This window comes from Arvicanthis niloticus, chromosome 15, assembly GCF_011762505.2.
Source record: "Arvicanthis niloticus isolate mArvNil1 chromosome 15, mArvNil1.pat.X, whole genome shotgun sequence".
Lineage (NCBI taxonomy): Eukaryota > Metazoa > Chordata > Mammalia > Rodentia > Muridae > Arvicanthis > Arvicanthis niloticus.
Window position 1 is genome coordinate 49,989,846 of NC_047672.1, and position 288,358 is coordinate 50,278,203.

The window sequence follows — 288,358 nt, forward strand, 5'->3', positions numbered from 1 at the left end:
ATGGAGACCAGATAGAGTGTGATTCAATCTTGTTTATTCTTCAGTCTCTCTTCTTCTCTCCAAGTCCCTAGTTCCAATTCTTGAGTTCCTAGTCCCTAGTTCCTAGTCCCTAGTGCCTCCAAGTTCCAAGTTACTTCTTCCAAGTGCTACGTGCCTAATGTCTCATTCCAAGTTCTTCTTCCAAGTGCCAAGACTCAAGTGCCTACTACCTAATAATCATTTCTTCTGTCTGCCTCTCGCCTTTTATATATCTCACTTCTAAGCCACACCTTTAAGTCACACCTTTAAGTCATGCCCTTAGGTCTTGTCTCTAAATCTGATCTCTAAGTCACACCCTTAAGTCACACACCTTTAAGTCTCACACACCCAAGGGAAAATCCTGGGTATCTAAAACAAGATGTTATCAGAGTGTGGTCAGCTGTTGTAGGCTATTGTAATCAAGTCTCTTGTCAGGGTATATGGCTCAAGATGGCTGCAAGGATGATAGCTGCCTTCTGTCGGCTCCCCACTTTAATTGATATCACACTTAAGAGCCCTTCAAACTAAAAATACAAGTAGATAAATTGACAGGACAAGACAAAATAGAAAAATAATAGATTTTGGAAAAGGTTACAAACATAGAATGGGCCAAATAAAAAGTTTTCCTTAACCTGGTTAGGGAAAGGGTTATCACATAAATCTAGATCTCAAGTCTCAGCCTGCAGTGTGAGCATATAATTAAAATTATGCACATAGAGGGAATTTGGTCTCTGATAAACCTTATCTCCATGAGGTACAGAACGATTAGGTTATGACAACTTTCCTGTCTCTTGCATTCTTCACTCTATGTTCTCTTGTCTTTTCTGTGAGAGAGCAGAACCTTGATGATACTTAGCAACTGTATTTGCTGCTTTTACTGTAAGAGGCTGGAGCTCAACATCACAACTATGCCAGTCAACAACAACACTCTGATCAGCTCTCTGCTGTATATCATCTACTTTCTCTATCATCTAGACTTTAGTTGTATGTATCACAGTTTGAGTCTTTGCTGAAATAGTACATCTGTCATGTTGCTATTATAAACTACTGCTAACTGGCTTACAAGAAAATTAAAATATATTTCTTGCAATTTGGAAGCTAGAAGACTGTGACCCACTAGCCAACATGGTGGGCTTATAGCTCAACATGAAGGCCAGCTCATAGTTCAGAGAACATACTTTTTGTACTTTTTCCCCCCATGGTAGAAGGAGTAGAGTGTAGCCTGGGAGTCATTCATATGAATGCAGATCTCTTTAATGAATCCTGTGTACTCATCACCTGAGCATCTTCAGAAGATTCCAAAGCTCAGAATGACAAGTCTGAGGCCACAATATTGTCTCCAGTGTTGAGGGGAAACACACCATTGATAGAAGCAGAGACTCAAAGAAAGGCTACCCAGTGATCTTCACAACTTGAGATCCATCTAGTCTGAGCACACCAAATCCTGAAGCTATTCCTGAGGCCATATTGTGTGTGCAAACAGGAGCCTGGCATGGCTGTCCTTAGAAAGGTTCTACCAGCAAAAGACTGAGACAAATGTAGATACTTCCAGCCAACCATTAGACTGAGGTCAGAGACCAATATGAAAGAGTTAGAGGAAGAACTGAAAGAGCTGAAGGAGATTGCAACGCCATAGGAAGAACAACAATGCCAACTAACCAGGACTTCTCAGAGCTTCCAGAGACTAAGCCAGAAACAAAGGAGCTTACATAGGCTGGTTCTTGGACCTAGGGAACAACATCACAGAAGACTGCCTTGTATGGCCTCAATGGGAGAGGATGCCATTAATCCTGTGGAAGCTTGTTGTCCTAGGGAAGAGGAAAGCAAGTGAGAGTGAGGTGGCAGTGGGTTGCATCAGTGGGGGAGCACCCTTTCAGAGGTGAGGGGGTAAAGAACTCATGGAGGGGGGCAGTAGTGGAGGCAACTTTTGGAATGTAAATAAATAAAATAAATATTTGAAAGAGAGAGAGACAAAAGGAAGAAAGGATGGGAAGAGAGAGAGAGAAAGAGAGAGAGAGAGACAGAGAGAGAGAGAGAGAGAGAGAGAGAGAGAGAGAGAGAGAATAATAATAAATTTTCTGCTCACATCTTAAAGCCATGGGGATTCATCATTGCCTAGCCTATTTTGGACTCCAAGATTTTTATTTTCTCTTAAAACATATCATGTGCAGTTGGTGCCCCTTTTCATGTCTTTGGTCATATAAAAGTCTGCTTATGTCTTTGGGGAGCATTGTCTGAATTATAATGAATCCACTCATTGAAATTTTAGGAATTCTGGCAAAATAAGTGAAAAAATATAATAATTCACAATTTTTATCATCACAATAGATAAAAAATGGCACATGTCTTACTGAAATCAGATGATAAGTTTTGTCTAACGTATCAAGAAGGAAGGAAAGCCTTTTAACAGGACTTCTTAAGCAACTCATAAAAAGAGGAATGAACTTTTTCTTTTGTTTTTGTAGTATGAAGCCTCTCTCAAAGTGGGCACATGAATCCTTCAACACCTTAACCTAAAAGCATAGTTGCTTTCAAATATAAACAAAATGACTTTGTGCATGAACAAATGTGTGAATTTGATCTAGTGGACAGAATGCAAATCATACTGTCTGAGCCATTTTCTCCCTCTCAGAATAACACACTGAAACAGCCATGAGACACTATACCAGTCAGCATTTCAGTAGAAACTGATGGGCAAAAACTGTGTGTTTCACTGGAATCCTTTCATAAGTTTACTCAGTTATCTGTTAAAGTCATTTTATTAAGTCCCTAAGAGATAGAGAAGATGTTACATTTCAAATGTGACTGAACCCAAACTGCAGCTGACTCAAATAATTTACTATTTTGCTCAACTTTATTAATTCACTTCAACTATCTGGATTTCTGTGCCTTCAATTTCTTCTCCTCCCAATCCCTTTCTTACCTATTATATCAGGAAGGTCCAACAGATGTTATCTAAAATTTTTTCAAACTTTAACATTGATTTCAACATTATTTTAAACATTAATGCTTATTTAAGGCATATAAATCTGTATAAAGAATTATTTGTAATTTCTTCCTGTTTTGCAGTAGTTTTTTTGTCTTCTTTCTCCCCTCTTACATGTGTGTGTGAACACACATATGCAAACACACACACACATGAACACACACATGTATGTGTATACACACACACATGAACACACACATGTATGTGTATACACACACATGAACACACTCATGTATGTGTATATATACAAACATGTATATATGTATATATATGCATATATATATATATATATATATATATATATATATATATATAGAGAGAGAGAGAGAGAGAGAGAGAGAGATTTTGCATCAAGGAAAGATGACAAGGAATTCTACATTGGGCATAAACTTACAAGACAATTTAGCCACTTTGAAATGCAAATTGGATAAGCCAGAGCAGTACTGACAGGGCTACTGTACTCCTGGCAGAGCCTTTAGCAGGTGCAAATGAGTTCACTTTGCGATAAGAATCCACACCTGTTGGAGAGTAGAATTCTGAAGTAGCCTGCTAGCAAATCCTAAGATATCTGAAATGAGTAGAACATATTAAATTGCAAAGAGAAATCTGAAATGGTTATCTACCCACTGATGTGCATCTTTAATCATGAGGTAAAGTCTGTATAGCCTGAGAAAAATTATGATATGCTGTTTACAGAAATCACCTCTCAAGTTTTAACGTGCCAGTTGTTACCTGCACTGTCTGAATAGTCTTGTTATAGGTATCCTATATCTGTCTGATTCCATTTTTTGTATTAAACAGGAAAACTCTCAATATGATCTGAAGTGAGATGCTAGGTGTTCCTATAGGTAAGTGTTTGCTAATTATCTTCATCCCTTTCCATTTTTGTCATGTTTTTATTGGTAGCTCAGGCTGTGCTATAACTCATTGTGTTCTTGCCTCAGATGCTGATGTGACCCCACCCAGATACAGTTACAGTTTTTATGTTAATAGTATTTACATTTCTCACAATTCCAAAAATTATTCATATATTTTAAAGAAACTATTAGAATTCAGTCTTATTTTATTATATATTTAGAAAAAATATTCAATGCTACCTACCCTAAGTACTCAACATCAATTTTTTTTAGATCTTTTAATTTTTCTTGAACAGGGAATCTGTGTCCATAATCTGAGATATTTTATGAGAGTAAAGATTTAAGTTCTGAGTTAGTATTATTAGGCAGAATACCTCATCTTAGACAGTGGCTTAACATACACACAAAGCTTAACTGCCTTTAGTATGTTAAATCAATTAAAATATTTTTATTTGCATGTTCTATCAATTCTTTAGTATAGATGATGCTAGAAATATTCAGAGTCAAAGGGCTGAAGAATAAATAATGAAAAGAAATAATTTTTAGCAATAATGAAAAACCAATATGCCTATATTGTTGCTAGGTCTAAATATTACTGAAGACAAATTTTTAAAGAATATTAAGGTTTAAATGAAAAGCTATTTTAAATTAAAATTTATAGTCAAAATACTTAGCAAGATATTCAATAATGGTATGCACCAACCTCTGTTGCCATTGACTTTTAATATCACGTAGTGCTGAAAGGATAGGATGCCACCTGAGACCATCACTACCAGTAAGTATTTTTATATCTCCAGAGAGGAAACAATTTGTTTTTTAAGATAGAACTCATTATATAATGTCAACCAAGTCTATAATTAATAAAAAAAATTACAATTTTTGTTTATTGAATCTAAAGTGAGGCAACTCTCAAGCCCATGTTCTGACCACTATGTAGACATTGACAATCTCTGTGGTGTTTTGGCATGTCAAAAGTACTATGTATGTTGGGGACCAGAGGAATCATATGGAGTCATTAAAAATCTGGTGAATCTTGAGCTTGCTATCTAATGCTATTATTTTTATGAAATAGAAAATAGAGGCCTAAAGAAATTGAGAGATACTATTTCTTATAGTCTGTTTCAACCCTCTAACTTTGTAAATTTTGTTTCTAAGTTCATCTACAGTTCATATGTTCATTATATATTGTATGCTGTATATATTTCCACCTATAACCGCCATTTTTCTCCTCTCCTAGAGTTTCCTTTACTGTTCCACACAGTTTTAGTTTTACTTTTCCATCTTAGATATACACATACTTTCATGTGACAATGTTAAACTTAAGTGACAGCAAATGAGAGAAAACACAAGGCTTTTAATTTCCAAGACTGGTTGCATTCAGCTGCGCATATTCTCTAGCAAACAACAAAATGTCTTTATTGTGCCCAGAGAACATTCCATTGTGTCCCACTTTCTCTACCCATGCCTCTGTTGATGGATACCTAAGCTGGTTCCATAAATAACTATTGTAAATATTGCTGCAATAAACACTGATGTTCAAGTGTCTCTTGATGTCAAGTTGAAATTCTATGAGCCAGCACTTCAAAGTAGCATAGCTCGGTCATGCAAAAATGTTTTCTGTCAATTTTTTTGGACACTTCTATGATGATTTCCATACAAGCTAGGAATAGTTTGCAGAACTACCAGTAGTGAATGCTTGGGTTGCTTTCCTCCACAGCTTCACCATCATTTGTTGTTATATTAGTAGAGAATATAGTCACTTACAAATTTATGGGTAGGGTAGAAACACTAAATAATTAATAGAACTGGGTGAAAATGAGCGTTGAAGACATTTAACCATAAATTAAAGGGAATGATGGAAGATCAGTTCATTTCTTTATTGATCCTTTATAGATCTCAGATACCAAATTTCTTGATAGTATTTTGTCCATTTCTTTAATTTTGTGTTTCCCAAGTCTGTGTCTGAACAATGGGCAGTTTCCAGGAAATATTATGTTTTTAGGAGTCACCTGTTTTAAAGACATCCCTACAGATACAGTATGAAAAACTTTCTTTGAGTTAACTTGCCTAAGTTGGATAGTCAGAATTTATGGAATGGAGATGAGCTTCCAACCTAGGCAACCTGCATGCAGGAAACAGACTACCAAAAGTTTCTAAATTAAAATTACAATGGCAATAGCTAACTTTAATGTCAAGTAGCTACTTTTTCTTCTATCATCTACCTTCCTTTGATTTCTTTCTATCATTTATTTCCCTCTGTCCTATAAATCAAGGATTCCTCTGGTAGTCTACCCTAAAACACACCCACTAGGGATACACTTGGAAATAGAAAAAGCCCTTCCTCCATGAATTTATATAAAAGTATAGTAAGGGCTGTCTCCCACTATGGAACTGCCAGTATTCACTCTCTAGTAAAATACTGAATTTTTTTTCAGGCTCCCTGTTTAAAAATTAATGGTCTGCTAGACCACATAGACCAATAATGCAGTGCTTCCCATGCCAGCAAAGACCCCAGAATGGAACACATGGCCATTGAGAAAGAGATCAGGAAAAACAGATGCTGTGTATTTCATCAGCAGTCAGAGGAGTTTTATATTTTTTTCTGAGAAAGGCAAAATATCTCAAACTTGAGAGGATATTAATTCAAATAACAGGATTAAAACTATCTCTTAATTACTTTTTAGGGATGAATGAACTTGGCCATATTTTGAGCTTACGGAGTATCTCAAATATTTAATCACATATCTAAAGTTTCTCAGTATTTTAAGCTCGCAGACACTTTCGGTCTACAGATATTCCATAATTCACTGCAAATCCAAATCAAAATATTTTCGTATGATTTATAACTAAGGAAACATTTGGTTTTTATGTTTTTATTCCTATTCAGAGTTGTGGTTTCCTTTGAACGTAAGTTTTAAGTGTTCTAAAAGTTTTGTGGGCAGAAAAATATTTATTTTTAGAGAACTGAGATGGCCTGTGCTATATGAACAGTGCATTTATTTTTATAGCTGGAGACACATTTTCAGAATGCCACATTGTGAATGCTTTGTTTAAATTACAAATAACTTATCAGTAAGAATAATTATAATGTGCTCTGTAAATGTCTTCTGGTTTAACAAAAATCATAAAGTATTTTATGAAATTTTAATAATTTTCTTTTTATTGTTAGTTTTCCTAGCCAAAGCAGGAATAATTTCTGAAGAGTATGTATGTTTGACCTAAATTATGTCTCTATTATATTTAATTTAAAATTATGTGCATAATTATACTTAACATATGTGTGTGTGTGTGTGTGTGTGTGTGTGTGTGTGTATGAACACATATGTTTTAATTCTCTAAACACCATAGGACAATGTTGTTTTTTTAGTACGGCTGATGACTGCTTGCCATTCACTATTTAGTTGTCTTGCAAAGCTCTTTCTGTATAACCAATACATTCCAGTCATTGTTCCCTCTACTTTAGGGTTTTATTTGCAAAATACATTCAGTGGCCAAAATATTTTAATTCTGTTGGTGAGAGCAACATTTCCTCTACATGGGTCGCCTCATCTCTGAATACAGAGGTCTTTTCTATTGCAGGTGTTATATAGCTGTCCACACTGCTTCAGGAACTTCAGCAGAGCCTATTTGTCACAGGCTGTCTAGCAGCACCATGTCTCATGCTTACTTGTACCCTAAAGTATTCTTTCCAGTGTTGTCCTAGTCATTTATTTTCATTTACAGATGGGAGATAGAGTGCTTCCACTAAAATGTATCTTAATCTTTGAGGATAACCAAAGTCTTGAATAAATTGAACTGAAGTTATTGAATACATTTCTTTCCCTTTTTAAAAAAAATAAATTATGTTTTGAGTTTTTATTTAATATTCAACTTCATCAGACAGCATCCCTGGCATTGGGAGTAGAGTCCTTTTTCATAGGCGCATTGCTAAGTTGTTCTGTGCCCCTTGAACATATGCAGTGCTCAGATCTACTGCAAATGGGACATGTCATAGGTTTTGAAAATCCATTCTTAAAGGGTGTTTACAATCCCACTAGCAAAAAAATTATGTGCTACTAAGTGACTTTAGCTGATTTGAAGTGCAGGTGTGTCAGGACCTATAGAACTTAAGGAAATTGACATAGAACTTATGGCTTCTTAAAGGTATACATATTTCATTAGATTTGGTATATATAACCATGCTATTTTATTTAAAGAGGATTTGTTTATATTTTATTCCATATCATGGCTGCATTTGTCTTTTAAGAAGTTACATTTCAGGGCTCTTTGGTGCTATGGTCATGTAATTGTCAAAACAATTTTTTTTTTTTGCTCTAATTGCAGAGTATGGATGATATCTAACGCAAGTAAAGAGGCTTTCAAGCAAAAGATTTGTTCTTTATTGCCTATGATTAGGAACCCAGGAGGAGGGGCATTGGTGTCTCTGGCACTGTGTGCCAAGGCAGGGATAGCATTTTAAAACACGAGTATACTGTATTAAATTTCCTCTTTTTTTTTTTTTTTTTTTTTTTTAATAAAAGCTACTGTCTTATAACATTTTTGTGGTAGGCAGTTTTAAATTATTTTATTTATGACAGTTCTTTTGTTCCTCTTCTGTACCATAATTTCAAAGACTTTTTCAAATTAACATTCAACTAGTGAATTTAAAATATCATCCTATCTGTTTTGCTGATTTTTCAGGAAGTCCACACACTGTTTAAGACAGGTTCAATGAAACTTAGAATTGCCAGAAAAAAAGACTAATCTTTGATTGCTATTTGCACTTGGAGGCAACTGTCTCTTTACATCCCTTTTCTGCTCACCTTGGTGAGAATTAAAATTGACAGAAACAATTTCTAGGGAGAAAGTAGAAAAATGAACAAAGGAGTTGAAAATACATACCCACCTTTCTCACATCAGTCCTTATTCACAATGTTAGAAGTCAGTTTCTGTTTCAAATAGACTCATTCAGATAACAAAAATTATATTATATAAAAGTTCTTAGTTTCAACAGTAAAAAAGCATGAACTCTTTGCAATAGTTTGTTATATACAAACTATAAGGGAACCAATTGATTTTCAAAACTATGGCAAGAAGTGGAAGCATTAATGAACACTACATGATATTTGAAGATCACAGTATATTAAATGTGAGAAAGACCTTTTTTTCCTTGGTTGTGTCAATAATATAGTCAGATAAGGTGCTATTTCTTACTATACAACACAGAGAAGTGCACAAGTCTTTCCTCTTCAAAACTGCGCACTTAACACTTTCTTCTGACTTCTGAGTAAGAGATGTTGCTAACTAAAATCATAGCTTGAGAGTAAGTCTTCTCATGCTCCAGGGTTTCATATCCAGATCATTTTTATTCCATTTAATACCAGTTGCCAAATATCACCTCAATAGGTCACCTCTATCAAATTTTCTGTTTATGTTTTTCATGCACAATGCATTAAAATGGAAAAATTTTGCCTACATTTTTGAGCATTCTGTGCTACTGAAATTAAAAAAAAAAAAAAAAAGGTTATATACACCCCTCCTCCACCAGGGTAGTAGTGTCTGAACCTTGTAGTTCTTGGTTGTCTTATTTATTTATTTATTTATTTATTTATTTATGGAACTTATTTGTTATAAATCACAATATGTTAGTTCCTTGAAAATAGAGACCAAAATTATGTCTTTCTTTCTTTCTTTCTTTCTTTCTTTCTTTCTTTCTTTCTTTCTTTCTTTTCTTAATAAAGATTTATTTATTTATTTTATGTATGTGAATACACTGTTGCTGTCTTCAGACACACCAGAAAGGGCATCAGATCCCATTACAGATGGTTTTGAGCCACCATGTGGTTGCTGGGATTTGACCTCTGAAGGAGCAATCAGTGCTCTTATCTGCTGAGCCATCTCTCCAGCCCCTCTGTATTTCTTTTTACATATATATTAGAAAGTTGAGTTTATACGGTGTTTCCGTTTGCAGTCTGGCATCCTATAAGTGTTCTGGTTCTTTCCTTTCCCTCCCCAGCAATGAGAACCTGACTCCGGGAGCCTCAGTACCTGTCCTTATTCATGAAGTAGTTTGTGTTTGTCTGGTTTTTTTGTGTGCAGACAATTTCTCGACCATGTAGGTAATCTTCTTGGGGAGGCAAACCCACCATTGCACTATGTAAACAGTCCAGCCCCACTGGCCATGCACCTCGCCTACCTCCTGAGCCTGCAGGGTGCAGGATCCCAATGTTCCACCCAGGAAAGGGGGCTGAGGAGGGAAGGGCAAGGGTGAGCCTGGGAGCTGGCTGTGCCACAGCTCACAGCCTCTGCACAGTGGAGTAAGGCTGCTCACAGTGGGGTAAGAGTGCTTACAGTGAGGTCAGGGTGCTCACAGTGGGGTAAGAGTGCTCACAGTAGGGTCAGGGTGCTCACAGCCTCCCTCCCTTCCTTCTTTTCTTCCTTTTTTCCTTTCTTCCTTTTTTCCTTTCTTCCTTCCTTCCTTCCTTCCTTCCTTCCTTCCTTCCTTTATTTTAGTAGAGAGTCTCAAAACCATTAGAACCCATGTTCAGGCCTTACAAGGATGTTAGTAGGGAATGCTGGAAGTGATGGAGCATGACAGATACTTGTCCTATACAGCATGATGCCACTCATGCTCAAACACCTCAGAGAAAACTAACAAAGGGAATTTCTGACCTTTATAGGTTTTTAGGAGTGGTGAGATTTTCTACACCTCATTATTTTGTCTGCCTGAGATCATGTGGAGAGCAGAAGAGAGGAGGCAGGTACAGCCTATGACTACAAGGTTGTCTTTCAGTTTAAACAGGAAAGAGCTGGGGCCTCATACTCTCCATTCCCCAACAAGCCTGTGTGCTAGATATGTCAAAACAGATGCTATCTGCCACAGGAGGCCCTGTCCTAATAACTGCAAGAGATAAGCAGCTAGGTGCAGGTTCCTGTCACTGGAACGCAGGAACGGCCTCCAAGATGGCCATGAGACAGCAGGCCTCAATAACCCGAGAAAGTTCATGGGTTTCCAAAATGGCTTTATTGGCATGACAGATGGTTGAATCTGGATGTACATCCTGTGAAACTCAGGGAAGACCTGAATTAAATAGGTAGGGATAAAGGAAGGAGGGTCTGGGGAAGAATGCTTAATTGGCTACACCCTCTGGCCTTCAGGTATCTCATTAGTATGTAAATCTCTTGAGGCTGAAGCCTGTAGTCATGCCCTCTACCTGTGCCTTTTGGGTGGGGCTGCCTCCTACATGACTGAACAGTAAAGGTTAATGGATTTCCATGCCACATGTGTTAGAAGCCTGGATTCTCGGAGTGTGGCAGAATAAATGCCCATCCCTTGCAGGGTCTCCGACAGCTAGGGATCTGTGATCTAACCCTTTAAACTCCTTTCCATCTTATGATGGTTGACATTATTCATGTGCATCCAATGACTGGTTCTCCAAATATTTCACTTGAAGCCTTTGGACAAAAGGTGTGGCTTTAGCAAACTTCTTCCTTTGGAAGTCAACTGGTAATGCTAGGCTATTCTCAGGGTACTATGGAATTGTGTACTGTTTTTTAGAAAGGCTCAGAATGCATTAAGAACAATGTTTTGGGACTCTGGTTGATCCTAACTCTGGTTGGTCACTCATATTTTTCATATCTATTTTGATCAAAGTAAAATGAAATTTTCAAATGATAGATGCCCACTATATAATTTAAAATATGTGTCTTGGAGAATATTTGAAGGAGTTTGATATAAATGCTTGGTCATGTTTTCATTACAAGGCTCTTTTGAAGTAGCTACTTGTATAACTGCAGAAAGGTGATCTGTGAAAGTAAAAATGCAAACTGGGACAAACATGAAGATTTGATGACAGAATGATAAAAAGTACATAAAGTTAAAAAAAAACACTTTCTGATATTGGTGGTATATTTAGATACTAAATGTATGTAAAACCATGCAGATGTTATTTATGCAGACATAAATACGAATTTATGTAAACATACAGGAATTTACATGCACTCACTTAACATAAACTTGTATTTTACTGCTTCCAAATATGTAGTATGTATGGACAATGGCTTTCTTTCAGTTAGTCAAGTATTTTATTCCCTCAAGAATATTACATATCAGATACTTTCTGTATGTTATCATCGCCTATCACTAATTATTTAACATAGAGAATGAATAAAAATCACTAAATATCTAATTCTAAATTAATTATAACCCAAAGCATTTGACACATCTCTAGCTTAAGGTATATGTCCATGGAAATATTTTAATGTATCAGGATAAATTTATAACTTGAGTGGGTCTTTCAAATCAGTTTAGGATATGTTTAAATTTTGCTCCTAGTCTCCCTGTTCAAATGAACAGATAAATAATCTAAAAACTAATGTTCCTGTGATATATACTCTGAGTAGAATATTTTATTGTTTTGTATTTATACGAGAATTGGGCAAAACACGTACTTATGAACAGGAATAATTATTTCATTATTATTTTAAGAAGGATATTTTCCACTTCTCTCTCTCAGACACAATGCATTGTTTGCTTTCTAAGACCTTGAGCCCTCTAAAATACTTTAGGAAATACAGTGTTAACGTTTTTCCCCCTGAAGTGTCCTTTCAGTTGTCAGTTACCTCCGCCAAGGTGTTCTAAGGGTGATTTACAGTGAATCATAGCAGCGCTTTGCATAAGTGTTTTAAACCATTCGGTATGAATACAGGGTAAATTGGGTTACACTTTTTTTTTTTTTTTTGTTAGTTCCCCTGCACAGTCATTTCAACAACTTAGCTTTAGCATTTACCACCGGCTTCCAGCTGCAGTGGGAAATTCAATGGCCTCATTATTGTGACTGAACTGAACTGTGTCAGGCTGGAAGGAGAGCCTGAGCCAGAGGCAGATTGGGGCCTTCCGGTTCATCTGCACTTTGAGCTGGTTCAGCAGAGCCTTGGAGTCAGGAAGGATAGCATCAGCTCTTACAGGAGGAGGCTTGGGCACTGCTGTAAACCCTAAACGAATAGCAATTTTTGCCCTTTGAGGCGCACAGAAAGCTTTTGAACTCCGGCTGGATTCCAGGATCACAGAGATCAGCTTGACTCCTGGAAGCAGGATGTGTTCATTCAGAGGCAGTGGCTCTGGCAGGCAAAGAGGATTGTCAGAGTCTATTTTCCTTTTAGCAGCAGGAGTAAGTACTGTAAAGAAACAAGGCTCAGGGAGGCTGCCGGATGCATAAACAGTATGTAATCCACCGAATGTGCTGGGAATTAAAGAATAAGGGCTCAACCACACAATTCCGCTGCTACTACATTCTGTTGGGGAAACCTCTACACGGCTTGTACACTTCACAGACTACTACTGCTTATAGAAAGGCTTTATTATTATTTTTTTTTTAAGTAAAAAATCTTATGCTTACCGAACTTCTCTCATCAATTTAATATGCATACTTTTTCCCTCCTCAAAGTAGTAAGATTCTTTCATAAAAATTTAAACGGATAAGTCTTTAAGAGTACTAAATCATACCACTAATTAAATGTATTAAACTAGAAATCAATAGAAAGTGGAGATTGTGGATTAATAGCTTAAATCAGTCAAACCATAAAAAAGAGCCAAGGGTAATGTTGGGAATGGCAAGGATAACTGTTTTAGACACAGAGAGAAGTAGGACATAAACCAGAAAAATGGCTGCCATGTGAACTATGAAACATTTTCCTAGTGATTTGTATGATAGCAGGGTCTGACGCTTTTGAATAGAATTGAAACCGTTCCGGGTAGGGATAAATAAGAGAGCCCGCCATCAATCACTGGATATTTATGCTAAGGAGTATTTTCTTCTTTCTTTGTCATTTGTTTAATGGCCCACACAGCATGGCTCCTGAAGGCTATGGCTCCAAGCCCTGGAGGCACATGCCCAGAGTCCAGCACGTGCTCTCCCCACTCTAATTTATCAGCGCTATTCAGAAGAAGGAAGCTGAATTCAGGAAGCAGCCAGAGAAAGGAGCAGGGGTTGGCCAGACACCTCATTTGCAGCTGTGCTTCTGTTTCAGGGAGAGCTCTCATTTTTGCCTTCCTTCCAGAAGCATTTCAGGAGACCAAGAGTTGGCAAAGTCTTCCATGTGGCTTTCTTCCTGTGGAGGAAGAGAAATGGCAGGAACTCCATTAGTACATTTTAAAATTACCCTCTTATTTCCTATTGAAAGGCACAGATTTCAGGCTATTTCACAGGATAATAAAATAATGAGCAGTGATTAGTTTAACCTCTTGGGGGTGGAGAATACTTCTTAGTATGGTGTCATTTGTCAGCACAATTGTGTCACTTGGGGAGAAAGGTGCTTTTACTTGTGGCTGTGGTTATGATTTTCCATTTTCATAGATTTCATAACATAGAGAATTGTGCTGAGGAAACTCTGCTGCCACATAGTCTCAGAGGCAGAAGAAATACATGTGAAAAGCTTTGAGTTTGTCAGTAAATTTTGACAATTTAAAGTCTCCCTGTTTCCTCCAATAATTGAAAAAGTAAATTCAGCACCATCGTTATTCCCTGAATGATGAAATAGAACTGGGTCTGAATAGACACCAGGTTTGACATTGCCAACCTCATGGAAATCTATATAGATATGTAGATTCCAGGCAAACCTCAACTCTGGAGTCAGCTGCTAGCTTCCTAGAGACTTGATTTACTCAAGGGTTAAAGGCCAAGAAAAGAAGAAGGGTAACAGACAAGCCCTTCAGCTTTCTTTCCCTGGGTTCCAGAAAAGTGCCTGTGTGAATTGTCCTATCATGTGTTTGAATCATAGAATACAGAATTAAGATTGCTGTGGAAAGGAATCTAAGCAATAGCATTTCAGGTAGGGCCTGTAAGTCTACATTGTATGTTAACTAATAAAACATAACCTCTATTAGACATCTTTTTCTTACTGATCTGAATAAAAACACCTGAAAGGTTGCACTTTCTGGCCCAGAGCCAAAAGTCTTGAAAAGAAGCATTGTCTGGAGAGACTCCTTGGCTGATTAGAATCTCAGTACTATGGAAAGACAGAATGGTACAGGTACAGAGAATGATTACCACATTTTAGGTTGGTTCTAACCCTCAGGAACAGCCATGTTTTTGCCCACACTACATCTCTGTGTTAGCACTAACAACCCATGACTAAATGAAACCCTTTTGAACTCATTAACTTAGCAGACCTCTAGTGCTCACCAACCAAAAATTTAAGAATGTCACCAAATAGCCTTTTGAACCTATAGAAAAGATGCATTCATTTCATTAATCTGCGTCTCTGATGTATACCCACAAATGTATCTTAGTTTGCCTTGATTTATGGCTTTCTGTGTTGCATACAACTAAAAAAAAAAAAAAAAGCAGTTCATGACACTGCTTTATGTTGGAAAGTAGAATTTGCAGTAATATATATATATATATATATATATATATATATATATATATATATATCCCTGGGTCATGGTGATTCAAAATGGCTCCAGAATAAACCATGACTTATTCCCTCTAAGATAAGGAGCTGTGGTTTTTGTGGTTTTTAGATTGGCACTTGGTATCTAATATAAAAAACAATCATTCAACTTTTGCTTACTGGACATGTTGAGTATCAAGGAATATTTGTTATGGGCTATGAGGCATATTAAAAGTATCTACCGAGAGAGAACATACTTTTTTAAAATAATGAGATATAATTTCTATACAGTAAATAGCAAGAGAAAATGCTATTAATTTCTGGTAGTTTAATTTTAGAAGGTTTTAATGAAGGAATCGAGATTAAGATAAGCCTGGAATGGTGATCAGAATTTCCATAAAGAGAAATCATGAAGAAAAATTTTAGTCACTAAAACTGACATTATAGCCTAGAAATGCTAAGGAAATAATAGCAGAAGTACTGTGACAATGTTAAGATTGAGCTGTCTAATCAATACATTGAAGTGACATCAAGATTAGAGTACAAAACACCTAGTAGTTCAAATGCACTTTGAGACAACAGCTCTAAAGGCAGACTGTGGTTGTAAATTCAGAATAACTTCATTATGTAGCCTGGCTGTGTTTGTTTTAATAGGAGCATTCTTAGCTGTTTATGAACAACTAACAATAGGCTTTTAGGGAGACTTTGCTTATAGTGCATAGGAAGCCCAGAACTACTATTGTAGATAGCTAACAAATGGTAACTAATTTCATATTACTATTTAGTATTACATTAGATAAATTAACTTAGTATTACTATTGTGACTGTTAATCTTGGTTGTCAACTTGATTGGATTTAGAGTCACCATGGAAATCAATCTCTATACACCTTTCTAAGGGATTTTCTCATAGAGTAGGTTAATTTATGTAAGACTACCTATTTTAAATGCGAGCAGTGTCAGTCTTTGGGCTGAGAACTCAGGTTAAAGAAACAGGAGAAAAGGAGTTGAGCATTAGTTCTCTGTCTCTGCTTCTGGACAGTCTATGCACTGTGATCAGTTGTCTCATGCCACTGTATCTGTGCTGATCCTGCCATTTAGGATTGAATGTTTGTTGAATCTGTGGCCACAGTAAACACTTTCCTTTCAGAAGTTACTCTTGCTAGGTATTTCAGAGGAGCAGTGAGACAAAGTAAATACTAATGCTGTGCTATAACTGATGAAAATCTACAACAAAGCTGAAATCTTTGTTGTTATGATGGTCAATCCTCATTGTCAATTTTACTGAATGAGTCACCCACAAGATATACTTGAGGGTATCCCTAATGGTATTTCCAGGGAATTTAACTGCTTAGGGAATAATCACTCTAGTTGAGGACAATGGTATCCCCAGGAATGGGGTGCTAGACCAAACAAAAAGGGAGAAGGGCTAAAATGAGTGCTTAGCTCCTTCTGCAGATGCAATGGCCAAGAGACCAGCAGGCCCATGCTTCTGCTGCTGTGATCAACTGTTCCTTCAGTCTGAAAACCAAAAGTTATCTTTTCCTTCCTTAAGTTGTTTTTGCCAAGTGTGTTGGTCAAGGCAATCAGTCAAATAACCAGTACAGTGTCTATCCAATAGAATTGAATCAGAATTTGGAGTAAAGTTTCCAAAAGTGTTTTATAATAAAAAGTTAATTTTACTGCTCCAGTACGTAGAAAGCAGAGGATATTAAAATCATTAAAATATTCAATGAATAATTTATCATCACTAACTGTATATGAAGAAGCTGTAAATAATTTGTTGAGAAATACCTCCCACATCACCTGGCAACCTAAGAAGTATACACTTGACAGCTTCTTCAGAACCCATCTCTGATAAAGGCTCCTGTTTTCTTTGCCTCCGATTCTTCATTCTGAGTTGCGATGTAAACTATGCCCTAAAGAAAACCTTTTTCTTTCGTCCTAATTTCTGAGACAAGCTCTCAGCTATGATCATGTCCCCATACTTCAAATCAATTTCTTTACATTGCATTTTAGAATTGAGCCAAATGTAATTCTGTTAGTGCTCAAAAGACAAGTTGAAGTGTTAAGAAATATTAAGCCAGTATTTTAAGCAAGTGATAGCTTTGTGCCTACACAATATTTTGATATAAAAGATTGTAATTAGTAACTGTAAATCAAAGAAATGTATTTATTTACCTACTTTATATTCCTCTTTACTAGTTCTTACATACTAAACATGCTGCCCCAACCCCTCCAGTTAAGTGATAAATCATCTGGGCTAGTGAATGATCACTCATTGATGGATTCAGTTTGAATAGACTGCTGGACACAATGGAACTGAGGGAGGCAGGGACTGATTGGAGAAAGCAGATGAATTGGACAATGTTCTTGGGAGCTGTGTTATGCTTACTTGGCCCTATTGCTGCTGTACTCTGAGTCCCCTCAAACATACTGTCAACTGTTCTGCCATGTAACTCCTGAGATCATGGAATGATTGATAGATATTATAAGCTGATTTAAATTCTTTTTCTCATGAGTTATTTCTCTCAGACATTTAGATACAATGATGATAAAACAGACAAATACAGAGTAAGGTGTCTGAACGTACATTTCAAATCTGAAGCTCTCTGTAAATTCTGGGCAGAGCGAATATAGGAAGTTTTACTGAGAAGAAAGTTTTAGAATAATTTTATTTGATTAACTACCTGACTATAAGGAGCCAATGCAATACTGTTAGGCAAATTCAAAGAAATGGGAAGTATCCAAGGAACCTAAATTTGTAGCAGCATTAAACCAAAAGTAATCCTGTTTGTGCTCAAAAGGTAAGGCAAGGTGTTAAGGAGTGTTAAGTGATGACCTTAAAGCAGGTTCTCTAGTACTGCTTTTCTGTGACAGGGAAGCATGGAAGTAGTTTGTTACAAGAGGATGCCTGGCTAAGGGAAGTGAGGCAGAGCTCTTCAATCTTCCCAGATTGGGGAGCACATAAACCCACAATGGTACTAGACTGAAATATTGAAAAGTTCAAAGGATGAGAGACTCTGAAGGTTGTTATGATGGTGAACATAACAATGAAAGTGAAGAAAAGAAAACTGTGTTTGAAAAAATAGGGGGATTTTGAGCTAGAAAGAAAACAGGAAGTAATGGTGAATAGTGAACGTCAACATCAATGACTGAGAAGAACCATTGATACCAATGTGAGTTACAATATAATTTTATAATCACTTAATAGTAACGACTCTAAATCTGTGATGAAGTTGTTTCTTGTCATCAGATTTCAGGTTTTAGTGTGCCCTTACACAATCAGGTCTCCAGTTAGCTTTTGGTTTGTAGCCAATGTCTAATCTTGTCTGTATTATTCTTAGAATTCCACCATTTTAGACTGGGCCACTATTATTTTATTTGTTTTTATAGCCTGCAGATGATCATTGTAGGATTATTCATCCTCTGATCATGCAAGGTAATGTGATAAATACTCTCATAAATAAATAAATAAATAAATAAATAAATAAACAAACAAATAAATATACATGTGTGTATTGATTGATAAAATCATAAAAAACAAAACAATGGCAACAAGTACTTTTCAAGAAAGATTCTAGGTAAGCATGGACTTAACTCAGTTTGTCATTACCATTTTTTAAGAAAGCTTTACGTCATCCTAATAATTCTGCTTGTAGAAGTACTGGTTTGATATTCTTTTGCTATGATAAAACACTCTGGCTGAAGTCAGCCTGAGAAGGAATAGGTTTATTTGGCTTATACTCCTAGACCACAAAATATCAAGTGACATCAAGTTAGGAATCTCAGCAGGAACTCTGAGGAAAACCAAGGAAGGATAATGCTTTCTGACTTGTTCTCATGGTAACTCACTGGCTCACTCTCAGCTAGCTTTTTTAGATAGCTTATATAGTGCTAGCATAGGGATGATGCCACCCACAGTGGGGCTTCCTATATGAATCAGCAATCAAGAGAGTGACAGACATGCTCTTAAGACCAATCTAATTAAAAAACTTCCTCAGATGAGCTTATAAATTGTATCAGAGTTGCAATAAACAACCAGCCAGCACAATAAACAAATATTAATATTTTCATTTTATGTGTAGAGAAGAATCTGGATATTATTTTGAAAATTCCAATTTCCATTTCTATCTTAGATATTTTGTGTTTACACTAGATATCTATACCATATATCTTGACTATGACATAGTCAAATGATATAAATAAGCTTTTGCAAAATGAAGAGGGATTTTTTTTTCAGAATATGGCTTATATGCATATAGATGTAACACTGAATATAAGCAATATACATTCTATTGGTTTTAGTGGTTTTATTTAGTACATATATTTTTATAAAATATTTTAATTTGGGTGTTTTTAATTTTAAAGGTTACATGAAATTGGTAACAGTAAAGTTGAGCTACTGAGTGTTTTTCAGACAAAATATATAGTCTGAATGCTAAGGAAATTAGCGTGTTAATCTCCACAGAAAAGATGTTAGATTCTTTATAGGTAACATTATTTACCTCCTTTTTTAGCCCAAGGTGCATTTATTGTGTTACTGTATGAAAGCGATGATGGGAAAGTCAAAACTTAAAGTTTACTCAAGAAGCAGTTGAGTAATCCAGCCATGCAGGCCAACAAATCATTGTGGCCCTTTTTAACTTTTTTCCTTTGTGTTAAACAATGGACCGAATCCATCAACTTTTAGCTCTGTCCTTTTCTGATGCAGCAAAGACACACTTTTCAGCCAGTGCCAATGCAAAGATGCTTCTAAGGCAGGATTCCCAAAATGGGCAGTGGTTTTTCAGTCACAAATAATCTTAAGAGGCTTAGGCTCCATCTGTCTGCTAAGTGTCTGTATTAACATAAGAACCCATGTCTATCTGTGCACATCACAAGAAGACTCTTTAGCTAGGGTACACCTTGCTGAAGCCTTGCCTGCTTGCTGATAACAGCTCCATCACAGTTATTTATTTTTTTGACATTTTCCTTGGTTCAATAGCATGTTCAGTTGGTATGTGTGCTTAGATTTCTGTAAGTGGGGTTTTCATTTTCTAGAGGCAGGTCACCATGATCTCTGGTTTAGAAATCTTTAGGAAGAAACACAGTAGCAGTTTTACCTTCAGGTGTTACGGTACTGGTTAAGACTTCAGGTAGATAAACTATGTTGATCACAAAAACTGATATACACACAAACTACCTGAGTATTTTAAGGAGACTCTGGGTAATGTTCAGTTTGCATTTGACTGCCAGGAGGTTAATGATAATGCTTCCCAGATATAGAAAACAGCAGCAGCAACGTCAAAGCAAGAACAAGAACAAAAATAATCACAAGTAAACAGAGAGTCCTTCCTCTGCTCCTCTGTTAACCCAGCATTACCATCTTCCATCATCAATAGCCCTAAATGCAGTATCCAATGACACTGCTGTATGATTATTCTTTGCTTTTGTTTTTTTTAATAATCCTCTAAGATGACAACCCAAACTTGATATTATGGTGACCCTTAGTTATTTTTATACAACCTTTCAAGTCTTCTATTATTAAGCATTTTCACCTCATTTATAATTGATACTCACATTTAACTTACTGGTTAGAAAATACCTCTCCTATTTTACTTTATTAGCTTTTAAGCAAATGGTCACCAAATCCCCTCTGCATTTTGTTAAAAATAAATGTTACGTAGCCACTGATAAAACCTGCCGTGTTAAGTGCCCAATAAAATACCTCATGACTAAAATGACAACTGATGTGTTAGCATTATGCTGACGTGTGAAGACTTGCTAGCAAAGGTATGAATCACTGGGTTTTCATTTCTTTAATTCCGTATTAATTGGTACTTGAGGCAATAAGCCATAGCACATAACTCTGGCCTCAGATAAGCTCTAATGAACGCCCGACCTTTGCTTCGATACTTCTGTGTCAGTGAGAGAGTTCAAGATAACCCTTTGAAGCTCAAATTTATGAGATAAATGTTCTTAGCATTTCCTTATCTTACCCTGAGCTGATTATTGAGGATATTTTGGGATTTAAAATTGAGATTTGGAAGAAAATTATATTCTATTATGTCCAGTTCAGGGGAATTCTAATAGCACTGGAGTAATGTCTTACGTTCATTATCTCACACCTGAAAAGTAATCAAGGTTCAAAGCTCAGTAAAGGCTTGCAACTTCCCTCAAATTATGGTAAAAAGGCCCATAAAGGCCACAGGGATGGACTTTTACTGTAGTATCACAAAATGGTTAGAAGGAACCTATTTTAATCATTTCCTTTGATTTGGACAGGATACAGAGAATTCAAGAAGTCCCTGCCCTTCTGATTCTCCTATCTCAACATCCAAAGTTCTGACTGGGATTACAAACTGGTTTCTACAGTGCCGGAGATTGAACCCATTGTGTCTTGTCTTTTAGGTGAGCACTCAACCAACTGAGCTATATCCAAGGAAGAAGTCACTTCTATTCTTTTTCAGACTGCAAACCAACTGTTTTGATTAATGCACAATAATAAAGATTTCATGACTCATGTCATGATTTGGATAGGATACAGAGATCAAAATTTGGTTAATGCATTTCTGTCCTTAAAATAAAAATAAATATATATTAAGTGAACAAAAAAGTGTTAGGCATATCAGAAGAGAATGCCAGGAGAATAAAAGGTTCTGCAGTTTTCTCAATGAAACCAAATGTTAGGTTATGAGTTGAAGATGGGGGGGGGATGGGTAAGAGGTTGTCAATGGAAATACAAAAAAGTAAGTAAACAATTTGCTCACTGAATTTCAGAATCTCTGGTTTTAGAATCACTGACCAAGTAAAGCTTCAGAGTCAGAAATCAGCCTTACACTAGTGCTTTCTGAAATTATTAATGGCATGTCTCTTCCTCTGTTCATAACACTCACATACAGGCATATGTGCACATGCATGCACATAAACACACACAACACACAGGCATACACACATGACTGGAGTTGTAATTTGATAGGTCTCTATGAATGTTTTTAAAATGAAGCTTGTCAATCATTCAGCCTTATTCTACACAATAAATAAATATCTTAACTAATCCAGACTATTTTGATTTTAGTGGATGACAACTAGTTTTCTCCATTGTAGCAACTTATGTAGAAAACAAATCTAGAACATTAGATATTCTTTCATTAAAGTAAAATTTGAACTAATAAATATGAAAGCAGTGGTAACATAAAGAAATTATCATTACAGTAAAGATCACTAGTTGTTTCAGTATTTTAGTTTGTAAATGTTAACTTTAAATTAAAAATGGTCATGGTTGTTGATTTAGACATTACACTTAAGATCTTTGTATAATGCTGGATACTGTCTCAACTACAAGAAGCTTTCTATGGGCATGCAAATGCATGGTTTGATTTGTTGTATCAGCTTGCAACATAATAAAAAAATGTTCTAATAGTCCAACAAAAGAGATTTTATAAAATAAAAATTAAGTTCATTGGATATTGTTACATTTATTCAAATATGAAGTAGTAAAGTTCAAAAACAAGATAAAATATAATATTCATTGATATATATGGAGTCCTCATTATGTTCCAGAAAAAGGTCTGAGAATTTTAAATGTGTTAAATTTAACTTTTGTCTATGTCTATAAGTGTTATTATTTATTTTTCATCAAAAGAAAAAACCTGTCTGTCAGGAGAGTAAGAACATTTGCTTTAAGTTATGTTGCTAATAACAAGCAATATTAGCCTTGAGTTCTTTTCTTTTGAGCATATGGACCATCATGTAAATTACTTCTGATCTTTCCCTTATAAACAATTACTTCAGCCTCAGGAAAAGGTTCAGTACACAAAGCACTTGCCATCAAAGTATGAGGATCCACTTGAGTTCTGAATCCTCAGAACCCTCTACAAGCTTAGTTTGGTACTGTATATCTGCTTTTCTCTTTTTCCTAAGGCAAGGTGAGAAGCAGAACGGAGACTTTTGTGAAGCTCATAGACAAGCTAGCCTAGCATAAACAGGAGCGAACAGCCAAAAAACCACCTTGTCTCAAAGAAGATTTAGTGTGAGACGTTAAATAAGTGACTTCTAAGATTGTCATTTGATATTCACACATGTGCCTTGGCAAGAGTTCATCCATTGAAAATACAAGAATGCACACCCACTAACACATACCCTACCACACATAAAAAAATGTTTTTATATAACAGTTAATTGCTAATTGTTGAAAGAAAACATTCAAACTCGTAGGGGTTTTGTTATTCTTATGATGGTTGATATAAAAAATGAATATAAATCCTTAGTTAAGTGTCTACCATACATTATAAAATAGACTTTTACATATTTATGAAAAGAAAAATACACCCAACATAGTATATCTGATAATATATAAAATGTTTTGATTCTGATATGACTTTACAGTTTTCACTTCTATATGCATAATCTGACTGTGCAAAAAGATTGTCTTTTATCTCAAAAATAATTTAAGATTGCATGTGGAAATTAAATTAATTATGTAAATTAATTAGACATTAATTTTATAATTAATTTCTAAAAATATACTGAATATTATTCACTGCCTAGCTATATTTGAAAATATACAATAAAAACTAAGATTTAGATCAAACAGACTCAACTTATGTAGTTCATTTGAACTTCTTTTATCACATCAGCTCTTAGAATATGTCATTTTTATAGTATGTTGTAAAATAAGTTTAAGGCCAAGCAATTGAAATCACTAATTTTTTTTTATGTTAACAGCATTCTTGTAAAAGTCTAAACATTATTTCTCAATCAAAATTGTTGTACCCCTCTGTCAGTAAAGCTTCCAATTTGGAGAGAGTTCCTCTGTATCTTCACCTACTATTCTGCTAATGTGATTTATCCTACACTGATACTATGATAGCACATAAGTGCAATGCAATTTCATTACTAAAGCCAAGAACTGGCAAAATTTAGCTTATATTAAATGGAACAGTATCTTCTGTGAGATAAACTTCTCCTTTATTCCCACTGTTTTCTTTTTGAAGAAGGTATGCAATTTAAAATAATATGTAATATTTCTAATAGTGGATACCCAAAGAAAATCATGGGCATGAGAAAAATATATGTCAGTCAGGAAAGCAGGCTGAAATCCAGCTTACTGAGCAAAACTTAAATGACTAAAAATATCTAGTCAACAGTAACATTTTTGAGGACCAGCTGTGCACTGTGGCAGGATTTGTCTTCATCTGTAGGAGAGCTTCTATAGCTTGTCAGCCCCAGTGGAGAAAGGATACACCCAGGAGTCAGAAAATATGTTGCAAGTGCTCATTTTGACATCCAGTGGAGGAATGATCTCAAGAATATGCATTCATTTCAATGGAATGCTGGTATCTGTCAGCCCACCACTCATGAAGAAATATATATGAAACATTTATTGATGTTTATCTGCAAAAGCTGAATACCTCCATTTATTATAGATATTCATTTTACAGCCAGTTTATGACACCATGTAAGTTTTGTAATTCCTGTGTGTGGCTCAGGATTTTTGTGAATGAAGGTATCTATGTTTTATAGCTGTAGATACATTAATTGTCATAAAGCATGTAAGGAATTTTAATATTATTCTCAATACATTTAACTGTTAGCAATATCATATATAAATTATGATAAATTATTACATTACCTGGTAGAAATTACCATACTGTCTCTTGTTGGACTACTGTCTAGCTCATATAAAATAAAGAAATTCCCTTAAATTAATGATTTGGCAGAATATAAAACAAACTTACAACATACCAAGTTTAATTTGGGGATTATCTAAAATATATAATTTCCCTGAGAAAGCCATTGAAGTTCTCTTATTACTTTGTAAGTCACATCAATGAAATCAGATTATTGCCTAATTTTTCAATCAAATGCAAGAATTAGAAAATTTCATATTCTCAAAGAATTCCAGCCACCATTACTCATTTTGCTGGAGCACACACTATGAAATATTGGCAAAATTCACAGTCTAGGCTGTCATCTATTTCAAGTATGCAGAATGGTTCTAGTTTTTAGAACCAATTAGGGCAGAATATTTCATTAGTTAAAGAAAAAATAATCACATGGTCATCCAGCACAGTAGAAACCTGTCAAACAAACCGAATCAATACCCATTAAAAAGAAGATACATAGAAAATTAGAAACAGAATCAACTTCCTCAATTTAATGAAGATTGTGTACAAGAAGTCACAAAGCTAATATCATTCTTAATGGTGTTTCATGAAAATATTCAGGAAAAGATAGAAGAAATGTAGTTTGTTCTCAAATAGCAAGACTCATATTACAAGACTAATATACTGAAAGCATTTTGTAGCTTTAAACTATGAGTATTGCTACTTATAATCCCCCAAATAAAATATCTACATGTAGATACAATAAGACATATACCCTATTTAAATGAAAAAATACTCTATAACATCATAATCAAGGAAGTAGATAAGTAGATTCTGGATATGAATACTCATTATTGTCAAAAAACCAATCATCACAACGTTGGCCCATAGATTCATCGTGAACTCACCAAAATCTCAAGTAATCTGGTGAGTATAGACAAACTGAATCTAAAATTTATTTGGAGGGTCAAAATGTCAAGAATTATCTTAATTCTGATTTTTTAAAATGTCACAAATTTAAGCCAACTGGATTCCATGATTTATTATAATATTATTGACATATGTGGGAGAAGAATCCTCATAAAATTGCTTATTAACATTTTTATTTTCTATGTATGGGTGTTTGTTTACATGTATGACCGATTCTGTGCCACTTGTATGTCTAGTGTCCTAGAAGACCAGCAGAGGGTCTCACATTCCCTGGACCTGGGGTTATGGATGTTTGTGAACTGCTATGTGGGTGCTTGGAGTCAAACACAGGTCCTCTGGAAGAAGAGCCACTGATCTTCACTGATGAGTCATTGTTCCAGGACCCAAGCTGCAGGACAGACAGAGAGACAGACAGACACAGTGTTTAAGTAATAATTATTTTAAAATTATATATCACTTTCTCATAATATGTTTATGTTTCAAACAACATGTTTTCCTCATGTTCATTTCCTAACTCTTCCCTTACCCCGTCCCCAAACAACCACCTATATGTCCTCTGTTTTACCCCAAACATTCCAGTATTTATAGTATTAATATTTTAAATGAACTATTTCTTTATACCGCTCTGGTTTCCCCACTTTTATCACAATAACATACTATTTCATATTAATACTCAAAATCTATTTCAATAGCCACCCCATTCACTCATGCACACTAGGAAACTACTTACTCGTTTCTCTCACTGTATCAAGGACATGAAACTGTGATGACAAAAAGGCATGGTCACTCAAATTTATAATTGCAAGGTATGGTAGTTCATAAACAAACCATATTATTGTAGAGTGACATGCATGTAATAAAAAATGTACATTTTTAATCATGAAAACATTTATAATAAAGTATAATTCAACTTATATAAGAGAGCTGAATAAATAATCATGCAGAGATATTAAAGCTGAAGTCAAATAGTTCAGACAGTGCCAAGAGGATTAGGAATGACTTCAGTGGAATGAAATGTTGGTTCTTGAAGACACTGAGTCAAAGTTTGTATGGATGAAACAATCGGAAAGGGCATGTAGTTCAGAAAAGCCACAGCAGAGTGGTAGGAGACCACTGAAGAGATATGTGGGTCAACCTAAGAATTTCACTCTTTTCTAAAAGTGATGGTGCCAGGATCCAGATGGTCTGTAGTTCCCTTCTCAAGCGAAAACCCTGACAGAATATGTCAGTAACTGTAGAAAGCTGCAGGCATATGACCAGGACACTGCATTCATTGTTTCTAGCATGAGAAGTAACTCAGCACAGGTTTCAATACTTCTTTAAAATTAAGTAAGAGCATCTTTCTATCTGAATTTTATTTGTAATGATGTTCTGAGCATCAACACTCTAGACATATTACCTGTCAAGGGATTTTTGTGAGTGATTTATGATAATAATATGCATTCAAGAGGTGAAGCCAAGTGAACTGGTGATTAATTTTTTCAACACACTTTAATGCGGAGAAGATATGAAGCAGAGAACAACCTCCTTTGTGGAGTGGGCTGAATTGCTTTAGGCTTTAAAAGAGAAAGAACAATGCACAACACCTGTTTGGAGATCCAATTTTGGACCCATTTATTAGAGGAACTTTGTAATACCCAGCAAACACTGGAGCAATGAGACAGACTGCTGGGAGAGATGAAACATGTAGCTGAGGAAGACAACAAACTAAAGGCTTTCAAAGATTTCAAATGTTTTTCAAATTGTATACTAAGTTATATACATGCCTAGTGTCTGAACTGGAGGAACTCATGTATTTAAAATAAAAGAGCAAAAACCTGCTGAAGGCGGACAAAGTCTCTGATGATATAAATGAAAATTGAGAACATTTTATCATAAAAATGTAAGAAAAGAGAGTATTGCATACAATAGGGGCTTGGTCTTTGCAATGAACATTATAATTATGTTGTCAGGAATTCATCTAGAGTTTAATTATCTTTATGAATACTGTAAAGCAATGATAACTTCTACTTGATTCAGCATGAGGACATTGCATGGACGCCTGACCAAAGTCATTATGTTCAATACGTTCTTCCTCATGGATGCCTGGGGACAATCACTATATAATTATTTAAATTACTGAGTTTAGTTATCTAGTTTATTAATCATCTTCTATAACACACAAAACATAAAAGGAAGTGGTCATTTTGTGTGTATTGATTTGACTTTTAATTTAATGTTCATTTAAAAAGACTCTGTTTATATTTGTTAGACTAAAAGTCCTTTGCCAATGATCATAATTTTTATTATTTGTTCTTTGAAGCTATCTATGACAACAAGCCCATGTAAGAGTTAAAACAGAAAAATTCCCAGAGAATATGAGAAAAAAATTAAAGTGTGTGTGTCCCGGCCTGAGCTGCCTGGCTTGGGGGCCACGGTGTCCCACCCAAGCTACTGCTCCCGGCCGTGGGTCAGGGTCTAGCAAGAGAGAGAGTGGGGAATGGAGACAAGACAGAGATTCTGATCAAGTCAGGTCTCATTTATTGTCTCTCCCATTGAAGGGAAGTCTGGGGTATTTATGTGCTTTGCCATGTGCCTTGTAGGTGTGGATACCACGTGCCTTGCAGGCGTGAGTGGTGTGGATAGCATGTGCACCGTGTGCCTTGCAGCTGGGGTAAGTCAGGGTATCACATTGTTTTGAGCTTGCGTAGACTAAGCAAGATGTACTTAACTTTCTCCAGAAATTGAATGAGAGGTTAAGACCTCTTAAAAAGAACAATTTTTGCTCATGCATCTACTATTAGAAGGTACATAATGGAGTAAGGCTTACTTGAAGCCAGACAATATAGTTTCTTATATGACTCTCTAGTTTCTACTACACTGATCAATGTCTAGCAATTCATGACTACAACAGAAGGAAAAGACAAACTGAATATATCCAAGAAAGTTGTTCAAATTCCCACATCTTGTTTGTATGATCATGAATAGTATAGGAATTCAGATATGTGTTATATAGAAAAGTTTATAAATCCTTAGTGGTTATGTGCACTTTAGAGGATCTAACTGCACCTCATTTTATTTACAGTGTGTGTTCTAGAGATGGGATCAAGAGAACCAAACCATGGTGTAGTTTTTAATACTGTTCTGAAAGATACCAAACATGTTTTGATTCAATTTGCTTAGCCAATTCCCTCATCTTTGATACACACCTTTAATACCTAAACAAGATTTTCCTTCTCACATATGAGTGTGTGTATATTATATGTATGTATATGTACATGTGGGTGCTGAACGTTGTGCAGACTTATAAATATGCATAAGGAAACAACAGGTTGATGTTGAGTAGTTTCATTTATTGATTAACTCCTTTAATTTTTGAGACAAAGTTTCCCACTGAATCTGGAATTGACAGATTTTCTAAACAAGCTGACCATTGAGTCACTGGGATATTTCTGCTTTTGCTTTCCAGTTCTAGGATTTAGGTCTTTGTCACCACACCCTGATGTTCACATGGATGTTGAGGATCTGAGCTTAGGACCTCAAGGTTTTGCTGCAAGCTCTTTACCAACTGAGCTTTCTCTCTAGATTTTTATATTTTGTAATTCATTTTAATTCTGGGGTGTTTGTTTTAATATCATTTTGTATGAAATTCACGATCACTGCATCTACATTATTCTTATCCTCAAATTCTTCCCTTGCCCCAGCTTCCCTCCAAAATTCATGCTGTATTTTGTTATATAGTATTGTTACACACACGTACATATGTGCACATGTATGTGCATGTATGTGCACGTGTATTTACAACCTCTTGAGTGAGTCCATGTAGTTTTGTTATTTTATACATGTATCTGGGGCTGACCACTTGGGACTGGACATCTTATGCAGGAGCCTGTCTCTCTTACATGTTTGCTGTTAACTATTACCTTCAGTCTTTAGCATCACCTCTCGAAGCCTCCCTACTCCTACCTTGCTTTAACTAACCTGGCTTTGGTCTTCATCAAACAGTTCAAAAGGTGAATCCAGCTGATCGTTTTGAAGTACTAGGGTTTGAACCCAGTCGCTCCCTGGTGTTAGGTAAATGTTCTACCTCTCTGTTATAGCCCAACCCTTTTAAAAATTTTTTTATTTATTTTTGTTTGTTTGTTTGTTGGTGGTGGTGGTGTTGTTTGAGACAGGGTTTCTCTGTGTAGCCCTGGCTGTCTTGGAACTCACTCTGTAGACCAGGTTGGCCTCAAACTCCAAAATCTGCCTGCCTGTGCCTCCCAAGTGCTGGGATTAAAGGCGTGCGCCACCACTGCCCAGCTCCCCCCACCCCCCCTTTTTTTTTTAACTTTTCCTTTTTGACACAGGATCTCACTGTGTTATCCAGAGTGGCCTTTAAGTAACTTTGTAGCCAAAGCAGTCTTTACCCTTGATATCTTTGTGCTTTCCCTCCTGTTCTACAGATTCTAGCTGGAGAAATCATTTTAACAGATGGTTTTCAGATAGGAAGGCATGAATGAGTAAATTATCCATCCTAACTTAACTGTTCTTAAAATATTTACTGAGAGATGGATGTGCCAACTCTGCCATAAAATGAAAAATTTCTCTTACCATTTTTATCAATGTTCTATCAATAATTTTCAAATATGATAAATTTTAATCACTTAAATTATTCTAATGGAGAATTATTTTATATAATAAATAATTATTTGTAGTGAAATAATTATCATTAATGTCTTCATATGTGCATGTATGAGTATGTTATATGTTTCTGTGTATGGTACTTGTATATGTGTGTTTTCATGCATATGTGCATTTGTGCATATTGTTGTATAATTGCATGTTTAGTATGAAGAGGCCAGGAGTTGATGCCAAGTGTTTTCTTCAGTTCTTCTTCACATTGTTATTTTGAGACAGAGAAGTACATGAAGCCCTGAGCTCACTGATTTGGTTCAGCTTGTGTCTAGCCTACCCACACCTCCTCTAACTCTGATGGGATTATGAACTCAGGTTGCCTCACACAGCTAGGAACTTGAGTGCTGAACATCCAAACACATGTTTTCATGCTTCCACAGAGAAGCATTTACTGTCTGAGCCACCTTATCAGCTCTAATATCTCATTTGAAATTGGATTTTTCATGTTAAATTTGCTAAACAAGGTAACTTTTGCTAATGAAATTATACTGCTTCAAATAATTTTTAAAAATGGTCTTGGTAAGATTGCATCGGAGGAGCTGGTTTTTCTTACAGAAAATTCTTGGCTCAGTGGTGGGCATGACTAAGTTCTTGCAAACGAAATAGCTTGCTAAATGAGAGGATACATAAAGAGTGAAAGTAGATGTAGAATAAAGCTCCATTTTTCTTAATAACCATTTGTGATTTTAGTTCCTTTAAAAAATGTCAGATGCTGTTCCAGAAACTGGTCTGCCTTGCCTCACCCAATGGGAGAAAATACATCTAGTCCCACAGTGACTTGATGTTTTTGAGTTGGGGGGCTAGTGGGTAATATCCAGAGGGGACTCACCCTTCTCAGAAGAGAAGGGGAGTGAGGAATGTGGGGGAACATATGCATGAGGGGGTACTGAGAGAAGGGGACTGACATTGAGATGTATAGTGAGTAAATAAATTTAAAAAAATGCTAGATTTATGTTTTTGGAAAACAGCTTTTAACATTATTTAAGAAAACCTTTTCTAAAAGGTTTATAACCATCATACTTTGTAGTTCTTCCACTGTGTCCACAGACAGAATGTAGAAAGTGCCTTATAGCTGGCATATGAGGGCAGGCCTTTGGTCTGTACTGTTGATGGTTCTGTGTTTTACTCTCTTCTGTATTTCTCTAAAGTACTCTGTATCCCCTGAATTCTATTTAGAGCTTTGGAGCTGGTCTGGATTTTATTAAATGATGCAATGGTTCTTCTACCTAATGCAACTATTTAAAAATCAGTGACAAGAAGCCCCTAAACACCTACTTGGTTTTGTTGTTCTCTCTAATGGTTAACCCCACAAAGATTTAAGTTGATTTCCCAGACAGCTGTTGAGAAAAAACAGATCAGACTTTCATGGAGTCACTTTATAAAGTAAATCCAAGGCAAGAAGAGTGGTCTCAGGCTGGAGAAGTGAAATGCAGCTTTAAACCACCACAAGTAGCAAAACAGAATTGTAAACACTAGGAAGTGTGGGTGGACACAGTTTGGGACTTGAGATTTATTTCTATTTTCTTTGTCCTAATACTTTTTTGCTTGCTGTTTCAATGGCAGTAACAGAGTTATAATGGTCACATATTTTATTTGATTGTGCATAAAAGTAACATTTGCATTATCCTAAGCTAAGCCTATTTAAACTGGTATGTAGGTGGCTTATTAGCTGTGGGTAGCAAAGCCATGCTTCCTTTACACCTGGATGCCAGGCATCTCAGACTATACCTGGTTTGCAGTGCACATCTCATGACTATATGCATTTTCTCTGCCATATTTGTGTTTCAGCCCTTCAATACAGGAGACATCTTATCATGAATAAAGAATATGTTGTAAATCCAAGTAACATAATTGTAGAAGAAATAAAACAAAATTGTATTACTTTCTCATGTGTAAAGTTTACTAGTTATGCCATATTGGCAAAATTGTATTACTTTCTCATGTGAAAGGTTTACTAGTTATGCCATATTGGTCCATTTATTTCATTGTTTGAAAGTCTCATTGAATCCTATGTCAAGGGAGACAATAACAATGGTATTTTAGAAAATAAGTAAATAATATATAAAGGGTAGATTATTGGTTCTGAAGGTAAGTTCTGCTCTTTTCTGTATGCCTCTAGTATGGCTCTTACACTCTTAAAATAAAACTATTTATGTTATTTTAATCAATTTTTAATTTATGAGGGCCTGGTTCTATGATAACTAAAAAAAATTAGAAAGTATCACTTGGAAGAATTAGTTGGCACTGTAGCTGTCTATACAGTTCAGGTTTCTCTGAAGAAATTATTAATGTGTGGCTCATTGATTCAGTGTGCCCTGGGCTACTGAAAACGTACACAGGTGGTAGAACCTCCTTGGCTTCTGGTATAATTGAAAGCACCAAGCTGTTTAATGGCAAATCGGATAACTACACTGCAGGGAATCAGTTCTCAAACAGAAAGCAACTTAAAAATATAGTATTCTAATCCCCGGTGTGACTGAACTAATGCTAACCCAGCATTGATTTAGAAGTGCAAACAAATGGCATTTCTCTGGGTTTCAGTTAGAAGATGATAATATTGCTGAGACTGTGCGACAGAAGAAGAGAGATGAATAAAGAAAAAATTAGAACAAGCTGTAATGTTTTTATGAATGGAGTTGTGCGGCTTCCTTTACATTGCCAACCTGACTGATTTTGAATCATTTTGGAGGCACACTAATGGCTCTGTCTATCACAGTATTTAGAGAAAGATTATCTTGAGGAAGGAAGGATTGCTAGGAATGTCTTGGGGTTCAAGACCCCAAGCTGAAAACATAAAATCCAGTAGAGTGCAAGCATTCAACTATTTCTTGGCTGCACATGTGATATAATCAGTGGCTTTACAATCATGCATAATGGCTTTTCCTATATATTAAGTTCTATCTTTAATACTTAGGAACAACAAAGCATTCCTTGGTTAAGTATTTTCTGTCTGGCATTTTTTTTTAAATAGCAACAAGATGGCAACTAATAAAGCTTATAAAATTATAAAATTATAAAATCCAAGTGTGGTATTTAGGAAGTTAATTCAGTCTATTTGTGGGATAGAGTGTGTGCTGACTTCCACCACTGCAAAGTCAAATTAGTAAAACAGACAAGATTTGATGCAGACAGGTAAAAAGTTTGATAAAGTCCTCTGTAGTTCACTATATAAAATGGGCTTCAATAAGTAATGAGGCAGTCTATCCTACACTCTTATATAAGATTTATATGGGCTATAATAAAAATAATAAATAATAAAAGAATAATAAAAGCACGAAATGGGCTTAACCCATATGCGTGGTATCCCAACACCTGAAATAACTTGTTTAGTAAGAGAATGGGAAATACTCAGACTAGAGACTTTACAGCCATGATTAATCAAAAACAGTAAGGTTGTTACACACATGAGCACGTGATTAGATGCATCTCACTGCCAACAAACAGAAGAACAAAAACCTCTCAGTATTGCATTCTGCCAAACTTTCTCTATGGTTGTTGGACAGTGTGATAGCAATAAATGCTATAGTGGCCTCAAGACCTACTTCTCATTCCTTCGGTTTCTCGAGTGGCCTTGAGGGTATTTTAAGGAAATCACCTTAGCTTTAAAAGAGAGACTTTGAAAAACTGAAGCCTGAACTAAGCTTGTGTTTATATCTTATATTTTCATGTATTGCCTGTGGTAGAGCAGCTGTGATACAGTATATACGATTTAGATAAAATACAGCAAGGGGTATTGCTCAGCATTATTAGAATTTAATAGGTCATCTCTTGCTGTAGAGATGGAGGGCAGGGGATCATTAAATTTAGGACACTAAAGACAGGATTTTTTTCAAAGTAATTTTGGTTTCCTTGTTGTTCTGGGTCAACTTTTGACTGCATTATAAAATGTCAATGTATGTAGTTTTAGTAAGCAAATAATAATGTCTGCTTTTTAGGCAATTGAAGTGAAGACATGGCCAGAAGAGTGGCCAGATACTTGCTCACACCTACAGCCTGCATGCCTTTCAGGAGGTCTGCAGTGATCAAAGACACAAATGAGAATCTAGTTCAAATACTCATGTGAGCTCAGACAACCACTGGGCCCAGCTGACTGGGGACCCACCTCCCACACCACCACCCCAGGGCTCCACCCTTCTTCTTGTCTACTTCCTACCTAGGCCAGACCAGCTGACAGATATTCAGCCACATGCTACACTCTACTTGCCTCCCAGGAGGTCTGCAGTAACCAAAAACACAGAGCCTGGCTGACCTGGGACCCACCCACCATGCCAAGTGTCACCTAACATCTGGCCTGCTTCTCCAACTAGACCAGATCAGTTGGCCAATTCTCTCCCACAAAGCCCAGTTTGTCTGCCTCCCAGGAGGCCTGCAGTAACCAGGAACAGAACCTGCCTGCCTCCCAGTTGTTCTACAGTAACCAGGGACACAAGAGACCTGTACTAACCAGAGACACAAGAGGTTCACCTTAATCAAAGACAGCACTACCTGCCTCCAAGGAGGCCAGATCTAGTTAGAGAAAGCCAGCTCAATTACCACCAGAAAAAGCAGATGGCCAGAGGCAAGCACAAGATCACAACCAACAGCAATTTGGCACCACCAGAACCCAGTTCCCCCACTACAGCAAGCCCTGAACACCAAAACATGCCTGAAAAAGCAACATCCTATCTCATGAAAATGATAGAGGCCTTTAAGGAGGATATAAAGAACTCCCTTAAAGAAATACAGGAAAACACAGGCAAACAGTTAGAAGCCCTTAAAGAGGAAACAAATAAGTCCCTTAAAGAAATACAAGAAAATACATTCAAGCAAGTAAAGAAATTGGACAAAACAGTCCAAGAACTAAAAATGGAAGTAGAAACAATAAAGAAAACACAAAGGGAGGCAACCATGTAAACCCTGTATATGGACAACTTAGGAAAGAGGTCAGGAACTGAAGATGTAAGCATCACAAACAGGACTTGTGTGGGAGAGAAGGGGGAAGGGGGACAGAGTCACATATGGAGTATAGGAAAAGGAGAGAAGTCCAGAGGGCCAAGAGAATGAATGGGGATTGGTGTCATCACGGGGTAGGAGATAGGGGGACCCTCTCAAAAGTACCAGAGACTTGAGAGATGAGAGACTCTAAGGACTCAATGGCTTTGACGTTAGCCAAAATGCCCAACATTCAAGAGAGGAAACTTGAAAAATCCACCTCCAGTAGATAGACTCAACTTCCAGGGGAGGGACAGGGTTATGAGCCCACAGTCAAAATTTCTGACCCAGAACTGTTCCTGTCTAAAAGAACTGCAGGGACTAAAATAAAAAGACTGAAAGAAAGGCAGTCCAATAATTAGCTTAACTTGGGATCCATCTTATGGGAGGAGACCAAGGCCTGACACTATTACTGATTCTATGATGTGCTTATAGACAGTAGTAGTCTAGCATGGCTGTCCTCTGAGAGGCCCTACCAGCAGATGACTGAGACAGAAGCACATACTTACACTCAATCATTGAACTGAAGTCAGGGACCCCTATGATTGAATTAGCTGAAAGACAGAAGCATTTGGAGGGGAGGAAGACCCTATAGGAAGACCATCAATCTAAACTTACCCAGACCCCTGGGAGATTCCAGAGACACCAACCAGAAGCATACAAGGGTCAGTAGGAGGCTCCTGGCACAAATATAGAAGAGGTCTGCTTCGTTGGCCTTAGTGGGAGCAGATAGGCTTAATCCTTGAGAGACTTGAGGCCCCAGGGAAAGGAGAGGCCAGGGGAAAGGAAAAGCAACTTCTTGGAGGCAAGGATGAGGAGGAATAGAATGAGTTACTGAGAGATGTGTACTGAGTAGGGGGGTAAATGACTGAAATGTAAATAAATAACATAATAAATATCCAAAAAATAAAAAATAAAGTGAAGACAAAATGAGCAAAGGATTTAAACTAATAGTATTTTACTTAACAATAATTTTTGTTTCAGATGTATTATGATGTCTGGATTACAGCATCAACATGTTGGTTTACCCAGCCAATAAACAGATATTAAGGAATTATTTAAATCTAATTTTACTTTTACCTCTTTCTTTCTCCTTCTCTTCTCTCTCTCTCTCTCTCACTCTCTCTCTCTTTCTCTCTCTCTCCCTCTCTCTTTCCCCCTCTCTCTTTCTCTTTCTGCCATCTTACCTATTCTCCTTTGAACTCCCTCTTTTCTTCAGTCCTTTCTAGTTTTATTAATGTAGTTTGATGGAATTTTTCCATAACTCATTTTTGCTTTCCCCTTCCCACCTATCTCTATTTCCAACTAAGTATTCTTCCTCTTCCATTACTCTCTGTTTCTTTTTTTTTGTTTCATTGTTTGTTTGTTTCTTTCACTTCCTTCCTTTCTTTACTTCCTCCTTTTCCCCTCCTTCCTCCCCCTTTTCTCTCTCATTCTTTCCTTCTTTTTCTCCTCCCTGGTGAGCCACTTAGTATTACTAGGAATAAATACTGGAGCTTGAGTGGGGAGGTATTTCCTTGAGCACAGGCAGCATTCCAGTGCCTATGTCATTCAAGCAAGTGGCTCTCCCTTTCCCACCAGCCACTAACTACATATAATTCCTCAGGGGAGAGAGGGGATTAAACATGATCTCTTCTCTGTTCCATATCTAGAATGTTGATGTAGCCCATATTTTTCAGATCTTATGTTGATGATCAGAGTTGCTAAGGCAGACTTACCAGAGCAATAGTCCTACCATTCCTGGAAGAAGGCATTACACAACACTCTACCTCTTCTTGCAGTGCTTATAACATTTACAATCTCTCTTTTGTGATGCTCTCTGAGCCTCATGAGGGTGGGGATTGATAAAGATGTCCCACTTATGGCTCATAATTCAATTGTCAGTTGATTTTGGTATTTTGAATAATTACAATTCTCTTCCATAACCACTAAGATTTTCTGGCAAAATTTGACAACTGCACTGATATATAGGCATAAGTATAAATATTTAGAAGGCAAATTAATAAGCATATCATATTCAATTATTAGAACATAAAGTCTAAGAACTTCCTTGCCATGGGCTTTTGACCAGACTCATTGTTCTTCAGTGTTCTGATACATGATCTCACTATACCTAGACTTTGTCAATTTTTACCTCACAGCCATTCTGTGTCTGCTTTCAAAGTTTTGTCATTATAAAGACACCATTGGAATCACTATGTTTGTCTTCTAATGATTTTTCCATCCCATTTCATTGACTGAAGCATGATGAAGATATTTGAGTTTTATTTATTTATATGTACTTACACACACACACACACACACCTGAGAAAACTACTGAAAGCAAACTTTTATTTTCTCTTAGAGTTTTAGTTGCAGAAGGCCTACTACATGTCTCTGGGTTCTTGGGAATAGATGACATGATATATGATGGATGATAGAAGGTAGACAGATAAAATAGATACTAGATAAACAGATGATAGAAAGATACATAGAAGGTAAATAGATAATAGATAGATATGTAGATAGATGATAATAGATGATAGATATAGATAACTGATACATAGATGATAGGTACGTTAAAATAGACATAGATAGATAGATGATAGATAAATTAATAGAAGATAGATATATAATAGATTAAAGGCAGATATATAGACTAACAGAGACAGAATGTACTAGATGACTTTCTCCTTTTCCATTTTCTTTTCTTTTCTTTTAACAAGGTCCATAGTTTATCTAATGTTGGATAAACTAGATGAGAACTTTTATCATTACTAACATCCTAGATAGGTACTTCTTAAGCCAATTAATAACCAAAAATAATTATCATGAATACATATGAATATATACATATATATATGACATATATCCATATGTATATAATTTGTTAGTGTAAGTGTTTTATATATTTGATATGATGAAGACTGTTTACAGGAAGAAAAAATAGTAGATTGAGATGTACTGAAAGTAAACAACTGGAACAAGGAAATCTCAATGTCACTAAGTAAATAACAGTAGTGCAGTTAGAGAATAATAAAGGTGGTGTAGAGAAGAAAAGATGTATGTCAGCAGACAATAACTCATAATGCTGTCGTGTTAAGTTGATTCAAAAGATTGCATTAGTGCCTTTAGTTAATTAACTATGGAGTGAGCTCATATTGCCTGATGCGTGGAACTGTGCCCCACTGTGTTATAGGAAAAGAAGCTGATGGTTGCAAGTGTGTGCATTCCTACTTCCTTTTCTTGATTTCCACTGTTACTGTAACAATAATTTAGTTGAATTACTGGAATAATCTCAGAAACGTGTGCAGACAACTTGGTTTATAACATATAACTATTCCAGAAGGACTGAATGCCATGTGACAAACCAAATAATGTTAGATATGTGAGTCACTTACAATAAGTTAGACATACTGAACTTATTGCACATAGACTCATAAGGAATTGCTTTACAGCATTAAATCAGTGGCTATTTTGTACCACAGCAATACGTATCTTAAAATTCCAATTTTCTTTTAATGAAAAAATACTTTTCTCTTAAGAAATGCATCCCAACCACAATTTCCCCCTTTTATTCCTTCCCGTCCCCTGCCCCAACATCTCCTTTCTCCAGGATCCACTCCACCTCCATTTCCCTTCATAAAAATGCAGGCCTGCAAATGATGATAGCCAAGCAGAAGAAAACAAATACAATAAATCAAGGCAAAAGCTCTTGTATTGAGCCTGGTCAAAGCTACCCAAGGGGAAGAAGAATCCCAAGAGCAAGAGACTCCCGACTCTCACTGATAGAGTCCTACAAAAACACCAAGTTAAGGACTATAACATAGAACATAATGTAAGAACAGAGGACCTGGTGCAGACCCTTACAAGCCCCATGCTTGCTGCTTTCATCTCTGTGAACCCATTTTGTTAATCTCACAAAATTTAGAAAAACAAGATCTTAACTTTTAGAGAAGGCCCCTTGTTTGTACACAAATATCCAGCCTTGTTATAGTGAGTTTCCACTTTGAAAGTAAAATCTTGTCTTCTAATTGGCTGTTGCTTGTTCCTTCAGTTTTCTTCTGGAACTTGTATATTTCAATTTTTTTTTTTTTTTTGGAATACATGATAAAGGAACTAGCAGAAGATTATTTAACAAAAGTGAGTTTAAAAGATAATTGATATCAAAAGCATTTAAAATATCAATACTACTCTAGAAATGGACAAATAGAAAACAGATATTAGAAGTGCAAAGCAATACAGCAAGGCAGACTGCGTTGCAATAAATGAGTAGCAATGTTCAAAAGGAGATGCACTATAAATCACTGCTGAAAAGACAAACACAATTTTTGGTTCATGAATATGCTGATGCTGGATTGAGTATTGCTATGGTCACTAGTGACCTTGAACAGAACAAGTACAAACTGGCAGAACTAGGACCATTCAGATTTCTAAGAAAATCACCAGTGTTTCTTTTTAATTGAAAATACTTGCTTCTATGAGTGGCCTGAATTATTTAGAAATTTGTCTCCTGTGATCAGTCAGATGCTGTAAATGTAAATTAATTAGAAAAGAGTGAACTGATACATGAAAAATAAAAAGATACTTAAATATGCATGGCAACATCTAGTGATGCAATGTGTAGTCAGCCTTGCCAAGGCAACTGTATTAAAAACACTCACACTCAGGATTCATCCGCAGTCTCTCAACTCTAACCTTATTACAAGGGGATTTTGTTGCTGTGAAGAGTAATGAATGTACCATAGTTTAATAGCACTAAGACAAATTGGAGTTAAGTAGGTTTTCTGTTCTGTAGAGGGCAATAGCAATACTGTATGTCGACAATTACTTCCTCTCCTCAGCATGCCTTTTCTTTTAGTTTCTTGTCTTAGCAGAGACAGTCAGGAAGAGTTTCATGTTAAAAGTAGAAGTCATTAAACTCTATAATCAATGTCATATAAACAGGTAATATAGGTTTATTTTGTGCTATACTGATTATAAAATTCTTCATTTATGGTTTCAGATTACACACACACACACACACACACACACACACACACACACACACACACATTGTTGTGCCATGGAGATCCTGTGGCTTTAGATCAGAAGGACTTGGCCTTTCATATGCCCCAACTTTTTGCAGATTTATATCTATCTACCTACCTATCTATCTATCTATCTATCTAACTAACTAACTAATATATCTATATCTCTTCTATATCTATATCTACATATCTCTATCTCATCTGTATCTACATATCATATTTATATATCTGTATATATGTGTTTATCTATATATTTATATATCATCTCTATAGCTATATGTATATTGTCACTAAGCCTCTTTTAATCAGGTTAGAGTTGAAAGAATGAGAATGAGTCTTGAACATAAACCGTTTTTAATATGGTTGCCTTGGCAAGGCTGACTACACATTGCATCATTATATGTTGTGATGCATATTTAAGTAATTTTATTCTTTTTCACGTATGTATCAGTTTACTCTTTTAATTAATTTACATTTACATATATATCCAGAGGAAATATTAGCTTATTACCTTAAAGTGACTGAACTTTAATTTAAAAACATACAAATAAAATAATCTTAAGTACAATGATTATTTTAAACTTAATTTTATCATTTAAAATGTCCTTTTAAAAAACTTATATTGTTTCTTTGTGAGTTTCCCATCATGTACTATAGTCCCACTCACATAAGCCTCACACTTTGCTCTTGCATCCTCCCCACCAAAATAAAACATGCACAAATAAACCAACAGACATCATCATCTGTGTCTCACAGTATATCTCTATGTCCACTCATCTTCACTTGAAAGAGTGCATTCTGATGAGGCATTGGTTTGGTTTAAGATCTCTTGCTTCTGTGGCATCATCAGCACTGAATCTTCATCCAGACTCCTACTAGTTATTCTGGTGTTGTGCTGTGTCATGGAGATCCTGTAGTTTTGGATTAGCAGGACTGGCAGATGAGATAGAATTTGGGTAGACCGACACAGTGAATTTGAGCCTTGGTGATAGCTGAGCTGGTCAGAGTACAGCTCCCTTCTCTGTACCACCAAGGTGAGATCTCAAGTACTGCTCTGGCTATGGTGCTCAACACTGCCATCCACTGGCAGGAAGCAGGCTCAGCCCTCCTGCTCTCATGCTCTTGGAGGCCTGTAGGTTAATTTTGATTGCCAGATTGGATACCTAAGAGACTCATTAAGCGCACCTCTCTTGATATGCATGAAAAAGTTTCCAGGAATTATTAGGCAAAAAACTAACCATGAAAATGAGTGTCACCACCCCACAGACTGAGGGAAATACTGAATATCAACAAAGAAAGGGTAAAAGCCATTCCTACAAGCACTAAATGGTCACTGTGATATAAGCTGTTTTTCTCTGGCAAATCCTTCCCCCACTGTATACTGATACCTCAGAAACTGCAAGCTGACATAAATCTTCACTCCTTTAAATGATTTATATCAGCTGTTATGCCATCTCTTTGAATCTTAACTCTTTTCATTTCAACTCTTATTCTATCATAGGAAAGCAAGAGAAACAGTGTTTAAACTAACTCCTAAGCAGTTCTACAATAAAATAAGGTGCATGTAAAAACACGGACTTCCTGAAGTATCTTCCTTCCATATAGGTCTTCCATAGAAATTACATTGCAAAGTGAATATGGATGGCATGAAATTAAAACAATTTCTTAAGTATTTATGCAATTTCACTTGAATATATATACATATATATATATATATATTTCTCCCATGGGGATTGTGGAAGTTAGGGGAAACTTCCTGACTGGTACTTTCATTCTACTAAGTGCTATTGGGGAATGAAATTCAGGCCTTGCGGGGCAGTGGTGGCACACGCCTTTAATTGCAGCACTTGGGAGGCAGAGGCAGGCAGATTTCTGAGTTTGAGGCCAGCCTGGTCTACCGAGTGAGTTCCAGGACAGCCAAGGCTACAGAGAGAAACCCTGTCTCGAAAAACACCACCACCACCACCACCACTACCACCACCACCAACAACAAAAAGAAATTCAGGCCTTAATTCTTGGCAGCAAGTGCCTTTATTCACTGAGCCATCTTTCCCATTCCCCTCACTAATATTATTTTTAAGTGAATCCTACTGAATATCTGTCTTTAGTGAACCCCAGTTTCTCTAGAACTATCAAAGTTTTGGGAATATCATGAGAAAATATTCTTCATTTTAAGTTGATACTAAAAACAAAACAAAAACCTTTGAATAAACTTAAGCAACCTAGAATATTAAATATAGATGTAACACACTTAAATCAAATAGACATTAGTATTGCTATCCTCTAAAACAGAAATACTTGGGGCTGAAGAGATGATTCAGTGGTTAAGAGTGCATACTGCTTTTGCAGAGGACCCTAATTCAGTTCTGAGCACTCATGGTGAGCATCTCACAACCTTTTATAATGTTCCAGAAAGATTCACTACCCTAAAGACTCTGGATTCCGTGAGCATGGATAATTAAATGCATGCCCTCACCCACGTATACATAAACTAAAATCTAAAGTTAATCTTTAAGTAAAAAATTAATTCATTAAGAGCAAGTAAATAATAATTTGAAACCCAATACTAGACAATTATTTTAAAACATTTACATTTCTTCAAATTTCATTTTTGCTACCTAATAAATTATTGAATAAATATTATAAGTGCACAGGCTATTTAATTTTTGACAGCACTGCTAAAAATGACCAAAGTCATAATGGAATAAACCATGTGAGAATCCTATATGTCACAAAGACCTGAACACAGAGAAGACTACCTTCAAATATTAGCACTAAAATAATAAACTAATAGTAAGCAAAGATTTGTGTATACTTGTTGTCAATGTTGATTGTTAACTCAATTGGGTTAATTAACATATGCCTATATATTTGGCATATGTCTTGATATAACAAAAAGAATGTTTGCAGACAGAATTAACTGAAAATGGAAGGGCTATGTTGAACATTTGAATCCCTTGTGGGATAATAGTGATGAAGGACTGAGAGTGTAGTGGTGGTTGACTTCTTCTTCTCTTTCCTTGTCTCACCATAGCCTTCATAGTGCCATCACACAATGCCCTCTGCTATGGACTAAATGCTGGGAACCTGTGGTCTAAAATAAACCTTTGTTCTTTTAAGTTGTCTGTGTAAGACATTTTTAGCATAATTATAAGGGTAATTAACGTAAACATCGTTACCCCAAGAAGTGAGGTCAATGCTATGACTTGATCTTAAAAATGTGATGCTATGACTTGATCTTGAAAATGTGATCCACAAGCATTTTATCGTGGTTTGAGGGACATGGTTGAAAGAGTTTAGAGAAATAGAATAAATAAGTCATAGACATGTAAGCTGAACTTAAAAGGCGATACTGATGGGGACTTAGGAGACAGGGATGCTTATAGAAATATATGCAGAAGAGATTGGACTCGTGAGATTTCAGAGAACAAAGATTGCATAGGCATCTGAACTAGAGGCCTTGAAATAATTTGAGTTAAATTCCACATCCAAATTCAGCCTTTATGCAAGGTTGAGTTTCACCATGATGGATTACATAATTTGGCATAAGAAATTTCAATACCTTAGAACACTCAGAATATAAAAATGATTAATTTTTTATTTAGAGGTAAATTTAGAGTTTTGGTAATAAGCAAAGAATAGAGCAAAGACATTTTTAAATATTACAATCTGATCAGAAAATAAAGAGATTGAATGTTATAGACAATGACTGTAGTTGCTGTAAGATTAGTGCCATTAAGAAGAAGCAAGCTAATTATCATTGGAATGACACTTGGCTAGATATCACTCATCACACATCCCAGGAGTAAAACTACAAGCTTACTCCAAGGGCTTTTTCTTAAGAAAAAAAGCACTGTATCAGAATCACTTTCTTTTACTTTTTTTTAAATTTATTTTATTTTATTTCTCTTTTTTTGGATATTTTATTTACATTTCAGATGTTATCCCCTTTTCTCATTCTCCCTCAGAAACCCCCTATCCCATACCCCCTCCTCCTGATTCTATGAGGATGTACCTCCACCCACCCACTCCCATCTCCCCACCGTGGAATTCCCCGGCACTGGGGCATTCGCCTCTGTGTATCTTAGGCTCTGGCAGACCTCTAAGGAGACAGCTGTATCAGGCTCTGGTCAGCATGCACTTGCTGGCATCCACATCAGCGTCTGCCTTTCATGACTGCACATGGGATGGATACCCAGGTGGAGCAGTCTCCTGACAGCCCCTCCTTCAGTTTCTGTCCCATGCTTTTTCTGCATATTTGTTCCCATGAGTATTTTGTTACTCCTTCAAAGAGGAACCAAAGCACCCACACTTTAGTCTTCCTTCATAAGCTTCGTGTTATCTGTGAATTGTATCTTGGAGCTCCCAATGCATAATGTTCTTTGGAATCAGCCTCTTAAATATACAAGAGACTAATACAACTATGGTCCAAAGGGTTTTACCTTTTGTTTAAATTGGTGACAGAATTTGTCAATGTCACCTTAGTGCTATTTTTGTAGATCTGTAAAATATAAGAGGCTATACTGTGTCATACTCATGGAAGACTAGTGATAGTCAAGTACAATTAAGGTTAATTTCCTTGTGAGATATTTATAAAAAACTGAATGAGTGTGTCTGGAGAACCCTTATTCGAAACAGAAATCCCATAGTGATTGCCGTGCTCGGGAACTGGACTTGCACCCACCCTGCATAATGCTTCAAGCAATGTGTAAAATCAATGACAGAGAAAAAGAAAGGAGCTGTCAATGACGAATTCATATTGTACAGTTGGGGTATTTAGTTACAATAAATGATGTATTTAATAGTGTTATATATTTTGTCTTTATTTTATATCAGATGAGCATTTCTTAGTCTGAGATCTACCTAAAGCTGATTGCATTGCTCTGGTGTCCTTAATTAACTGATTTCTTCCCTTAAGGCAAAATAAATCTTCCGGTAAGGATAAATTATAGGAACTTCAATGACCTCCCCACCCCTCATGTTTAGGAAATAATTAAAGCTCTATAATAAAAACCTACACTCTACTGTAGTTCAATATAATGATTGCAGTTCAAATATTATCCTAATCTCCTGGGATCATTCTTTCTATGAAGTACTAACTACTAAGTTAATTAAGGATACGAGCGAGAATTTATACTTACTTACTGGCATCAGGCATTTAAAGAAGACAAATAACAGAAGCTATTTTTGTTGAATAATTATTGTATGAAAGCAACTACTATATACATATTTATTTACTTTTATTTTTAGTTCATGGTGTAGGTGTTTTTAAATTACTGATGCCAGTACTGTTGCTGAAGGATACTGTACAACTTCCAAATGGCTTATATTTAGTACATGGGAAAATATAAGCTACAGACTCACACTTGTAGCACAAGTGAAAAAAATGCATTTAAGACTTGCCAGTTCATTCTTTCCCCCATTTCCTCATCGTACAAAGTGATGTATATGAAGTTTTTAGGCAATGAATCTTGAGAAGATAGATCTCATCTATGCCATAGTTCATGTAGAGGGCAGTTATCTGAGGTAATATTTGTAAAAGCAAAAGTAACATATTGTATGGAAACTTATGCTGTAGATTCAAAAGTGTTCTGTTTTGTTGTGAATAACAAGAGAAATTATCCTCAGAAATATGTTGTGGAAGATGAATAACTATAAATTATATGCACCAAGGGGAATAGGTTAAGACCAGATTAGGTTAGGCAAGCATGTTCAAAATCCTTACAGAGAAGCTCATGCTAGTGGAAACTGTGGGACTTCAGTTTGTTTGGCGCACAGAAAATATTAAATAAATAAATAAATAAATAAATAAAGACCGATGTAGACAGATATGGTATTCAACATTTAAAAATTTATCATAAGAACAATAAGAACATGGAAAGTTACTCAATGATCAATAAATTAAGATTAAACATAAGATTGATTAATATGGCTGCACTGTGAAGACCTTTTAAGGCAGAGAGAGTTTAAAAAATATTTCAGTGTTATAGATGAGAGATGATGGGTCCTTTGACTAGAGAGAAGAAAATGGAGTGTGAGAGAATAAAAATTGAATAAAAACATATTTAAGGGATAAAATTGAAAAAAAGAAGACTGTTAGAGTAATATGATGAGGATATATGTTATTGATCATATCTGGCAGATTTTGCAGTAGTTCAAAGAAAGGTGGTATCATTTACATACTAAAGAACAGAATGTGAGAGATGACCTTTGTCTTAATTCAAGATAAGGTTTATATATATTGAGTTTAAGGCATGTTTGACACACTCATAGTGCAATGTCTGATGGCAATTTTGAAATTATAAATTCAAATGATAGATAGGTTTTGAAATAGAGTTATCCTTATTCTTGGATGTGTATTACCATGTCTTTGAAAAATAGCCAGTTTTTTTTTTTTAAAAGTATAAATGTGACAAAGATATTTACAATTAAGTGATGGTCTTATGAGACTGAGCATGAAAACAAAGAGAAATGTGCTAGGCCAACCAAGACTCTATAGGATGCAGAGGGAGAAAGCTCTTCATAAGCTCTGATTCTGAATTTTAAATTCCAGCTCTCTTCCATAAATGTCATTGCATGATTTACCAGATGTTTACTGTAAAACTCTGCTCATATTTTCAAGAAAACTCTTAATTTTGTTTGAATTTGAATTTTTTCCCCAAATTAAAGGTGAAAGTTTAAATCACTATATCTCTTCTTTGTACTTTGCTTTCATCGAAGATCTTTAATTAGAACTTTTCTATATTTTTTTAATAAAAACTTATTTAGCTATTGGGAAGCACTTATTTGTTTATTGCATTTATATATGTGAATTTATGAATGCACATGTGTGCCTGAGTATGTGTGCATGTACATGAGAATTGAGAGCTGCTTCTCTTTCCACTCTCTGAGTCCTAAGTTTCAAACTCCAATTCTTAGGGTTTACTCCACACAAAAAGAAATATCTTCTAGCCTTTTGTTTTGTTGTTTCTTCGTTGTGTTCATTGTCAGTTCTCTTTGCTTCATTTATTATGTTGTTTATAACGTCCACTCACAGCCATAGTCCTTATACCAATAGACTAGCACATTATAACCCCCATGGAAGAATAAATAATTATGAATGGGTGGCAGATGAACAAATGGAGTGAAAGTTTTCTTCCTAGAGAAGGCAAGTAGTTAAGTGAGAATAAGTACTAGTTAATGAGATTAGTGTTGTTGGTGGAAGTAGTAGTCAAGAAGAAGTAGTAGAGAAGTAGTAGTAGAAAACAGTAGTGGAGAAGAATAAGAATGAGAAGGAGGAAAGCAGATGGGGATGAGGAGAACAGGGACTTCCTTAGAAGTATCCCTTTTGATATGGAAAACATTTAGATGGCAGGAACTAGACAGGGCAAAAATACTTCTTACTTTCATTCTCTTAAAAATCGCAAAATATTATGCATGTTTAAATGGTAATGGGAAGATGTAATTGAGAATGAGTAGGTAATGATGAGTAGTATGCAAAGATAATAGAGGAAGGAGAATAAGAAGGGATGATGCATCAGTCGCATTTACAGAAGTTGAGGGGCATCTAAGAACGAAGTGTTCTGAAGACAAGGGTACCTTTTTTTTGTGACAAAGAGTGATAAGAAAACAAAACAAAAAATGAGAGGGAATAGAGAGCAAGGTAAGTTTTGCAGCAGACATAAGGGATATTCTCTCTAAGGCATGAAAATATCTGGGTTTAGAGAGGTAGATGTGTAAAATCAGCTTCAGATAGAGAAGAACGGGGAGAAAAATATGCAGTGTACACTCCCACTTTGTTGTGCATACCGCAACATCTGAATACACATTTTACACAATGAATACAAGAGGTTTCCTAAATGAAAATCTAAATTACAAAACAAATGATAATTTGGAACTAGAATAAAAATACTTTCTTTGTCACACATTACATGACGATAATTGCCTCATTTGAAATTTAAAATGATAAATTGTGATATATATCTAAATGTCTCTTTTTTCTGTTCAAGAGGAGTATTATAGATTCCTTGAAAAGTATATATTTTAAATTTCAAGGGTCAAATTTATCTTTTTACTCTAATATAGACTTGTATACTTTTTAAAGGCCAATGATGCATTGATAATTCATAATCTGATCTTGGACTGCAGTTTAACAAAATAGCATGGTTTAGCATCTTTTCCAAATTGTCTTGTGTGGCTTGTTTAAACAAGCTGCTTCATCACTGGAATTTGCCTGCCATAACTTTCTCTCAAATTTGATCTGTTGTTTTCCAATTAGCAAAGCCCTGCAGCTTCACTATGGAATGGCTTGTAATATATCTTCAGCTTTAACAGGGAACTTTTGATGTATTTCAATTATGATGTACACAGCAACATCTTAATTAAGGAAACATTCCATTTTGAGGCTGTTTAAAGTGCGATTAAAGTTTATGGTTGAAAGACTCCTGTTAAGATGGGTCTCCCCTCTGTATTTAGTTGAAGTGATATGGGAAGCTTATGCTGGGGCTTTGAGAAACAGCCCTGATGGATGCCTTGGGCTACTGCAACTAAGACTGTTAGGAGACTATACTACAGTTGATACTTAAGCATAGGTTTACATACATTAGCAATAATTTAAAAAAAAAAAAAAACCCTGGCAAGGTAAGAACATTTTTTTTTAAACTGAGGGAATTTAAATAGTAGAATTTCTTGTGATAATAGCTCATTACTGATATGGAGACCCTGTCAGTATGCACAACAGAAAACTAATTTTACATATAGCATACAGATCAATAAAGATTGAACATTATTTGGCATGTGCTTATAAAAAATGCACATGTGTGAAATCCCCAAAGGTTAGTCATAAAGTCCACATGCATTTCTAATTTAAATGAGTGCCATTCTATTTCTCTAAATTAGTTCAATGTATTCTGAATAAAACTTTGTTTTTTATTGTTTCTGTTCTTATTAATATTTATTTCATACTCCAGTTAGATGGATGAAAATGACTTGGGCAACAAAGAAAGCAATTTGTTTAAAAATTAAAAAAACACAGTTCTTTGGAGTTTGGCATAGTGTTTTTTTTCTCATACATTTTATTATTCACTTTCTAGCCATGTGTTACATACCCTTCAAATGATATCATAATCACTATGTCAACTGTGGAAAAATTTATTTTATTGAATGACATTCATTTATTGCCCTTATGATAAGAACCTTTAAAATTAAAAATGAAGATGACCCATGTAGTCTTGCTGTAGTAATAGGCTTATACAGGATGCTAATCAGATACTATTACAATATGTATTTCTTCATTTTTCAGAATATTAGTATCCTTAAAAATATAGCAAATGTGATGAATGAAATACAAAAATTTGAAGTAATCTCATATGTTGTTGAAAAGTTTGATCAGGTTTAATGTTAGTAAGGGATAGGAAGAAGAAAATGTATTTAATATTTATAAAGTAACAAATATATAGAAGATATACAAAACCATATGTGACACAATTTATATATTTCATATTCAATAGATCTTGATTTCTGATATATAATTTAGTATATTCATTCTGCATTGTGACTAAACAATTCAACAACTACAGCACTTTGCTAGATATCACCATCTTTGTTAGAGCATGTTTGAATTTACTAGGTAAAGAATATTTGTCTTAGAAATTAGTTATTCATTCATACCTCTGGTTCTTATAATTGCATCATTGTTGTATAAGGATAGAGTATAAGCAACCTGAAGTAACTTAATCCTTCACACTATGTTCCTTAAGTTACGTATATTAACATCATCAAATTGTACTACTGCTTCTTACATTGATAGTCCAAGTGACTGTGGTATTTTAATTCATGAGATAATTTATCCTAAGACTAATAGTGTTCACCACTAATGCTTGTAATATTATACTTGAATGTTTGTGCAAGTGTATTTTTTTACAATTACTAAATATATGTATGAAGAAAGTACCTATCTATACAAACTTAGTATCGTTACTTCAAGCAGGTGAACTTTATAATTTATTGGCTACCAACACATTGTTAATCAGCAAAAATGTTACCTTGTTTTTGTTATATGATTATTGGTATAATATTAGACTTAACATTACTTTTTTAAAATATAAAACTTTTTTCCTATTCTATTTTATACAATGGTCATTTGAAAGAAAAGAAGTGCTTCTGAAAATGTCCAGAGCACCCTTGTGTCTTTGCTAGGGCTTCACCTAAAAACAAGGCCCCTTCTGTGACTTGCAGAGCGGCCAGTGAGCAACAGCAACCATTGCCTGCCACAGTGGTTTACTTCAGTAAACTCTTGGTCTGACTAGACAAGCAAGTACTCTGAGTACTCTGAGGGATTTAATGGGACTGGTAGTATACTAGTCAGCTTCTGAAACATTAAAAAGATAGCTAAAATAATTAAGCTATAAGGAGAAAATGTGACATTTGGATTATGGTTCTGGCAGTTTCGATTATGTCCAAGTGGCCAATTATTTTGGGGTAGTGATGAGGCAGTGTAATCTGTTAGGAGCAGAGAAGGGAAACATTCTTGAATCACTGAATCTATTTAAGACTCTAATCACTATGACCTAAAGCCTTTATACTTGGGCCACCAAGGATCTAATACAGTTTGATATGCATTTATACTTCTAAGACTCTTTGGTGTTACAATGGCAGGATGATATTTCCTCTTAGTGATTATCAGTAAGAGATGTGACACTGGACAAATAATTTAGGAAGTTTTTTTTTTATTTCTGTGTGAAGGAATTGGGATAAGTAGAAATTGATTTTTTTATGTTGATGGTCTTTATAAAATATCTAAGAATGTTAAATTATTACTATACTGTACCCTGTACTAGGCAAATTTCTTGATAAAAGGATTAATGTGAATCTTCAAGACCTAAGGTATAGTGATCATCTCTATTTAGCTCTGTTAGATATTCTACCATAGTTAGTTTTGTCAAATGCCTCCAATTAGTGAGGGGCAATACAGGTTAAAGTTTACTGGGTTCCCTCATTATGCATCTGTAAAAATGTTTTGCAATGATAGGAAGGAAACTAACAATTATGTCTGATCTAAGTTCAGACCTAAGGGAACATACCATATGTTTTTATGCCATTGTCTCACACACACACATGTGGGGAGCCAACAGAAGGTGGCTATCATCCCTGCAGCCATCTTGAGCCATATACCCTGACAAGAGACTTGATTACATCAGCCTACAACAGCTGAGCACACTCTGATAACACCTTGCTTTAGATACCCAGGATCTTCCCTTGGGTATGTGAGACTTAAAGCTGTGATTTAGAGCTGAGACTTAAGGGCAAGACTTAGAGATCAGATTTAGAGGCAAGGCCTAAAAGCATGACTTAAAGGCTTGACTTAGAGGCGTGGCTTAGAAGTGAGACATATAAAAGGCAAGAGGCAGACAGAAGAGTTCAGTACAACTGAGAGTGCAACTTGGAACTAGGAATTAGGTTAAAGAGTACAAACTGTAGTACAACAGATGAGTAGAAATTAGGCCTTGAGGAAGAAGACACTTGGACTAGAGACCTCGGAAGAATCATTATTAGTTATTAGGCACTTGGTACTTGGAGGAAGAACTTGGAATTAGACATTAGGCACTTAGCACTTGGAAGAAGGAACTTGAAACTTGGAGGCACTAGGGACTAGGAACTAGGGACTAGAAACTCAAGACTTGGGACTTGGACTAGGAAGAGAGACTGAAGAATAAATGGGATTGAATCACACTCTGTCTGGTCTCCATTCTTCAAGTCCATTTCACTCTCTCTCTTGCTGAACCCCGACCCTCGGACTGGAGCAACTTGGGGCAGTGCTGGCTCTAACAGTTTAGCCCCTAAGGCTTTTGGCAGTGCGGGTTCAAACATTGACAGAACGGTCCTAGACATTTTGGACCCTGAACGTGGAGTAGTGCAGTTCTCAACATTTCTGGCCCCCAAGTGTGGGGCAGCTCAGGGCTGTAACACACACACATACACACACACACACACACACACACACACACACACACCGCTAGAATGCAAAGGTCATGTTTTCAGTCTTCAAGTTGATGTATTTCATGTTCATCTTATGTCTAGAATGTTTTAACTCTTTTATTCTTTTCTTCCCTCTTTCTCTGTCTCCTTCTTTCTTTACCTTTCCATTTTTTAGACACAAAAATTTGGCATGGCTTTGGCTTTCAACCACTTTGAAGTCTACTACAATTACTATCATTATAAAAGATGATTTGTTCCCCAAGGTTTATGTAAAAGGCTATTAGGGAAGAAAGATACAAAGCGTCATTCTACGTTGGCATTAGCTTGACTGTGCTCAAGGCTAATCTCTGAACATTAAAAAAATAACTTCATTTTGACTTTTTGAGTTTGATTTTTTTTTCTCAAAAAACTCAGCTCAACTCAATACTGTAGTACAATATATTCTTGTATGTAATAACTCAGTAAAAAATCAAATCATGTTTGGAGAACAATTAATCTTTTCTTCTTGTTTTGGAAATATGGTCTTCATCGACTCAGATGCTCAGCTATGTCTAACATTGAAACTGGTTACCCTTCATTAGATATGCGAATGAAATTTGAGACTTATATGCATAAATACTAGCATGTATTGGTTTTTTACTATTAAATGCTTATCTATTTATTATAAAGTATATAAACTAAACATATTTTATTCTAATTTATAACATTATTTAAAACTAACATAAATGTTGACATACATAAACATATATGTTTGTTCATCTTAAGTATGAATTTTGCAATTATGCCAATAACTAGATTGAAAAAATGTCAAGAATTATTGACAATATGTTATTGGCAATGACTTTTATTCTGACAACTTCAAGTTCTTCTACTTCACTAGTTACTTTAGAACCACTCACATTATTGTGACTAATCTTTGTTATGCAGATTCCATTAATTTTAAGATTTTATAATTTAAAATCTAAATATAAATGCCTACCATATCATGAAATACATATACTGCAACTGAAATTTTATGATGTATAGAATATAGAATATATAATGTAAATTATGTCATATAATAACAGTATTAAAGAATGAAGCAAACAAATAATGTTATAGATATTTGAAATATGCACAGTTAGATACATAAAAATGTATTGTCTTCCATGTCAACTGAAAAAACTCTAAAACTTTGGAACACCAACCATATAAAAACAGAAGAGACCCTCTCCTTGTTTTCTGATATGGTTGTTTGATAAAGTAGACATCTTTAGGGAAATAGGTCATTCTAAGACCGTGATGAATGTGCAACATGAAGTCAGAAGATCTTATTTTATTCCAAAGTAATGTTCTTTGAAATAGCCCCAACACACCATAACTACACCACATAAACTGCTACATTGACAGGTGTGGATCACAGACAGAGCAGTTAACTAAAAGATATAGATCCACAATGCTGGGAAAGACAAGAGTTGCCTGAGAACTTCCAATGGCCAAAGTCTGCAACCAGTTTTACAGAAAAAAAATGAAGTTACAAATGGCTACTAGTGTTATTACAGAACAAGTTGTGACTCTGTGTTGCATAAATAAATTACTGTATAAAACAGCTAGGAAAAGAATATATGTAATCTTCAAGTTGAATAATTACAAATTGTTTTCATGGGAATCCTTACCCATGTGAAGTAATCTTAAGCAACGTACATATGATTCTCTTGTAGATGTTATCAAATAAAAGTTCTGGCCCTTTCACCCCTCTCCAGATCCTTGTGGCTGGAGCAGACATGCAGTGGATCTGCTCTCATGTGGAAACCATATCCCGAGAGAGGCAACTGACCTCAGAGAGGCAGGTAACATCAGTTGCGCAGTGCCCTACACCCCAGAACCACAGCTGAGAGCAGGAAGCTCACAGGAACCCCCAGGCACCCAAACCTGGCCCCTGCGGAATACCACTCCCCTTGCGTCCCTCTCTGGATCCCTGTGGCTGGAGCAGACACCTAGTCGGTCTGCTCCCATGTGGAAACCTTATTCTGAGACATCCCAGAGAGGCCACTGATCTCAGAGTGGCAAACAACCAGCTGGTCTGCTCTCTTGTAGAAACCATATCCCTAGAGAAGCCACTGACTTCACAGCAGGGGACACCAGACCCAGAGACATCTTGAGAAGCCACGGAACTCAGAGCAGCAGACATCATATGCTGAGACATTCTAGAGGATCCACTACACTCAGAGCAGCGAACACCTAGCTGGTATGCTCTAATGAAGACACCTTATCCTGAGACATCCTAGAGGAGACACTGCACTCAGAGCAGCTGGAGATCAGGATCACAGAGACATCTGGACCCTGAAAAGTTCTGACACAAGCAAGATAACTGGAAAGACAGTCTTCAGTCATAACCAGTGAGTGAGGGTGGCACTAGAGTTAATGAAATGGCGAAAGGCAAGCGCAAGAATGTAAACAACAGAAACTAAAGTTACTTGGCATAACCAGAACCCAGTTCTCCCACCATAGCAAGCGCTGAACACCACATCACACTGGAAAAGCAGGATACAGAATTAAAATCACTTCTCATGATGATGTTAGAGGACTTTAAGAAGGCCATAAATAACATTCTCAAAGAATTTGAGGAGAACACAGGTAAACAGATAGGAACCCTTATGGAGGAAACACAAAAATCCCTTAAAGAATTGCAAGAAAACACAACCAAACCGGTGAAAGAATTAAACAAAACAGTCCAGGATCTAAAAATGGAAGTAGAAACAATAAAGAAATCTCAAAGGGAGACTACCCTGGAGATAGAAAACATAAGAAAAAGACCAGGAGTCATAGACGGAAGCATCACCAACAGAATACAAGAAATAGAAGAGAGAATCTCATGTGCAGAATATACCATGGAAAACATTGACACAACTGTCAAAGAAAATGTGAAACGCAAAAACTCCTAATCCAAAACATGCAGGAAATTCAGGGCACAATGAGAAAGCCAAACCTAAGAATAATAGGTATAGATGAGGGTAAAGACTTCCAAATTAAAGGGCCAGTAAATATCTTCAACAAAATTATAGAGGAAAACTTTCCTAACCTAAAGAAAGAGATGCCCTTAAATATACAAAAAGCCTACAGAACCCCAAATAGACTAGACCAGAAAAGAAATACCTCCCGTCATATAATAATCAAAACATCAAATATCAAAGATAAAAATACTAAAAGCAGTAAGGAAAAGAGGTAAAGTAACATATAAAGGCAGACCTATAAGAATTACATCAGACCTCTCACCAGAGACTATAAAAGCCAGAAGATCCTGGACTGATATCATATAGACCCTAAGAGAACACAAATGCCAGCCCAGCAAAACTCTCAATCAATATTGATGGAGAAACCAAGATAGTCCATGACAAAACCAAATTTACACAATATCTTCCCACAAATCCAGCACTTTAAAGGATAATGGATAAAAAAACCTCCAACACAAGGAGGGAAATTACAACATAGAAAAAAACAAGAAAGTAGTCTTCCAACACCCCCAAAAGAAGATAGTTACAGAAATGTAATTCCACCTCAAAACATAACAAAAGTGAAAGGAAGCAACAGTCATTTTTTTCTTAATATCTCTTAATATCAGTGGACTCAATTCTCCAATAAAAAGGCATAGACTAGCAGACTGGATATATAAACAAGACCCAGAATTTTGCTGCATACAGGAAACACACCTCGGTGACAAAGACAGACACTACCTCAGAGTAAAAAGACGGAAAACAATCTTCCAACTAAATGGTTCCAAGAAACAAGCTGGAGTAGCAATTCTAATATCAAACAAAATTGATTTTCAACCAAACATAATCAAAAAAGATAAGGAAAGGTACTTTATACTCATCAAAGGAAAAAATGTACCGTGATGAATTCTCAATTCTGAACATCTCTGCCCCAAATGAAAGGGCACCCACATACATAAAAGAAACTTTACTAAAGCTCAAAGCATACATTACACCTCACACAAAAATAGTGGGAGATTTCAACAACCCACTCAATGGACAAATCATGGAAACAGAATCTAAACAGAGACACAATGAAACTAACAGAGTTATGAACCAAATGGATTTAACTGATATATTTATAACAGTTTACCCTAAAACAAAAGAATATACCTTTTTCTCAGCACCTCATGGTACCTTTTCCAAAATAGACCATATAATAAGTCACAAAACAGGCCTCAACAGACACAAAAAGATTGAAATAATCCCTTGAACACTATCAGACCACCATGTACTAAGGCTGGTCTGTAATAATGACAAAAACATTGGAAAGCCTACATACATGTAGAAACTGAACAACGTTCTACTCAAGGATGACTTGGTCAAGAAAGAAATTAAAGAATTTTAAAATTTAATGAAAAGGAAGACACATCATACCAAAATTTGTGGGACTCCATGAAACCAGTTCTAAGAGGAAAACTCATAGCTCTAAATACCTACAAAAAGAAACTGAAAAGAAAAGAGCATACACTAACAACTTGACATCACAACCGAAAGCATTAGAACAAAAAGAAACAAATATACCCAAGAGGAGTAGATGACAGGAAATAATCAAATTCAGAGCTGAAATCAACCAAATAGAAACAGAAAGAACTATGCAAAATTTCAACAATACCAGGAATTGATTCTTTGAGAAAATCAACAAGATAGAAAAATCCTTAGCCAGACTAATCAAAAGGCACAGAGACAGTATCCAAATTAATAAAATCAGAACTGAAAAGGGAGACATAACAACAGAAATTGAGGCAGTTTAAAAGAATCATCAGATCTTACTACAAAGGCCTATACTCAACAAAATTAGAAAATCTGGATGAAATGGACAATTTTCTAGACAGATACCAAGTACCAAAATTAAATCAGGAATAGATAAACCATCTAAACAGTCCCATAACCCCTAAAGAAATAGATGCTGTCATTAAAATCTCCCAACCAAAAAAAGTCTAGGACCAGATGGTTTTGTAGCAGAATTCTATCAGACCTTCAAGAAAGACCTAATATCAATTCTCTTTAAACTATTCCATCGAATAGAAACAGAAGGACCCTACCCGATTCATTCTATGAAGGTACAATTATGCTCATACCTAAACTGCACAAAGATCCAACAAAGAAAGAGAACTACAGACCAACCTCTCTTATGAATATTGATGCAAAAATACTCAATAAAATACTCACAAACTGAATCCAAGAACACATCAAAATAATCATCCATCATGATCAAGTAAGATTTCTTCCAGGAATGCAGGGATGGTTCAATATTTGGAAATCCATTAATGTAATCTACTACATAAACAAACTCAAAGAAAAAACCACATGATCATCTCACTAGATGCTGAGAAAGCATTTGACTAAATTCAACATCTCTTCATGGTAAAAATACTGGAAAGATCAGGAATTCAAGGCCCATACCTAAACATAGTAAAAGCAATATACAGCAAGCTAGTAGCCAACATCAAACTAAATGGAAAAAAACTTGAATCAATCCCACTAAGATCAGGGACTAGACAAAGCTGGCCACTCTCACCCTACCTGTTCAATATAGTACTGGAAGTCCTAGCTAGAGCAATTACACATCAAAAGGAAGTCAAGGGATATAAATAGAAAAGGAAGAAATCAAAATTTCACTATTTGCAGATGATATGATAGTATACTTAAGTGACCATAAAACTTTCACTAGAGAACTCTTAAACCTGATAAACCTTATAAACAAAGTGGCTGGATATAAAATCAACTCAAACAAATCAGTAGCCTTCTTCTACTCAAAGGATAAACAGGCTGAGAAAGAAATTAGGGAAATGACACACTTCACAATAGCCACAAATAAAATAAAACATCTTGGAGTGAATCTAACCAAGCAAGTGAAAGATCTGCATGACAAGAACTTCAAGTCTCTGAAGAAAGAAATCGAAGATCTCAGAAGATGGAAAGATCTCCCATGCTCCTGGATTGGCAGGATTAACTTAGTAAAAAAAGGCCATCTTGCCAAAAACAATCTACAGATTCAAAGCAATCCCCATGAAAATTACAAATCAATTCTTCATAGAGATAGAAAGAGAAATTTACAAATACATTTGGAATAACAAAAACCCAGGATAGTGAGAACTATTCTCAATAATAAAAGAACTTCTGGGGGAATCAACATCCCTGACCTCAAACTGTACTACAGAGCAGTAGTGATAAAAACTGCATGGTATTGGTACAGAGACAGGCAAGAAGATCAGTGGAATAGAATTGAAGATCCAGAAATGAACCTACATACCTACGGTCAGTTGATCTTTGACAAAGGAGCTAAAACCATCTAGTGGGAAAAGGGCAGCATTTTCAACAAATGGTGTTGGCTCAACTGGAGGTCATCATGTAGAAGAATGCAAATTAATCCATTCTTATCCTCTTGTACAAAGCTCAAGTCCAAATGGATAAAGAACCTTCACATAAAACCAGATACACTGAAACTAATAGAGATGGTAGGGAAGACCCGCGAATACCTAGGCACAGGGGAAAAGTTCCTGAACACCAATGGCTTATGCTCTAAGATCAAGAATTGGCAAGTGGAACCTCATAAAATTGCAAAGTTTCTGTAAGGCAAAGGACACTGTCAATAAGACAAAATGGCAACCAACAGATTGGGAAAAGATCATTACCAATCCTACATCCGATAGAGGGCTAATATCCATATATGTAGAAAGAACTCAAGAAATTAGTCTCCAAAAAACCTAATAACCCCATTAAAAATGGTGTACAGAGATAAACAAAGAATTCTCAACTGAGGAAACTCAAATGGCCAAGAAGCACCTTAAGAAATGCTCAACATCCTTAGTCATCAGGGAAATGCAAATAAAAACAACCCTGAGATAACACTTCAAACCAGTCAGAATGGCTAAGATCAAAAACTCAAGTGATAGTAGATGCTGGCGAGGATGTGGAGAAAGAGGAACACTCCTCCATTGTTGGTGGGATTGCAAGCTGGTACAACCACTCTGGAAATCAGTCTGGCAGTTCCTCAGAACACTGAACATAGCACTACCTGAGGACCCAGCTATACCACTCCTGGGCATATACCCAGAAGATGCTCCAACATATAACAAGGACATATGCTCCACTATGTTCATAGCAGCCTTATTTATAATAGCCAGAATCTAGAAAGAACCCAGATGTTATTCAACAGAGGAATGGATACAAAAAATGTGGTACATTTACACAATGGAATATTACTCAGCTATTAAAAATAATGAATTTCAGAAACTCTTAGGTAAAAGCATGGAACTAGAAAATATCATCCTGAGTGAGGTAGCCCAATCACAAAAGAACACACATTGTATTTACTCACTAATAAGCAGATATTAGCCCAAAAGCTTGAAATAGCCAAGATTCAACCAGTAGACCACATGAAGCTCATGAAGAAGGAAGAACAAATGTGGATGCCTAGGTCTTACTTAGAAGGAGTAACAAAATACCCAAGAGAGCAAATATGGAGACAAAGTGTGGGACAGAACCTGAAGAAGTGTTTGCCTGGAGAACATTCCACCTGGGTATCCATCCCATGTGCAGTCACCAAAGATAGACGCTGATATAGATATCAGGAAGTGCATGCTGACAGAAGCCTGATATGACTGTCTCCTTAGAGGTCTGCCAGAGTCTGACATACCCAGACACAGATGCTCACAGCTAACCTAATTCATGTGATCAAGTGTTCCCAATGGAGAAGTTAGAGAGAAGACTGTAGGAGCCTAAAGGGTTGGTGGCCCCATGAGCAGAGCAACAATACCAACCAACCAGAGCTCCCCGGGTCCTAAATCTCCAGCCTAGGAGCACACAGGGACCATGACTCCAGCTGTATATGTAGGGGAGGATGACCTTGTTGGGCATAAGTGAGAGAGGAGATCTTTGGTCCCATGAAGGCTGAACACTGAGTGGGGGGGGGTATTCGAGGGTGGGGAAGTGGGAGTGGGGGGTTGTTGGGGGCACACCCTCTTAGAAGTAGGAGGAGGGGGATGGGATAAGGGGTTCCTGGGTGGTGTGGGGAATGGGGTAAGTGCATAAAATTTGAAATGTAAATATAATATCCAATAAAAAAGGAAATAAAAAATAGTAAAAGAAAAATGGTAACATCCTTAATGAAAGAAGATAAAGATGGGGATTAATTAAAATATTTTTTTAAAAAGTTCTGTTCAACAGTTCTTTCCTGCAGCCCATACTTCATTCTCTCTAATTCACAGATGTTGTCCAACTAGAGCATTAAGCTTTATCTTCAAACAACATTTCCTGAGAATGTACTTTTCGTTTTTCTTTTTGCTAATTTACTGTCTCATATATTATACCTCATGTATTACACACATTAGAGTGTTCTCTCCTTCTGAGAGGAGTCTCAATTTCCCCCATTTCCTCCTCCTCTATTCACTCTCCTCTGTTTTGCTTCAGAAAAGGCTTCCCATGGATATGAACCAAATATGGCATGTTAAGTTGAAATAAGACTAGGCACCTCCCCTCATTTTAAGCCTGGAGTAGGCTATCCAGTAGGAGGTCAAAAGTTCTAAAAGCAGGTTCCATGCTGCCACAAAGACACTTGCTCAACTGTGCTCATAGCAGCTTCATATGTAATAGCCAGAAACTGAAATTTTGAATCTAGATTTTCCTTAATGAAAGAATGAATAAGGAAAATGTGGTACATTACACAATAGAGTATTATTTGACTTTAAACACAATGACATCATAAAATGTGTGGGCAAACGTTTGGAAGTAGAAAAAAATTAAACCCAATTTAGATAAACCCAACCCAGAATGACTAACTTGTTGTGTACTCATTTATAACTAGATATTAACTCCAAAGTAAAAGACAATCATGCTACAGCCCACAGACCACAGAGAGGCTAAGTCACTTAATCTTTTCTTTGAATTATCTATGCTTCAGTTCAACCTATCAGTCAACTTAAAATTATTAGTTTCAATCCTAGGCATAGATATTCTTTTATGAATCATTGCAGCTTTATCTCACTTTTAGGTAATCTTTTAAACAGCAGCTCTATAGTGTGTAATCAAGAGTGAAACATCTTCAGACAAAGATGGAAGTTGCAGGGGATATATGCACACAGATCTATGATGTATCTAGAAGACGTTTTATGCAATGTGCTAACTTCGATTTTGCCTTAATTTTGAGCAAAGACTGACAGAGTAGCAATCATACTGAATTATAGTAACTTGCATGGAAGCATTGTGATAATGTGGCAGTTAACCAGGCAAGTCAGTACATCTATTTTCACTCAAGACTGAACATAACATTTGAGTGCACTTTCCAGAAGTGAAAAATGAATCTCTGAGACTATTTGACTCATATATCATGGGAGTTAATCTATTTTTCCTATCTGTGACTTAGAGATGAATTGAATGCAAATGACTCAATATAGTAATTATATTTTTTTCATCAAACTTTACATAAATATGTGTATATAGTAGACATATGAATCTAAGTCAGAGATCAAGTTGCTAGAATCACTCTCTCCTTCATCAAATTGTTCCTGGAGACCAGATTCAGGTCAACAGAATGTGTCAGCCATCTTCCCTTTCTGTCATATATATATATTTATAACCATTGATTGAAATAACATATAAAGAAGTACAGAAATCATGTGTAATTTCAAATTTTAAAGTTGTTAAAATAATTTTTTTTATTTCTGACTTGTAACAAATACCTCAAAATTAAATACCACAGGGTATAAGAATCCACATTCTAAAATAGGAGCTGTATTTATTGCTATATATAAATATTTATATATAGCAATATATATTATAATATATATAATATAATATATATAATAATATATTATATATTATTATATATATTATATATATATAAATATTTATATGTATATATATTTATATGTATAAATATTTATATATAAATATAAATATTATGCTTAATATAACCTAACATCTTATGTGCATCACCACAATCTTGCTGAGAGATGACCAAAGTCACATTGAGGAACCTTAGCTAAGATATCCAAAATCCATCTCCAGTGTACACACAAAACTTATTCCTTAACAATTTAAATTTATTTTTTGAGATCATTTTGTGCCAAAAGAAAGTCATTTTTTCTTTCAGAAAAATCCTAATTCCAAAACAATTAGAACTGCTAATAACTACAGTGTATTGATTGTGTACCAGGTGTCATATGATATGTGCATTTCTATCATCAGCTTATGAGGAGGGAATTGAAATTGGGAAACTAAATATGGTTTCTGAATATTCACATTTACTCTCTACAGTTTGCAATATTTAATCAATTCATCTGTCTCCAAAATTTATTCATTTAGCTCTGCAGCTCATGCATTATAGAGTAAGTATTACTATTATTTAGTTTATGTTCTAATGCACATTCAGAAGGTTCAGAGGATACAAGTTAGTACCTGGATGCAAGTAGAACTAGGAAGTGGAATTTCAAAGCATGTGTGATCTCTACTAACTTATTTTATTAATGGTGTCAATACAAAAATCAGATGCCTAGGTTTATAGGGTAGAACTGTGCTTTTAACTCCTGGAGCTCAGTGAACATTCCTTTTTTGGCTAGTGACTCTGAAAATTATGACTAAAGTTTTCCTTTTGCCTATAATGTAGTTTTCTAGTCTCATGTCTTATCCTAGAATTTTGCTTTATACTATTAATCATTTTTATAAAGCCACAAAAGAATGTGGCTTTGGACCGTGTATATACATACATACATACATACATACATACATACATACATACATATATATTAAAATACAAATAAACATATGCCACATATATATGATGTATATAGATATTACATATAAGTAGATCTTAAATAATTTAAAATCTAAGCTAAATGTTTAAAACCATATATAAACATACAAAATACTTCTTACTTTCAGTGCTTCATTATTAGTATTTAAATACACAAATATTTATTATTAATAAGGTTAATCTTTCTGTACTCCTTACCAAACTACATATAACAATTTTATTCTATCTATAGTCTTTTATGTTCACAACTATTAATTGTTTTTATTCCTAGATTCATCACAAGATGATAACTTACATCCATATACCTAAAACTCAAGAATTTCCCAGTATATTCTAATCATCGCAAGAACCATTATTGATTTTTCCATCTTCTATGTCTTTTTAAATTCAGTTTTCCACACATCATTCTTTTTTAAAAAAAATTTGGGTCTTGCTCTCAAATACAGAAATATTTTTCTCATACAACCTCCTATAAATTGTAATTTTTGATTTTGTTAAGATATTCCTCTGTGGTTTCCTTCATTTTCACAATTTAAATATTAAAATATGATGTTGCAATTTAGGAAATGCCTTTGCATCAAATGTCTTCATAAGGAAATATACATTTTTTAACTGCATTAAAAAACTCTCAGTGAATATTGCCAAAAGGCACTAACTAAGGTTTTCAAATGTAAACTGCCTTCAGCTGGCAAAGTCATGCCCCTGCTAGAGCACAAGATAAATAATAGCTGCTCTGGACAATCTGAAACAGTCCCATGTCCCACACCTGGGATTAAAACAGAAGCATATTTACATAACATTTCTGTGTTTTTAAAGAGAGCAGAAATCCCAGTACTGACATACACATGTTTAAAAGATAAAATAAAATTGAGTATGATGGGTCTTCAAAGAATATTGCAGAGCTCATACATCTTCATTGCTTTGCTGAAATCTTAGCTCTTGAAATAAAGTAAAAATTACCAACATCATTACCAAAAATAGTTAATTGACTGTTTTCCTTAATTTGCAATTTATTAGAATTATACCTAAGTTACAGGGTGTTAGAGACTAGTATAGAGGTACAAGTACCAAATGGTTAATTGACACAATTACTTTTAAGTATTTTGTCTATTTTTCAATTTTAATGTGTTGCTATTTAAATTAAGCAAAGCACATGTTTTCAAATCAAATCTGGATTACAAAATATGTAATAATAACTTTATATTCTATTCCTATCTCTTTTATGCAGTTTCACCTTGCTCTTTGGAGATGGAAAAAATGTGATCAAAATATATTTAATTTTAACATGTGTTTTAAGTAATGAACAACCCTGAATTTAGCATTAGGAGACAAGGACCCTCCAAACATCCTGTTGAGTTCACTTTGTGCTGGCTAAAAACTTGTGGGTGTTTTTCCTACCAGTAAGAGTATTACTGTTGAGACTCACACGTGTTATATAGACCTTAAAAATATAGTAGGAAAGACGATTACTGTATGTAGAACATGGAAAATATCAACAAAATCTTCCCATCAAATTTTGTAGGTGAGGACATGTCAGGTTAGTCCTCCCAAGCAAAAGTATTACAGTGGGGATAGAGAAATTTGAGCTGCATCTGGACTGAATTATAGTTTTCTATTCTTTGCATTATTCTAAGATTCTTATTCATTAGCTAGAGGGTATTAAAATAAATATTTACAGTGCAAAACGAGGCTGGACCAAATGGACTGAAATCTAAAGTATTTTTGTGTTTAAGTTGTAGAAATTAGATATTAGATTATGCCACAGTTCACCGCTCACTGTTCTTGTCCATCTCCTTTGCTGATCAGTATGGATAGGGAGACTGCCTTCTGCTTTGTGTAGAATATCTGCTTTTAGGTAGAATATCCTACCATCTGCCTCTGTTTTGTCCATGCACACAGGTTCCCTTTAGGCTATTGTTAGGTTCAGGAGAAGAGTATAGTTCTGTCTCCACTGTTTTCTTTGTAAAAGGAAGCAGAGAGAGGAAGTATCCTTAAGAAATGCTTCAGGGTACCTTAGCCTCCAAGGAACCTGCTGAGTGGCAATTCATGTGCCACAAAGAGAAATGGAAAATGACACAAAACCTAGAAAATGTCAAAATGTTGTATAAGCAGAATAACTACTTTGCCAAGAAAGAATCCGAAGCCTATCGATATTGAAGCAAACTGCCTAATGTGAATGAGCAAGTAAAGCTAGAAGCTGATTCTTAAGACACAAAAAATACAATATATACTTATAAATATATGTATGTTATGTAAATATATACTATATATAATATAAGTATATGTAAAATTTATATTCATTTATACTATGATAAAAATATCTTTAATTTTAAAGCCTATGTTCTGACACCTTGTTATTTTTTGTGTGAACTCACTGAATTGTAAACAGTTTCAAAATTAAGTAGCATATGTAGCAAAAATCTGAGTAGCATCTTTAAATAAAATATATTTGAACGTATTATACATTAATTATTCTAATTATTAGCATCATGGAAGTGTAGAAAAGGTCCTTTGCAGGCTGTCAATTAAATTAATCATTTTCTAAAGATAATTAGAACAATTTTAAAAGTTCTTAGGTACAAAATGATAAAGTTTAGACTAGACTTACTACACAATACTCTATGTCCTGAAATCATTAGTAGAATCTGTATAAAGCTTACCACTTTATCTATGAAAAATGCAACATCTAGGGGTATAGAGGATATATAATGAATAACATTAACCTGTATATGAAATAATATGAAATAGCTAACATTTGCAAAGATACTCTACAGATTTGCAGTTTATTTTCTTTTTCTTTTACAATATCATTGCTAGAAATAAAACAATAACTTTAAATTCATATACATATGTGACTAAACTTATTTTTCATTTTATATTTTAAATTTGTTTATTGTGAAACATTTACAGTTTCTGTTTGATACTATGGCAAATATTCATATTAGTAAAATTATGTATCCCTTAAATGTTTCAAAATTAGAAATACAACTGAAATTCTAGGGGAGTCTGTACTATTGAAAGGCATTTTAACTATTAGATTTAACAGGCAGCATTTACCTAGAATCTGATTGTTAAGGTGTCTTTGAGGGGCAATCCAGGTTGTTTTAAACTCTTGAAGTGCTTAAAAGAACTTATGTGAAAACAAAAACAGAGCTATGCAAAAATAAAAACAGAGCTAAAAGTATCGTCATTCCAGAAAAGGATCAAAAGTAACATTGAAAGTCAACATTTACCTGTCAGCTGTCTTTCTAGGTCTTCTTTGTTGAAAATGTTGACTAAAGTTTGACATTCTGTAATTACTGCCATTACTTATCCTCAGGAAATAAAAATAGAATGTTCAAATTTTAAAGCTTCACTTTAGTCATTGAAGGTAATAATAGTAATAAATTGTCAAGCTTGAATTATGATCTCCTCCCCAAATAAAAGCAATCATAGCCTCAAGAGAGAATGGATCTCCCTAATCTTCAGTAACAAAGCATTTCAAGGAAATTCACATCACTTAGTTCTAACAGCAGAGACACCTTCAAGGCAAAATGACTCCTACAGTACTCCCTGGAAAGCCTCAATTCTGGACCTCATCTAGTTGATATAATCTTCGGGGGTCTGGAGATTTAGAGTGCACTGTGGAACTGCTGTTTTTCTTGGCCTAGAAAATTGGCTAAATAGACAACATGTTCAGGTGTCAGTAATGAAGAGAGATTGGATTTTTAAAAGAGATAAAATGGTTTCTGAGAAAAAGTAATGGTTCTCGTCTCAGAGATGGAGGTGGCTGATATTGTTCTTGTCAGTGGGAATAACTGAAGTAACTTCTAAGAACTAGGTTTTCTAGTGAGTTCTATCACTATGAATTTAGAAGTTGTAAACTTACTTCAGACAGTTTGTCCTACTTTGCATGTAATGTAGATGGTTTATCCTTAATGAGAAAGTTTAAAAGAGACTTTAAATTCCTATATATTGTTAACATTTTCAAATATTACATATATATATGAAATATATGTATATGTATATATATATAAATATATATGAAATAAATATATTTCACAAACAATATCACAGGAGTTTGTGTGTGTGTGTTGTGTGTGTGAAAAGCACCTATTGTCACATATTTCAAAAAGAAATTGTTAACATTTTAATATCTAGGCACATTAACTCAGTATTATAAAAATTGGGTCATATTGCCACCATTGCTGTTTTACTATGGCACTGATAATTTGTCTATATGGAAACCAATGCAATTGTTTATAGTAGCTAATTTGAATACTATAGTAAAGTTTACCATATGTTAGGCTCCTTGATGTATGTGTAAGCATGACTTACACAGAGGGCCAATCTCAAAATAAACACCTTCTGCTGTAAAATTTACTATGTTAGCAAGATAAAGCATTCACATATGTAACCAGACATTGTCCCACAAAGGGACCCATGTGGTGAGATACACTTACCAGCTACTAAGAAATATCCACACTTTCTCACAGATGTATATTTTATATTAAAAACTTGTCTAAAGTTCCTTTCATTAAAATTTAATATATTCTTCTCTTATTCATTAATTGGTAACTTCTTAAACTATTGCCCATGTAGCCAATCTTCCAAACACTGTTTTGAATGGCAGTAATTTATTTAACAAGGTACTTTTTGGTGAGTATATGGGTTGTCTGTTTACCAAATTTCCTTATCATATTTCTTTCAACAACCATATAAATCTTCATAATTTTTTCTTCTGAGTTATCTGAAAGATATTCATGGATATGGTATTATATATTAGATATCTAGATATACTAATAAGAAATCATGTAGAAGTCTGAGGCAAGTATTTAATTTTATCTTTTAAAGTTATAACTGAAAATATGTATCTCATCGTAAGCTCTTAAATGATTAGAAAATATGAATGTATTTTATGATTTCCTTCTCTGTATTCACTAATTAGAAATTTGTTATCTTTGCCTATTCTTGTATTGAGTACTCAATTTTTCTCTTACTGTTTGCAATAATTTCTAACTGGCTAATGATAGCACCCTTACTTAATTTTAGTTTTCAAACATTTTCTTTGATTTGTTATTTATCAACTATTCTTATCTTTACTATAAATTCTTCTGTTCTTTTGGAAAATTTATACCAGTCTATTTTTATGCTGTTATTAATATTACCCAAGAAAAGCAACTGTGAAGATCATTGATTTTTACTTGATTGCAGGGTACTCATGTATTCAACTGAAAAAATAGTGGCCAAATCTATGGTGGTGTTTTCAGGTGAATTGACCTTTTGAATTAGTAAATTCAATAAAACACACTTTTCTCCACAAAGCAACTGAGCATATGTTCACTTTTAAGTATATTAACAGAATAAGAAGAGAAACACTCGACCCCTTCTGCAATTGGCAGGGTTGAAACACTTATCAGATTTTATCCTTTGACAGATACAATTGAACCTACTCATTCTTGAAGTTTGAAGTTACACTGAGGTACGTTACTTTTTTCCAGCTTCAAGCTCTAGAGAGATCAAGGGAGTTTCCTTCCTTCACAAGGACATTGTTGATTCTTCACTACATAATGGCAACATCTCACATTCTAAATTACATAAGTGAATATAACAGGATTTTGCTTCATTCCCAGGGGAGATTGCCTCCTCAGTGGAAGTGGTTTCCTTATCGCCCATAATGGATGGTTCCTTACTCCCAGTGGGAATGATAACTCCACTTACTTATATGACTCAAAGGACCAGGATACCTGCTGCAAGATATAGTGACTTCCATATATGACAGAGAAGTTGCACCCATAAAATCTCAACAGCATCGTCAAACAAGACCTGCATAATAAGATAGCAACATGGATGGAAAAATCTTAAAGGATCCACCATTAAGTGAGGAGTTGAGAGAGAATCAGACTTCTTTAAGGAAAAGTTTTCTGATGGAATATATAACTCTCTGTGATCCTAGCCTGCTATTGCTAACTTCTTTGCTACTTGTGATCCAGTCTTTGACATTTAAATTTTAGAACATAAGGAGGCTGTTTTGGAGCCCTTATGATGCCCCTCATAAGACGATTTTAATACAAGTATTTGAGATTTTGCAGCAAAATGCACACATCCTTCACACAGACAAAAAGGAATGAAAAAAGCAACTTACTTTTTGAGAAACAGCTGAGTTTTCAGTTCATCCTTAGGGGATGACGTCCCATTACCTTCTTTAGTTTCTTTTACTCATGTCATATATTTCAGTGTAGAGTCCATGGCACTGTTAGATTTATTCTTAAAAATTTGATAATTTTTATTCCATTATAAATGTTCTTATGTTACTTATTAATTTTTTCTGATGTATAAAAACACACCATAGTTTTACATAAAGACATTGTAATTATTATTATATCAACAAATGATCTCATGCTTCTCAGAAAAAAATATTTTATTAGATATTCAAGTCAACTTACTTTGGGTTTTGGAAACTGGTTTGTTTCTAAATTAAGAATCAGGTATTCTGCATGAATAGAATGTGTCAAAATACTTGCCACACAGTAGGAAACATAAATAACTATAGGAAAATTTTTCTATAAATGATCAATCATAGTACTTGATTAAATTAGTCTCAAAGACAAAATCTGGGAGCTATTTGTACTTAATTGATAATTTATAAGTATGTTATTACTGAGAATGAAGCATTAAACACAAAATGGAACACATGCTGATTAGGTGATATATGATTGCATCCTGGAAAATAAAATCTCACGAAATACGACAGTAAAATAAAGTTTATGGAAATATCTTTAGAATAATACATTAAAACATTGGAGATATAAATGTTCTAATATTTAAATATTTTTCTTTCAATACCTCAGTAGAATTAGATTTTATTCTTCTAGAACATTTTATTATTTAATCTTTACATTTAAAATGCTTAAAACATTGAAATGTTGATGTATGCTTTATCTCTGATAGCACATTTCTCTATAGCTGCTCAGTTGCCTCTCATATTCCCCCTGCTTATTCCAATGGCAGACATTTCCCAATATTCGAAGCATTATATTTCTCTAAACCCAAATACAACCGTATGTTTATCTTCATTAGACATCTAGGAAGTTGGTACCAATTTACCAAATTGAAAAGCTAAACAAAGCTTAATTTCTCTGATTCAATTGGAATGCAACACCCAGTGTTTACAGTTTTATCTAAAAAAAAATTATTTTCATCCTAAATGCTACCCCTTAGGGTCTCCCCTTAACAACATCTGTCCCAACTCCCACCTTCTCATCACCTATGAGAGAATTAGGCCTCCCTGGCCATCCTCTGACACATCAAGTCTCTTCAGAATTATGTGCATCTTCTCTCACTGAGGCAGGACAAAGGCAGCCCTCTGCTACATATGTGCCAGGGTCTTCTTTCAACCCCCTATATGCTCTTTGGTTGGTGGCACAGTCTCTGAGAGCTTCCAGTGGTCCAGTTTAGTTGAGACTGTTGGTTTTCTTGTGAAGCTCCTATACTCTTCAGGGCCTTCAATCCTTCCCCCCAACTCTTCCATAAGGGTCCCTGACCTCTGCCCAATGTTAGGCTGTGGGTAGCTACATGTGTTTCAGTCAGCTGTTGGATATAGCCTCTAAGAGGACAGTTATGCTATGCATAACAGCATATCATTAATAGTGTCAGAGACTGGTGCTTGCCCGTGGGACAGGATTCAAGTTGGGCCTGTTAGTGGTTAGCTTTTCCTTCAGTCTCTGCTCCATTTATTCCCCCTGCATTTCTTTTTGACAGAACAAATTTTGGGTCTAAAGTTTGTGCGTGGGTAGGTATCCATATCTTACCACTGGGGATTCTGCCTGGCTAGAGGGGTAGCTTATTTAGTTTCCATGTTCCCTTTCTGAAGGATCTCGGCTAAGGTCACTTGCATTGACTCCTAAAGCCTCCCTCATCCCAGGTCTCTTCCTAGAGAACTGTCCCTCATCATTCCCCATAGCTGCAGATTTCCATTCATTCTCCTGACTTTCTGGGTCTCTCTTCTGTATCTTCCCATACCTGATCCTGCCTTACTTTCTCATTTCCCCCTTCCCTTTCCCACCCAAGTCTTTCTGTCCTTCAGCCTCCCATGACTATTTTGCTTCCCTTCTAAGTAGGATTCAAACATTTTCACTTAGGTCTTCCTTCCCTCTTGTTTAACTTATTTGGGTCTATGGGGTGTATCATAGGTATTCTGCACTTCATGGTTAATATCTACTTATCAGTGAGTACATACTACATGTCCTCATCTGTTTGCCTGAAAAATTCGTGATGTCCTCATTTTAATTGCTGAATAGTATTTCATTGGGTAAATAAAACATATTTTTCTGTATCAATTCTTCATTGAGGGACATCTGGGCTGTTTCCTGTTTCTGGCTTTTATGAATAGGAGTGCCATGAATTCAGTGGAGCAAGTGTCCTTGTGGTATAGTGGGCCATTATTTGGGTATATGAGCAGTATACTTGGATCTTCAGGTAAAAATATTCCCAATGTACTGAGAAAATGCCAGGTTGACTTCCAGAATGTTACAATGTTACAATCCCACCACCCATGGAGCAGTGTTTCTCTTTCTTCATATCCTCACCAACATGTTCTGTCACCTGAGATTTTGATCTTCTCCATTCTCATTGGTGTAAGGTGGAGTCTTACACAAATAGTTTTGATTTGCGTTTCCCTGATGACAAAAGACTTTAAATATTTCTTTAAGTGCTTCTCTCCTATTTGAGATTCCTCTGTTGTGAAGCCTCTGTTTAATTCTATACCCAATTTTTGATTGGATTCTTTAGGTTTTTTTTTTTTTTGAAGATTAGCTTCTTGAGTTCTTTATATATTTTGGATATTAGCCATTTAACAGATGTAGGATTAACGAAGAAGTTTTTCCCTATTTGTAGGTTGCCAATTTGTCCTTTTTACTGTCTTTTGCCTTGCAGAAGTTTTTCCAGCTTCCTTAATTCCCATTTATCACTTCTTGATCTTAGAGACTAAGCCATTAGAGGTTGGTTTAGGAACGCACCCCCCCAAACAATGCCAATGAGTTCAAAGATCTTTCCCACTTTCTCTTCTATTAGATTCAGTGTATTTGTTTTATGTTGAGACCTTTGATCCACTTGGACTTGAGCATTGTGCAAGGTGACAAATATGGATTTATTTTCATTTTTCTAAATACATACAGACAGTTAGACCAGCACCATTTATTGAAGATGGTTTCTTTTTCCATTGTATATTTTTGGCTCCATTGTCAAAAATCGAGTGTCCATAAATGTTTATATCTGGGTGTTCAATTCTATTCCATTCATCAACCTGCTTATCTCTGTACCTATACCATGCAGTTTTTATCACTATTGCTCTGTAGTAGAGCTTGAGGTCAGGAACAGTAATTCCCCAGAAGTTCTTTTATTGTTAAGAGTTGCTTTTGTTATCCTGAAATTTTTGTTTTTACATATGAAATTGACAATTTTTCTTTGCATGTCTTTGAAGAATTGTGTTGGAGTTTTGATGGGGATTGAATTTATAAATAGCTTTTGGTTGAATGGCCATTTTTACTATGTTAATTGAACCAATCCATGAGTATGGAGATGTCTCCATTTTTGGAAGTCTTTTTAGATTTTTTTCATGAGATACCTGAAGTTCTTGTTATACAGATCTTTTACTTGATTGGTTAGAGTACACCAAGATATTTTACATTAATCATGACTAATGTGAAGAATGTTATTTCCCCATTTTCTTTCTCAGTCTATTTTTCATTTGGATAGAGGCAGCTATTGATTTGTTTGAGTTAATTTTTTATGTGATTCTCTCCTTTTGTTATTTTATGACATGACTAATTTCTTGTTTTCTCTTTGGAATAGGTACCATCCTTGTGTTGGAGATTTCTTCTAGAATCCTCTATAGAACTGTATCAGTATATAGATGTCATTTAAATTTGGTTTGTCCTGGAATATCTTGTTCTCTCCATCTATGATGATTCAGAGTTTTGCTGGGCATACTAGCTAGAGCTAGCATTTGTGTTCTCTTAGGGTCTGCATGACCTCTGTCCAGGCTTTTCTAGGTTTTAGGGTCTCTGTTGAGAAGTCTGCTATAATTCTGATATATCTTCCTTGATTTTACTTGTCTTTTTCACTTACAGCTTTTAATATTATTTCTTTGTTCTGTGCATATAGTGTTTTAATTATTATGTGATAAGAGAATATTTTTCTGGTCCAATGAATTTGGGGTTTTATAGGTTTCTTGTACATTTTATTCTTTATGTTAAAAAAGTTTTCTGTGATTTTGGTTGAAGATAATTTTGGGTTCTTTGAGTTAGGAAACTTTGCTTTCTTCTATTTTTATTATTCTTTAATTTTAATTTTTACTGGATATTTTATTTACATTTCAGATGTTATCCTCCTTTACCCATTTCTCCCAACCAAGGAACTCCATATTTTATCCCCTCTCCTTCTGCTTCTATGAGGATGTACCCCTATATACCCACCCACTCCCACATGCCCACCCTCAAATACCCCCACACTGGGGCATCCAGCCTTCACTGGACCAAAGATCTCTACTTCCACCTATGCCCAACAAGGCCATCCTCCAATATGTATAGAGCTGGAGCCATGGGTGTCTCCCTATGTACTCACAGGCTGGTGGTTTAGACCCTGAAAGCTCTGGTTGGTTGGTATTATTGCTCACCCAATGGGCCCACAAACCCTTCAGCTTCTTTAGTCTTCTCTCTAACTCCTCCATTCAGAACCCCATGATCAGTTCAATGGCTACCACTGAGCATCTGCCTCTGTATATGTCAGGCTCTGGCAGACCTCTAAGGAGACAGCTATATCAGGCTCCTATCAGCATTCACTTCCTGGCATCTACATCAGCATCTGCCTTTGGTGACTGCACATGGGATTGATATCCAGGTGGAAGAGTCTCTAGATGTCCCCCTCCTTCAGTTTCTGTCCCACACTTTGTCTACATATTTGCTCCCATGAGTATTTTGTTACTCCTTTTTAAAAATAAATCCATACACTTTCTTTCTCTCTTTTTTAAAAAGATTTGTTTATTTATTTTATGTATATGAGTACACTGTAGCTGTCTTCAGACATACCAGAAGAGAGCATCGGATCCCATTACAGATGGTTGTGAGCTACCATGTGGTTGCTGGGAATTGAACTCGGGACCTCAGGAAGAGCAGTCAGTGCTCTTAACCACTGAGGCATCTCTCCAGCCCCTTGTTACTCCTTCTTAGAGGGACCGAAGCACCCACACTTTGGTCTTCCTTCTTTATGAGCTTCATGTGATCTGTGAGTTGAATCTAGGCTATTACAAGCTTTTGGGCTAATATCCACTTATAAGTGAGTAAATAGCATGTGTGTTCTTTTGTTATTGGGTTACCTCACTCAGGATGATATTTTCTAGTTCCATCAATTGGCCTAAGAATTTCATAAATTCATTGATTTTAAAAGCTCTAAATGTACCATTGTGTAAATGTACCACATATTCTGTATCCATTCCTCTGTTGAAGGACATCTGGGTTCTTTCCAGCTTCCGGCTATTATAAATAATTATAAAATTCGCAGGCAAATGGATGGGACTTGAAAATATCATCCGGTCACAAAAGAACACACATGGTATGTACTCATTGTTAAGTGGATATTAGCTCCAAAACTCAGCATACCCAAGATGCAATTCACAGACCACATGAAGCTCAAGAAGGAAGACCAAAGAGCAGATGCTTCAGTGCTTCTTAAAATGGGGAACAAAATACTCACAGGAGGAAATAAACGGAGACAAAGTTTGGAGCAGGGACTGAAGAAAAGGCCATCTAGAGACTGCCCTACCTGGGGATCCACCCCAAATACATTCACCAAACCCAGTCATTATTGTGGATGCCAGGAAGTGCTTGCTGACAGGAGCCTGATACAGCTGTTTCCTGAGAGGTTCTGCCAGAACCTAACAAAGAAAACACAAAGGTGGAAGCTCGAATCCAACCATTGGACTGTGCGCAGGGTCCTGGATGGAAGAGTTAGAGAAGGAACTGAAGGAGCTGAGGGGGTTTGTAGCTCTGTGAGGGGAGCAACAGTGTCAACTGGCCAAACCCCCGGATCTCCTGGGGACTGTACCTCCAACCAAAGAGTACACATGAAGGGACCCATGGCTCAAGGCGAGTATGTGGTGGAGGATGGCCTTCTTGAACATCAGTGAGAGGAGAGGCCCTTGGTCCTGTGGGGGTTCTATACCCCAGTGTAGGGGAATGCCAGGTCGGAAAGGTGGGAGTGGGTAGGTGGCTCATAGAGGTAGAGGAGGAAGAATGGGATAGGGGGTTCTGGAGGGGAGACCTGGAGTAGGGATAACATTTGAAATGTAAATAACAAAAATATCCAATAAAAGACAAGAAAAGAGTAGTTTGTTTACCCAGTGAGACTTCATGGGAGCTAAGTTTTCACTTGCAAGTAGTTATTAATTGGAGTTGGCTTCTGGGTCAAGTATGGGCATATTTGTTCACTTCTTTCAGCAGTAGGTCCACATCTAGTGCAGATCCATGCTGGCCCTGTGCATGCTGCCTCAGTCTCATTGACGTTCATGAACATCAATACTGTTCCTACAGATGGCCTTCTTTTCTTGGTGTTCTAGATCCCCTCTGAACCTTAAATTCTTTCTGCCTATTCTTCTGCAGAGTTCTCTGAGTCCTGAGGAGAGGGATTTGATAGTGGCATACCTTTTAAAGATGAGTGCTGCATGGTCTCTCATTTTCTACGTAATTTCTTTCTGTGGGTCTCTCTACTTGTTCCCATCTGCTATAGGAGGAAGCTTCTCTAATGATGGCAGAGTAAGGTTTTGATCTGTTAGTACAGCAGAAAGTCACTAAGAGCCATTTAATCTTTACTTTCTTCTAATATAACAGTAGTATTTGTTTTACCTTAGTCCTTGGACTATTTAGTCTCAGGTTCTTGGTCACTTAAGAAGTGTTTGATGTAAGTTTGATCTCAAAGAGTGAGCCTTAAGTCACATCAGACATTTGTTGTGTACTCCCATAAGTTTCCCTCCATTCTTGCACTAGCATATCTTGCAGGCTGGATACCACTGTATATCAGAATATTTGTTGCTGGATTGGTATTTTTGTTTCTCTTTTTGTAGCATACAAACTTTCCTGCCATTTAAAGGTGCAGGTTTTATGTAGGCAGCATCCCCATTTGTCCATATTCAACAAGTTGGATAGGTTTTGTCTTCAGTGATGAGGCCTTGCTGTCAATTTGTGACAAACAACAAGTAGTACTGACCTAAATCTCTATTGTTCGGAGGTTGTCGTGGGACCCCTTTGGTCAATAACTCAATTGAATGTAAGCCATTCCAAGTGATGGAAGCTTTATTTGCTGACAAGATATAGCCAGCTAAGTTTCTCTCTCCTCCATTATTTTACAATTTAATTTAGATGGTCTTCATATATGTACATATTTAAGAAGCTTCTACTGTGTTAGGTTTTCATCTTACCCCTTAAATAATTTTTAATTTTAGCTACTTCTTCCCACTCCCATATTTCTTCCTTCATGACCGTACAAAATTCTTACATATCAGATAAATACCATTTTATCTAATACCAGAAAAATACTTTAGCTGTGTGGTCTTGCTCTGTGCATCAAATCACATTTGTAAATGCTTCACTGAACAATATTTTTCAAATATAACCCACACATAGTAATCATATTTAAAAATAATTTTTCGTAGTTATGAACCATCTGTTCAATACTGATAAGAAGTTCAATAAAAGAGGCTGTAAAAATCAACTGTATTTGTTAATTATCTAACATATGGCTTAGCTTACTGAGTGCACGTAATACTCCAATACATGCTTCGAGGTATAGGTAAAAATTCTACACCTACATTCAAAAACACATTTTAAGAATTCTTTCAGCTGTGCTCTTTTAATCCAAATTTATAAGCAGGACATTTATTACATGGAGTTTGATCTTTCATTGTGCATACAATTTCTGCAAAAGTAAGGCAGACAATTTCTATCTGAAAAAAAAATCTGAAAAGTACATTGTACATTAAAAATCATTGAAGCATTCTGGGCTAAGCTGTTCATGGACTAGGTTTCAATGGTTTCCAAAATTATCAGTAAATTTAAGAGTCATTGTAATTTTCTCAGCCTTTATTTTAAACTCCAGCAGGACAGGGAACAAATCTAACTGGTCAGTGATGCATAAAACATTCAGGTCAAGTAGATCAGTACAAAAATGTTTCCCGATTCTTTGTGTTCCTACTTCGTGGATGCCCTGTTCCATGACCACTAACTCTGCTTCATTTCTAAAGTATTTTTGTAAAATTAACTTTTATTCGTCTGATATAATTGTCATCTTGGAGGTTTACTGCCTCAGTCTGCTAACCTAGTACTAGTCCTGAAAGCCTCCAGCCTCAATAAAATCTAGTCTAGGTATGTAGACCTAGAATGTTATCAGCCTCTGAGATTTGCAGCTGAATAAACTCACCCTGTCTAGTTCTTTCTGTATACTGTCTATCTGATTCAACTTAGATTTTGTCACAAACTTCTCTCCAAAGGGACTGATTCAATCTAGCCACTCTCTCAGCTTATGATTTTTTTGCTCTACTTGTCTGCAAACTAACTCTCTGAATATGTTCTAATCTTCTGGATCCTTCTCTTTCTCTGGCTTGTCCTGTCTTCTCTTGTGTCTAGCTTGCTCTCTCTCTCTGCATGCCTCTGTAAAACTCTCCCAGTAAAACTGCTTCCTTCTTCTTCATTTCTCTGCACTGCTCTCTTTTAAGTAGCCCCCTCTTTCTCTGTCTTCTTGTAAGAGTTAGGCAGACCTTACTCTTTCCAATCTTTTTCTGATTCATCACTTTTGTCTGTCACTCAATTAGAGGTCACTTTCAAACACGTGTGCTTCCTTTTAGAAACTAATTTTAGCTTCATTGTTTGAGATTAAAGTTGAGCGCTAAGGGCTGACCAACAACACAACTAGAAACAAGTTTCTTCCATTAAATAACACAATCTTGGGGTTCAGAGTGATCAAATAACTTGCAACATATTTCTTCTTTTCAACTACATAAACATGCTTTAAATAGTAAAATAAATAATATCAATAAGATAATAAACTAAAATAAATACAAATAATAAAAAAGTAAAGTCAAAAAAATAGTGGGACAATATAGCCCAAAGAATTGATATGTGTCTATCTATAGTTTAATTTTTATTTTATAATTCTCATTTTTATTTTTTGAATTTAAAATAACTTGATATCAAACATAAATAATAGAATTAATTGACATCTAACAACATGCATTAAACATGGGAAAATTAAAAGTGCACGTTTTGAAAATATATTTTATTTTATGAATTTTGTGGTTGTAATGTTAAACTCATCAGATGATAGCAAACAAACTTTTAGTCTATGAAAATATGTGTGTTTTGAGCATACTATTTGTTTTGTGAATATAATATCAATAACACTGTAAGTTGTGATATAAAGCATTAGGTGAAATTTTATATACTAACATTCTAAATTTTAATGTCTAAAATTCTGCATGTATCCAGGCATTTATTCACTTGAATATTAAATTTTATAAAACCCTTACAGTTTTGTTTTTCAGAATGATAGAGATTGCGTACCTACATCTTTTTTTGTTTTGTTTTTTTAAACTGGATATTTTATTTATTTACATTTCAGATGTCATGCTCTTGACCCATTTTTTTCTCCCTAGAATCCCCCTATCCCATCCCAGCTCCTACTTACTGCTTTTATACCATTTTAATTACATGCAAGTATTAAGGTCAGAATGTTCACGGAACTGTGTTTATTGCTTACCTACATCTAATTTCTGGGCCATATTGCAATTTAAACTGTCTTTAATTTGTAAAATGGAACATTTCTCAGAATAAGGCTGTTTTGTCATAGTTCCATTGCTTGGAGAATAAAATAAAAATTTCTTGTAAGGATTGAAAACGAACACTCTGAATATGTTCTATTCTGGCTCCTTCTTTTTCTCTGGCTTCTTCTATGTTCACTTGTGTCTATTGGAGAACTTGGTGTTTAAACAGAAGTTCTCAGGTTTGACTTAGAGCACACACATGGAAGCTCATAGTTGTCTATAACTCCAGTTCCAGTGGATCCAATGCTTTCTTCTGGCCTCTGTTATCAGGCACACACATAGTGTACATCATAAATATTGGGAAACACTCGTGCACATAAAATACAGTTTTGTAATTTCTGCTATAATGTCTGCATGGTCTTCATATTTTTCCCAAACTTCTTTTGATGGGTTCACCTCCATGTATCCTCTACTGTCCCCCATTTATCCATGTACTCTGTATTTGTTACTTATTCATTCATGTTCTTAGTACTTGCCGTAAATGTCATAAAATTTGACTAGTTTTACAGAGGCTGATGTCCTAATATATTTTAGTCTCTTTTAACTCATGAGATCTGCTCATTCGACCATTCCAATGCTAAAATGAATCATTTAGGAGTTAAAGAATACGAAATTTCAGCCAACGCTATTTATACTTAATTGAACATTTCTTAGTTGTTTCTTCTTGTGCATGCATAATTATATGTGCAGTTTTATGGAGGTGTGTATATTTGAAATTTGTCAATATTAGCTAATGATTAAATCTTGGACAATTAGATAGTTAAAAATCTGTCCATTTTTCACAAGGAATTTTAAAAAACACAGCCTCGTTCTTTGAAGAAAGGAATACTACTATAAAAATTAAATTGTCTTTCTAAACTAAATATTTCATGTTGAAAGAAAATTCATCTTTGCAAGTTAAAATAAGCAAAACCAAAAGGAATATTAAGAAGTTATTTTGTGGAAATATTTTTATTTAATTTTAATAAAATCAAATGAAGCAAAATATTTTATTTCTCTATATAGTTACTGCAAAGAAAACTTAAATTTGTAACAGAAAGCTTAAAGCTTGGGTTGATATATTACTGATGGATGGGTAGGCTAAAATGATAAATGAATCTCATTCTATATTCTGTCGATGAAATAAATCACTAATGCCATCAATGTCATTAGAATATTAACATTCCACTCAACCAATATACTCTCTTCTTGTCTTTCACAAGAAGGCCTTTCATTTTAGTCATACATGTCTTAAGCTTTACGAGACTGGAAAATGATTATTAATTGTGGTACTTTACCTATGAAAGCTCTTTGGAGGCATCACTTATTGCAATGGGCATTTGTTATGAACTGGGTAAGGACAACAAAAGACATGTCAAAGTGAATGGAGGAGTACCCAGGTGATCTCAAGCATACATGAAGTCCTAGAAGGAAATGAGAAATGTTGAGAGTAGAAGAAATAATCCTCCCCAGAGAAGAGCATCCCAAGTGGCTTTCTTATACCAAATGATTATCTCTGAAAAATATACATACAAGTAATGTTATACAGATTGAGCAGGTTTATTTCAGTAATACAAATACACACACACACACACACATCTCTGTGTATATATATACACATATATATGCGTGTGTGTGTGTGTGTGTGTGTAAATAGACAATGAAAAAGAGGCCACAAATTTCAAAGAGAGAAACAAGAGTTATATGGGAGGGTGTGAGAAGAAGAAAAGGAAAAAGATGTATTTGTATTTTAATCTAAAAAATGATCAACATTAATTTTGGGCTTCAAAAATGTCATTATAGCTCATAAAGAAATACTAACATCATCTTAAATGTCTGATGATTTGACAAGACTGAAAACCTACTAACAACACACTTTCTTACTGAATATCATAGAGAAATATGGTGGTTAGTTATTACAGTACTAGGTAGTAAGTTTCAATCAGCAGCCTCAGTGTGACAATTTGTCCTAGGAAACATTTGGAGAAACAGTGATTTGTGAAAATTTTTATTAGTAGTAACATCAGTGTGTTCATCAAAGGTCACATTTGTTCTACTTCTCTGCTGTTGTAAAAGATCAACTTAAAAGAACTTACATGAAAACCACACAAAATATACATGAGAACATACTGTATCAAGGAAGTATACTGGGTACTTAAAATTTAAAAATTGGATGAAGCACCCAAACTTTGGTCTTCCTTCTTGAGCTTCATATGATCTGTGAATGGTATCTTGGGTTTTCCAAGCATTTGGGCTAATAGCCACGTATCAATGAGTGCATACCATGTGTGTTTTTTTGTGACTGGATGACCTCACTTAGGATGATATTTTCTAGTTCCACTCATTTGCCTAAGAAGTTCATGAATTCATTGTTTTTATTAGCTGAGCAGTACTCTATTGTGGAAATGTACCAAATTTTCTGTATTCATTCCTCTGTTGAAGGATATCTGGGTTCTTTCCAGCTTGGTCCTTCTTAGAAAGGGAAACAAAATACTCACAGGAGCAAATACCAAGACAAAGGGTGGAGCAGAGACAGAAGGGAAGGTTATCCAGAGACTACCCTACCTGGGGATCCCATATGCAGCCACCAAACCCAGACACTATTGTGGATGCCAAAAAATGAATGCTGACAGGAGCTGGGCATAGCTGTCTCTTGAGAGGCTCTGCCAGAGCTTGACAAATACAGAGGTGGATGCTCACAGTCAACCATTGGACTGAGCACCAGGTCCCCAATGGGGTCCACAATGGAGGTGTTAGATAAAGGACTGAAGGAGTTAAAGGGGTTTGCAACCCCATAGGAAAAACAATAATATCAACAATCAGATCCATCAGAGTTCCCAGGGACTAAACCACCAACCAAAGGGTACACATGGAGGGACCCATGACTCCAGCTGCATATGTAGCAGAGGATGGCCTTGTTGGGCATCAGTGGGAGGAGAGATCCTTGGTCCTGTGAAGAAGGCTCAATGCCCCAGTGTAGGGGAATTCGAGGGTGTGAAGTTGGAAGTGTGTAGGTGGGTAGGGAAACATTCTCATAAAAGCAGGAGAGATGGGATGGAATAGGGAGATTCGGAGGAAACTGAGAAAAAGGATAACATTTGAAATATAAATCAAGAACATAGCCAAATAAATAAATAAGTAAATAAATAAATAAATAAATATGTGACACCAAAGAAATTAAAACTTGAGATCAGAGTTTCTCTTACATATTCTTTTTTTTCCTAATATTTGTTGCTCTATCATATGCTTGTAAGGAATACTCATTTTGGGTTTTTATTTTCAGTTATGTATAACATATCTATTTTGATTTTCTTTGATTATTATAGTTCTAAAAGTTATATTTCAATTCATTTTTATTCTTATATAAGATTTTTATTTTTAAGGTAATTGTGCTCACTGATTTTGTCAAATGGAAGTTAACACTCCTACATAATTACTTGAATAAAAATCCAAGTATCTTGGTCTTGTGAATTCTGAAGTACTTGAACAACCATGTTTATTAAACCTGCCAAGAAAGAAATGCTATTAAAAGACATAGCATTAGATGACGCACAAAGGCTAATGGTTAAATTTTCTTAGATCCTGTTCATTTATTATGTTGTAAAATCTGGAGCTACAAAAATAAACATTTATTTGCAGCCATAACTGACAGATTCTTCCATGGTGTCTAGTTGAGTATATAATTAACTAAAATAACAAGCCTACAAATATGTAATTGTAGCACAATATTTGCTATTCGAAGCTGTTAAAGTACAGTGTGTCCTGCTGTTACAAATAGTATTAATATTAAGTATATTCTGGCACTTTTAACCTCTATTAAGAAAACCAAGTAAAAATGAAAATATTCATGCACTCATAGAGTTTTTCTCTTTCCAAGGGTAGGTTCTCTGTATTCTTATATGGAAAGGTAGAATTTACAATTTAATTAACCATTTTTCATTATTCTAAGAACATTTTATTTTGCACATATTCAATAGCATGTACTAGTAGATTAATGCTAACTTTAAACAAATGGTATGAGAATGGCTCAAAATATTTTAATGAAACAAGTATAGTCACTGGGACTAGTCAACAAAAACAGGAAAATTATTGCTACATATTTGTATGGGGAAGAGGGAAAAATAATGGGAGTGTCTATGTAGATGACATTCATTGATCACTAAATACAAGAGTTCAATGTTCAGAGATATCTCTTTTGTTAATATGTATTTGATGATACTTGAATGAACATGGCATCTAATAAATGAGATGTTACATATCACCAAAAAGATGGTAGAGATAAGACCAGGAATTAAATATTATAGTAAAGTGGTAATATCAACTAAGAAAAATCAAGGCAAGATTGTTATTCTAAATTTCAACTGAAGCAACTAAAATGAAGCAGTAGGTGAATGATGTTGATAGTCTCTGTTTAAGTAAATAAAGAAAAATATAGATCATTAGTTTTAAATTTAAATTAGGCTACTTATTACATAATTAATAATTTAATTAATTATTTACATTAATAATTTAATTATTACAGGTGAAATCTTACATTACTTTAAATAGAAGAGTTAACAAGATATATATCTTAGGTTTTTAATTGTACACCATATTCTTATTTATGGGTACAGTGTTGTGACAGGTGTCTAAAAATCTCCCAACTTGTTTAATAATATACTTCTATTCCTCAGTCCATCCCATTCAACACTTTTGCCAGGCTTTGACAAGCATTATCCAACTATAGAAATATAATAATTTGTCATGGCCCAAGCTGCCCCACGCTTCGGGGCCAGAAATGTCTCAGACCACTCTGTCAGTGTTGGAACCTGGACTACCAAAAGCCTTGGGGGCTAAGTTTTTAGAGCCCCCAATGCCCCAAGCTGTTCAGGTCTGGGGATTGGGGTTCAGCAAGAGAGAGAGTGAGGATGGACTCAAAGAATGGAGACCAGACCAGACAGAGTGTGATTCAGTCCCGTTTATTCTTCAGTCTCTCTTGTTCTCTCCAAGTCCCAAGTCTTGAGCTCCTAGTCCCTAGTTCCTAGTCCCTAGTGCCTCCAAGTTCCAAGTTCTTTCTTCCAAGTGCTAAGTGCCTAATGTCTAATTCCATGTTCTTATTCCAAGTGCCAAGTGCCTAATAACTAATAAATCTTCTTCCTCAATGCCTAATTCTTACTCCAAGTTGTACTCCAGGTTGTACTCTGTAACCTAATTCCTAGTTCCAAGTTGTACTGCAAGTTGTACTCTCTAAAGTGTCTGATTCTCTGTTACTCCAAATTGTTCTCTCTAGAGCCAAGTGTCTTCTACCTAATGTCAAGTAATCTGTTGCTTTCTCTGTCTTCCTCTAGCCTTTTATATGTCTCACTTCTAAGCCACGCCTTCAGGTCACGCCTTTAATCATGCCCTTAAGTCTTGTCTCTAAATCTTATCTCTAAGTCATGCCCTTAAGTCACACACCTTTAAGTCTCACACACCCAAGGGAAAATCCTGGGTATCTAAAGCAAGATGTTATCAGAGTGTGCTCAGCTGTTATAGGCTAATGCAATCAAGTCTCTGGTCAGGGTATATGGCTCAAGATGGCTGCAAGGATGATAACTGCTTTCTGTCGGCTCCCCACAATAATTTTATATATTTCAAATAAGTGAGATTTAACAGTATTTGACTGTGTAATGTGGTCATTTCACTGGTAGAAGGATTTTAAGTTCACCTGAAGTGTTATGGATTACACATTTTTGAAGATTTAATTTTTTTGCAGTACAGCTATATAAATGACTCTTGTTAATTATGTTAGGCTTTTAATAGAATGCATAAATTTATATCTATTTAAAATCTTAATTACTACAAATTTTGGTCAATATACTGAACTAAGACTTCTGAATCATGAAAAAGAGTCTATTTTCAAGCAATTGAATATCTCTACAACCTATATACTGTTTTCCATAAAGTTAGTTCAATGAGTGCATCTTTTTGCATTTCTATCTACAGGATGCAAACTCCCCATTCTCACCAACATTTGTCCTTTTGTCTGTATTCTCTATTGTGTTTCACAATTATATTGATAAATTTCTCTTGATGTGATATCTTCCATGGCTTTAAATTTAGTTTTCTTGGTGAGTAGTATATTGAACTTTTTTTCATTTGTCAGCTGGCCACTTTCAGGTTATTTTTATATTTAGCCTATTTTTTTTTTTTTTTTTTTGGTAGTTGTCTGTGATGAATAACATCAAATTCAGGGCCTACCTCTCATGTATTTGGGAAATTAGTATGTCATGCAGAATTCGCATGTTTTTTTTTTTTTTTTTTTTTTGTGTGTGTGTGTGTGTGTGTGTGTGTGTGTGTGTGGTTGTTGTTGGTTGTTTTTTGTTCATAAGCATCTTTTTTGTTTTTTGTTTTTTGTTTTTGGAGTATTCCCGAGTCTCAGCCCAGTATGGTTTATGTGTTCCCAGGTAAAGAGTATGCTATTTATTTTAATGTAGTCTCACTTGTGTATTTTTGCTTTAGTGATCTATGCTTTTGGTATCCTAAGCATGAATTGTTGCCAAGATCAACATCATGAATCTTTCCTCCTTGATTCCTTCTAGTAGTTTGAGTGTGAGGAGTTATATTTCTATCTTTAATAAATGTTGAGTTGCTTTTTATATGTTACTGAACAAGACTTCTATCTTAATCTTCTATCATTTGTATATTTACTTTTCCCAACAAAGTTGAAGTAATTATATCCCCTCTTGTGTATTATTGAAGCTTTTTTTTTTTTTAATCTGTTCACTGTACATGCTTGGATCTATCTCTCAGTTACTTTTTCTGTCTTTGGTGTATATATTTTTTCTTAAGCTAGTACCAGTTTGTTTAATTAGCATAACCTTAAAATATATTTAAATTATGAGGTATGTTGCCTCTAGCCCTTCTCTGACTCTATTATGTTCATAGAGTCATAGAAATTACACATATTCTCTCTCTCTTTCTCACTCTCTCTATCTGTGTGTGTGTTTGTGTGAATAAAACCAGTTTTAAGATAGTCTTGAATCTGTTGATAACTCTAAATATGTTATTGATTTTAACATACTAATCTTAGGATACATTTATTCTTAAGTATATTGAAAATGTTGGTGTTATTGATAATTGAATTTGTGTTCTAATTTGACATTGACTTATTTCTTTGTTAGTGCCAAGAAAAAGGGGAAAAAAAAAATAAAGGTTTTGGGTTTAGTTTGGTTTAGTTTTTGTGGGCTTTGTTTGTTTGTTTTGTTATTGTTGTTTTGTTTTTTGTTTTTGTTTTTTTTTTGTGGATTTTTTTTTTTGCCAGTTGTGTTTGGTGCAATCCTAGGTCTCTAGGTTAACTGATCTCTCATTTTTCATTCTTTAGGCAGTGTTAGGGTCAGTTGTCATTCGTGGCATAGGACTCAAGCTGGACTAGTCATTGGTTAGCTACTTTCAAAATTTCTATGCCATCTGTACCCCAGTATATCTTGCTGTCAGAACAAATTGTAGGTTGAAGGTTTCGTGATTAGTTGAATGTTCCAATCCCTCCACTGGAAGTTTTCCCTGGCTATTACATACTGTCAGCTCAGGCTCTGTCTCCTCAATTACTACTATTTTTAGTTAGTTAAGGTCATACTAGTATAATACTGGGAGTTTTCACTGCATTAGATGACTAAGTTGCCCCAAGATTGCCCCCCCCCCTTCTAGTTATCTTTTCTAGTACTCTTCCCCTCAAAAACATGACTGGCAAAAAAAGTGAATGAACTAATGTCTAACGATATTCCGCTATGCTCATAGATTGGTGCCTAACTCAATTGTGATCAAAGAGGCTTCATCCAGCAACTTATAAGAACAAATGCAGAGACCACAGCCAATCATTAGACTGAGTTTAAGGAATCCTGCTGAAGAGGCAGAAGAATTGTTGGAGCCAAAAAAGTCAATGACACCACAAGAAAACTCACAGAATCATCAAATCTGGAAACATAAGGGCTCTCAGTGACTGAACTGACAAGCAGAAGGCCTACAAATGTCTATACTTGGCCCTATGTATGCATGTTATAGTTGTGTAGCTTGGTGTTTTTATGGGACTCCTATCAGAGGGAAGAAGCTGTTTCTAATGCTTTTGGCTGTTTTGGGACTGTTGTTATCCTACTGAGTTGCCTTGTCCAGCCTTAATATGAGGGGAAGTACCTAGTCGTATTGCAACTAGATATGTCATGTGTGGATAATATACGTAGAAGCCTGACCCTTTCTGAAGGGCAATGGAGAAGTGGATGAAAATGAAGAGAGGAAAGGTAAATTGCAGACAGGATTTAATATATGTGAGAATAAATTAACAAAAAGTGAAATTTATATGTTAATTTTATGCATTGTAACATTACAGAATTCACGTATTAGTTCTGTATATATTTTATTGGTATCTTCAGAGTTTTCTCTGAATAAGACCATATTAAATATGAACATATGGATAATTATTTATGTTCCCATTTTCCTTCACTTACTAGGACATATAATGCCATTTTTAATGGGATAGTAGGATCTGTCATTTCTGCATTATTGAGGGGAGGGTAGGCTTTATAAGTTTGGTATTGCTCAATCAGAGGTGTAACCCACTACCCAACCTAGATATATCAACTATCTTTGACTGGTGGAGATACATGAACATCTGCCTCCCTGTCTCCCCCCTCTTTCTCTCTTTCATCACCTAGCTTCTCCTCCTCTTCTTACTCCTTCTCTTCCTCTCAGTACTCCTCCCACCTTAGCTCCTCCTACATATCACCCTTCCTGTTAAAATGAAACTTTTCTCTCAAAATACAATTAGAGCATAATTATGCCAATTTTTACCCGTGAGGTACAAGATAGTCCTCATACCCAGTCCATCATTTTGTTGACTAACCAGAACCTCTGTCGTCTCTCCTAACTAAACCACTTAGTTCTGAACCTGGCTTTATCCTTGGCTTTAGGATGAATGTCAGCTGACGACCATCCACTCAAATCTTTTCTCACCTTTAATCTCACACACCTTTAATCTCACGCACCTTTAATCTCAAGGTATCTAAACCAAGATTATTGGAGTGTGCTCAGCTGTTGTAGGCTATTGTAATCCAAGTCTCATGTCAGGGTATATGGCTCAAGATGGCTGCAAAGCTGATAGCCGCTTTCTGCTAAAAGTCGGCCCCCAACAATCAAGATAGCTTTTTTTTTAAAGAGGGCTGACATTTTATTAAGGATGTTGGTTCTAACCGCTTTTCTTTTTTTCCCCCTCTTTTATTGGATATTATATTTACATTTCAAATTTTATCCCCTTACTGCATTTCCCCCACCTCTCAGGAACCCCTTATCCCATCCCCCCTCCTCTTGCTTCTATGAGGGTGTTTACCCACCTACCCCCCAACCCCCCTCCCCACCACCAGATAACCCCCCCTCAGTGCTCAGCCTTCAAGGTACCATTGACCTCATCTTCCACCTATGCCCAGCAAGGCCATCCTCCCCTATATGTACAGCTGGAGTCATGTGTCTCTCCATATGTGCTCCTAGGCTGGTGGTTTAGACCCTGGGGAGCTCTGGCTGGTTGGTATTGTTGCTCTCCTCATGAGGCCACCAACCCTTTAGGCTCCTTCAGTTTACTCTGTAACTTCTCCATTGGGAACCTTTGATCAGATTAATGGTTAGCTGTGAGTATCTGCCTCTGGGTATGTCAGACTCTGGAGGACCTCTAAGGAGACAGACTTATCAAGCTGCTGTCAGCTTTCTTTTCCTGACATCCATATCATCGTCTAATTTTGGTGACTGCACATGGAATGAATACCCAGGTGGAATGGTCTCCATATAACCTCTTCTTCAGATTCTGTCCCACACTTTGTCTCCATATTTGCTCCCTTGAGTATTTAGTTACTCCTTCTAAGAAAGACCTAGGCATCCTCACTTGTTCTTTCTTCTTCATGAGCTTCATGTCGTCTGGTAGTTGAGTCTTTGTTGTTTCAAAATTTGGGCTAATCTCTGCTTATCAGTGAGTAAATACCATGTGTGTTCTTTTGTGATTGGGTTACCTCACTCAGAATGATATTTTCTAGTTCCATCCATTTACCTAAGAATTTCTCAAATTCATTATTTTTAATAGCTGCGTAATATGCCATTGTGTAAATGTACCACATTTTTTGTATCCATTCCTCTGTTGAAGGGCATCTGGGATCTTTCCAGCTTTTGGCTATTATAAATAAGGCTGCTATGAACATAGTGGAGCATATGTCTTTGTTATATGTTGGGGCATTTTCTGGGTATATACCCAGGAGTGGTATAGCTGGGTCCTCAGGTAGTGCTATGTCCAATTTTCTGAGGAACCACCAGACTGACTTCCAGAGTGGTTGTACCAGTTTGCAACCCCACCAACAATGAAGGAGTGTTCCTTTTACTTCACATCCTCACCAGCATCTACTATCACTTGAAATTTTGATCTTACCTATTATAACTGGTGTCAGGTGGTATCTCAGTGTTGTTTTGATTTGCATTTCCCTGATGACTAAGGATGTTGCACATTTCTTAAGGTGCTTCTCGGCCATTCGTGTTTCCTCAGTTGAGAATGCTTTGTTTAGCTCTGTACCCCATTTTTAATGGGGTTATTTTGTTGTTTGGTGTCTAATTTCTTGAGTTCTTTGTATATATTCAATATTAGCCCTCTATTGGATGTAGGATTGGTAATGATCTTTTCCAAATCTGTTGGTTGCCGTTTTGTCTTGTTGACAATGTCCTTTGCCTTACAGAAGCTTTGCAATTTGATGAGGTCCCATTTGTCGATTCTTGATCTTAGAGCATAAGCCATTGGTGTTCTGTTCAGGAACTTTTCCCCTGTGCCTAGGTATTCGAAGGTCTTCCCCAACTTCTCTTCTATTAGTTTCAGTGTATCTGGCTTTATGTGAAGGTCCTTTATCCACTTGGACTTGAGCTTTGTACAAGGGGATAAGAATGGATTAATTTGAATCCTTCTACATGTTGACCTTCAGTTGAGCCAGCACCACTTGTTGAAAATGCTGTCCTTTTTCCACTGGATGGTGTTAGCTCCCTTGTCAAAGATCAAGTGACCGTAGGTGTGCAGGTTCATTTCTGGGTCTTCAATTCTATTCCATTGATCTTCTTGTCTGTCTCTGTACCAATATCATGAAGTTTTTATCACTACTGCTCTGTAGTTTGAGGTCATGGATGGTGATTCACCCAGAAGTTCTTTTATTGTTGAGAATAGTTCTCGCTATCCTAGGTTTTTTGTTATTCCAAATGAATTTGTATGCTTTTTCTTTTTTTTTAAAATTCTTTCTTCTTTAGATGGGATTTCACTATATAGATACAGACAGCTTCAAACTCTACATAGATTAGGTTGGTCAGAAATTCACAGAGATCCATCTTTTTCTGCCTCTCAAGTACTGGGATGAATGTAGGCACATTAATATTTGGAATAATGCCTTTACTTCCTAATTATCATGAAATAAATGTTAATGAGATATGATAACTTTCAGTTCTATTTCAAGATAATTTCGAATCAATATAGACACTAGAACATTGATAACTACAAGGTATGTGAACTTGTGTTTACATACAATCATTTTCTTCCACAAATATTTTTGTGTATATATATGTGTGTGTGTGTATAAAATGAATATATGTATATTTTACTGGCTTATCAACTTATTTTGATTTTCTATGTTTGTGTTACAGTATTTTAATTAATTACCTAACTTATTAATTAGTTTTATACATGCCTTTTATTTCTGTAACATTTTAAATATTTTTCTTGGAGCTTTATATTTATCTACTGCCTAATTATTAATATTTATAGCTTTTTAAAGTGTTTACTATATATTTTTATCACTATATTTCCTTTCCTAACTCCTCCCAGATTTTCTCATATCCCTACTTATCCAACTTTATCTTCTTTCCCTCCTCTGTCTTTCTCTCTCTCTAACTTACTCTCTTTCTCAAAGCAAAACAAAATACCCAATACATTAAAATAAAAACAACAAATGTATCAATAAGACAAGATAAAGTGAAAACCAAATAAAACACACACAAAAGTAGAAAGCTTATTTAATGTGTCTCATCTGTAATCTCTAATCAAAGATGATACACTTTGATTAAAAACTTTGATTAAAAACACTTTGATTTGACTGAAAAAATCAAATCCTTTTATTCAGCATTCATTTTTATATATTTAGAGTTTTGTGCTAATTTTCTTTGTGATTTTCATCCTTACTTGTGCTAGAGTTTTAATATTTACAGGGATATCATTTTATTCCTCAGTTTATATAATCAGAACAGTGTCTGACCTACAGAAACTTATATAATAAATATTTATTAACTGACTTAGTGAACAAACAATTCTTTGATTAACCTCCCCTGAGAACCAAGACCAATTTTTTCTTTCTAAAGCTCAAAGAAGTACAGATATTTCTTAAATTGCTATTGAACTGTAAACTCTTCAGAAAAACTGAAAGATTCCTAGTACTCTTTTTCCCAATGGAGTTTCCAGAATAAAAACACAAACAAACAAATAATCTACCTTGGCTTCCATTCCTTGCCTATTTTTATTCAGAGATTGCAAGAAACTATACACTGACAAATTTCCCAAATTTTCTAAATGTTGCACTTTAAAAAAAATACTGCACTGACTTTAAATCTCACTATAAAATTATCAACCATTGTGTGTGCGATTATGACAAGTTTTCTCGGGACTTACATTTTCTGATATCAAAGATTCTAAATATTTACTTAGTGTGTACTTGGATGTTCATGTACAGCAACTATTTAAATATTGTCTATGTTAAAAGATATTTAACTATTTTTTTCTTTTTTAAATTTTGGATACTTAAAGTTGTTTTTGGTTGACCATTTGAAAAATAAATCCAAGTTACTATAGTATGTTGAGAAGGCTAAGAAAACAGATAGAGAATTAGTAACAAATTGATGAAGTAAGGGAGAATCAATAAGAGACTTCATGTGACTACAAAATTGGGAAGGTATTTAGAAATCCCTCTTAAAAAATCAAGAAAGAGTTCTGAGATTAGAGCCTTGAATGTTGAAATAAAATAATTACTTTTTTTAATGCTGTAGTTTTTTTTTTTTACCATATGTGTTGATAGGTATATTTATGATGACAAAAAGTGAATTTCTAATAGATTTTATGAAGATCAGAAGAATTTACTATGATTTAAAACGTAGTATGAAGGGTGAAGTAGTGAAATAAAATCCTTTCCTAGAACTTAAGCTGAAATGAAATCGCTTCGGGATATTAAAATTTGCTAAAATTTTTCTTGAAATCCTAAGATTTCTACATTACTTGAAAAACCTAAATATTTATGTTCCAATTTTTTTATAAATAACTTTGTTATTGTAAGATATTTTAACCACATTTTCCAGGTTTAGTATGTGTTCTCAGGCTACTAGGGATGTGTTTATGTACAATTACAAAAATAACAATTTTGTATTAAGAAATAGTAGAACTTACTTACCTGGTTCCTGAATGTAGTATAGTTTTTAAAGTTTCTATTTTATATTTGCACTGGTGATATTTAGACCTCTGTCTCTTTCTTTCATTTACATCAGCAGAGCATGCCTTCTGAAATCAACATGTCCAGTTATCATAGCCTTTGTAATTTATGCTCAACTCGTATTCACAACTTACGATGTTTAAAAAGTTGAAATGTTGAACCTCATTTTTCTTTTTTTTTAAAAAAGGGGAATAATAATAAAAATAAAATAAAAATCATATAAAATAAACTACCATATTAGATTTACACAAAACAAATGGGAAAAAGAGCCCAAGAGAATGCACAATAATCAGAGACCACCTGGTTTATACACTAAGAAATTCATTACAAACAATAAACTGGAAGGTATAATATATATGCAGAGGTGCTGGTGCAAACCTGTGAAAGCCCTGTTTATGCTGCTTCAATCTCTAAGAGTTCATATGAACTTTACTCATATTAATATAGAGACCTGTGTTTTCTTGGTGTCCTCTATGCTCTCTGGAGCTGATGCTTTTTTTTTTTTTAATTAGTTACTTTTTTCTCATAAAACAAGTCCTAACCACAGCCTTCCCACTGTCCACACCTCTTAATCCTCTGCCTTTCTCTCTGATTGAGAGTTTTGCTGAATATAGTAGTCTGGGCTGGCATTTGTGTTCTCTTAGGGTCTGTATAATATCAGTCTAGGACCTTTTGGCTTGTACAGTCTCTGGTTAGAAATCTAGTGTAATTCTGATAGGTCTGCCTTTATATGTTACTTTTCCTTTTCCCTTACTGCTTTTAATATTTTTTTCTTTGTTTTGTGTATTTGATGTTTTGATTATTATGTGATGGAGCATATTTCTTTTCTGGTCTAGTCTATTTGGAATTCTGTAGGCTTCTTGTATACTCATAGACATCTCTTTCTTTATGTTAGGGAAATTTTCCTCTATAATTTTGTTGAAGATACTTACTGGCCCTTTAAGTTGGGAATCTTCACCCTCATCTATACCTATTATCCTTAGGTTTGGCCTTCTCATTGTGTCCTGGATTTCCTGGATGTTTTGGGTTAGGAGCTTTTTGCATTTTGCATTTTCTTTGACAGTTGTGCCAACATTTTCCATAGTATCTTCTGCACATGAGATTCTCTCTTGTATTTCTTTTATTCTGTTGCTGATACTTGCTTCTTGACTCCTGATCTCTTTCCTAAGTTTTCTATCTCCAAGGTAGTCTCCCTTTGAGCTTTCTTTATTGTTTCTACTTCCATTTTTAGATCCTGGATAATTTTGTTTAATTCCTTCAAATGTTTGGTTGTGTTTTCTTGCCATTATTTAATGGATTTTTGTGTTTCCTCCTTAAGGGTTTTTACCTGTTTACCTGTGTTCTCCTGTATTTCTTTAAGGGAGTTATGTATGTCCTTCTTAAAGTCATCTATCATCATCATGAGAAGTGATTTTAAATCTGACATCTGCTTTTCTGGTATGATGGGGTGTCTAGGGCTTGCTATATAGATGGAGAACTTGGCTCTGTTTGTGTCAGATATACTTGGTTTCTATTGCTTACATTGTTGTGCTTGCCTTTTGCCATCTGGTTAACTCTAGTGTTACCTGCACTCAACTGTCTCTGACTTGAGCCAGTATTTCCAATTATCTTGCTTGTGTCAGAACTCCCCAGAGTCCAGCTGTCTCTATGATTCTGTGATCCTGAACTCCTGGATAGAAGAGCTCCTGGGACTCAGGCTGCCTCTGGGATCCTAAAATCCTGCTGCTCTGAGTGCTGTGGTTCCTTCGCTGCTCTGAGTACAGTGGTTCCTCTAGAATGGGACAGCTTATGGAGTCTTCATGGGAGCAGACCAGCTAGGAGTCTGCCCCGGCCAAATGGCATATCGAATTCTTTTTACATCACTGTCAAATACTAGACATTTTGAGTCATATAAAGTAATTTCTTATATCTTCATTCTTTACATTGGTCTACATGTCTAGTTTTATGACACTATTGTACAGTATTGTTAATATGGTTCCAAATTATAATTTAAGATCTGGTGTTGTGACATCATTTTTCTTTTCTGGACAGGAATGAGTTGGTTATTCAAGTTTTTAAAGATTTGTTATTTAAAATTATTGTTTCCAGTTCTGTGAAGAATGTGGATGCAATTTGATCGGTATTGCTTTGAATCACTAGATTGAATTTGGTAAATCATCAAAAAACTTTCAACTTACTTGAAGTATAATAAAGAGAAATCTTTCTAGCTATTGTCATCTGCTTCAACTTATCTTTTCAGTATAATAAAGTTCTAAAGGTCTTTCACTATGTGGGAAATACATACACACATGAATGGGAAATGCATATAAAAAAATATATATATAATACACAAAGATAATATACATATGTGCATACATATATTTATATGTATATATGTATGTATATATGTATGTGTATATGTATGTGTATATGTATGTATATATGTATATATATTTTTGTATATATCATATATACATATATTTATGCAGATATATATTACAAATTTTAATTTTTATAATAGTGTGAAAACTATTTCCTTCATAATTTTTTGCTGGCAAATTTTTCATTAGTATAAGAACAAATTACAGATTTTTAAATGTTGCTTTTTATGTCCTGCTATTGTGATGAAAATATTTATCAGGTCTACAAGTACTGTGGCAGAATAATTTTGGGGGAAGTCTTTAAATTATAGATTATTTTATTTAAAAAATAATTCTTTGACATCTCTGTTTCCTAATGGTTCTCATTTTATTTCCTAATAATTTCTTAGTACATTAGCTAATACTTCACACAGTATTTTTAATGTAGATTATTACCACCCTTATCTAAGTCTTGTTTTCTGAAGAAATGGTTTCAACAATCCCTCTACTAAATATAATGCTGCTCATACATTTTTCATATGGTCATTTTATATTGACACATATTCTTTTCATTCATAGTTTTTTTTTAGAACTTTTCTCATAAGTGTATACTGGGCATTGTTGAAGGCTTTTGTGTGTGTGTTGAGAAATTATGTTAATCTTGCCCTTAAACACATTTATATTCTCTAATTTTTAAAGAAAATTACACCATTAAATCTTACCACATATAAGCAACTAAGATATCTTAACTCCCCAGACCCCAAAATCATGGGATTACAGAGGGCTACCATTCTTTTGAGAGCAATGTCAGCATTAATTTGTTTTGTAAAACTTCTATATTGCTATAGTAATGTAATTTCTGGAAGGTTTGTTCCATCAACCTGAATGACTTGTAGTTGTATCTGAAATAATTTGAAGTAATTTATTTTAATTATAACTCTGCTTGTGGTTAACAATGTTTACATGAAAGACTGCTGTATATCTCCCTTAAGCATTAGATCTTTCAGAGTATGCTAAAATTATTTTATAGTTAGTTTTGAGTAACATTTTACATCAAAATTAATGCTCAAACAAAAGCATTAATATTTTAAAAATAAAAGTGATTTGTTTAGTATTATAAAAATGTTATTGTATTTAGCAGTTTTCTTTTATTATTTCAGTATATTTTCATTATATTTTACCCCCTTCTCAAGTCTATCCAGATCCTCTGTTCCTCACTACCCACCCAACTTTAAGTTTTTTCTCAATAAAGAAAAAAAAAAAAAAAACAAATACAACAAAACTGCATAGACACAAGAAAATAACATAAAACCCTATCTCAAGGGAAAACAAAACAAAACATCAAACTGTAACTAAATCAAAATACCCAAGAAAACTGTTGAGTTCTTTCTGTGTTGGACTCCTGCTCTTAAACAGAAGGCCTATTCTTGAGAGTCAGTGTCATTCTATTGGAGAAAAATGGTTTTCCCTTTCCTAGTAGGTATAAATGACAGTTCAGTTGTTAGCCTTTACTCTAATAGCTAGGTTTTCATTCATTCATTCATTCATTCATTCAAGAAGTAACAAAATAAAATATAATAAGGTAAGGTGAAATTATTACTTTTGAGTTGGGGGAGGCAAGCCAACCCAAGGAAAGGAACCTAAGAGAAGGCACAAGAATCAGATATATTTTTGTACATACACAGGAGTCTCATATAAACACTCAACTGGAAGCTATAAATATAAATGTGTAATATATGCATATATAATATATGTATATGTACATGCATATACATATACGTACATGTGTGTGTGTACAAAATAACAAAAGACATAGTGCAGATCCATGTCAATCCTGTGCATACCCCTTCAGTCTCTATGACTTCCTATGAGCTTTGATACTGCTGATTTAGAGGAACTTGTTTTCTAGGTGTCCTCCATCCTTTCTGGATCATAGAATCTTTCTGCCTCCAATTCTGCAGCCACTGCCTGAATGAGCCCCTAAGGGGAGGGATTTGACCGAGCTTCATGTTTAGGGCTGTTTTCCAAGGCTTCTTACTCTATATAAACCAGGCTGTGGGTCCGTGTATTCATCCACATATATGGCAGGAGGAACTTCTTGGATGATAGGTGAACAGTGCATTGATTCAATTATATAAGATAAACTAAACTTGCATCATAGGATGGCATCAATTTAGTCATTGTAAACATTGATCTTAATGTTTTTTTAAATTCATTTTGCAAGTATTTTATTGTTTTACAGTTTTAGCATTTATCGTTACGCTATGATCTTGTTCAGTTTGTTGAATTAATTTTCCAGTGTCTCTCTTTCTTCAATTTTAAGACTATTGAAGTTAGCTCTTACTTAATATAAAATTTATCAGTGAATCCTTCTGGTCCTCATATATCTTTGTGGAATGGATTTATATTTATTTCATTTTCATTATGGATATGGATCTTTAAGTTATTCATATTTTTGTAATTAAGGTTTGATGGCTTTTATTTGTCCAACAGTTTATTCATTTCATGTTATTTGAATATAAGCTTTCAAACTATTCCATAATTATCATGTAAATTTTACTGGACATTATTATAACACCTTTTCACATCTAATTTTATTAATTTGTATCTTTAGTCTATTTTTTGGAGAAGGTAGCTGGGGATTATACTTTTAAAAATATTTTTAAAGAACAAACTATATTAATCTGAGAGTCTCTGCATCATTAGTTTCTACCCTTATAATTATTATTCCTTGTTTTTGACTTAGAAGTTTTAGAGTTCCATTGTATTTTATAGTGAACATTTGATTTTTAAGTTAGTTTGTTTACAGAGATACACATACACACTGTGATTGACTCAGTAGCAAATTTAGCCTGTATATGAAAAATTTGGTATATGTATTAGTCATACAACTTTTATTTTAAAAACTATGCTGTTGTGTATGGAAATTATAAGTCAGTGACATTTTCTGAATTATGATTTTATAACTAACTGGATTTATTGGATAGATGTCAACTTAAAAAATCAGATCATTGATTTGCTTTGATAGTATTAAGGATATCATTTTCATTGAAGATGAAGGGAATATAGACACTTAAGTAACTATCCAAGTAGCAGTAAATTTTAATGACAGTGATAACATACTCACAAGAGAATAATTTAGAACCTAATATTAAAATGGCACGCTTAGATCATTGATTATTTTCTATGAATGAAAACTTATCAACACAAATGATGCATAGTATTAGAGAAATATGACTATGTATAATACACATAGACAAGATACCTGTGCCATAACTATTACTAACACAACATGTTTACCCATTAAATAAATGGTACAAAATATCATTTTCAATGAATAATTCAGATCTAGTAGAAATAACAACTCCATTTTTCAAGTCTGTTTATGTCTACTCCTATGAATTTTAAGTTATTTCTCTGCAAATTGAAGGCTACTTTCACTTACTCAGCCTCAGAGTCTTCAATTTATTGGGACTCCAATGGAAGAATTAGGAGGACTGAAAGAGCTGAAAGAGTTTGTAACCCCACAGGAAGAAAAACAATATCAGTTAACCAGACTCCCCATAGCCCCCAAGGACTAAAGTACCAACCAAAAAATACACATGGAGAGACCCATGGCTCCAGCTGTATATGTAGCAGAGGGTTGCCTTGTCTGGCATCAGTGGGGTGCAGGGGACTTGGTCCTATGGATGCTCAAAGGCTCAATGCCCCAGCATAGGGAAATGCTAGGGCAATGAGGCAGGAGTGAGTGGGGGAGGGGAGAGGAGGTTTGCAGAGGGGAAATTGGAAGGGGGACAACATTTCAGATGTAAATAAATAAAATAACCAATGAAAAAATTGAAAACTACATAGAATCCATTCAATTCTCCAGGTTTTTAAAATAATCACTACAAGCTAAATAATATTTTACATGCATATAACATAAAAATCAACAGTACAAAACACATTAAAACATGCACAAAGCAACTTTCATCAGGAATGGTTCTTTAAAATTTAAGTGTAAAATAATGTCTACATAATGGTGCCTGACTGAATACAGACTGTTTAAAAGACAGTTAAAATAAAATTGTAGTAGTCATGTAAATAAGAGTATAAAGAAATATAATAAAATATCTAGTAAAATGTTCAATTACAATTTGTTTAGTATTTTTATACTATATTCAGAATATTCTCTTGTAGCAAAGTGATACATTTCTTTCCTGAAGTTAACATGATTAGTTTTTTTCCCCATACTACTAATTACAATGCAACAAATTCACTATTTCAGAAAAGATCTCTGTGTTATTTGAAAACAGTAAGTCAATCCATCATTATAATGACTCAATAGGCTGTGGCATTTAAAATTCACCACCTTTCAAGTCTTTGGATGACTCTTTTGCATAAACTTCTTTCACTATCTTAACCATTCTGAACAACCATTTATCTTCAAGATGCCCTGTCAGGCAAATTACAAATACACTTCTCTATGAAATGTTATAGAAAAGTTAGTATAGAAACACTTCATAGTTTAAAAATATGTAATTTAACACAACCTGACAACAGTCATTGTCTCTGGAGTTGAAAAGATTATCTGTATCTTGTAATAATTTGATTTAAGGAAATAAAAACATCTATATCATCAGATCCATGTGGGTTCTGATATATGATTGCTTTAATCATTACAGATATTTTAAGATATAATTGATTTTTTATACTAGCTTAGTTCATTATTAATTCATATAATATTACACATATGGTTATTTTATTTAAAATACTTACGTATTTTATTATTCTTTATTTGTCTTAATTTAGTGGGGCATCTATGTTTAATAGCTACATGTTAATCACACTATTGTTTGGTATGATGACACTCTTTTGACATTGAAACTACTATATATACTACCTGTTTGTCTTTCATTATCTTCCTTATCAATATTACAAATTGTCACTAAGGGCAATTAGCTGTATGGTGTTTATAACTCTGGTGTAAGACAGAATAGTTCATATGATCTTTAACAGTGTTGGCAAAGATTAGTATGTTATATGGAAATGTCACATTGTGAGTTATTATACAGTAAAAGAAAAATTAAAGGTCTTAGTACAAACCCAGAAACTTTGGAATGGTTGGTATAAAATTTTTCTTAAAAGCAATGTAAAAGCTTTTTATACTGTATAAACTCACTTGCCATTTGTTACAATTATTTTCTATGCCATTACATTCTTTTAAAGAAAATGTTTACATATACCTGTTCCTAGAAGAGTTTTATCAAGGTATTATACAAGCTACAGATAACCTGCAATGTGGAGAAAACCTAAATACTAAAAATAAACTGAGCCATTCAAAAACAAAGCCCCATGAACTGAATGGTTGTCAAAAGAAGACATACAAATCACCAATATAAAATTTAAAACAGCACTCTTATCTCTGAAAAAATAAATATAAAAACTGTTTGAAGATTCCATTTCAATACACTCTAAGTGGCCATTGTTAGGCAAACCAATGGCATATGGGCACAATTTTTGGAAACGTGAGGTATTTTTAAAAAGCAGGAAGACACATGGGATTAGAACTGGAAAAGATAATGTGTGTGTGTGTGGGGGGGTTAATGGAGAACTATAAGTGCTAAAAGTGGGTGTTTGTAATCATACGGGTATGCATGTATAATTAAAAAATTAATTTAAAAATTTTCAAAATATAAAAGAAAACAAATGACAATGAATGTTGGGAAAGGTATGTGAAAATAGGAACTATGTTCTTTTTCCTAAATTTTTTCTACTTCTCACCACTATGTACTGTAGAATATTTCATCTGACCTCTAATATACAGGTTAATAAAACATATATACAAGTTGTATTAGTCAGGTTCTCTAGATTCACAGAACTTATGAAATGTCACTCTATATTGAAGGAATTTATTGTGATGACTTGCAGTTTGTAGTCCAACTAACCCAACATCAGTCAGCTGTGATTTGGAAGCCCAAGAATCTAGTAGTTGCTCAGTCTCAGGAGGCTACTTGTTTAAGCTGGACTTCTGTAGAAGTAGGTTCCAACAGATGTGCTGGCAAGTAGGGGCAAGCGGGTGAAGAGTGTCATCTTTCTTCTTCCAATGTCCTTAGGTAAGCCTCCAGCATAAGGTGTGGCCCAGATTAAATGTATGTATTGTCATACATATGTAAAGTCCTGGATCTTGGACTTGCTTTGTTCCAGGATGACCTTGAACTCAGAGATATCCTTGCCTCAGTCTCCTGGGATTAAAGGTGTATACTACCTTGCCTGGGCCTAAGCTTTTCATGGCCACAATGCATCAAGATCTCTATGCCAACATCCAGGTCAGAAACTTGTGTCTTCTAGCCTCAACGTCTGGACCACAGGTCAACCCTCCAATTCTGGATTGTAGTTCTTTCCACATATAGTCAAGTTGGCAACCAGGAATAGCCATTACACAAGTTAAACCTGTTTATAAATAACTCATAAAAATATCTTAAAACATTTACATCGTTTTGTCTTTATAAATTGTGAAAGCAAATTTGTAATGAGTTGGAAATGCTTTTCTTTCTTTTTGTGTTGAAAATAGATCTTTTTAATCACATGATATGTCCTGGTTATGTTTTCCTCCCCTCTATTCTACCCAGTTCCTTCCCACCCCTCTCATCTGGATCCACTCCCTTCCGTCTCTCATTAGGAGACAAACTACTGAAGGAGAATAATAAAATTGCAAAATATTAAAAGATAAAAGAAAAATTGACACATTCAATCTGGATAAGGCAAACAAATGGAAAGGAAAGAGCACAAGAGAAGACACAAGTAAAGGACTCTTCTCACAAGACCTGTGCATAGCTGATGTCGACGGCCTGGTGTTCTTGGTGTCTTCCTTCCCCTCTGGTTTTACACTTTTTCTGTCTCCTCTTTCACAGATCTTGATGAGCTGTGAGGGGAGGGATTTGATAGAGACATCCCATTTGGGACTGAGTTTTCCATTATTCTCTGGATAATGTCTGAGTGAACTCTGTATTTGTTTCCATTTGTTGCAGGAGGAAGCTTCTCTGATGATGGCTAAAAAAGGTATTGACTTATGAGTATAACAAAATGTTATTAGGAGTCATTGTATTTGTTTAATACATAAATAAATAAATTTATGTATGTAATTATTAAAACAATAGTATTTGGTTTTACCCTAGGTTCCTAGAATTTTTTTTCTCAGATTACTGATCACCCAAATAGTGGTGAGTATGGGTTCCAAGTCCTGGAATAGGTCCTAAGTCAATCTTAGTTGGTTACTCTAATAAGCTTTGTGCCACCATTGCACTAGCATATCTTGAAGGTAAGACACTATTACAGATTTTCGTTTCATGGCTGGATGGGTGTTTATGTTTTTCTTTTGGTAGCTTGGAGCATACATTACTATACCAAGGGTGATAGACTGTCAGCAACAGCTTCTTTTCTCCGTTCATGTTTCAATATGTTCAATGTGTTGCATAAGTGTTAAGAGTTTGCTGTCAGTTTGTGGAGAGCAACCTATAGTCTTGGTAACAGCCAAGGTTATATAAGAACCTCTGTGTCTGATACTGAATTAGATGTTATACAATACTAGCGACAGAGACTTTCATTTGGTGACAAAGGAGGTCAAGATGTGGTTTTTTCTCCCCATTATTTGGTAATTTTGTGTAGATTGCCTTTACATGTGTGTAAAATTTAGGATGATTCCAAATTAAATCTCAAATAGCTATTCATTTCATCTATTTTTCTGTTTCCTCTTTTCCTCCTCATAACAAATTGATCCTCTTGTTTCAGACCCCACCATGCAACCATAACTTTATTCTATTTCCCTATCCTAATTATATTTGTTTCTCATAGTCCTTTACTGTATAAATAACTTGTGGTTCTATGTAATGTAGTTTTATTTTATTGTCTTACCACCTACTATCCACACATAAGTGAATAATATATAACATGTCTGTTTTTCTGGGTTTTGGGCACTTCTCTCAGGATGAGTTTTTTTTTTTCTAGTTCTAATCATTTGCTTGCAAATTTCATGATTTTATTTTTTCACAGATGACAAATATTGTTCTGTACATATGTGCCACTTTTCTTTATCTATTCATCTGTGGTGTGACATCTTAGTTTTTGCTAACTTATCAGTGTTAATAGAATGCAATGAACATGTTAAACCAAGTATCGTTGTGGTAGATGATGCTTTCTTTGGGTATATGTTCAAGAGTGATATAGCTAGATCTTGAGGTTGGTCAATTTCCCATTTTCTGAGGAATCTCTACACGTTTCAATGCCTACCATTAATGAGCAATTGTTCCTTTTGGTCCAAGTCCTCATAAGAATAAGGTGTCACATGATTTTTTTTTTTTTATCTTAGCCATTCTGGCAGGTTTAAAATAAAATCTCAAAGTATTTTTTTTATTTAAATTTTCTAGGTTGCTAAGGATGTTGACCAATTTTAAGTGTCTCTCTGTCATTTGATTCTCCTCTTTTTGAGAACCATCTATTTTGAAATGTATTCCATTTTGAACTTGGGTTATTTGTTTTCTTGATATCTAATTTTCGAGTTCTTATATATTTTAGATATTAGCCTTTAATTATGTAATTGGTAATTTTTTTCCATTATATGAGCTGGGTTTTGTCCAAATGACAAGATTCTATGCTGTGCAGAACTTTTGGAAAGTTTCACGAGGTTCTACGTGTTAACTGTTATTCTTACTATGTGTTTTAATAGTGTTCTGTTCAGAAAGTCATTTCATGTGCCAGTGAATTCAAGGCTATTCTCCACTTTCTCTTCTATCAAGTTGAGTGGATCTAGTATTATGTTGAGGTCTTTGATAAATTTAGACTTCAATTTTGTGCAGGATGATAGGTATGGATCTATTTGGAATATTCTACATGCAGCCATCCAGTTTGACTAGCACAATTTGTTGAACATGCTATCATTTTTTCATATGTATTTTTTTATTTTTATCAATAAATAGGCATTCATAGGTGTGTGGATTTATGTTTGTACTTAAATTAGATTGCACTGATCAAAATGTCTGTTTTTGTGGTAATACCATTCTGGTTTTATTAAAATAGATCTGTACTACAATTTGAAATACAGAGTAGTGATAGATTTCGTATTTATTTAGGGTTGTTTTAGCTGTCCTTGTTTTGTTTGATTGCTTGCTTGTTTCTGTATGAAGCTGCAAATTCTTGTTTTAAGATCTGGGAAGAATGGTATTACAATTAGTGTTGAAGTTCTGAATTTTAGTGTGGATTACATTGAATCTGTAGTCTTTTGGAAGACTTGCCATGTTTACTATATAATAATACATGATCATGGGAAATATTTCCATCCTTTGTTGTCTTTTTCTACTTCTTTCTTCAATGTCATAAAGTTTTATCACAAAAATATTTCACTTGCTTGGTTAGAATTACCCCCGATGATATTTTATATTTTGAGGCTGTTGTAAAAAGTGTTGTTTCTCTGATTTCATTATTAGTCCAATTGTCTTTTGTATATATAAGGACTGATGATTCTTATAAATTAATTTTGTATCAAGCTACTTTGCTAACACTATTTATGAGCTTTGGAGTTCCCAAGTGGAAATTTTTGTGTATGTTATGTACATTATCATATCATTTACAAGTAAAGGTAATTTAACTTTTTCCTTTCAGTTTATATCCCCTCAATCTTCTTCAGTTATCTTATTGTTCTAGTTCAGACTAATATTGTTTTACATAGGTATAGAGAAAGTGGCCCACTTTGTCTTTTTTCTGATTTTAGTAGACTTCCTTTGAGTTTCTTTCCATTTAAGTTTATATTTACTATGTGCTTGTCTTTAGTAAACTTAGGTATTTTTTTTTGTCTCTGTCACTTTAGCATGCTCATCCCTACAGTGTTAGAAATGTTGGTGTTTGCAGCTCCTGTAATCTCCGTGATTTGGGAGAAGTATCACAACTTAAAAGGTGCAAACTATTCTGTAATTGAAAACTTGAAATATGCTGGTGAGTATAATCATGCAGATGGACAAAATCTATACTTCTTTTTTTTAAGTCACTCATGTGACTCTTCTTAACCTTTAAAGTAAAAATTCTCTGAGAATATCAATACAGTTGGTTATTTTATGAGACTTGAGTGGGCCTCATTATTGGCTCCATTTTTCCATGTCCCACCACCTGTAAACCAGTGATAAGTGGCATCAGGAATAGAGATCCAAAATCCTATATTGTATAAGAGAGTGGGAATCCCCCCAACAGGAAGTAAGTGAGAATAATGAGGCAGAAACCAAGGAAGGTTATTCCTTATCTCAAGCTTGTATATCAAATTTTAAAAAAACGGAAGCACACAAATATTAAAACCACAACTATTAGATTTCTAGCAAGTTGTCTATGATTATATCTTGTTTCCAAAAGGAACAACTTTAGATGAAGTTGCATCAAACAGGGTTAGAAAGAATATTGTAAAGTCACACAAACAAAGAGAAAAGATTCCTGTTCTATTTTGTGTCCTTGGGCATTAATATGTAAATATTAATATTAACATGTTTAAGGAAGAAGGATATTAATAGTGAAGAAGAGATGAGTAAGTCCTTCAATGACTGTGAAGTAGGTGAGCCACCCTTAAATTTGGCAAAAGAGGAAAGAATATTTTCCTTATCAGACAAAATAGAAGGGATAATCAGTGCTGACAGTTATGTTGTGATGGTTCTCTCAGCTTCCTTACTGGAGCCTCCTTAAGTATGTATCCTCCATTGCTTGAATATGACACTGGAGCATGGGGTGAAGAGTTAGATAATCAATCTTATCTTGAATTCTCTCCATTTCTTCATAAGGTTTTAGGAAAGCCCATGAACAAACTTACTTACAACCTAAAGAAGCTAGACCATGGTAGAGAAGAATTTGTTTCCCAATTTCTTGTGAGCCTCATAAGCTGTGCTTAGTATTTCCAATGTGCCGTCTAATCTATTTAAAACTCTAGGAGAGGCAGCGTTGAATAGTCCTCACATATTATCTTGAGAGGCAAAAAAGAAACTACAGCGCTTGAACCCAGATTTAAAAGAGTACTTGGGTATCATGTAGATCCTTCAATACCTTTAAACTTATTTTTCCCACTCAATTATGTCCTACAGATATTATGGCATAAGAGATTAAACCTATGGTATAGATTTACTTATACCATAAGAGCCATCAAATACTAAGTGCTTACCACACTATTCTTGCTCAATTAGTAAGTCAGGGTTGGACTTTATCTCAACAATTATGTACGTTTGATTCACGCTGTATGATATTACCCTTAATAATTAACATTTAAGAGCATTATAGAGCTACAGGTTTTCAAGTTTCATTTGGAGATTATTATGGAAAGACAGGAAATCATCCAGCTGTTAAACTATGGAATTTTCTCACAGGAACTAAGTTTTTGATTATAAAAATCCAACCTTCTTTCATGTCATATGCAGATCCTTATTTTATTGACTCCTTTAATGTTATAGGAAGGATTTATAGTATAGATTTTTTTTTAGTATGGATATTTATTAACCTAGTAACACTTCATTTTCTTCAGTACAAGTTTTAGAACTGGCTAGTGCATCTATTAGAGTTAATTCATAAACCTTTAAATATCATTTCAGATTCTGCTTATGTTGTAGGATTATTTTCAGCAGTGAAGTCATACCCATGCACACTGTAACTTTCCTGTATTTATTGCAGAAGAAAGCGGATGCACTAATCTTCTGTAGTTTTACTTTTATAGAAAAAAAAAATAGGAAGGGGTATATATCTGTCATGGTAGATGGATCCACTGAAACATTATGAATCCCTCTTTCCTTTCTTCAGCTTGGGGATTATGGACGACAAAGGGTGAAGAGACAGTGAAAGTCACTAGAAAAATAGCAAAACTTTAGCTAAAGGACAAAAAGCTAGGGTTAGGGAATGTTGTATCATTCTGATTCACTTACTTTGAACATAGCACTAGGCCACGGAAAGAAGTATGGCTCATATACCCTTGAATTTTACCTTGTCCCAATATAATTCTTAGGACACCATTGATGCTACTTTAAGGACTTTGCCCTTATGTCACTCATGACATCTGTATCATCACTGTTTAAGGTAGGTCCAGTCTTCTTAGCACTTAGTGTTGATTTAACTCTTAACTGTCATTAATCATTTCTGGATATCGTGAATTCCAGATGGGACCTATGTACAGGGTGTGACATATATTATCTTCTTGCAAAAGTCTACCCAGGTTGATGTTCCCATGTATCCCAGACATCATGAAATGCATATCTTGGCATCTTGGGTCAAGTTAATGGACAGAAGGTCGAAATACATCACATTGTAGTCTCACAGTGGATTCATTGATCAAGGTTCCCAAGCATATATTGATGGTCAATAATCAGCTGAGCAATGCTTGCTTTTGACAATAGGGAAAACAAAATCATTTGAAGTCAAGATAAGTGCAAATGCAGGTTAGTCATGCATGTTAAGGTATTTCTGTGTTGTTTAATTATTCAGGTGGGTCCTTGTTTCCATTCATGGTCTGATTTTAATCAATGCATGGATAGTTGTGGGAGAGTCCAGATTTCTTGGTGAACATGTCATAGCCTGGCTCACAAATGATACTTTGGTTTATTCAACCAAATAAATTGACCTGAAGATAATGCATCACCCCAGATCAATGTCATGGGTATGTCCCTTTCCTTTGGTAAATAAGCTTATTTAAGATGTTATCTTCTTTGTGGTATGACTGCCTGGTGGGTTGGAGGGGACAGTCCACACACCCTTGATAATCTAAGGCCTAGCTGCTTGAGGTCCAAGCACCTGCAGTGGTTCCTTTGAAGTCTGTTTATGCCTTTTCACCTGTGTTAACTGGGCAATCATCAAGTTTCCTTTTTGGAGGGAATATCTTGTTCTGATTGACAAATACTTTGTTAATAGGCTATTGCCTCAGTTACATTTTTGAAATGCTTGTTACTAAAAAAAGGAAAAGGAAAAACTAAAAGATTAAGTGAAGTGTTTGTGTGAGAAAGCTGCAGTATTTAGTATAAAAAAAACCCTTCTATATCTATATTGATAGGTTATTAGGTCAGCCCTAGGTTCATTATGATGATAGTGCCATCCTTGCTCACATTGGGAATATTGCCTGGATTGAATGAACTATATGTGTATGTTATCCATATATTTGAATCTAAGAGTATCAACTTATATTAATCATTATAGGAAGTATTGTGGGTGGGTCCAAGATTATAAATGAAGAAACATGTCTGTATTGATTTCTGTTTACATTTCAACTGGAATTAAGGCCTTGGCTCAGAGTGCCTCATGGTTTATACTGTAGCCATAAATTTGTTTCACTTTAAGTTTGGTGCAGGCACTCTTGTGTAATCTCAGCTAATTTTACTTCAGTGTTTTGGCCCAGACTTCCTCAGTGTTAGGAACTGGCCAAGTCACACTTTATTTCTCTGTTTGATGTAGGCCTATTTCATTTCCTGAGTTTATACAGGAAAAAAGTATTTTATCTTTTTGGGCTAAGACATCTTCAGGATCAAAGATGAGCCCTGGGCCCATAGCTTTTCTCTTTGAGAAACCAGGTATATTCAGGTGCAGGAATTGGCCCAGTCACATGCATTTTCTTGATTTGGCCTAAGCCTACTTCACTTCAGGAATTTGTTTAGGCTCACATCACATTTTGCTTTGGGCCTGAGCTTCCTCAGGTTCAGAGTGTGGCCCAGGCATAGATCTCTTTCCTTTTTGGCCTGGGCAAATTCAGGGTCATGGGTTGGCCCAGATACATATATCTTCTCTTTTTGGGCCTGGGAATATTCAGTGTCAGGGGACTTGTCTAGGGCCACCTCTCTCTCTCTCTCTCTCTCTCTCTCTCTCTCTCTCTCTCTCTCTCTCTCTCTCTCTCTCTCTCTTGGCCTGGGCATCTTTAGGATCAGGAATTGACTCAGGCCTATCTCTCTTTTCCTTTTGGACCCAGGCATCTTCAGGGTAAGGGATTGGCCCAGGCCCACAACTATTCTTGATTTGAGCCTAAGCCTCTATCTTCAGGGCCAGGAAACAGCCCATGCCTACATCTCTTCCCTTTTTGGGCCCGGGTATTTTCCATGTTAATCTTCCATGTTAAGGATTGTCCCGGGCCTCATCTCTTCTCTTTTGGCGTCCAGGCATCTTCAGGTCAAGAATGGGCCTAGGCTCATATCTCCTCTCCTTTTGAGCCTGGGTATCTTCAAGTTGAGTGATGGATCCAGGCCTGTATCTCTTCTCTTTTTGAACCCTGGCACCATCAAGGTTAGAGACTGGCCTAGGCCCTACACCCTCTCTTTTCGGGAGTGGACTTCTTCAGCTTCAATGATTGGACCATTCACACTTTTTTTTTTCTCTATTTCACTCAAATCTATTTTATTTCATAAATTTGACTAGGCCTACATATATTCTGTTTTTTGGCCCAGTTATCATCAGGGTCAGGGATAGGCTCATGTCCATACCCTTTCCCTTTTCATGGCCAGGGATGAGACCCAGGCCCATATATTTTGTTTTGTACCAAAACTACTTTAAGGTAAGGATTTAGCCCAAGCAGTGTGTGTGTGTGTGTGTGTGTGTGTGTGTGTGTTTGTGTGTGTGTAATCTGTGCTTGTATTTGGCACAAGCCTTTTTCTTTTCAGGAATTTGCATAGACCCACATCTCTTCTTTTGGGCCTAGGCTTCTTTACAATTGGGGATTGGTGCAGAACAATATCTCTCCTTTCTTTAGGCCTGGAATTCTTTATGTTCAGGGTTGGACCTGAGCACACTCCTTTTCCTGGTTTGGCCCTGGCCTCTTTCATTTCAGAAATTTGCCAAGTCCCACATCTCTTTTGGGACCAGATTCATCAGTATGGTCTGGGACTGATCCTGCCCCCCCCCCCCCATCTTGTTTTGTGTCCAGGTTCTTTAGGTTCTAATTTTGTACAGTCATGCTACTTTTTTGCCCCAAGCATCTTTATTTGTCCTGTGCATACTTCTGCCTTTGCATCTGAGCTTTATAAAGTCCAAGTTAGCTCTAGGAACAGTTCTTTTCTATGTTTGGTTCCAGGAATTTTGGGGTCATGTTTAAATCCCGAATACTTTCACTTTCACATTTAGCCCCAGCTTCTTCATGATCCATGTTTGTTTTGGCTATTTTCATTATATTACGTTTTCCAAGGCTTCTTTGTTTTTAGGGTTTTGCCTGGTGCATATGTCTTATGGTTGATCCTGTATCTGTTTTTCTTTACAGTTGAGGTAGTAGGTTCTTTGGATTCCATGTTTGTCCAAAGTTACTTTTTATTCAGCTTTGGTTTATTGGGCAGCCTTTCTGAAAAATAAAATAGACATGTGGATGAGAAAAATACTTGCTGTCCTTCTCTGGCATCTCAAATATACAAAGAATATCACTGATCTGTCCCCAGGAAAATATGCACGAACACAGAACATATAGGTAATAGTCCAGATGAAACACAGTATACATTATAAAAATAGAAAGATAAAACATGTAGGAGAGAAAATGGCAAAATACTTCTTGTCACATAGCTGTCTATGCCTGTGGTAGAAAGGCCCTGTGAGCTCATGTGGAAAGATGGTAGCATCCAAGTAGAGAAGTATAAGGAGGGTGTATATCGCAGTGTTAACATGCAGCCTTCTCTTCCTTCTATGGTCAGATCTATTGATATAATACCACAGGTAGTTAAAAGAAACAAGAGAGGTTAGTTCTCCATGGGTCTAAAGGATGTTGTGCTAAGGCACTGAAGGGTGTGTAGATCTTCACAAGGCCCCATTCATAGGTGTGGAGATGGTGTTTTCTCACTGTATGTCAGGTATGACAGCTAATGTGAAGGTATATTTCTGGTCCTTGAAATTACAACTCTTTTCATGATCACATCTATATTGTACATTAAAAACCCTTCAACTACTAGATTGTCCAATAACCATCCCTTTCTAGAAAACCCTATGCTAAATATATATACTGACGTGAAATCATATCTTTCCCGAAAGTATTTTCTCTACTGACTATCTTAGTTAGGGTTTCAATTGCTGTGAAGAGACACATGACCAAGGCAACTTTTAAAATGGACAACATTTAATTGGGGCTTGCTTACAGGTTCTGAGGGTCACTCTATTATCATCATGGTGGGAAGCATGGCATTATCCAGAGAGGCATGGCACTGGAGTAACTGAGAGTTCGACATCTTGTTCCCAAGGCAAAGAGGAAAGAATTGGCTACCAGGCAGCTAGGAGGAGGGTTTCAAAGCCCATCCCCACAGTGACATACTTCTTCCAACAAGTCAACACCTACTTTAATAAGGACACACCTCTTAATATTGCCATTCCCTGGGCCAAACATATTCAAACCACCACACTGACTTACATGAAAGAAATCAGCACCTATATCCTCCTGGATATAAATCATAGTCCACTATAATGGACACGGCTGCCATCAGAAGTGGGGCACACCCATAACCATGACTTTAGCCCTAGATGTGAAGTCACAAAGGCCAGGCCTTTTGTTTGAAAAAGATCAAAGGTTGCCCAGGCACACAGGTACCTTTTGGACTGGTTCTTATGGGGAAGACTTGAAGGCTTTCTCTTAAGAGTCATTCATGGGAAGACAAGTCTATTTCTCCTTCTACTGTAGGGAAATTCACTCCTTCTTAGAGCCATGAGTGTTGGGATGAGATGTACTCACACCCAATGTGCAAAGTTCAAACCTTGGTATATCAATTTTCTGTTCAGTTTATGAGCAATTTTCTCTTGTCAAGAGACTTAGATTGGGCCATCTGCAGGATTTGATTATAGAGCTGATTGACAAATTTAGCATCCAACCTGTCCCTTAAACACTATTAAATACAACTTGAAGTAGCATTGCACAGAAAGCAGCATGTGACAAAGTTTTCCTATCTAACTCCTGAGAATGTCACTTACTGAAGAACAGCATAAGAATGGAGCTTCACCCTGTCCCAGTTTGGAAACTTGAGTCTAGGAACAGGTGCTGTCTCTGCCTCAGCTGCTGTCATCTCTTTTTACAAGTACAGGTGGAGATTAGTAGACAAAAACCAACTGAGTTTTCCCTCATACACATACACACACAGTTACCTACAATTATATTAATACATGTTTTATATAATCAAAGTATGAAAGGTAGATGAAGTGAGAGTGTGACATAATTATGACCATACAAGAAAGGATCTATGAGCTCAATAAAAAGTTTATTTCCAGAAAGATTCATGTCTTGAGAAGCCCAAGAGAAGGTCCAGTAGAGTACTCTATATCTATCTTGTACAGAATGTACTACCTGAAGGGATATCCTAGGTTGTTGGTATAAGTAGTTGACCAATCACCTTCTTTAGGCTCAACCCTGGAGTCTTAAACCAAGTCCTTTGACAGTTTCTCCCAGAGGCTTTTTTCCATGGCATATGTATGGTGTTCTCTCCCTGAGCTTCTCTATATGGCATGCTCTTATGCAAACATCCTTGTGTTCTCAACTGTTTGACTTCTTTCCAGAACTCCTGTTGTATTAGTTCAAGAATACCTCAAACACTTCCTTGAACCCCAGTCACCAGTATTCTTGTCTTTGCTTCTGCTCATACAAACCTGTTTGAATATAAAATTACCCTGACTCATATAAAACAATGTATATCTTGGTAGAGGAAGACATAACATCAGTAAATGTTAACTACAAGCACTTTTCCACATATGGACATGGATCTGCAGACAGGACCACACACATGAGCTTCAACATCATAATATATATATATATATATATATATATATATATATATATATATATATATATATATATATTACAAGGACAGTGTGGTGTTTTGATGTTTTCTATGATAGTGACATTAGTATTTATACAAATGAAGAGATTATTACTGCCAGGGACTGAAGATTTTATGTAAACTCAGACTTCAGTACCCTGTATGCTTTGTCTTCATTTCCTGGATAAGTGGTGAGTATTAGTAAAAATGTGTTGGGGAAAAAAAAAAGGTCTTTCTTGCTGGTGAGTGGAGGGATTCCTTGCCCTAAGTTCTTGCAAGGCCAGTTCCACTACTATGAGACTTCTGACTCTTGCTGTTCCTAACAATTCTTAAGAACTTTCCTCATACTTCAAGTACATTACTATGTTTTAATTTTGTCATTTAATGCCCCCATGAAGAATTGTCTCAAACTGAGTGAGTCATTTATATGATGAATTCCAAATAGTGTCCATTCCAGAACACAGTGCAAACTTACCCAGACACATGGCCTTCCTGCGAATCCCCACCACTCTTCGCTGAACTCTGAATTAGCCTAAGACTAAGAACACTGCTGCCACTAGGGCAGGAATTTAGCTTGTGAGGTCACAGAAGTCTTACCTCACTTCATTCTGTGGACCACAAGGAGCATCAGGCCTCATCTATCTCCTAGCATGGTCCATCATTGTTTTCTGCCAATATATGTGCAAGCATCTCTGGACGCAATTAGCTTTGGGAAAATAGCTAAAGGTGTTTCTCAGAGACCCTTCCTTGTGAATAATATGCATACATCTCTGGTCAGCCTTCTATCTTCAATCAGGGATTGTCAGCCTTGAGAGTAGAAACATAGTCATCAAGACTGCTTCCTAAGCTCAAATGCCTGAACATCATTCTCTGCCTCTTCATCTCACATTCTGTACAGCCATCATATTTCATTACTATCATTCCACCTGCGGGGTATTGCTTACTGCCCCTTGTATATGTCTCCAAAAGTAAATATAGTTTGTTTCTTAATCTGACCTCTGAGGACTTAATCTTTTAATTTGAGGTAGATTGTGGTTTATTAGAATACTGACTAAGAATGCCCATAACCCTGAGTTTTAGAGTGAACAGTACACATAACAATCACAGATACATGAAGAGTAAAAAATATATATGGCATAGAAGAATCACAATAGTGTTATAAGCAGAGCCCAGCTTCTGGGATGCAGAGACTTTAGGAAGAATTAGCTTTAATTTGTCCCAACTTTTGCAAACTAGCCACCAAAGTAATTGTGTTAGTGATCATGCTGTACATAAATATGCAAGGCTCCCTGTCCTCGTGTGCTGACAGAATACACAGTGGTAACTAGTTATTCTATCCATGCTCTGATCAGGGATTTTTGGTCAAGTCTATGCTTCACCTGTGCTGGAGCTGTGGTCTTCTAACCACTGCTTTTTCACTGCGATGTAAAACATATCTTATAACCAAAACTGGAATTTCTGAATGCTCATGACCATGGGAAAAAAGGTTCATTCTCTGTACTGACTCAGAGTGTTATAAGGCTCAGCCACTAATTGTGTAAAGCTTAGAAACATTTGGCTGTATTACTCTGGCTCTCTCCTTGTCAACACAAAGTCCAGCTTCTGGCATGAGGATGGTTTAAGGGAGTAACACTGTGTGTGTTTGTTCAGATAGCCATAATTCTGATATGTGACATGAGTCAAGAACTTGAGGACCCTGATGGAAGTCAAAAGTGCCTTTGGAAGGACAAGCTTTCATGTCAGGTAGTCAGTGTTGTGCCCTGAGCCTTTCCATGTCTTATCTTCTCCATGGACTCATTGTGGTTCTTGCTGGCTATCTACTGTAGAACACACACATTACATTTGGCAATATTTAGGCACATACAGACATATATCCTTTATTAGTGTGATAAACCGACCCCTGTAACCAAAGCATGACCCTCCCTTGAGAAGAAAGGATGAAGTGCATTAAAAGTCTGGAATTACATTTTAAAGTTGGGTTAATTTTATAGTCACCTGTTCTAGCATCAAATTGTATACTGGTGTGTTAATTTTATGTTGAAACTCACAATTATATGTGGTTTGAGCTAAATGCCCCCCATCAGTTTTCTTCACAGTCTCTTAACATTTGTGCCACTTTTCAGCTAGTCTTTTCTCTCTCAGTATCTCTAGCCTTAGGTCTTTGCCAGTAGAAATAGTGTGACCCTAGCTTCCTATTGATTTCCAGCAGGATTAAGATATTTTACTGCCTTTTCTTATCTCATAAAGAACCCAAATTTTATTTGTGAAAGTTTATTTTCTAGAGGAAGTCTTGTTACCCTGTATGCCTGCATCAATACTAACACAAGAAGCAGCAGGATAGTTAGAATGGTGAACAGGAAAAAAAGGGTATTCATTAGAAAGTACAATATAAGTAACAGGTTACTGATATTAGTATTAGAACATGTTTGGTAGTTGCTCTGATCATTGTGCCATCTTTTGAAACACTGGCTCTGTTTACTATGGATCTTAATCAATAGTGTGATTGCTAGATCTGAAGGATGCTATGTCTGTTTCAAGAAGAGGTTTCATTCTGTTTTCCATAAGATCAAGTGCCTAGTCTTTCTTGGCCATGTGGAAGAGATGGTGTGAAATGGTTCTTGTGCCTGGAACAGAGTCAGGAGGGTATGGGTCTCCATGAGTATTGATGGTTCCTGTGGACATAAGATTTGTTTGTATAGTAAAATTCTTATTTTCCTGTTCCTCCTTCAAGGAATGTTCTCTCTGCAAATGTTAACGACTCCATGATAATCAGAAACAGCAAGAGTTTGGGAGGCTAGGGTGTAGCTAAAGTTTCAGCAAGATGATAAATGCTGAGACCTTGATGACAGCCCTTAAGGCTGTGGGAAAGAATGCTGAAAACATGAGTTCAGCAACACAAAATATAAGAATATGACTTGTTATAAGGAGCTTTCCAGACCTAAAAAACAGAGCCAGCTGCTTTGTGAGTCAGCTTGCAAGGTAGATACAAAAGCAGCCAGATCCCTGAGTCAGCCTGTGACAAAGCCAGTTTAGACCTAGGTGTGATAGGAATGGTGATCTCAGAGCAAGATCCTACACAGCTGACTTTTTGTCTGTGCTTACAATGGCAGACTGATTCAAATTTATTTGCAATATTAAAAAATATGTTTGCTGTCTCTTTCTAATGATCAAGGGACTGAGGTCATGGGATGCTGATTCTTGGGATAATCAAAAGGAAACTTAGAGTAATGAGTGAATTGATATGTAAATAAAAGACTTTTTATTTAATCTTCAAGTGAAAAGCTATCTAAGGAGTTTTTGGAATTGCAAGAGAAAGCTGCTGAAGCAGAGAGCTGTAGGAAAGATATCTTGAGCAGAATATACTTCATCAGCTTATAACCCACAATTTGACTTTTATTCATTTCTCTTGCTGCTGTACTGTATAACATGGTTTCTCTCAGGTACTCATCTCCAAGTCCAGTCTGGTTCTTGTCAGTCAGGTCATTGATTTGTATAATATTTGTTACTATTTAACAGTGAAATTAATTTAACTAATAAGAGATCCTGCAAATATGGCCATGAGCCTATTGTTAGAGAGCTCACAGACTCTACTGTTGAATCTACTACAATTATTATGGTAAATGAACAAAGCATCCAATTGCATTCAAATTTGTATCTTTATACCTATAGATGATTGCAGCTCTCATACCTTATCAGACAAGTTTCTTTGTACAAATGAGGGTGATTAACTTAGAAACTCACAATTAGTCAAAATGTACAAAATATATGCCAGGGGAGTGATCAGCCACAAACAAGATTACCCATTATATTACCTTCTTTCCTCATCGTTAGAGACTACTGTGTAAGAGGCAGAGAGATTATAAGAACCAACAGATAGAGGATCATAGTAAAAGAGTGTCTTCTTGAAATGAGCTGACTGGTACATTAATGAACTCACAATCTCTGTGGCTGCCTATCTAAAACCTGTATGAAATTAAGATAGTCAAAATTCCAGCATAAAGGGATGAGGTGCCAAGATGCCCTAATCCATGGTTTTGAAACTTTGCTCGTAGTTTATGGCTTCTGCTGAAGAAACCCATTTTCACTTAGGGTGTGTTATTCATTTTTTTTTTTTATTGCTTTCAACATACCATAGCAGCTCTAATAATGGAAAATATTTAATTGTGCCTGGTTCATATGGTTTCACAGGTTTAGTTGATTATCTTCATGGCATGAAGGCAGATATGGTGCCGGAGCAGTAAGTTGAGTGTTCTACATCCAGACCTCCAGCCATCCTGAAGAAAGCTACACTTGGCCTCATTTATTTAAAATGCCAAATTACACCCCTATTGACACACTTTCTATAACAAAGCCATGTCTATGTTTAATAAGTCCATACCCCCTAATCACTATCAATTATTGCCACTTCCTATGAGCAATTATCAAAACATATGAGCCTATGGGGGTCATTTCGGTTCAAACCATCACAAAGGGTGTGGCACCTGGTAGCTTGTAGTATGTTTCAGTTGGTAGACTCATATAAAATAGTATATGGTTCAAATCAAAGTCAATGCATTCTTTTCTTTTCTGCTTTTCTCTCTTTCTTTCTGAGGGCAGAAAGCTAGGGATCAGAAAACTGTGAGGGGAATCTGAAAGAAGATAATTAGAGAATTGTTGGTAAATATGATCCAAATGGATAGTATTTGATTATTAAAAAATAAAATATTTTTAATTTTTAAAGTTTAGCCCTTTTACCAATTATGATTCACTTCTCATATAATATAATCTAAATATAGTTTCATCTCTCTCTACCCTTTCCCATCTCCTCTCCCATCACGATTCACTCTCTGTCTCTTGGTTGAAAAGAACAGACTTGTAATAGATAACAATACAAGACAACAAAATAAAAAGATAAACCAAAAAAACATCATATGACATTAGGATGAGAAAAGCTATCAGAAAAGTAAAATCCTCAAAAGCAGGCACAAGTATCAGGAATGTACTCATTCACATTCCTGAATAAAAATCATCTCATCAATGTACTAAAATCAAAGCTATAGCAAATATGCCAGGGAACTGGTGTAGACATGTGTAGGCCCTGTGATTGCTGCTTTAGCCTCTGTGAGTTTATGTGAGATTTGCAAAGTTGTTTTAAAGATCCTTGTTCTCCTGGTGCCCTCTATTCTTTCTGTATCCTCTGTTCTTTCTGCCCCTTTTTCTGCAGGGTTACCTGAGCTCAGAGGGGAGAGATTTGATGGAAACATCTCCTGTAGAGCCAAGTGTTCCAAGCTCTTTATCTTTGAGTGATATCTGTTTGTGGGCCTGAATTTGTTCCCATCTGCTGCAGATGAAGCCATTCTGAATAGTGGCTGAGTGAGTAATGCACTGATCTATGACTGTAGGAGAATATCATTAGGAGGCATTTTGTTTCTTTCCTCTGCACTAGATTTTTATAATGGCACTCAAATACTCTTCAATTCTAGCTATCCATCCTTTCATTCCCTACTTCAATCCCCTCTCACATAGCATTCTAATCTGACACTCCTTTTCTCTCCCATTCTGGATCTATTCCACTAAAATTTATTTTGAAGTTACTTTGGGTTTCTCTCTAATTTGATGGTGGCTATAGGCTTTCTGTAAACTGCCTTGTGTTGAGCTATGTTCTGTATATCCCTAATGACTCTATGACTATTTTATAAATGGGTGTTATATTTTGTCAAACACCTTTCCTTCTTCTAATACATTAATAACTTGGTTATGTTTTTCAGCTGTTTGTATGGTGGATTGCATTTATCAATTTATATATTTTTGTTGAATCATCCCTGATTCTCTAGGAAGAAGAGTTATTGATCATGTTAATTCATCTTTTTGATGTGTTCTTGGATTTGGTTTATGACTGATATTTTTGAGAATTTCTCCATGTATGTTCCTATTGGAAATTGTTCTCTAATTCTTTTGCTTAGTAGTATGTTAGTATTTTTATATTGTCTGGGTATCAGCATAACTATGACCATGTAAAGAAATTTAAAAAATCTTCCTCTATTTTTTATTTTGTGGAGTATATGATGTTAAGTCCTCTTTGAAAGTTTAGATTGTGCATAAAATCATCTGGCTCTGGAAGTATTTTTGATTTGTCAAAATATTACTACTGTTTCTCTTTCAGTGGAATTATAAATCTGTTTAAATTGCTTATATAATCTCGATTTAACTTTGGCAAGTAGTATGTTTTGAGAAAAGCATAAATTTCTTTTAGCGTCTTCAGTTTGTTGGAGTATAGGCTTTTATGATTCACTGGATGCCCTTGTTGTCTGTTGCTATGATCTCTTTCATTTCTAATTTTGTTAATTTGAATATTCTTTTTCTGCATTTTAGTTTACTTGGATATGAGCCTGTCAAATTTACTCATTTTGTTAAAAAACCAAGTCTTTCATTCATTGATTCTTTATATTGTTTGTATTTGTTTGTTTGACCCTTTTTATTTTATGAAATTCAGTCCTGGATTTAATTATTTTTGCTAAATTTGGGTATGATTTTTTATTTTTGTTCTGGAAATATAAAGTTTGAAGTTAAGTTACCAGTATGAGATCACTATAGTTTATGTATGTTATCTCTTAGTTCTATCAACTTGTCTTTTAGAACCATCTCCATTGTGTCTCATAAGTTTAGCAATGTTGTGTATTCATTTTCATTCAATTTTAGACAGTGTGTAATTTCCTTTTAGTTTTTGTCTTGACCCATTTTCTTTTATGTAGTAGAGAGTTATTCAGTTTCCATGAACTTATAACATTTCTTTGATTTTCTAATTGATACCTTAGTAGACCAATACAATACAGGGTGACATTTCTATTTTCTTGTAGCTTGTAGAAACGTTCTTTCTACCCAAATATGTTGTGATTTTAGAGAAAATGTAGAGAAATTTTAATCCAGCAAAACAGCTGTTCTGGCAAAGATCACTTCCAAAGGTATGAGCCACCAGAATTCAAACACTGAATTACAGTATGATGGGGCTGGTATATAAACACTCCCTGAGAGCACACCTTTGATGCCTAACAATGAAGGTATGAATAGTTTATAGAAGAAAAAAGCTATCTTTGAAATCTGTAATTTAGGGACAAACAAAATGACAAACCAGTGAAAGATTTGACAGAGTGAGTCAAAATTAGGACATACTCAACTCACTCAAAAAGAGCACAGGAGAGAGAGACTATTTAAGAAGGAGTGTGTGTATGGCAGGTTGTCTCAACTGTTTTGCAAAGTCAGGTTGCAGAGCAGCAAGCTAGACACAGGTGAGGACAGAATGAGTTAGAGAATGAGAATGAACCAAAAGATTAGAACACATTGAAAATGTTACTATGATGCAATTCATTGAGAAGCCAAGGGAAGATAGATTGAATCAGTCAACTTGAAAGATTAGGCTAGAAGTTTCCAGTCCTAGGCCTAGGGATAATGAGAACAGAACATAAGAAGAAACTCTGATCTCAGCTCAAGCCCTGTTTTAGCACAGCTTGAATATAGCTCTCATATCATCACTTCATCTGAGAAATCATCATTTCTGATGATTCTGAAGGAAATGAAAGCGACATTTAAAAAAATTCTATCATATGCTGAGAAAGTATATTCTACTTGGTGCGTGAAATAATATGTAAATATTTTGTTAGGGCCTTTTAATATATATATATTTGCTATGCCATGTATGTTTATTCATTGCATAAATGGGTTTTAGTTATAAAATTAAAAAGCTCTGAGTTGCATTAAATAGTTAGCCTGCCATTCTAATCACATATCAAAAACCAACAATTATGTCTTTCAAACCTTCAGGAAAAAATCTATTGTACAGAGCAACATATACATGTATTATCTTATTGGAAATTTGGTGAAATGCAATATTCACTTGATAATTGACATGAGTCTGGCTGTGAGCCATTTAGCTAACAAATCAGGAATTTTTGATTTTTAAAATGGGCTTACAAAAGTATTATGTTTCCATAAAAATGCTTATAATGCTTTATTTTCAATAGTAATGATAATACTTATATACTACTGTTTTTGTTGGCTATTTTACTTATATTTACATTTCAGATGTCATCCCCTTTCCCTATTTCACCTCCCCAGAACTGCCCTATCCCTTCTCCCTCCTCCTTTTTGCTTTTATACTATTTTAATTATATGCAAGTATTCAGGAAAGTTCTCCATTGAGGAACTAGCAAAAAAAATAGAGGCAAATAATCAAGGAACAAGAAAGACAATAAACACAAACAGTCAAAGAACAACGAAGGCAATAAACAAACTTCCATGAACACCCCCATGATCACTGTTTCTAAGGGCTTATCGGGAAGACCAAAATATCTGAGCCTACCAAAGTCATTTTCATGTCTGAAGCCTACTTCCTGTTCTAGCTTAAGTATTAGATTCCTGCCTGAAATTACGTCTTTGTTCTAGCCTAAGGTCAGATTCTTGCCTGAAGCCCACTTTTTTGTCCTCGGCTAATGTCATATTTCTGCCAAGCAGCCCATTTCCTTGTCCTAGGCCAATGTCAGATTTTTGCCAAGCAGATTCAAAAGCTCTCCACTTCTCCCCCTTCTTTATTTCATAAACAGAACTGAGCATGTCTTAGGTCATTCTATAAGAATTCCTTCTTTTCCCATCTTGGAATATGCATTATCCAAAGAAATGAACTTATGTCTTAAGTTGGTAAGGCTCTGTGCAGAATCTTACTCATCCTTGGCTTGCCAGGGTATTAAATTAATAACTCTGTCTGTGGGTTCATTTCAGTTTCAAGCCATGTACTTTGGCTGACAACATGTTGATATTGTTAAAGACAAGCTTTAACATGAGGGGCAGGAATGAAATTATTCTCAAAACACAAAGGGCTAGCATGATCGAACTATATATGCCATTCTTGAAGCTTGACCAAAATAGAAATAATGACCTCAGGCCATGGGTAATTTTATCAGCAGTATCTGCCACATCAACAGTCAGCAGAAGAGCATTCTTTAAATTCATAAGCTTACTAGGCAAAGTTAAATATCCAGAGAGGTGTTAGAATTATGTCAAATACTCTGCAAGTGTCTTTAAGCTTTTTCCTAATTATAATGACTATCACTGTAAATTTTAGAACTAACATGAATCCAATGTCATTTGGTATGGCACTCGAGATGGCTCCTTACTCTTAAACTCTGAACCTCCTTCCAATAATTTGAATAGTATAGAGAGCATCAATTCATTGTTCCAAATGCCTTTCTAAATCTTCTTGTATATTAAATACATTAGTAACATTTTTTTTTTGCTAAATGAATAACAAAAGTAGCTGTCTAAACTCATGGCAAAGCAATTGCAGAAGCAGTGGTGGTAGCAACTAATGTAATTAAAGCTGTTATACCAGCAATAATCAAGCCCACTATCCTTTTGCTGCTGCTTAAAGCCAACTCACTTCTTCCAGTACTTGCAAGCTTTTTTGAGAATACCAAGGTTCTGTAATATTTAGGGCAATAAAATAAAAAGTGGTTGATAGAATTCTATAACAGACATGCCAGATTTCAACACACTAACAAAATTAGAACGTATACAATCAATGCAACTTACATTAAATACTGTAAAAGAAACAAAAGTAATTTTAACTTGACAATTAAGAGACTTAACACATGTACTAACAGTTGTTAGAAATCTAGATCCTGTCCCTACTTTATCTCTTGCTAAAATAACATCATAGAGAATTGTAGCTAAAATTCAAATAGGTCTCTGAAAATGTCCAGAACTAGCCTTCCAAATGAAGACTGTTATTTCCAATATTAGATTGATTTCTAGACCAGTCAGTGATTGAGTCTGATAACTGGTCACATTTGAGCAAAATACAAGTGTCATTATATTTTCTCTTTTTGATTCTCTGTTCTACAAGGTCTAAAATCTTGAGGCAAGTCAGCTTGTCCCATCTGAGATAGAGGCAAGCAAAGGTGGGTCAGGAACATATGTCCAACACAGCTTCCCAATCACATTGTCAGGGCACTCAGCAAAATCACAGGTCAGCATTATTTTTTGTCCTGGCATCAGCATGTCTCATCCATCACTCTGGCAGCCACCATGCTCCTTCAGCACCCTGCAGAAAAAAACAGAAACATGCCCTCTTCCCCATATTATATACATGATCGGGATCGTGACATATGCCAGTAAGTGGATCCTTCCTTTTTACCTAGGTATAATAAGTATGCCTAGTCGTAGGGTGCCATAGACACCCAGGAGAATGTTCCTTGGCATCCATTTTTTTTAAATTGACATTACAAGTATTTATATATTAATGTTCATTTTGATTAGAGACTTGTCTGCTTCTGACAGCTTCCTGTTGTGGATTCTAAAAAGAAATTGAGCATCCTTGGAGTTACTCCAGTTGTGTGGTGACTGCCACCAGGCAAGAATTGCCTCTTTCCATCTACAGACAAATTACTGTCTAGAAAAGGACATACCTGCAGAATAGTCGAGTGATTATATCTGCCTAGACAGAGTAATCAGCCCTTAATAATTCTTCATCACTAAGGTCTGTCAGATGATTCTGGGCCAGAAGGCTGAAGATTTGATGCTCCAATGTTCAGTAGTATAGGGGCTTTCCAGGTGTTCAACAGTCTCTATAAATTGGCTAAGTCTTAGAAGCTATGTTTAGTGCTTCCCATAATTTCAGTTAACTCAGTCATTCTGGATTTCTGACAGGGTTGAAGACCTATAGTCTCATAGGCATTTTTTACAAAAATTTTTTTTTAAATTTTCCAAATTTTTAAAAACTTTAAAATAAAAGAACATGATTTAAATAAATTTGTGGTGTACAGAGATATACCTTTCCCTTTTTTATTTTACGAAGATATTGTTTTAAAGTTCCATGGCCCACTTCAACAATCCCTTATCCTTGAGAATTATAAGGCCTTTTTTTTTTTTTAAATGCCACTTAGCTTCCAAATTTCTCAGTTTAGTTTTAGTCAAGATCACCTTTCTTTTCATAAGAACAGCGTATTGAATTTTTCACTCTCAGTATTTAAGGGATAATATGTGATTTGTTAAGTAGTAATGTCTCTTTATTAACTTGGTATCCTTGTGATTAGTTCATTTATACTAAGAATTACAGGATGTTTTTAGGGGAGTTTTCCTTTGATGAACATCTACTGTTGTTCCCTATCTCTTCTGAATAGTTTTGAATTAAAGTCTATTTTGTTAAATATTAAAATGGATATGACAGCTTGATTCTGATATCCAGTTGCTTGAAATATCTTTTTTTCCATGAGGTGATACCTATCATTGGTGCTAAGATTCAAATTTGAGCACAGCAGAGGGATGGATCCTGGTTTTTTATCCATTTGTGTAATATATATATATATATATATATATATATATATATATATATATATATAGTTACAGAATTGAAAACATTGGTATTGAGAGATATAATCTAACACTGTTTATTGGTTCCTGTTATTTTCTTGTTGTTGATGGTGGTAGTGGTGGTATTGGTATCAGTGATGGTGGTCACAGTGGTTAGAATGGTATTCATCTCCTCTTTTGAATTGCTATTCTGGGATTATGTATTTCTTTTGTTTTCTTGGGTGCAGTTTAGCTCTTTGGATTGACATTTTCTTTCTTGTACCTTCTGTAATGCTTGATTTACAGACAGATTTTTTTATTAGATATTTTATTTATTTACATTTCAAATGTTATCTCCTTTCCCAGTTTCCCTTCCACAACCCCCCTATCTGGAACCCCTAAAACCGCTTCTGTGAGGGTGTTTCCCCATCCAAGCATTCCCACCACACCACCCTGGCATTCTCCTACACTGGGGCATCAAGCTTTCATAAGACTAAGGGCCTCTCCTCCTACTGATGCCAGAGAATGCCATCTTCTGTTACATATGCAACTGGAGCCATAGATATTCTATGGTTGGTGGTTTAGTCCCTAGAAGCTCAGAGGGGTGAAGTTGGTTGATATTGTTTAAATTTGGTTTTATTACATAATATTCCATTTTCTTCATATTTTGCTTAAACATTTTACTGGTTATGATATTCTGGTATGGCATTTGTCATATTTTAGTCTTTGTAAAAAATACCTTCTCTTTTGCTTGTTTGTTTTGTTTTTTATTTTTGTTTTATTTTATTTTGTATTGTTTGTTTTTTAAGTTTCCATACAGAAGTCTGTTGGAATTCCTATTGGTCTTTTATGTATTCTCCTTGATCTTTTTTTCATTTCAGCTTTCAATAGATTTTCTTTGTGCAACTTATGTTTTGCATGTCTGAAGCCTATTTCCTTGTTCTAGTCTAAAATTTTGATTCCTGTCTCTAATTACTTCTTTGTTCTAGCCTAATATTTAGATTCCTGCCTGAAATTACTTCTTTGACTTTGGGCAAGGACAGGAAAGTTGGCTCAGATATTTTGGTCATCCTGATAAGCCCTTAGAAACAATGATCATGGGAGTGTTCACAGAATTTTATTTATTGTCTTGCTTGTTCCTTGACTATTTGCATCTACTGTATTGCTAGTTCCTCAACCTAGAGCTGACCTTAATATATGCATGTAATTAAAATGATATAAAAACAAAAGGGAGGGGGATGGGATAGGGGGTTCTAGGGAGAGGAAATGAGAAAAAGGAATGACATCTGAAATGTAAATAAATAAAATATGCAATAAAAATGTATGTTTTGCTTACTGTGGTTTAATTGTCTTTTCCTGTACAGTCTATTTGCTGTTCACTACTCTTCTTGTACAGAATGTATATTTCCTCATTTAGGATAAGAAAATTGCTTTTACTGTCCAAGATTTTTTGAATATTTCATTCTAGTTTCATTTTATATTTAACATTTTCTTGGACTGAGATATTCATTTCTTCTGTCAATAAAACACTTTTATTTTTAGAGCTATCAACATTTTTTAAAATTTTACAAAATAAATACTGGGAATTTGCCTCTCCATAAATAACAGTATTATATTTATGGCCATTTTGAAACAAACAGAAGCCCCATATCTCAGTCTTTATTGCCTGAGACTGTCTGTTTTATCACTTGTATACCTTTGGCAAGTTTTGCCTCTGAGTTTTGCATTGTATAAATTTTTATTTCCATATTTCTTTCAGTTTAGGATTTTTTTAATTGATTCTTCTCCAGTTTCATTTTGTGAACTGTTTTATTTATTTCACTCTACTTCTTGATTTTCTTTTTTAATTCTTTAAGGGATTTATTTATTTATTTCTTCTTTATGGGCATATTCATAAAGACTATTTTAAGGTCTATGACTTGTGTTTCACTTATGTTGCAATACTCAGGTTCCAGTGTGGTCAGATTGCTAGGTTCTGTTACTATAATTTTACAGTGTCATCAAGCCATCTGTTTTTTGGATGATTGCACCTCTAGGTGTTGATTTTAAGGAAAACATTAAATCATGAGTAAATATTTGATAATTTATCAATAGAATATTTTATTTTTAGAGCTATCTACATTCTTTTTAATTTTACAAAATAAATACTGGGTATTTGCCTTTCCATACATAACAGAATTATATTTATGACCATTTTGAAACAAACAGAAACTCCATATTTCAGAGATTATAAAGAAACCTGAAGAACAATTTTGAAAACTTAGCATTTCAAAACAACATAATTCAAACAAGTGGTAATTTGGTAATTTCTGAATATTGACAATAGGCAAATTTTAAAATATTTAAGTTTTATAATCATTTCATCATAATATAGAATGTTTTATGCTTAAAGCAAAAACATAGTTCATAATAAACATTAATTTCAAGTCTAAACTGAGGTATTTTGTAGATTTCATTTTATTACTTTAAAGTCTCTCTCTCATTTGTTTGTTCATGTTCATAAACATCTCTTATTACAGTGGCATCAAATCTCCCTGATATATAATTATAGGTATTTGTGAGCCAGCTAGCATGAAGTTTGGAAACCCAACTGCAATCTTCTGGAAAAATCATACTTCCTTTGAAGCACTGACCATTTTCTTCAGCCCCAGCCATGGCAATTTACCCAGAGTTCTTTTTTGCTGCATGATACTGTTATAGCACATACCTTGCAAAGGGAATGCACTTGTCTTTTGGGATCTAGGTAGGCTACAGTGAGCTACGAGATCACCATAAACAAATACTATACAGATAATTTTGCTTAATTATTCCATAGGGTACATGTTAATTTTTGGATTGTTGCATGTTCAGATAATGTTATGTCTGTAACAGTTTCATTTTACATGCACAGATATGCACATATAATCCATCTTAATCTATTTATCCATCTATCTCAAATATCTCATATATATGAGAATATAGATATATATCGAATATTATATATTTTATAATATATATATATATATATATATATATATATATATATATATTCAATAATTAGAGAAATTGAGACCAAGGATTTGAGAAGAGAAATTTGTATTGACTTGACTTTTATTTATATTGTTTAAATTTGGTTTTATTACATAATATTCCATTTTCTTCATATTTTGCTTAAACATTTTAAGAAAGGCTTAGAGGGAGGAAAGGGAAATAAGAAATGAAGTAGCTATATTTTATTTTCAAAAACAAAATACATCTAAATGTACTATATGTTCACAAGGAAATTTTGCTAGCCATAAGCAAAATGTAGTAATGTAATTTGTATAAGTATGTATAGAATCAGATCATCATGTTACTCAAAATAATATAGAAACTCAGAGAAATACATGCTTCATATATGTAAAATATACAATTAATAGTGTGTGTGTGTGTGTGTGTGTGTGTGTGTGTGCGTGTTATAAATCCAGAAAATAGAACATTGAAGAGAGAATGAGATCTTCTGGTGATATTGGAGATGGTGGTGGTGGTATGGAGTAGAAACCAATGTAGTAATACAGGCAATGGTTTGGGAGAAATAGACCAGTAAGAGATTGCCAGATGGGATGAGATAAAAGTAGGTGAAGTTTGGCATTGTTTGAATAAGTACAATGTGTGTGGTAATGCCATAGTGAAGTCCGTGGATCTTTCACTTCTATTTACAGCATTAATTTTTAAAAGAATGTTTGAGAAAATTAAGTGTGCCAACATACAACATCCAGAAAACATACATGCAGAGTAAAAAAAAAAAACTCTCAAAAAAAAAAGAAAAAAGGAAATAAAAACAAAATATAATATACTTTCCTCCCTTTACCTGTAGTCTTGTGGAAGGTATAATTTAGAAAACATACATTGCTGTTTCCTTATTTTAGTTTATAAAATCTTATAATGTAAAAATTCTATGCAGCATGAAGACAAGGTTGGGGGTTCTATACTATTATTTTAAAACTTTAAAACACAATGTTTGCTATTTTACCACAACTTTCTATTTGCTGTTTTTATCTAAGTTCTATATATTTCAAAATATCTCTGGATTGCTGAGTTTTGTATTCAGTGTCCATTTACTTTGTCACAAGCATTACTTTGCATACTAATTGATGCATTTGGTACGTGATTTATGGGCATCTGATCAGCATTTCAAAAATATTCTCAAATTATTTTATCCTAAATTCAAGTGAGTTTTTAAAAATTATTTTGGTGGGTTACAGCTTTGCTATGAATTCATACAAAAACGATTTTCATAATTAAAGTGCTGACACAATGTGTACCATAAAAGCATGAACAGGCTGGCTATAAAAATACTTATGATTGCTCTGGCTTCCTTTGCAGAGCTTGTGCTACAGTTAGCAGCAGTTGTGGCTGCTGATAATAGTGTGCCTTAAGTATGGTTCATATCTGCTCATCAGATGCTATTTTTGCTTCATATAGTGCTCAAACTTTTTCCCCTTGTAGTTAAAGTTGCCTTCCCTTTACATTTCACTTCTGGGAAGATCACTTGTAACGAGCAGTCTCAATTAAGCTGAATGTCAGTATGTCCAAGATTTCAATAAAGCAATTAATTAGATTTGACAGCAATTGCCTTTGACATGTGCTGTCACACCCTATCAAACAAAAGGCATTTGCAGCATAGGTAATACACAGAGTTTGGATCGAAACCTTACCAACATATCTTCAGGAAATGTAAGAGCTTCTTGAAATAAATGAAGTTCTGCCTAAAGTGTAACCGTCTGTCTACTCTAAATGGATAAGAGCACAGGTAGCCTGGCTCTAAGCAGTCTTCAGAGAATAATATGGCACAAAGCACAGCCCAGAGAAGAAGCTGAATGGAAGCTAGATAGAATTAATAATTTCAGCCTGGATTATCAGGAAACAAGCTACTTTAACCTAAAAGAATGTTAGCAGTATTTAACTTGATAAATTGGTAACTCTGTAGTTAAGGTCAACCACTATGGATAACCCTGCTGATTGACTGAATGACTTTAAGAGACTGTTTCTTTAATGTGGACATGTGCTTTTCATTTCTAAACCCTTACTTATTCTTTACTTTGACATTGACACTGATTTCCATGTACATTAAAAAATATGTTGCCACATATAGAGAGAAACTATAGTATGTTTCATAGTTAAATATATTTTAAATCATGGCACAAATCCATGATGGGAACAAGAGTTAGATTAAGACTGCTTTTTAAATTATATTTTAAAAGCGATATACAAAAAATAATTTACATAGACAAAAAGACTAGAAAATGCTCTGGTGACAAGTTGTAGAAGGATGGCCCTTGGAGAATTAGTCAACATTAAGGCCTCACCTCATATTAAAGCTTACTAATGTGGATACTTTAGGTACTGCTAGTATAGCAGGTGGCTACCAACTTTGTGATCCAAACATAAATCCCCTACTATATTTCTGATAATCTCCATTAATGTTCTGATCTTTTTACCATGCACTGTAAAGAAAAAGACAACTATGAAGATCAATAAATGCAGAATTGCATGGCTGTCAAAGTGCTGAGGACAAGTGACACTTGTGCATGTATCCCTAAACATTTATAGCACACCTTCAAAGACTAAGGAAACTTAATAGGGAAGAGAACAGGGTGCACATGAGGTCTGAATGACAGAGTGAAAGGTTATATGCTGCCATGCCATGCGGTAAAATCAAGACAACCATTGCAATCAGTCATGCAGAATAAATAGCTCTGGCTACTTACACTGAATCTACACAAGATTATCACTGTCAGCAATCAGTCAAGGAAAGGAGGGACTCATGGGGACATATTCTTTAGTGATGAGCTACTAACTCTAGATTCTGAGAGAGAGTGAATCACTGCATGTGAACATAGTAGGTACTAACACAGAGCTCCAAATTGACAGTTGTGCAGACAGCCTTGTTTCAAGTTAATGGGTCACAAAATAAAACAATCAGGCATCATTTAAAAAAGTAAATTTGTAGGAAGGAGGGGCATTAACAAAAGTGATGAGCAAGAAGGGGATAAGATCTGTGAGCATACACTGAACAGCTTTGAAACTCTAAGACCAAAATAAGTGTCCTACGCCATAGGAAAAGAAATAATGCAAAGAAAACTGACTGGGTTTAGGAAACAATAGGTCTAAACATATATGTGTACATTCAGTTATTCTCCGGGATACAATGGGACACTGGCAAAATTATGCATATATATTAAGAGATGGAGAGAGAAAGAGAGAGAGAGAGAGAGAGAGAGAGAGAGAGAGAGAGAGAGAGAGGAGAGATAAGGGAAAGTAAAGATTCAAAGCTAGTATCATTGGGAGTACTATATATCAAGGTAAATTAGAAAATACATAAAACTGAAAATTAGCCAATTAACACAGAACTGCTAACAGAATGTAACAGTGATGGAATTAGAAGAACAATTGAACAATTATTTTATTTATTTTACATGAACATTTTGTCAATTTCCCTACTCTTACTGCTAATGCTTATCACTAGTAGAAAAGTCTGACAAAAATTTAGCCTAATACAATATTGATAAACTTTAAAAAATCACTTTAAAATTTGTTTTTGTTTAAGATACATTCTTTTTTTTCCATTGTATGGATTTAGCCTCTTTGTCAAAACCCAAGTGCCCATAGGTAAGTGGGTTTATTCCTGAGTCTTCAATTCTATTCCTCTCATAACCAGTCTATTCTTTTTTTTTCTTTTTTTTTTTTACAATGTCCAGTCCATTTTATTTGGTAATTAAGAAAATTTTTCTATTATCTATCCTATCTTGGATTATTTTTTTATTAGATATTTTATTTACACTTCAGATGGCATCCCCTATCCCCATTCCCCCCACCCCCCTTAGGAAACCTCTATCCCATACCCCCTTTTTGCATTTATACATTTTTTAAAAAAATGTTAATCATAGGCTTTATAAGTTTGGAATTGTTCAATCAGAGGTGTAACCCACTGACCGACCTAGATATATCAACTATCTTTGACTGGTGGAGATACATGAATGTCTGCCTCCCTGTCTCCCCCCTCTTTCTCTCTTTCATCACCCAGCTTCTCCTCTCCTTCTTCTTCTCCTCTTCTTACTCCTTTTCCTCCTCTCAGTACTCCTCCTACTTTAGCTCCTCCTACACATCACCCTTCCTGTTAAAATGAAACTTTTCTCTCAAAATACAATTAGAGCATAATTATGCCAATTTGTACCAGTGAGGTACAGGATAGTCCTAATACCCAGTCCATCCTTTTGTTGACTAACCAGCTCCTCTGTCATCTATTCTAACTAAAACATTTAGTTCTGAACCTGGCTTTAGGATGGATGTCAGCTGACGACCATCCACTCAAATCTTTTCTCTTAAGGTCAATAGCTATATGTTTTCAACCCCATCAGAAATCCAGAATGACTGAGTTAACTATAATTTTGGGAAGCACAAATCGTAGTTTCTAAAACTTAGCCAATTTATAGAGACCTCTGAACACCTGGACACTCGCTCTACTTCAAAACGTTGGAGCATCTGTTCTTCTGCCTTCTGGCCCAGGATCTTCTGACAGACCTTAGTGTTGCAGAATTATTAAGGGCTGATTACTCTGTCTAGGCAGATATAATCAGTCAACTATTCTGCAAGTGTGTCCTTTTCTGGACAGTAATTTGTCTGTAGAAGGGAAGTGGCAATTCTTGCCTAGTGGCTGTCTCACCACAACTGGAGTAACTCCAAGGATGCTCAATTTCTTCTTAGAATTCAATATAGGAAGCTGTCCGGAGCAGACAGGTCTCTAATGAAAATGAACACTAATACTGAAATGTTTGTCATGTCAATTCTAAGGATTTCTGATGTTTTGAAAACCAGCTATCCATGTAAGGTAATCTGGACTGTTGCCTGTTAATTCCACTCAGCTATTTCTAAATAAAACATAGAGAACACCCTTATAATAAACTCCAAGTCATGAATTTGCTATAGTCCCTTAACTCACAGGCTGACCATCTCAAATCAGTTAAAAAAAGTTAAAGAAGGACTGGGTCTAAGCTTTGTATTCCTAAATGTGTTATACTGGTACAATGCCTATGAGAGTAACAATATTCATCTCACTCTTATATCACTCAGAAGCTCATGCCAATGAAAACCTTAAAATTTGTAAACAAAGTAAATTGGAGCCATTTAAGAATTTATATCTTCATCTTGATATTAATTATACAGATTTCTACTAATAGGTTATGGCTATGCAATAAACCCTAGCTAATCCTCTCTATTCTGACAAAACCACTACTTTTCTCTAGAGAGACAGCCCAACATTTACCACCTTAGTCCCCAAGCCCAGGGAATAGGGGCGCTGACTCATCATTAGCTTCTTCAAGCTGATTATGGGCGTTGAGATATTAGAAGAGGAGTGGGGGGGAGAGCAAATTGACAATCCTCTGATGCTGTGTCTTCGCTGCCTCCAGATGGAATTCCTGGACCTCAGAGGTTTGAGCAGGTCTGCCCAGTTTGCTTGTTGAGTAGATACACCAAGGCTGATCATTTTGCAATATACAATTCTCAAAATAAATTTTAGTATCAAGATAGTTTTTTTTTTTTAAAAGAGGGCTGACATTTTATTAAGAATGTTGGTTCTAACCACTTTTCTATTTTTTCCCCTCTTTTATTGGATATAATATTTACATTTCAAATTTTATCCCCTTACCATATTTCCCCCACCACCCAGGAACCCCTTATCCCATCCCCCCTCCTCCTGCTTCTATGAAGGTGTTTACCCACCTACCCCCAGCCCCCCTTCCCACCCTCAGATTCCCCCCCCCCTCCAGTGCTCAGCCTTCAGGGTACCATTGACCTTGTCTCCCACCTATGCCCAACAGTCTATTCTTATGCTAATGTCATGTGATTTTTATTATTATTGCTCTGTAATATATTCTGAAATCAGGGATAGTGATACTTCCAGAAGTTATTTTATTGCACAGGATTGTTTAGGTATCTTGTGATTTTTTGTTTGTTTATATGAAGTTTAGAATTATTACTCTTTCAATATCTGTAAAGAATTGTGTTGGAATTTGGATGGAATTGCCTTGAATCTGTCAATTGCTTTTTAAAGATGTCCATTTTTACTATGTTAATCCTACTGATCCATGAGAATTGGTATTATTCTCATGATCAAATTGAACAAAATAACTTCTGATATTTTGTTCAATTTCATTTTTCAGAAACTTGAAGTTCTTGTCATACAGGTCTTTCACTTGCTTGCTTAGAATTACACTAAGATATTTTATATTATTTGTGGCTATGGTAATGGTGGCTGTTTTCAGGATTTTTTTCTTGGCCCATTTATCATTTGCATAAAGGAAGGCTACTGATTCTTTGAGTTAATTTGGTATACGACCACGTTGCTGAGGATGTTTCTCATCTGTAGGAGTTTTCTGGTAGGATTTTTGGAATAACTTACCTATACTATTATATAATCTGTGAATAGTGATACTGTGAATTCTTCCTTTCAATTTGCATCCCCTTGATCTCCTTTAGTTGTCTCATTGCTCTAGCTAGAACATCAAGTACTATATTGAATAAATAGATAAGGGGAGAGTGGGTAGCCTTATCTTGTCTCTGATTCTAGTAGAATTTCTTTAAGTTTCTTTCCATTTAATTTGGTGTTGGCAATTGGCTTACTTTATATTGCTTTTATTATGTTTAGGTATGCACCTTGTATCCATGATCACTCTAAGAATTTTATTATGAAGAGGTGTTAGATATTGTCAAATACTTAATAGATCTAATGAGATGATCATCCATTTTTTTTTCTTTCAGTTTGTTTATATCATAGATTATGTTGATAGATTTTCATATATTAAATCAACCCTGCATCCCTTGCAGGAAGCCTATTTGATCATAGTGGATGATCTTTTTGAGGTGTTCTAGGATTTGGTTTGTGAGTGTAACATTGAGTATTTTTGCATTAATGTTCATTTGGGAAATTGTTCTGAAATTAGATTTCTTTGTTTAGATTTTTGTGGTTTAATTAGGTATAAAGGTAGCTGTGGAGTTGGTAATATTTTTTTCTCTTTCTCTTTTGTGGAATAGCTTGAGGAATATTGGTATTAGCTCATTGAAAGATTAGTAAAATTCTGTGCTAATGGCATCTGGCTATGCTTTTGTTTTTTCCAATTGAGAGACTTTTAATGAATGCTTACTTGGGTGTCTGCATGTAGAAGAATGTAAATAGGCCCAATATCTTTCACCCTGCACAAAATTCAAGTCCAAATCAATCAAAGAAAGACCTCAACATAAAACCAGACAGACTAAAGCTAACAGAAGAGAAACTGGAGAAATGCCTTGAACACATAGGAGACAAATTTCTGAACACTATATCACTGGCATTAAGATCAATAATTGATAAATGGACATCATGAAACTGTCATGCTTTTGCAAGGCTAAAGATATCATCAGTAAGACAAAATGGCAGCCTACAGAATGGGTAAAGATTTTCATCAACCATACATCTGACGGAGGACTAATATCCAAAATATATAAGGAAATCAAGAAATTGGACACCGACAAACCAAATAATGAAGTTTAAAAGTGGGGGACTTGTAGTGGGAGATATTTAAATCTCCAACCCAAATATGACCAGTCAATGAAAACACAACTCAGTAATTATGAATATATTCTGTAAGCCTAGATTGGGCAGATACCCCTACACTACTCTGTTCCCCAGCTATGAGACCCTTATTACTTGAGGATTTTCCAGATCCTGTGTCTGTCCTTCTACCTCCTGCTTCCCAGTTGTCCTGTTCTTCATTGTCTTCCTCCTCCATTGTCTTCCTCCAGTCCTCCCCTCTGTTCTCTTCCACCAATCTTTATTTCTCCACCTCCCCTTCTCCTGCCCAATCACTTTTGGCTCCAGCTTTTATTTTACAAATTAAGATGGACAGAAGGTTCACTAGAATTCACCTGTGTAATGACTTACACTTCCTCTGCAGCCCTTCATAGGAAAGGGGAATTAGTATCAAAATACAAGGCTGGGGCTATCCACAAAATGTTCTGAGCTAAACAGAAAATTTTCAACTGAGAAATCTCCAGTAAGTGAGAAGCACTTAAAGAATTATGCAAAGTCTTTAGGAATCAGGAAAATGCAAGTCAAAATGACTCTGAGATTCCATTTTATTCCAGTCAGAATGGCTAAGATCAAAACCTCAAGTGACAGCACATGCTGGCAAAGGGAACACTCCTCCATTGCTGAAGGGAAAGCAAATTTGTGCAACCACTTTGAAAATCAATTTGGCAGTTTCTCAGAAAATTGGAAACAGTTATACTCTAAGAGACAGCTATACAACTTCTGGGCATATACTCAAAAATATTCCACTATACCAGAATCACATTTGACCGACTATGTTCATAGCAGCTTTATTCATAATACCTAGAAACTGGAAACACCTAGACATCCCTCAACTGAAGATGGATGAAGAAAGTGTAGGACATTGATCTATACAATGAAATACTATAAAACTATTAGAAACAAAGACACCATGACATTTGCAGGCAAATGGATAGAACTAGAAAATATTATCTTAAGTGAAGTAATCCAGACTCAGAAAGACATATATGGTATGTAGACACTTGTAAGTGGAAAATATGCTACAATCCACAGAACCTCACCCCCTCCCCCCCAAAAAACCCTAAGTAATCAAGAAGAAGTAAAGGAGGATTCTTGAATTCCACTCAAAAGAGTAAATAAAATTTACATCCAATGGATGGAGAGAACTGGTTTGGAGAAGGGGTGAAGGGGGAATATATCAGGTGTGGGTATATATCAGGTGTGGGAAGGTCAGAAAGAACAGTGAATGAGAACAAGAATCACTGGGGGCATCTCTGGGAATAGCAGAATACCCAGGGATGGTGGAGACTCCCAGTAGACTATGGGAGTGATTGTAGCTGAGACTCCCAGTAGCTGGGGACATGGAGATTGAAGTGGCTACCTCCTACGATCAAATGAAAGTTTGAGTAGTAGGAGGGGGACATGAATCCACGCATAAAACCTTTGAACACAAATTTGGTTGGTCTTCAAGATGCACAGGGGTAAAAAGAGAGGAGAATGAGGAAATAGCCAACCAATGACTGGCCAAACTTTAGATCCATCCCATGAGAAAGAGCCAACAGCTGACACTATTAAGAACATTCTGCTATGCTTGTAGACGGGAGCCTCACATATCTCTCTACTGATAATCTTCATCCAGCAGCAGATAGAAACGGATGCAGAGATCCACAGCTAAACATCAGGCAGAGCTCTGGGAGTTGTAAATAAAATTTTTAATAAATTTAAGTATTAAATTAATATGGTATGGTGGTTGAATTTCTTTATCTGAGATTCATCCCAATAATGACACAGAGAGGGCAAGACTCACTTTTAACAAAGAAGGCAAGAACCACTTTTAAGATTTACCTTAATACCTGGGCAATCTAACTCAATCCCCCAAACTAATCTACCTACCAGCAATGTCCCAGCAATACTTGTATGTGTGGTCCCCAATGATTCTATTGAACTTGGAAGATCTCCTTGTTGCTAATCTCAGTCTCCCTTTCTGTCTCTTCTATCCCCTGATTGGTAGAAGTTCTGCCTTGCTCTCTCTTTTGCCCAGCCATTGGGTGATCAGTATTGACAAGGCAAAGAATAAATGGTAAGAATTATTTACACAAATTTGAGACACGAGATTCTTTTTTGTTTGTTTGTTTTGTTTTTGTTTTTTTTGTTTTGTTTTTTGGTTTTGTTTTTGTTTTTCAAGAAAGGGTTTCTCTGTGTAGTCCTGGCTGTCCTGTAACTCACTCTGTAGACCAGCCTGGCCTGGCCTTGAACTCAGCAATCTGCCTGCCTCTGCCTCCCAAGAGCTGGGATTAAAGGCTTGCACTACCACTGCTCAGCTGAGACAGGAGATTGTTGACATAAGCATTACAATGTCATGTCCTGATTAAAACAAGATATGAGGACAGCGAAATTAGCACTTGTATAACACATGGAGAACAGAACATAAAAATATTATGCCTATAGGGAGTCTTGTGGAAGAGTTAGGGAAAGGACGGAATGAGTCAGAGGGGTCAAGAAGACCACTGGGCCTCAGTGGGAGAGGTGGTACTTAGTCCTGCTAGGACTCGATATTCCAGGGTGTGATGGCACCTGAAGGGGTATTCTACTTCTTTGAGAAAATGAGTGATATAATGGCTATGAGATTTGTGGGAGTGGAACTGGGAGGAGAGGAGTGAGAGAGGTTGCTCCTGGGATGCAATGTGAATAAATAAATAAGTTAATGAAAAAAATACTAAAAATGAAAAAAAAAGTTTTTATCAATATGTGCTCAGATATTTACATAAAAATTTATTCCTCAAGATATTAGTGATTTTGTTAGTTCTTCTTATAGAATAAGAGTCATTTGGATAATGTATCCAAACTTCATCCCCAGACCACATCTAGCCTAGTGTTTGTTTTTGTAAACAATTTTAGAAGCACACCGCCCAACATCCATTTAAAAATTACCTGTTTCTACTTTTGTGCTATAATAGAGGTTCCATAGCTGTAAAGAAAGCTAAATATTCTTCATGGCTGAAAATATCCCTGCTGGTTCTTTACTGAAATTTCCTACTTCTTGGGCAAGATACACTGTTCTCAAATTGTGTTCCTCAGGACAAAAAGAAACTACCTGGGAACTTCTTTAACACATAATTCTTTGATTGATATCCATAACTGTCCTAAGGTGAGGTCTTGGCAATTTAATTTACATAGCCTTTACTTGATTCTAAATCACATTTTAAGAAGTTCTCCTTAGGAAAGATGGTGGTTTATTAGATAGGACTATCATCCCCTTCTCTCTTGTTCAAATGTCTTCACTTAAAGTTTAGTTTTGAAGAAGTATACCCAATATGCATTCACTTGTGTGTTGTCTGTGGTTGACTTTATGCTGCAATGACACAATTAGGAATCATAGTAAACACCATATCATTAGTTAGAGCTATATACTTAAATTGCTCCCATGGCTTGAAGAATCATCACAACTCATTTCATAGTGCCATTGAATGGTGAGAAAATAAGGGACCCAGAATGCTAGGAAGCCATTTTTGAGGTAAAGAGCCACCTCTAAGACGAGCTCAGATATCAGCATGAAATTTCACCTATGTCCTAGATAATGTAACTAACAGAAATGATGATGTTACTGACTAGGACTCCTACATATCACTAAACAACTACGTGTGTTGGCCAAAAGCAGATGAAATGGAGAAAACTAAAAAATAACAGCAAATAATCGGTAACAACTAAAAGAGAAAAAAGAATTTCAAATTAGTAGAAATGAACACCTGGCAGTCTACAGTAAAGCTTTTTAAAAAAAAATGGCAAATGATAATGAGGAAAGTACCAATCTTTACTTCCTTTAGAAGCCTTCATGATATTTACATAACACTTGTCAGGAGACCAATGAAACCTTCCCCAAACCTGGTAGATATTTCTACTATAAATGTTATATGTAATGATTTAGTCATTTTTATAGGACATGATTTTTTTTTTAAAATGGACTACAAAGAATTCTCTGCTACTTTTTCCTAACTGTGTTCCTTGCTGGTGCTTTCCTTGGAGTCAAAGAGACTCTAGCTATAACTTGTGGCTTGGAAGTGAGACAGGCTGTATCTTAAGTAAAGTGAAGCTGAAGTCATGGTGGTCAGAGCTGTCTAGGAAAGATGAGCGACTGGAGCAAATATGAGGACCTGCTCATGATCAATCATAAGATGGTAGGGGAGGGTTGACAATGCTAATGGGACACTTTGATTTTTGGTAGAAGTTCCCAGGTCAGGTGTGTCAGTGCTGTGCAAGTGTGAGAAAGGACACTCAAGTAAGAGGGCAGAAAGCAGATCATTATGTATATCACCACGTTTGTACCAAACATGGAAACCAGAATAGGCAAGCAATAGAAGCCTAGGATAAATGTGTCCACTCATTTTACTACATGCCAACAGAAGTAGCATGTAACCCATAGAAAGAAAATCATTATCCAGAATCCTACAGACCAGAAGATAGACCATGTGAATGCTGAATTTGAGGTGTATAAAGTTTATGCTGTGGGTGGCATCTTCAACTAAGGATAAGGCAAGACCAATGGTGCAGGACAGAGAACCATCATTTACAAAAGAAACTCAACAATATTGCCTGAAAATAAAGATGTCACATGCCCTTAGCATCATGATGGAAAGAGGTTTTGATGTTGTGCTTTTTACTTCAAGAGAGTTAGAAAATGAAAGGCTTGGCTGGGTGTGGTTGAGTGTGCCAAAGGTGAGCTACTATAGACATTTACTACTCTCTAGATAAGGAGGGTGAATTTGTTGTCCAGTTTAAATTTACAGTACTCATGTAAAATAGCCCCATGTGGATAACCAGTGGTTCCTTTGAGCCTGATCTCTACAAGTCTGAGATGGAGGTCCAGAATGCAGAGCTAAAGGATATTCTCAGACTTCTACAGGTTGAAAGACTCAAAAAAAAATCAAAAAAGGAAAGAAGACTCTGAGACTGTGAAGAAACATGAGAAAAGAATAAAGCTGAGTGCACCTCATGGTACCTTCTTCAAAATAGACCGTATAATTGGTCAAAAAACAAGCCTCAACAGATACAAAAAGATTGAAATAATCCCTTGTACCCTATCAGACCACCATGGACTAAGACTCATCTTTGACATGGACAAAAACAATGAAAAGCCCACATACACGTGGAAACTGAACAATGTTCTACTCAATGATGACTTGGTCAAGGAAGAAATAAAGAAATTAAAAACTTTTTAGATTCATATGAAAATGAGGACACATCATATCAAAATTTGTGGGACTCAATGAAAGCAGTACTAAGAGGAAAAATCATAGCTCTAAGTGCCCACAAAAAGAAAATGGAAAGAGCATACATTAATAACTTGACAGCACACCTGAAAGCGATAGAACTAAAAGAAGCTAATATACCCAAGAGGAGTAGACGGCAGAAAATAATTGAATTCAGGGCTGAAATCAACCAAGTTGAAACAAAAAGAACTATACAAAATATCAACAAAACCAGGAGCTGGTTCTTTGAGAAAAATCAACAAGATAGACAAACCCTTAGCCAGACTAACCAAAGGGCACAGAGACATTACTCAAATTAATAAAATCAGAACTGAAAAAGGAGACATAACAACAGAAACAGAGGAAATTAAAAAAAAATTGTCAGATCCTACTACAAAGGCCTATACTCAACAAAATTGGAAAATCTGGATGAAATAGACAATTTTCTAGATAGATACCAGGTACCAAAGTTAAACAAGGAGCAGATAAACCATTTAATAGTTGCATAACCCCTAAAGAGATAGAAGCAGTCATTAAAAATCTCCCCACCAAAAAAGAGTCCGGGGCCAGATGGTTTTAATGCAGAATTCTATCAGACCTTCCAGGAAGACCTAATGCCAATTCTCTTCAAACTATTCCACAGAATAGAAACAGAAGGAACAATACCCAATTCATTCTATGAAGGTACAATTACGCTCATACCTAAGCCTCATAAAAACCCTACAAAGAAAGAGAACTACAGACCAATCTCTCTTATGAATATTGATGCAAAAATACTCAATAAAATTCTCGCAAACAGAATCCAAGAACACATCAAAGCAATCATCCATCATGATCAAGTAGGCTTTATCCCAGGAATGAAGGGATGGTTCAATATTCGGAAATCCATCAATGTAATCCACTACATAAATAAGCTCAAAGAAAAAAAAACACATGATAATCTCACTAGATGCTGAGAAAGCATTTGACAAAATTCAACATCCCTTCATGTTAAAAGTCTTGGAAAGATTAGGAATTCAAGGTCCATACCTAAACATAGTAAAAGCAATATACAGCAAGCCAGTAGCCAACATCAAACTAAATGGAGAGAAACTTGAAGCAATCCCACTAAGATCAGGGACCAGACAAGGCTGCCCACTCTCACCCTACCTATTCAATATACTACTGGAAGTCCTAGCTAGAGCAATTAGACAACAAAAGGAAGTCAAACGGATACAAATAGGAAAGGAAGAAGTCAAAATTTCACTATTTGCAGATGATATGATAGTATACTTAAGCGACCCTAAAACTTCCACCAGAGAACTCCTAAACCTGATAAACAACTTCAGTAAAGTGGCTGGATATAAAATCAACTCAAACAAATCAGTAACCTTCCTATACTCAAAAGATAAACAGGCTGAGAAAGAAATTAGGGAAATGACACCCTTCACAATAGCCACAAATAATATAAAATATCTTGGAGTGAATCTAACTAAGCAAGTGAAAGATCTGTATGACAAGAACTTCAAGTCTCTGAAGAAAGAAATTGAAGAAGATCTCAGAAGATGGAAAGACCTCCCATGCTCCTGGATTGGCAGGATTAATATAGTAAAAATGGCCATCTTGCCAAAAGCAATCTATAGATTCAATGCAATCCCCATCAAAATTCCAAATCAATTCTTCAACGAGATAGAAAGAGCAATTTGCAAATTTATTTGGAACAACAAAAAACCCAGGATAGCGAGAACTATTCTCAACAACAAAAGAACTTCTGGGGGAATCACCATCCCTGACCTCAAACTATACTACACGGCAATAGTAATAAAAACTGCACGGTATTGGTACAGAGACAGACATGAAGATCAATGGAATAGAACTGAGGATCCAGAAATGAGCCCACATACCTATGGTCACTTGATCTTTGACAAAGGAGCTAAAACCATCCAGTGGAAAACGGACAGCATTTTCAGCAAATGGTGTTGGTTCATCTGGAGGTCAACATGTAAAAAGATGCAAATCGATCCATTCATATCTCCTTGTAGAAAGCTCAAATCCAAGTGGATAAAAGACCTTCACTTAAAACCAGATACACTGAAACTAATAGAAGAGAAGGTGGGAAAGACCCTTGAATACCTAGGCACAGGGGAAAAGTTCCTGAACAGAACACCAATGGCTTATGCTCTAAGATCAAGAATTGACAAATGGGACCTCATCAAATTGCAAAGCTTCTGTAGGGCAAAGGACATTGTCAATAAGACAAATCGGCAACCAACAGATTGGGAAAAGATCCTAACCAATCCTACATCCGATAGAGGGCTAATATCCAAGATATACAAAGAACTCAAGAAATTATACTCCAGACAACCATATAACCCTATTAAAAAATGGGGTACAGATCTAAACAAAGAATCTAACCAAACAAGTGAAAGATCTGTATGACAAGAATTTCAAGTTGCTGAAGAAAGAAATCACAGATCTCAGAAGATGGAAAGCTCTCCCATGCTCCTGGATTGGTAGGATTAATTTAGTAAAAATGAACATCTTGCCAAAAGCAATCTATAGATTCAATGCAATCCCCATCAAAATTTCAAACATCTGATAGAGGGCTAATATCCAAGATATACAAAGTACTCATGAAATTAGACTCTAGAAAACCATATAACCCTATTGAAAAATGGGGTACAGATCTAAACAAAGAATTCTCAACAGAGGAAACTCGAATGGCTGAGAAACACCTTAAGAAATGCTCAACATCCTTAGTCATCAGGGAAATGCAAATCAAAACAACACTGAGATACCACCTCACACCAGTCAGAATGGCTTAGATCAAAAACTCAGGTAATAGTAGATGCTGGCGAGGATGTGGAGAAAGAGGAACACTCCTCCATTGTTGGTGGGATTGCAAGCTGGTACAACCACTCTGGAAATCAGTCTGGCATTTCCTCAGAAAACTGGACATAGCATTACCTGAGGATCCAGGTATACCACTCCTGGGCATATACCCAGAAGATGCTCCAATATATAATAAGGACACATGCTCCACTATCTTCATAGCAGCTTTATTTATAATAGCCAGAAGCTGGAAAGAACCAAGATGTCCCTCAACAGAGGAATGGATACAAAAATTGTGGTACATCTACACAATGGAGTATTACTCAGCTATTAAAAATAATGAATTTGAGAAATTTTTAGGTAAATGGATGGATCTAGAAATTATCATCCTGAGCAAGTTAACCCAATCACAAAAGAACACACATGGTATTTATTCACTGTTAAGCGGATGTTAGCCCAAAAGCTTAGAATAGTGAAGACTCAACCCACAGACCACATGAAGCTCATGAAGAAGGACGACCAAGAGGGGATGTTTCAGTTCTACTTAGAAAGAGAAACAAAAATACTCAAGGGAGCAAATATAGAAACAAAACATGAGACAGAACCTGAAGGAGGGGCCATCAGGAGACCATTCCACCTGGGTATTCATCCCATATACAGTCACCTAAGCTAGACACTGATGTGGATGGCTGGAAGTGCATGCTGTCATGAATATGATATAGCCGTTTACTTAGAGGTCTGCCAAAAACTAACACATTCAGAGGATGATGCTCACAGCTAACCACTGATATGATCAAGGGTTTCCCAATGGAGATCTTAGAGAGAAAACTGAAAGAGCAGAAAGGGTTTGTGACCCCAGGAGGAAAGCAACAATACCAAACAACCAGAGCCCCCCAGGGTCTAAACCACCAGCCTGGGAGCATATAGGGAGGGACCCATGACTCCAGCAGTATATGTAGGGGAGGATGGCCATGTCGGGCATAGGTAGGAGAGGAGTTTCTTGGTCCCATAAAAAATGAACAGAGAGTGTGGGGGGGATATGAGAGTGGGGAGGGGTAGTGGGGGGGTAGGTGCGGGCAGTGCCTCATAGAAGCATGAGGAGGGGGGATGGGATAGGAGGATTCTGCGTGGTGGGAGGAAGTGGGGTAAGGGGATAAAACATGAAAGGTAAATATAATACCTAATTTAAATAAAAAGAGATGAAAAAAGGGCAAAAAGGAGGAAAAAAGAAAAAAGAAAGAAAAGAAAAATAGGATATTTAATAATACAAAGGGAAGGATTTAGAAATTTAGGAGGCAATTTATATTAACGGAAACAGCATCATAGAAACTGGAAAATCACACCCTCATAGAAGCACAAGGTCAGGGGTGGGGATGGGATAAGGGGTTCCTGGATTGTGAGGGGAATGGGATAATGGGACAAAATTTGAAATGTAAATATTACAACCAATTTTAAAACGGGAAAAAAAAAAAGAAAAGTTGTTAAAACCAACACCTTTAAAAAAATGTCAGCTCTCTAGGAAAAAAAAATTTTTTTCTTGATACTAAAAATTGTTCTGAGAATTGTATATTGCAGAATACACAGCCTTGGTGTATCTACTCATCAAGCTTACTGAGCAGACCTGCCCAAACCTCCAATGTCCTGGAATTCCATCTGGATGCAGTGAAGACACAGCATCAAAGGCTTATCAATTTATTTTTTCCCCACCCCTCTTTTAATATCTCAAGGCCTGTAATCAGCTTGAAGAAGTTAAAGAGCCAGCGCCCCTATTCCCTGGGCTTGGGGACTAAGGTGGTTAATATTGGTCCTTCTTTCTAGGGAAAAGTAGTGGTTTTGTTGGAACAGGGAAGATTAGCTAGGATTATTGCATGACCATAACCTATTGGTAGAAATCTGTATAATTAATATCAAGATGAAGTTATAATTTCTTAAATGGTACAACATTTACTTTGATTTCAAATTTAAGGTTTTCCTTGGTATTAGCTTCTTATTGATATAAAAGTGAGACGAATATTGATACTCTCATGGGCATTGTGCCTGTATAACACATTTAGGAATACAAGGCTTAGACCCAGTCCTTCTTTAACTTTTTTTTAACAGATTTGAGATGGTTAGCCTGTGAGTTAAGGGACTATAGCAAATTCATGGCTTGGAGTTTATTGTTAGGGTGTTCTCTATGTTTTATTTAGAAATAGCTGAGAGGAGTTAACAGACAACAGTCCACGTTACCTTACATGGATAGTTGGTTTTCAAAACATCTGAATCCACAGAATTGATGTTACAAACATTTCTATAGTAATGTTCATTTTGATTAGAGACCTGTCTGCTCCTGACAGCTTCCTGTCGTGGATTCTAAAAAGAAATTGAGCATCCTTGGAGTTACTCCAGTTGTGAGGTGACAGCCACTAGGCAAGAATTACCTCTTTCCATCTACAGACAAATTACTGTCCAGAAAAGGACACTTGCAGAATAGTCGACTGATTATATCTGCCTAGACAGAGTAATCAGCCCTTAATAATTCTTCATCACTAAGGTCTGTCAGATGATCCTGGGCCAGAAGGCTGAAGATTTGATGCTCCAACGTTCAGTAGTATAGGGGCTTTCCAGGTGTTCAGCAGTCTCTATAAATTGACTAAGTCTTAGAAGCTATGTTTAGTGCTTCCCATAATTTCAGTTAACTCAGTCATTCTGGATTTGACGGGGTTGAAGACCTATAATCTCATAGCCAATCCTTGCTATTTACTTTGAGAGAAAAGATCTGAGAGGATGATCTTCAGCTGACATTCATTCTAAAGCCAAGAAAAAAGCCAGGTTCAAAACTAAGTGTTTTACTTAGGAGAGATGACAGAGGTTCTGGTTAGTCAACAAAATGATGGACTGGGTATTAGGACTATCTTGTACCTCACTGGTACAATTAGGAATAATTGTGCTCTAATTGCATTTTGAGAGAAAAGTTTTATTTTAACAGGAAGGGTGAAGCTAGGTGATGAGAGAGAGAAAGAGAGAGAAGGGGGGGGCATGGAGGCAGATGTTCGCGTGTCTCCACCAGTCAAAGATAGTTGATATATCTAGGTTGGGTATTGGGTTACACTTCTGACTGAGCATTACCAAACGTATAAGCCCTTGATTAACAATTTAAAAAATGTATAAAAGCAAAAAGGAAAAGGGGGCATGGAATAGGGGTTTTCTAGGGAGGGGAAATGGGGAAAAGGGATGGCATCTGAAATGTAAAAAAATATAAAAAAATAAATAAAAAAAGAATGAAGCTGAGTATTGACAGTCTCTATATGTAGTTCTTGCTGTTCTGGAACTTACTATGTAGACCAGGTTAGCCTGAAATTCACAGTGAGCAGCCTGTCTTTGCCTCCTGAATACTGGGATTAAAGGTACATGCCACCATGCCCAGCTTTTTTTTTGAAATATTTGGATATTCCTTCTTTGAAAGAAAAAACAGGAGCCATAGCAGTAGAATGAAGAATTTCTCTTCAGCCAGACGGTTCTGAAGAGAAAGGTTACAATTTATCCTTCTGGAATGACATCTCAAGGAACTGAAGTTCCCACTACTTTAGAGGTCTTGAAAGTGACATTGCATTAAAATAAATTTGGATATGCAAATTCAAAAATAAAAGCCACAAGAAAAAAGCCAGAGATTAATAAACAATAATATCAATTTGCATGATCTTGCTAACAATTCCTTCTTGGTAATAATTCAGAGCATTTGTGTTTAAATTGAGGCTTTGCCATGCATTCCTTGTTCATCTTGCACTCACATGTAATGGTTGCTATGGGTGACCTAGAAATGAAACCAATCATGGCACTATAATTTAAAACTAAAACAGCTGGCAAAAATCTTCAGTCTTCGAGCATGTTGTCGTAGAAGTAAATGAAAAGGTTGGGAGAGTTTTCATTTGCTTCTGTGATAACATGAGCTACTTGAACTAAGGAACATATTAATGTTTCTGCTGAAGTTTTCTATTACATGTCAGGAGCCCCATTCTAAGATATCATCGTGGAGGTGATAGAAAAAGACAGATCATAGAATGAAATGGTTGGTCCTAACACAAAATAATCAGGCATCTTTATATTTCCACTTTACATTATAACAGGAAGCCTGATTAGATTCTGATTCTGTGGTTTTTCCTAAAAATAAACCTAGCTAGGGAGGAAGGGTTTTTTTCCCTATATGTGCTGGTTCTTATTATAAAAGAATCTCTTTTAAAGGCACAGGCACATCTTAATCACAGGAGCTTAATTCTTGCATAGACATAGCTAGTGAATGCCAGAAGGAATTCCCATGTGTCATTTCATGTATTTGCAATATACTAATGATGTCTTTTCTTAGAAAACAAGCCTTCATTTGTGATCATGAATATGGCCATTTACAAAAAGATAATTCTGTGAAGTATCATTTCACCATTGTCAAAGAAACCATTATAAAACTTTATATTTAAAATTACAAAACAGTACAGTCCAATCGACTTCACAGTATATGTAATAGATTTCAACAATACTTATGGCTTACTGAGTAGAAATTTTGACTAAATCTGTAAGTGGCCTCTAAGTCAAAGTTCTTTGGATTAGTCAAATATTTTAGTTAACCGAAAAAAATACAGATGCTTCTTGATATATCATGACGTTATTTCTGTAGCCCCCATCGTAGTTTGGGAACAATAATTGCCAGGAGGCATTTATTGAATCTATTACAGATTCAATCAGAAATATTCCCTAAATATTCATGTGTTTAATACCCATTTTGCCAGCCGTCTTAGGAAGAAATGATATATTGAGAGTTGATTACTGAGGTTGGGACTTTAAGAGTTATAATTCAGCCCTGCATTTAGTCTGGTTCTTAACTTCAGGATCCTCCAAGATATAATAAAAAGGCATCTTACTCTGCCACAGTGGACATGCATTTTCAGTAAGAGGGACTGCCCTCTCATGTCATGCACCAAATAAACAAAAGCTCTCTACTGGTGTATCTGTCAGCTATTGTATCAAAGTGATGAGAAAAGTAAGAAAAACAATTTCTGAGTTTATGGACATTACAGTTTAGCAACCTGATATGCTGTAGACTACCAATGCTTTGTTCTTATAACCCTGTGGTGGACAGGGCTCTCTGACTCTATACCACAGCACAGCATCAGGAGACAAGGTTTATATAATAAGTGCTGTTTAAATTTCAAGTACAGTACATTTACATTAAATAAACAAATACAGAAATGTTCTGAACAACAACAACAACAACAACAACAAAAAGAAGTTGAATGAATGATATAGATGCCCTATTTAAGGCCAAAGATTCTCTCATTGCTGATATTAGCAGTTTTAGCACTAATGTGCTTATATATTAATCATCACCCTCTGTGATAAAGATTTTCTGATAAGGGTTGGAGGCAACAATAGTTTGTGGGGTACAAAAAGAATATTAGAAGGCAGCTTGTCATCAGATTCACTTGGCAAAACAGTAGTAGTAGGTTCACCTCTGAAGCTTATAGTCCTTACCTAGCCACTGGTTTTTCATCAGGTTTAGAGTAGCAGAATCATGGGCTCCATACTATTGAGCAGACCTTAAATTTAATATTAGTGACACACATCACAAACTTGCCACAAAAGTACCAGTTAGAACATCCTGCTGGCAGGTTACGCTTGTAGTGTGTTGGGTTCATAATGAAGTACATAGTTTTTCTCTCTCAGTTATTTGCAGAACACATTCTGTAATTAAGAAAATTAGCCACCACAGAGGAAATATCTAGCTCAATCTGTCTGTGTTTTGTATTCAAAGTGGGTGGTTGATGTCTTAAGCAATATAGTTTTACCTTTAATTTTGACTTGGGACACCAATAGTGATGGCAATAATTTATACTGTTTTTGGGAAACCATGGGCTGTCTCTGACCAACAACTCATCGGAAGAGTTCCCACCCCTACCTAGCACTGGAATTTTGATTAATGACTTACTGCTTCTTGGTCTGAAGTGAGCATTGTCTCCTCATGAAATTTGTTGCTACAACTGCATCGCTAATTTAATTGTATTCAAACAGTCTTATAATTTAGTGAGTTTACAAAATTTCTTCCATACATTCAAGTATCATGGTATATCATAGAAGATGAAGCACCAAGAGTGAATGATGATAAGATTTTTATGCCATAAAGATAGCGGGAACCAGGAAGTTCCATCCTAGTATAATTACCATTAATGGCTTTTGGTGGAGGAAGTGTCATTTTTATTACTCACAGAAAAGCAGCCCATACTCCAGTGAATGTCCACCCACTCACACTCAGGGAAGCAACTTTAATCAAACTCAGTAAGTCATAAACACTCCCCAAAACAGACACTAAAGAGGGAGTTCTTAAGAAGATCAGGGTTTCAGTTGAAGTGAAACGAGGAATGTGAGAAGGAAATGGGTGGAAATTACTAAACTATAGTGTATATGAACATAAAATTCTCAAACAATATGTAAATTAATTAAAAAGTTATACTTAAAAAATCTCAGAAAAAAATGACTTTTAAGTTCTGTCATAAGTTTGGAGATCCTAAAAGATAATAGAATAATTTTTACTAGTGTATATGATCAAAGCAAGATAAGTTTTCAGAAGACCAGTGAGAAGTTGCATAGCACCAATATCTCTAACAGGAAACAACTTCTAGGAATTGGTAAAAAGAAGAAGAAGGAGAAGAAGAGGAAGAGGAAGAGGAAGAGGAAGAGGAAGAGGAAGAGGAAGAGGAAGAAGAAGAAGAAGAAGAAGAAGAAGAAGAAGAAGAAGAAGAAGAAGAAGAAGAAGAAGAAGAAGAAGAAGAAGAAGAAGAAGAAGAAGAAGAAGGGGAGGAAGACAGAGAATTATCCCAATAACTTCAATAGGAAACTTTAATTATACTGCCAGTCAATACAAATATAAAGATTATAAATAACAACTGATAAAATGTCACAAATCTGGATTCTACAGACGAATTTGTGGTTAAAGCCCTGGCTGGTCTTTGAGAAAACCTGGGTTTGACTCACAGCACTCAAAAGGTAGTTAACAATAGTCTGTAACCTAGTCTAATCCAATGTACTGTTCTAGACTCTTCAGACATTACATGCATGAAGTACACAGACATAAATGCAGGCAAAGAACCCATATACATAAAATAAAAATGTATGAAATCTTAAAATAATTAAAATCACCAATACATAACAAATATTAACCTTTACACAAGAGAAATGAAGATTAGAATGATGGAAGTTTTTATTTCTTTACTTAGAAACATATTAAATATTTTAAAGTTTGGAAGCACAACTTATTGGTAAATAAAATAGATATTCTCTTTAAGAAACCACTTTTTTTTTAATTGGAAAAAACAAGGCAATTTTTAGAGATGTGCAGAAACATTTTCAGTTCACAGGTTTGAGGGAACAATTCAGTTGACACTCAGTGTGCATAGATCAGGGATTTTTCTCAGAATCCTGCACTGTGAATAGCACAACCTTCCATAATAAAAAGCACTATCTGGTTAAAAAGATTAATAGTGCTACTGTTGAAAACTCCTACCTTTAGTTAGTTTTGTAATATTGATGATAAATTAAGTAATATACATAACAAAGTTATTTTATCCAGGAATTTATCCTTCAGATCTACTTAAGATAAAAGCAATGTATACAGAATTATTGAAGCACAGGAAAATGGTGAACAGTTATGACATTCATCATTAAGCATTGGTTAAGGAATGTATTCATATGCACTTGTAACATGAATAGATAAATATTATTTGTGTTTTATTAAAGAACTACTCCAGACATACTATTTAAAAATAGGATGTGCTTTAAAAATGGGAGAGGAAAAACTCTGTGTTCTTATTCTTCAGTGTAACATGGAGGATCAGAAGAAATTCAATTAATAAGTGATGATGTTGGATTTTAGTTCTTTCCACTAGTTATGTTACCAATTCTTCGAGGAATATAAACAAGGATCAAGTATTTGTTGGAAAATTTTCCTTAAAAGTGACAACATAGAAAATAAATATCCTAAAGATTTTTTAGTAAATAGAATAAAGAGTTTAAGAATAAATAAGAAAGGAATAAGTCAAATTTTTGCCCATATTGTTGACTCTAGCTAGGCAAGCATTTGTTTTCCTTAAATGTAAGAACTGTTTCATGAATTTTCATAGGAAGATGATTTGTCAGGACACCTACAAAGTGACATGAAACACTACCCTGAACTCTTTAAAACAGAAGTAAAGAAGGGAGGGGACCCTTAAGGATAATCCTACATGACAAGATTGGAATTCTAAGTAAGTGGATCTGTGAAAACTGGTAATTAAAGTACAGACTAATTTTGTAAAAGTAATTATTTTTAACATTGGACACAATAGGTGAGAAAAGAACAGAGATTGGTTTTCCTCACAACTACAACTTCTAAGATCCACTGCTGTGTCTTGTTTCTTCCAATTTTTAATAAGAAATATGATGTTAAATGGTTCCTGCTGATAATTTTTAAGACAGGCAATGGTAGAAGACAAAGGTTTTGCTAATAATGGTGTGTTAGGGGGAAGGAATGGGAACATGTAGAGAATGACAAGAGAGCCACTCTTGGTTCAGAATGATTCTGCCAAGATTTGCTTTAAGAACTCTTTAGTTTTGTTATTGTCACAAACCTAAAAGTTAGCTCTCTAATTAGCACTCCCTCCTTAATAACCTGTGTCCCTACATTTTCAGTTGCCAATCATATCAAAGGTATTACTGCCTTTGAAAATAGCTTCATACCTGTGGATACAGCTCAGTGGTAAAGGACTTTTTCAACACGTTTGAATATCCCATGAGGTCAACATAACAAATAACACTGAAATGTATTGAGAGTGTGTGTCTTTATAGTGATCTTTAAAATTCTGCAATGATAAAAGTGAAATGTAAGAACATGTTAATTATCCTACCATTATGTGATAATATGATACAAATAGTTCATTACAGTTATGTTGATATTTTGGTATTGTTCAAATATGAATGTTATCTGGGTCATTACACATGAGCTCATGATAAGCCTAAATACATATTCACTTGCTCTATTTTTAACCAGAAAAGATATGTTTTGTTCTTAAAAGAGTATGTAAGTTATAGGTGTTTTAAAACAATCACTAGCATCCTTCCAAACATGCTAATTTGTTCTTGTAGTCTGCTGTTCTTTTTCTATATGAACCAAAGTAACTTTCCAAGGCAGTAAGTTATTTATTTAGATGTACCTGTAATTAATTTTGAGTGCACTCTTTTTGTACTTAATACTGATGATTAGCCATGATTGATAAAAAGGGGGTATCTTCAGATTAGAGACGCCACACCACATACAAGGTTATTGGAAACAAACAAACAAAAAAGAGCATTCAAAACATTTACAAATCAATTCTACTAAATAAGCCACTTAGTAGAACTGGGAAAGAAAGAATTTTAAAATATTTACAAAAACCACAAGGATTTTCTTCTCACCAGGGATTATAATACAATTCACTTGGACTGCTGCATGTGTTATTTCCTCTTGGTGTATTTATGGAGAGCAAAGTTACCCTACAGCTAAGATCTTCTGCAGCAAAGGGCTTCCTCTGTGGTTCGGCATGATGCCTAAACTGAAACTGTCTTTTTAAATATTATTAGGCAGTCTTCGTCCCCTCTGTGAAGTCTATAGACTAACACCAAGGAGCTGACATTTAACTAACAAATTTTCTCTTAGATGAATGATTTGAGTCAAGTGGCATAAAATGACTTCAAAGTGCTCAGAAATTGAATCCAAGAGTCAGATTATGTTGAACAGCAGCCTTCTGGGCATGTTTTATAACCATGTCAGAAGTTCAACTTTTCTTTTACTGAGATTTAGACTAATGCATTGCAAGGTAATTCTTGTAGTCCTAATTATTCTAACACATCTAAGTATTATTGGAGTTTGCAAAAACAAGACAGCCCTAACATTACTGAGATTACATACTAGCAGATCAAATCATATCAAACCATATACATCCTGTACACCAAAGTACAAAATATGATAATCAAAACACTTCAAATATTTCATGATAGGAAAACCATCAAGTTGATGAATTTATTGAGAATACAACTATTACTTCTTAAAACAGCTTTATTTTCAATGTATTTTGATTTAAAAATAAATGACAATTCCCAACAATTAAGAAATACCATAAATTGCTACCGTTCACTGACTTTTTCCAGTGGTAAATTGTTGCATAAATATAATGTAGGAGACTGACTTTGAAATAATCTTTTGATCGTATTCAGATTTGACTTGTAATCATTTCTGCAGTCATTGCTATGACAAAGCAATTCTTGGAAGAGACAAATCAATTATGCTCCCATTTATGACTGTATTCATATCCTTCTATCACTTCACCTACATTTAGCTTCTATTGAGAGCAACATGTCCTTTATCTGCATAACTGCTATATCAGTGTACTATGCAGGTTATATATAGAGAGAACTCAGTTTATGAGCATCTATAGCTCCTGCACAAGGTCTAAATTGTATTCCTGGCACCCACATGACATCTCATGATTGCCTGTAACTCCAATTCAGAAGATTAAATGGATGTCCTCTTCTGATGTTCATGATCATTTAATAGACATAGCATACATACATACATACATACATGCATTCATGCATACATACATGCATACAGTCATATCACTAATACATATAAAATAAAATTTTAAAAGTGGTACAAAACAGAAACATATGGTACATAAGAATTTGAGATTTGACTTGTTTCCCTGGGAGCATACATTTCTGAGTATCCAGACACAATTAATGAAAGTGTGAATGTTTCCTTCTTCTTAATATTGAGGATGATTTCATGTTATTTATGGACCTGTGTGTGAAGAGATCTCCATGGTAAAACAAAGACATTTAAATATTTTATTAATTTATCTTTGATCCTCCTCTTCTTTATCCTCTCTCTGTTGGACACTGTCTCTGTCTCTGTTTCTGTCTCTCTCATACACATACATGTGTGCTTCATTGTGTATGTGTGTGTCCACATGTACACACACACACACACACACACATGCTCCTGTATATGTTTTAAGTATTGCTATTGCCTGTCAGTGAGTACATGTGAAGTTCATGGACAATTTTCAGGATTTTATTTTCTTCTTCCACCACAAAGTTCTGGGACTTGAATTCAGGTTGTCAACCTTAGAGTAGGTACTCTTACTAAAGGAATCATCTTCCTTTTTCTACATACGCTTCTTTGTGCTTTGCATTCTGTTGTTACCATTATTAGTACAATATTGGCAAGAGGAAGAAAATTTTTATTGGCATATTTATTTGCAATATTTTTAAAACAGTTATAGATGTTTTAAACATAAAGTTGATCTAAGAAAACTGTTAGAGATTTTTCTTCAGTCCATAACAATATTGTTTTTGATAATCCTAAGTAATATGCAAAATAAAAAGGAATGTCTGAAACTGCCCAGGAAGCCAGTTCTATAGGTGGTCAATGAAGCTGACTCATTTTTCTTTATGGACTCTAGATTTACCCATTTAGTTAAACATAGCAAACTTAGTAGGCCACAAAATGAGAGCATGCACAGGACAATGAATAGATTTTTAATTTGTTTTGCAAACAATTTTTTCTCTTTAGTGACTCTCTAAGGTGAAAAAAGTGAACAGCAGAGCCTGTATAAGTTATAAACCCAAGATAAGTTGTGCACATAGAGTTACTCCATGAACTGTAACACCCTTTCAAGAACAGCCATATGGACCTTATTTTCACACACCTTCCAGAGCCATAGGACATGTACTATACAGAAGTGCATACGCATACTGTGAGTCTCAGCCTACATGAATCAGTGAGAATATGATAATAAATAATAAATAATAAATAAATGAGCATATTTAAATGCATTAATGCTTTACTGTCTTCCCCTCTCTCTTGTGGATTAAAACAAAATTAAAGACAGATTGAAGTTCATTGCCAATTTTTAAAATTATTGACTTTCTCCTTTATAAAGCAAAATTTTTATTTAAGGAAAACAAAATTTAAAATCTTAGCTTACCTAGACTATGGTGATTTTATTTATTAATTATTTAGATGTTTTGATAAGTACAATGAAAGACTCACTTTAAAATTTTACAGGAAATGATCTAGCAGTTAATTGTGATTACATTTTAAAGACCTGTTTATAATCTTGGTCTTTGGTGTTTGTAATACATACTATAGTCTCTCTCTCTCTCTCTCTCTCTCTCTCTCTCTCTCTCTCTCTCTCTCTCTCTCTCTCTCTCCCCTCTCTTTCTGCTATTACCAGAGTGAAACAGAAATGAATTAAGAATCATAATAGATCATACTAGGTGGGATCCTATTTCTTCAATAGTTTTAATATTAAAAATATAAAAAAGGAGAAACAGGAAATCTAAAGCATGACCAAACCAGGATATTGCCTTAGGTGTTATTTTTTTTTTAGCATAACAATCTACCGAAAATTTTTTTTAAGAAAAACTGAAAGAAATATTTTTCCTGTGCTTGAAATGAGTTTTGATATATTAATAAATAAATAAACATAAAATAATACAGTTAAAAACAAAAGGGAATGTATAACATTTTAGTACAAGAAAATTAAGTGTGGCAAACCTAAATATTAATATTACCATGTATTCATGCATTTAGGAGAATATTATATTATTATAGATAACTATCAGCAACTTATTCCACAGAAGGGAAGTAAAAATAATGAGGAAGTTGTGTCATTGAATAAGGAAATGTTTGTACTGGGCAGTAGTGGCTCATGAGTTTAATCTTTGCACTCTGGAGGCAGAGGCAGACAGATCTCTGAGTGGAAAGCCAGCCTGGTCTGCATTGTGAGTTCCAGGACAGTCAGGGCTACAAAGGGAAACCCTGCTTTGAAAAACAAAACAAAACAAAAAAGTTGTTTATAATGTAATTAAATAATTCAAAGAATAAGATCTAGGAACGTTAAAAAAAAGTTTCATCTTTGAGAGAAAGAAATTGATGCATCGGGCTTCCGTACTTCAGGCAAATATCCAATTGGCTGATTCTGTTAATGTGGATACCCATGGGAAGCTGTCAGATAAATTTAGTTTGAGCCAGTGAAATGCCCCTAAAAGCCTCTAGTTTTAGTTCCCATAGAACATAGTGAAGCTGTCTGGTACAAGTGCACTTCTTTGCCCTTTCAGAAATAAGCAGGAAGGTAAATGTCACCAGTTTGCCTTTGCTTAACATTTTTTCAAGTAATTGGGTAGCCATTGTAAGGTGACTTGTCCCATTCATGGCCTTCAATTAGACTGATCCTTAAAGTCCTACAACTAACTGGGTACTTTCTCTGACCTTTTCTGTTTTTTTCTAAATCCATGAGCTCAAGCCTTATCCAAATGCACAACAGAGTGGTAGGGTGTCCTTATCACAATGTATGATCAACTTCTTCTCTTGGTAGATTTAAATAAATCTCAGAGATATTAGCTTTTCAAAATCCTTATTTTTAAAATACTGCTCTAGTAGTAAAAGTTTAGAAAACGAACTATACAACTTTGTATAAAGTGACCTAGAGAGAACCTTTTATACAGTAGTTCAATCCACTTACTGGACTTGCAGAGGACTTTGGTTCAGTTACCAACATCCATGCTATAACCAACTGTTGTTGCACGGTATCTGACATTTTCTAACCTTTGCAGACACATGGTGAACATAAACTCATTCAGGCACACATAGATGCACATGAATAAAAAATAAGTAAGCCTTTAAAAAACAAGGTGATAAAGAAGAGAAATGGTAATTGTTAGTCGCTTATTATATTTTCTTTCATAGTAGGGAATAATAATTAAGTTAGAATGCTATATGCAATGGCCTGAAAGCCAAATCGATCTGTGTAACCTAGACCCTTTGAATTGTTGACAGAAGTCCAAGTAAAACTGTTGCAATATGAAAAATGAGATCAACTCAGCTTCAGGGCCCAGAATGTATACTTGGTATGGTCATGCCCAGTTATTTACATGTGCCTACAGCCACATTCAAGTATTTTGAATATGTTTAAGTATATATTAACTATAAGAACTAAATTTCTTCCTATCTAACTCTTGACAGAAAGTAAAGTGACCTCTAAGTTCATATAGTAGAACCTTTCACCCTCGGGGCAAATATACCTATACCCATGCTATTTGTTCCTTCTGTTTCATGCTTAATTTCTCCTCTAAGTAGAAAAGGATGAAGGTGAAAGATTTGTTAAGGTTCAAATCTTCTCTGATGAGCAATTTCCTGGATTGTTAAACAAATGATTTGGACAACTACCACAAAATTCCAAGGTGAAAGCTATTAGTACTCTGTTGCACTTTTCTTCTGCAATTTTTGTTTTTGTTATCTTTTTCTCTTTCCTTTTTTGTTTACATGACTTATTCTGATCTTGTCTATGCCAACTGAACACTGGGAAAATGTCTCACTATACTTGACTACTCTTTGATGACTCCGGTCTTGTTTTTGGTTTTGTTTTTTTGCAATAGTTACAATGATTACAGTTATATACAGAGAAGGAATCCTCCCCACATGTCTTTAAGATTCTCTCACACTTCCCAAAATTAAGTACTTGTGGTGGGCCATGTTTTCAGAACTTCTTTTTTCATTTTCACATGCATATGCATTTTCACATGCATATATTGCAGAATGGAAGACAAATGCCTATGGCTGTCCTCATCAAGGAGCAAAAGGAATGTGAACTCTACATTCACCCTCATCTATTTTTTCTATGCTTATGGTCAGAGATGATTTGAAGCATGCTTTCAGTTTCTCTATGATACTTTTTTTCTCCCACCAACTTATTTTGGTCACTTTGTTGGAGAGGAGCAGCATTTTATGATATATATTTGAGAAGAAATTGAAATTGTCAAGCTCACTTATGGGATCATTTGTACAGAGAGGACATGGTTGTCTATTTATCCATCATACTGTTTACTTAGATAAAAACGACTTTTGTCTTTCAGGGCAGGGAGAGTTTGTCAGGATGAAGTAGTTGTGAATCTGATCTGACTTAGTGTCCTAGCCACACTTCACTATCACATTTAAGATTACTAAAAATGGATCTTCTGTCTCTCTAAGTGAAGTGTCTTGCCTGTTTCATTTTGATCATGGGTGGGCATGAGGTCGAGGGCTAGCAACAGTTATTGTTTTTTAAATACTCAATTACTTCAAAAGTATTTGTTAATAATCCCTAGTACTTTTGTATTCATAAAGCAGTACCTGAGCATTTTGACAAGAATTCTGAATTTAGAAAGGGTCCCATACAAAGGATCCATAAGAGAAAAATCTAAGAATTACTAACATGCTAAAGGTCCCTACTTCCAATTTGTCCAGAATTTAACAAATAGTGAGTCAGTTTCACAAATAACTCATTGAGGATTCATGAGATGCAAGACATCATACTAGGAGATGCAGTAAATTAAAAGCAAGGTAAAACACCGAGTCATAATATACCTGCAATGTAATTGAAAAAGAAGTGGTTAAAAATTATATTAAAGCTATTATATGAGACAGTATAATAAGTGCCACAGAAGAGAATAAAAGAGAATGCTAAAGTTATTTCAAAGCAAAATTACATTATCAAATTAGGATATCTTTTATATGCTGACTAGTCAAATATATAGAATTAAAGGCTTTTAATAAGAAATAATGAAATGTAAAAGATTTTAAAATTAAGAATTATAGCATAGAATGAATAATGTGTGTGGCTACCTTTCCATGTTTTAGCTTTCCCTATTCACAGTCATAAATATTTCATCTATGAAGTGTTAGCTTTTGATGGAGTAGCACTTAGACTCTTCATTCTGTGTTGTGTTCCCCTGAGTGCTGTCCATCTTGGGGTGAAAGATATAGGTTCACTTCAGTGTTCTCTCTGGTCATCAGGTTTGTGGCATTTCCATGGATTCTTCAAGTGGCTATCACTGTGCTTATCTCAATGACAGGGCATGGTCATAGAGAATAGATGCTAAACATTTGGGGTTAAAATTGAGCTACTGAAGTGAATAATTAAAGATGCTGGTTCAATGGTCTCAAAGATCAACACATGTTCTTAGTGGGCTGGGCTTTATTAAAAGTGGATGGCGAAACATGAATAACACAGAGTACCTCTGTTATCATTCTGAGAGCAGCAGAAACCAAGTTTTCTGCTCTGTGGACTGCAAAGGGTAGGCTTTGCTGGCTCCATCTCTTGTGTTAAGTTGCACTTTCTCAGTTCACCAGGAATATCACCCCAGTTACCTAAAGGAGGGATAGGTCAGTTCATCTTTATGATGTCCCCTGGGAGATGAGAGCCACGTTTTTTTACACACATAGCTTGATACTCCATTACTGGCATCCCTCAATATATATTTTGGCTTCTACGGTTAAAGGAATAGCACACAAAATGGAGGAATGTGTCAGGTATTAACATTGAATTAAAACTTCAGGTAAAAAAAAAAAAAAAAAAGGAGATACTGGCATATTCCTGTCCATGAGCTTGACAGGAAATTTATTTTGCTATAGCTGAAAAGTAATTAACCTCCACTGTGAGAGAATTCTATTACCAGTAGCTACTCTGCCATGCAAAGTGCACTACATGGAAATGTTACAGGCTATCAAGCAGAAACGGCAGATTTGTGTGCATTTTAAACTCAATTTCCATTATTCCAGTTTCCTCTCCTCTCCATCTTTCCTTCCATACCACTTTTGCTTTTATGTTCACAGATCCTAAAAGTTAATATGGATAGGAAATCCAAAGGAAATATTCAAATCAAGTGCTACAAAGCTCTGGAAGATATTTCTGTTCTGACTAGTGTTTAGGGATTATCTCCCAATTGTATGAAAGGAATGTACTACTACACAAGACATTGTGATGAATGCTGTCAGGGAAAACAACCAACAATATCATACATAGTTCATTCAGTTCTGTTAGGTTTTCATTACTGATTCACAAATATGCATCCCTGTGTTTATAATATAATAAGGAGAATAGAGGAACATAAAAAATTAACTTCTACACAGATAATCTCTGTGATAACACTAATTTTGGAAAAAAAAAGGTATTTAATAATGATTGCTATATGACTCAGCTGTTTTAGCATAACGCTAGTTTCATATGTTATTACTGTTAATTTTGTGACAAGAAGCACTAAATGAAGCCAAAACATTGTATTTGATTTAACAGAATGAGGTACAAACAGACAGCATGCAAGCAACCACACACACACACACACACACACACACACACACACACACACACAAACACACACAAACACACACAAACACACACACACACACGCACACACACACATGCACACACACACACGCACATACACACACTCTTTAGGAAAATAAAGTAAAGCAATGAACATAAAACATATAATAAAACTATCTACCATGTCCTGTGTTCTTGCACTGTCAGAATAGAATGAGATTGAGAGGATGAGTACAAAATGAAAGCTCAAGTTGATCAAACCCATTGTGTGAAAGGCTATTAGAATTTGCACTTACAATTTATTGACTTAAGAAATAAGGACATGAAACTTCTGGGATTGGTGTGAATTAGCCCAGGTCTCCTTGTTGGTGCTATTAGAATTTAGAACCCATATCCACTGAGCAGAGTTCATCTACCTGTTACCTAATATGTTTAAATTTTAAGGTGATCACAGAGATCCAAGAAAAGCTCTTTTCTTTATAGCTGCACAGTGGAAATCCAATCAGTACTTTGCTTCCTTCTATTACATAAAATATCTACATACTTAAGTATGTACTTAATATGAACTCCTTAAGTAGAGAGAAAAGAACTGCTATATCATATTTGTGTGTTTCCAGAAATAATACAGAAAAAAAAATCAGTACTAAAATACCATACTTTCTTCCTGAGAACACTATCTAGATTTGGGGTATTTTATAGCATTGACTATTTATAGCCTGCTATTCCGGGAATTGAACTTTATAAACATGAAAGCCAACTTGTAAATTTTTCCTGACAGAGAATAACACTGAGCTCCGGGAAGCAGAAAGTGGTATGCATTCTCTCTGGGATCTGTCACTGTTCATGATCATTAAAGGAGGCAGATGGGATAAACAAATATCTGTTATTTGACCAATGTACAGGAGTTGAGATGGAAAACAACATGCCTCCTTTTGGGATCTTGAAATAGCTAACTAGGCTGTCTGCCTTCCCTCTAGGAAAATGCCATGAAGTGATTGGGCGGGTTGTGGTTGAGTCTAATTTAGAGACCAAGAAAGCAAAACCTTTATTGAAAATTACAGGGGATGCAAAATTTTAGGAATTACAGACTAATGGTTCCCTTCTCCCCAATTACCTAACAGCTATGTGTGTGAATGACAGCTGTGCACTAACAGCAGGCCACTCTCCTGTTCAGGTAGAGAGAGGTTGGGGGTATGTTTCATGGCAAAAGACTTGAGTTAATGGTGGCTTAGGAAAGACTGAAGATTGGAGATTTGTTTCTTTTTATGTAAATCATTATTTCAAAGTGACAGCAAATTCCAAGTACTATAATTAATGAGAAATATTTAAATGCCTTTGTAATAGAGGTTTGAGTTATGATATATTGGAAAAATTTCCTCTGCTCTTTAAAATTTCTTTTAGAACCAAATTTTATTGTAGTGGAATAATTCACTTTTATTCTCTCTCTCTCTCTCTCTCTCTCTCTCTCTCTCTCTCTCTCTCTCTCTCTCTGTGTGTGTGTGTGTGTGTGTGTGTGTGTGTTTGTGTGAGTGTGTAGAGACAGATGGGGAGAAGAGAGAAATAAGCGTTTAACCACAATTTATAAATTTGATGGTCTTCTGCTTTGACATTCAAGCTTTTTCCTGTCTACTCTGTCATACCTCATAAATGTGCCAAGACAAAGGACAATAAATCAAAGGTGGATGTGGAGTCAAGTAATTCATGAAAATAAGAGTTTCCAATCATTTCTTTGAGCTAATGACAAAGAATTTGGTGTAGCTGTTAAAATGTTTTTAGAGGCTTAATTTTAGTGCTGAAAAGTCAAGACTGGCTCTAATTTTAACATTCTAGAAGACAGACATGTGTATCTTTCACTACAAAATGCATAACATTGGATAGGCAACTAATAATTGTTTTAGCAAACACTTTTGTCCCTTTATCTCTCCATGTTAGACTTTCTGTTTATTTCTTCTAGAAACAGGAAAATATGTTTCAGAAGTTATAGCAGTTGTATTATATATCTCTTCCCAATGCATAAATTTTAGATACATGGGGGTATAAGAACAGTTTAGCACTGCACACAGAATTTATTACTTTGGCATTACTTTCAGAATAAAAATTTGTAACATGTGGCATAGAAAAGTACTGGGTTCAAACACGTTTGAACTTTGATCAAAGAGTAGTATAAAGACATTAGAAAAAGATAAAAATGTTAAGTATCTTTAAGATTAACATATGACCATTGTCTTCTGTAAAAATAAAAAGTGAAAATGTGTGTCTCTCTTGAGAAGTATTATATAATAGTACATAAGTTTCAGGTTATTTCCTCTTCACTCAACTGATTGTTACTTTGTCTGCTTTTTAATTTTGTGAATCATTACCTGTCAAGTATTGGCCTTGATTCTTAGTCCTATTCAGAAAGCCCTTTTCTACTCCCATATTTTATAGGGTTTCCTGTTTTATTATAGCAATTTCAGTGTCTCAGATATCACATTTAGATGTTTGATTAATTTGAAGGGTTTTTTTTGGTACAAAGTTATACACATGAATCTAATTTTATTCTTTTAATAATGGACACCCAGTTTTTCAGCATCTTTTGTTAAAGATGCTTTCTATTCTACACCATCTGCTTTTGGCACTGTTGTAGAATATAATGGTTGTAGTTACATATACACATTTGAGATTTTTTTTTGATTTTTCTTCTATTTGTTTACATATCTATTTTGTAGCAGAAACATATGTTTTCATATCACTGTAGCTCTAAAATGTATCTTAATGTATCAAACTGGTTGATATCTTCTCTGAATCTATCTGTCTATATACCTAATTTTATATGGGTCTGTTTAGGTTTTCTTTATTTTCTTTATTTAAATTAGGTGGTTTGGCTAAATTCAGAAATCCCTTCATTTCTTTTAGGTTTTCCACTTTAAAAAAGTACAGGTTTTTAAAGTAATCCTAATGTCTGTTTTTAATCCTTCCCTGCTCATTACTGATTCTGTTAATTTTGGTCCTTTCTTTTCTATTGGTTAGTTAGGTTAATGGTCTATCAATGTGGCTTATCTTCTCAAAAGATAAGCTCATAAATTTATACTTTGTTTTATTTTCTATTTTTATTTCAGTTTTTTTTCTACTCTTGGTTTTTTAAATTTCTTGCCTTTTACTGGGTAGGAATTTGGTTTGTTCTTATCCAAATTTTTTCGTTGTATCATTAAGTCATTTATATGTCCTCTTTCTGATATTTTCAATTAGTGATATTAATTTTCCTCATTAGAATGCTTTCAGTTTGTCCCAAAGGTTTTCTTTTTCTTTTAGTTCTAGTTTATTATTATTATTATTATTATTATTATTATTATTATTATTATTACTTTTTCTTTAATGTTTTGACACATTTATCACCTGGGAATGGAGTTGTTTGGGGTACATAAATTTTTATGTTTTACTAGAGATTTGTTTGCTCTAAACTTTACATTTTATTTCATTGTAGTTAGATAAAATATGTGGCATTCTTTCAGTCTTCCTGAATTCACAGAGAATGTGTCCTTGTGGATGCAGTCTGTTTTAGAGAAGCTTCTATGTGATACTGAGTAGAATGTAAATGCTGTTTCTTTGGGTTGAATATTTTGTTAATTCTATTTGATTCATGTTGACAAATTTTCTGATGTTTCTCTTTAAGTTTGTCAAAATGATTTATCTATTTGAGGAAGTAATATATTGAAATCACGTACTGTGAAAGGATTGGTGTTAATCTGTATTTAAATCCATTAGTAAAAAAAAATAGTGAATTTGCGTGCATCAGATTTTCATGCATGTATGTTTAGGATAGTGATAGATAGGTTAGGATAGAATAGATGGGTTAACTATTGTCTTGATTAGAATATTCTTTATCTCTTTATATTAGTTTAAATTTCTAGTCTATTTTATCAGATATTAGGATAGCAATGCCTGCTGCTTTCCTATTTCCATTTGATAAGAGTAATTTATTCCACCTTTTTTCTCTAAGGTGTTACCTGTTTGTAAAGCTAAATGTACTTTTTCTTGCAATAGAACAAATGATGGTTGTCCCTTTTCTGATCTATTCCACAAACCTACACCATTTTTTTCATAATTGAGAACATTAGTAGTTACGTTCATTACTGAAAGTTATGTAATAATTATGGTAGTTTATTTGTTGATTTTTTTTTTTTTGGTGGCGGTGTTTGTGTGCTTAGTGGCATTTTGTGATTTTAGTAGTACAGTTTGTATCTGCTTTTATAGTCTCTTGACAATGCTCATTTCTCCTTTTAGCATAGACTCATGTTTACTCTGTTGGATATAAATTTTTTCAGGTGGTTTATATTATGAAAGTTTGTTTTCTTTTCATTTGTTCCTCCTACAACTGAGGCAGACAGTTAGTTTGTCTATATTAGCTTAGGTTGGCGCTTGTGGTCTTTGGGAACATGGAATATGTTGTTTCAGGACCTTCTGGATCTCAGAGTTTATACAGAGAAATCAGCTGCAATTCTGATGGATTTGCCTTCATTTATTTTATTGTGTTTTTTCTCTTATAGCTTTTTATCTTTTTTCTATATTCTATATGTTTTGTGTTTGTGATGGCTCTTCATTTTTATATATGAATCTTTCTATATTTGTATCTCCCATTGACTATTTCTGAAATCAGGTAAAAACAAAAAAGCTGAACATTCCTGTAAGAGATTTTTTTTTAACCAGTTTAGATGAAAAGACCTACACTAACTCTGGCCTGTACCTTTGGTTGGGAGCCTACATTAAAGTACATGGTAAAAGGAAGGGTTTGAGACTTTCCTGTGTGCCATCACTCTTGCTGAGGCATTCATATCCTGTTCCTGAAGCATTCTGGTATAAGAACTCACTTTTTCCCCATTCTAACACTAACTAAATGCAGGCCTCTCTGTAGGATGTCCCTGGAAAACAAGCACCAGGTTGGAACTGTTGAGATATCTAACCTTTTTAGACTGAACAACTTCTAGATCTTTGGCCTTTTCATCAGGAAACATCCATTGTTGTTCTACCCAGACAACAGCATATAAACCTCTGTAATAAATACCATACATATCTAAAAACCCAGCTCTGTTCCCTTAGAGAACCTTCTTAATACAGTACTTTAAATATGATCTGTCTAAGGGAGTTTTTTTTTTCTGCACTTGTGTATTTAGTGTTCTTTGTGCTTCATATATCAATTTGAATATTTCTTTCCTTAGTCTGAGGAAGTTTTCTTCTATGAGCCTATTCAAGAGCTTGTCTGTGGCACTGACCAGAGCATCTTCTTCATCATCTATTTCTGTAATTCAAACATTTTGTTCTTTCCATGTTGTCCTACCTTTGCTATGTGTTCCTCTTCTGTGTTCTAAATTTTTTTCCTTTTTTTCTTACTTTGTCAAAATCCTCTACTTTATCTTTGAATCCTGATGTTGTACTTCATTCATTACACTTGTAAGATTCTGTGTTTTCTAGGTGGGTTATTGGGTTTTTCAATTCTATCTTCTTTTCAGCTTAAGTCCCCTTCTATATTTATCTTTATTTAATTCTGCTTTCAAACCCTGGATAGACCTTACCATTTCTAGCAGCCTTAATTTTTTGTTTTCTTGGCAATAATTTAGGTATTTAAGCTTATTGAGGTTTCTTCATTGTGAATTGTACAAACTCCCCCAATTTTTAAATAAAATGTATAATTTTTCTTAAAAATTCTGTACCATGGGTTCTTATGGGTAATTCTTTATGACAAACATGTTTATAGGCCTGATGGATTTGAGAGTGGGATGAATACTTCCTTGATCTCGTAATAATAAAACATTTTTGTTGAGATCTGGGCATGTGGATGTGTGTTTGTGTGTGTATACATATATAATATATTATACATATATGTATATTCACATATACATCATACATACACACATGTACATATATACACATACATAAATATACATATACATACATAATTACATATGTACATACATGCATATATATATATATATATATATATTTAGTACATGTGTGTGTTTGCATGTATGTATGTATGTATGTATGTGTGAAGAACAAGTAGACTTACCCAGATAAAAGCATGTATAGGATCTGCTTGTGTGAAGGTCCAATGTGTTGGGGCTAGGCAGAACAGAACTTGTAAAAGCCTAGAGTTTGGGGGATTTATGGTTATGGGTTTCTAGAATAGGTCAAGGCATGAGATATATGAGCCAGGCTAGGTATGGTGGGTTAGGGGAAATACATGTACATGGAGGGGAAGGTAAAGTGGGATCACCTGGCTAGACCCTAGATCTGGATAAAGGGATGGCAATTTTAAAACAGGTGCATTTCAAGAGGAGCTAATAGAATAGGAACTTATCTTTGAAACAAAATTTTAGCATTGACTAAGTATTCTTTCCTACCCAATACTTTCTGAACTAAAAAAAGAATGAAAAGGGAGTCCTCTGAAAAAATATGCCAGTATAAAAACAGAGATGGGAACTCACTTAAGAACATCTGTTGTGCAAAGCCACTTGAAAAATAACTGAGTGTTAACGTGAAAGAAAATGTGCTCAGCATGAAACTAAGCACAAGTAATATAATAGCACGGAGGCTGGGAGAGTGACATAAGGAGATGGTACCCTACTGTGCAATAACTTCTGAGTGTCCAATCCCTGTCAGCTCTCAGCTGAGTAAAGAGCTGTGGGCAGGCATTATACAGACAAATTACCCATGAAATGAAGCAAGTTGCAACTGAGTCAAGAGCTCAAGATGGAAACGCCTTTTTAAAATAAGGCCACAAGGAAAATGCCAAGGATCCCCCACATCATGTATAACATGTATATTTATACACCGAATATGGGATTTGTTACCTTTTAAGAATCCCCCTTGTAAATCAGAGGCAGGTATTTTGGATTATAAATATTTACTCTCATAATATAACTAAGTTGTGTAATAATTTTGGACTCTTTAATTTCAAGTGAACACATTTTGAACTATTAAAATGTGACTAGATACTTTGATTCCCTAATATCCACACAATGCTTGGGTTTTATATTTATAATATTAACAATATCATTAAAATTTCATGATTTCGAAAGAAAAACATAAAGCATTTTCACAGCCATCTAATTCAATTCAAGAAAATGTAAAAATATCCAACATATATTTAGTTTTCTTGTTTAAGGAAATGGCAGAGGAGAGAAAGGATAAATTGCTGTTGTGAAGGAAATATGTTTTGGAATTAAAATGATAGAACCACCATGTCATTCATGTCATGATAAATACAGCCCTAAATACATATCTCAGTGAGAAGTGTTTTCTCTTTAAAGGTAATAACTCGTACATGAAACACTAGCTTTGCATAGCTAGTATGTCCTTGTTCACTGAAGCTGTCAACTTGAAATGGGCTAAGTAACTTGAGAATAGAGAATCAATCAAAAATTGCAAGATTGGCCTGTGGGCTAATTTGTGCAGGATTACCTTGATTTTTCATTGATGCAGTAGAACACAGGTTACTGTGGGCTGAACCATTCCCTAGGCAGGTGACCCTGAGCATTATAAAGATGCCACTTCAACATGAACCTGAAAATGTAAAACAAATAAATTCTTACTTTCCCTAAGCTGCTTTTGGCCATAGTGTTTTATCACATCAACAATATTTAACCAAATCATAGTTCTTTTAGCATTATTACCATGAAGACTGCAAGGATATTACAGAGTTCTTCTTCATTGTATTCAAATTGTGTTTTGTAAAATAAATGGAATTTTAGAAACTGTTTAGCTTTTTAAAGCTGAATGTTAAAGTTTACATTTTTTATTATACTTATGCATAGCATTTAATAAAAAGATACCATGTATGGCTGATCTAAATAAGCCTTTTTAAAGGGTGTCCTCTTTGGACTTCTCTTTTGCTCTTGATGTCCTCTAGAATCATTAATAAAGACTGCTAAAGAGAAAAAAAGACTGCAAGAGAATGTGAAATAAGTCCAGGGAACAATTCTTGTCTGCTTTAACATAATCAAACTAATCTTTTCTTAAGTTAACTTGTATTGATTATATCTCAAAAAATAAAAATGTAATTATTATTATAGTTTTAATTCATAAATACAAAGTTAAAATGCAATGTAATTGATATTGATATGATAATCAAGTAAATCATATATATATATATGTATATATATATATATACATATATATATATATATATATATATATATGTATATATATATATATACCAAGTTAAGTTTATGCATTTATTGCAATGCAAGAGATAATTTTGTGAAAGGCAAGACATTGTGCCTGAAACTTATATAAATGTGAACATTATTCCAGAACTTTTATTGGCTATTAAAATTCTGGTTGTAGTCAAGTGCTGCCTTAGCAGGCTATATGATCATGTCACTGCTTTACATGGGTTCCAGCAGGGCAGAAAATGAATTAGAAACTTATCTGTGGGCTCAGCATCTTGAGAAGAGATGCTGGGAACCAAGCAGGGAGAGAACCAGCCCAATTAAAGATGGCTATCATTATAAGCAATTGACTTCTCTTCTCTGTGGAACTGCCAAGGCACCCTGCAAAAATATGTCTCAGATAAATCTCTATGAAGTAATGAGGAAATATGTGCATTGTAGGTTCTGGGCCTATGAGACATGCTGACCAACAGATACAGAGTCCTACATCCAACTCTCCACAGGGTAATTTGAGAGCAGAAACTGAAAGGCTTATCTTACAAATTAAAGGCCCATGTGATGCACAGTAGACTGGACTGAGCTATGTTAGAAATGGTCACTCTGATGGTGACTGTGCAAGCCAGATGCTGTAACATAGTTTGATACAGGGCTGGTGTCCAAAGCAGTTGCTCTGACTGTGATCATAGTAATAATATATGTAGTACCTCCAATAATGAAGGAAAACAAGTAAAGAAGGAGGAGGAAGAGGAGGAGGAGGAAGAGGAAGAGGAGGAAGAGGAGGAGGAAGAGGAGGAGGAGGTTGAAAACAACCACAGAACACTAGGCAGAAATAGAGAACCTATAGATGATAAATTATGAGTAATTTTGGAAAGATGAGAGCTTAAAATTATTAAATCAATTCGTGAGTAGAACTTGAATTAATTATACCCAACATTAGTTTATTGACATCACTATATTACAGGTAGCATTATAAACATAAGAATAGAGTAAAGGTTCACAAGGACGGGTTTATGTAGCCTTCCTTATGAATTTTAAATCTACCTGAATCATATTCACTTTACAAATAATACATTTAGAATCATTTATTAAAATGTGCACAAAATGCTAAAGGGATGACCAAAGGCACAAATTCTGTGTTTTAAATAGGTACCTATCTAGTTTGCAGCATAGAAAAAAGTTCTCTGTTAAGTTATATTTTCACAAATATACAAAATAAATTTTAATTATATTGCATAGTAATGGACTCGATGGATCATTCCTTGAGTTCTGTGTATGTTCTTGCCTAAAAATATCTTAAATTAATAAAATTTTTCCTGTCATTGATACTATTGCATCTATGCTTGTTGTTAGTTTTATATGGGAAATATATAACATCAGATAGATGATGCTAAGAAAATTGATGAGAAAATGTTTGAGGAACATCAGTTAAGTTAGTGACAGTGAAATACCAGAATAGATACACTTTCAAAAGATTGTACCAGAATGGATTACTAAGATGCCTTTCATCATAGCATACAATATTGAAGTTTCAAAATTTATCTTGAATATATTTCAGAAAAGAAGGGTAAAGCAAAAGAGCCGATCAATATACAAAACCCCACGCTAGTATCTCATTTTAAGCAACAGGCTGGCCTGAGTGCAAATTTAAAACACATTAATTATATTAGGGTATGGGAACTGAGGAAGAATGATATCCCAGGATCAAAGGATATGCAACAAGCATTTACTATTGCATGCAGGGGTCCAATTCCATCAGAATGGAAGGACCCTGACTGAATTCATAGATTTAGTTTTAAAGACAAAAGGGGGAACTTTAGGGAGGGGTAGGTGAACTATATCTTGATTGGTGGGTTCTGTTTCCTGGGAGGTCTGGGTGATATGATGATTCAGACTAACTATTCTTTATGCCAAGGAGGAGTGATGCTTGACCTCTTGGCCATAAGTTTGGCTAAACTGATCTTTTGCAAACTGGAGAAGGGTACTTTGTGACCTCTTGGCTGCAAGTTTGGTTAACTGTCCTTTTACAATCTGGGGAGGGGGTCCCTTTTATGTAACCCTGTGGTTGTTCTGGTAACTGATTTGTCCAGTTCTGGGAAGTAGAAAATCATCCCTCGTCTCCCGAACTGCTAGTTCTCAGCCTGTCATAGAGTCAGCCTGTCTCAGGCCAGTTAACTCTTTTCAGTTAGACATTTAGAACAACATTGAAACACAAACCCCAAAACATTAAAAATCGCGAATTTTAAGAAATGTGCCTTCAGATGTTTTAAAGTTGTGTATTCAGTCTTCTGTCCCAGCCTGTTTAAGTTTAATCCACTAAGTTTGTGTTACTATTGCAGTGGAGGGACATCATGACCACAGTAACTCTATTTTTTTAATTAATTAATTAATTTATTTTAAACTCCAGATTTTATTCCCCTCCCGGTCCACCATCCAACTGATCCATATCCCATACCTCCTCCCAGGCCCCCAATCCACGAGGATTTCCCCACCCCCATCCAACCAGACCTCTAAACTTCCTGAGGCCTACAGTCTCTTGAGGGCTAGGTGCATCCTCCCCAACTAAATCCAGACATGGCAGTCCTCTGCCCTGGTGGCCCCAGGTCAGCTGGCGTCTGCTGCCTGGTGGTCCAGTGTCTGAGAGATCTCAGGGGTCCTAATGAAACACATTTAATTGAGGCTAGCCTACAGTTTCAGAAGTTTTGTTCATTATTGTCTTGGTGAGAAGCATGTTTTCATGAATTTGTTGGAGCAGGAGCTGAGAATTGTGCATTTGGATTGTCAAGCAGCAGGAGGGGAACTGAGCCACTAGCTCTACCTCAAAGCTCCCCTTCTGTAGTGACACACTTTCCAAACAAAACCACATCCACACCAACAAGGCCACACCTCTCAATAGTCCCGCTCCCTATAAACCAAGAATTCAAACAAAGAGTCTATGGGGACCATTCCTACTCAAACCACTACATTTCACTTCACCACAGGCACCCACAGGCTCTTAGCTATCACAATGGAAAATGCATTCAGTCCAATTTCAAAAGTCACTATACTCTACAAAAGTCTAAAACCTGTTTAAAAGTCCGAAGTCCAAAGTCTCTTCTGTGACATGGCAATCTCTTAACTGTAATCCCCTACAAAATTAAAATAAAAAAAAAAAACCAAATGACAACAAATGCAGGAGAGCATGTGGGGAAGGAGAACCATGTACACTTATGGTAAGAGTGACAACTAACAAAGCCAATATGAAAATCAGCGTGGAGGATTCTCAGAAACCTATAATTAGCATTATCATATGATCTAGCTGTACCATTCTTGGAGATATACTCAAAGAATTCTGAAACTTTATACACAGATAAAGGTATAATCATCTGTAAAGTTATTATAATTATAATAAACTCAGATGAGCCAGTACCAGGCTCACTGCAAAACCAAACACATAACAAATCAGAGCTGTTATTTTATTTTCTACTTGTTAGGCAAGTTGGTTTTTGTTTGTTTGGTTTGTTTTTTTGTTTTGTTTTTTGTTTGTTTGTTTTGTTTGTTTTCTTTCTTTGTGATATCATAATATAACAAAAGATATGTTAGGGTGACTGAGGTGAACTTTCCTGCCATTAGAGTTTTGGTATTTTAAAGTCAACTGTATCACTATTTTTAATTATTGATATAATGTTAATTGATGTACAATTTCTCAGAATTTCAACAGTCACTTCCAGTGAGATGTAGTTGATATCCTTTTTTTTTTTTTTTTTTAAAGAATAAACAAAATGCCTCTGTAGTAATAATGACTGACACAGATTCCACACAGATGCTTTCTCAGAAATGGCCAAAATTTCAGCATGGCTGAATAGTTTTCATTCCATTAGAAACTGGATATTTGATAGAAATAATCAAAATTATTACTATGCTGCTGAATTATCTTTTACACATCAGCAGGAGTCTACTTTACATAGTTCCTTTTTTCCAGGTGTTAAAATAGTAAACTATTCATACTAAGCTAGGCATTAGGCCAAGAGTGACTCATGGATGTCCTTTGTTGTCTCTGAGTCACTAGTTAATTACGCTCTCTTTTCTTCCCAATCATGTGGGGTTCCAGCCTTTATCTAGAATTTAAGATGAAATAAATAACCGTAAGGCTCATCTGAGTCTAAAATATTTGTGTCCAAGAACCTAGAAGAATAGAGAGAACCAACCTAGAAGAATAGAGAGAAAATTGAACTTTATAAGCTTTGACTATCACTGCTTATCTTCCTAAAGGGGTACTGAACACAAGATTAAGGTAGAGTTAAATAGTTAAGAACCAAAATTAACCTGATGGTGTTTATTAGTATTATGTAGTTAATCCAATATTTTGAAGATGCAGTTCTTGGTCCTAGACAAGCAATTAATAGTGGGATAATTTCATATGTGGTTTGGAGAACAGCATCAACTTGCAGAAATTTTTAGTTCTTGGTAGGCATGCTAGATATTCAGAAGAAAAAGAATAAATACTGATTTATACCTATTAATAGTATTAAAAGGAATATAAGGAATTTAAGTTCGCACCTTCCTGAGGAAGACAAAGGCTTTCTTGACTAGATTCTGGGATATAAAGTTCTGTCCAATTGTAATACAAGTGATAAAGAGCTTTTCCTTATTTTTGATGGAATTCCTGTTGAAAAAATTTCCTAGCTGACAAGCAGGTCTGACAATAAGCAAAAGAGGCACACTGCCATGGGACAGTTAAAAGTCGGTGTTCACAATGAATGGTGTATAAATGGCTTCCCCAGTTAAATTATTTTGAGCACAGTGCAATTACATCAGTGCTCATTTGTGGTTCAGTCTTAAGCTAGAAATACTATTATGTTTTATAATGCATGGGCTTGCAAGATAGTTGGGACTAAAAGGTAGATTGAGTGCCACGTATGATTGATTTCAAAAATTAAGAAAAATTTATTGATTAGAAGTATAATTTATCTTAATGTAAATGAATAAAAGAACAGGGGATATAGGCACAAAAGATGAAATGAAAATATAGGTCCAATTAAGAGAAACATATTTACAACATGGGAATGATCACTCTCATGGAGGAGCTGGTCAAAATTTAAATAAACTGACTTATACATAAGACCCTGTGTTTTAATGCCTTGTATTTTCTTTTATATCAGCACAGACACACACACACACACACACACACACACACACATATGCACACACAAACAAATGAAGTTGGAGATAAAATGAGTTTAAATATTATTCAGACAGGAGATTGCTAACTTTGCAAAGTGTCTTAATGTAATAATGAGGACTCATGTTTGGATTCCAGGCAACTATTTAAAAGTATGACATAGTTGCAGGTGTTTGCAACTCTAGCTATCGGGCTCAGTGGCCAGCCAATCGAAGATCTTCGGGTGCAGTGGAAGAACACATCTCAAAAAATACAGAGGAGGTCAATGAAGGATCACACTTCCTTCTGCTTTCATTTGTTCATGTACATTTATACACACATAACCACAAGCACATGCATACACATATGTACAGTAGTGTATATACACACACACTTAAGATTTGAAGTCAATGTTTTTCCTTCAACTAACTAGCCCACTATTACTTGTAAGAGGACTGTAAAAATTTAAACTATTCTAAATTATATACAAAAATCATTTAAAGCAAAGTTAAAAAATATATCACAGTGAATGCCTTATATTCTGATGTCTTTCAGATGCACCATAGTAAACAAAATTCCAGCTTATCTACTTTTTAAAGAATACCACAACAAATAAAAATCTGAACTTATATTCAGATGAACACAAATATTCACTTCATCTTTTATGTCTTTTGAATACACTTAACTAGGGAAGCCAGGTATATACCAGTCTTTACTATACTGGGCTTAAGGACTGAATTCTCATGAACTTTCTAACTCTGAGTCAGCATCCATTTGACACACCAATAAAATTAACTGTGCAGTTCACTGTGCTGAAAGCAAACATTTTCAGAATGCTGAATTTTCTGCTTCATCATGTCTTGTCCTAAATGGCATTTGTTTCTGTTAATATACATCTACTGTCTTGCCTATCCGATATTGTGGAATGTTTAAAAAAGTAAACTTAGGGAATATCCCTATATGTTTTTATGCTGTGTTGGGGACTATTTTCATGTTCAAAGATTAAAATATCAGGAAATGTAAATTTATACATTTGTACACTTAGAAAAGTAGGAAGTTCAGGACAGGTGAAAATTAAGAATTTGTTTTGAGATGTGCATTTAAAATTTGCTAGGGTATAAGGGTTGGGAAGTCTGTTAATAAGCTGTTGAAATATCTCAAATGCCAAACTCAGTCTTTCTTTGCTTATCCCTCCATTTTAAATGATTCTTTAGATAGTGAGACTGACTTAAGTTTCTGATTATAAAGGTTGACACATCTAAGAATGACATTGTTTATTTGTAATTATTTTATAAGCCTTTTCCATACACTTAAAACTATTTTATACAGACTTATATAGTCTGCATTCTATTTTAATAAGTGTATGTTAATTATTTATTTTAGTATATCCCTTAGGAGAGTAAGTTAGTCTAAATTATCATTTCGACAATTTTATTAAAATTCTTGATGTATGTATATAGATAAAATGATGCTTAGATTTGAAAGACATGCTTTTAATATGTTGAAATGTTTGATTGAAGAAAATCATGACTTGTTTTGTGAAATAGTTCATCAGAACACAGGTTCTGTAAAATTGAATTACACATGACTTACAGACTTTCCTGGAAAATTCTAAACTGCGGTACTCTCCTTTTTAACCTACTTTCTTTTATTATTTGAAGAGCTAGCTAGCACTTCAACAAGCCAGACACTTCTAAGTTCATTGAGATTCTAATAGAACTGTGTTGAATATTATCAAAAATAACAGTGAAGTATACCGAAGTTTATATCAATACATAAGTGTATTAGACAAGGACAGTTGTAATTTGATTCCTGAAGACAGAGAGGAGAGAGAGAGAGGAGAGAGAGAGAGAGAGAGAGAGAGAGAGAGAGAGAGAGAGAGAGAGAGGGAGAGAGAAAGAAATATAACTCAATAATTTTTTAATCTCTCTTTTAAGGGTGACTGTTTCCTGGGTGGGTTTATTTTGCTTAATATTTAGTAAGGAAATAGCAGTGCCTGTGATTTTGGTTTTGTATTTTAGACTTCTAAATAGTGTGACCTTCATCTCATTTTATAACTTAACATGTTGTAGCTTTTACCATCAATATCTGTCAGGCATTATACATGATGTAGTAGGATACTGAATGAGATAGTGTAGGGATTTAAAAAAGTTTATAACGCTAAATATATAGTTTAAACTATATTTTCTTTATTCACTTTCTTGATGTTCAGGTAAAACTCATAAACACTTTCCTTATGGTCTTTCTCATGAAATGAAATTTTAATACTAATATTTCAACTTATATACATTTTTCTTTGGAATCAAAAGCATTTTTTAGAAATCATGTTTTTCATTTTTGCTATCATTTCAAGATACATAACGCTTTTTATTACTAAAAGTTGATATTCTATACATACTAAAAGCATTTGCTTGGATTGAGAGTGTCTGACATTTACTGACTGAACTCATGCCTCTCATAGAATTATCTCAATCAATAGTAATTGAGGGCTCGCAGTGTGCATGGTTCTGGATGAGCTGTTTTAATTTAAGAGGTAGAAATTCATTAAATACCTGTGGCATTTAGCTTAACTTGAAGTAGTCTTTGATAATTAAACTTAATCAGAACAATTTCAGTTCTCCTTTTATGAATTTAGCCAGACTTTGCTTGAGGATGTATTTGCTCGTTTATTGTATAAGTTTTATTAATGCCCTTATGAGTGAAGCATGGTGGGTGCTAATGAGACACTAGAGAGGTCATCTTATCCCAACCTCCTTCTTCAAAGTCCTTAAGTCCATTGGTAGAATTAATAGAAAAAAAAAACACATTTATATCAAATGCTAAGTGAACTAAGTGACTACTATATATATAACAAAATCTTCCTCAAAGATACATGAGTTGCTTCGCCATGAATTAGCTGGAGTAAAAATGGTGTCACTTCGCTGTGATATCATTAATTAATCTGATTCGACAAATTTAGCGAATGCTAAAATGTTTGAGGCTTACCAAAAGATTGTTGTTTGTATTTCCCATCTTTGATAAATATTTAAAGGGATGTACATATATATGTCCATCAAATACATATTTCACATACGAGTCTAAACACAATGTTCTGCTTGAATCAATGTTGATGCTTCCATTCATGCTTTAACATTTTTATGGAACATATTCTGAACAGGCTTTCACAAGTGGTGTTTTCCTCCGGAAATGCCTAGAATCCAAAGTGATCATTTCTAATCTTATCTCATGACACATTTAGTTATTTCTTAATTCACCTTTCCACTCCAACTAACATTGTTAAAATTTTCAAGTTGATGTTTAGAATTTTTGGAAGATAAATCTTTTCCAAACTAATATGCAAAATGACCTGCATATTTTAAATATAGTTATGTCTTGCCAATAATAAAGTTGGAAATATGAACCGTTTGCTAGTCATTATTGACATAGACATTCTGGCAAATTAATTATTGGTTTTTAAATCTTTCTTTTGCAGAAAATAAAAATGTAATGTTTGTATTTTATTTTTAGAAAAATCAATTTACCTTTTTGTCATTGCAAGTTAGTTTTGTGCATGTTAGTCTCATATTATTTTTCTCTTGGTTTGTAAAGTCTTTTGTATGTGAAAAACATGTTGCAGATTCTTGTTATTACATGGGAGGACTGATTTAAGTATTTTTTCAATATAGACACGTATCAGTTTATATATAATTTATATAGTATATACATATGTATACATATATATATATGTATGTAATATATATATAATACGATACTACTTAAATTATGAATATAGTTTATCTCATTTCTACTATTATATTGGGCTGTACAGTGGGCAGGTCATTGAGTCTTCATTAGAATTTGTCAAGGACAAGTACAGATTATTGGTGTTGTGACCTTCACTTTCAAAAGTCTGCCTCAGTTTTTGTGACATGTTTAATCCTCATGTACCCTTATACATAATTCCAGCAACTCTATGCAAAGTAAACTGCTTGATGGCTAGATTTTACTGCAGGTGGGTTTGGAAAAGAACTAATTTGGGCCTGGGATTAGCTCGATGTGTTAGAAGAACAATTCTCTAGATTGCTGATTCTGATGTTAATAACCCAGATGTTAGTAAAAGCTGCCAGCTGGGAACACAATGGCCAAATTTTCCACATATGTATGCTAATGGTAATGAGTGAATCATTTGACCACAAGTAGAATTCTTGGCTTAACTATTAAGATGTAACTTCATTGCTTCGGTGTTAGAAGCAGTTTAGAAATTCAACAAAGCAGTTGCTATTAAAAAGTCCCCTGTTTGCTATTTTTGTATGCTGAAAATATAAATCTGCCTTTATGTTTTGATTGATTCCTAAGAAATAACCCCAAATTATGTACAAAATTCTAAGTATAGTTCAGATCTACTCAGAGTAGAAAAATAAGGTAATGCGTACAAATCAGTCCTGGATAGTACACTTACATAGGTCATCACAAGAATGCTTTAAGAAGCAAACTGCATTAGACATGGGTTTCAATATTGGTCATGGTAAAGCTTTGAATGATTTGGAATGTGCTCTCTCTTGACTATAGGAAGCTAGGTGAATCAAAGCCAAGGTGACATAACCTCCATCAGTACGTAAACAAAATACAAGTCTCCCTATGTCATTACTGTTTCCATTTGTTGAGAGTTAATGGGAATATAGCCTAGCATGCTGGGGATTACATCACAGCTGATTTAGTGGTAACATGTGGTATCTAAAACTGTATTCAGCCATGTTCAACCTTCAGTACATGGTCTGCATGCATTCCAGGATAGCTATGAATAAGACAAGAACATCCTTTCTTTTCCATGGTTTACGATAATGGGAATTATAGATGCACATACTACGTTCTTCATCACGTAGATAAAATCCAAGGGGAAAATAGCTATTAAAAAAAACAAGAAGTAAATGTCTATATAGAATAAAAAATCAGAAGCAACAATATTCAATATATTCACACTTTTCTTACTTGTACTAGTGAAAAAACGAGAGCTACATAATTAGAAAAAATCAAACCTAATTAATAGTGCATGAGTATTTTTCTCACTACTTCACCTAAATACTTGCAGGCAAACTGTGAGCCAAACGTTAAGTAGATCATCAACTTCACAAGTCTATTGATTTATGTTTGCATAAAAATAGAGAATTTTTACAGTCAAGCATATTCTATAAACTCTCATCTTTGTGCGCAGCATGAAAACATTTCTGAGCTTCTCAGATTGATGAAGAGAAATGCCTCATTAAATAACACTGAACCCCATGCAGTATTATAAAACCAGCATGGGCAGTGTTATAAAATGTTATTCTGTATTCAGAACAAAGGGAGTATTGTTATAAAGAACAGAGATTGTCCGGAACCTGGAGAAAGTGTGGAAAACTTCTCATAAGGAATTTGACTAAACAATTCTTTTGCTTTATATACAGTATTTTATTATATAAGATTCATACTGATGAGTCAATAATGAATAGGAAATACAGTATGATAAATGTACTTTTCTTCTTTATTTTAAAGAAACATTGCATGCATATTTAACTTAAATGTGATGTTATCATGGGCTATTTGTCATTACATGTGCTTATGTTCTGTTCTAGTCTCTTTCTCCTAATGTAATTTATTATAAATAATTATTGGTTATGAATATTTAAAAGATACATGGATTTTTTTTATAATTCCAACCCATCATCCATTTATTATTTGAAAAATAATCATATGTAGATATAGTTGATATGATATCTGGAAGACTAAGAAAAAATACAAAGTTGTAATATTTTACTCTTAACATTAAAGTAGTAAATGTGAGCATGTAAGTTATTGAAAGTTTAAAAATAGAAACTTTGAAACTGTCAGTAAAAAGCTTCAGCAACTTAGAAATTACAAAAAAGGAAGCAGACCCTGTAGGAGGACCAGCAGTCTCAATTAACCTGCACCCCTGAGATCTCTCAAACATTGGACTACCAGCCAGGCAGCATACACCAGCTGATATGAGGACCCCTACATATATATACAGGACAGGACTGCCGTGTCTGGGCATCTTCAGTTAGAGAAGATGGACCTAACCCTCAAGAGACTGGAGGCCCCAGGGAGTTTAGAGGTCTGGTTGGGTGGCGTTGGGGGGGTAGGGACTTCCTCACAGAGACAGAAGGGTGGAGATGAGGTACGGGATGTAGAACAGTTGAAGCGTGGATGGGGCAGAGGGGCCAATAAAATCTGGAGTGTAAATAAATAAATAAAAGACAAAAAAGATATGAGAACAAAATGTATGAAATACAAAATGTCAAAAAATAATAAAATAATTGCAAAGGTGAATTGAAAACAATAATAGAAAAAGAAACAAAATTAAATTGATAATACTAACTCTAAAACTCTGTATATGTTACAGCTAACGTAAGCAGAACAATAAAAGTAGTCATAAAGTAAGGTGGAGAAACATGATAAAAATGTATGTATATAGAGGATTCACTTCACCAATGTAGGTAGTTTAAAAATAACAGTTCACACATACCAAAGTAAAAAACAAATCCTGGATTAGTCCTATTGGTATTGAATGAAAGGAATTATAGCTATATATTACATATGAAAAATACAACAAATAGTAGATAAGACAAAAGTATCTTAAGTGATTATTCAACCTAATAAACATTAGATCAAATAAACACAACCTAGATTTGCAAACATAAGAATGATAAATAGAATATCCAAGTCAAATTGACATAAGCAGGAAAATATATACTCATGTGCATTGACAATTCCATATTAAATCAAATAATGCATAAGAAAAAGTTACGAATCATGATAAACCACGATAGTGAAAGTCATATATAATTCTCCCTCTGCTAATTCTAGGCTGAACAGGGAAACTTAAATCATTTTCCTTAAGATCTAGAAGAAGAAAGACATTCCAGACTTTTATTCTCTATGGTCCTGAGAGTTGTCACTAGAGCATCCAGGCTGAAAACAGACATGAATTGTATCCACTATAGAAAGACGATTTCCAAATAGTTGGTTTGTACATTAAATGTTTTTAACATAAAAACTCTAAACACTCCACTCAAAAAAACAATATAAGAAAATTTAGCATTGATGCAGAATTCAAAATCCACATGCAAAAATTAAGAGCATTGTCAGACTCTAATAACAATTTTTCTAAAATAGAAACTGAGAAAGCCATTCTGTTTACAATAGCTACAAAATCAGCTAAGAATAAATGTAACAAATCCAGAAGTAAGAATATGGCTGTAATTGCAATACTGGCAAGGGAGGAATGGGTGAATTAGCAGTTTGAGTCTACCCGTGGCTACATAGTAAGTTGAAGGCTATCCTGGACTGCATTGGTTTATTTTCTCACGTTACTACTTCTACTACCACTGTCTCTACTGATGTTAATACTAATACCACAGCTAACTGGAGGTTCGGATTTCTTTTCACCTGATACTATAACGTTCTTGTAAGAGTACAGGCTCACACATTTATATGCACATACAAATACAACAAAACAACCCATGTATAAGAATCAGAAGAAAATCCTGTGGTCACAGGTTGAAAGAAGATTAAAGTTAAATGTCTATACTACCCAAAGAAACCTACATACTTAATAGAACCTCAAAAACAATGTCAATGGTATTTTTTTTTTTTTTTTAACAGATCTGACAAAGCAATCTTTAAATTTACAGGGAACTGGGAAGAAGCTTAAAAAGCCATGTTTGAACAGATTCTCTTGACAAAAGAGACATTATATTACTTAACATCTTGAAAGTGGAAGTAATAGACAGTTTTTGCCTATGTAAATGAAAACCTGTTGATATTTTGTGGGACATGAATATATTCCAAAATATTATTGTAATAGACAGAATGTTGTAACAAATATGTTCAAATTGATTTGATTTATATAAAATTTCTAAAACAGTCAAATTTACATATAAGAACTATATTATTGTTTAGAATATACATTCATTTTATGTGCGTGTGTGTGTGTGAAGGGAGCATAGACATATAGCATATCTATATAGATTTGTGTATAAACAAAAATGTATTATTTAATTTGTGTGAATTTTACTTGTTATGCCAAATTTTATAACAAAGCTAACTGCAATCACAAAGAATACAATGATCTTTTTAGGAAAAACTGACTAAAATATATCCTGTTTCTTTTAAAATTGTTTATTTATTTACATTTCAAATGTTATCACCCTTCCCAGTTTTCCCTTCACAAATCCCCTATCCCCTACTGCCTTCCCACTTTCTCCTCACCCACCCACCCAATTCCTAGTGTCCTAGAATTCCCCTATGTCCTAGAATTCCCCTATGCTGGGTTATTGAGCCTAGGACCAAAAGATTCACCTCCCACTGATGCCTGACAAGGCCATACTCTGCTACATATCCAGCGGGAGCCATGGGCCCCTCCATGTGTACTTTTTGGTTTGGTGGTTTATTCCCTGGGAATTTGGGGGGATATGACTGTTTGATATTGTCATTGTTCCCATGGGGTTGTAAAACACCTTTAGCTCCTTCAGTCCTTGAACAAACTTCTCCATTGGGATTCCTGCGCTCAATCAGATGTTCGGCTGCATGCATCTGCTTCTTTATTGGTCATTCTCTGGCAGAGTCTCTCAGGGGACAGCTACACCAGGCTCCTGTCAGCAAGCACTTTTTGACATCAGCAATAGTGTCTGGGTTTGGTGTCTGCAGATGGGATGGATCCCCAAGTGGGGCAGTCTCTGGTGGCCTTTCCTTCAATCTCTGCTCCACCCTTTGTCCCTGTATTTCCTTTTGACAGGAGAAATTCTTGATTAATATTTTTGAAGTGGTTGTTTGACCCCATCCCTCAACTGAGACCCTTCCTATCCACTGGATATGATTTCTACAGGTTTTATCTCCCCGTTGGGTTTTTCAGCCAATGCCCTCCCTGTAGGGTGAAAATCTTTTGGGTCCCTGGCATCTGGAACTTTTTAGTGGTTATGCCCAATTCCCCCTCCCCAACTGCTACACACCTCCTTACAAATTCCTGACCCTCTGTACTTCTCCCTCATCTCCTCCAATATTTGAATCAGCCTCCCCTTACCTCCCCATCCTCTCTCTCTCCCAGATTCCTTCTTCCCTCTACTTCCCAATATAATTTTGTTCCCCTTCTGAGTAGGATTGTAGCATTGACAATTTGGTGTGGTCTTCCTTCTTCTTGGGTTTCACTTGATCTGTGAGTGGTATTGTGATTATTCTGAGATTATTATTATTATTATTATTATTATTATTATTATTATTTGGCTCATATCCACTAATTATTGAGTATATAGCATGTGTCATCTTTTGTGACTGGGTTACCTCACTCACGAAGGTATTTTCAAGGTATATCCATTTGCCTGTGAATTTCATGATGTCTTCATTTTTAATAGCTGAATAGTATCCTATTGGTAAATGAACTATATCTTCTATATCTTTTCTTCAGTTTAATGACTTCTGGGTTGTTTCCAGCTTCTGGCAATTATATAAGGCTTCTATAAACATAGTGAAGCATGTGTTCTTGTTATATGCTGGAGCATATTTTGGGTATATGCCCAAGAGAGGTATAGCTGAGTCCTCAGGTACAATTATTTCCAATTTTCTGAGAAAATCCAAAACTGATTTCCAGAGTGGTTATATCTGCTTGCAATCTCACAAGCAGTGGAGAGGTGTTCCTCTTTTTCCACATCTGCTATTACCTGAGTTTTTTTTTATCTTAGTCATTTTAACTGGTATAATGTGGGTATTAACCCTCTATCTGATGTAGGGTTCATAAAGATATTTTCTCAATCTGTGGGTTGCTGTTTTGGCCTACTGACAGTGTCTTTTGCCTTACAGAAGCCTTTCAATTTTATAAGGTCCCATTTATGGACTGTTGATCTTAGAGCATAAGCCAGTGGTGGTCTGTTTAGGAAATTTTTCCCTGTACCCATGTAATCAAGGCTCTTTTTTACTTTCTCTTCCATTACATTTACCATATCTGGTTTTGGCCCTTGATCCACTTGGACTTGAGCGTTTAGTAAGGAGATAAAAATGGATCAATTTGCATTGTTCTACATGCTGACAACCAGTTGAATCAGCACCATTTGTTGAAAGTGCTCTTTTTTTTCATATGATGATTTTGGCTTTTTTTTTTTTTTTTTTTTTTTTTTTTTTTGTCAAAATAATGTGACCATAGGTGTGTAGGTTCATTTCTGGGTCTTCAGTTCTATTCCATTGATCTACCTGCCTGTCTCTGTACCAATACCATACAGCCTTTTATCACTATTGCTCTGTAATAAAATTTGAGGTGAGGGGTGGAGATTTCCCCCAGAAGTTCTTTTATTGTTGGTAATGATTTTTTTTCTTTTTTCTTTTTTTCTTTTTTTGTTGTTTTTTGTTTTGTTTTGATTTTCAAGACAGGGTTTCTCTGTGTAGTCCTAGCTGTCCTGGAACTCACTCTGTAGACCAGGCTTGCCTCGAACTCAGAAATCCGCTTGCCTCTGCCTCCCAAGTCCTGGGATTAAAGGCATGCACCACCACTGCCTGGCTGATAATGATTTTTGATATCCTGGGTTTTTTGTTTTCTAGATATGTTTGAGAATTGCGTTTTCTATCTCTGTGAAGAATTATGTTAAAATTTTGATAGAGATTGCATCTAGGTAAGATTTTTTTTTTCTATCCTGTCTTTACTATCCTCATGGAATCCTGCCTTTCCATGAACATGAGAGATCTTTCTATCTTCTGAGGTCTTTTTTTATCTTTTTTTAAAATTCTTTCTCTAGAGACTTGAAGTTCTTGTCATACATATCTTTTGTTTGCTTGGTTAGAGTCACACAAATTTATTTTGTATTATATGTGAAGGGTGTTATTTCCTGATTTTTTCTCCACCCATATATCCTTTGCACAGAGGAATGCTACTGATCTGTTAATTTTGTATCCAGCTTTTTTACTGAAGTTGTTTATCAGCTGTAGGAGTTCTCTCATAAAAAATTTTTGGGTTATTTAAGTATGCTATCATATCATCTCCAAAAGGTTATATCTTCAATTCATCCATTCCACTTTGTATCCCATTGATCTCATTTTGTTGCCTAATTGCTCTAGCTAGGACTTCCAGTACTATATTGAAAAGATAGAGAGTGGGCAGCCTTGTCTTGTCCCTGATTTTAGTTGGATTATTTTAAGTTTGTCTCCATTTAGTTTGATGTTGGCTATTTTTTTTTTTTTTTTTGGTGTATATGGGTTTTATTATGTTTAGGTATGGACTTTGAGTGCCAGACCTTAAATAATTTCAACATGATGGTGTGTTGTATTTTGTCAAAGGATTTTTCAGCGTCTACTTAGATGGACATGTGGCTGTTTCTTTGTTTGTTTATATAGTGGATTGCACTGATGGATTTCCATATATTGAAACAAAATTCAGGATTTCATCCTGCATCCCTGGGATGGAATCTACTTGATTATAGTAGATGGTATATAGCACATTTTGATGTGCTTTTGGATTTGGTTTGCAAGAATTTTATTGTGGTTTTTACATCAATATTCATGAGGGAAATTGGTCTGAAGTTCTCTCTTTGTTGGATCTTTGTGTTGTTTATCTATGAGTGTAACTATGGGTTCATAAAATATATTGGGAAGTGTTCCCCCTATTTCTCTTTTATGGAGGAATTTGAGAAGTATCAGTATTAGGTCTTCTTTGAAGATCTGATAGAATTCTGCAATGAATCCATCTAGTAGTGGTCAGATTTTAGTGACTTTTAATGACTGCTTCTATTTTCTTAGGGGTTATGGGACTATTTACATGGTTTGTCTGACCCACCAGACTTAGTTTGTGGTGATCTGATTGAGTTCATGAAATTATTTCAATCTTATTGTAGTGGTTGAGGCTTGTTTTGTGTTGAATTATATGGTCAATTTTGGAGAAGAGACCATCAGCTGCTGAGACAGTATATTCTTTTGTTTTAGGGTGAAATATTCTGTAGATATCTGTTAAATCCATTTAGTTCATAACTTCTGTTTGTTTTACTGTGTCTCTGTTTAGTTTCAGTTTACATGATCTGTCCATAGGTGAGAATGGGGTTTTAAAATCTTATACTATTATTGTGTGTGGTTCAATGTGTTCTTTGAGCTTCAGTAAAGTTTCTTTTACAAATATGGGTGCCCTTGCATTTGGGGCACAGATGTTCAGAATTGAGAGTTCTTGGTGGATTTTTTTTTTTTTTTTGATGAGTATGTGTTGCCCTTCTATATCTTTTTTGATAACTTTTGGTTAAAAGGCTGTTTTCTTGGACACTAGAATAGTTATTCCAGGTTCTTCAGGGGACCATTTGCTTGGATTATTTTTCTAGCCTTTTAGTTTGAAGTTGTGTCCATCTTTGTCACTGAAGTATGTTTCCTGTATGTAGCAAAATGATGGGTCCTGTTTACATATCTGACCTGTTAGTCTACGTCTTTTTATTGGGCAGTTGAGTCCCTTGATGTTCAGAGGTATTAAGGACCAATGATTGTTGCTTCCTGTTATTTCTGTTATTAGATTTGAAATTAATTTTGTGTGGTTCTCTTCTTCTGGGTTTGTTATGAGATTAGTTTCTTGCTTTTTCTTGGGTGTAGTTTTCCACCTTGTGTTGGAGTTTTTCTTCTATTATCCTCTGCAGGGCTGGATTGGTACAAAAATATCATTTAAATTGGTTTTGTCATGAAATATCTTGGTTTCTTTCTCTATAGCAATTAAGAGTTTTGCTGGGTTTAGTAGCCTGGGCTGGCATATTTGTACTCTTTTTAATCTAGATTCTCACTTAAAACTAACAAATGACATTATTGATGTACAAATTTAAGTTTATGGGTTGAACTGTATCTTCTTTCTAAAAATTCCTATTAGTACAGGCTATCTAAAATTTTGGGTGAAGTCAAACATAAAAATAAATATGATAGCCAGGCAGTGGTGGTACACACCTTTAATCCCAGCACTTGGGAGGCAGAGGCAGGTGGATTTCTGGGTTCGAGGCCAGCCTTGTCTACAGAGTGAGTTCCAGGACAGCCAAGGCTATACAGAGAAACCCTGTCTTTAAAAAAAAATCAAAAATAAATAAATAAATAGTAAATATGATGATGTTTCTAGAAGCAAAGAAACAATAAAATTCTTTGAGTGGCACTTCCACTGAGTTTTGGTTTGTTTTTTTTTTTTTTTTTTTTTTTTTTGTTTTGTTTTTTTGCAAGTTCTGAAATGTTGGTGTAAAGTAGCTTCTAAATATGTAGATGTGAGCTTAAACTTGGGTAATGAATAGGACCTAGAGAAACCTGGTTGTAGTATTCATATTAAAGAAATATCTAATTAGGGCATGAAAAGGAAAGAATAAATGGTTCCATGTATTTGACTAAAAGCCTTTACACATAGCTTACCAGACTCAATGTAAAGAAATAATCAGCCGGGAAGTGGTGACGCACACCTTTAATCCCAGCACTTGGGAGGCAGAGGCAGGTGGATTTCTGAGTTCAAGGCCAGTCTCGTTTACAGAGTGAGTGCCAGGACAACCAGGGCTACACAGAGAAACCCTGTCTTGAAAAAAAAAAATAAGAAAGAAATAAACTTCTGTAGTGACAATTAGCCGATAGCCTAAGACATTTAATGCCAACTGCAAGCACCTAAGATTCAACTTAAACAGTTTGTGGAAAGGGCTAACAAAATATTTCCATATTAAAGACAATATTCCATGTTCACATTTTGCCTCATTTTTCCCTTTATATTTCACTGGAAACTTTCATAGAAATTGTAGAAAACTAGCATAACTTCTACTTCCAAAAAATTTCAGATAGTTTATAATAAGGGCAGAATGCTACTGGGGGGGGGGTGTTTGGATTATTCATTTGTTCTGTGAAACAAATTCTTAATATGTAATCCAAGTTGTCTTGGAACTCACCATGCAATTTAGACTAATCTTGAATTAATAATCATTCTGACTTGTCTTCCCTCCTGCTGATATTATAGACACCGTCCACAAAGTTCAGATACCACTAGAGTTGGCTTTTTCCCTTGTCGATATATCAATTCGTATATGCATGAATGCATGTGGGAAGACCTCTGCACATAGGTGTGCCAGTGGTGTGCATGTGGTATGTATACGTAAGCAAGAGGTTGACATTGAATGTCTTCTTCAATTTTATCGTTATTTTTATCCTTATTTTTTAAAATTGGAGCTCATAGTTTTGTTAGACTAGCTGGCCAGAAATTGCCAAAGAAGTGGTATGTTTCTGCCTTTCAAGGGCTGAGAATACAGCAGAGCAACAGCATTCCTCGGTTTGAGCTCTGGTGCTCATGGTTGTAAAGAAAGCATTTTACTAAAGTATCAGCCTACCTAACACCTCATTTTAGACTTTAAAAAGGATAGTAAATGATCGATGAACTATTTTTCCATTTATTTATTTATTTATTTATTTATTCCTGATCATAGTCCCCTGTCCTCCATAACATAGTTCCTCCACCATCTTCCATCCTCTTCTCCTCTGAGAAGGGGAAGGTCTCCTGTTAATGCCAGCACACCCTGGAACATCAAGTCACTGCAAGACTAGGCATATCTGCTCATACCGAGGCCAGACAAGGCAACCTAGTTAGGAATCCAGGATTCATGGGCAGGTAACAGTGTCATGGACAGACTCCACTGCAATTGTTGGGAGACCCTTGTAACAAAGAAATTGCACAACTTCTGCATATCTTCTACATGTGGCGGAGTAGGTCTTGGTCCAGTCTATGTATACACTTTGGTTGGTGGTTCATTCTCAGGGATCACGTAAGTGTCCAGGTTATTTGACTCTCTTGGTCTTTAATCTGTTTCAATCAGCTGCTGAGTGGACAGTTATGCTAGGTTCCTATCTGCAAGCGTAACAGAGTATCATTAATAGTACCATGGATTGGTTCTTGCCCATGGGATAGGTCTCAATTTGAGCCAGCCATTGGTTTGTCATTCCCTCAGTCTCTAATGCATCTTTGTCTCTATACTTCTAGTAGTCAAGACAAATTTTGGGTTGTAGGTTTTGTGGGTAATTTGGTGTCTTTATTCTTCCTCTAATGTCCTGTCTGGCTACAGGAAGTGGTTGCTGTAAAAAGACTCACCTAGGGTCACCCTTATAGACTCTGTGGAGCCTCCCCCATCCCAGGTCTCTGGCATGTCCTAGAGATGTATCTCTTCACTCCCACCAGCCACTTATTTCTACTTACTTTCTAGGCCCTTTCTCCCAAACTCTCTTTACAGATCATTTCCCCTTTTCCCCTCCCCATGCCCTCTCCATCCAGTTCATTCCCTTGATCTTCCCACATCTATTTTATTTCTGCTTCTGAGTGCAATTAAAGCATCCACTCCATTCCACCCCTGTACCTTCCTTGTTATTTAGCTTCTTTAGGTCTGTGGATTGTACTGTGTGTATCCTGTACTTTACAGCTAATAAAACTTATAAGTGAATACATAACACAGGTGTGCTTTTGGTCTCACAGAAGATGTTCTAGGTTCATCCATTTAGGCAAGATAACTATTAACTTATAGTATTTGGCCTGCAAATGTTGGGGCCAGAAGACAAGCTGATTGGAACTTAACACATTGCAGATTAAACAGCAATATTTACTTGTTTACTTTTAAATATACAATGGAATTTAACTGTAGTTTGTCTGAGTTAATTTCACTGCTTTTAAGATTAATTTTAGTTAATTATGCTGCATTTTCCTATTAGCATAATTTGATCTAATTGCATGTTTAATGTAAATAGCTCTAATCATATAATTCATGTGTTAATGACATAATTACATGATGATTAGATGATGCACAATTACAATTTTAATGATGTCATAAAAATCTATAGAAAGCATGGTTAAATATAACTTTACTACACATCACAGATGTGCCCATTGAGGTCAGAGAATTGGTAGAAGGGAGGGAGACGGAATTCATTTATTTATCAATGAACCCTTAGCCAAATTGTATACAATAGACACTTATGTTGATTTCATCTATCCATCCAATTTAGTATAGTTCAGGACATTAATTTGTTGAAAGGTAAAAAGGAATACATCTTCAAGTGCTATACTAGTCCTTTCAAAGGAGAAGAATATTTCTGATATAGAGATACAAAAGATGTTCCTGAGACCATTCAATCTTACTCAATATCATCTAGCATTTTCCAGAAATAGGATTTATTATAATGCTTGGTACCCAGGTCTTCCTGACCACAGAATATTATATTTGAATCAATAGATTCTACTTCCTCTTATGAATATGATATAGAATACAATAATAAAAGGGGAAATGGGCATTAATATTACATCTCAAATTTTGGAGCTCTATAATAACACAGAAGGTAATTGAATATTCCAAATGGATAGATAGTGAAATTTGTCTTTAAGAGCTATGGAAGACATTAAGGCAAGGGTGACAACTGAATTGTGCTTTAAGAGGAAGCAGTTTTTCAAGAGATACAAGAGAGAAGAAAGCCAATTCTTTCATAAGTAGTGGGCTTTTTTGTTTTTCCCTTCCTTTCTTTCTTCCTTCCTTCCCTCCTTTCTTTTTTCTTCTCTCTCTCTCTCTCTCTCTCTCTCTCTCTCTCTCTCTCTCTCTCTCTCTCTCTTTAAGATAATCTGACTACAAAGTCTGGAGTGATCAGATATCTCACAGAAGAATTTCTGTTGATGTTTAAAAGTCTGTTTTGTGTTGGATTTAGAAGAGGTAAATAGTTTATACTTTTTACTTTATTATACTTTGCAGAGAATAAAAATTGACAAAGACTTTTAACATAGAAAGTTATTTGATCAGAATTGGGTTAGCATAAGCATCTCTGGGGATATCATGTTAGTGGATTAGAGTCACAGCTTGGATAATAAAACGTGGCCAGAAAAATAAGGTTTAGGCAGAAGATAAATAAATTAGGAATGAAATTCATATGTAAAATATATGCATGTTAATATGCTGTAATAGACATAAAAAAGTTAAATGTTGAACAAATATAAAGAAATGGATACAGTGATAACATACTGTACCTGTGACTTATGAGAACAGTTCATTGAAAACTATATGATTAAGGCTGTAAACATGACTGTTAGTTTGGATGCTTGGTAATATCAACAACCATAATAAGAAATAGGTCAGTGATAAAAGGCTCACAGGTGCACAGTGAATCCAGTATAAAATTTTATCTTCCAGTGAGAGTTGTACAGCATTACCAAGTATTTTTTCTTCTTCCAGAGACATGAGTGAAATTTTACAATTATTTTATTTATTTATTTATTATTTGTTTATCTTAAACTCCAGATTTTATTCCCTTCCTGGTCTACCCTCCAGCTGTTCCACATCCCATTCCTACTCCCAGCTCCACTGTCTCCATGAGGATGTCCCAACCCTCCCACCCCACGCCATGAGACCTCTGAATTCCTGGGACCTCCAGTCTATTGAGGGTTAGGTGCATCTTCTCTCACTAAATCCAGACCCAGCAGTCCTCTGCTGTGTATGTGCTGGGGGCCTCATATCAGCTGGTGTATGCTGCCTTGTAGGTATTCCAGTATTGGTGAGATATCGGAATCCAAGCTGAGACTTCTGGTCTTCCTAAAGGGTCACCCCTTCCTCAGCTTCTTCTAGATTTCCCCTAATTCAACCACAGGGGTCACCAGCCTTTGTCCATAAAGTGGATGCAAATATCTGCATCTAAGTCTTTCAGCTGCTTGTTGGATCTTTCTGAGGGCAGTCATGTTAGGTCCCTTTTTGTGAGCACTCCAGAGCCTCAGTAATAGTGTCAGGTCTTTAGGCATCCCCTTGAGCTGGATCCCACTTTGGGCCTGTTGCTTTCTTTTCCTCGGGTTCCTCACCATTTCCATCCCTGCAGTTCTTTCAGACAGGAACAATTATGGGTCAGAGTTTTGACTGTGGGATATGGTGTTTCTAGGAGAACAGAGTAGCTAGTAGTCTGCCCAACAGAAAGAACAAAGTAGAAGGAGAGACATTTTTGGCAACAGGGGTGAGACTGTTGGGTGGTGATGGGTTATGAGTCCACTGGGCTTTCAGTGGCAACTGTGGGACTTCTGGTGGGTTCTTACCAAATCCTCTGAGTGCAGCAGATTTTCTGGGATGGTTCAGGATATGGTGTCTCCAGAGGAGCAGAGTTGCTAAAAAAATACTTATATTTACTTTATTCCATCTCATGTAAAATTCAGATATTATGTCTATGAAAATGTCATTATTTTTATAATGCTGAGAAGTTTATTGAAACAGAGATAATGAATGTGTTCATAGTGACAAAGACTCATGATACTCAGTCTCCAGGTAGATTGAGTCACAAGACAAAGGCATTAAGTATGCTTAGTTCTCCTCAGCTAAGAAGATTCAATGGTCATAATCCTTAATAAAGTAAAATAAAGTCATGAACCATCACTGTCCCGAGTTTGTTTAGAATAGGTCTTAACAGAAATCCTAACAAGAAGAAACATACCAATACAAATTGTTCAATAGCTTTTCTAAGCCTATGTTCAACAGTAAAGTGAAACTACAGCTAAGAAGAGGTTAGAGCTCAGTTTTTAACATTGTATGATATTGGCATCAATCATCCATTCTGGCAATGTATTGACAAATCTTTGGGATTTTTTTCTTTTTTAGCTACTGTTGTGTTTTTCTCACTGAAGATTATGTGCCTACATATTGCTGTGTTTAATCAGTCCAAACACTCATTATGTTACTGGTTATTCAAAGTGTATTTTTGTTTAATATCATACAAATATTTCATATATGTGTGTTATATTCTCCTTCTATTGCTATTTTCTCCCTCTATCATTCTTATTTGTTTTCTTTCACTTGGTAGTCTTTTGTTCATTATTTTATTATTTTAATGAATAATATGAGTGTTTTGCATGTTATTATTGATAAATGTCTACTTGCAACACAAACTTTGCTTTACATTTAATTAAAGAAATAAAATCAAAACCTAGATGAGATACTATTTCACACCTGTTAGGGCATCACATAAAAATGAATCAATAGAAACAGAGATGCCGGGCGGTGGTGGCGCATGCCTTTAATCCCAGCACATGGGAGGCTGAGGCAGGCGGATTTCTGAGTTCAAGGACAGCCTGCCTGGTCTACAGAGTGAGTTCCAGGACAGCCATGGCTACACAGAGAAACCCTGTCTCGAAAAAAACCAATAAATAAATAAATAAATAAATAAATAAATAAATAAATAAATAAAATTTAAAAAGAAACAGAGACAAATTAAACACCTCTCAGAAATGATGAAATTGATGAAACGGAGATATTAGAATAGTTCATGTCAGTTGAAACTCCAAAGTTTACTTGGTCTCTTTCATATGGGTCACAACATTTTATAGTACAATCACTCTTAAAATATTAGAAATGGAATTATTATATTTACAGCAATTTCACATGTATGTATTTACATATAATTGTGAATAAAGATAGTTGAACAGATATTTGTTCTTTCCTACATTGTGTTGTCATTTAATAATCCACTCAACTGGGTGGGTTAAACCCTATCAATTATTTGTCATAGTTACTGAGAATGGACTGCCTAGAACCAATGTGCTATTCAGCTGACAATTCTCCTTCTACATTGTAGGCTGCCATGTTCTTGCTTTGCTTTCACAGGGCCTTCTCAATCACAGAATGAACTAGTGCTTTCTTTTCTTTAAGACCCTCGATTCTGTGAAACCAGAAGACTCTCTCCTAATAAAGTTATTTAACCTCATATGTCTCTTTAAGTCTTATCTCAAAATACAATCATATTGGGAAATAGGCCTCCAACTTATGAATTTTGTGGAAACATATCTTAGTCCACATCTTCAGTATGCCAGGTCCATAGAGGTATTATCACTAATAGATAAAATATGAAAATAATTCCAAAGTCTATAATTTAATAATTAAATAAAAATTTAAACATCAAAAACATGAAATGTTATTCAGACTTTAAATACGAGGAAGTTCTGACAAGCAATACAATGTGGACAGATTTGAAGACATTTTAATAACTGAAATAAGTCAGTGATAAAGAAAATCCTTCATGTTGTTGTGGGAGATATTTAAATAGAATTTTCTTGGGCTGACTATCTAAGCTCTGCTGCTATGTTCTGCAACCAGAGGTCATGTGCATGCCACAGCTAGAAAAGGCCAGAGGCCACACATGCCACAGCTAAGAACAGCCAGCCAGAAACACTGGCTCTGCCACCCATGAGATGCAAGCTTGGGAGATGGCTCTGCCTATCTTCCATGCTGCCTCCACAAGGCTGTTGCTTCATGTATAGTTGATATTTGTAAAACTAAGAAAACCAACCTGCTTTCATGCTTTGAAATGACATGTAAGTAGAGCAATGGAGAATGGAGTTAAGTGTGGATAATCGACGAGGTTCCATTTCTCCCAATGCAGTAGTGATTTGATTATAGCTACTCTCTGTTCAGTTCCCATTCCCTTCCTTCTCTGTCCATGCATTCTATTCTACTACATGTAGCAAAGGTTACTTCAATAGCACTTTATTCTAAAAGCATGCTTATCTGAATTATGTTAATATAATCATACTATTTACTTAGAAAACCACTATTTCTTTTGGTGTCAAAAGGAATTACCTTTCTACCATAGCTTGTAATTTTTTATTTGCAATTCATTTTTATTACTTTTATTTTTTTCCAGTCTAGTAGTCTGCCCTCTCACACAGTTCCTCATCCCATTCCTCCTCTCCCTGTCTTCAAGAGGATGTTCCTTTCCCCCCCCACTATCAACTCCCTGCCAGGCCTTTCTACTCCCCTGAGCCTCAAACATCTTGAGGATTAGGTGTGTCTTCTCCCACTAAGGTCAGGCTAGACAGCCCTCTGCTGTATATGTTTCAGGGGCCCCTGAAGAGCTTGAGTATGCTGCCTGGTTGGTGGCTCAGTGTCTAATAGTTCTCAGAGGTACAGGTTAGTTGAAACTGCTGGTCTTCCTATGGGGTTACCCACCTCCTCAGCTTCTTCGAACCTTTTCCTAATTCAACCAAAAGACTCTCCAACTTGAGTCCAGTGGTGTAGTGAGCTGCTGTTTCAGTGGCTGCACACGTGCGTTTTCCAACATGGCGCTGGCCACATGTTTCCCCAGCAATAAACAATCATTCTGCGCAGCTGCTAGGCAGAAAGAGCGCCAAGCCACTGGCCTATCCCGAGGCGTAATATTGGGTAGTGAGCGAACAGCCATTCAGGAGTGAATACGTCACTCTAGGGTGTATTTAAGGGACCCTCTTCCGGTTTCTTGGGTCTTTCCGCTTTATCGTATGGAGCAGTAAAAAAGTTCCTCGTGGCAGTAAACCCGACTATCGCCTCCTGTCCTTATTCGCGGGCGAAAAGGGATTTTGGGGGCGCGCGTTACACAGTGGTTGAGTGTAACTGCATCAGTCTCACTCTTTGTTTCAGCTCTCAGTCAACAGATATTTTAGGGTCCTGTCTGTAAGCACACCATAGCATCAATAATTTTGTCAGGCCTTGGAGCTGCTCCTTCAGATGGATCTCAATTTGGACTGGTCACTGGACCTCTTTTACCTCATTTTCCTCTCCATTTTTACCCCTGAAGTTCTCTTTAACAGGAACAATTATAGGTCAGGATTTTTTGACTGTGGGATGGCAACCCCATTCCTCCACTTGATATCCTGTCTATCTACTGGAGGTGGACTCTATGAATTCACTCTCCCTACTGTTGGGCATTTCATCTAAGGCCTTTCCCTTCAAGTCCTGAGAATCTCTGACCTCCCAGGCCTCTAATACTTTCTAATGGTCACTCTACCTCCCACTCCTTGATGTTGCATATTTCCATTCAGTCTGCTGGCCCTCAGAGCTTTTCTCCCATCTATCCCAACATCAGTACCTGACCGCATTCTCCCTTTTCCCTTCCCCCTCCCCTCTACCACTCAGATCTCTTCCTCCTTCTGCCTCCTATGATTATTTTCTGCTCCCTCCAAAATAGGATTTAGCCATCCTTCCTTGAGCCCTTCTTCTTTTTAACTTTCTTTCTGTGGATCCTTGGTATTCTGTACTTTTCACAAATATGTGTGATTGGTAGTTTGGTGACAGTGTGTTCATTAAGGTATGCCTTTTAAACTTGTCTTAGGAGAAGCAATTTGGGTATTAAACTCATTTAAGATAAATTAGTACAGAATCAATCTCTCTCTCTCTCTCTCTCTCTCTCTCTCTCTCTCTCTCTCTCTCTCTCTCCCTCTGTGTATGTCTTTCTTCTAGGTATTGTTGATGTAGAATTATCTATTTCTTATATTTCTTATATTGAAGTCACCATCCTTGTGTTGGAGTTTTTCTTCTAGTATCCTCTGTAGGGCTGGATTAGTGGAAAGATGCTGTTGAAATTTGTTTGTTTGTTTGTTTTTTTATGGAGTATGCTGATTTCTCTATCTATAGTGATTGAAAGTTTTGCTGTATATAGAAGTCTAGGCTAGCACATATGATTTGTTAGAAATTGTATGGAAGGCTGGAGAGGTGGCTCAGAGTTCAAGAATACTTACTGTTCTTCCAAAGGTCCTGAGTTCAATTCCAAGCACCCACATTGTAGCTTACAATCATCTGTAATTGGATCCGATGATCTCTTCTGGTATGTCTGAAGACAGCTACAGTGTACTCATATACATAAAATAAAGATTTTTTTTAAAGGGCTGGAGAGATGGCTCAGTGGTTAAAAGCACTGGCTGTTCTTCCAGACGTCCTAAGTTCAATTCCCAGCCATCACATAGTGGCTTGTTATCTGTAACAAGATCAGATGACTTCTTCTGGTGTGTGTAAAGACAGAGATAGTATACAGTGTATACATATACATAAAATAAATAAATAAATATTTTTAAAAAGAAATTGTATGGCATCTGTTCAGGCCCTTCTGCCTTTTAAACTCTCTGTTGAGAACTCTGGTATAATTCTAATTGGTCTGCATTTATATGTTACTATGACTTTATCTCTTGAGGCTTTTAATATTTTTTTGTCCTGTATATTTAGTGTTTTTATTATTATGTGGCAGAAATATTTTCATTTTGCTCCACTCTATTTGGTATTCTGTAACCTCGTACATTTATAGTCATCTCTTTTTTTAGGTTAGGGAAAATTTCTCCTACAATTTTGTTGAAGATATTTGCTGGGCATTGAATTAGAGGACTTCTCCTTCTTCTATTCCTATTATTCTTATATTTGGTCTTATCATAGTTTTCAAAGTTTCCTAGATGTTTTCTCTTAGAAACTTTTTCTGTTTTGTGTTCTTTTTTTAATTTTCTTTAATCTTTTATAGTCTAGATCCCATACCTGCTCCCCCATTTCCACAAGGATGTCTCCAACCACTCTATACCCCCAGCCCCCAGTCCTCTCTACTCCCTGAGGATTCCAGTCCCTTGAGGGTTATGTGCATCTTCTCTGACTAAACTCAGACCCAGAAGTCCTCTGCTGTATATGTGTTGGGGGCCTCATATCAGCTGGTGTATGCTGCTTGATTGGTGATCCAGTGTCTGAGCGATCTCAGGGGTCCAGGTTAGTTGAGACTCCTGGTCCTTGTAAAGGGTTGCCCTTCCCCTAAGCTTCTTCCAACATTTCCCTTATTCAACTTTGACACATCTATCAGTTTCTTCTATGGTATCTAATATGCCTGGAATTCTCTCTTCTATATTGTGTATTCTGTTGGTGATAAGTGTGTCTGTAGTTCCTATTCTCTTTCTTTCGTTTTCCATCTTCAGCATTACCTCAGATTATGTTTTCTTTATTGGTTCTACTTCCATTTTCAGGATTTGAACAGTTTTATTCATTTTTTTCACCTGTTGTATTTTCTTGTATTTCTTTATATTTACTCATTTTCTCTTTACGAGTCTAATCTTTTTAAATTATATTTTCCTGTATTTCTTTAAGTAATTTATTTTTTCTTTAAAGTCAGTCCTCTATCATCTTTGTAAGATCAAATTTAAGGTCTTTTTTATGTGATTGACATGTGTTAAGATATTCATGTCTTGCTGTAGTAGGATAGCTGAGTTCTAATGTAGTAGGATAGATGTATTACTCTGGCTTTTGTTGATTTTGTTCTTATGCTGGACTTTAGCTATCTGGTCGTCCCTAGTGTTGGAGGTCATGGAAGTCTCTGATGGTTGTAGACCTATGGGGCTACAGGTAGGTTGGTACTTGCTGATGTCAGCAGGCCTCTGGGGTTACAGGTAGAGCTATGCATTAACATAGTGAAAACAGGAAACTTACTGAAAGCAATCTACAGATTCAGTGCCTTCCCCAATAAATTTCAAATCAATTTTTTACAGACTTTGAAAGAACAATGATCAACTTCTTGTGTTAAAACAAAGATCCTGGGATAGCTAAAACAATACTTTACAATAAAAGAATTTCTACTGTTATCATCATCCCTGAATTTAACATGTACTATAGAGCAATAGTAGTAAAATTGTAGAATATTGGTATAGAAACAGATAAGTTTATCAAAGGAATTGAAGTGAAAAACAAGAAATAAACCCACACACCTATGGACACTTGATTATTGACAAAAAAGCTAAAACAGTACAATGGAAAAGGACGAACATCTCTAGAAACAGTTCTCATCTAATTGGATGTCTGTTTGTAGAAAACTGTAAATATATTCATATTTGTTTCCCTGCATAAAACTTAATCCCAAGTGTATCAAATACCTCAATGTAAAATGAAATACACAAATTGAATAGAACAGAAAGCAGTGAAGAGCCTTGAACTCATTGGCACAGGAGACAACTTTCTGAACAGACTACCAATGACTCAGAAACTAAGTTCAGCAATTAATAAATGAGACCACATGAAACTGAAAAGCTTCTGTAAGTCAAAGGACACCATCCATAGGACTATATGACAGCTTGCAGATTACAAAAATATCTTTACCAACTCTACATCTGACAGATGGCCAATATAAATATTATATAAAGAAGTCAAAAAACGACAACAATCCAAATAACTCAATTAAAATTTGGAACACAGAGCTTAAAAAAGAATTATCAACAAAGGAGTCTCTAGTAGTTTAGAAACTCTTTTTAAAATGTTCAATGTCCTTAGTCTTCAGGGAAATGCAAATCAAAATATTTCTGACATTCTCTGTTATACCTATCAGAGTGGCTAAGATAAAAAAAATAAACAACACATGCTGACAAGGATGTATAGCAAGGGAAATACTGTTTTATGGCTGGTGAGATTGCAAACTTGTACAATGACTTTGGAAATCAATTTGACCTTTTATCAGAAAACTGGTAATAATTTTATACCAAGACCCAGCTATATCTCTCCTGGGCATATCACCCCCCCCCCCCAAAAAAAAAAAAAACCTCCACTATCCCACAAGGACATACACTCAGCTCTGTTCATAGCAGCTTTGTTCATAATAGCCAGAAACTGAAATCAACCTAGAGGTTTTTCAACTGAAGAATGGAAACAAAAGATGTGGTTCATTTGCACAATGGAGATTAAAACTAAGGACACCATGAATTTTGCAGGCAAATGCATAGAACAAGAAAGTATTTGTCCCAAGTGAGATAACCCAGACCCAACAGGACATGTATGGTAAGTATTCACTTATAAGTGGATATCAGTCATAAAGTACAGGAGATATAAGAGTGAGATGAATATTGTTACTCTCATAGGCATTGTACCAGTATAACACACTTAGGAATACAAAGCTTAGACCCAGTCCTTCTTTAACTTTTTTAACTGATTTGAGATGGTCAGCCTGTGAGTTAAGGGACTATAGCAAATTCATGACTTGGAGTTTATTATAAGGGTGTTCTCTATGTTTTATTTAGAAATAGCTGAGTGGAGTTAACAGGCAACAGTCCAGATTACCTTACATGGATAGCTGGTTTTCAAAACATCAGAAATCCTTAGAATTGACATGACAAACATTTCAGTATTAATGTTCATTTTCATTAGAGACCTGTCTGCTCCGGACAGCTTCCTATGTTAAATTCTAAGAAGAAATTGAGCATCCTTGGAGTTACTCCAGTTGTGGTGAGACAGCCACTAGGCAAGAATTGCCACTTTCCTTCTACAGACAAATTACTGTCCAGAAAAGGACACACTTGCAGAATAGTCGACTGATTATATCTGCCTAGACAGAGTAATCAGCCCTTAATAATTCTGCAGCACTAAGGTCTGTCAGATGATCCTGGGCCAGAAGGCAGAAGAACAGATGCTCCAACGTTTTGAAGTAGAGCGAGTGTCCAGGTGTTCAGAGGTCTCTATAAATTGGCTAAGTTTTAGAAGCTATGCTTTGTGCTTCCCACAATTATAGTCAACTCAGTCATTCTGGATTTCTGATGGGGTTGAAAACTTATAGCTATTTACTTTGAGAGAAAAGATCTGAGTGTATGGTCATCAGCTGACATTCATCCTAAAGCCAAGGAAAAAGCCAGGTTCAGAACTAAGTGTTTTAGTTAGGATAGATGACAGAGGTGCTGGTTAGTCAACAAAAGGATGGACTGGGTATTAGGACTATCTTGTACCTCACTGGTACAAATAGGCATAATTATGCTCTAATTGTATTTTGAGAGAAAAGTTTCCTTTTAACAGGAAGGGTGATGTGTAGGAGGAGCCAAGGTGGGAGGAGTACTGAGAGGAAGAAAAGGAGTAAGAAGAGGAGAAGAAGAAGGAGAGGAGAAGCTAGGTGATGAAAGAGAGATAGAGGGGGGAGACAGGGAAGCAGATGTTCATGTATCTCCACCAGTCAAAGATAGTTGATATATCTAGGTTGGGTAGTGGGTTACACCTCTGATTGAACAATACCAAACTTATAAAGCCTATGATTAACATTTCTTAAAAAAATGTATAAATGCAAAATGAAAAGGGGGCATGGGATAGGGGTTTTCTAAGAGGGGGGGAATGGGGAAACGGGATGGTATCTGAAGTGTAAATTAAAGATCTAATAAAAAAATAAATAAATTAAAAAAAAAAAGATACAATTGTCACTTCAAATATATTTTTTCTTTTAAATGGAAAGAAAATAGATTATTTTACACAGAGTACTTTCTTGGTTTCCCTGATGATTAAGGTGTAGTTGAAGATAAACAATTACTTTTTCATAAACCAAGATGACCATCATGTTCATTAATAATTTTGTTAGGTGTGGCTGAATCACAGATGCTTTCAGAATTCATATGGTCCCTTTGCTTAAGTAAAATCATTGGGGAAATATGGCTCACAATCTGTAACATGAAAGCATACTAAAATCAGAAGTGTAAGAGAATAACCATAAACCAGTTACTTCCTTGTAAATAAGATTTGGGAAAAATTATCATAAACGTCAGATCTAGCATGGATTATTATATGAACTTATTTGGTGGTTTGAAAATGACAGGAAGAGAAATCCCGTTAGGTTAGTTATAACAGACTAAGAAAAATAGCATAAAAAGCTGCCTCTGAAAGTTAAACAAAATGATTCCTATTCAAACATGAGTAGAAACAATAGTCTTTTGTCATCTACAAAGAAGCTTATAAACCAACTAGAATATTGACACAGCAATTTAAGATGCTTTTTTTCCCAGCAGGTGATAATAGTGTGGTGTGGACCTCTAAAATTTAAAATGGCTTTTCATTTATACTGAGTACAGAAGAAAACAGAACTGGACTCAGGAAGATTTTGTTAGGTCATTCAGTTCATTTTATTCTGTTATTAATTTCTCATTGCCAAGCAGAGCTCTATTTAAAATTACTGAGTTACTCAGGCTTAGTACCACACAACCAGAATATTTTAATCTAAGATGGGAAGATTCTGTGTTATATTCCACTTGTCTGAGACTCTGTTTCTAAATCTAAAAGCAAATTAGAAAAAAGAATAAATACCATTCAGTAAAATATTGCCCTGAAATGTTATATAGATATAGATATAGATATATAGATATATAGATATATAGATAGATAGATAGATAGATAGATAGATATATAGATGATATATAGATATATAGATATATAGATATATAGATATATAGATATATAGATATATAGATATATAGATATATAGATATATAGATATATAGATGATATATAGATATATAGATATATAGATATATAGATATATAGATATATAGATGATATATAGATATATAGATATATAGATATATAGATATATAGATATATAGATATATAGATATATAGATATATAGATATATAGATATATAGATATATAGATATATAGATATATAGATATATAGATATATAGATATATAGATATATAGATATATAGATATATAGATATATAGATATATAGATATATAGATATATAGATATATAGATATATAGATATATAGATATATAGATATATAGATATATAGATATATAGATATATATCACTTAAATGACTGATTGAATGTGATTAAGCATATATTCAAATAACTCCACACAACAGAGGCAATCTATAAAACTAAGCTTTCTAGATAGACACATTTGAGAGGTCTTTCATTTCTGTGATACCTACTGCAGTATTTCATACAGTGCTATGTGCATAACTGAAAATGAATTATTTGAATTACCAATGGAACTATTTTAGAAATGTATACATACATAGAAAAATGCATCTTTGCTCAATTATTTTTATTTAATTATCCTTTCCCCAAGGAAGCAGTAAATAAAAATAGAAAGAAGCATGCTTTGCAAAACATTGCCATTTTTTAACATTACAAATTTATCTTGTATTTCAATTTAAAGCCCAGAAAACATAAGCTTCTAAGTATAAATGTTGTTGACAGCCTTCAACACTCTTTAATAATTCATTCCCTAGATACTTGGAAAAACATAGTTAAGTAGTTTGTATATTTAACCTTAATAATTTGCATTATAATCTTCACAGGGAGAATCAAGAGTATATCTGTGTGTATGGTGGACAAAATGTTTTTATGTTTTTAAAAAAGATTAATTTTGTTTCCCTTTCTAAATAGGACTAAAGCATTCATATTTTGATCTTCCTTCTTCTTGAGCTTCATATTATCTCTGAGATCATAGTGGATATTTGAAACTATTCGGCTAATACCCACTTATCAGGGAGTGCATACCATGTGTACCCTTTTGTGACTGGGTTACCTCATGCAGATGGTATTTTCTAGTTCCATCCATGTGCCTGAAATCGTACTAGTAAGCACAGGAATTATAGGGATGGAGGGACCTGGGAGAGAGAGAGGAGGGGTAGAGAAAAAGGGGGCAAGATCAGGTGTGTGGAAGAAGATGTGGGGAGAAGTACAGAGGGTCAGAAAATTGAATGGGGGTGTGTAGCAGTGGAGGATGAGGAACTGGTGGTGGTTACTAGAAAGTCCAAGATCCCAGGGAAGCAAGAGGTTCCCAAGACCTAATGGGGACAACATTAGCCAAAATACCCAACAAAGGGGAGATAGACTTGTAGAGACCATATTCAGTGGTTAGGCGTGATCCCCTGTGGAGGGATGGGGCCACCCACCCATCTAAAAATATTACCCTAAAATTGCACCTATCAAAAAAAAAAAAAAAAAAAAAATGCAGGGACAAAGAGTAGAAAAAAGACTGAAAGAAAAACCATCCAAAGACTAACCCACCTGGGAAACCCAGATACTATTGCTGATGCCAAGAAGTGCTTGCTGACAGGATCCTAACATAGCTGTCTCCTGAGAGGCTCTGCCTGCGTCTGACCAATACAAATTCGAATATTTGCAACCACTTATCAGGCTGAGTACAGGGACTCCAATGGAGGAGTAAGGGAAAGGACTGAAGAAGCTGAAGGGGTTTGCAACCCCATAGGAAGAACAACAATATCAACCAAACAGTCAACACCCCCTCCCCCAGAGCTCCCAGGGACTTACCAACTGAAAAGTACACATGAAGGGACCCATGGCTCCAGATGATATGTAGCAGAGGATTGCCTTATCTGGCATCAAAAGGGAGGAGAGGTCCTTAGTCCCCTGAAGGCTCAATGCCCAGCATGGGAGAGTGCTAAGGTACTGAGGTAGAAGTGGGGGGCTGGGTGCTGAAGCATCCTCATAGAAGTAGTCAATAGGAAGCAGGGAATAGAATAGAGAGTTTGCAGAGCAGAAACTGGGAAGGAGCATAACATTTGAAATGTGAATATATAAAATAACCAATAAAAATAAATAAAAGATTATTTTCTGTGGACAATGTGAAAATTTTCCTACATAAATCTTTTAGGTCATCATTTACTGTAAAAGTTTAAATAAGTTTATTAGTAGCTTTTTATCAATGGATGATAATATTAAAGAAAAGCAGTCTGTACAACAAATTACTAAGTATTTTTAATGCTTTCTTTTAATGACATATGACATCATATTAATTATCCACTTCATCTCTCTTTAAATTTTCTCATATTAGGTTTGTTTCTCTGAGCTATTTTAGTAGATGTCTTGTAGTAAACTTATTGTAGTTAAATATACATATGAAAGAAGCATATTTTGAGTTAGTCAAAATAAGAATAATAGAAATAGGAAAATATTAAAAGTAAAATATAAGTACATAAATGTGTATTAATAAACACATTTATTGTGTACATTGTGTAGGACTAAGATAAAGCAATACTCCAATACTTATTCCTTGAGATTTCTTTGTTAACATTTTTGTAAGCCAGGATGATTTATTGACACCAAAGAAAAGCAGCACTGAATTTAAGAAAGGTTTCCTTTGTTGTATTTTAGATAAATCATTTGTTTCTTAAGCATCTCACTAGAACCTATCATGTTACCTTTCAACAGAAAATGTAAAATATTATCTATCAAGGTATGATAAATATTTCAGGTAAAAATGGACATAGCTCCCTTCAGCATAGACTCAAACATTGAGTGAAACATTCCTATTTAATATTGAAAATAATTTAAAAATGAAACAGCTGTGAGATTCTATTGTTGCAATATTGTGGTCAGTAGTCAAAACTAATGAGGATTTAAAAGCATTAAGTAACTGTCTCATTCTGTTGACATTATATGAGATACTACAAAAGATAAATAATAAATACAGTGTAAAATATAGTATGTGAAAACATATTAAAATATGTGCCATATAAACACTGGTGGTTCTGTCAACTATCTTGAGGTGACTGTAGTTCATTATAAAGTTAGATATAGGTTTTATGTATCTTGTACACTCTTGCTTATATGCAAATAGTTATTTATGTGGAATCATTGCCCAATGACAATTATCATAAAAATTAATGGTCGGACAGAAAAATATGCCACATAATGGCTTCTTTAAATTTAGGGTCAAAAAACACATTTGAAATAATTTAACTGAAGTTTTTTCCTCTGAATGATAGTAAATCTGTAATTTAGAAACATGAGTAAGTTAGAATAAGAAGTACAGTTTGCAACACAGACTATTAACATAGAAAGAAACATTTTTTTTAAATTTCAACATTTTTTCCATTGACATTTTCACTAGACAAACAAATATTCTTCCTCTCTCCTGATGGAAAACATTTTCATGTGTGAGTATGTGAATGATATTAATGTGATTTTATTCTGTATCCTAGTTCTTTAGATTAGTTGTCAAGAAACATTTAGGGTTATTTTCACTACCTTTTTAAATAAAAAAAAAAATAAATGAAAACCCAAATACCCAAATTTCAGAGATCTCTACATGTAATGTAACAATCTTTAGACTAATGCTCTCCCCAGAGTTTATCATTATGCAGTGTTTAATTCCCTAGTATTTCTCATCTACCATGTTTCCTCTAAAGTAATTTAATACATAATTTGAGGTTTTAGAACAGGGATAGAGTCACCATGGAGGGATATTTGCAGCAGTTCATGGTGCAGTTATATTTAAGATTTTAAATCTAAAATTGTAAGCCAGTTAAGGCTGCCAAGATCAAGTGATAAGCTCAAAGAAGAAGAAATGTGATTATCCTACCACCCAAAGCCTCTTGCTATGAGGTGGATAGTCTGTCCACCCTGTATGAGCAGCTTTGCTCAATGATGCTGAGAGAAACAGGCTGAGATGTCCCAGCTGACTCTTGAGTGGACATGGCTCAGTAGTGCCTAATCCTGGGAGAAATGATTAGACTAACTGCTCTGGCTATGGCTGAGGTTTCAAGGATTGTAAAGAGTGATAAGCACTGGGACAGTGTTTAAAAGAAGAGAGCCAAGACTGCTTATGACAGGTGTCCAGGCAGTAGGACAGGGCAAGATAAGCTATTTTGCAGGCCGTACATATTCTTATAAATAACTCTAAAGTCACTTTTACAAAATTTAGAATATTGCTCAATTACTATAGAGAACATAATTTCACCCATCCAAGTTCTCTATAATAAATGAACAGGGACACATAGTTTTCATTTCATTTTCTTATAAGTTTTATTAAAAATACTAATGCTAAGTTTCCTTTCGACATTTTCAAATGTGTATATCATTGTACTTAGGGCATATTTGCTTGTCTATCATCATTTTTCCCCTTCCTCATCCTTAACTTGTCCTTTTTCTTTTCCAAATGGCCTCTGCTTTGTTAGTTTACATATGGATGAGTGTGTGTGTGTGTGTGTGTGTGTGTGTGTGTGTGTGTGTGTGTGTGTTTTATGGAAGATGTCTAGTTGGGAACTTTTTTTCTCATTAGGTATATTATATCTTTAGTTAGCTGCTTAAATTATTTGTTTCCTTTTGCTGAGTACATACATTGAATGCCAACCTTTGGAAATTTACCTAATTTTGCCAGATTCAATATTTTGAGCAGTTACAAGAAGGTAGCCATAATTATATTTCTATTTCATGGTCAAACACTGTTGAATGAAGCAAAAAACACCTAGAGTTGATATGTTAAAGATTTTGTTCTCAATTCCCAGAGAACCTATAGATAAAACAAGAATGACTCCATGACCATGGTATCTACTCAAGGAATCAGATCCTATTCCATCAATCCACTGTGTACCTGATAGTATATTGCAATGGCTGCTGAGTGTGAAACTAAATTGCTCATTTCAAAGGAACCACTATAAGTACAAGTACAGGATGTCATCCTTCAAAGTATAAAATAGCCACTGACTCAAATATAGTTACATGGAATTGTGTTCCTTGTAGAGAAAACACACTGGCACAGATTCAAGAGCTGAGGACATTTTTTGCTCTGCTTACTTCTTTTTAATGACCCACTTGAAGAGAAAGAGTTAAAGCCATTGCAATCCTAGGCTTTCAGTAGGTAGAATTGCAGCCTCCAATGACACAGAATTTAACCAAGGAAAATATCAAGTCCAGTTGCATTATAACGTATAGTTGATGTGGAAAATATATGTCACTTTGTCTACAGACAAATAGAAAAGAGAAGTCAATGTGTGTATCAGAAGAAAAGTTGACCTGGTCATTGAGATGACACAGAAAAATTATAAAATGAAAGAAATGATGACTATGTAGGACCCAAACAAATTCCCTTGTGATTAAATATTCAAGTCAACTGAAACAGGGTGGAAAACAACACACTGATTCTTGTCTCAATTCTTCATGGATAGCAGCCTGATATAGCATTAGATTAAGTCACTGAGCTCAGCAAGGAGGGGGGGCCTGAGAATCAGAGTGGATACATATTAATCAATTTTAGCCAGATTTCAACTACCTCAGCAATGAATACCCTTAATTTCCTCCTCAGGAAAAGACAGTTTCCCAGATTTAAGGGTATTCTGTTCTGGGATTGTCATAAGCCAATTATGATTCTTATATCTTTGAAAAGAGAATTTCTGCCAAAATATTGGAAGGATAATCAAAGACAGAATTTACTACTTAAGGATTAAGGGTCTATCTCTGCTGCAAGACTTGTTTGACTGAGGATACCCCTTCTTTTTGATAAAAATCCAAATTTCATCTCAGAATCCTCTTGAAGAACACAATGTGTATTGCTTATCTTGGGTAAATTAAGCACATCTTATCACAAGAAATAATAGTGAAACATAGATTCCTATTATAATAGTTAATTTTGGTTGTAATTTTTTACATGTCTGCAATGAAAGCACTACAATGAAGAAATTGCCTTCCACAGTTTGGCCTGTGGACATATTTGTGGGATATTTTTCTTGATTGATAATTTATTCAGGTGGGCCCAGCTCACTGCAAATAGTAGTATCCTTAGGCAAGTAGCGGGGGCTCTGGTAAGAAAAGTAGCTGAAAGCAAGCATGGAGAAAGCAGTAAAATATTTCTCCATGAGTTCTGACCCAAGTTCCTGCTTGCTGGATTTTTTGTCCTGCATTACCTCATTTATTGACTTTATTCAGTAATGAATTTTGACCTGCTGCTTTGTTCATGGTGCTATATATTTTACAAATAGCTAAGCCAAGAAAAAACAAGCCACTGTTTCCAACATAACAATTGTGAACAAAAACAACTAGGAAATGAAAGATGATGAACTTAGTTTTATAAGAACTTGTCTAGGTATCAAGTAGGGATTAACAGAGTGAACACACAGCTCATATCAATCTCTTCTTCCTCCTCAATTAGAATCTGTGGCATCCCTTACATAGGATTATGTTTCATTCAACTTCAAGCCAAACCCACGTATCCTGTGCTCTAGACAAGTACACTGAGCTAAACCTCAGGCTAGATATTCACTTTGGGGAATAGAGAATAATCATTTCTCCAAATAGTTTGAACAGGTCAAGTTTTTCTAATACATAGCTAAATTAAATTCTAGATGTACTTATTAGCAAGAACAATGCATCTGTAAATATTTGTGCTAAATCTAAGATTTATATTACAGTATGCCTGTATCAAGTCAAACTAATTTCTATAATCACAAGAGTAGCTGATTTTTGAAAAATAATCCCAAGAATACAGTATAAAAACTGAAGTTATGTAATATATTTTACTATGATATATAACCTTCATTAAGAAATATTTTATAATATTAAAATTTTTAAAAATGTGGTCTTTACTATATTATATGTATGAAAACATTTTCCAAACTATAGGAGTTTAGCACATGAGTACCAATAGTAGCCACAGTTGAAAGTCTTGAGTTAGTATCATGTTTACATGAAAGTTTTGAACTTCTGAAAATGAGAATATGTGCCTGACAATGATCTGCTCTCCATAAAAATGAACGATGCAGCTACTTATCTACTCCATTGCATTACCTTCTTCGATTAAGAAGTTAAGACACAATACAATATGAAGTATACAGAGTGTATTCGCTGTTCTGGTGGTTCTACTATCCTGTGAAATAAATACAAACATGAGAAATATCGGGGATGCTCCTTCATAGTGGAAGGCACCAATTAGCAAGCTGGAGAGTTTATTTTTATTCATCAGACTTTTCTGATTGAATCTAGATGTGATGCCTGGCATTTCGGTCCTTTTGATCATAAGCAAAACTTGAAGATAAAAAAATAGCTGCTCAGGAGGGTAAAGCAGAAAATTCAAAATGATTTACATTAATGACACAATGGTGTGCCTTCCTCCTAACTTCTCTGTCACAGAGACCAAGGCAGAATGCTCTTATCACTGGAAACTATTATTTATCTACGACTCATACTCTACTTTAACTGGACAACAAGAATACATTTATTTGATGCAATTATTATCTGAAATGAATACCCTTTCAGTACTAGACATTTCAGCTCTAATCTATGATTTCAATTATATAGAAAATATTGTTTATAGTAAATGTGAATGGATTGTTACTTTTCTCTGGAGACACTATATTCACACTTTGTCTTATCTGAATAATTGCAATGCATGTTTCATCACTAATCTAGTCAGTTAATTTTTTTTTGAGTGATACCGTTAAAAGCATAAAGACCTTCAAATGTGAAATAATTTATGAAAAGATGCAGTAATTTTCCATTGTTAGTAAGTTCGGAGATATTAGAACTAAAATGGTTTCATGGTCATTAATTCTTTGTAATTAATTTCACACAAGAGAAAAATTTTATTAATCTTTAGCTGTCTAATTAGTCATCTGCAGTTGGGGATTTGTAGCTACATGTTAGTTTAATTAGAGCATCTTTTAAACTTTTGATTTTTCTTATCTTCGTTTTCTCTTTGATAAAAATATATTATTTGATAAAAATGAATATTGTTTAAAATTATAACAGTGGAACATTATTAGATTTCTTTTTAAATATACAATAAACTATTTATTATAATTTATTAAGAATTAATAAATAACAACTCTGCCTAAAAATTAATTTCTGGTACAAACATAAGGTTCAAATATAGGGTGCTTAAGGGATGGCTCAGGCAATAAGAACACTGACTGCTTACTCAGAAAATCTCAGTTATATTCCATGCACCCACATGATAGTTAAGAACAATTTGTAATTCCAGTTCCAAGAAATCTGATGCTCTCTTCTGGAACTTGTGGCCACTGTATGCTGCATAAACATGTGGGCAGGTAAAACATGCATACATACTACAAAATAAATCAGTTATGATTTACTTATTATTGTTGGCATAAAGCCACTTACAATTTGAAAATTTATGATTGCTTCATGAAAGTCTAGTCTCCAATTTATAAAATTTTGGTTCCAAGTTTCCCCTTGTATGTTAATAGCATGCATAAATACAAATGTTTAAGCTTGTGTTGGTGAAACTTTAGAAACAATATATGAGCTGTGGTTTAGAATAAAATACACAAAGTTTACAAAATATGGAATAGTTGTTACTTATAGCATCAGATGAAAAAAGAAATGAATATGTCAGTCATTTGATATCAAATAGCATGAAATTAAATACTTCTCTTTCAGCATTTCCTGATTATTGTTATTTCCTGAATATTATTGTTATCTTTTGACCCCAAATATACCATTTCTTACTTTGTTTTGATTTTAGCATTTTACAATTATATATTGTAGCTAACAATTTTCTTTCAAATTATACTTCCTTTTTTTTCAAAATTATTGATGTTGTTACATTCTAAAAGAAGTGTTCAACATTCTCTGACATTGTGCTTTCTTCTGTCATTTCTGGGCAGTCGTATGGAGATAGCCATGAGAGGGTAGGAGAAACGAGCTACCTGTGTTTCACTGTGAAACCCACCCAGGAAGCAGCAGAATCAGCAGCACCATAGCTAAAACAAAGAAAATAGAGTGCAAGTGTCTACTGTTATTTTTTTCCTGCACACATTAGGCAAAGAATATGAAACACAGATTATGGTAGAATGTTAATTGTCCTGAGAGTCAAAAGGCTGTGTCTACAAAAGAGAAGCCACACTCTGATGATGCTTCTAATGTTATGATTGGAAAAATGAAAGATGATGCTGTAGTTGTATGAATAGAAGAGGAAAGAATGACTACAAGTCTCTCAAGGGACCCTAATCCAGTTTCATCCAGTCCTGTTTCAAATTCTTTCCCAGATCAAACTCACAAATCCTGTCATGATCTTGAAACTTTTGTTTAACGTTTTGGATAACTCAAGACAATAAAGAACAGCCTTAAACCAATGAGGTATGCATGCTGAAGCCCAGCAAGAAACCAGAAGATGAGACTGAAAGCTAATCCAAGGGAAGGGCTAAAGGCACGGTTGTCTGAGGAAAGGCAGAAGAGGATAACAATAGGATGAAAGAAAACGTAGATGTAAAAAAATTGTAAAGTTATCTTTTTAAGAATGACTTGGCATAGGGTACTTCAAAGGTTGACACAACTCTTATATGAGAGTTCGTTATTGCTTTCATTAAGTTTAACTGCCAAAGTTCATGATAATTATATCACATATTCTTAAAGTCTCTAGGAATTGTCAGGAGTCCCAGAGTCCTGGGTAAAAAGGATGTCACAATATGACACATATCCTAACATTTACAAAATGAAAAGGCACACTTGTCTTCACACTTATCTGCTCTTGGTTGTTGATGTGACAGATATTAAACACGTTTATGAAATTTTGTTTGTTAATATGTAGGTTGGCTTCATGATTCCTAGAATCGGTCCCCATGTTACCAGTGGTATATAGCAAGTATACTTTGTCAAAAGATCAAACAATCTGACTAACTCCAGAGGAGACTATTTTGACTGAGGGAAGATACTTTTATGAAGAGCCAAAGCTTATGGTATGGAGTCTAAACCTATTGACAATGCTATGCATCTGTATAGATTTAGGGTGACTTGTTTTTATGCAGTTTCCACCTTCTGTTTTCATTATTAGCTATTGTAAGTTATTTTCTTTTGTAGGGAGTGTGATATTTTTATTAAAATACTATATTTATATACTTTTTAAATTTTGTTTAATCTTTTCTTTTTCACACTCCAGATTTTATACCCTTTCTGGTCCACCCTCTGACTGTTCCACATTCCATACCTCCCCCCACCCACGCGCCAATCCTCCATCAGGATGTCCCCACCTCACTATCCCCACCCTGACCCTGACCTATTTATTTATTTATTTATTTATTTATTTATTTATTTATTTATTTATTTAAAGGAGTTAGTTCAATGGATGTGAGTATGTCAAAGAACAACTTGTTAGAGTCAGTTTTCTTGTTCTGTTTTATGTGAGCTAAGGATCAAACTCAGGGTGTCTGGCTTGGCTGTAATCCCTTCGCTTACTAAGCCATGTGACAGTTTAAAGCTAATTTAAACAATTTAAACCCAACTTGGAACTCTCCACTGTAGTTAAAATAAAGAACCACTTTCTTTATAAAGGGTTACAATCTTATATAAAATTTCAACATTAAATGTGTGCGTGTATATGTGGGGGTGAGAGTGGGTCAGCATGCTAAAATGTGTTTAAAGTTAAGCAAATTTTATTGAATTTTTTAAATGAACGTAGGTTGGAAAACCAAAACCAAAAACAAACAAAAAACAACCAGACAAATGAAAAACAAACAAACAAAAAAAACCAATAAAACCCTTCTTTTTAGTTAAGGCAAACAGGACATTTTTTTATTTTCTGTATTATTTATACAATGTTTCTTTTTCAAACAATTTTGGTTGTTTCTTTAAATGTTATAGTAAGTTTAACTATAATTATATCCCAGAACCAGATATTGGTTGGTTCATTATAATCATATTGCTTCCTCAAGTAAAGTGCTTATTTAGGCTCAAATTTTATTGGGTTCAGTTTGTGTGAAAACTCTGGTGCCAGAAGATAGAGACAGATGGTCTCATTGCCAACTCAGGCATTAAAAACACATAAAATACTGATGATCAACTAGGTTTAACATTTCAATTTCCTCCAAGACCCTAGCCCATGGCATGGTGTTCCCTTCATTGAGGGTAAGTTTTATAAACTCAATAAACTCAATGACAAAATTCCTCAAAGCTGTAAACAAACCAGATGTGCCTCAACTGTATGATGGGTACAGAAAATATGGTTCACTTCACAATGGAATATTATCCAGCTATTTAAAAACAAGGTCATGCTGTATGAACTTTACAGGCAAATGGGTGGAACTAGAAAATGTCATCCTGAGTGAGGAAATCCTATACCCAAAAGGACATGCATAGTATGTACTAACTTAAAAGTGGATAGTAGCCCAAATGTTTAAAATAACCATGATACAATCCACAGACCATAAGAAACTTAACAAGAAGGAAGGTCCAAGTGTGGATACATGATACACACTTAGAAGAGGAACAAAATAATCACAGGAGGCAGAGGGAAGAATGAAATTGGGTGGCAGAGGGGAATGGGGAAGAGAAAAGGAGCGGGGAGAGAAAAGGAGAGGCAGGATCACATATGGAAAGAGACAGACGGGACCAGGAGAATGAGTCGATATAAGTGGCAGTGACAGTAGGGGTTAGGTGGCATGGGGAACCTCTAAAAAGTCCCAGAGACTTGGAATGTGAGAGGCTACCAGGACTCAATGGAGATGACATTAGCCAAAATGCTCAATAGAGGGGAGATAGAACCAGAAGAAACCACTTCCAATAGATAGACATGGCCCCCAGTAGAGACAGGGAGCCACCCACCCATCTTTACAATTTTTAACCAGAGTTGTTCCCGTCTAAAGAAATGCAGGAACATAAATGGAGCAGCGACTGAAAGAAAGGCCACCGAATGACTGGCCCATCTTGAGATTCATTCCATATGTGCACACCAAGTCCTGACACTATTACTGAGGCCATTTTGTGCAGACAGGAACCTGGCATGGCTGTCCTCAGAGAGGCTCTACTAGCAACAGAGTGAGACAAATGTAGACACTTGTAGCCAACCATTGGATTGAGGTCCTGGACAAACATGGAAGAGTAAGAGAAAGGACTGAAGAAGCTGAAGGGGATTGCAACTCAATAGAAAGAATAACAGTGTCAACTAACCCAGACTCCTCAGAGCTCCCAGAGACTAAGCCAAAACCAAGGAGCATACATGGGCTAGTTCATGGCCTCAGGTACGTATGAGATCTTATATAGCCTCAGAGAGACAGAGGATGTGCCTAATCCTGTGCAAACTTGATGCCCCAGGGAAGAGGAATGCAGGAGGAGGTGAGGGTAGGTGGGTGGGTGGAGAAGCACCCTCTTAGAGGCGGGAGAGGGGGTGGGGGTGAAAACACAGGGAGGGGGGCCAGGCAGGGGGAAACTTTTAGAACGTAAACAAATTAAATAATTTAATAAATATTTTTTAAAAGCAATTTTATCAAGGACTTTCCCAAAGGATTTTTTATTTTTGCTGATTCTAAATTTTATTAAGCTGACAATCAAGGTTAACCATCACATATCTGTCCAAAGAAAAATAAAATTTAAAAGCACATCTAATTTTTTTTATTTATTTTCACAGAAAAATAATTTATTTTATATATATTTTCCTATTTTTATTTGTTATTTTATATTTTTACATTTCAAATGTTATCCCCCTTCCTGTTTTCCCCTCTGCAGCCCTCCATCCCATCTGCCCTACCCCTGCTTCTATGAGGTTGTGCCCCCACCCAGCCACCCACTCCTGCTCCCCGCCCTGGCATTCCCCTACACTGGGGTATCAAGCCTTCACAAGATGTCCCACAAGGCAGTCCTCTGCTACATATGTGGCTGGAGCCATAGGTTACTGCATGTGTACTCACTCTTTGGTTGGTGGTTTGGTCCCTGGGAGCTCTCGGGAGTCTGATTGGTTGATACTGTTGTTCTTCCTATATGATTACAAATCCCTCAGCTCCTTCAGTCTTTCCTCTAATTCCTCCATTGGGGACCCTGTGCTTAGTCTGATGGTTGTCTGCGAGCATCAGGGCATCTGTATATATATTGGTCAGGATCTGCCAGAGCTTCTGAGGGAACAGCTATACCAGGCTCCTGACTGCAAGTGCTTCTTGGCATCAGCAATTTTGACACAGGAAGTTCTTCACACATATTTTGTCAAGGATCTCTTTCATAATAATAGTTGTTATATTTGTGTCAGCTGTAGGACCTTTGCATGCTTGTATCTGTCAACTAGTCCACTCCAGAGGTGTGGTTTGGAGGATTCACTCATTGCTTATTTTTGTTGAATGCTGCTTTTCTTACAGGTTTAGCCCTTTAGCCTATTTGTTTCAAAAGAAAAGACTGAATTATTTAAAACTCTTATGATTTAAATCATCATAGACTTCATTTTTACCCTATCTTGGTTTTTATTTAGTAAAGAAAAATGAGAAATATTAAAAAGGATCATATTTTAAAATATGTAGCATAGGGCAAACCAGAAAGCTAAAATATATCACTTTCATATATCTTATAGTCAACACTATGTACAAATAATTGATATAGAATGGTTTTAACAACAACAACAACAAGAGAACACACAACGTTGGATGGAAATGGAAGGAGTTGGACTTGGGAGAATTCGGAGGAGTATGATAAAAATTCATTATATAAAACCCTCCAATAACTAATAAAAATGAGAAAAAATGTCAAGACAAAAAAATAGTATGTGGCTAAAGCACATTTATTAATTCATATATATATATATATATGTATATGTATATGTATATACTCACATGTATATTCTTAGTATATTACAATAAACACAAATGCATATTTTTTTCTCATGTAATTATTACAATACACATTTCTAAAATAGTATCAAAGTAAAATTAGATAAATTAAGGTAAAATAGCCTTTATCTTAACAAATAATAAAGAATAAAATTAAAAATTAGATTAAATAAGCAGTAGTCCACAATATCAGTTCACATAGTCAAGTCATATTAAATTACTTATGATTTCATAAAAATCAAATTAATTTTCAGTATAATATATAAATACTATAGGTTGTATTTGATGTCTTAAAATTATTTTGTTTGTGATTATTTAAAATATTTGTTTTAGAATTAGTACTTTAAATTTTGCATAAAATATCCAAAATTCATACCTATATGTCATTATTTTTTAAGTTCCTTTTTAAATGTTTATTTTAAATTATGTATACATGTGAGGGTGCCATGAATGTCAGGATGCTTATGGCATCTAAAATAGGATCTCAGATAACATACAGACAGGATTCCAACCCTGTGTAAGTTTCATGATATTGGTGTTAGAAGCTAAACTTGGGTCTTCTGGAAGAGCAGCAAGTGTCCTACACACTGAGACAACTCTCCAGCCCCTTCATTTTTCTTATAACTTGTTATCTTTATTTTTTTTGTCTCTCTTGGCCACCTCTTACTGGTCTCTTTTTCCCTCCAAATAGTTCTCTCATCTACAGCAATTCACAATATTTCCATTCTATTGTCCTTTCTTGTATTTCTCTGTTCCCTCCTTTAAAATATGGTTTAAATTAAAGCATAATTGCATCACTTTCCCACTTCAATTTTCTTCCTCAAGCTCCTCTCCTCTATCCTCCCTCAAAACTCTTCATTGTGCTATCAAGTTGATTTCTATTTTTTCTTTATTATTGTTGCCTACCCCCATTCCCCCTACACACACAAACACATTTGTGTTTTATGTATTGTTGTTAAGTATATTTTGTTGTTTGTGTGTACATGGTTTTATGACTATCTTGCTTTAGATAACCAATAAGGAAGCTCATGCCTGGGAGTAACTACTTTTCCTCCCAGCATTCATTAGATACCTGTAGCTCTTCATCTGGGACTAAAGCCTCCCTCCAAATTTCCCCCTTTACTGGGTAATAATTAGAAATGCCACGGTGCAGGCCAGCTATCTAATGGTGGGCAGGGGTGGGGGTGTGTGTGTTGAGGGCAGCTCTGCTTAGCTCTAACCGCCATGTTCCACACTAGAAGAGACCAGAGGCCAAGTGCACTACAGCTAGAAGCAGCCACAGAGGATAAGCTCACCAGAGCTAGACTCATGAAATGTCAGCATGGAAGTTGGCTCTGCCAATCCACCACACTGTTCCCACAAAGCTTAGCTGAACCCAGACCATTCCCGCTATGCCCGCTGTACCCAGTGGAAATGAGATTCTTAATGCTTAAAAATTATCCAATGGATTTATATATTTGGAAATGCTCAATTAACAAGATGCCCACATATTTAGAATAGTTACAGAATATCTAACCTTTGATGTAAGTTGCTACCCAGAATTGCTCTCGACCCATCCATCCTCCGTGGTTGTTAGCCTCTCTCTCTCTTCCCCTTCCTCTTTCCTTCTCCCAGCTTCACTTCCACTTTTACTGCCCAATCACAGAGCTCCACTGAAAATATAATGTAGCAGAAAATTATCCTGCTACATCTTTCTACAATGTTAACATGCATCTTAATATTATTACTGTTCTGTTAGTGTAGCCATTTCTGCAGAAACATTCACTGCAGACTTCCTGTTATTCTGGTCACTACAAACTTTTTCCCTGTCTTCTACAATGTTCATTGACCCATAGATATTGAAGATTTGATGTAGAAGTCTTTGTTACTGCTGGGATCTGAACAACCTCTTCATCTCTGTGTTAAATGCAGTTGCTGTTGTTTTCTATGATGGTCTCCACTCCCTCAGGGACAAAAAAAGTTTCTTCGATGAAGTGATGAGGTAGTAGCTACAGTTATCTATGAATATAAGTTTTATATTTAGAATGTAGTGAGTAACTATGCTGCCTAGAAAAGTGGCAGTGTACCATGAAGCAGGTTTTCAGTACAGATATTGTTTTCATACTGTTTAGTGATGAACCTAAGGTTGACATATCCATAGGAGAGTATAAAACATGGAGTAACTGCAGAAACCAGAAAAGTCTAACTCAGCCATAGGTTTCAGGGAGTAGGAGGGGACAAGCAGGATGAAAGTGATGTAACATGGGAGAAATCATAACACAGAGAATCTCCAATTGAGGAGGACAAATAGTCAATACAGAAAGAGAAAGAGGGATGAAAGACAAATAATACTATTTTATGTACCTCAAACAATACACAACACACACACACACAAACACACACATGTACAAACACACACACACACACACACACACACACACTTTTTCCTGAAAATATTATTTCATTTATATTTAAAGCTCAAAAATTTCTGTTTTAAATATGGCCTTCACTTTCTCTCTCCACTTACTGTTGTTCTATAGTTATCTGTATCTTCTTTTTACATAAAATTGCTTAAGTTATTTGGTGTGTGTGTGTATGTGTGTGTGTGTGTGTGTTGTGTGTGTGCAAGAACTCATGAGTTGTAGAAAGTTGGAATGTTACTGTGTTAACAAAAGAAATATATATATGTGTGTGTGTGTATGTATATATAGACACAGATAGATAGATAGATAGATAGATAGATAGATAGATAGATAGATAGATAGATAATTTCTTCCAATACATGATTAGAAAGTCTTTTCATTTTCTACTATCTTCGTTAATTTCACTGTATAAATTTCTTAACATTTTGGTTTTTATTTTAGTTTTTACTTTTAAGTAACTTTAAAAGGTATTTTAAAGGTTAGTTTCATATCTTTTCTTCAAAATTCATTATTGGTGGGCTGAAAATTTTCAGAATTTATATATTGATTTTGAATCCTGAATCTTTGTACTATATTGAAGGAGAGTGGGTGGAATGTGTTCCTTTGTCACATTATTGGATTTGGAAAAAATATGTTTTCAATTATTTCCCATCTAATGTAAATTTAGCTATAGGATATATATATACATACATATATATATATATATATATATACATATATATATACATATATATATATATATATATATATATATATACATATATATATATATATATATATATATATATATATATATATATATATATCCTGAATGGAATACATTCAACATGTGATATATATATATATATATATATATATATATATATATATATATATATCATGATATATATATCATGTTGAATGTATTCCATCTATTCTCAGTTTCTTTAGGGCTATGGAATGAAGGGACATTTCCTTTTTCAGTGCATTTTTTCTATTGAAAAGATAATGTGATTCAGATTTACCAGTGTGTGTTGTGTGTTTCATCTGTTGACTTGTGCATGTAGAATCACGTTTGTATTCCTGGAATAATCACAAATATGACATGGTGTCTCTTATTCTTAACTTTTTGAGCATTCAGTTTTTTTTATTTCTTTTTTAATTTAATTTAATTTCTTTATTCTTTAATCATTTTTTTTACTTTTCTTTTACACTCCAGACTTTATCCACCTCTCAGTCCACCCTCCAACTGTTCCACATCCCACACATGCAAGAGGATGTCCCAGTACTCACCCCCACCTCACCAGACCTCCCGACTCTCTGGGGCCTCAAGTCTCTCAAGGGTTAGATGCATCTTCTCTCACTGAGGCCAGATCAGGTATTCCTCTGCATTATATGTGTTGGGGGCCTCATATCAGCTGTATATGCTGCTGGTTGGTGGTCCAGTGTTGGGCCTGGGACGAGGTAACTCCATTTAACCTGCACCATCAGTCAAGTAACACACAGGTAGAGGGCATGATTAGCAGGTCTCCACCTCCAAATATTAAAATATTAATGAGTTATCTAAAGTTTGGAGGGCATAGTTAGTTAAGTTATTCCCTCCCCTTTCCCCCCTCCCTATAAAAGTCAGCCCCCCCTGGATTTTGGGGGGAGCACACACCATCTACACCCATTCACCATGCCATGAACAATAAAAACTTTGGAAAACTAGACTCCACGTGTCACCTGCGCCTTTCTGTACCTACTGCCAGATTCCCAGCCTTTGGAACCCTGAACTTTCCTGAGGCAGCTGCCCTGCCCACGGCAGCTGCATGAATATGGGACTCTACAGTGTGGGAAGCCCGCCTGGACTGCTGCTGGACCGCAGTGGAACCCCAGTGCCAGACTCCACGTGAGGTTTTTATTTCCCACAGTCCAGTGTCTGAGAGATCTCAGGGGTGCAGGTAAGTTGAGACTGCTGGTCTTCCTATAAGGTCTTGATTTATTTGTTTGAGAATTTTACAACATTTATTATTATTATTATTATTATTATTATTATTATTATTATTGTTATTATTATCACCTTTTCGCCCTAATCCTACAAGACCCACTTCCATTCCAACAGCCATTACATTTTGTGTCCTCTTGAATAAAACTACTAAGAGCAGCTATGCTCCACATATATTTTTTAGTACATTGTTACATTGATCTTGACTTTTATTAATGTACTAGGTTTATATTAAAAAAATGTCTTTAGTTTCCATTAATTTAAAATTATTGTTTCCTTTGCTAGAAAAATCTTGTTTGGGTGTTACATTCTAGGTTGAAGCATTATTTCATGCTTTCTGGATGTTAGGATTCTTATGAGAGATCTGCTATTATCTTATATGGTTGCTAAGCAACTTTTAATATTTTTTTTTTTTGCTGCTTTGTAATTTTGATATATTGACTAACATGAAAAGGTTCTCCCTTGATTATTTATTTGAACCTCAAGTTGGCTTTTTTATCACTTTGTTTAGGTTTAGAAATTGTTCTGCAGAAATTTCGTTGGATAGATTATCTGTGTCTACGTGTTTATTTTAGCATCTTCTTCAAATCTGTTTATAATCAAGTTTTCTTCTTGAATGCATCCAAGAATTATTGAAATATTTTTGCTATGACAACATATTTACTTTTCCTTATATGGCTCTGAATGTACAGTTGTCTCCAAATTGTCTCTATCATTGAACTCATCCTGCCATTTGGCCTTCTCTGGTGATGCTACTCCTAAATTTGCTAGTTCTTTTTTCCGGAAAAAAAAAAAAACCAACATATTTTTTCCTGACTTTTTTTTATCTTACTTTAATTTTCTTTTACCAATTGTTGATCTTTTCAAACATTCCTTTAAGTATTTTTTCTTCATTTTTGAGAATTTCATACATGTATGCACTAAAATATTTTGCTGACTTCCCTCTTTTTTCTCTAATTTCTTTTATGTGTGCCCAGTAGCCCCCTCCCATTTGTAGTCTACTGTCTTTCTTTCTTTGAAAATTCATTGTAGTGGTTAAAATGAGAACAGCCAGACTGGTTCACATATTTGAATGTTTATTTTCCAGTAAGTGCACATTTTTAGAAAGAATTGGGAAGTGTGGCCTTATTGGAAGAGGTGTGTAGACTTTGAGGGGTAGACTTTGAGATTACAAAAACCTATGCCAGGTCTCCTAGTTTTATCTCTCTCCATGTCTCTGTCTCTGTTTATCCCTCTCTCTCTCCTTCCTTCTTTCCCTCCCTCCCTTCCTTCTTACTCTCTCTCTCTCTCTCTCTCTCTCTCTCTCTCTCTCTCTCTCTCTCTCTCTCTCTCCAACTGTGGATGAGGAATACACCCTCAACTCCTGTTCTAGTATCATGTCAGCCTGTTGCCATGTTCTCTGCTGTAATGGTCAAGAACTCAAGTTGCAAAATTATAGACAAATTTGCAAAAAAAATGCTTCCTTTTACAAATTAACTTAGTTATAATATAATCCTGAATGAAATATAAAAGTGAATATACCAACTAAGTACAGTAAGAATTAGGATTCCATGCTGCATGTTCACCACAATTATCATGGTTAGTGTTTCTCCAGCCATTTTTTTCTCTAATTATACAAAGCCACTTCATGTATCTCTAAATCAATGTAGCTCTCCTGCTCATTGTTTCTATATTATCTCTTCTAAGGAAAGACATCACGTACTTGATGACTACCACTGACTCCAGACCCAAAATAGGTTGCATAGATGAGTGGGAAATCAGTTAGTAGCCACTTTTGACTAATTTCAGATTACTTCCTCCTTTGTGTCATTGTTCTTTTTCATACTTTTAGTTTTCCAACTTCTGTGTGTTTCTGATATTTTTTCATTTATTCTGACAGGGAAATTAATTTTGTTTTACAGCAGGTCACCAAAATGTTGCTTCATAATTTCCATATTGCCTACACTATACTTTAGATATTTAACTATCAAGTTCCACATGTGTTTATTTTATTTTTCTTTAGAATTAGTATTATATAATTAGCCAGATAGGTTGTTCTAGTATTTTACATAATCAGATTTTTTTCTGGGTGCATCTCCATAATATAACTTTTATTTCTTTTACTAGTTCATAAGTGGTGTTTCCTTTTTGAGGAATTAAAATATAATGTTGATAGTTATCAGAGTTTAGAAATTTATCACAAAATGTAAATATTAACATTCTAATTAAAAGACATATTTTGGTATTTAAGTATTTCGTGAACAACTATTTAGAATTTATAAGGAATGTAGAAGAAATTCTTAAAATATTAACAGACTTATGTAACAAGTTATTTCTTAGAATTCTCAATGAATAACTAAAAATGTTACTACATTTAGCACTCATATAAGATATTGATATATCTTTGATAACTTGAAATTAACAAACATTATCATTTGCTGATTTGATTGAAAGAAATAGGCAATACTTTTTGTAATCCAGGTTGGCTCTATGCTTTCTATATAGCACAGGAAAATTATGATTCTCCTGTTTTTACCTTCTGATTTCTGGGAGTAATGGAGAACACTGTCATATCTGGTTTACTATGTTGTGTTTAAATCTAGAATTTTGTGACACAAAACAAATATATTATGTGGGGTTCTATTGATAGGCTAAAATACTATGACCAAAACCAACAGGTAGCAGAACAGGTTTATATATAGTTAATAGTTTCATATCATAGTCCATAACCAAAGGAAACAAGCACAGGACTTAGATTGGGAACATGATGTCAGAAATTGAAACACAAATCATAGAAGAATGCTGGTTTCTTGCTTCTCATGACTTGTTCCAGAAATATCACCAGCCACAATGTGCTGTGGTCTCCCATGTCAGTCAATAATTAAGACATGCCTATATGCCTATCTGCAGAGCCATTTTCTCACCTGTGGTTCTTTCTCCAGTGAGTCTAATTAGTTCAAAGTGAGAAAACAAAACAAAACAAAACGTAAAACCATCTAGAATAACAATCATTCTACCAACTTACTTACTATGTATGGTCTACCTCTGATAGCTGTCAAAAATTAAGGAAGTAAATCTCAAAACCTATTAAAATAAGATACCTTTCTTTTATCATGATTGGGACTTATTAAAGAAAATACCCAGGAACATTATAATTTGTTATTTGTTTTCCTACATTAAAATTTAAGATTTTTGATAAATTGTTATGCAATTTAATTTTCTGGTCAGACTAGAAAAAAAAAGCATTTTGATAGAAAGACAAACCTTTTCTGTTTTACATAAGAGGACAAGTCTCATATTTGTATTCACATTCTTATGTTATTTATCCCTATAGCTAACACTTAGAGATAGGATCTGATTAAAACACAGTAGAGGAAATATTCATTGATTTCTAGCTGGTGTTCATTCAACTATGAAATTAATCAGAATGAGATGTCAATAACCACAGCAAGCTTCTCTCACCAGGTTCCATAGTTTAGTATTGGAGAAGACTTGTGACCACAAAAAAAAATTAGGTTAAATATAGCAGAATTCTGTGTCTTCATTAAAAGTTAACACTATTAGATGTTGCACAAACCCTGTCATTCCTGATTATTTTTCTGCTATAAGGTATTTTATTTCTTTTTTTTTATTAGATATTTTATTTACACTTCAGATGGCATCCCCTATCCCCATTCCCCCTCACCCCCCTTAGGAAACCCCTATCCCATGTCCCCTTTTCCTTTTTGCATTTATACATTTTTTTTTAAAAAAATGTTAATCATAGGCTTTATAGGTTTGGAATTGTTCAACCAGAGGTGTAACCCACTGACCAACCTAGATATAACAACTATCTTTGACTGGTGGAGAAACATGAATATCTGCCTCCCTGTCTCCCCCCTCTTTCTCTCTTTCATCACCTAGCTTCTCCTCTCCTTCTTCTTCTCCTCTTCTTACTCCTTTTCTTACTCTCAGTACTCCTCCTACCTTAGCTCCTCCTACACATCACCCTTCCTGTTAAAATGAAACTTTTCTCTCCAAATACAATTACAGCATAATTATGCCAATTTGTTCCAGTGAGGTACAGGATAGTCCTAATACCCAGTCCATCCTATTGTTGACTAACCAGCTCCTCTGTCATCTATTCTAACTAGAACATTTAGTTCTGAACCTGGCTTTAGGATGAATGTCAGCTGACAACCATCCACTCAAATCTTTTCTCTTAAGGTCAATGGCTATATGTTTTCAACCCCATCAGAAATCCAGAATGACTGAGTTAACTATAATTGTGGGAAGCACAAATCATAGTTTCTAAAACTTATCCAATTTATAGAGACCTCTGACCACCTGGACACTCGCTCTACTTCAAACCATTGGAGCATCTGTTCTTCTGCCTTCTGGCCCAGGATCTTCTGACAGACCTTAGTGCTGCAGAATTATTAAGGGCTGATTACTCTGTCTAGGCAGATATAATCAGTCGACTATTCTGCAAGTGTGTCCTTTTCTGGACAGTAATTTGTCTGTAGAAGGAAAGTGGCAATTCTTGCCTAGTGGCTGTCTCATCACAACTGGAGTAACTCCAAGGATGCTCAATTTCTTCTTAGAATTCAATATAGGAAGCTGTCCGAGGCAGACAGGTCTCTAATGAAAATGAACATTAATACTGAAATGTTTGTCATGTCAATTCTAAGGATTTCTGATGTTTTGAAAACCAGCTATCCATGTAAGGTAATCTGGACTGTTGCCTGTTAACTCCACTCAGCTATTTCTAAATAAAACATAGAGAACACCCTTATAATAAATTCCAAGTCATGAATTTGCTATAGTCCCTTAACTCACAGGCTGACCATCTCAAATCAGTTAAAAAGAGTTAAAGAAGGACTGGGTCTAAGCTTTGTATTCCTAAATGTGTTATACTGGTACAATGCCTATGAGAGTAACAATATTCGTCTCACTCTTATATCACTAAGAAGCTCATGCCAATGAAAACCTTAAAATTTGTAAACAAAGTAAATTGGTGCCATTTAAGAATTTATATCTTCATCTTGATATTAATTATACAGATATTAATTATACAGATATTAATTATACAGATTTCTACTAATAGGTTATGGCTATGCAATTTTTAAAACAAGCTTCTGAAATATTTGCTTTTTTCTTACTTAAAGATCTATCAAGTTGGTGCTCAGTCAAAGCCATTGATTTGTGTTGTCTATTATAAATGTTTTATTTTATGAATGATCTTAAATGTATAAAAGTGTGAATGGACATGCCAATCATGTTACAAATATGTTTTCCATGTACTACTTCTATTTATTAATATATTTACTAAATTGTACAATAAAGATTTGTGATACCCAAAATGGATTTTTAGAATGACTGCTTAAAGCAGTTGCTACTATGAAGCATTAATAATCATATTGTCATATAATTACCAGAGTTTTTTTTGTGTGTGTTATAGAAAGTTCAAATGTTTATTTGGCCAGAATCAGAACTATGGTGCAATTTTATTAACTATCATTTCTATGTTATACTTTAAATATCTAGACTTATTTGTCTATGTGTCTGCTTCTTTCTAAGCAATATCTTAAACATTTCCATTACTTACATATATTATACACATATATCATATGTAGTGAACCATATTATACATATTAAAATATATTTATAGTTATGAATAATTTAAAAATATACTTTATAAATAAATACATATTATATATAACATATATAATATTCATGCTTGTTTTTGGAAGATTACATATATATGTAAGGTGTAGTATTTCCCTGTTTGTACCCACTTTTTTCCCATGAAATGACCTTCATTTATCTTGCCATTTCTCTCAAGGATAATATAGATAAGACAGATATACTTTTTACTTCTCATTCATCATTTGTATTCCAGATATTTATTAAACACATACGTGTTTAAATACTGTGAAATAGACTAGGAAAGCCAAGAAGACAAACAAATAGTGTTGTTTCCTAGGGTATTGCAATAAAAGTAGAATAAGGTAAAAGAGGCAAATTATTAGATACTAATTTACTGATTTATTTAGTGATTTGCTTAAAATACTCCTTGCATTACTTATTTGCAAGCGTGACTTCACTTTCTAATAGCCTGCTTACTGCCAGGTATGCTTCTATAAAATTTTGGTTGCTTGCATGTCCCATCTTGTAATTTTAGAGTATAAAATAAGAATACCAACTTGACACATATTTAAAGGCTTTCAGTAACTATATGGGTTTTGGCCAATTAGTAACATCTACTCTCTTGCACTGTTGTTGGTGACAGAGTGCTTATTCCCGAAATATTTCTTAACGTGACCATCTTCAAATCTCAAGAAATCTGGTAACAAAAATGGCGTGTCAAATACTGTAAAACAGTTATAAAGGGGTATTGTTAGGAAATAAGCAGACATCCTTCTCATACCATTAAAATGTAAGCTTTCTTATTGAAAGAAATACCAGATGAACAAATATTTTATTATTCTATAGGAGTTAATTAAAAAGGGGGAAGAAAAGTTACAGGTTAGCTGTTAGGATAAAATAATACTGATCCTCAGAAAAAATAACAAGCTTATGAATTTATTTAGCTAGAAAAATAGTATCATAAAATAATATTTCAGGTATAATGACTAGGTAAGTTTATATGGGTATTAAGAAAATGAATTTGAATTGAAAAATAAGTCTATTTAATGACGAGTCTAAAGAATGCTGAGATGTTTATAAGTTTTCCTTAGATAAGGAGATGACTCTGAGATCAGATGGCTCTTGCAGAGGGCCCATGATTGATTGCCACAACCCATGTTGGACAGCTCACAGCTGCCTATACTCCAGCTACAAGGGGGATCTGATGCTTTAGATCTTTGCATGCATCTTCACACATTCTCACAATTAAAGGCACATGTACACATAATTTAAAAAGTATGAAAATATTTCCTTACAGAATTCATTGGTGATGATAGTATAAGAAAAATACTTTATTCATTGACATTTTATTACCTATTTAAAAATAGGGACAAAAAATGAAGAGAATTTGCAAAGAGTAATTATGATGAAGATAAGGAACTCAATATTAGACATTCCCAAAGTGGACACTTGTTTTCCAAAAACATGTCCCCAACAGTGAAGTATCACTCCCAATTTGTACATGCTAATCTTCCAGGATATAAGTATTCTGAAAATAATAATTATAGATTCCAAAAATAATTGATGGATGTTACAGGTAGACATAAGGCAGCTCATAACCTGCCTGTAGATAAATTATTTTTAACCTGGATTTTCCTCAATGATCATAGTGCAGTCACATGACTTCTTACAAGTGAATAAGGATGAGTAAGACAGAGAACTGTATTTTGAAAAGAAATTAATTCTCCAGGTCTGTCTCATCAATTACTCTGACGATACAGAAAGGTCTGGTAGCAAGAAATGTGAGCATTCTGTACAAGTTAGTAATAGCTTTCCATTTCTAAGCAGTTATAAAATACTAGCTTTAATAGTATGGATACAAAGAGCTGAATTCTACCACCAATTAGAAGAGCAAGACTATAAAAGTAGATTCTTCTCTGGAAACTCAAGAAGGGAGCCACAATCTGCCAGTATTTCACATTTACTACATGGGAATGTATAATTAACGTATGTTTTTATTATTAGAACTTATTTTTTATTATATATACTTTTATTGGCTCTTTTCTTTATTTAAATTTCAAATTTAAAATTTAAATTTCAAATTTGAAGTTTCCTCCCCGGAAACTCCCTTCCTATTCCTCTTCCCTCTGCTTCTAAGGATGTTCCCCCAACTGCCCACCTACTCCTGCCTACCCACCCTGGCATTCCTCTTCACCGGACCAAGGGCCTCCCCTTCCACTGATGCCCTGACAAGGCCATCCTCTACTACATTTGGGGCTGGAGCCATGGGTCCCTCCATGTGTATTCTTTGGTTGGTGATTTAGTCCCTGAGAGCTCTGGGGTTTCTATTTGCTTAATATTATTCTTCTTCCTATGGAGTTGCAAACCTCTTCAGCTCCTTCAGTTCTTTCTCTAACTCCTCCATTGGGGACCCTGTGCTCAGTCCAATGGTTGACTGTGAGAATCTGCCTCTATATTTGTCAGGCTCTGGAAATATACATCTTCAAACTCAAATCGGCCCATCAGCACTCTGGGGTCCTCTTTGCTTCTAAATCTGGTAGAATTCTAACATTACTCAGGAGAACTGTGCAGAAAATGGTGATTCGACCTATCTCCCACAACTTGGTTTATCCCATAGAATTCTTGTATTTCTATTGAGGATTTGAGATGAAGTCATTGCTCTGTGTGGCATAACTGCAATTTGATTGAATCTCATTTAGTACTAGTAATTGCCAGTGGTGGGGTGGCCCTATTTTGAAGTGTGCTCTCATTAAAATTGTGATTTCAATATTTCCTTGTCTGAGATTATTGGAGATGGTAAAGTTTTCTATATGTGTGTAATTATGGTAATTATTATTGTAAATTGTGCCCAGTTACTTTGAACTGAAGTTTTGACATTAATAATAAACCTATAACCTATTTTCACAAAACACTTATCTATTATTATTTTCAGAATTGTGTTTTCCTTTTTCAGCTTTTCTGTTGCTTGGGTCCTATTTTATTTCTAATTTTTTAACAGAGCCTGACAAACAGTGGGACACAAAACTATGTTCCACGTCCATCAAGATAAAGACAAAGTTAGTTCCCCTTAATGATTGAGCTGTCCTAGATACATATAATGAAGAAAAATACTCATATAGTTTATTGTTATGGCTTAATAATTCATTTTTATAGTCAAAATCATCACTAAAATCACATAGATTTTTTTTCCTGTCACTTGATAAACTCAGTAAGTTATGTTGCTTGCAGTGGTTTCTTGCTTTTAATTGTTGTTGTTTGTTTTTAAATAAGTAATTACATATGAAGCTAACAAAAGCAACACTAAACAGGTCATTGTTGGCAACAGGAGGGCTAGACAGGGATAGGAACAAACCACAGGATTATCTACCTAGTAAATGACCAACTCCACTGACAGCTTTTTGAAGGACTCTGGATGATTTGTATAATAGTGGATACACAAAACAGCAGCATACATTGACTGAAGATACGTTTTCTGTTATTCAAAATGCATACATTTATATGTTTTGTTGTGATTTGTGAGCCTTCCTTCTCCTCATGGATCATTGGTCATTGGTCCACAACCATAAAATGGAAATTCTATTCAAAGTAGCCACATTGGTATTTAGAGGACCAGATTCCTTGCAGTTATCCACTCTGTCTTGGTTTTTACTTCAGTGAGATCAAGGTCCAAGGATATGAACACCTAAGCAGTCCAGTCCAAGATGTGTTACCAGTCACCATCAAATACCTGAGTAACAATTTTTTCTTTGAAGTCTATTGTTTCAATAGCTGGATAGTCATGGTAAGAGTTATAATGTATCATTAGATTATCCTCATTTCTATCAGATCTGTTATATTTCCCCACTTTCTGTTTTAGCTGTCACTATTGAGTTGAAATATGTTTATTTTCTTCCTTGTTGTATTTGGTTTGCCAGTGGATGGAAGAACATAGTCGTCTGTGTAGCTAGCCTCTTCATGGGTTTCCATCTGTTTTTGTTTTCACAGTTTCTGCTAAAACTACCTACCATAAGTTATCTGCCCTTCGACTGTCTATTAGAGTCTTAGAAATAAGTGTAACTACTTTGACTGACTGGGATGATGTTCTTCTAATTACTTTTGATTTTGTGACTGTATTTGTTTTCATTGGCTTTTTCATTAGTCTTATGATTTTGTTTTCCTTGTAAGATGATTAGGATGTTAGGGTGAGATAGTTTATATAAAGAAATGGTGCAATTTTCTTAGCTTTTGCAGGAACATTGTTTGATCAATAGATTGATTATTAATATTCTCAGGATTTAATTTGATTTTGAGTTTGGTTTGCACTATTTTCACATTCACTGAAAACAGACTTCAAAATCCATGAGATGTTCCTCATGGTAGGTTACTGAGTGCAGCCTCTTAGATATCTTCTCTCAGTTTAGTTACAGAAATTCCTCAGGACTCAGAGAGAGCCTTTTTCTGACATTCCCATAACAATGTCATAATATTGCTTATGTTAGATTCTATTTGCTAAGTGGTAAATAGAGAACTGTCCAAAATTCTTATTAACTTTCATAGAGGTACTTTCCCCTACATGTCTAAGATGTCTCTCAATAAGTTCTTTTAACTATCTTAGGGAATGATTGGGCGGTGAATCTTATCAGTTTGGGGGACTTCCTGAAGCTGTTGAGTTGTGTACTTTCTGAGCTTAATGAGAGTCCCAGCAGGATAGAATATTTTATGTCTTCTTAGAATATTCCATTGTTTCACCTCCCCTTTAGCATCTTCTTGTTTCAACTGTCATTTATAACCCTGCTTTATGAAAAATGTCAGTTTTTATCTTAGAGAAAATTCCTACACAACAGAGAGTAAGTTTCTGAGTCTATCCCCAATGATAAAGATGTACATTTCATGTACATTCTCAAACACCTCAGTTCCTAGGATTTCAGAAACATCGAGTCTACATCTCCAAAGGAGACAAAGTTTTTACTCCTTCCAATGAACATATTATTTTTTATGTCTATCTTTTTTCTCATTTGATGCCTTTTTGTTTCACAGAAAGTCCATGTATTCCTTTTAGGGCTATCCTATTATTGTACTAAAAACGGGTTGTATGATTACTTGTTTCAGAGTGAAAAATACTTTCATGAAGCTAATGAGAATCAAGAATGTGTGTGATCCCATTTACAGTGTGCCATGTGGACTTTATCTCCATACTCCATGCTTCTCAGGCTCACTCTTCCTACCTTCCTATGTAAAGGGAAGATATGGCTAGCCTAAACTCTACCAGAATCTGTAAGACAACCTTCTGTCAGTAATTAAAATATTTTGTGACATTAAGCAACAATTGGCAGGCTTTAGACAACATAATTGAAAGTAATACAATGACAATGGATGTCATTGTAGGTAACTTGAAGCATCTCCATTTTCTGCTGTATTTTTACCTATTTTAATTCTGAGGAGGAATGAGAAGCATATCTACAAATTATCTGCTTGGTTTATTTACAGACCACTCAAAAGTTTCCAAGGACATTGGAGAGTTTATATTTTTAATTTGCTTGATTAAAAGACCGCATAAACTGATTTTTCTCATATAAAAAGCAGTTAGCTCCTAATGGTAAACTCCAATCTCCTTTTCACATGGTAGACATACTGATGACTATAAAATTGGCAGTTTTTCCTGCCTGGCTCAACAGGACATCTCATTATACAAGCTTCAGGAGAGAAATTTAGACTTATTAAGAAAAAAAGAAGACTACATTTAGCACAAGCACAGTACCTCTCGTTTGAGAAATACAAAATGGGAAATTCAAATAACAGAAAAACAACCTGCATTAGCTATTTTATCCCTGCAAGGGAATGCCTGCCAGAGGCCCCTCAGCAAATGCAAGTTTTCTTTTAACTCATAGTGCTATGCTGGGGAAATTGGGGAAGCTTTCCTGATGGCAGGAAGAACTCTTGCTTTTGATGGTAAGGGCATGATGTGACTTGCTCATATTCTTCTGACCCACAATCAGAATAAGAGCATGCTGTAACTCAATGCCTTACCTCTAGTTATTCTCTGACTCTGCCTCCTAATGGCCCTACAACATCCCACAAATGCAATCAGCTAGAGATTACATATTCAAATGCATGAAATGGTGGTGACATTTTACATCCAAACTATCTTGAAAACCTCAAATATACCACAAAATATTATTAAAACAATAATGAACTAAGAATAACAACTCATGTGCCAAACTACAGGTAACTAAATACAGACATCATCTGGTGCTTTTTCAGGTTATTTTTAACATGTTCTAATATTAAAAACTTTATATGATGTCCTTTTCTTTCATGATGTCTGTTTTATATTTAATATTGTATTCTTTTTATGTATGTGTTTGTGTGTTCACATATATGAATGAGAATATGATATATAGTAACAGATCTATACAGATGGACAGATGGTTGTGAACCACTTGACATAGGTTCTGAGAACTAAAGTCTGAGTTCCAGGTTAAAAAGATAAAAACAAACACTCATAATAGCTGAGACAGTTTTTTAGCCCCTAGATGTATTGTTTGGCTTTAAATATAGGTCAATTATATACTAGTATTATTAAAACACAACACAGCATTTTTGATAATGCAGTGATTGCAATAAAACTTGCTACATTCAAAATACAATGAGTTAACTGCTACATATTTTATAAAGTATGCTGAGTGCTACCTCAAACTCTTTTTTTTTTTTTTAATTTTTGGATCTTTGAAATGCCTACAGTTTGATCCCCCACAAAATCCCTACAGGTAATTTGCAGGAGACAAAATAAAAAATACTTTATATACATGTTTGTATGTATATTTGTTTGCATTCCTTAGACTGTATGCATATGACACTGGAAAGCATAAAACATCTTTTATCCAAGTTATTCAACCTGGACAGTTACGTTACTCTGAAGTTGGTTGATTTTTCAACCCTGTACCTGCTTTAGAGATTATATTCTAGATTATGCATCTATTATGTGTATTATGTAAATGGACATGTGCTGGATATTTTAGGCTTTTTAACTTGTGGTGTTTATTAAAATGGATCCACTAGTCATAAAGCACATGCAAACAAAAAGGCAAGAATTTCAAAAACCCTTTATTCATTACCACTGACATTAATTTGAATTTCTGTTGTACATTATTTATATTTCAATCATTTAGATTTACAAATAATTTTGTGTTCATGGAATTAATAAGAGGTAAAATATTCAGGCTTTTAATCTTATTAAATATCTGCTATAATGATACTAATATGTAACATTGATTAAACATCTCCTGGCTGAAAAGTGTAGCATGTACACCATAGACAGTTGTTACTAAGAATAAAATAAATAAAAGCTGAATAGTATGCCATTGTGTAGATGTACCACATTCTTTTTTATCTATTCTTCAGTTGAGGGACATCTAGGTTGTTTCTAGTTTCTGGCTATTGCAGATTAAGCTGCTATGAACACACAGTTGATGTCTTCATGAGTTGTTAGTACATCTTTTGTGTATATATGCCAAGGAGTGGTATAGCAGGATCTTGAGGTAGAACTATTCCCAGTTTTCTGAGAAAATGCTAAATTGATTCACAAAGTGATTGTACAAGTTTGTACTCCCAGCAGCAATGAAGGAGTGTTCCCCTTGCTCCACATCCTCCCCAGCATATGCTATCTCTTGAGGTTTTGTCTTAGCCATTCTGATGGATGTAAGATGGAATCTCAGAGTTGTTTGATTTGCGTTTCCCTGATGACTAAGGATGTTGAACATTTCTTTAAGTGCTTCTCAACCATTTGAGATTCCTCTGTTGAGAATTCTCTGTTTTGCAAGTAATCAGGTGGTAATTGAGAGTATCATCCTGGGTAAGTAACCTAGTCCCAAAAGGACATGCATGGTATATACTCACTTATGAGTGGATATTACCCATATAATATAGGTACCATGTTACACTTCACAGACCCAAAGAATCTCAATCAGAAGGAAGGCCCAGGCAAGAAAGTTTGAATCTCACTAAAAAGGGGAAATAAAATAGTCATAAGAAGCAAATGGAGGGAGAGAATTGGGAGGGAGGGGGATGGGGACAGGAATGGTCAATTCAGGATTATGTGTAGGAAAGGATAGGAGAGATGACTAGATGGCCATGAAAATGAATGAAAACCTGCAACTGAGGGGGTGAGGAGGTGGCATCTCCAGGATGAGACAGAGATCTGGGATAAGGGAGGCACCCAAGAATCAATATGGGTGACCTTAGCTGTGACTACATTGGGAATATGGAACCTTAAGAGGCCATGTGCTGTAGCCAGTCAGGAACCCAAGTGGAACAATATTTACATCAGTCAACCAAAATAATTTTCAACCCCAAATTTATCCTGTCTACAAGTAATACAGGCACTAAGGATGGTGCAGAGACTGAGAAAATGGCCAACCAATAACTGCCCAACTTGAGATCTATCCCATGGGCAAGCACCAATCCCTAAAAGTATTAATGATACTCTGTTATGCTTGTAGACAGGAGCATACTGGCCTCTGAGAGGCTTTGACATCCAGCAACTAACCCAGACAGTTATAGCCACCCAAAGCCAAATAGTGGAAGGAGTTTGGGGACTCTAATGGAACAAGAGGAGAAAGAATTACAGGCTCTGAGGAGATAGAAACGTCACAGGAAGATCAACAGAGTCAACTAAGCTGGACCCCAGTGCTCTCAGATTCCAAACCACCAACAAAATAACATACACAAGCTGAAATGACTCCTCCTCAATTATATATAGCAGCTTGACACTCATGTGGATCCTTAACAACTGGAACAGGGGCTATCCCAAAAGCTGTTGCCTGTACATGGGATATACTCTACTAGGTAGGCTGCCTTTCTGGACTCAGTGGGAGAGAAAGAGACTAGCCTCCTAGATACATGAAGTGCCAGGGTGGGGAGGGATACCCAAGGGGTCCCAACTTGCTCAGACAAAGCACAGGAGAATGGAAAAAGTATTGTGAAAGGGGGTGAGAGGGAGGGTGGCAGTTAGCAGGATGTAAAATGAATAAGTAAGAATAAATTAAATTTAAAATATCTAAAAATAAAAAAAAAGAAAATAGTTTTTTAATAATATGAGCTTGGGAAAAATAATTTATAAAGCCCTTAATTTTTAATCCTTCATTTCATATGATTGTAAACTATAAATATTCAAAGTACTATGTTGACATTTCATAAATTTCTCAAGCTACACCCCCCCCAAAAAAAAAAAACAGAACAAATGAAGTGGAAAGAGTGGAGATTTAATGGTTCTTTGGAAAGTCAGTTGGACAGTGTTTGGCTGGGGCAAAAATGTGAAGGAGTCTTATCCTGAAGTGAACACAGGTGAAAATCTAAGAACAGATGATGTTGGCAGGGATATAAATAAGACTGAACAGAGAGTGATGAAGGCAGAGATTGGCTTGCTTATAGACCTAGCTGTGCAAAGTTTGTGGGTCTTGAGTCTTCACTGACCTTCACTTTCCAGAGAGAGGGAACTTCTCCTGGTGTCCTTCTCGGTCTCTTCTGCTGACTCAAAGATGAGACCTAAATGTCTCTGCTAGGTCATGTCACCTTGCTGATTTGTGTTTGCTATCCCAACTCTACTGAGCTGGACTGCTAGCGTATCCATGAAGTGTTTGCTAGTGGATCAGGTTACTACTGCTGCAATTCTGGGAACTGAATTTCTGATTTCCAGAAAACACAGATGGGAAATTTCTGAAGAATCTTTCTAAACAGGTCCACTTCCCCATATCCTTTCTTTTCTACTACCTTTGGTGAGTAGTGGGTTACATGGGAGGTTAAAGTATTTAAGTACCATCATTAAAAATAAGACTTGAAAAACTAAAGTTACAAATAAAGAAAAGGAGTTGACATCATGAGTAGGAAATAAAGCTGGCATATATGAGACACGGGGCTCAGTCCTAGGCTTTACAGAATGATGTTCCCCTGAAGCAGTGAGTGTAGTCTCTCTGTAGCATGAGTTGTGGACACCTCAGTCCCTATCTACTATTATTATCACTATTGATACAAAATGCATCTTTTGACACAAAGAATCTTTTGAGATAAAGGTTTTATTTAGCTACCCCAAATTCTATCTGATATATATATATATATATACATATATATATATCATATTATAATTATATATAGCATATTATATAATATGATATATATACATATATATTTCCTAGAGAAGTTTTCACAAAGTACAAACAGCATGTACTCATTGGGAAAATGTTTCTAACTACATATGTTCTTGCAGTCTTAGAGGATAAGAATGGTTATTGTTCCGTATTTGATTTGAAAACTCATTAACTTTTTTTTTCAGAAAGATGGGTAAATACATGATCTTTATGCACTTTATTTTCTTTTAATAGCACATGGTTTAGAAATGGTTATAACTTACAAAACAAACATCATATAAATTCTAAATAAAGTCTTGGTGCTATAACAGTTTTAAAATATATTTAAACAGGGACAGAAAAATGATTGAGGCTGGAGGAAAGTGGCTCAGAGGTTAAGAGCACTGTTTGCTCTTCAGACAGGACCCAAGATCAATTACAACCATGTACATGATAACCTGCACCCATAAGTAACCCATGCCTCAGGGAGTATGATGTCCTCTTTTGACCACACATAGTGCACCGAAATACATGCAGGCAAATACTCACTCACATAAAATATAAATGAATAAAATATTCAAACTAGTAAAGGAGAAAAATGACTGAGCACATGATATCTATCCGTATATAGACGGTAGAGCAACTTAATTATGAGTATTGCAAATCACTAGCACTTTTGGGGGGGGGTTTAGAAAGAAGTCTGTATTCCAGAAGCATCTGGTGCAAGTATTATTGATCCATTAATGTACAATCAATACTGAAAATGTTAGTTTACTACTAGAAGTTGTAAGCAAACTTCCAATAATAAAGCTAGTACTATTCAAAAATAAATGGATTGCCTAAAATAGTTTACTTTTTTCTAGTTTGTCTTAAACTTAAATAAAAATATCAGAAAGCACATCCACCCACCTTTCAGGTGAAATCAAATATGTTAAATCAGAAACTTATGGTCCCTTTGTGATCAAATATAATGGATATGCTGACAATGAAGAAAGTTAGTTCAATATCAATATATTTAACATTTGATGGACTAGTTGGCAAAACAAATGAACAAAGTTTTCTAATTGCCTGTCATGTTTACTTTATATTTTTCATTTTTATTGATTAATGTTATTTCACAATTTCATGCATAAATATAAGGCATCAATTACCCTCTCTCATACACCCTGCGTTTTGTCCCAACTCCTGTAAAATCTTCCTCATCCCAGCTAGCACCTTTCTCACATTCATGGCTTTCAGTTTTGCTTTGTGCCTCATTTGGTTAAGTAGGATCATGTCTATGAACACTGGGATGGAACTGTTTGTTTGAGCCTGGGGTCTGTGTGGGATAGTGGGTGAAGCTGAACTCAGCAATTTCACCTCATTTTGAATATATCAAATGGTTCAACAGAGCTAGGTAAGAACTCCTGAATTTTTCCTCCATCCATATATGAATCATCACAGGTTCATACCTGTCATGCCCAGCAGCTTCTGTGAATTTGTTTCAGGGGCTCTGTTTTGCCTAGAAGATAACATGGAAATATTTATCTTTAAGAATGTAAACATTAATACTATCATTATTTCCTTGTGTTTTAGTTTTTATACCTTCTACAGATATAACTAAAAATTGGTGTAATGTTCTCAGGCATATAATATATTTTATACAAACAATACTTTCATATCTGCATGTGCTGTAATTACTTAAATGATGTATCTTTTATAGCCTTTTAAGTTCACTCAATACATTATTTTTTTCAAAATGACATTTGCTACATATAAATCTAGTTCATTCTTCCTGACTAATATATTATATTTTATACTTGCATTCAATGAGAAAACATGTTTGGTTAATTATATGTTTCTATTATTTTGACACTTGAAAAGTAGAAAGTTACTTTTTATTATTTTCTTTCTTAAGAATCTGCTTCTAATACAGAGATCCAAATGGCCCATGTCTAAAACAGTTTAGAGATCCCTCTGTGATTTCTTTCATAGAATAGAGAGGAAACACCTGTAATTTCCTGCTACAAATGTAAACGTATATTCATTGTGAGGTTTCTACAATTTTTACATTAATATTTTGAAACAATCTAGAATTTACTTCAGTATTAATGGAATTTCCAAATGATGATTCTTTTTATGAAGATACCTTCCTTGTTTATAAAATCTTATATTTATTTTTAAATTGTAGAAACAATAGGATTTATATTTGTTTCTGAATCCTGTATTATTTATAGTATTTGAACAATGTCACAATATTTGAAACTCTGAATATACTATGCTTCTCAGGACTTTATTACATTTTGATATTTCATTACTTCTTTGATAACAAATTACCTGAAGAGTTTTGTTGACATACAGTTCGTGGGACTGGGTTATATTCTTATTAGAAAGCTCTGTTTTTAAAATATATTTATAAGAGTATCTACTATTTGTATATGTAGTAAAATAAAGTGTCACAGTATTTTTAAAACATGTTAAGCCATTTTCAAAATTAAAATGTATGTTTGTATGAAAAATGATTTTATATGTGAAAGAGCAATGTGTTAAGATATTTTTATACAGTATTCATTATTTACTACTAAAATGGTAACTTGGTAAGCAAATTTTGGACTCTGTGAAATGTACAAATCTTTTGGGACCATGCTTAATAATAGGTCTTTTTTATAATGTTCTCATCCATTATTGTGAATAACTGATTTGTACTTAATGTTATTGAAAAGTATTTTGTTTTACAATTGACATTACTAATGGGACTAATGTAAATACCAGGCTTTTTAATTTAAATATTTGTCTACAAATTAAATTTTCAAATGTTATTGTACTTCTGTAGTCCAATGTACAGGAAAAAAAAGATAGCCCACACCAAAATGTAGAATTTCTTTTTGTTTGAAGGAGATTTCCTATCACTTAACATTTTTCTAAAATTTTACTAGTTGGACTATTTACAGCAGGACATTTCCATTATTTTTTGGATTATCTAGTGCTCTGGTTTTAAATTTAAAGTTTAAAAGAAGCATTTGATTTTTAATAACTTTTATTTGTAGTGCTCCATTGAGTCGGGCTTTAGCACATAGACCTACTTTTCCATAAGGTGATTTCTAGTAAATCCCTGTGTGTAAAAGCAAGATAAACACACATCACTGAGTTTGTTATTGCAATTAAATTATTGGGTTTTTACATTTGAATATGTTTTGAGCATTGAAAAGCATGAAGAGGCTGTTTTCTCATGTTGGTCATGGACACTTTTCTGACACGTAATAACTTGAAATAAGCCTTCCAATATTACTGTATTCCAAATATATAAAAATGCTTCATTGATGATATAGGGAAGATTAATTCAGAAAAATAACATGTGCTTATAGACACCTTACTAAATTGTTCCACAGAATCTCCAAGTGAAGAATAAACTTTCATTCACTAGACATTAATTTTTATTTTTCCATTAAAATCCTTACACTCTACACAGTTTTAAAACTTAATTTAAATTTTTGGAAAAAAATGGACTAAATTTTCTTCTCTTAGAATCTCCTTGATTGTTATTTACCATAGACACAATCAAATAATAGTCTGATGTGTTCTGAAATAGAAATACTTGGTCTAGATAAATCTTATCACAGAGTGAGAACAAAGTTTACCTTTTCTGTACTAAATATTATTAATTTATCTAAAAGCTCATTTTAAATTTATGAAATTCATAGGCAAATGGATGGAACTAGAAAATATCCTGAGTGAGGTAACCCAATCAGAAAAGAACACACATGGTATACAGTCACTTATAAATGGATATTAGCCCAAAAGCATGGAATATCCAAGATACAATTCACAGATCATATGAAGCTCAAGAAGGAAGACTAAAATGTGGATGCTTTGGTCCTTCTTAGAAAGGGGAATAGAATACTCACAGGAGCAAATACATAGACAAAATGTGGATCAGAGACAGAAGAAATGGCCATCCAGAGACTGCTCTATCAGGAGATCCATCCCATATACAGTCACCAAACCCAGACACTATTGTGTATTCCAAAAGGTGCATGTTGACAGGAGCCTGTTATAGCGTCTCCTGAGAGATTCTGCCAGATTCTGCCAAATACAGAAGCAGATGCTCACAGTCAACCATTGGACTGAGCACAGGTTCCCCAATGGGATCTCCAATGGACAAGTTAGAGAAAGGACTGAAGGAGCTGAAGGGGGTTGCAACCCAATAGGAAGAACAATAATATCAACCAACCAGACCCGGCCCCCCCAGAGCTCCCAGGGACTAAACCACCAACCAAGAAATACACATGGAGGGACGCATGGCTCCAGCCACATATGTAGCAAAGGATGTGCTTTTAGGGCATCAGTGGGAGGCGAGGCCCTTTGTTCTGTAAAGGCTCAATGCCCCAGTGTAGGGGAATTTTAGGGCAGGTAAGCAGAAGTGGGTGGGTGGCTGGGTGAATACCCTCATAGAAGCAGGGGAGGAGGGATGGGATGGGGTTTCTCTGGGAGGGGGAACTGGGAAAGGGAATAAGATTTGAAATGTAAATAAGAAAATATCCAATAAAAATCCTTACTGAAAGGATGTTTTCTTTGATCAAGCACTACAATGTACTGACAACTTTTCATGATCAGAGTAATTCTTAAACATAATCATCTCTTCTTCAGTGACTGTAATGGCTTCAGTAAGAATGTCTCTCACAGAATCATATGCTTGAACACTTGGTACCTAGTAGGTAGAACTATTTGGGAAGGATTAGAGAGTGTGGCCTTGTTGGAGATGTGTTGCTGGGAAGAGGTCTGAGGTTGTAAAAGATTTCCATTATTAATAGTTAGCTTTCTTTGCTTCTTTGTTGTGGATCAAGACATGAGCTCCCAGCTGTTTTTTCTCCCCACATTAGAGGCTGGAACCTCTGAAACCATAAGCCAAATTAAATATTTATTTTACAAGTTGCCTTAGCTATGTTGATATGTTACAACAGCAGAAAAAATAAGCAATATAGCAGACATGAGCAGACAGCGTATACTCCCAAAATGACATAGTCAACATACCTATATACTTTTGGAAACTTACCCCCGTCTTTATTGCAGCCAGCAGTTAGAAAAAAAAAATACTGTGAAATTCTGCTATCTATCGCTATGATGAACTCCCTGAAATAATAAATACTTGAGTAAAAATTATTTCTCTTTTTATCTTATTTTAAGAGATTTCAGTCCATGTTCACTTTTTTCTTTGGGCCTTAAATGCACAGGATGTCATTGTGGAAGTGTGTAAATTCAGGACATGTACAATATAGAGAAGGATTTCTCTTTACCATAGCATCTTTTTTTGGTGGCAAGCTTTCATACCTAATTTCCTTACAGTAGTCTCCACTTAATAAGATTCTGTCACTTTTCCACAGTGCCATGGACTGGATGCCACACTTTTAACAAAGGGGCCCTTGTTGACATTCAGTGTAAACTATGACACAGAACAACCTATGTTTCTGTCATTAGTGACATGTCCTGTGTATGTGTGCATGTATATGATAAGCTCAAGTAAATAATATAGAGAAACTATGAAATGATGAGTTTGATCAAAGCAAAGTTGTACATAGGTGTATAAAAAAAGATAGTTCTTAACTGCATTTAGAATTCTATATTGAGAATTATGAATTAACCTGTTGAACATACTGCATAGAGAACTGTAAATAATGGCAAATGCCTTACATCCCAGCATTATAGAGACAAAGGCCACCATATCTGTGTGAGTTGGAGTCCATTATACTCTACATACTGATTTCCAGGCCTGCCAATCAATGCTTTTCAGAGCATGATTAGAATGAAATTGTGTCAAAACATATTCTGTTTAAATTTATCTATGCATAATAACATTATTGAAAGTGAAAGAAAGAAAATTTCAGTTCTAATATCATTACTTCTGATGGCGAAGAAAATAACAGTCTTTATAAAAAATTATGTTGTTGACATTATAGATATTAAAAACCATTCACCTATTTACCATATTTGTTACCACAAACATGAGATAAGGTTGATCACATAGAATATGTTATCCATAGAGAACCCACTTTTCTTTACCATCAGCTCACCTTCTCCTATCACATTTCTTTTATTTTCTCTTCTCTTTCTTTTTACTTCCTCTCATCCAGACAAATTTTTAATCTCAAATTCAAGCAATTTACAATATAACAAAAACACATTAATAAAGGAGAGAGAACTAGCTTTGTTTTTAGAGTTAACCAAATTCACATTTTCTCCTTTTGTGGTTTGTTATTCTGTGATAGTACACTCTGATGAGACACTCTGGAACTTCAGAGTCAATTAAATAAATCATATTAGTGCCTCAACATATATACTAAAGGTATGTGTTATGTTGATAAATGGTTTTGAGAAATGGCTTTCATTTAAATCTTGAAAGAATAGGCATAGCAAGAGTGAATCTTAATTAATCAATAGATATGTGCTTCCTATATCATATTTATCTTGGGGAGTCTTTCTGTATAATTGGACAAAAAAGTACATTTCAGTGCACAAACTCTGCATATCTTAATTGAGTATATTTTAATAGAAAGGAATAGAAATGTGTTACATAACCTAAAATAAGAGTCAGACTAGAAATCTCATAATATCCAAGGAACTCAAAATCAGGAATTAAGGTATCATTAGGAGAAATGGATGTTAGTAATTAGGAAAATTAAAAACAAAATATCCTTCTTAATTTCTCTCTCTCTCTCTCTCTCTCTCTCTCTCTATCTCTCTCTCCTTTCTCTCTCTCTCCCTGTTCTTTCTCTCTCTCTCCACCACCCACAGTACTTCCTATATTTTGTAGTGATCACATTGTACCCATTTTAAACTCATTTAAATAAAGAAAATTCTAATGTTTTAAGTTACAGCCCAAACAGTTAAGAGCTTCTCACACTGAATTCATGGCTGACCAGCTCTACACTTTCACATTTCTGCATTTTGAATCTATAACTGAGAATGTGGAACATGGCCTTTAGTGTTCTACCCAACACCTCCAGACCTCTCAAATATTTGAGCTGTTATCAGGTGTTGGTTTAATATCTCATTCTTTCAATATCTTGTCTTTTTCACGTTGAAACTATTGCATTGACCACTAACTTGAGTCCATTACTTTACATATCAAGGCTTGTCCATATCCACACTCATCAAGGCATCAGATGCAAATACTTAGTTCAATACCTAAGAAAGACTAAAAAGAACAGAAGAAACGCTGTTGTTAGTCACGTGCCCTTACTTAATTTTAAGGACCTAAGTTACCTGAGTCAGGAATAATAGATGAGATACATAGATGAGTTTGATAATTAAACTGTATGATTATATTCTTAGTTTTTTTCAAATATACCATTGATAAAATGGGATCTAGTATTTTTAAAATTTTAGATGAGCCCTAAAAATATCAGAGATCAGATATGGGAAAAGATCACATACACCCAAGATCTGATCTTCATGTTGTTGGTGGACAGTTGCATAATCTTTTTTACCTGCCATTCTGTAATGTTGGGCTACTACACAGAGTCCAGTATGCTTCTGAAGTGGTTGAGTCGCTTACTGGAAATACCCACATAGCCATATTTACCAGAAGGTCAATACTTTTTCTTGTCTGGGAGGGTCCACATACAGTCTCTTCTTCTGTTGTCTCATCCAATTTGTCAATTTTGTTAATTTTTCTGAATTAGTTTAGAAGTTTTACTAAGTAATATATTAAAATAATATAGATCATGTCTAATAAATTGTTTCTTTCTGGAAATTTCCTGTGTAAATTTGGCTTCTCAAATATATGTGCATAAAGTTTTCTTGTGCTCTTAGGGATGAAATGTAACCAGGAATAAATAACTTATTTCTCTTTATACCCCAGGAATAAAGGCTCATAGACATTTTAGCACAACTATGAAGAATACATGTTAATAAAGTGAAGGACTGTGAAACCAGATACTGTGAATCATAAATAATGCCTTATTTTAAGTGGCACTGGAAAAATTATTTGGTGCTGATTGGTAAAAAGAGTCAGTGGGCTGTGACATATGCTTCAGCCTAGGAGATGTCAAATTCTGTCACACCCCTAGCTTGGGGAACAGGGATCAATGTGTCTGTCTTGAGGATAATTGGAAGTTCAGCATATCCAGGATTGATGCAGTTAGTAAATAATGAGCAATTTGATGAAGCTCACCCAAAGTAGAATCCAAAATCTATCATAAACTACTTTTATCATATGTCATATAGGCATTAATTAAGAGTATTCATTTATTATTTTCTAATAGTTAAAAATATTTGCTCTAAACTATCCAGAGAAATTAATTATAAAGGAAAATGTCATGCACAACACTTTTACTACCATTCCAGATCTTATGAATTAATGATGATTTAATAACTAATATAGAATATTTATGAAATCTACAATATTCAAAGAAGGCACCATGTGGTCACTTTCTACCTGAAAACTTACATGAAACCTGTTAATACAATAATTTTCACCTTATCAGTAAACAATGATGATATATAAACATGATAATATAAGAGAAGCAGCTACAGAAGGTATATTTGCAGATCATTCTGGTAGGCCCACATTTTTAATTAATCACTAGTCTAATTTCGCCTCTTGGGTAGTTTTAGATAGAAAAGAAATCATGATCATTAATGTATTGCTCTATGGAGATTTAAATTGCACCATTTAATGCCCATATTATCAGAGATATGAAATATAAAATTAATGAATACTCATAATGTTGATTATTTGTGAGTTCACACACATTGTGGAACCAGATAGTTTTTGGAAATTCATGCTATTGACAGTTAAATTTTGACACTGATATAAAAATACAGATAATTTGCAGGAAGATTCAATTGTTCATTTTACAATGCTTATATTAAAATAAAAACTATGTCATACAAAGTATAGAAGATATTCTTTTTAGCACTGAATTTGTTAAATCACTTTGGCTCCTGGCGGGTCGTGCATGCACTGCACCCACCCGAGAGCTTCTGATGAAGGACATACAAGCCAACTAATTTTGATATGCTTTGAATAGCTCAATGGCTGGACACTTCTAAACGTCTCTGCAGCTAGCAAACACTCCTCTCCGGTATTCAGGTAAGTTAACATCTTTTAATTATATTTCATCCCTTCTATCCTAGACCCAATCAGGGGAGTGGCCCCTAGAAGAGGGGCAGAAGACAGATAATTGCTATGATGGGCAAGCAGAAAGTTCATCTGTCACCTAGTGCTTCAGTTTCATGCCACTTTGCCTGTTACTTTGGTCCCACTGTGATGGTCATGAACTCTAAACCTCTGAAAATATGACTACAAATTATTCTTTTTTAAAATATAAATTTCTTTGTGGTTTATGACAGCAATAGAAAAGGAACTGTGTCAAAGCTTTATTGCTGTAACAAACAATTTCTTTAAGAATTATTTTTTCTGTGTGTGTGTGTGTGTGTGTGTGTGTGTAAAACTGTTTTAACATATGCATACCTGTGTGCACGGATGTCTGCAGAGGCCAGAAGAGGATGTTAGCTTCCTTGGAGATAGAGCAGAGGATTTTATGTGCTACCTTACTTGCAAATTAGAATCCAAACTCTGTCTCTACTTATGAAAGCAGGAAAAGAACCTGAATCTTAAACCATCTTTCCCCCACAATTTCTTCAACATAAAAAATTTTAGAAGATCATACACTTCTATTTTGTTTTTGTTTGTTTGTTTTTGTTAAATTTAATTTAACATAAAAAACCCAGGTGAAGTTTTAAACATATTGTTATTATTATATTCCACTACTACGAGTTCTGAAAGAGTCCTGGATAGGAACAATTTCTCTTGTACCAATGACAGCTATTAATGAAACAGGAGTTTCTATGTTGAATTGAGTGCTTTTTTCTCCTTTAAGAAAGACTTGAAAGTTAAATTTTCAAATGCTGAGATTTTGATATAGTACTGCCATTCTGCAAATCCCATTCTCCCTGGAGTCCTACAAGTTCATCTAAGAGCTATAACCCCGGTTTAATTGGAAAACCTAAACAATCCTAGTTTATACTTTCTAGTTCAGAAGTTGATTCCCTTTGGACTCTCTCTATTTACTGGAATTTTTCAGAAGATAAACATCAAAAAACATATGAGAGCAAAGACGGAGATTAGAGTAACACTACTAAAATGATTGTGATGACATTAAAGCTTCAAAAAGAATTATAATGTATGTAAACTAACATTTTATTTTTTATGAATGCAAAAATTCTTAGTGGTTTAGACACCTGTGCAATCAAGATGCTATGAAATTTCTTTGAACTCTAAATTTGGGTTTGATACAGCCCATTTGTTTAAAGTGTTTAATAACGTATGCACTAATTACTTGTTTAAACCCACACTGACTAGCAAGCTTTCTGTTATCACTGATAAAATATAGATCACCCCGAATATTTATGCATAATTTGCATATGAGTGACATTTATGAATAACACAAACTTAATTTGTTAGTGAAATAAAATTAAAAAGTGTCTTCGTGTGCTTTGCTGAAATGATTAGCAGGGGTCATTAATCAAATAAGTTTCTTTTGTTCTTAATTTGATGGCAGATGAATGAACAAAGCTCAGGGAAAGGGTATTTGCTTAGTTGTGTACTTTCAATAAAAGGAGTTAAATTTTAATGAGCTAGGTAATTTCAAAGCATAAGATACACTGTTAAATTTAAGCATTTAAAAAAACACTTTCTTAGCATCTTTGTATCAAGAAGATACAGAAAATTCTGTCCTGGTGAATTTATAATTTAATTTTAAGATATTTTTTGTTGGGCTCTTTGTATGCTGAGAAAATAATTACATCATTTTGTGTAATGTGAATGGTTTTGTTTGTTTAAGGCATCTGAAAAAAGGCATGTACAAAGAATTGAGACATAGAAAGCATTGAGTTAACACTAATGAACTTACACAAATTTTGACTGGGATACTTGGAGAGAATCAATTAATCAGTTTCTATTGCTGCGTCTCCCTGTTTGTTTTCTGATTTTGTTGATTTGGATACTGTCTCTGGGCCCTTTAGTTAGTTTGGCTAGGTGTTTATCTATCTTTTTGATTTTCTCAAAGAATCGGCTTCTGGTTTTGTTGATTCTTTGTATAGTTCTCTTTGTTTCTATCTGGTTGATTTTGGCCCCGAGTTTGACTATTTCATGCAATCTACTCCTCTTGGGTTATGTTTGCTTCATTTTGTTCTAAAGCTCTCAGGTGTGCTATTAAGTTGCTAGTGTAGGATCTCTCCAATTTCTTTACCAGGGCACTTAGTACACGGTACAAGGTCTTTTTTCAAATATTGCCAGACAAGGCCAGCCACCTGTGTTTAGGGCACTTGTGCAGATAAAAGTAGAGAGAAATAATCCATGCTGAGAAAGACAGTCTCTCATTTTTTGCTGACCTCAGAAAGCAATCTAGTCATGGGGGACTGCTACCTTAATAACAAGATTCCCCAACAGTTTGCTTTCTGGGTTACCTTCCTCAGTATAGTATTTTGTAGTTCTATCCATTTACTGGTAAAATATAACATTAAGAGGTGTGTAAATTCTGTAAAATATGTAATGAGAAGAAGCAATTTTTTGTTTTGTTGTTGTTGATGATGATGATGATGATGATGATACTGATATAGTGCCAATTTTCCAGTATTATAAGTAATTTTCCTGTGAAATAAAAAACATCTTTATGTAAAAAGATATAGTAAGTTTTTATAAATATGATGCCCATGGTCATTTCCCTGACTTAAAACCTGGAAGAAATTCATAATTACTTTTCTTTACTGTGGTCATTTCATTGTATTTTCTTGTCTTCTTTGTCAAACGTGAGTTGCTTAAAACTTACTTTTGGCTTTAAAAAGGCAGCATATAGCCAGGCAGTGGTGGCGCATGCCTTTAATCCCAGCACTTGGGAGGCAGAGGCAGGCGGATTTCGGGGTTTGAGGCCAGCCTGGTCTACAGGGTGAGTTCCAGGACAGCCAGGGCTATACAGAGAAACCCTGTCTCAAAAAACAACAACAACAACAACAACAAAAGGCAGCATATGCAAAGCAAAGTGTTTTTCAATAAAACACAAACGTTTTGCCTTCATAGGAAGCAAACCATTTTGCTGCCAATTTCTGTATGTCATTTTATAGTACATATATACACATGTAATGTGAGAATAAACAATAGTGTAATATTAACTGAGGCACAAATGTCACACTTGCAAGCTGTGGCAACATCCTTCAGAGAAAGGAGAACAGGGCAGAATCACTCCAAGCTCTGATTATTCAAGCTTTTCTCCAGAATTTAGTGTAGATTTATTTTTTTCTTCCTGTGGTGTTGTTTTCTGAACTATACTCATTAGTAACAATGGAAGAAAGGCCTGTTATAGTGGAAGAATGGTCTGGAACGGTCGCAAATGCCTTTAATCCAGCACTTGGGAGGCAAAGGTAGACAGATCTATGTGAACCTCAAGTCAGTCCTGTTTACTTAGTGAGTTTCAGGAGGTCAGAGCTACATGGAGAGATCCTATATCAAAGAACACATAAATAAAATAAATTTTGAAATATTTAAAGAGAAAAATGGACTGTAAGAACTTATGTTTGTGTGATCACTATTTCTGTGCTTTGCACTAAGAAAAATCATGAATGATATATATATTTTTTTTATTTTCAAAGACCTTAGATAAATAACTTAACATATTGTAAAAAAATTTTTTAAAGTAGAATAACCAGTAAATCTACTCTGGAATGTTTTGTTTTGTGCGTTTTATATATGAGAAAAGATAGTGTGTTTAAATGTGGAAGTTAGGGGATAGCAATCTGCCTCTGTCCACATCCTCAGTGTTGAGAACTCTAGTCTGTGCAAATACATTTGGCATCTTTACCTGAGGACTGACCTCAGGTCTTTTCACTTCTAAGGTCTGTGTGTTACCAAAAGAATCCCCCACTTCCAGCTCCTCAACCTTATGTTTTCTAAGTATTTATTCACTACACCAATAGCTACACTGTTGGGAGCCGACTTTTAACAGAAAGCGGCTATCAGCTTTGCAGCCATCTTGAGCCATATACCCTGACATGAGACTTGGATTACAATAGGCTACAACAACTGAGAACACTCCGATAATCTTGGTTTAGATACCTTGAGATTAAAGGTTCGTGAGATTAAAGGTGTGTGAGATTAAAGGTGTGTGACTTAAGAGTATGACTTAAAAGTATAGAGATCAGAGTTAGAGACAAGACCTAAGGGCATGATTAAAGGTGTAACTTAGAGGCATGGCTTAGAAGTGAGACATATAAAAGGCAGAGACAGAACAGATCAGAATCAGACTGAGATCAGAGAATCAGACACATCAGACATTAGGTAGAAGACACTTGGCTCCAGACAGAATCAGACACAGCAGACAGAGGAGACAGAGAAGGAGACACTTAGAGGAAGAGAGACTGAAGAATAAACGGGATTGAATCACACCCTGTCTGGTCTCCATTCTTTGAGTCTGCTCTCACCCTCGCTCTTGCTGAACCCCGACCTGCAGACCGGAGCAGCAGCTTGGGCCGGGATACAGTGGCCGCCCAAATGTGTGTTGGCCCGGGCCTCAACATTTTGCCTGGGCTGCAACATTTATTTTGGCCGCCCGAACGTGGGGCTAGTGTGGACCCCAACACTACACTACTTCTAGAATTTATAATATTGCATTTTAATGTGTAAACTCTGTAATTTTACCTGTATGTGCTTATGAATGTGACCATATGAAATTAGTCATATATCTGTCAATTGCATAGTATTTCTTTGCAACATTAGTACCATAATACGTGTCATTCATCAACCTGTTTTATTCATTTACTAGATATACCATATAATTTTCATATAAAATGACATTTTAGTTCATGGTGTGACGTTATGTTAAAAATTTTATTAAGATTTTTATGTAGTAGTCATTTTTCCTCACCTAAACATCTCTACTGAGAAAAACCACAGGGATATGATTTAAGTATATGTAAACTTATCCATATGTCCATGTTTGCACAGTAGCTTCTTATATGAGAAATAAAAAAATAATACAAATTAGTGGCTATCTTTTTTTTCTTATTTTATTTTATTTACATTTAAGATGCCATCCATTTTTCCCATTTCCCCTTCCTAGAAAACCCCTGTCCCATGCCCTCCTTTCCTTTTTGCTTTTATACATTTTTTTAAAAATGTTAATCAAAGAATTTATAAGTTTGGTAATGCTCAGTCAGAAGCGTAACCCAATACCCAACCTAGATATAAAAACTATCTTTGACTGGTGGAGACCTGTGAACATCTGCCTCCATGCCCCCTCTCTCTTTCTCTCTCTCATCACCTAGCTTTTCCTCTCCTTCATCTTCTCTCCTTACTCCATCTCTTCCTCTCAATACTCCTTCCCACTTAGCTCCTCCTACATATCACTCTTCCTGTTAAAGTAAAACTTTTCTCTCAAAATACAGTTAGAGCATACTTATTCCTAATTGTACCAGTGAGGTACAAGATAGTCCTAATACCCAGTCCATCATTTTGTTCACTAACCAGAACCTCTGTCATCTCTTCTAACTAAAACATTTACTTTTGATCCTGGCTTTTTTTTTTTTTTTTTTTTTTTTTTTTTTTGGCTTTAGAATGAATGTCAGCTGAAAACTATCTATTCAGATCTTTTCTCTCAAAGTAAATAGCAAGGATTGGCTATGAGACTATAGGTCTTCAACCCCGTCAGAAATCCGGAATGACTGAGTTAACTGAAGTTATGGGAAGCACTAAACGTAGCTTCTAAAACTTAGCCAATTCATAGAGACCGCTGAACACCTGAAAAGCCCCTATACTACCTAAAGTTGGAGCATCCAATCTTCAGCCTTCTGGCCCAGAGTCATCTGACAGACCTTAGTGATGCAGGATTATTAAGGGCTGATTACTCTGTCTTGGCAGATATAATCAGTTGACTATTCTGCATGTGTGTCCTCTTCTGGACAGTAATGTGTCTGTAGATGGAAAGAGGCAATTTTTGCCTAGTGGCTGTCACCACACAACTGGCATAACTCCAAGGATGCTCAATTTCTTCTTAGAATCCACAATAGGAAGCTGTCAGGAGCAGACAGGTCTCTAATCAGAATGGACATTAATATATAAATTTTTGTAGCGTCAATTCTATGAACTTCTAACGTTTTGAAAACCAACTATCCATGTAAGGTCACCTGGACTATTGTCTGTACACTCCTCTCAGCTATTTCTAAATAAAATATGGGAAACCTCCTAACAATAAACTCAAAGCCATAAATTTGCTATAGTCCCTTAACTCATAGGTTAACCATCCCAAATCGGTTAAAAAAGTTAAGGAAGGACTGGGTCTAGGCCTTCTATTCCTAAATGTGTTATACAGGCACATTGCCCATAAGAGTATCAATATTCATCTCACTTTTATATTAATAAAGAGCTCGTACCAATGTAATTCTTAAATTTGAAATCAAAGTTAATTTTGTACCATTTATGAAATTATAACTTCATCTTGATAATAATTATACAGATTTCTACCAATAGGTTATAGCTATGCAATAAGTCCTAGCTAATCCTCCCTGTTCCAATAAAACCACTACTTTTCCCTAGAAAGACAGACCATTATTAACCACATTAGTCCCCAAGCCCAGGGAATAGGGGCGCTGACTCTTCTTTAACTTCTTCAAGCTGATTACGGGCGTTGAGATATTAGTAGAGAGGTGGGGGGAAGAGTAAGTTGATAAGCCTCTGATGCTGTGTCTTCACTGAATCCAGATGGAATTCCAGGACATCGGAGGTTTGGGCAGGTCTGCTCAGTATGCTTGATGAGTAGATACACCAAGGCTGTGTATTCTGCAATATACAATTCTCAGAACAAGTTTTAGTATCAAGAAAAAAAAAATTTTCCCCCCCTAGGGGGCTGACATTCTATTTAAAGATGTTGGTTCTACCAACTTTTCTTTTTTTCCCCCTTTTTAAAATTGGTTGTAATATTTACATTTCAGATTTTATCCCCTAACCCCATTTCCTCCCACCACCCAGAAACCTCCCATCCCATCCCCCTCCACATGTTTCTATGAGGCAGTGACCGCACCTACCCCCCCCACTATCCCCTCTTCACCCTCACATTCCCCCCCACTCTGTGTTTATTTTTTTTTTATGAGACCAAGAAACTCCTCTTCCACCTATGCCCGACAAGGCCATCCTCCCCTACATATACCGCTGGAGTCTTGGGTCTCTCCCTATGTGTTCCCTGGCTGGTGGTTTAGACCCTGGGGGGCACTGGTTTTGGTATTGTTGCTTTCCTCCTGGGGTTGCAAACCCTTTCTGCTCCTTAAGTCCTCTCTCTAAGTTCTCTATTGGGAAACCCCTGATCATATCAGTGGTTAACTGTGAGCATCGTTCTCTGAGTGTGTTAGTCTTTGGCAGACCTCTAAGGAGACAGCTATATCATGTTCCTCAGATTATGCACTTCCAGCCATCCACAACAGTGTTTAGCTTAGGTGGCTGTACATGGAATGAATACCGAGGTGGAGTGGTCTCCTGATGGCCCCTCCTTCAGTTTCTGTCCCATGTTTGTTTCCATATTTGCTCCATTGAGCATTTTTGTTTCTCGTTCTAAGTAGAACTGAGGCATTCCCTCTTGGTCTTCCTTCTTCATGAGATTCATGTGGTCTGCTGGTTGAGTCTTCGCTAATCCTAGCTTTGGGGCTAACATCCACTTAACAGTGAGTAAATACCCTGTGTGTTCTTTTGGGATTGGGTTAACTCACTCAAGATGATAATTTCTAGATCCATCCATTTACCTAAAAATTTCTTGAATTCATTATTTTTAATAGCTGAGAAATACTCCATTGTGTAGATGTACCACATTTTTTGTATCCATTCCTCTGTTGAGGGACATCTTGGTTCTTTCCAGCTTCTGGCTATTATAAATAAGGCTGCTATGAACATAGTGGAGCATATGTCTTTATTACATGTTGGAGCATCATCTGCGTATATGCCCAGGAGTGCTATAGCTGGATCCTCAGGTAATGCTATGTCCAGCTTTCTGAGGAACTGCCAGACTGATTTCCAGAATGGTTGTACCAGCTTGCAATCCCACCAACAATGGAGGAGTGTTCCTCTTTCTCTGCATCCTCACCAGCATCTACTATCACCTGAGTTTTTGATCTTATCCATTCTGATTGGTGTGAGGTGGTATCTCAGGGTTGTTTGATTTGCATTTCCCTGATGACTAAGGATGTGGAGCATTTCTTAAGGTGTTTCTCAGTCATTCGAGTTTCCTCTGTTGAGAATTTTTTGTTTAGCTCTGTACCCCATTTTTTAATAGGGTTATAAGGTTGTCTGGAGTATAATTTCTTGAGTTCTTTGTATATCTTGGATATTAGCCCTCTATTGGATGTAGGATTGGTTAGGATCTTTTCCCAATCTGTTGGTTGCTGATTTGTCTTATTGACAATGTCCTTTGCCTTACAGAAGCTTTGCAATTTGATGAAGTCCCATTTGTCAATTCTTGATCTTAGAGCATAAGCCATTGGTGTTCTTTTCAGGAACTTTTCTCCTGTGCCTAGGTATTCAAGGGTCTTTCCCACCTTCTCTTCTATTAGTTTCAGTGTATCTGGTTTTAAGTGAAGGTCTTTTATCCACTTGGATTTGAGCTTTGTACAAGGAGATAAAATGGATCGATTTGCATCCTTTTACATGTTGACCTCCAGATCAACCAACACCATTTGCTGAAAATGCTGTCCGTTTTCCAGTGGATCGTTTTAGCTCCTTTGTCAAAGATCAAGTGACCATAGGTATGTGGGCTCATTTCTGGATCCTCGGTTCTATTTCACTGATCTTCATGCCTGTCTCTGTACCAATACCATGCAGTTTTTATTACTATTGCCCTGTAGTATAGGTTGAGGTCAGGGATGGTGATTCCCCCAGAAGTTCTTTTGTTGTTGAGAATAGTTCTTGCTATCCTGGGTTTTTTGTTGTTCCAAATAAATTTGCAAATTGCTCTTTCTATCTCTATGAAGAATTGATTTTGAATTTTGATGGGGATTGCATTGAATCTATAGATTGCTTTTGCCAAGATGGTCATTTTTACTATATTAATCCTGCCAATCCAGGAGCATGGGAGATTTTTCCATCTTTTGAGTTCTTCTTCGATTTCTTTCTTCAGAGACTTGAAGTTCTTGTCATACAGATCTTTCACTTGCTTAGTTAGATTCACTCCAAGATATTTTATATTATTTGTGGCTACTGTGAAGGGTGTCATTTCCATAATTTCTTTCTCAACCTGTTTATCTTTTGAGTATAGGAAGGCTACTGATTTGTTTGAGTTGATTTTATATCCAGCCACTTTACTGAAGTTGTTTATCAGGTTTAGAGTTCTCTGGTGGAAGTTTTAGCGTCGCTTAAGTATACTATCATATCATCCGCAAATAGTGAAATTTTGACTTCTTCCTTTCCTATTTGTATCCCTTTGACTTCCTTTTGTTGTCTAATTGCTCTAGCTAGGACTTCCAGTACTATATTAAATAGGTAGGGTGAGAGTGGGCAGCCTTGTCTGGTCCCTGATCTTAGTGGGATTGCTTCAAGTTTCTCTCCATTTAATTTGATGTTGGCTACTGGCTTGCTGTATATTGCTTTTACTATGTTTAGGTATGGACCTTGAATTCCTAATCTTTCCAAGACTTTTAACATGAAGGGATGTTGTATTTTGTCAAATGCTTTCTCAGCATCTAGTGAGATGATCATGTGGTTTTTTTCTTTGAGTTTATTTATGTAGTGGATTACATTGATGGATTTCTGAATATTGAACCATCCCTGCATTCCTGGGATAAAGCCTACTTGATCATGATGGATGATTGCTTTGATGTGTTGTTGGATTCGGTTTGCGAGAATTTTATTGAGTATTTTTGCATTGATATTCATAAGAGAGATTGGTCTGTAGTTCTCCTTCTTTGTTGGGTCTTTGTGAGGCTTAGGTATGAGCGTAATTGTAGCTTCATAGAACAAATTGGGTATTTTTCCTTCTGTTTCTATTCTGTGGAATAGTTTGAAGAGAATTGGTATTAGCTCTTCCTGGAAGGTCTGATAGAATTCTGCACTAAAACCATCTGGTCCTGGACTTTTTTTGGTGGGGAGGTTTTTAATGACTGCTTCTATTTCTTTAGGGGTTATGCGACTGTTTAAATGATTTATCTGCTCCTCGTTTAACTTTGGTTCCTGGTATCTATCTAGAAAAATGTCCATTTCATTCCAGATTTTCCAATTTTGTTGAGTATAGGCCTTTGTAGTAGGATCTGATGATATTTTTAATTTCCTCTGTTTCTGTTGTTATGTCTCCCTTTTCAGTCCTGATTTTATTAATTTGAATACTGTCTCTGCGTCCTTTGGTTAGTCTGGCTAAGGGTTTGTCTATCTTGTTGATTTTCTCAAAGAACCAGCTCCTGGTTTTGTTGATATATTGTATAGTTCTTTTTGTTTCAGCTTGGTTGATTTCAGCCCTGAGTTTGATTATTTCCTGCCATCTACTCTTCTTGGGTATATTAGCTTCTTTTTGTTCTAACACTTTCAGGTTTGCTGTCAAATTGTTAATGTATGCTCTTTCCAATTTCTTTTTGTGAGCACTTAGAGCTATGATTTTTCCTCTTAGTACTGCTTTCAGTGAGTTCCACAAGTTTTTATATGATGTGTCCTCATTTTCATTTAAATCTAAGCAGTCTTTTATTTCTTTCTTTATTTCTTCCTTGACCAAGTTATCATTGAGTAGAGCATTGTTCAGTTTCCAAGTGTATGTGGGCTTTGTGTTGTTTTTGTCCATGTCAAAGACGAGTCTTAGTCCATGGTGGTCTGATAAGGTACTAGGGATTATTTCAATCTTTTTGTATCTGTTGAGGCCTGTTTTGTGACCAATTATATGGTCTATTTTCGAGAAGGTACCATGAGGTGCTCAGAAGAAGGTATATTCTTTTGTTTTAGGATGAAATGTTCTATAGATGTCAGTTAAGTCCAATTGATTCATAACTTCTGTTAGTTTCATTGTGTCTCAGTTTAGTTTCTGTTTCCATGATCTGTCCATAGCTGAGAGTGGGGTGTTGAAATCTCCCACTCTTATTGTGTGGGGTGCAATGTATGCTTTAAGCTTTAGTAAAGTTTCTTTTATGTATGTGGGTGCCCTTGCATTTGGGGCATAGATGTTCAGAATTGCGAGTTCCTCTTGGTACATTTTTTTCTTTGATGAATATGAAGTGTCCTTCTTTATCTTTTTTGATTACTTCTGGTTGAAAACTGATTTTATTTGATATTAGAATTGCTACTCCAGCTTGTTTCTTGGGACCATTTGCTTGGACGATTGTTTTCCAACCTTTTACTCTGAGGTAGTGCCTGTCTTTTTCACAAAGGTGTGTTTCCTGAATGCAGCAAAATGTTGGGTCCTGCTTACGTATCCAATCTGATAGTCTATGTCTTTTTATTGGAGAATTGACTCCATTGATATTAAGAGATATTAAGGAGAAATGAATGTTGTTTCCTGTTATTTTTGTTATTGGCAGTGGAGATATGTTTGTGTAGCTACCTTCTTTTAAGGCTTTTGGAAGATTACTTTCTTGTTTTTTTTAGGTTGTAGTTTCCCTCCTTGTGTTGGGTTTTTCCACCAATTATTCTTTGAAGTGCTGGATTTGTGTTGAGATACTGTGTGAATTTGGATTTGTCATGGAATATTTTGGTTTCTCCATCAATAATGATTGACAGTTTTGCTGGGTATAGTAGTCTGGGCTGGCATTTGTGTTCTCTTAGGGTCTGTATGATATTGGTCCAGGATCTTCTGGCTTTTAATGGTCTCTGGTGAGAAGTCTGGTGTAATTCTTATAGGTCTACCTTTATATGTTACTTTGCCTTTTTCCCTTACTGCTTTTAGTATTTTTTTCTTTGTTTTGTACATTTGATGTTTTGACTATTATATGGCGGGAAGTATTTCTTTTCTGGTCTAAACTATTTGGAGTTCTGTAGGCTTCTTGTATATTTATGGACATCTCTTTCATTAGGTTAGGGAAGTTTTCCTCTATAATTTTGTTGAGACTATTTACTGGTCCTTTCAGTTGGGAGTCTTCCCCCTCATCTATACCTATTATCCTTAGGTTTGGCCTTCTCATTGTGTCTTGGATTTCTTGTATACTTTGGGTTAGTAGCTTTTTGTATTTTGCATTTTCTTTGACAGTTGTGTCAATGTTTTCCATGGTATCTTCTGCACATGAGATTCTCTCTTCCATCTCTTGTATTCTTTGGTGACACTTGTGTCTATGACTCCTGATCTTTTTTTTAGGTTTTCTATCTCCAGGGTATTGTCCCTTTGTGATTTCTTTATTGTTTCTACTTCCATTTTTAGATCCTGCATGGTTTTGTTTAATTCCTTCTCCCTTTTGGTTGCATTTTCTTGCAATTCCTTAAGGGATTTTTGTGTTTCCTCTTTAAGGGTTTCTATCTGTCTACCAGTGCTCTCCTTAAGTTCTTTGAGAGTGTTATTTATGTCTTTCTTAAAGCCCTTTATCATCATCATGAGAAGTGATTTTAATTCTGAATCCTGCTTTTCTGGTGTGATGGAGTGTTCAGGGCTTGCTCTGATGGGGGATCTGGGTTCTGATGATGCCATGTAACTTTGGTTTCTGTTGCTTACGTTCTTGCGCTTGCCTATTGCCATCTGGTTAACTCTAGTGCTGCCTGTACTTGCTGTCTCTGACTGAAGCCTGCCTTTCCAGTTATCTAGCTTGTGTCTGATCTTCTAGGGGTCCAGATGTCTCTGTGATCTTTTCCAGCTGCACTGATTACAGTGGTACCTCTAGGATGCCTCAGGATATGGTGCCTCCAAGGTAGCAGTCCAGCTAGGTGTCTGCTGTACTGGGTGCAGTGTCTCCTCTAGAATATCTCCGGATATGTTGTCTGATGCTCTGAGTTCAGTTGTTCCTCTGTGGCTCTGGGTTGAGTGGACCTTCCAGTATGTCTCAGGTGGAATCCAGGGTCCACACAGCAGCATACCTGGCAGAGGTCTGGTCCAGGCCTCAGATCCGAGAACTAGTTTCTAAGACACTCTCCAAGTTAGATCGCCTGGGATCCCCACGTCCTCTGGGTTCTTGGAGTTTGGGGGCAGAGCTGCCACCCAAGATCTGCTCATTGCTCTGGCCCAGACCTGAAGGAACCAGTGTTCCGGGCCGGGAGTGATTTCCTGGGTCCTTGGTGGGTCCCAGTTACTCCCTGTTTAGGGTGGGCCCTGCTGTCTGCTTACCTAAGATATTGCCCGACTTTGAGCGCCTGGGATCCCCACTTCTTCTGGGTTCTTGGAGGTTGGGGGCAGAACACGTGGTTATCTATTTAAGACTTTAGCATTATACTAATTCATATCACTGACAATTTATGTAATAATGTTCTTTAAGCACATATACATTTAATAAAGATTGTAGTATTTACATTAATGATAACATTTTAATGAATAAGGTAACTTTGCTTAGTAAATGAAGGATTTTCAATTCAGAGTGTGGAATATGAGAGTCAGCAGAAGATGGGGTATGGCTCTGGGATGTCTTCAATGTCTGGCTCCTAATCTCACATTCATTTGGGGCTGTACTCACTTTCCCAACAACACTTACACTTGGTTCAAGGTCACATATTCTAAGAATCACTGAGTTTTTTGATGCCACTGCAGATTTTAGGAGGTAAAGCTGATGCATTTCATACAGATGCTATAGTTTGCTTTGGTTTAATGATATCTCAACTACAGAAAGAACAATGAGGGTGATTCTGAACATTTAAGCATTAGCTGACATAAATGATGCAAAACTTTTCAAATATATTTCTTTGGACTTGTCAGCAAAAATATAATGCTACAAAATTGATAAAATATTAAATTAAGTAAAAGTTGCTTACATTGTCCATTTCTAAAAACAAGTCTGACAATATGCCAGCACTTAACTAGTTTTCAGTTGGGCTCTTTGTGATGGCCAGTGAAATTTCAGAAATTGAAGATTAACTATTAATCAACAAGGTACTCGGAGGACTATTTCTAATTGTCTGCCTTTTACTTATGGGAGACTTGGAAACTTAATGTAGACATCAACATCAATATCAATTAATGAAATATAGAGAGTAGAATTTTTCAGTTTCATAAACAGGTCAATAATTTTTCAACAGGCTTGCCATTTGACCTCTAAAATTAAATTCTTGTCTCACTTGCTTTGAATTTGAAGATTTCTCTTATTCTTCAATCAAAGTCAGAATTTTTTATTCATCGTGGCTTCCTTCAAAAGTCTGAGAAGTTTAAGCATATAAATCCATTTTGGAGATCTAATAATAAATGGATTAGAAAGGAATTAACAATACATATGAGTGCAGAACTTGGTATATACATTTCTCTAAGGAATAATTTTCTCAAATAAATTCATGTAGCTCAGGATTATGTCTTTCTCTAACATAGGAAAGTATCATTTCTGCCTCACATTAATCACAATTACTGTCCCCAAATATAGTGTAAAAGTTAAGTTAGAAAAAAAGACAAAATTCCCATGTGTGTTAAAATAATATACACATAAGTAAATTTTAAATTATTTCTAGAGATATATTTTTCTCTATTTTAATATTCCAAAATTAACATAAAATATATTTACCTGATTAGTAATAACTTTCATTATAGTATGTGGTTAATAAATTAAATAAAAGTGTCCATATTTCTTATCACTGAAGCCACAGAGCAAAGATTCACTTTCACTCCACAGTGCAAGTTCCAAATCACTCCAGAGCCAACAAGATTGCTGATTTATCAATATTTCAAAGTTTGTGGTTGCTTTGGTGATGATTTCTCATTTAACTAGATCAAATATGTATATAATGTTTAATGATTACATTTTAAAATCTTTTTAGTGAACTTGCTAATTAGGCCCAAGGTACAATCATTCATTCAATCAATCAATCAATCAAATAAAGATAATATGATGAGAAGAGAAAATGGAATGGGAACAACATTAATGTGTGCTAACTATATTTTCTTCCAAACAAATTTCAGAATGCTGAAGTTTTGCTGGACACTGCCAGTTTAGGGTGGAAGTCTTCGGAGTTCTGTTGGAACAACTTCTAGAATATTTACCATGCTACCATTTATTTTCCCGTTCATCAATTCTGCACTTTCACTCAGAGGCACTATCATAATATATCATCAAACACAGAAACCATGGATTGAAGTAGTTCTTCAAAACAAGATTTTTTTTACATTCAAATCAATTAATGTACCACTTCATAAAGTGGGATTTTCACTCAGGGTAACAGTTTTGTTTTACAAACTAGAAAAATAAAGGCTTGAGGAGGAGTGAGGTAACCCAGATCCAGACTAATAAATATAATATATATTTAGGTTTACATTTAAATGTGGATATTAGCTATTAATATGCTATATTAGCTATAGGGACTATGGAGATACATGCATCTCATTTTATAGGTGGATTGGAGGCTTTGGGGGGCAATGGGGGGTACTGAGGGGAATAGAGGTATGGTCAACAGAATGAAAAGATCATGTGGGGCAGGGGAAGGGATAAGATGTTCAGAGAGAGACTTCAGGGAAAGACAGCTAGAATTGAGGCATGCTGTGGAAATTTCCTAAAATACATGATGCAATCCTAATAAAGTCTCTAAATAATTACGGCATCAGAGTCCCATCTGAATATCTCTTGTCATCAAATGATACTTTCAGTACCAGTACTGGGACTGGTTATGTTCAATTGATTTGTTGTCCAAAGAGGTCTCATGAAAATCTCTAAACAATGGAGGCTCTTGGAATATAATAGTATACTCTTTCCAAAGTGAAGGCAAGGTCCTGTTGCTGAAGAGGTCACACTCACAACTCATTTAACATGAAGAGGTGATCTTTTGCTTGAGTAGAACCTTTACCCCTACATTCTAGTTTCTTTGGTATGAAAAACCACTCTATTAGTTACTAAATGAGAAATGGAAATAGGTACCTAGCCACAAAATCCTACAATTATGTCCTGCCTCCAAAATATGCTAGGACAATACTGGCAAAGAGCTTTTGGGAATAAATAAACAATGTCTGATTTGGCTTAAAGACCACTCTATGGGACGAGTCCGATTCCAAACACAGCCTGGGTGACCAAGAACCAGAGACTAGATAGCTCAGGGACCTAGGATAAAATCAAACACTATTAGTTTTAGAAAAAGGAAAAATAGTGATAAAATCACTCCTGGTGATATTCCTATTTGTATTCTACATACATAGAGCAGTGACTCAGTCAGCAAGCATCAGAGAACATCCTCCTGCAGCAGATGAGAAAACATTCAGTGATGCACAAACAGACATAAAAGAGAATTACCTCAGAATGGGTGGTTCTGGCTAGGATGTCTCCATTAAATCCCTCCCTTAATTGCTCAGGGAACATGATGAAATAGGAGGCAGAAAGACTAGAAGAGCAGAGGGAAGGGAGAATACCAAAAAACTAGGCCATCTAAATCAACTGAGAGTACATGTGAAGTCACAGTGACTCCAGCATGAAGCACAGGGGCCACATTTCTCTGTATCAGGTCTTTTGCATAATTTACTACTGCTTTCAATTTAGTTATTTTTATAAAACTCCTAAAAATGTAAATGTATAGATCTTTGATTCTTTTGCCTTCTCTTAGGCAATTTTCTTTCAGTTGATTTATCTTATTCAGCTTTAGTTTGTGTATTTTTTTATCTTTTCATGCTATGCTATGTTATAGTGTGTTGTCCTGTCCTGTGCTGTTCTGTGCTATTCTATGTTTGCTAAGCTATGTCATGTTATGCTGTTATCTTTTACAAGCTTGTTTTCTAGTTAGAGACAGAAAGGGAAAAATAGATCTGGATAAGAGAGGATATAGAAAAAAACTAAGGGAGTAGAGAGAACAGAAACTCTAAACAGGATTTCTTGTGTGAAAAAAAAGACTTTATTTTCAAAAAGTAATATCTAATTTAATTAAGGAAACACTAAAAATGACATGTGAGCATGTTGATTGAATAATGATTTTCCTGATTGTTTGCAGCAAGAAAATAATTTTGATAAAGTAAATCTAACAGAATATTTAACTGCTCACTTGAATAAAATAAGATATGATAGATTTATTAACAATGTCTTCTTTAGCAGAACTTCCTCTGGGAAAAATAAAGACAACAAAATAGGAAATTTTCTGGCTACGACGCATCTGTGTTTTCTTCTTCCAATCAATATGGACATAGTCTCTTTAAGTCTCATCTAGAAGAGTTCAGCAAGTTCAACTCTGCAAAATTCATTAGTGTAATAACCTAAAGTTTTAGAACTATGAGAGAGCAATGATCTCAACATCCACACATAAACTTTTTGAGAAGTATGCTATCAAGGATTGACCAGTGGGATTATATTAAATCACAAAGCTTTTGCTCAGCAAAGGAAACAATGACCAAGTTTAAAGAAAAAACTAGAGTGGATTCACAGATTTACTTTTCAATTGCCACTGAAGTTTCTTCCAGGAAATTTCTATAGCTGATCAACACTTCCAGTAGAGTAACATGGTACAAAAAAATAAATGCATATAAATTACTAGCTTGCCTATATGCAAATGAAAAAGACTGAGAAATAAAGTGGGGAAACAATACCTTGCACAATAAAAATGAAAGAAAATGGCTATCCTACCAAAAGCAGTCAGCAGACTCTACCTTCCTTATAAAAGTTTCAAAACAATTCTTTAAAGAAATTTAAAGACCAATTTTTAGCTTCATAAAGACACATAAAAATGCCCTTGCTCTCTCTCTGTATCTCCTGCTCTCTTGCCTGCTTTCTCCCTTTCTGTCCCCTTGCCCTTTCCTCCTTCCCTTCCCCCTCTCTCCACATGCTCATAGCTGGCTTCTCTTCTCTTCTCTTCTCTTCTCTTCTCTTCTCTTCTCTTCTCTTCTCTTCTCTTCTCTTCTCTTCTCTTCTCTTCTCTTCCCTTCCCTTCCCTTCCCTTCCCTTCCCTTCCCTTCCCTTCCCTTCCCTTCCCTTTCCTTCCCTTCTCTTGTCTTCTTTCTCTCTCAGCCTTTTTCTGCCTCTACTACCCTCTTAACTCCCCTTCTCATGCCTTGAATAAACTCTATTTTATACTAAAACAAAAAAAATATAAAAACCAAGGATATCTAAAACATTCCTAGAAATAAAAAAAAACCTGCTAATGTTGTCACCATTCCAGATCTCAAAATGCACTACAGAGTTATGGTAATAAAAGCGGCATGGCATTGGCATACAAATGGACATATAGGTCAATGTAATTGAATTGAAAAGCCAGATAGAAGACCACACACCTAATGATACATGAGTTTTGATGAAGAAATTAGAAATATATGCTGTAAAAAAAGTCACTATCTTCAGCAAATGGTGCTGCATCAACAAACTGTATGACTTAATATAACAAAATACAAATAGATTCTCATTTATTACCCTATCTAAAAGTCACATCTGAATATATCAAGAATTTCAACTTAGGGACAGATACAATAACTCTCATAGTAGGGAATGTGGAGAATAATTTTGAATTCATTGGCTCATGGAAAGGCTTTCTGAACAGGACACTGATATCCTAGACACTAAGAGCAACAAGTAACATATGGGATCTCATGAAACTGAAAAAGCTTCAACATGGCCATTGTTAGACTAGGCATAAACCTCTAGAACTGGAAAATGTTTTTGCAAACTATATATCTGATGGAGATCTAATATGTAAATTATATAAGGAACTCAAAAAGTGGGCATCAAGAAAAAAATAATCCTGTTAAAAAATTGTAAAAATCTAAACAGAGAATCACCAAGATTCAAAACACTAATGGATGAGAATAACACAAAGAAATGTTCAACATCCTTAGTTGTCAGGAAGATGAAAATCAAAACTATTTTATCTCATACCATTCAAATGGTCAAGATCAATAAAAACAACTGACAGCTGTTGAAGATACGAGGTAAGGAAAACACTCATCCATGGGTTTTGGAAGTACAAACTTGTACAACCACTATGTAAATTAGTGTGGCATTTCCACAGCAAGCTGGGAAGAGATCTATCTGAAGATCCAGCTATACTGTCTTGGGAACATCCCGAGAGGACTATACAAGAAACCACAACAATTTTCGGTCATTTATGTTCATTGTTTTCTCATTTATAGAAACCAGAACTTGGAAATAGTATGGATGTCTGTCAACAGATGAATGGCTAATAAAAATATGGTGCATTTAAACAATGGAATATTACTATCTGTTTAAAAAAACATAAAATATAAAATTCACAAGTAAATAAATGGAGCTAGAAAAAAATATCTGAAGTGAGGTAACGAAGGCCAGAAAATAAAATTTATGATATGTATTAATTTATATATAGATGTTAGTTTTAAGCCTTTCATATGGATCCTAATGTCCAAATAACCACAGAAATTAGGAATAGAGTAAGGGACTAGTGATGAGTAAAGCAACATCTAATGTACAAAAAGTAGAAAATAAAGAATTCGTCAAATAATGGGAGAAGACAAAGTCACAGCTTGACTTCTCTTGACAATTAGTAAAAGGTCCAATGCCTAGAATGTGTTACATCTACAATAGTGAATTATTTGTATGTTATGTGGTAGCAATAATGGCATAAAAGTTGTGGTTGTAACCAACCATTATCTGACTAAATTTAAGGCCTATTCTATGAGATGAAACCTATGCCAGACACTTCTTGTCTGGACAGGAATCTGAGACTATGGAGCTAGGTAGAAAGCAAATATTTTTCTCCTAAACGAATATAGCAATAAAATGACTTTTTATGTCACTCTTCTATGCCCATGGATAAGTCTGTATATACGCCAGCATCAGTAAACCATCCTCCTAAAGAAGATGAAAACTAGTAGAGAGACCTACAACTAGACAATGTGTAGAGTGTAGGACCTTGAAATTCTCAGTCCCAAATAGGATAACATCATCAAACCCCTTGATTAGGGGTTAGGAAATTATGCAGAAGATGAAGCAGAAACATTCTAGAGCCAGTAGTGGTGGATGACACCAAAAAAGGGCACATTAGAGCTTCTCATATATGAAGTCCCAGAAATTTAAGGTCCCACCCATATATGAAATAACCAAGACTGTGGTAGCATGTACAGGGCCTTCATAGATTTATGCCTGGCCATGTGCCAGAACTGAGCAGAGAAATGGACACAAACCCTGATCCCTATTTCATAAGCTTTCTTTAACAACTGCTCACAAAGGAAAATTACTTTTTTCCAATGGAGGCTCGCAGGGCAAAAAAAAAAAAAAAAACAAACAAACAAACAAAAAAAAAACAAAAAAAACAAAAAAAAATAACAAACAAACAAAAAAAAACACATAAGAGCAGGTACTGTACTGAGCAAGCACTATGGTCCTTAAACACAAAGAACATTTAATGGTATTTTAGAAGATATACTTTTTCATAAATCAATGTGGGAATTTTTTAAAATTTACTTGTCTTTTGTTGATCAATTTTGATTTCCAAGATCCTGAAACTATGGAGCTAAGTAGAAAACAAATACTATATTTTTTTCTGCTAAAAGAATATAGCAATAAAATGATTCCTTATTACACTCTTTTATACCCATGGATAAAATTCATTCTGATTTTCTGTTTATTTTGTTTATTTACATTCCAGCTGTTGCCTTCTTCCCTTGCCAATCCCAGGTCCAACAGTTCCTCATACCATTCCTCCTCCTCCTTACCTCTACAAGGGTGTTCCCTCCAACAAACCTCCTCCTTCCCTGAGGCCTCAAGACTCTCAAGGAAAAAGCACATCTCCCACTGAGGCTAGACCAGGCCTGCCTCCTCTCTCTCTCTCTCTCTCTCTCTCTCTCTCTCTCTCTCTCTCTCTCTCTCTCTGTATGTGTGTGACTCAGACAGTTCTTATGCCTGCCTGGTTGGTGGCTCAGTCTCTGGGAGCTCAACAGTGTTTGGGTTATTTGAGACACTGGCCCTCTTATAGAGTGGCACTCACTTCAGCTTCTTTAACACTTCCCCTAATTCACCGATATGAGTCCCTGACTTCAGTCCAATGGTTGGGTATAGGTATCTGCATCTGTCAATCAGCTCCTGGTAGGGCCTCTCAGAGGACAGTCATGCCAGGCTCCTATCTATAAGCACATCATAGTGTCAGTAACAGTGTCAGGTTTTAATACTGCCCCCTCCCCATGAGATGAAGCCCAAGTTCAGCTGGTCATTGGACAGTCTTCCTTTAGTCTCTTCTCCATTTTTTTCCACAAAATTCTTTTAGGCAGGAACAATTCTGAATAAGAAATTATGACTGTAGGTTAGAAACAGGCCCCTCCACTTGGGGTCCTGTATATCTAATGGAAGTGGACTCTTCAAGTTCCCTCTCCCCATTATTGCCATTATTGGGTATTTTGGCTAAGGTCACCCCCATTAAATCATGAGAGTCATCTCCTAGGTTTCTAGTACTTTGTACATGGTCCTCCCATCACTCCCACCTGAGCCTGCATATTTTCATTCCTTCTCCTGGCCCTCTGGGCTTTGTCACATGCTTGTTAAACTTCTTAGAGTCTGTGAGTTGTATCTTAGGTACTCTGTACACTTTGGCTAATATCTACTTATCAGTGAGTACATACCATGCATGTCCTTTTGGGTCTGAGTTACCTCACTCAGGAGGATATGTTCTAGTTCTATCCATTTGCCTGCAAAATTCATGATATCCTCATTTTTAATTGCTGAGTAGTATTCCATTGTGTAAATGAACCACATTTTCTATATCCATTCCTCCATTGAGAGACATCTGGGTTGTTTTCAGCTTTTGACTATTATAAATAAGAGTGCTATGAACATAGTGGAGCATGTGTCCTTGTTATATGTTAGAGCATCTTCTGGGTATATGCCCAGGAGTGATATAGCTGGGTCCTCAGGTAATACTATGTCCAATTTTCTGCAGAACCACAAGACTGATTTTCAGACTAGTTGTACCAGTTTGCAATCCCATCAGCAATGGAGGAGTGCTCCTCTTCTTCTATATCCTCATCAGCAAGTGCTCTCCCTTGAGGTTTTGATCTTAGCCATTAAGATTGTGTAAGGTAAAATCTCAGGGTTGTTTTGATTTGCATTTCCCTGATGACCAGGGACATTGAACATTTCTTTAAGTTCTTATCAGCCATTTGAGATGAGTCTGTTGAGAATTCACTGTTTAACTCTGTACCCATTTTTTGATTGGGATTTTTGAAGATTATCTTCTTGAGTTCTTTATATATTCTGGACATTAGTCCTCTATCTGATGTAGGTTTAGCAAAGATTTTTTTCCCAGTCTGTAGGTTGTCAATTTTTCCTATCGACTGTGTCTTTTTCCTTTTATTCTTTCAGTTCCATGAGGTCTCATTTATCAATTGCTGATCTTACAGCCTGAGCCATTGGAGTGCTGGTCAGGAAATTCCCCCTGTGCCAGTGAATTTTAGGTTCTTTCCTACTTTCTCTCCTATTAGATTCAGTGTATCTAATTTTATGTGGAGGTCTTGATCTACTTGGTCTTGAGCTTTGTACAAAGAAATAAATATGTATCTATTTTCATTCTTCTTTATACAGACTTCCAGTTAGTCCAGTACAATTAATTGAAGATGTTTTCTTTTTCCACTGTATGTTTTTGGAATTATTATTATTATTATTATTATTATTATTATTATTAATTTTATTACATTTGAAACATTGTCCCAATTTCTTGTCTCCCATCTGCAAATCCCCTACCAAATTGACCTTCTGCTTTGCCTCTAAGAGGATGTTCCCCACCCACCTACCCACCCATCCCTGCCTCACCCCTCTAACATCTTCCTTCATTGGGACAAAAAGCCTCCACTGGAACAAAAGCATCCCCTCCTACTGATGCCAAACAAGGCAGTCCCTTGCTACATATGTACCAGGGATCACACACCAACTCATGTATACTCTTTGGTGGATGGTATAGTCTCTGGGAGCTCTGGGGTAGGGAGTCTGGTTAGTTGAAATTTTTGTTCTTACTATGGGGATCCAATTCCCTTTAGCTCCTTTAATCCTTTTCAATTGAGGTCCCTGGGCTCAGTCCAATGGTTGGCTGTGAGTAACTGCATCTGTCCTAATCAGGTGCTGGTAGAGCCTCTCAGGGGACAGCTATAACAGGCTCCTGTCAGCTGATGCCAAGAAGCACTTGTGCACAGAGCCATATATGGCTGTTCTATGAGAGTTTCTCCTAGCACCTGACTAAGACAGATGCAGATATTCACAGCCAAACATTAGACTCATCTCAGGGACCCCAATGGAAGAGCTAGGGGAAGGACTAAAGGAGCTGAAGGGGATTGCAACCCCATAAGAAGAACAACAAAAGCCGGGAAATGGTGGCACATGTCTTTAATCCCAGTACTTAGGAGGCAGAGGCAGGCAGATTTCTGGGTTTGAGGCCAGCCTGGTCTACATAGTGCATTCCAGGACAGCCAGGGCTACACAGAAAAACTTTGTCTCAAAAAACCAAAAAAAAAAAAAAAAAAGAAAAAGAAGAAGAAGAAAACAACAACAACAACAACAACAACAACAACAACAACAACAACAACAACAACAACTATCTGGACTACCCAGAGCACCCAGAGACTAAACCAAAAACCAAAGTGTATACCTGGAGAGAGCCAGGACTCTAGATACATATGTAGCAGAGGGTGGCCTTTTCTGACATCAATGAAAGGTAAGGAAGGCTTGATGCCCCAAGAAAGGTGAGGTGGGAATGGGTGAGTGGGTGGAGGAACCTATTCCATCTACCCCTTGCTCTTAGTTAAATTCTTGTGTTTGTGTGTACACACACATGTGTGTGTATGGGTGTGTGTTCCTAAATATATAAATAAAAGCTATTCAGTTTTTATTTCTGGTTCCATTTATATAGTTCTAGAGAATATTTAGTAAAGTCCAATACAAGCATTAATAAAAATGTAGAAAGACCAGTTTACAAATAAAGCCTTTTAAAACTCAAAATCCACCCAGTGTAATTTAAGAGTATTCAAGCAAAAAGTAGTGCAAATGGGCAATTAGATGAACTTATGTATTCGTTTGTAAATTTGAAATTTGGTAAGTGCTCTAGGGATATAAATTTGTCTCCAAATAACAACAATAGAACTAAAAAAAAACACTGAATTGTAATAAAAGCTCTTCCAAGCAACTAGAAATAACCTTTTTTTCTGCATTCATCTATGGCTTCATCTGTGTAGTATCAGGAACAGACTGGGGTCCCAGCTGCCTTTATTCATTTAATAAATTGTTATAATTAATAGCTATTATTCATGCATTTCAGCCTTTTCACATTTAATAACAGTTCAAACCAATCAAAAAATATAAAAACCAAGGTCTGCATGGAGTGTGTGTGGGTGTCACATGTTAGTGGCAGACTGTAAATCTGCATATGTACTGTCACTAGATTTCTTTCCAGTAGAGAACTGTTTTAATTAGTTTAGCAAAATGAAATAGGAAACATTTTTGTGTAATTTTCAGACAGGTCTAACTACACTTATAATCTATTGGCCTCTTTTTAAAATTTCCCTCCTGTTCATTTGTTCAGACATAATTACAAATTCTTTACAAAATTTTCATGTCAATCCTTATTAATCTCTAATTTCTAGTTATAGGCATAAGGGATTTGGAAACTGCATTTCATATTTAATGGCATTGTAGAGAAAATGGACATGTTCCTGGTCCAATGAATTCCTGACTGTATTCCTCTCAATCTTACCCCCAAGAGACAGTGAGAATGAAGCAGACAGCAGGGACTTAAAGTTGCACTGTAGTTCTAAATAAATTATGGATAGATTAGTATAGGTGGGCATAACAGTGAGGATGAAGCGGACAGCAGGGACTTAAAGTTGCATTGCAGTTCTAAACAAAATTATAGATAGATTAGTATAGGTGGGCCTGACCGTTTGTGGTTGTACTACTCAAGTGAAAAAATAAGATAAGTGAGACTACAGCACCTGCAAGGCATGGAGACAATACCAGCCAAGAATGAAGAGCCTTTTCTCAAAGGCATAGGTACCTTTGAAAAGACATAACAGTACTAAGAATGTGACAGGTTCAGTGAATTGAATATTGGGGGAGAAGTATAAGGAATGTGCTATCATTAGATTACTACCTTGAGTAAATTAAAGTATTGTATGTTATAGAGAAAAGCCCCATTAGGAATTTTGTGTGCAATGTCAGTGCTTACTTTTGCATAATAATACATTGAATACATTGACATAAATTTTTGACAGTGATCCATTAGAATCTCTTTATACACTTTATTGTTCTCATTATTCTGAATATTTTCTGTAGTTTCAAGGAAATATGCCATTTCTGTGGAAATGGGCTATATGAAGTTATTTAGATTCTCATTTTTTACAAGTAACAGCGGTGATCCATTTGCTAAGTTTAGTAAACTTAACTTGACATATAATAACCCAAAATCTATTTTTTAATTAAAATTGACTTCAGGTATTGTACAGACCATAAGATTAGCACAGGTAAAATAATTTTTATTCATCACAAGATTACTGTGTAGGGTATTTTCCTCTGTTTTCTGCATTAATTCCTTCCTCTCTTCAAACTTCAGAGAAACAACTGCTATATTTGTTGCTACCTGAAATGTCCTACTTTTGGGAAGCATATAGCATGCTTGTATGTCATATTGACTCATTTTACTAAAGATCTTATATTTTCTCCGTGTCTTTTTTTGGACATTTGTACATGTGAGCACATTTGTTTGTGTTTATGTGTCGGTTCTCATGTTTGTGGGTACATACCTGTAGGTAACAGAGGTCAAATTCACACCTCAAATTTCAGGAAGTGTGGACCATAATTGTGAAAGACAAAGGCTCTCACTAGGGTCTAGAGCTTACTGATTAAGTGAGTATAAGTAGCTGAACAACAAGCTGCAAGGATATTCCTGCCTGGCCTCTTCAACATTGGAATTAGAAAAATGAGCTTGGTGAGAATTTTAAGTAAGAGATGGGGATAAAATTCAGGACCTCATGCTTACATGGAAAGCAAGATCTTGATTCAGCTCTCATCTAAGTCCTCCCCATTAGTTTTTGTTATGAATTAGTAAATGGACATGTTTCCTCATGAAAAATATTATATGATATTACATGTCTATCCATCTGCTAAAGAACATCTCCATTAAATCTCACTTTCAAAATGATGACTAAAGTAGCTACAAAGATTTGCATACAGGTGTTAATGTGGGGCTTTGAATTACCTTCATTAAATGCAAAACAAACTGATTCTTGGCAATTGTAATTATATTTTATAAATTATAAGTAACTTTTAGAACAAAATCCTAAACTTAGTGCTCTAATGTTGGCCTTTCTAGTAAAGTGCAGTGTTATTGCAGTATGATAATTCTTTATAGTTTTATGATGTCGTATGAGGGGGAACATATTTTCATTTATTTGTTTGTATTGCTTTCAATAAACCTTTATTATAGGCTGTATTTTCAAGATTGTTGTAGATTTCACTAAAAAAAATTAGACAATATCTTGAATGTTCAGTTTTAAGAGTTATTTGCATATTTTGCATACACCTGTATAACACATATTGATTTTTGCAAGCATTTTCCCCCTCAATATGTGTTTCATCTTTTCATTACCTTGATATTATTACACAGAAACTTATAATTTATATGAAACACAGAGTCAGTTCTTTCTTCCATAAATCATGACTGGTTCAAATCTGAGTTTTCCAATTTGTTCTATTGATTATATAACTACTTTCATGCAGTTTTAAAATATGGTTTTATTACAGTTTTGTTGGATACATCCTGCTATGTTATCCATTGCACCATATGGCCAGAAGCAATGGAATCAGTGACTATGTCCTTTGAAGTCTGCATTGTTTCCATCAGTCACACCAGGAAATATATCACAATCACTAAAGCAATGGTTCTTACAGTGACTAAGGAATGAAGTATAGGTGACAAGCATGAGCTGCAGAGAGGTAGGGTTTAGGTCTCAGCTGTTTCACTTTTGGCAGACCTAGACAGATATTTAAGTTTTCAATAATCTTAAGTTACAGAACTCCTTTAATTGTTTATAACATTAAACAATGTGTTAGTAGAATTAAGGAAATTAAATTAAAACTGTATGAAAATAGTGACAAGGGTGGGTGTAATAGAAAATAATAATTATTAGCAAATGTGTTAATAATTCGCTTCCAAATAATTGGGATTAAACAAAATAGTATACTATGCTAAATGCCATTGCAGGACACCTAGTAACCATTTCTAAAGATGCTAAATTTGGTGTTACAATATATGTCTACTACAATGACCAACTTACATCAATACTGAACACTTGGCCATGGATATTAATTAACAATATTCATATATGGAAAAATTCATAAAAATGTCTTTTAACTATTGGATGGATTAACAAAAAGTATTATGTACATAACTGTAAGTTAAAAAATAAATTCTTATAACTTAGTACAATATGATAACTTTTCAAAATGTAATGTTCATTGACAAAAAATCATGCAAAATCACACATGTAAAATTTATTTTCATCAGAGAAATGTATAGGGTACAATAGAAAGGCGTTTTTTCTTAGAAAGGAAAAAATTGGCTCAGACTACAAGCAGTTTCTTGAGAAACCAATTGAAATATGCTGAAACCAAAGTAATTTTGCACAACTCCTTCATAGACCAAATCCATATAGTTCCTAGATGATGAAAACAGGCTTAAAATAAAGAGAGGAAATGTAATTTTAAAACATAGTAGATTGGTTTAGTTCTAGATTAGTCTCTGTGTGGCTGCAGAGAAGTTGATTCATTTCTGTGGGACTTACTAGACTCACATTGCCTTATTTATAAAATTGCACCTTTAGTTTGAGGTTTATTCCAACATTCTGTGCAAATTTAGTGTGAGTGTGTGTGTGTGTGTGTGTGTGTGTGTATGCACACATGCGCATGCGCACACACACACACACACATACACACACACACACACACACACACACACACACACACACACACACACCACTGAGGTTAAACTAGTTCTTTACTCATGCAGACTGAACTCTAACAGTTAACTATTTCTTCAGCCCTATCATTCAATAGGCTTTTATTCCAGTCAGGAGCTAAGGCATCTACCACATGAACAGTAATTAAATCAACTATATTCATGCTGCCAGTATAAGTTGAAGTTAATAGCAATATTATATGTGATAGTGAATTAGCAATCACAGAGTAAATAAAAATTCATCAAGTGTTCCAGATTTAGTCAGTTCACATTATCGGTGAGTGAAATAATTACTTTTATGTTGACCTCAGATAGGATTTACCAGGGACCTGGAATATATTCTCAATTAGGAATACAAAATGGACAGAGAAAGAGTACACTTTTACCTCTTCTGATGCTACTTTGGCTGAATCTCAAAAAGCCTTACACATCTTGATAGCTCTCCTTTCTTTACTAAGAGTGTAAATTGGTGAAGGAGATATTCCTTTTCTATTGTCAACCTAGAAAATGTTAGCCTTTCCTAAAGGCAGGTATAGCTTCTCAAAATTATATGTTGCTCTCTGTGGTGTGGATGTCAACAACATCTTGTTAATTGACTTACAAACCCATCATGAACCACTTCATACCCACTAACAGTCACCATCTTTGTTGAATTTGGTACTCATGAAATCTATTTCATTTTTCTTGAAGTAAGGCTTAAATTTTTTTGGTTACTGTACTCTGCTTTTCTTTTATAGATATTTTACTTTCTAGAATTTAACTATTTCATTCATTTTTATTAAAATATATTTCCCACATTAATATATAAAATGATTACTTACAATCTCTGCAAACTGTGGTAAATACATAAATTTATTTGTACACAATCTTCTTAGAGACCAGATCTTTGTCCCACAATATTCCCCAAAATCTCTAAGGGAAAATTAATCAATCAATTCTCTACTCTTAATCCTAGCAAATCAAAGCCTATTTTGTTGATGTCCTTATAGGTTTATACTTAATCAAACTCTATATAAACAGGATAATTTACTACTGAATCTTATTTCTTACACAGAGAATAACCTGGTTGATAGGTATGTATTTTGTTCTATGTTATTAGTCACCAGTTTCTACCTGGTTGTTAAACAATATTCCTTTGTGTGAACACTGATAACTGTTTTTCATGTATGTCCAATTTGAGTGGCATTAGCACTATATCTAGTTTTGTACAGTCATGAAGAAATCTATTATAAAATTTCAAACATAATTCGTCATGTGAACATAGGGTATGTACATTAAATACATTGCTATGCTATTATTGCTGGGTTCATATAGTAAATGTATGCTATGTGTTGGATTGCTAAAATTGCCTCTCTGTCTTCTAAAGTTCTTGTAGTGTTTTCAGCTTCTAATAACAAAGTACAAGACTTAGATTTATTCTAAAATCTTTCCTCGAATTGGTGGCTTTTTTCATGCATTTGAAATTCTAAAGTCAATTTGTTTATTGGTGTATGTTATATAGAATGTGTATTACCAAAATTTCTCATCACTGTAAGATTTAATTGTGCCACTCCATGATATTATAATGTGTGTGCATGTCATTTGTCACCAAATATGTTAAGTGATTTTAACCAAAGTCTGATGACCTGAGTAAAGTCTCCAGAAACCATGTAAAGTAGGAAAAGAAAAAATTGACTTCAGACAATTATCCTGCAACACATGCTCCTCTCTGACCCCACCACCAATATAAAATATGTTGAACAGCCTTTGAAAGATGTCTTCCTTCTACCTAGTACTTTTCATAAATAAACACACTTAACCTTCTCTAGGATTTTTAAAAAAGATTACAAAAGAATCCATTGCATTTCTAGAGTTGTATCAAAATTCAACTTTACAGTGAAATTTATTAAAGATGATTTTCTTTGAAATACTTCCTGCAAATGTCACTTTTATTTCCTGAAATGAAATGGTGAGATGAAAGTCATGCCCAAACTTTATAGAAAAATGACTTGGGCTCAGCAGAAAATGTTCTATTTATTGTCCTAATAACCCTGAGACCTAAGCCTAAAACCTTCTAGCCTCTATACAACTAATCTTCTGCAAGACTGGACCTTGAAGACTTCAGGTTCCAAGCTCTGTCTGCTAACCTAGGCCTAGAATGTTTCAGCTTTCAAGAATAAGCTCACACTTTCTCATTCTTTCTGTACACTGAGTGGCAGGTTCAACTGAGCTGTTCTGGTCTAAACTCTCCAAGATGACTGATTCAAACTGGTTTTTCTCAGCTTTTGACTGAATTGGCCTGCTTAAAACAATCTATCTCTGAATTGCACAAACTGAATTGTATAGACTGCACTGATTGATAGCTAAACTCAGCTGAAATTTACTGCACTGAACTGAACCAGACTGAACTCAACTCATCTCTCCTTGCACTTCTCTTTTTTTCCTTTCTATTCTCCTGAGAGTTGAGTGTGTTTTATCTCTGATTCACTCTATCAAGTCTTTCTCTGATTCATCATCTTGTCTGCCTCTCAGTTAGATGTCATTGTATTCCAGGCAAATCATACTGTAATTCAGGGTGTGTCTGCATTCCTGCCATATCACTTAGACCTAGAAGGATTTTAGATGTGATCCCTGTCCAAAAAAGGCATGTTGTTGCAATAAAATTCCTCTACAACTGCCACTACAATTTAAGAAGGTAAAGATATTTTTTCTATATCTAAATCTAATCAGTAAAAATATCAATATTAACATATATTTTTTCTTAATAGATGTGTAATTTGAAAATTGAATATTGAAATAGTTCCTTCACTGATAATATAGGAAGTTTGATTAAGAGAGAAATATATAGATACATTTTGACTATGGGTAGACATTTACTTTTAATTCACTTTGAACTCTCTATTGAGCTGGTTAACAGTCATTCATTTAAAAAATATAATCTCAACTTTACATCAGTAGGAAAAGGCATAAAGGAAATTGCTAATATAGTCAGAATATTTTAGTCACCATCTATAGATTTTTAAAGATATAAGTATTTTTTCTTTGCCTGCTGTAATTTTCATCTCAGAGGTTTACTGCTTCTGTCTGCTAAAATAGTCCTAGCCCTGGAAGTTTCTAGCTTCTGTATGATCTTATCCAGACATAGAATATTTTCACATCTGAGACCCACTGCTCAATAAGCACACCAATTCTAACCATTTGTGAACTCTGGCTCGTTGGTCAACTCAGCTGTTTTGGCTCAAACTCCTCTCCAAACTGATTCAATCTGGCTTCTCCTATGGCCTCTGACTTTTTGCTCTGCTTGGCCTCTAACTAACTCTGACAACCTGTTCTAATCTTCTGACTCCTTCTCATACTATGGCTCACCAGTTTCCATCTGTGTTTGGCTTGATTTTTTTCTCAACCTGCCTCTGTAAACTCTCCCGGAAAAACTGCATCTCTCCCTTTGCATTATCCCTTAAGTAGCTTCCCTTTCCTCTCTTCTCATGAGAGTTGGGCATATCCTATTTTTTCAAATCGTCCTCTGATTCATCACTTTCTCTACCACTCAATTAGATATCACTTCCAAACATGGTTACTTCCTAGTACAACCGAATTTAACCTTCATTGTTTGGGTTTAGAAGTACGAATGAAAGGCATTTCTATATTTCAGCCAGAGAAATAAAAAGTATTTGCTAAGGTTGAGCCATACCATAACTAGAAAGACTTTTCTAGTTAAAGAACACAATCTTAATCTCAGGGTTCAGAAAATGATCAAAAATCCTGGAAAAAACAGATTTTTATAAATTTCAGCCAATTTTTCTATACTCTCAGAGAATTCTAAGAATACAAATCAGTTTCAAACTACATTTAAAAATTTCAGCCACAACATGATCATAGGCAAGTACTGAAGATACACAAGGAACATGGGCCTCTTATTTTCAATGAGCCTCCTTGGTCAGAATACATGAAGTTCTCTATGTGTAAGGTTGTGCCTCTTACCAAGCACATTTTGATTATGGTTTCTGTTGCTGATGCGAGTCATTATATTTTAGTTTTTTAGTTTGGGGCAAGTTTATTTATGTAGAAATGCATCGTTAAACACTGGTCTTTACAGGTATACGTGTGTGTGTGTATGTGTGCATTTGTATATGTGTGTATGTTATGTGTGTGTGTTATTATTTTACTTACTCACTTTACATCTCTCTCACTGCTACCCTCCCAGTCACTCCCTCCCACAATTCTTCTCTTGCTCCTCTTCTCCTTCGAGTGGGTGGGGACCCTCTGGGTATCACCCAGCAAAGGCACATCAAATCTCTGTGAGGCTAGGTGCATGTCTCCTACTCAGGCCAGAAAAGGCAGCCCAGCTACAAGAACATATCCCATAGACAGGCAACAGCTTTTGGGCTAGCTCCCATTACAGTTGTTCAAGACCCACAAGAAGACCAAGCTGCACTTCTACTTCTTATGAGCAGGAAGGCCAAGGTGTATATTCTTTGGTTGGTGCTTCAAACTTTGAGAGCCCCAACAGTCCAGGTAAGTTGACTCTGTTGGCATTCTGATTAGTGTAATATATTAATTTTTCTTGAGTCTTTATGAATATGAGTGCTTTATAAGTAGTTATGATTGAATTAATGTAAATTTCAAGTACATTCTATGACAAATATCATACTATAAGAAAAATATTTTCATGGAATTTATCAAAATGGGTCATATAATACAAAATATTTGAAAAAATATGTTATTAGGCCTTGTTGCTCTGCAGGAACAGTGAAAAATTTATATACAGAAACCTGTATGTATTATATCGGTACATGATGCAAACAAGAAAAACAGTAAATGGACATGAGGTTGCGTCTAGTAGAACAGTTCTTATTTTTCTAGAGATAACTATTCTGTATATAAAAACACATTCTGAAATAATCATTAAATAATATATGATGATTATTGGTTCTAATGATTTGTCTTAATTCGGTTCCCAAAATCACATGGGAATCTGTATACACAGACACTGAAGGTTCCTGTCCCCAATTTTTTTTTTAATTAATCAATGAAGAGCCAATGGCCAATGAGTGGGCAAGGTGAAAGAGGTGGAACTTTTAAGATTTCAGGCCAAAAACCACTATTATGTGGAAGCAGAGAGATCGAATTTACAGATGCAGGAGACAAATGTAGGTGCAAAGAAAAAGTAGCCTCACGGGAAGGCTGCACAGAAGGAAACAAGGCAGCAAAGATAAAATATAGATTTAGAAAATGTTGTCTAAGGAATACTAGAGGAGTCTGTGTGCTAGCCACAGGGAGATTTGTAAGTGCCCAGCCATTGAGCTTGTCGAGGTATATCAAAATATAAAGTTGTGTGTGTGTGTGTGTGTGTGTGTGTGTGTGTGTGTGTGTGTGTGTGTTGGGGGGGAGTTCATTAATGAATCCAGAGAAATCTGACAGGTGGAACAAAGTGTGATCACCCACTGTGAGCTCAGAGTGGATTAACAATTCATTGCTAAAGATATAGTATGAATGTACAAATAAAAAAAGATACAGCATTCTAATTTCAAAAATGATAGACATATCATCATACAGTATTATTCACTGTAGCTATATAGGCTTCAATGTAGTATTTTGGAACAGAAAGATTAAAATTAGTTTACTAGGCTATGGAATTTTCCCTTTAGTAAAATCTTATGTTACTTAGCATCTGTATAATCTGTCATTGAACGAAACCTTATTCCATGAATGAATGCATGTTCTTGTAATGTAACAATCGCATTTTTGGGACTTTCTGATCATAGAATAATAGACATAGAATGTAAGATTCAACATTTTACATTATAAATAAGATATTTGATGAGTGTGTGAATGTATATGTGCATGTGTGGAAAAGTGAGTGAGAGAGACAGAGGAAGTAAAAAGCATTTCTCATTTTCAGATTTCTCTTTCCAATAACTACTCTAGCTGAAATTAAATTTCAGAATGTGAACACAATGTAAGTTAAACCACCACAATGGTTCTCAGAGGGCTCCATTCACTAACAATATATGCTCATTTTGTTTGCACTTTCTGATGATTTTATGAAAGGGCCTCATGAACCACCACTTCTTCAGAAATTATTAGCCAATAATAGTCTTCATTTGAGGAGTTACTCACTATATAATATTTTTTGCAGCACTATTTTGGAGATCACAAAAGAAAGAAATATTTAATGAAGAAAGAAAAATGGAGCAAGGAATGGGAAAATGGGTAAACATATTGAGTAAATTACATTTCCCCCAATACATAAGATTTTTAAGAGTTTAGAAAGGACAGCTAATATAAAGTGTCAATTCTTGAAGTTTACCAATGATAATATGCATAAGTTCAAAATTAAATGTATACTTACTGTTTTTTGTTTGTTTTGTTTTTCGAGACAGGGTTTCTCTGTGTAGTCCTGGCTGTCCTGGAACTCACTCTGTAGACCAGGCTGGCCTCAAACTCAGAGACCCACCTGGCTCTGCCTCCCAAGTGCTGGGATTAAAGGCATGCGTCACCACTGCCAGGTGTATACTTAATGTTTTTAAAATATAACAAAGTCATGTATCTCATAGGAGATCGATGGGAAAATATTTAGTCTACAAATCCCATATTAAAAAAAATTTCTTACCAGGCAGTGAGTTCCAGGACAGTCAGGACTACACAGAGAAACCCTGTCTCAAAAAAACAAACAAAAAAAAATTTTTTTTGAACTGATGGATATCTGAATTCAAATTACAAGTACTTAGTTACAAACTGCTGTGTGGATTTCAATATTTCTATCTCTGATTGGTGAGTGGATGGTTAAAATGTGAAGCCAGCATGAAGATTCTACTTCATTTTGTGTAAATTCAGACTCAGGTATTAGTATGAACCACCACTGTAGTCTAAAACAAAGTTGAGAGTATTCTTCATTTTACACTTTTATTTATTCATTTAATTTCATAAATTATTATTTACACACACACACACACATATCACATCCACCCATACAACATCCCCCTACATTATTTTCCTCCAAATTCATTTTATTATTTCTTATTAATTTTATATCCCATTGTATGAAATTGCTGCTGCCAATAATCACAGAAATATGGGACCATCCACTGACATGTGAGTTGCCAATGGCTGTAGCCTCAATGAAAAGTGAGTATCCCTTTTCCAACAGTCCTTAATTGTTAATAGCCCTTTTGCCAGGAGTGGGACCCCATGATGACTTTTTAAACTTGCTATCTGATAATACTGCAGGTGACATCTACAGTAATTAAACTGGAATGCTATAAATGTAACTTCTTTGTGCAAATAGAAGAGGGGGGAACATAATTTGAGAAACTATAAAACAGAGAAATACACATGGTAGTCATTTCTCAAGCAATGTGATTCTGAACAGGAGTCTGCCAATGATTAGCAATAGACTTAAGTCCATTGCAAACAGATCATGTACAAACTTGGTTGTTATTATAATTATTGTCAGCGTACTTATCTCTTTAATTGCAGTATATAGGAGGTTTAAGTGGTTTCCCATGTATCTTTTAGTTGAATATATTTATCGATTGCATATTATTTTCAATATATGAACCTTGTAGCTGTGGTCCACAAAGCAGAATGAGTAGACTACTATGGTTATATATACAGAAAAATGTCTAGCAACGTTTTGTGAAAACTAACGGTAACACAACAGCATGCATTAAAGATCTGTAGATCAAGAGTTTAGTTACAAATAAACTGTTTTTCTGCAAAAATCCTGAAATCAAGCTCACAAAGACTGAAATCAAGGGGTTGATGGGGAAGCAATTCACAGCCCTTTTCCAAGCTCATTACACTGATGATAGAATTCAAGTTTCAATTGCTGTGGCCAGAGGCTTTTTCTCCCTCCAAAGACCACTTATTATATCCACCTTCCTTCCATAAAAGATAAGAGTCTCTGTTGTCCCACATCATTTTACGTGATCCTCTAGTCAGGTCTGACCTACTTAGTAAACATCTATTGGATTAACTCAAAATGGTTCTGAGTAATAACAATTTTGTAAGCTATAGTCTCCCAATTTTCTAGACTTAAGTTGAAGTAATAAGTTATTTTAGGGTGTAAGTTAATGTGAATAATCCCTGGATCCTTTATTTGTGACATTCCCTATTACCACATATGCCAACTGTGTTATTTATTTCTACTCCCATGTTTGAACTTTATACTTGAGCCACACAATGAACTACATTTTTCAATATACTCATAGCAACTTTGATTTTGTTCCTTAAATCATCTTCCTTTCCTTTTTCTCGGTGTTCTTATATTAATTAATAGCAAAAGACTAACTAAATTGCCATAGGAAGAATGGACAAGTGTGATTCTAATGGAAGGATGGATCTTGAAATATGAGCTAACTTTGATATTATGAACTACAGTAGCGTCATATTATGACATATAAACCACACTGTATTTCAATGTTTTTTTTTCAAAAAGCAACTGTAAGCAAATTACAATTTGCTATGCATGAATGGCCCTTAGAATTTATATATTAGAACTTAGTCTTTATTTTGGTGTTATCAGGATGTGAGACATTTTAAAGGGAAACTTTTACTAATGAACCAGGAAAAACTATTTTTAAAGGTTTCACGTTCTATTTTCAACACTTCTTCATACACCATTTCAAGAACCATCTTGCAGAAATGAAATGAGGGTTCTCTTAGACACCAGATATGCTGTTATCTTAAGCTTAGACTCTAACTGAAAATAAATCTCACCTATCTATAGATTACTATTATTACTGTTGGAGTCTGAAATTACCCCCAAATGCTCATGTGAAGTTAAAAGCTTTGATCTCTTAGGCTAACCTGGTAGTATTATTTAGGCATGAATAGATCATAATACAGGTAACATCATCAATGGACTAATAGAAAGTAGAGTATGATTGGATGAAGCAGATCATTGGAGGTGTGAGTATGACTGTCTGTTTCTGTTTCTAGTCCTCAGTGAGTTTAATTGCTCCCTTTTACTATGTGCTCACTTTCCTAATGTTTCTGCCATCCTTAAGATCAAGAAATATATACAGATGACATTTAACCAAATCCAGTTGGTACCACAACAAAATCAAGTTCTCCTCCTTCTGCATTCTCTCTTGTCATTACCATAGGTGAAACAATAACCAGCCTGTAGTATTTGTTGTTACAGCAGGACAGATCATAAACTGCACTTGAGGACTAGTACCATCCCTGATAACCAAGTAACAGATCTCAAACTAAGATTGTACAGTTCTTTATGAAAACAAATAGAACAGAGGAAAAATTGGAAAATAGAACTTCAAACAAATTACTTTTAAATAACTCACTGTCTCATTTGAGAACAGCAGATTCTTCTTCACTTGCTGGTAATTTTCAGACAATTTCATCAATAATTTGTGTCAATGCCATTGACAATACTTGTGTCAATGAAAGCCTATAGTACCAATATACACAATTCGGTTAAAAACTGTCATATTAAATTATATTTAACTAAACAAAGTACTTTTCTCACTGACTAATAATTAATATGTATTATGCATCGGTCTTTATTAAAGGCAGTTTGAAGACTAATGTGTTCTTGCAGATTCACTTGCTTAATCTTAAAAGTATGAATGTAAGTAAGTAAAAGATGCATGCACTACCCTCCCTTGCTTAGCAACAAACTTCCCATTCCTCCTTGACAGTCAATGAGTAGGAGTTGAGATTCCATTTCCTGTGCTACTTTGGCAACATTACATTGATGGGGTTAATATAAAAATACTTATGAAATCTTCAAATAGAGATTTCTCCCTTGGGACTGGTTATTCTTTTTTATTATCAAAAGCTCCCAGAGTTAAAATATTTTTCAGTCAAATTTTTTTTCTTAGATTTAAAGGCCATAATGCAGAGGGAACTCAAAGCCCATGTATATCAACCACAGATCTTGCTCTGTGACCATGGTTACTGCTATGCACTCAAAGTTAAGCCTTGGCAACGTTTTAGGGAATGTTATGTCCCCAGTGATTATCCAAGACAAATGTTGTTTCCTGAGTGTTTCATAGTCCATACTTACATGTATTGGACTATTGAACTGTGTTATGTAACACTGATATACCTTTTGGTGACCATACATGAATTCCTGTGTGATATAAAGAATTTTCTTTATTTTAATTTCTTTCTTTCTTTTTACTTTCTTTCTTTCTTTTGTTCTTCCTTTCTTTTTTTTGTTTTTTGTTTTTTGTTTGTTTGTTTGTTTCTGGAGGCTAAGCAAGCTGAATGGCTTAAACAACAGACACATTCTGTCACATTCTGGCAAAAGCATGCTCAAAATCAAGGTGTTCCTAATGGTAAAACTGAAGGTACAAATGTCACCCGCATTACTGAATTGAGGGTAATCTGTATTTTAAAGTCTACTAGTGTTTGCTTCATGGAGAGGTAGCTGATGGATCTGGGAGGAGTTAGGGTAAGAACTGGTTACTGAATATAATGAAAATACATTGTATGAGATGGTCAAATAATTAATAATAATTTATATGAAAATAAAATGTGTTTTAGAAAAACTTCCTTCAAAAGTTACTAAGAAAGAATACTTCTTCATTTCATCTAACTTCTGTCAGTTAGTCTAGGCAGTGTGCTAGACTAACTGACAGAATTTTGCTGTTTGCATCTGTTTCATCTCAATGTCCTTTTCCAAAATGTCTTTATATATCTTTCAAGGATACTAGTAATTAGACTTTCTCAGGTCAATGTCAAATAATGCGACCTGTAAATGTTCTACTTCTAAATTAAGATCACATATTGAATTTCCAGTGGGGCAAAAAGTTTGCAGGTGCAGTAGAACCACATACATAATCATAAATGTTTTCTCATTCTTCATAGAGTCAGTAAAACACTTAGGATGTTCTAATGCATTTCATTTATTTTGAATGTTATCTCTATATTGTTAGTTTTAGTTGTCATTTTATGGCAACCATGTCAAATATGCATATATATTTAATGTATAGAAATATTTCTACTTTTTCATTATTTTCTATATTTATTTAAAATATATGTGCCTTGTTCTAATTTGACTACTAGCAAAGTTACAAATTCTAGAAATACTCACCAAGCATTGATTTAAGCTAAAATATCTTGTTGCCTACAGAGTAAGAAAGAAGTACAAATGAAAAATGGTCAATTAGTGACAATTAAGTGCTGTTAGCTTATACAAATGCCAAAGTACTATTGAAGTAGGTTCCAATCTTAGTGCAGTTGCTATGCTTTTTTGCCAACCTGTGGTCATATACAACAAATTGTCAAAGATTTTCCCTCTTTTCTTTACCAGTTTTATTGCTGTTAATTTCTTTAGAAAATTGTATCTTGCAAAAAAGGAAAAGTACATCTAAGTTCTCAATATGCTTTGGGGTCTTCTAGTTCCTGTGTAGAGTATCATACCATTTGGAGTATAGCATAGATACTTCAAAATTAAAAAAAAAAAAAAGACAGTGTAAAATCTGTCACTCGATTAGGTATGTTAACAAATTTCCCATTTAGATGGAAAATACAAAATTGCATACAGGCATATTCCTGAAGTCAATATTGTATTGTGGATGTCATTATAGAAATAAAGTACAAACATGCATATGTATTTCAATATTTATATGAATCTCTTAAGGTACAATAATTTTCATTGTTATTACTTAATAAAATTCACTTAAAATATACTTATCTCACTTATATCTTCTCTTTTCTTCCTATAGTACTTCCCTTGCCCTTGACTTTATACACACTCCTGTTTTGCTGCTTACCCTTAAATGGATATCTCCCCTTTATTTGATTATATAAATAGAAATATAATTATCTGAGCCCATTTAATTTTTTTGTATTTATATGGTTTCAAAGCTGAATACACTGTATAACCAGTTTGGAGGTCCCTCACCAGGAGAGGTCAATTCTCCATCTATCATCAGTTACTAGTGACCTGTAGCTCTTTGTTTTGAGTGGCACCCATTGCATGCCTACTGATACTGTCACTGTTAAAGTGGTGGTTATGGAGACACTTCAAGGAGAGGAAGTCTTATATCACAAAGTCTTGTATTCTGAATTTACAATTTTTCATCTCTTCTTCCATTATATTCCCTAAGCCATGGAGGCAGAAGTTTGTGCTATAAATCTGTATTTGGACTGGGCTCCCCATACTTAATTCATCTCCACATTACTTTCAGTTGTGGGTTTCTATAATTATCTCCATTTGTTGTTGATGCAAACTCATTTATGAGGGGAGATATCCAACTCTTGTCAGAGGGTAAAAGGATAAGTCTTAGAACATAGTAAGGAATTATGTTGTTCTAACAAAGAGGCAGGTGTAGATTGTCATTTAACATCAACAAGCTCACTAGCCCCTGTATAGTTAGTTGGATTTCTAGTACCAGTTGGATTCTCAATCATTCGAGTAAGTATTAAGTCCACTTAGATGCTGTTGGCTACCACCATCATGTAAGTACCAATATTGCACCTTTAGGAATAATTTTTCATGTTAGTTCTTATACAGATCATAGGTGTCACCCTGGGGAGGGCTATTATTGATTCCTTTGGGTAGTATTTTATTGTATTATGGAAACTAGACTACAGGAAAGAGGCTTTCTGGTTAGATATAATCATGTTTTTAAGTAACATCAATGAAGCACCTTTAAGTAATCAATCATTTACTTTAGAGATTGATTTTTTGACATATTATGAAATTTAATATGATGACAAGGCCAACAATTTTGCTGGCCCAACATTTGATGATAATAGGAAATTAATTTCAGAATAATGTATGTTCATTAAATGGCTTTGTCTCTTGCAGACGGTAGCAATGGTATGGTACTAATGGGGCTCATTTCGAATTTATTGTAAAATAGCTTCCAGTTTTCCAAGCTAGAAATCGAAAGCATTTGAACCACATTATTTGCTTTTCACTTTTATGTTTAGTACCCTGTTAATGAGCTTATGTAATATTATCTAGCAGCCAAATTTTTTGTTCGATTTGCTTTTATTCGAGCTTATCTGAAAAAAATATGTATTTATTAGAGAACAAAAATAAACTTATCGCCATTCTCCAAGGAACATTAATTAGATCAGCATTTTCTAATCCCCAGAAATGCTTACACAATTACACAGAATTCACCTCCTATATATTACCTAATGGTTTTGTCAACACATACATAGAAGATGTTAAAAAATAATTGAGCTTTTAGTAAATTCAGAATTCCATTTAGCTGTGTTTCTAAGCAAAATTTATGCTACAGATGGGGATCATAATTATTTTCAAAGAGATGCACTCTTCCTCATGACAACTAAAATTTTATGCTGTTACAACTCTTATAAATAAATGTCACCTGCAAAGGTAATTGGTTATTTTTGAGAAATTAAACAGATCTAAATATTTTTTCTTTAATATTAGAAATCTTCAGTGCATTTAATGCCTCTTATTTCCCAACTAAATTACTTTACTAGTATACTAAGCATACAGTCAAATTTACATTAATGTTACCTCAACTTATACTCCCTCATATGTAACTTGGTATCTTTTTTGATGGGTGGAGAACAGAGTTTATTTGGCTTACATTTCCACAATATTTTTCATTGTGGAAGGAAGTCAGGACAGGAACTCAGACAGGGCAAGATCCTGGAGGCAGGAGCTGATGCAGAAGCTATGGAGATGTGCTGCTTACTTGCTTGCTTCCCAGCCTTTTTCTACATGCATTCTTATAGAATACAAGACTGCCATCACAGGGATGGCACCACCCACCATGGACTTGGCCCTCCCAAAGTGATCACTAATTGAGAAAATACCTTACATGAAGGCGTTTTCTCAAATGAAGCTCCTTCCTATCTGATGACTCTAGTGTGTGTCAAGTTGACACAAAACCAGCCAGCACAACTAGGAATAATAAAAAAGTTTAGTTACATTGAAACCTGTTTTGTGAATTTACTTCTTTTAATGTGAAACTTGTTAGCCATGTGAACTGTCTGGGCTGGCCTTTCTCAGGAGAACTAGTAGCCCTGGTGGGAAAAAAAGCAAGATCTATGTTTTACATAGAAAATGGACTGATGACAAATTGTTCTGTGCCTCCACTGCCAGGGTCCTGCCCAAACTGTGGACATTTTGGGGTTGACCACCCCACTTTTCCTCACCAAGTTAAGCCAGTTTTCCCAAGCTCCACAGGAAAATTTCTCAGACCTTCTGGGTCTGACAGCCAAAGAGGGATGCTTCTCTGTGAGGCAGCTGAGAACTTAATGCTGTACTATTTCACAGCCAAAGACAGAACACCTCTGCCAATGCCTCCTAAAAACATTAGTGTCACTGTCTTAGTTAAGGTTTCCATTGCTGTGAAGAGACACCATAACTAAAGCAACTCTTATAAAGGACAACATTTAATCAGGGCTGGCTTACAACTTCAGAGGTTCAGTGAGTCATTATGCTGGCAGGAAGCATGCCAGTGTCCAGGCAGGCATGGTGCTGGTGGAGCTGAGAGTTACTACATCTTGTTCTGACTGCATCTAGGAGAAATTCCCTCACTGAGTGGCACTTCAGAGCCCACCTGCACAGTAATGCACTTCCTCCAGCAAGGACACACCTACTCTCACAAGGCCACACCTCCTAATACTGCCACTTCCCATGGGCCAAGCATATTCAAACCACTATAGTCACCCTGGAAGAATGTACATCCATAAGAAGGCATTTTGTATATTCCTTTAAGAATGTTGTCTATCCTGAGAGCTAGCAACCACTGGTTTCCACAAGGATCTTACATCTAAATGTGTCATTTGCCACATTCAAGCAAAATCATAATTATTCATAATCAAGTTTCTCATGTTTTTCCCTCAAGCTTTCTCATACACAATCTAGTAGAAACCATTTACTGTCTTTTTAACTCAGTAAGAATTATGACAAAATTGGAAATGTTATCCTGTACTATTGTACACATTATATTCTTAAAATTTCATTAGATTAATTTGATAGCTGAATGATAAATTTAATAAAATAGGAAAGAAAACAGGAATCAGGCATATAGAAATATATTAATAAATTTAAAGATATTCAGACACAATGAATGTATTAGTCAGATTTTTATTAGGATAACATATTTAAGATAACTAGCTTATAAGAAGAAAATATTAATTTATACACATTGTTGTGTGTGTGTTTCAGGATGTATACATGTTCATGTATGCATGCAAATGTATGTTGGGCAGGGAAGACAGAGATCAATATTTAGTATTTTTATTGTTATTTATCTTATTTTCCTTATTGTTACGTACCTCATTTCCCAGAATCAGAATCACTCACTGAGCCTGGCTGGAGCTTACTGAGTCCCCTATACTTATCAGTCCCATATACTCACTGGTCTGGAAGTTCCTGTGATCCATCTATTTCTCCCTCACCTCCCAGCATTGAAATTAGCAACACGTCCCAGAACACCTGGGTGCTGAAATCTGAACTCAGTTCTTCATGCTTGTGCAAGTACTTCACCTACTAAATTATCTCATGAAAAGATTTGATTTGAGTCAATTTGGGGCTTTTCAGCACATAATAAATAGTTTGGATTGCTTTGGATTTGTGGTAGTTCATCAAGTATGATCAATTACATATTAGAGACAACTGTTCATATTATGGCTAGAAAATGAGAGAGGAAGAAAGAGAAGCTGAAATCCCAAAGCCCCTTTCAAAATCAAGTAATCAGTAATAAAAAACCTACCACTAAACCCAAAGCTTGCTATTTTGACATCTTGTAATAACGTGTTATTGTGTTGAAAACCTTTACTACACAGGCTCTTCAAAATAGCTCCCAATTCAATTTAAACTAATAATGATTTTAGATATTGTTTATGGCAAAAGTGTGAGATTAAAAACTGAGATATTAACAACTTAATTATCATTAAATAAGATTTTTTATCATAATGCTGAATCTCTATGCTTTTTTTATAGCATTGTGTTTATTTTGGCAGTTCAAATATCACACCTCACACTTGCTACACAAGTGTTCTTCATTGATTTAAATCCCTACTTTGTATTTCTATAAAATTTGAAGTGTCTCTGTTAAGAAATTATCTTTGTTAACTTACTATTCTCAGGAATCTCCCATTTTTTTTTTCACAAAAATATTGCCTTGTTTGTAAAATTTCTAAATTATTTTAATAAAAAACACATTAAATAATATTACCTTTATTTTCACCCTTATAAATGATTGTTTAAAATTGTTGAAGAAACATAGAAAAAAGAACCAAAATTTATGAAATCTTGCCATCCTCCAAATAAGAACTATTAGTTAAAACTTATGCTCCAGAGAGACAAGAGCCCCTCTATTTCTCTAACAAATTCATCTCTCAATTTCTTCATGAAAGTTATAGTTAGTCAATAATTTTTTTCTATTCATGTTTGGCTTTTTTTTCAAATATAAAGTAAAATTTAGGGTTGAATATACTGCCTCTGGAATAAGGAGATCCCATCTGTGGAAACAGCTGTAGAGAAGAGTACTTGACTCTGTTTAATATCAATTGCAAATGTTATTGATCAAAATTCCCACACAGAGCAAATCTAGTCAAGAGTTCTAACTGGAGCTTTCTATTTAGGTAGCACGCCCAAGTCTTTTCAGTAGAAACTGGAGGAGACTGCTATGGTAGATTACATTACTCTTAATTGT